This window comes from Heptranchias perlo, chromosome 7 (genome assembly GCF_035084215.1).
Source record: "Heptranchias perlo isolate sHepPer1 chromosome 7, sHepPer1.hap1, whole genome shotgun sequence".
Taxonomy (NCBI): Eukaryota; Metazoa; Chordata; class Chondrichthyes; order Hexanchiformes; family Hexanchidae; genus Heptranchias; species Heptranchias perlo.
Window position 1 is genome coordinate 53,851,598 of NC_090331.1, and position 288,358 is coordinate 54,139,955.

General features: G+C 42.9%; 1 protein-coding gene across 1 annotated transcript; it reads right to left on the reverse strand.

Moving 5' to 3' along the window:
- Window positions 1-11,652: 11,652 nt before the first annotated feature.
- Window positions 11,653-202,627, reverse strand: chn1 (chimerin 1). The gene is made up of 13 exons (XM_067987580.1): window positions 202,511-202,627; window positions 162,931-162,969; window positions 160,455-160,510; window positions 150,666-150,697; window positions 148,885-148,998; window positions 99,625-99,913; window positions 46,754-46,831; window positions 44,775-44,859; window positions 36,167-36,340; window positions 26,957-27,034; window positions 25,549-25,686; window positions 17,963-18,068; window positions 11,653-12,848 (listed from the first exon to the last, which is right to left on the reverse strand). Exons 1-13 carry the CDS (start codon window positions 202,527-202,529, stop codon window positions 12,677-12,679), a joined length of 1,380 nt encoding a protein of 459 aa, XP_067843681.1. The 5' UTR covers window positions 202,530-202,627; the 3' UTR covers window positions 11,653-12,676.
- Window positions 202,628-288,358: the final 85,731 nt, after the last annotated feature.

Here is a 288,358-nt window from a genome sequence, read left to right on the forward strand (position 1 = left end):
GCCTGATTTAAAAAAAACATTTTTTAGTTAAAGAGAAAGAGGCTCCCCTGATGGCTCAACTGGTCAAGACAGTACATCGCAGAACCATACAGATCAAGAAAGCCCCAGGTTTGATCCCATGTCTGTGTGCAGTTAGCCTGGGCACTAGTAGGGGTGCTGTAGTTCCATAATTAATTTTAAATTAGTGTGGGGAAAGTCAGTCAGGGCTCCCATTCCTGATCACTATTCCAGATCCTTGTTAGAAGTGCACATGAATGTCGGCTGAGCACAGGATCGGGCTCTGCTCTAATGTTCCCCATAACAGCCTGCTGACACTTTGTCAAGATTCTCAGGTAAAAAAAGGTCACATGGAAGAGGTACCAGAAGGCACCTAGTGCAGATGGAACTGTTTTCCAGCAAAGCAGTAACACTGACAGGACAGGAAGGGAGAAATTTGCAGAAAAACAAACAAAAAATTAAACAAAAGAATTAAGATAGAAAAAAAAATGACCTCATAGCAATGTCACATCTAAACCTATGACAACATTAGTTTGCAACGGTGTCAGGTTGAAACAGAAATGTGGCAGATTATGAGACATTGTAAATGTCAAACAGGTGAAAAGCTTTGATTTTGTATTTCATTTACCAAAATGAGTTATTCAACACATGTTCTGTATTTATATACTAGGTTTTTCTTCACTACCTTATGTTACCTCACTGATGTGTTATCTCACCAATTTTCTGACAGCAGAAATAGAAGACTATTCCCGAGTTTTCCACAGCCTGTTATTTTCACGTGAGTTATCTTTGATTGTTGTTGTAGCCATTTCCTTTGCCGCTGAGAGCTACTGTTAAAGAAAACAACAAAATGGCATATGGTAGTTACAATTAGAGACAGCAGAGAGGGTTGAAGGTGTAGTCCACTGTTTGCTCCACAGGCCTATCATCGATAGTGGTCATTTCACCCATCAAACAGGCCTCTTGGAAGTAATATAATTGACATCCAATAGCATGTCCGTGGACTTAAACTATTTTACCATCCTGCCTAAGAATAGTATAGATGTGATGTGAAACAAAGAAGAGAAAATGCTGGAAATACGTAGTATATCCATCAGCATATTTAAAGAGAAAGGACAGGCTGATGTTTTGATGCACATCGTTCTGCAGAGTTGTTTCAGATTATTGAGAGACATGAGGTGACTATTTTAGAGAAATATGGATGGAAATGCAGAAAAAGCTTAATTTGGACATTTTTGTTGTGGCCATGACCCCTCTAGGAAATGTGTCTAGAATTGAGGACAAATTAGCACAAAGATGGTTGGGGTGAGAAAAACAAAATCATATTGATACAATTAAGGTTTGCTCCTTTGAGATTAGGGATATGGTACATTGTTTGGGTTCTGCAGAGAGAGCTTTTCTGAGCACCTGATCCATGATAAATCTTACACTGGGTGCCAAAAGTACAAATTGTTCCATTGCTCTGAGCAATTATTGTTCACCTTGATGAGCACAAAGTAATTAACAAACTTTAAAAAAAGTATTAACCAGGATAAAAACTAATGTTGGAAATACACAACAGGTCCGGTAGCATCTGAAAGAGAAATATGTTTTAATATTTTGGGCAAGGCCCTTTAATATAACTGGTATGGTCTTTGTTTATTAAACAGAGGGGAGGAGAGAACAACAGATGGGAGGTCATGAGATTAGATATGCTAACCATTTTCAGAAAGAGGCAACTAATGCATTTATTAACTATTATCTAAAGTGTTCATCACAAATCCTTTGTAATTACGTCTATCTAGAGTGAAGAAGAGTGTAAGAAAGTTTTAAGCATGGAAAATCAACAAGCTTCTGGTAGACCTACTTGTAACCAGCATGTGGATGTGCTTCTGTCCAAAAGTCTCTTCAGTTGACGTTTGGAAATCAAGCAAATATGAGGAATAATTTCTACAATGAAGGTTTCACATGTCTGTATAGAAGCCTCATTAACAAGGCACTTCTGAAAGCCATATTCTGTGGGTCAACCTGTTATTGATAAGCTCTAGCCATATACTAATATTATGTTTTATCACATCTATCTAGAGAATAACTTTGCAACTGATTTTTGTCTCTTATAAAATGCAAATTATTAGACAGCTTCAATCCTAGCAAAATTACAATGTATGGAAAAAAACTAATTGGAACATGATGGTTCCGCACCTCCTTTTAAAATGAGAGGACTAAGCACAATATCTGAAGCTGCAACACAATGATGCTGAGTTGAGATTTGAAATGTGCCCACTTTGTCACGACTAATGTATACTCAACTATTTTTTTTAAACTGACACCTCAGAAGAAGGGGTGAATTCAGTGGTGTATCTTTTAGGGTGTCAGTCTTCAGTATAAAATCCCAAGACTGCTGACAGAGTAGCTAACAATAAGATTTATAGTCCATAGTACGAAGGACCAGTTGAATAGGAGATATTGATTCAAGGGTAGACAGACCAGGAAATCAAGTAGACAGAGGCTGCATTGTGCCCCATTAATCAAGGGTAAAGTCAGTCCAGGATGAGGGCACATAGCTGGACCCTGTAACTTAGACAAACGTAGAGTCCCACTGATCAATTGACTACTAGGGTACTGAATAATTCCTCCAAAAGTAATAGCCACTGCAAGAGCTACAGAAAGTAAGACCGACAGAATCGCTAGAATGAGCAGCATTCAACTAATTCATGAACTTCAAAACCGCCTGAAGTATGGCCTTTCCTTGTTCCATAATTACCCCCAAAATATCAGATATACCATCAGTGTTTGAGAGAGGATATGCAGAGACGATTTTGCAGAAAAGGCAAATATAAATCATGTGCTTTTGGAAATGTATAAGACAATTCCTTTTTCAGACTTTTTTGTGTATGAAGGCCATTCTGCTTGTGTTAATTCACCAATCCAGAAAGATCCGACACTTCCCTTTCCATTACAGCACCAATTTTTTTTTCTAAAATGATTCTAGGGTTTTCACCTCCACTATTGTATCTGTGAATCGTTTTATGTATCAATCACTCCGTGTCCAGATATCAGCCCTAAATCTGGCTTTTATTAGTTTGAACCGGTGTTCCCTTGATTTACTCTTGCAATTGAGTTTGAAACAATAGACTGGATTTACCCTTTCCATACTTTTTACTATGTAACCTCCAAAAGATTACCTTTCATTATTCTCCTTTAAAGATTTGAAAGTTTACTTTTCTTCAATCTTTCCTCATAGCTCAGACCTCTGACACTAGGGAACAGCTTTTGGTTGTTCTCTGAACTGTCTTCAATTCTTGAATGTTTCTTTTGTGTCTCAGTGACCATAACTAAACACAGTACTCATGGTATGGCCTGACTAGAGCAATACAGTTTGAATGTGACCTGTTCTGACCTTTACTCTTTTGGCTGTAATAGTTCAGCATTCTATTTGCACTGGTGATTACTGCTTTCCATTAGTTGGACATAGTATGCGTCAAGTTTTTTGATATATATTGATAGCCTGGACGTGGGTAGAGAGGTTAGAATTTCAAAGTTTGCAGATGTCATGAAACTTGGAAATGTAGTGAACAGTGAGGAGGATAGTAACAGACTTCAGGAGAACACAGACAGACTGGTGAAATGGGCAGACACACGGCAGATGAAATTTAATGCAGAGAAGTGTGAAGTGATACATTTTGGTAGGAAGAATGAGGAGAGGCAATATAAACTAAATGGTACAATTTTAACGGGGATGCAGGAACAGAGAGACCATAGGGGTGCATATACACAAATCTTTGAAAGTGGCAGGACAAGTTGAGAAGGCTGTTAAAAAAGCATATGAGATCCTGGGCTTTATTAATAGAGGCATAGAGTACAAAAGCAAGGAAGTTATGCTAAACCTTTATAAAACACTGGATAGGCCTCAACTGGAGTATTGTATTCAATTCTGGGCACGTGGAAGGATGTCAAGGCCTTAGAGAGGGTGCAGAAGAGATTTCCTTGAATGGTGCCAGGGATGAGGGACTTCAGTTATGTGGAGAGATTGGAGAAGCTGGGGTTGTTCTCCTTAGAAGAGAGAAGGTTAAGGGGAGGTTTGATAGAGGTGTTCAAAATCATGAATGGTTTTGATAGAGTAAATAAGGAGAAACTGTTTCCAGTGGCAGAAGGGTCAGTAACCAGAGGACACAGATCTAAGGTTATTGGCAAAAGAGCCAGAGGCGACATGAGGAAACATTTTTTTACGCAGCGAGTTGTAATGATCTGGAACGCTCTGCCTGAAAGGGTGGTGGAAGCAGATTCAATAGTAACTTTCAAAAGGGAATTAGATAAATACTTGAAGGGAAAAAAAAATACAGGGCTATGGGGAAAGAGTTGGGGAATGGGTCCAATTGCATAGCTCTTTCAAAGAGCCGGCACAGGTCACAATGGGCCAAAGGGCCTCCGCCTATGCTGTACCTACTATGATATGGGGCCCGATATTAGGAGGGAGACGGGTTGGCAGCGGGGGGTCTACTGGGCGTGTGGGTAAGGCACCCAGTGAAATCGGGGTGCTCCGCACACAATTGCAGTTTGATTGAAGGAACCTTTGCTTCCGGGTTTCGTGCTGGAAAGCTGCGCAGCGCTTGGACTGCGCAGGCGCATCATAGGCTGTCAGCTGGAGGAGCCCTATTTAAAGGGGCAGTCCTCCACTGACTGATGCTGCAGAAAATAGGCAAAATTACAGCATGGAGCAGCCCAGGGGGAAGGCTGCTCCCAGGTTTAATGATGCCTCACTCCAGGTCTTATTGGATGGGGTGAGGAGGAGGGGGAGGACAGAGATCTTCTCCCTGGCGGGCGGGAGGAATTGGCCTGCCTCTGCCACCAAGAAGACCTGGCTCGAGGTGGTAGAGGAGGTCACCTGCACCACCAACATATCGCCCACCTGCATACAGTGCAGGAGGCGCTTCAATGACCTAAGTGGGTCAGCCGCAGTGAGTACACTTACTCATTCCCCTACACTCTGTCTGCCACATCGCCGCCCCCACCCCACATCTCCTTCTGCACTGCCAACACTATCACATCACTCCTCACACCCACTCAAAGCTCATCCTCATATTACCTGCACTTAATCACCTCGCCAGTACTCATCCCGCCACTACCACTCAACCCAATCCTCATACAATCACATGGCTCTATCTCATACTCACCCTCTCATGCATCTCTTTCACAGTCAGCCTCACTCAACCTGCCACTACCTGTGCTGCAGCCACAGGGCAGGCATCACATATGTGCAGTAGGACGCGTCAGGCAAACGTGTCGTGAGCATGAAGGGGATGCACAAGGGTGTTTGAGGGTTTGTCATGGTTTTTACTTATATTTGATTTCTGCTCAACTCACATTACATATTATATTGTCACCACTACTGCCACGTCTTTGCGACACTTGTCTGGTTTGTGCAATAATGCCCTTTCCTGAGGATCACAATGAAGACCCACAACTGATGCCACCCATTGTGTCACTGCAGAGTGGGTGTAGGTGTATTTGGAGGGCTCTTTTGTGCAGACGACTGAGAGATGTCGGCGATGTCCCCGGTGGCACCCTGGAAGGATGTGGAGGAGAAGTTGTTGAGGGCAGTGGTGACTTTGACAGCGACAGGTAAGAAGATGGTGCTTGGGCCAGCCGGGAGCAGCTTGGCATGAAGGAGGCTGCAGATGTCCACGACTACATGTCGAGTGACTCTGAGCCTCCATATGCACTGCTGCTCAGAGAGGTCCAGGAAGCTGAGCCTGGGTCTGTGGACCCTGTGGCGAGGGTAGTGCCTTCTGCGACGCATCTCTCTCTGCCGTTGCCCTCCCTCCTGCTGTGCAGGTGGATGTGTCACAGCACTATGTTGTGGAGCTCCATGTGTCAGAGGTGGATGGCGAGGCTGGTGATGCTGTTCGTCCTCCGAGGAGGTCATCACTGCAGCTACAATGGCCCCCATCCGGAAGATGTACGTTTGAGGGGGTCCGCAAGGTAGGTAAATGTGTCTGCTCACCGGGGTAAGTGTGCAAGTTTGTGAATGTTATTGTCAGGAGGAGGGTGGTGGAGGCCAAACTTTGTCCAAAGTGCCAAGTGGCCTCCTGCAATGAGTGAGGGTCTCACCGCCCCCCCACACCTGTCAAATGGACCTTTGCAGCTGCCACAGGCTGATGGCTGCAACACATCCGTTTCAACTGGGAGTGTTTCCCCCAGTACGGGAAACAGTCTCAGTTGCTTTGAAAATCCCATCTCTCCTAAAATATCAGGTCAATCAGGTCTGCAAACGACCTGAAGTACCTACTCAATTAGTTTACGTGGCATCCCGCTGGCTTTAATTGCTAGCGGGGTCCCACATGCGGGGGCTGCGCGCGCATGTAAGCGCGTCACTGGGGAACCCGGAAGTGGGCAGGTTGGAGCCGGGCTCCGGACCCGCCCCGGGAATCCCCGATTTTCCGAGACCCCCGCTACGAACCCGCCGGCTCGGGGGTCTGAAAATCGAGCCCATGAAGTTCACTAACACCCCATATGTTCTCCCTTAATTTCATCCTTAGTTATTTCAATACATTGCTCATTTTTTGTTCGCACTTATTCATATTAAACCTCACCTGCCATTGTTCTGCCCACTTACATATTTTGTGTAACTCATTTTGTATCTCCCAAGCTGCTTCTTCAGAATCAAGAGTTGCCAACCCTTCAGGATTGTCCTGGAGTCTCCAGGAATTAAAGATTATCTCCTGGACCCTGCTGTGAGTAACCAGGGCGAAAAATCATAGGGACATTAAAAAAAGTTCTTTTTCATTGAATACTTTCAGTTATTAGTTATAAAAATACTGGCAATGGGAAAATGGCTGTTGACTAAGAGTTAAGAACCATCCAATTGAGCAACAAAGGGTCTGTTCACTTTCTAATTGGAGGGGGAAGGCAGTGCGACATGAGGATGGATGTGTTGGGTGATCAATGGCAGAAGATTGTGGGGGCAGGACACTTGGTGGTGGGAGGTCATGTGATGAAACCTCCAGGATACGTCCAACCAGATTTGGCAACCCTAGCTACACCCCCTAGTTTGGCAAAAAATGCAAATTTGATTAATTTGCATTCAGTTTCTAAATCCAAGTCACTGATGTAAATTAAGAAAAACTTTTTCCTGGGCATCTCGTTCAGCACTACCCCTTCCCCCCAACATAACTACTCTAACAAGAACCCATAACTTCCTATCAGTCTGCAAATTTGCAACATTTATCCTGAATCGTCACAACTTTGAACTTTACTAGTAGTCTTTCATTTAGAACTTGCTGAATAATTATGAAAATCATACATTTATAAGCTTCAAAACAATGAAAATGGATAATGCAATATTTAATTGATAAAGCTGTCCCTAAAAATTATGGCTTTACAGATTCTTCATTTAGGTTTACCAAATAAACCAGTCAGCCACTGATATTGTGTACAACTTTACTTCATACATTGCAAAACATACACAGTCCATTTGTATTTACATTAATAAAGTTCATACACAGTATTTTACAAGTTACATGAAAAACATCTGTTGGTTTTCAAACAAGTAAAAATTGCCCTGTCTCCTGGCAAGAGTTGTTGGATCATTAAAAGTCCAACACATCAATTTTATAAGCATATGTAACAGTACAAAGTGAAAATGTATTTCCTTGCAATGTAATACAATTAACTAACGTTCACGTCTGCATTTTTAAAGGAGTTGTTTTTTAAAGGATAAAATTATATCATGTTGGAGAATGTATATTTCCCACTCCTTTACATACAATGGTTAGACGTGTTACAAATATTTCCTTTACAGTTGCGACCCCAGTTTGTTGTTCCCCCCTTTTCAAAATCTATATTGCCATCCTCAATTTGGAGATTGAGATGCTTCTGCCTGAGATGTGTTCATGAATACCACTAAAGCTGCTACTTAATCCACTTACTATGAGATGAGCTTCAGTGATAAGGGAAGGGTTCCCTCCCTGGTCAGTTTTCTACCTTCTCAGACAAGCTTCGTGAATCCCTGGAACAAGTCATGTGAAATATTATTTCAGTCTTAGATTTTTGACTAAGTTCTTATATTCACTTCCAAGCTATAGCACTGTAGCTAATATGTTAACCAAAGTTGACTCCAATCTTAATAATCAACCACATACCAAGACTATCAGCATCAAGGTGATTTAAATCAAGTGGCAAATTGGTACTTCCAAAGTGAAATTGTGTTTCAACAACAACAACAACAACTTGCATTTATATAGCACCTTAACATAGTGAAACATCCCATGGCGCTTCACAGGAGCATTATCAAACAAAATTTGACACCGAATCATGAAAGGAGATAATAGGACAGGTGAAAGAGGTAGGTTTTAAGGAGTGTCTTAAAGGAGGGGAGAGGTGGAGAGGGAATTCCAAAGCTTAGGGCCTAGGCAGCTGAAGGCACGGCTGGAGTGATTAAAATTGAGGATTTGCAAGAGGCCAGAATTGGAATCCTCCTTAAAATCACTACAGATTATTTAAGTCTATCTGCAATTCAGACTTGGGTCCCAGTAACAAAACAGCCCTCTTCCAATTTTTTTCAGTGATTTCTGTATTTAAATATCTGAAGAAGTTTGATCAATATGATGATTAGTGAGAAAGGGAATTAATACTTAACATGAAAAGAGGACATAGCACAAGGGCCTTGAGCAACAAGCAGTAGATTGTTTAATTTCATGTTGGCTGATTTACAGAATTACATTAGTAAATCTATTTTACTAGCAACGTCATTTCTTGCTAATGTATTTGAAAAATATACATGTGACAACATGGCATTTAAAAGTAAGAGATGAGGAGCAGATCAATTAAAGTTCAAGACGTCCTCTCTCAGTAGTCGTCCAAATTTATTTTGGATGTCAAGCAGTTCACATTTATATTTCATAAATAAAACACATAAAAGTCACAGATAATAAAGTTCCAAGTAACTCTCAAAATTTTATATATATCTATCCATTAATATATTAAAGATGGCACATCAGCACATGCAGACTTCACACTCCAAATCTCACACTATGTTACAGATGCAAAAGAATCTTAAAATGCTAGGTGGTTCTCAGCTGCAATCTGAAACTGATGAGCATGTTCCAAACCGCAAAGTTCTCTGATCAACAATTGAAATTGTATTTACTTATAACAATTAGACTTTCTAACCTAAAAGGAATAGGGCAACTTAAATGTAGCTCCACCTTAGCAGCAGAATAATATTTTGGACATTACATGGCATAATAATCCCATTGTTATAAAACTTCACGTCATCCAGTTTACCATGAGCAGCATCATGAGAGAGCTACCAGGATTTTAAAATAAGTTTTGATTCCTTCACGTTTCAAACATCATGCTTTGTTACAGGTACAAATCAATCTTTAAAATGAAATAAAAAGAAATTAATGAGTTTCTGGTGGTTTTTTTGACCGTCAGTAGGAGCCGTGGATTTAAAAATCACATGGCAATCTACCCAGAAGATTATCTAATTGACCTTAGAATGTAGCAGAGGAATTACCATGAAATTGACCGCCTGATTTCCCTATTTACAGCAATTAGATCTTCTGGTCTTGGGACACAGCACCACTTTAGCAGCTGCATTCTGCGTTACGTTGTAGAATGGTCCTGTCCTAAAAAACAGGGCATCGTCTACCATGAGCAATGCCATGGGAAATCCACTGTATATATCTATATGTAGGATATATTTTCCATTGCATCTGAAAATATCACAGTTAGATCTGTCTGGCTTCAATATGATTCATAAAACAACAGCAATAAATTACAACGGAACAATCTTTAAAATGTCTAAGAGAAAGAAAGCCAGTTATTTCCTGGTGATGTCTGCTGACCTTCATCACATAGCCTCAATCCATGGAAAGGAACCGAAACTTACAAGCAACTGCCAATCTACAGACAAACTTTCCCCTCAAGAATGACCCACTAATTGATTTTCAGATATGCCACTTTAGAGCACTTCCCACCTTGTGACCATAAAGAGACAAGCTAGGATAAATACAGCTCCAAGTTGGCAAATGACTGCTTTTCTCAACTCAGTCCCTTCACGCCTATTAAGAGAGTGTAAGCAAAACATAAACACTTCCTTTGTTTTTAGAAAATATATTGTGCATTACATGATATAATGCTCCTGTCATAAATCAATGTAATTTCTGTCTTAATGTGAGCAACACCATAGGAGATCCAGTAGTCATTGGTGTATATATACTCAGAAATCATGTTTTTAAAATGCCACTGTTAAGTCACGATTGGGCACGTTTTAAAAATGAAATTTAAAAACCTTTTCTATATTCAGAAGAGAAGCATTTTGGTTGACATAAGGCTCATTCGAAATTCACCTGGTTTTTATCTATCCTTTTAGGATCAGTTGTATTACATATAACTGTCTAAGATCAGTAGTTGTAGAATATGCATAGCCAGAAGACTCAAGTTACGCTGCTGGCTCCCATGTTACTCTTGCCCAGCGACAATGAAGCTCTGTGCATGTATGCTTGCTCCGTTCACCAGTTTCTGAATATTAATTTAATTTTAATGCTTAGCAGAAGCAAAGAAAATATCTACTGTAAAAACCCAAAAATCTAACCGGTCTTTAGAGTTTTAACAACTTCTTTAACTATCTGCTTTCTGGTATAGCACTGGAACTATTTTTGGAGCTATGATGTAGCTGTTGTTCTATCTCCAGTTTTCTCTTGGTACTTATCGTCTCTTTTTGACTTGCTTTTATATAATTTTGTCATTGGCTCAATATTTTGCCCCCTTGGAACATCAAAAGCAATAAAGGCGCTTCTCCTACACTGACCCTCAATACAATACTGAACCCTTGAAACATGATCCTTGATTAGTCTTATGTGGTATTTCATAGAGTATCTGACTTGCCCATATGAATACACATAGACAGCTTTAGGCTGACTGTTGACTGGGAGGACATCAACTTCATATATACAATTCAAAATCCTTTGAAGGTACAACAGAACAAAAGACGTTAACAATGTCTCTCTTATAACCACATTAGGTGCTCAGACATTCATTGGAATCAAAATGGTGTTTGCTCACACAAATAGAGCTGCCAATCAAATATTTACTTCAAAAAAGATACATAGGATACTGGTCTTTGAACTGGACACTTGACCCCTCTCGAGACCATTTTGATTATCTTGAGGTAAATAAATTATATTTTACATAAAAGCTCATCAACTTATAATGGTCTACAAGTGTAGTTGATTACATTGGACTAACAACCCATTTTCAGCCTTCTAAAAACTAAAGCCCACTCTAATTTTGCATGCACCTAGATTCTATAGTATTACTTTAAAATGTTTTTATTAAATATTACATGGAGAATTTCTGTGATATTAATAGACCATTTCTGTAGCATTACCATAATGTTCCTGTTTCAAGTTTTTTCTCCATGGTATTAAATATTTAACAGTTGTGTTTTATCCGTCTACTTAAAGTACTCTGCTCGCTTGTCTGTACTCTGAGTGGATGACAATTTTTCCTGTTTGGGTGATAGATTAGGATTATCTATTAGTAAAACAGATAGTGCATAAATGAGTGCAGAGTAAAGTGACCAAAGGAATAAGAAAACGCTACTAATCAAGAGAAGACGTAGAAATTTAAAGAAAGGAAATACCCCATTTCCATTGGGTTTATATCACCTTTAACAAACCATGCAAAATACTTTTTTGCTGGATTTAACTTTTCAGACATAACAAACAGAATTTTTCAGGTCTTAAGCAATTCAGAATATAATGTTATATATACACATTATTCACCCACTCAGACTAGCATTGTACTCAGAAGCTGATGCAATCCTTTGCTCTTGTGGGGCCAGTTCTTCCTACGTTCAATCATTTCCAACTGCCATCAATATCTACTGTAGTCCATTAACTTATACTTACCTTGAAATCACAGCAATTAAATAACCATTCAGGAATATCACTGAATGTTATGCTGTTATCACTGAATATTTAACCAATATAAGTTTTGTTCTAAAAAAAATTGTTGATGTAAATTTTAATAAATTAATGTTTGCATGCCAAAGTAAAAAACAAAAGTTACACATGAAAAACAAACCAGAGGTTGTTTTGTGTTTCAAGTGAAACAAACACCTGAACATGGTACTGATTATGCAGGTTGTACAGAAATATTATACAAAACATTTTGTTTCAGATCGAAAGAGATCGACAAGTAAAATTTACACAAGTCTGACAAACTATACCATAGTTCAAAAGGCAGAAATGAACATGGGCAAGTGTCACTGAATGCAATATCAATATTGTATTATATTCTGATAGCCTGTGTTGTAGCTTCTGCCCTAGTCCAGAATTATAAACTGCTACAATATAAGTGTAGTTACATCATTTGACAAACACACACAATTTACAAACATGCGCCAAGTTCACTTAATACTATCCAAAAAAACACCAACACTTCCTGTGTTCCATTGAAGATCCCCGACAAAAACGAGGATTAAATCATGCAGTAGCTTTAGCTCACATTAAAGAAGTACAACCCAGCAGTTTTTGTATTCAAAATTACGTTACTGTGTGACTGAGCTGAGTACACTATAAAAAAGTACAAAGGATTGCTGTCATTTCAACCTGCTCACTGAAACAACTACCCGGATAAAATAATCTAACTCATTCTTCCTGTCATCATTTAAAACTGCCCTCCAACAGTTTCAAAATAAAATATCTTCATTTTGGATGAGCATCTCGACCAATAGTCTTTGATAACGTATGTCATTTAAGGCTGCCATGGGATCCTGTTCCGGGGCTCGCATTAGAGTTGGTCCAAAAACAATCCCAAGATTCTCCGCATTCATCAAGTTGTCCTTCTCATGTAGAGTAACCCTGGGAATAACAATGATCCATTTTAGTATACTACTTGATTATAATATTTACTTAGGCACAAGACTATAAAATTACAACTCAAATCAAGTAGTATTTGAAAATTGGTGTATCATGGTATATTGGTACTTTTGACACAAAGGGCCCGATTTTACCAGGGGTGCGGGTTGGCAGCGGGTGGTCGGGCGGGCTCGAGGAAAACGCGCCGGCCAAATTGAGTGCGTTGCGCACGCGATCGCGGGATGATTGATGTGATTAGCCGGCAGTTACGGGTTCCGCGCTTCTCAGCTGCGTGCCGGCGGCCTGCGCATGCGCATTGACGTCTGAGCGACGGTTGCGCTCTATTTAAAGGGGCAGTCCACCAAAGCCCCTCCAGCCACAAACTACACTCCATCAAGGATGGAGGAGCACAGGGGTAAGGCTGCTCCCCGTTTCACGGACCACGCCCTCCAGGTGCTGCTGGACGGGGTCCGCATGAGGAGGGAGACGCTGTTCCCCACGGATGGAAGGAGGTGCCCTGCCAGCGCCACCAAGAGGGCATGGGAGGAGGTGGCCGCGGAGGTCACAAGCAGGGGAAACACCACCCGCACTTGGATTCAGTGCCGCAAGAGATTCAATGACCTCACCAGGTCCGGAAAAGTGAGTACACTAACGCATTCTGCATCACTCCGTCTTCCACATCACCTCAAACACCTCACAACCCCATCTCCACTGACAGTACTGCGCTCCCGCACCAATCCTCACAGCCACCCAACTATCATCCTCACAGTGCCTGCACGTACCCACCGTCCCTGTCCCCACTCGACCACTACCACACACCCCAATGCCCATACAATGGGATGGCCATGTGGCACACGCATCCTCCCATCCATCTGGCACACGTTCAACCCACTCACACCAATGCTTGAAGCGTCTCACATTGTAATCATCACTCAATAACGTTTTTGTGTTTTGCCCTCACAGGAGAAGAGGGCCAGGAACGCACGCGATAGGGCATGCACCGGAGGGGGCCCGCCACACGAGATGGCCCTGACAGACGCCGAGGTCGAGGCACTGGAGATCAGCCGCACGCTGCATTGCCTGTCGATGGCGGATGGCGAGTCTGGTTCTGGCGAAACGGCCGGTAAGGGAAAGCTGGCACTCATCACTCATGATCGTGAATGATCGTAGCATCACATGGCATATGCCGCACCGCCACATTTGGTCACATGCCTGATATTTCCCTCTGTTCTCTTCCAGGACCGTCTGCGATCGACGTCTCGGTTGAGGGCAATTCCTCAGAGGACATGCCCGTCTCTGAGGGTGCATCGTCACACATGAGCCTTGCATCCACCAGCGCAGATACACACACCTCGGTGGGTCCCCCCCCTCAGCTAGTTGGGATTGCACATGGTGAGTCACCGCGCACACATGAGCATGAGCAGACCCTGGTGGCAGGGTCAGCCACGGAGGGTCCGCGTCGGTGGGAGCACTCTTCTCCAGGCTTTGCTCAGCCGGACCCAGATGCTGAACCCAGGGGGCCACCTGTCAAAAGGAGAGTCGTCGAGGGGCACCAGAACATTGCTGAGGTACTGGGAGAGGTGCCACGCGCACTCTCCACAATCGCACGGAGGATGGAGGAGTCCAACTCCTGCATGAGGGGAATGGTGGCACAGGTGCAGGAGGGTATCGCCGAGATAGTGTCGCAGGGACGTGAAGGCATCTCTGAGATAGTGTCGCGGGTAGGTGTGGGAACGTCTGCGGTGGAGGACAGGCTAGCCTCCCTCGAGCGTCACGCACAGCTCACCAATGAGTCCATCCAGGCCCTCACAACGGCTGTTCGGATTCAGGGTGAACAACATTCTGCCGCCATCAACAGGTTGACAGATACATTGGAGGTGGCCTTGCAAGGTCTCACCCACGTCATCCAAACTGCCGTCCAGCAGGGTGGAAGGGGTGATGTGGGCCTTGGCCATGAGAGGGAAGATGGTGAACGGGGAAATGGAAGTGTGGACGCTACTCAAGGCGCCCCCAAGTCTCACCCGTTGCCCCCCTCTCAACCAGTGCCCGCAATAGTCCATCCTCTCCAGGTGGCCGAGTCTGCCCCTGCACAGGTGCAGGAGGAGCAGTCTGTGGAGGTGCCCTCACGGGCACCGAAACCCAGGGGGCGTCGGCCCAAAGCATCTACCCGGTCAGGGCACGAACAGGAGCAACCTGCCACCACCTCTGCTGGAGCCACAGGGGTAGCACCACGTAGGGGGTCCCGAAAACGAACGCCTAAAGTTCCGTGAGCACACAGGGATTGCAACAGGGTGTTTGTCGTTTTTTTTTAATTTTCTACTCTTTGAATGTCACCACAAAATAAACTCACTTTTTCTCACCAATGCTGCCACCTCTTGTCCATAATTCTGCGGCTTGTGCAATATGTCCCTTCCCTGCGCCTCATCATGACGACGACCACCCCGTCCCACCCATTGAGCATAATCCAGTGGGTGCAGGTGTACAGGCACCACTCTTCTGTGGAGGGAGCCTGTATGGACCCTCGTCTGTGCACGTTATGACATGTGAACGCCTCACACAGTGTGATGTTAGGAGAACCGTTGGCATATGAGTGCCTCCCTGGCCTGACGAGCACGCAGGTGAGCCGGTGTTCGGCGCATGGGTCGTTCCTCCTCCTCTCCCTCTTCCTCCTCCTCCTCTTCCTCCTCCACCTCCTCCTCATTGTCGTCCTCAATGTGGGTGGCGGGTGTGCATGGGGCCTCCTCCAGCGGCACCCCTCTCTGTAGTGCCATGTTATGCAGGGCACAGCAGACAACTATAATTCGTCCCACTCTGAATGGCGTGTATTGGAGCGCTCCCCCGGAACGATCAAGGCACCTGAAGCGCATCTTGAGCAGCCCTATAGCCTGCTCAATTGTAGACCTGGTAGCAATGTGGCTGTCATTATACCGACGCTGTGGCTCGGTAATGGGGTTCCTCAGAGGTGTCATAAGCCACGTGTGCAGGGGATATCCCTTGTCGCCGAGGAGCCAGCCGTTGCCGGCGTTGGGTGCGTGGAAGAGGGGCGGGACGGTGGACTCCCTGAGGACGAAGGCATCGTGGCAGCTGCCAGGGTATCTGGCGCACACGTGTAGGAATCTCTGGCGGTGGTCACAAATGAGCTGGGCGTTCATGGAGTGATACCCTTTCCTGTTGATAAACAGCCCTGGCTCATGTGGAGGTGCCCGTATTGCTATGTGGGTGCAATCGATTACACCCTGCACCCGTGGGAAGCCAGCCACAGCATGGAATCCAACCGCCCTCTCCGTCTGGCTGCGCTCATCCATGGCGAAGTTGATGTAGGTCGAGGCCCTGCGGAACAACCCATCGGTGACCTGCCTTATGCACTTGTGTGCAGACGACTGACAGACCCCGGTGATGTCCCCCGTGGCACCCTGGAAGGATCCGGAGGCGAAGAAGTTGAGGGCAGTGGTGACTTTGACGGCGACGGGTAAGAAGATGCTGCTTGGTCCATCCGGGAGCAGCTCGTCATTGAGGAGGCTGCAGATGTCGGCGACTACCTGGCGAGTGACTCTGAGCCTCCGTATGCACTGCTGCTCAGAGAGGTCCATGAAGCTGAGCCTCGGTCTGTAGACCCTGTGCGGAGGGTAGTGCCTCCTGCGACGCATCTCTCTCTGCGGATGCCCTCCATCCTGCTGTGCAGGTGGATGTGCCGCAGCACCGTGTTGTGGGGATGCATGTCTCTGAGGCGGACGGCGTGGACTGCGAAGCTGCTGAGGCTGGTCATCCTGTTCGTCCTCCGAGGATGTCAACGCAGCACCCATCTGGCAGGTTTAGGTTTGCGGGGTTGTGCACGCTAGAAAAGTGTGTCCTCGCACAGGGGTTGGACTTCCACGCCGGTGAATCTTCTTGCTTGGAGGAGGGTGGTGGAGGGCAGGCGTTGCCCAATGTTACGGAGTGTCCTCCTGCGTTGGTGAAGGCTCTCCCCCCCCCCACCTGTGGAATGCACCTTGGCAGCTGCCACAGGCTGCTGGCTGCAACACGTCCGTTGAGAGTGTGAGTGGTTCCCCCAGTATGGGAAACAGTCTCATTTCACTGTAAAATCCGACACCTGTTAAATAAACAGCTCAATCAGGTCATTTAATGACCTGAAATACCAAGATAAATACACTCAAGTGGAACCCCGCTGGCTTTAATTGCCTGCGGGATTCCCACCAGCGGGGCCAATGCACGCACCCCCGCACGTCAGCGCGCAACCAGGAAGTGGGCGGGATCGAGGCGCGATCCGGTCCCGCTCCTCGAAACCGGGATTTTAGAGGCCCCCCCGCCGAGAACGCACCCGGAACCGGGTGCTAAAATCGGGCCCAAAGTCCTACACTTCAATTTTGACCGGCTTTCCAATCAGACGCTCAAAATGTGGAAAAATTGTTATAGTTGCTGCACCTTTGCCAACAAGAACCTGTACAGAAATCAAAAGGTATTCTATATAGAAATACTCCCATTTTAAAAAAAAGTTATCTAATGGCATTGAAAAAGGAGTTAATTAATTTACTGCTTTGAAGCAACTTCGATGGCTTAGTGGTGATAAGATAGTTGTTAGCATGATTTGGAAAACTAATTATAGTAAGCCTTTTGGTAGTAATACATAGTGTGGGGTTAATAAGTTTTTTTTAAATGATATGCCACAAATTATTCAATTGCTCTTCTGATGGATAACACTGTAAGACAATGTACGACAAAATGTATCCCTTGCCAAATACCTACACCACACTTCAAATTGTCTTGTGGAATAAAAATTCTTAATCTAAATTGGAAATTGCAGAATTGGAATACCGCACTATTAAATAATAGGCACCAATGATCATTAATGGGTTTCTTTAAAAACATTTTCCGTCTGCATTCTTCTAAGTCAGGAACAGCATAATGTTTTTTTTTGGTGGGGGAGGGGGGAGGAGAGAAAGAGGTGTGAGGGAACAGAAATATAGACACGTAAGATAAGAGTATTACAATTTATATTTGTTATTGTATAAATTGGAACGTCCCTAACAAAGAAAGAAAAAGAATATTCATTACGTAAAATATGTGTTAACTATTTGTAAGTAAGTGCTATAAAGTTAACATTAATGGCTATGATGTACCTTCTTAGATGAGCCATAAGGTACCTCAGGGTTTCACAGTGTGCAGGTGGCAACATTTTTAATGCTTCATGAACTGACTCTAATCGCTCTTCAGGATCTGGAATCTCTGAAAAAGAAACAACGAAATGTAAAAATATCAAAACTTAAAAAAATTATCCAAACACTTGCAAACTTTACTTAAATGCCGTATTTCCTGTTGACAGAAAGTAGGATGTTTGAAAGAAATCACATGGGGAAGGAGTACTTTTAACTTAAAATACTCCCCTCATAAATAATGTTGAAAATTAAAACTACAAAGAACGTCTGTCCCCGAACGAGGATTCTCCCCATTTACCTTGTGTGAAAGCAACTTCAAGGAGACGTATGGGGGCCAATTTTCACCTCTGTTACAATCAGAAAACAGGCGTAAACACGGCATAATGGAACACCAAGTTAGGTGGAAATCAGTTCCACCTTATTTCCTCCTATTTCAGCCTGCTCAAGTTTCCAGTCAGGTCTGCGGTGAGCATGGGAACTCTTATCTGAAGCAGGTAGGAGTTTCATTAACATATGTAAAAGGCAGTGTAGAAGTCCCCCCCGAGATTTCATTGTATGTTAGATGCCGAGACCAACCCACTCCCAGGAAACCTAGGGCGCTAAATTGGGCCATGTAGCGCCCGTTGTTTCGCAACGTTTCCAGCGCGACGTGCGCCAGACGCCATCTTGGTATAGCAGTTAGCGCAGGCGCAGATAACGAATGTTGGAATCATGTAAAGTAGGGAGAAAATGGCTTCAATCAGTTTGCAACTCTGATTTAAAGTGATAGACACCATTTTGGGACTTAACGCTCAACTCAACGCATAGTCTTAACCCCGACCATCTGAACGAGTCTTAGAGTGCCTGGAGGACCCCCCACCAGGAGAGAGGGGGAAACCAGGGAATTATAGACCAGTTAGCCTGTTGTGTGGAAAATGCTGGAGTCTATGATTAAGGATAGGGTGACTGAACACCTCGAGAATTTTCAGTTAATCAGAGAGAGCCAGCATGGATTTGTGAAAGGTAGGTCGTGCCTGACAAACCTGATTGAATTTTTTGAAGAGGTGACTAAGGTAGTGGACAGGGGAATGTCAATGGATGTTATTTATATGGATTTCCAGAAGGCATTTGATAGGGTCTCGCATAAGAGACTGTTAGCTAAGATAGAAGCCCATGGAATCGAGGGAAAAGTACGGACTTGGTTAGGAAGTTGGCTGAGCGAAAGGCGACAGAGAGTAGGGATAATGGGTAGGTACTCACATTGGCAGGATGTGACTAGTGGAGTCCCGCAGGGATCTGTCTTGGGGCCTCAATTATTCACAACATTTATTAACGACTTAGATGAAGGCATAGAAAGTCTCATATCTAAGTTTGCCGATGACACAAAGATTGGTGGCATTGTAAGCAGTGTAGATGAAAACATAAAATTACAAAGCGATATTGATAGATTAGGTGAATGGGCAAAACTGTGGCAAATGGAATTCAGTGTAGGCAAATGTGAGGTCATCCACTTTGGATCAAAAAAGGATAGAACAGGGTACTTTCTAAATGGTAAAAAGTTAAAAACAGTGGATGTCCAAATGGACTTAGGGGTTCAGGTACATAGATCATTGAAGTGTCATGAACAGGTGCAGAAAATAATCAATAAGGCTAATGGAATGCTGGCCTTTATATCTAGAGGACTAGAGTACAAGGGGGCAGAAGTTATGCTGCAGCTATACAAAACCCTGGTTAGACCGCACCAGGAGTACTGTGAGCAGTTCTGGGCACCGCACCTTCGGAAGGACATATTGGCCCCGGACTTCAAGGGTTAAGTTACGAGGAGAGATTACACAAATTGGGGTTGTATTCTCTGGAGTTTAGAAGGTTAAGGGGTGATCTGATCAAAGTTTATAAGATATTAAGGGGAACAGATAGGGTGGATAGAGAGAAACTATTTCCGCTGGTTGGGGATTCTAGGAGTAGGGGGCACAGTCTAAAAATTAGAGCCAGACCTTTCAGGAGTGAGATTAGAAAACATTTCTACATACAAAAGGTGGTAGAAGTTTGGAACGCTCTTCCGCAAATGGCAATTGATACTAGCTCAACTGCTAAATTTAAATCTGAAACAGCTTTTTGGCACTCAAAGGTATTAAGGGATATGGGCCAAAGGCAGGTATATGGAGTTAAATCACAGATCAGCCATGATCTTATCAAATGGCAAAGCAGGCACGAGGGGCTGAATGGCCTACTCCTGTTCCTATGTTCCAGTGCTACTTAAAGGGACCATGCAAGATTTACAGGTTAGTGGCTGGATTATTGCTTCTAGCTGCCGAGACATTTGTAACTGTTTTTGGAGGTCTCCTAGCCTTCAATACTAGGACGCGGGGACATAGCCTAACATTTAGAACCAGGACGTGCAGGAGTGAAGTTAGGAAATGCTTCTACACGCAAAGGGTGGGAGAAATTTGGAACACTCTTCTGCAGACGGCAGATGTTAAATATGAGATTGATAGATTTCTGTGAACCAAGGGTATTAAGGAATATGGGACCAAGGCAGGTATATGGAGTTAAGTCACATTGAATGGCGGAACAGGCTCGAGGGGCTAAATGCCACTTGCTGCTTCCTGATATGCGCCACCTTCTCCTGCAAGAAAGCGGGATGTGTGTCTGGGTGATGTGCCTGTCATGGTTGAATAGCTGCCAGTGTGTGTGGCTTGTGAGTTGAGAGTGGGTGGCTTGAAATAGTCGTAATGTGTAAGGGTGAGAGGAAGCACCTGGTTGGAAGAGTTGAGTACTGATGGAGAGAGTATGTTGGTATGTGGGTGATGGGGGGTGTAGTGCGTGGTGCAGTTGGTAGGAGACGCCACTTGACAGTTGACCTCACATGTCAAAGCATTGAACTTCTTCCTGCACTGCATCCATGTTCATGATGCTGTGCACCTGGCATGGACTTTGGCCCCCTGCTGTCTCCCATTACCTTTTGGATATATGTCCGGAGGGCCTCTTGCGCCCCACTCCCCCTGGGGATATAGGATGTCCCTCCTTCTGTCCACCTCTTGCACCAACGTCTCTAGTGCATCAGCAGAGAACCTTGGTGCATGCACTCTCGCAGGCCTGGTACCAACTCAGATCAGCAGATTGGTGAGGTCTGGCGTGCAGATTGGAGGATGTGGGATTTAGTAGTGCGCAACCTTTATTCAACATTTTAACAAATCTCAACAGTGTGTAAACATAGGGATGGGACCTGCATCTGTGTTTTACATGTGCGATGCCCGATCTCCGTTCAGACTCCGTGCAGACAGCAGACTGCTATTTTAAGCAAATAACAGGTACCAGCTACCTTTAAGAGATTGCGCTCCTCTGGTGATGGAAAGTGCAAATTGCATTGATTCCACGTGCAAGGCCTGGAATGGAATGCTGATTGCAGGTGAGTCCTCCAGTGGGCTGCAACTTGCGTCCTGCCTGCGCAGCGGCCATTGGGCGCAGGGTAATAGCACATCACGCTACCTACGCCAAAAAACGGCCCCTGTCCAATTTCTCCCCCCTAATGTCCAGGGTTACCAGGTGTGAATCTTTCAAACAGGAAGTCCTTTAGAAGGCAAAGAGTAAGTGTTTATGGGCTATTTTTGAGCTGTTTCAAGTTTTTCTTTCTCCTGTTGGCACTTAGGCTTTTATGTGCATTGCTGCCCTGTTGCCTTTAATTGTTTTTCCCCAGCACCATTACTGGCACCTATGGATTCACGCTGGCATATATGGAACAGGTGGAAGACCTATGGAGAGATGCCAGGCAGGTCAGGCTGTTCGAGAGGTGTACTGTGGCCTCCAGCCAGCAGCAACACACCTATATCTGTGGACAGAAGTGAAATCTGGCAGACGTAACAGTGGTGGAGAATCTGTAACCTTAGAAAATCTATTAGTATACCTATGATTGGATTCAGAAATTCAATGCAATTTGTTTAAATTTCCAGATAATCACATCCCAGGATGGGCAGTGGAATCAGAGGAAGCAGCACAAAATGAGCTGACAAAATAAGTAAGTGGGAAGAACAATGGCAGATGAAATTTAATGCAGACAAGAAGTATGAGTGGGCGACAGACGTAATACATGAATTATGTTAAACAGCTAACAATTAAGTTGAAAGTAGTCTTAATACTCGATTTTCAACATGTCCAATCAATGCAGAACAGCAATGAACAAAGCCAACAGAATGTTGAACTATACTGCCAAAGCAGTAGAATATAAGTCAGAGGAAGCCATTATTAAACTGTATAATTCTCTGGTCAGACCTTGAGTACTGTGCCAGATTCTGGTCATCGAAATAAAAAGGAGCCATTCAAGCACTGGGAGACGATGTGGAAGCCACAAGGCTGATCCCTAGTGTTAGGGATCCGACTTATGAGGAAAGACTGGACAAACATGGGCTTTTTAGCCTGGAAAGGAGGTGACTGAAAGGTGATTTTATAAGAGGTATGTGAGACAGTATACAGTATGGATACGGTAAATCCAGAAAACTAGGATGGGGTCAAAGTAGTAAAAGGCAAGCTTAGGGCTGATATCAGGAAGTTCTTCTGAGTGATCAGTACATGGAATAAGACTCCCAGATACAGTGGAGGCAAAAATCCTGGAATCATTTGATAAATGGATGCTGCAAGGTGGGGGGGGGGAAGTTTACAGCCTTTCTTTATAGATCAATTAACATTTAGCCGTTTAACTTTTCTCATGCGTAATTATCTTGGCAGTGGAAATGAGCAGGGTTAAAATTGCTGTGCAGCAGTTACCGCTCCATTCCCACTCCAACTGCCATATTTACTGGGGTCTTCCATTGGGCAGATCAGGCGCACATCTGAATCCGGCGGGAGCCTCATTACTGTATGTAAGTTGGGGTCCCGTGATGCACATAGGACCCCAATGCAATCTAGAGACACAACTGGGGGGAGCGTGCTCCATATCCCTTGGTACCCTTACCTAATAAAAATCTATCGATCTGTGTCTTGAAAATTTCAGCTGACCCAGCATACACAGTCTTTTGTGGAAGAGAGTTCCAAATTTCCACTAAGTTTTGTGTGAAAAAGTGCTTCCTGATTTCAGTCCTAAATAGCCTTGTTCTAATTGTAAGGCTCTGCCCCACAGTTCTGCATTCCTCCACAAAGGAAATAGTTGAGTCAACAGCAAGTGGAATCTTTAGATTGGGGAGGAGAGACTGATGTACTTGTTCAGTGGGGGGAGGGGGAGAGACTGCCTCAGAATGGGAGAAAGAGGTCATTAATAAATAAAAACAGAACATGCTGGAAATACTCAGCAAGTCAGGCAGTATCTATGGAGAAAGAAACAGAGTTAATGTTTCAGGTCAATGATCTTTCATCGAGGTAATTGAACTGAAACGTTAACGCTGTTTATCTTTCCACAGATGCTGCCTGACTTGCTGAGTATTTCCAGCATTTTCTGTTTTTATTTCAGATTTCCAGCATCTGCAGTATTTTGCTTTTGCCATTAATAAATGTTCTGCTCAAAAGAAGGAAAATGCAAAAAAGTGATGTGGAAGGTATATTGCCTTTTTAAACTGTTGGGATCACAGCAATGGGAGGATAACCGGGAGCCCTGCAATTGCATGAAAATAACCTTTGGGACAGCAAGAATCCCATAGGCTTGGAGAATTCATTTTTTAGGCTGCGGTTTGTCTGTTGAGGGAACTTAAAATAAAATTGAAAATTGAGCAAAAAAAGTGGCAGATGGATTTCAATGTCAGTAAATGTGAGGTGGTATATTTTGGTAAGAATCTGAAGTAATAATTATACTTTGAATGGAGGAAAGCTGGGTGATATGGAAGACCAGAAGGATTTGAGGGCTCAGGTTCATGACATTAAAAGCGGGAACTCACATGGATAAGGCCATTAAGAAAGCTTATGGAATGCTGGGTTTTATGGCAAAAGGTATAGGATATAAAAGTAGAGATATAATGGTGAATCTATATAAAACCTTAGTAAGACCACAGTTTGAGTATTGTGTACAGTTTTGAGCTCCACATTATAGGAAGGATGTTGAAGCAGTAGAGGGGCTACAGTGCAGATTCACAAAGATGATGCCTGGTGTGAGGAAATACAAATTTTGAAGAAAGATTTGAAAAATTGGGGCTGGGTTCATTACAACAGAGGAGATTAAGGGGTGATTTGATAGAGATCTTTAAAATTATGAAAGGATGGGACAGAGTAGATAGAAACAGACTGTTTCCAATGGGATCACCGCTGACCAAAAACTTAACTGGACCAGCCACATAAATACTGTGGCTACAAGAGGCTGGTATTCTGCGGCGTGTGACTCACCTCCTGACTCCCCAAAGCCTTTCCACCATCTACAAGGCACAAGATAGGAGTGTGATGGAATACTCTTCACTTGCCTGGATGAGTGCAGCTCCAATACACTCAAGAAGCTCGACACCATCCAGGACAAAGCAGCCTGCTTGATTGGCACCCCATTCACCACCCTAAACATTCACTCCCTTTACCACCAGTGCACAGTGGCTGCAGTGTGTACCATCTACAGGATGCACTGCAGCAACTCGCCAAGGCTTCTTCGACAGCACCTCCCAAACCCATGATCTCTACCACCTAGAAAGACAAGGGCAGCTGGTCACACACCTTCCCGACTTGGAAATATATCGTCGTTCCTTCATAGTCGCTGGGTCAAAATCCTGGAACTCCCTACCTAACAGCACTGTGGGAGAACCTTCACCACACGGACTGCAGTGGTTCAAGAAGGCGGCTCACCACTACCTTCTCAAGGGCAATTAGGGATGGGCAATAAATGCTGGCCTTGCCAGCGACGCCCACATCCCATGAACAAATTTTAAAAAAAGCAGTTGTGAGGTCTGGAATGAGGAGACATAGATATAAGATTATATATAAGAGATTTAGGACAGAGAGCAGGAGAAACTTTTTTTACACAGAGGGTTGTGGGGCTGTGGAATGCACTACTGCAGTTAGTGACTGCAGTAGGGACCATGTCATCATTTAAGAATAGGTTACTGAAGAAAAAGGGAATAATACAATGGGAAGAGGGGATTAGGACTACTCCACATGTGAAGGATAAATGCTGACATGGACTGGTTGGGCCAAATGGCCTGTTTCCACATTGTAATTTCTTTGTAATACGCAGGATGAAGAAAAAGTCATAGTTTGCATCACATTACCATTATCTCACCAGAGAAGAGTTACTGAAGCCGAAATGGTAATAAGCCATCAGACGACCAGTGAGTGGAACTGCAGGTAGACTGAAACCGAATTCTTAATAGGGAAAATTGTTGAGTCACAGGCTTTTGTGACTAAAAAGTGTGACCAAAATATGACTCTGTGAACTTGAAAACCCTATTAGAGCACCACCCACAGACACCACAGGCAATTACAACTGTATAAATGCAAGTTGTTGTTCTTGTTGTAATGGGCTGTGGACACAATTTGCATTGAAAAGTCCATAATCAATGTTGACAGATGACGGGGCATACCGATTTTAACAATAAACAAATAGATTTTTAAACACACATAAGTAAATCAATAACATGATTATTTGATATAAATAAAATCACTATACTCACGTGCAGCTTCAATAAATTTTGGGTAAGCATCATATGTGATAAGTGGAATGGGCAAATCTCTGAAGTACAGTTTAAGCGCACCAGTAATAATATTTATATCTTCATAAATATTAATTGAAATGTCTGCTTTCTCACCATCTAGGACCAAAAAAAGGTTTTAAAAAAAACACCAAACAGATATTCAGTTCAACATAATGATTATACTCTTGTATTATATTTGATATGTTTAATATTTAATCAATATAAAAGCAAACTTGTTTTGTTTTTCCATTTTTATAATTTTTCCATGCAACATCCTTCTGCAAGGAGAGCATGGCAGACCATGTTGCAGACAGACCTATGGTTGTCATTAATATCAGGCAGCATCTTAAAAGTTAAGGCAGTTGCTTCAATCACATGCTCCAAATGTCACCATGAACAGTAACAGAGTAATATACATTTTGGATAGAATGATCCTATGAGGCAATTTTTTGTGGAAACAGCTACACACACAAGGTCACCCACAAGATGTTATCTAATATCAACAAGGTAAGAAAAGCAATAGGCTCCTTCTGTGCTCTCCCAAACATAGTGAAAATCTGCAATGTTTTAAGCTGCATTTCTTTCTATGATACAGCACCAACTGGCTCACAACACTAGAGAAGATTTTGTTTGGGACAAAAGTATATAGTTTTGCAAAACGTTGCCCTCTTAATCGTGCGATTTTGCAGCTTTAATGGGGTTTCATGTTTTTGATTGGCAGTATTAATATATTCGAAGCTTGAGCAAAATAAAATGATCTGACTTTTCAGTCCCCTTTAACAGGATAGGACTGGGGTATTAGCTTCTTTTTTGGCTGACTTTTAAAGTTGCAGTAGATTTAAAACATTTTGCAAACATTGATACTACTTGAGGAAAAGAGTGGGGATTACGATTTTTTTGGACTCCTCTTTCATATACAATCTAATGAAAAAAAAACTGCAAAACTTAAATAATATTACTGTCATGCAAGGAGAAAAGCTTAAGTTCTTTGAAAGCTAAAATCTGTCCTTCTCTATCAACTAATAAAAATAGATTTACAAGTTTTCATCCAGCTGCTGTTGTAGCTCACTGTATGCCTGAATTCACATGGTAACCAGATTAACATAATAAGTCTTTGTAGTTCTTCATCTGCTCTACCTTAGGAAGCCCGAGGACTGATGTTAGGTATCTTTATTTTAACTTTCAACTGCTGCAGAACATAACAAATCTGAAATCTTTCATTTTCTCTGACTCGACTTTGGCATAGCTAGATTTATGCAGTTATTTTCAAAACTGAAAAATCTAGAAACCAGTCAAGGTAATAGTATTCATCTGTTTGTTGTGAATACCATAGAGGGTTTCCTCACAGTTAGCTGTGTAAAATTTCAGAAAATGAAACTGCACATACCTCTGTCAAATGCCAGCTTGACATCTTCAATTAGATCACTAAACCCTGATACTCTATACAAACCTTCAGACTTCAGACCTACAAAATATAACATTTTTAATAAAAAGGGTTCTCCAGAGCATTATGAAACAGGCAATATGATAACAATAAAAATTTTACTCGAAAGTAATTATATCATATATTAAAAATTGTAGGTGGATCAACACATTCCATTTCAAAGTGTATTGAAAACCCTATATCAACTGTTTTAATGGCATTTTTATATTAGATTTATCTGCAATACCTGTAGGTGGTGCTGTGATAGGAGTTTACAATGTTATTATTTTAACTAGTATTAGTAATGCCTACCTGTACTAACACCCTAGCTGCTAACATAAAAGCTATTATTTTATACTGAGTTTGAGTATACTTGCAGTTACAAGCTCAAACAACCGGGTGCTGCTTTAGCGCTGTCTAAAGGTCTGAGACTCCAGTGCTGTTAGCCACATTAATAAAGGAAAGTAAAGATAGGGAGAAAAAACTTTTTGTAAATTGAAATTACCTTTGTAAAAACCTGCCGCATTCCAGAAATCTTCTTTTTGGGTATTTTCGCTCCAAGTTTTCTGTCACTCCTCAGGTTGTGTTTCTGCCTAAGGCCTTTGGGCTTGTTCTGAGCTACCTGCCTTAAAAAATTTGAAGGCAGTTTGCCTGCCTATCCCCATGAGCTATGGAATCCCCACCAACCCCCATGTCTGCCCTCCCCCCAACCCATTGGCCACCTTTGGTGCTACATCGTGCCTGCATTCCTCCCACATTTCTCCCGGGCCCAGAATCCCAACATGTCACTCCCCTTTGAGTGTTAACCACACCGTGCCAAGCCCATGGGTGAGCTCCATAGCAAGCCTCCCCTGCGATCATATCACCCACCCATCACCACTCCTTGTTGCATCTTCATTAGTGGCTGCTGCACCAGTGTAATGGCCGCCTCTTCCTTAGTGAGCCCAAGTGTCCTTGCTTGCCTGCCTAAGGGATGTTGTACTCTCAACTCCTCCTTTCCCCACATTGAACATGCTTCAAGGCTTGAAAGCCCGATCCTTGGTAGCAACAATCTTGGTCCTACCAAGCTGTGAGTGTTCTGGGTTCTGGTGCCAATCTCTAGCCACTGATAAAAAAAATCCTGCCTTCAAACGATCATATTTTGGGCCCCGTGGCCTACTTAAGATTCAAAAGTCGCGGCCCATTGATATTATTGGCGCCGCGATCTAATTTTAAGGTCCATGCAGTGGGAGTCCAGTGCTGTCTGCTGCCAGGCAGCTGCAATACGGTGAGAGGAGCCGACTGGCCAGAAGAGACCCAGGTAAGTTTTAAAACTTTGCCTGTCTTTGAACTCTTTGTGGGGCAGGAGGAGAAAGAGTGCTCCCTTCAGGGTGTCTTTGGGCCTCCCCAGCTCCAGCACTCTTTGATCTTTGGGGAATCCCCAGCCCCCGATCTTCACTGAAATGAATCCCGGGCCCAGCCTGCCCCTCCTACCTCGATGCGTGGGAGTCCCCTTCACACACTGATTGCTGGGACCATTCCCATGGGTCCCCGGCTGCGGCCTCTTGCCGCCGGATTCCCATTCCTGCCCGCTGGCCAGATAGTCAATCTAGCCGGGTGTCGGCGGGACTCTGGAAATATTTATTTACACACTTACTACTGGGGAAATCTTCTACAAACATCTTTCCAAATTCTACTCCCTCCCACATTCACAGTGCTGCCAGGCCCTGAAACAACTCTCTCCTCTCCCCTTTCCCCTAAGTTGAAGCTCCTAAAATCAGGCCACAGGCCCAATTCCAGCTCCGTCCTCTCTACTACTACCAGATTCCCACACCCCCGACTGTGGCCGCCAACTCAACCTCAAAACCTGAGATTGGCAACAGCTATGTTCCTAGTTGTTGCCGGGAACCTGTTTCCAAGTTCTAAAGCATTTTAAAATCTGTTGAAAGGCTTTCATCAATAGTGGGAAAACCTGTATTATTTAAAATACTCAGCAGCCTGGAGAAACCCTTTTAAAAAAACACCTCATATACCCTCAAGGCTGACTCAGGGTCCATTCACAGCAGAGCATGGAGCCGGCTCTGACTGATGTGTGGTACTGTGGGAAAAGGGTATTTGTTTTCAAGCAGTAGCTTGAGGAAACCTCTATTAATTAAAATAAATGCTGACCTTCGCAATACAAGTTTCCCCATCTCACTGCTTAGAAAACCATTTAAGAAATATCCTTCCCCATCGCTGTCATGACTGCATATCATATCGCCCTGAGCACCCATACCTTTGTAACACTCAAGGTCACTGATTTACAGTTTCCATGAAAATATGCATATAATCACAGAATTCAAGCCTGAAATTATCGTTAATACTCCTACAGCACTCTTCAATTAAAATAACTTATTCAGCCATGGTTTAGTGGGTAGCACTCTCATCTCTGAGTCAGAAGGTTGTGGGTTTAAGACCCACTCCAGAGTCTTGAGCACAAAATCTCGGCTGACACCTCAGTGTAGTACCGAGGGAGTGCTGCACCATCTGAGGTGGCACCTTTCGGCTGAAAAGTTAAATCAAGGCCCCGTCTGCCCTCATAGGTTGACCTAAAAGATCCTACAGCACTATTTTGAAGAGGAGCAAGAGAGTTCTCCCTAGTGCCCTGGTCGGGCTGCTGTGTTTCCTACAACTTTGACTGTACTTCAAAAGTATTTCATTGGCTGTAAAGCGCTTTGGGACGCCCGGAGGTCATGAAAGGTGCTATATAAATGCAAGTTCTTTCTTTCAATCACTGCAAATCAATGGCCCTGACAATATAATGTATGTCATATAAAACAACATATCAACAATGCTACAGGAGAACAATTAATATTATATAAAAAATGAATGATTGCATTTATTGCTTGTCATCACACTCCGGGCATCACACAGTCTCATGCAAATTGCTTGGAGCTGATTGGCTCAAATTTGAAATTTGAGCCAAAGAAACATATCAGAACTAAGAATACTAGAGAAGATTTATCAACAAAAAATGAAACCAGCTCAATTTATGTTCAAAATCCATTTGACTGCAACAAATCTCAACTCTGCAACTGTGATGAAAATCTACCACTGAAAAAGCTGAAGCCAATCAAATCTTACAAAATATTTTTTCAGAAACCTTTCATTCACCATTTTTCTTTCGCACAAACTCAAAAATAAGGTATCTTAAAAAAACCAGTAAGAAATTGCATATTTCACAATAACATAATTAAACTTACCTATACAATTGTGATGTGGAGATGCCGGTGATGGACTGGGGTTGACAATTGTAAACAATTTTACAACACCAAGTTATAGTCCAGCAATTTTATTTTAAATTCACAAGCTTTCGGAGATTTTCTCCTTCCTCAGGTAAATGTTTCAAGATCTCCTTGAAGCCTACGCATTTATACATATTGAATAATACATGGTGTTTACAGACTGCCCCTGCAACTGCCCGTTGCCAAGGCAATCACCGTGTTCAGACAGAGAGGTGTCATCTGCAGAACCCCCGAATACACATTCAACAAAAAAACAAACAGGGAAAAAAAACAGAGAAAAAAAAACACAGAGAGAGGCAGAAACATCCGGAAGGCAGAGAGAGCCAGCAAATGACCCATTATATTAAAAACAGATAACATTTGTTCGCTGGTGGGGTAACGTGTAGCGTGACATGAACCCAAGATCCCGGTTGAGGCCGTCCTCATGGGTGCGGAACTTGGCTATCAATTTCTGCTCGACGATTTTGCGTTGTCGTGTGTCTCGAAGGCCGCCTTGGAGTACGCTTACCCGAAGGTCGGTGGATGAATGTCCATGACTGCTGAAGTGTTCCCCGACTGGGAGGGAACCCTCCTGTTTGGCGATTGTTGCGCGGTGTCCGTTCATCCGTTGTCGCAGCGTCTGCATGGTCTCGCCAATGTACCATGCTCTGGGGCATCCTTTCCTGCAACGTATGAGGTAGACAACGTTGGCCGAGTGACTCGGCCAACGTTGTCTACCTCATACGTTGCAGGAAAGGATGCCCCAGAGCATGGTACATTGGCGAGACCATGCAGACGCTGCGACAACGGATGAACGGACACCGCGCAACAATCGCCAAACAGGAGGGTTCCCTCCCAGTCGGGGAACACTTCAGCAGTCATGGACATTCATCCACCGACCTTCGGGTAAGCGTACTCCAAGGCGGCCTTCGAGACACACGACAACGCAAAATCGTCGAGCAGAAATTGATAGCCAAGTTCCGCACCCATGAGGACGGCCTCAACCGGGATCTTGGGTTCATGTCACGCTACACGTTACCCCACCAGCGAACAAATGTTATCTGTTTTTAATATAATGGGTCATTTGCTGGCTCTCTCTGCCTTCCGGATGTTTCTGCCTCTCTCTGTGTTTTTTTTTCTCTGTTTTTTTTCCCTGTTTGTTTTTTTGTTGAATGTGTATTCGGGGGTTCTGCAGATGACACCTCTCTGTCTGAACACGGTGATTGCCTTGGCAACGGGCAGTTGCAGGGGCAGTCTGTAAACACCATGTATTATTCAATATGTATAAATGCGTAGGCTTCAAGGAGATCTTGAAACATTTACCTGAGGAAGGAGAAAATCTCCGAAAGCTTGTGAATTTAAAATAAAATTGCTGGACTATAACTTGGTGTTGTAAAATTGTTTACAACTATACAATTGTGTTTTACTACATTTCAAAACTAATTAATTGGCTTTGAAGCGCTTTGGGACATCCTATGGTTGTGAAAAGCGCTATATAAATGCAAGTTCTTTTTTTTTCGTATAGTTTAGTACCCTCAATATCATTTTTACTCGGAGGCCTCAACCTCTCTCGAAAGCTTAGATTTGGAAGTGATATTCTGCTCTGACTAATGGCTGTCAGCTGAAGGGAGTTATCAATCGCACCTGCACCTGTATTTCACAGGATGCTGGAGTCCAAGCATATGCAACGTGATCACCAATACAACAACTAGAAGTGTGTTTTTCCTCAGGCTACAATAGTGAATATCAGTGCATTTGAAGGAGCAATGCATTGACAGGTGAGCTCATCTGCAGAAAAGCAATTTGGAGCATATATAGATTGTTCTCTGTTCCTACCCAATTACTCATATCCTGTCATATATAATTATTCGCAGAGAAATGCATCTCTACAAAAAAATTCTCAGATTAAATCACAATTGCTAACCTTGTGTACTACAATTAAAGATAATTTATGGACTTGTATGAAGGCTCAGAAAGGCAACAGCCTCTTTTTAAGCAGGGAGATGATGTAGGACTTCAGCTTTCTACTTCCCCTGTATGACACTTCAAAATGACAATAATTTGAACACAAGTTTGGCAATCTTCACATGATGTTAAAGATCTAAAATCATTTATACCTTTGTATGAATAAGATGGCCTAGAAATTTGTTCATGCTGGCTGTCATGCCGATCCCTAAACGATCCATGCGCCAGAGTGGGTAGGCCCAAGGCCCACCCGATATTGGGGTTCAGGCCTCATTTACATCAATCCAGCGAGCTGCAGATGCCCGACAGACAGCTTGCCAGCAAAGACGATTTGAATTTTGGGCCGCTATGATGCCAACAGAGGTCCTCAGATAGGTCTTGGAAGCGGGGGGTAAGCAATCAGGAGAAAGGGAGTGACCAGGACAGGGGAGTAAGCGATCGGGAGGGGGGGGTGGGGGAGCAAAGGAGGCAGCGACCAGAAGAGGGAGGAAGGCAGCGATCAGGAGGGGGTGCGAGTGGAGGACAGCAGTGGTCCATGGTAACGTGGAGCTTGGAGGAGCATTCCTGTACCTTCCGGACCTACATTTTGGTAAGTATTTGAAAACCTTTTGGTGGCGGCCTGCAGCGGTCCCTTTAAGCACCACTGCAGGCCGCATGGAGACCTGGTTTTCCTGAATGCAACCGGCTCCATGCCGGCTGCGTACGGGGCAAACCAATTTGGTAAAAGGGACATCAAACAGGTACTAGGCTCTTTATTTGCATATGCAAAGGGCCTAATGCCTGTTTCAGGCGTGGGCCCTGGACGCCTCTTTTGATGCCTATACCAATATGGCGGGTGGCGCATGTCCGGCTCAGAATGTGCACACGCACGCCGCCTGTCATTTTGGATGCTTTTGCGTCTGTAAAATGGACACAGCGCCATCGAAATTCTATGGCCATATCTTTTCAAGCATCATGTACTTCGGCTTGCAGAAAAAAATAGAAAATATTCATTCCACCACTAACGTTTACTCAATTTCAGTAAGTAAATATTGGCCCAGATTTTGCTGTGGCAGGGCATCTAATGGCGCATGCCGTTAGTTAGACTATACCATGCACATTTAGGTTTTTAAATTTTTTGCATGGCAAGTTGCTGACAGTGCAAACTGATAACGTTACAGCGAGGGAAACATAAAAACATAAGAAATAGGAGGAGTAGGCCATATGGCCCCTTGAGCCTGCTCCACCATTCAATAAGATCATGGCTGATCTTCCACCTCAACTCCACTTTCCCACCTGGTCTGCATACCCCTTGATTCCACATGAATCCAAAAATCTATCTATCTGAGCCTTGAATATACTCAACGACTCAGCATCCACAGCCCTCTGGAGCAGAGAATTCTAAAGATTCACAACCATCTGCGTGAAGAAATTCCTCCTCATCTCAGTCTTAAATGGCCGACCCCTTGTCCTGAAACTATGCCCCCTAATTCTAGACTCTCCAGCCATGGGGAAACAACCGCTCAGCATCTACCCTGTCAAGCCCCCTCAGAATCTTATATGTTTCAATGAGATCACCTCTCATTCTTCCAAAACTCCAGAGAATATAGGCCCATTCTACTCAATCTTTCCTCATAGGACAACCCTCTCATCCCAGGAATCAATCTAGTGAACCTTTGTTGGACTGCCTCTAAGGCAAGAACATCCTTCCTTAGATAAGGAGACCAAAACTGTACACAGTACTTCAGGTGTGGTCTCACTTAAGCCCTGTACAATTGTGGCAAGACTTCCTTACTCTTGTACTCCAACCCCCTTGCAATAAAGACCAACATGCCATTTGCGTTTCTAATTGCTTGCTATACCTGCATGCTAACTTTGTGCTTCTTGTATGAGGACACCCAAATCTCTCTGAACACCAACCTTAATAGTTTCTCGTCATTTAAAAAATATTCTGTTTTTCTGTTCTTCCTACCGAAGTGAATAACCTCACATTTCCCCACATTATACTCCATCTGCCACCTTCCTGCCCATTTACTTAGCCTGTCTATATCCCTTTACAGACTCTTTGGTCCCAATATTACCAGGGAGGCGGGATGGCAGCGGGGGGGGCGACTGGGTAACCCGCCCAGTAAAATCCGTCCATTCCCCACGTGATCACAGGTAAATTGGAGCCACTTAATGTGGCTTCTGGGTTTCCCGCCGGAAACCTGTGCAGTGGACGGACTGCGCACCCACATCACAGGCTGTCAGCTGGAGGAGCCCTATTTAAAGGGGCAGTCCTCCAATGCTGCTCCTGGAGCAAACAACCAACATTACAGCATGGAGCAGCCCAGGGGAAAGGCTGCTCCCAGATTTAGTGATGCCTCACTCCAGGTGCTACTGGATGGGGTAAGGAGGAGGAGGGGTATATCCGAGCCAAGATTCTTTCTCACTACTGTCCTTATGTCGTCCTTTACTATCTTGTTACGAATGCTTCGTGCGTTCAGATAAAGAACCTTTAATTTCTTTAGATTTCTAAATTTCCCCTCACCTGACCCCTCCCCACCCCCACTTTTTAGTTTAAAGCCCTATCTACCACCCTAGTTATTTGATTCGCCAGGATACTGGTCCCAGTTCCATTTAAGTGGAGCAAATCCCAACAGAACAGGTCCCACTTACCCCAGCACTGGTGCCAGTGCCGCATGAATCAAAACCCCTGTCTCCCACACTACTGTTTGAGCCACACATTTAACTCTCTGATCTGTTTGACCCTATGCCAATTTGCGCGTGGCTCAGGTAGTAATCAAGAGATTATTACCTTTGAGGTCCTGTTTATTAATTAGACCCCAGCTCTTCAAAATCCCTCAGCAGAAACTCATTTTTAGTTCTACTTTTGTCGTTGGCTCCCACGTGGACCACGACAACTGGATCCTCCCCCTCATGCTCCAAGTCCTTTTCCAGCCGCGAGGAGATGTCCTTAACCCTGGCATCGGGCAGGCAACACAGCCTTCGGGACACCTAGTCGCGGTTGCACAGAACAGTATCTATCCCCCTGACTGTACTATCGCCTACAACTACCACATTCCTTTTTACTCCCCCCACTTGAATGGCCCGCTGCACCACGGTGCTGTGGTCAGTTTGCCCATCCTCCCGGCAGTCCTTGTTCTCATCCACACAGGTAGCAAGTACCTTGTACCACAGGGCATCTGAGACCTGAGTGAACAGGGCAAGCAACTGTGTATCTCCTTAACCAATCAGATTGAAGGATTGAGAAATTAACAGCGCAAGGAATGAGAAGGAAGTGTAAGTTAGAGTGGGTGAATTCAATGTCAAATCAGGTACAGAAAGAGAAATAAAGGGAAGGAAAAGAATGATTGGATTAAGAAAGGGAGAAAAAAAAGACAGAAATGGAAAGTAAAAAAAATTTAAAATTTTTTAAATCTCCAACAACAATTAAAACCACAATAGTTAATTTTCAGTGCCAATGAGGTTGATTGGCAGTAATTAACACTTATTACTGCCAATCAACCTCATTGGCACTAAAAGGGCATTTAGACTGAAATGGACAAGATTTAACTTTCTGTGGCGAGTTTAGTTCAGATCTACTGCACAAATACAGCAACTTTACGCCATTCATTGCATTTCAATTGTGAGGCAGACAGCGAGATGCCGTTTTTGCGAAGATAATGGTGGAGTGGCACAACTCCGACAGCAACTTTTGGATATTTGAATTTAACTTCACATCTGCCCCTTGCCTGAAGTTGTGGTACCATTTGCGCATAACTAACGGTGAGTGCCAATAGCTTCAACGTTATTTTTGGCAGCAATATCTGGGCCAATAGCTTACAGATGTGAATGTACAGAATCGTACATAACATTATTTGTAGTAAGTTGCCCAAAAGTGAAAATTAGAATAATGTCTCTGTACAATTAAAAACTTTTCCAATTGGTTAGTATAGAAATAATCACAGTGACTGCCAATAATCCAAGACTGACTGCTGGCTCCTACCTCTGGTTTCAATTTCTCGAATGCACATGTCCACCACCATTGGTCTCTTGGTGTTATGTGCTTTAACCAGTGTTGTCAGGTCACAGCTGTAGACTTTTTTCACATGCTTCAGGTCTGGCTTGCAATCATGTGGAACCATCTTGGAACACTGCTTGTGAACATTCAACCCACAATCTAAGAATATAGAATAAGAGAAACCCTTTTAAATTATATCAGAAAATTACAATTATTGCCATAGGGAAAAACTGAATTCAAAAAAGGAGGGTGTATCTATAGCCACTTTAATTTCATGGGTCAAAATAAAAATTGCCTTTCTCATCTCTAATATTTCATGGCAATAGTAAAAATCAGTAATTTTTTTAATGTAAACATCTGAAATAAAATATTTGAATTTTGTGGTCGCGGCCCCCTTAGTAAGGGGGCTGAAGGTGACACAACAGATGCTTTCCCGTGGGGGGGTTCGGTGATGAGGAAGGGCCGGTTATTCCCCCACCCCTGGATGGCAGCCAGGTGACAAAGTTTCCAGCGAAACAAGGCTAGTAGATACGGAACATACAGCCATAGTAGTGTGGGAGCCTGCTGGGCACATGCAGAAGAGGTGCCCTCCCACTGATCCTGCATATCTTGACATGGTCAGCGCTGCAAAAAGTATAATTGTGCCCGAGGCCTGGAGGGTGGCAAATGCAACATCCTTCAAAAATGACAGGGATAAGACAGGAAATTACAGGCCACTTAGTCTCACCTTGGCTGTTGGTAAACTACTGGGGACTGATTTTCACTTGCTGCACCTGGTGCTAACGAGGCACAAAGAGAGTGAAAATGGCGGTGGTGTACTTACCTCCCTGATCTTGCGCACATTTTCTCCACTGCCATTTTGAGTGCCACAAGGACACGGGTGGTTCAGGTGTCTGCCTGTATCAGGTGGCAACAGTATTTAAATAGGGGTCCTATCATGCAGATAGGACCTTGCTGCAATTTTCATAGGAAAAGTCAGGACAACTGCTCGATGAAGAACCCACTTAGAAAGTGGGGGTAAGAGTAACTAAAACATGGATAAATATCCATGTTTTAGTTACTCTTACCCCCACTCACATGAGTAAGTACTGACTATTGCAGAGCTGTATATTTTGAAGGATTAAGGTTTTATTTGCATTTCTTAGTCTTTTCAGATTCAAACAAGTGAGTCCTCTTCAGCTTGGGAATCATACTGGCAACTCCTAACTGGGTGGTGCAGGAGGACAAGGAACATGAGCAACAGGAGAGAGAGGAGGAAGCTGCACAGAGGCACCAATATCCACGCAGCGGGGCGTACAGAAATTGAATAACATGCCTCAATTTCACCGAGGACTAATGTGTTAAGAGGCTCCGGTTCAGTCGCAAGGATGTCACTGCCCTGCGCCACCTGCTGCAGCCAGACCTGGAGCATAGACTGAGAGGTGATCATATGTTGCCTGTGGCCGTCAAGGTTATGACAGCACTAAATCTTTTTGCTTCTGGATTGCTCCAGGCTCCAGCAGGTGACATGACGCACATCAGCCAGTCAGCCCTTTCACTCTATTCATGGACAGAGAGTTGGTTGGACAGCGGAAAGCAAAGGATAGGAGTAAAGGTTAGTTTCTTGAACTGGAAAGATGTAAATACTGAGTTTTTCCAGCATTTTCTGTTTTTATTTCAGATTTCCAGCATCCACAGTATTTTGCTTTTGATTTAGTGTTTAATTCACGGCCGCTTCTTTTCCAGTAATGCCCATTTTTAGGAAGTTCTGATCTTTTCTCCGACGGGGTTTCTGTTTGTCTCTTTTACCTTGTTCACCTTCATTGCTTTCTATTACCCTTCTCGTGTTTGATCAGGTTTCTTCTAAAACTCGCTTTCACAACCACATCTCTTTCCTCAGCAACTGTCTCCAGCCCTGACTTATTCCATGTGGTTTCCAACTTAAATTCCACCTTTCATGTTTCAGATCCACCCGTGATTACAGATATCTCCATGATATTCAACGTTCCTTGAACCACTGCTTTCATCGCTTTCTGAGATCCACGCTCAACGTCATGCACCGCCACATGCACACTCTCGACCTCTCTCTTCAGCAGCACCGACTCAGTCTATTTCAGAGCTGTCCTGGTCCACAGGTCCATTTCATCCTTCGCCTCATCCGGCACTTGAACAAAAAACTTTTCTTCTTCCTTTCAGGTGTCAAGGACTGCAAGCTTCAACAACTCTTAGATACCAACGCCCCTCCTGATCCTTCTTCCCCATCACTTTCCTCTGACCCCATCCCTCCCTCCAATCTTACCCTTTGTCGTGTTTTCGCTATCCCCTCTAACCTTCCCGTCTCTGACCCTGAACAATCAGTCCTCAGCAAAGGCCTTAGCTTCATCCCCTTAAGCCCCCACTTCAATGAATTTCGAGCTCGACACGATGCTGAGCTCTTCTTCCGTCGCTTTTGCCTCCACACCCACTTCTTTGGCCAGGAGTCTTCCCCCGCACAGCGGACCCTTTCTCCCGTCTTCAGAATTCTCGTTCTACCTGGCCCCCTCCCTCTGGCCTCTTACCCTCTCTTGATCTTTTCACCACGAACTGCCGGCTTCACATCGGCCGTCTCAATTTCTCTACTCCCCTCACTCACTCTAAGCTTCTCTCACCCTGAACTGGAAAATTTCATCAACTTTGCTTCCAATTTCCACCCTTCCCTCGCCTTCACATGGTCCATCCCTTCCCTGACTTCTCTATTTCCATTTCTGGGGATAGACTGTCAACCGATATCTATTATAAACCCACCGACTCCCACAGCTACCTTGATTACACTTCCTCCCACCCTGCTTCCTGTAAGGACTCTATTCCCTTCTCCCAGTTTCTCCGTCTCCGTCGCATCTGTTCTGACGATACCACCTTCTGCACCAGTGCCTTCCTTTTTCCTCAACTGAGGATTCCTCTCCACTGTAGTTAACAGGGTCCTCAACTGTGTCCGTCCTATTTCCCTCATTTCTGCCCTCACCCCTCCCTTCCCTCCCAGAACCATGACAGGGCCCTCTTGTCCTCACCTTCCACCCCACCAGCCTCCACATTTAACGTATCATCTTCCGCCATTTCCGCCACCTCCAGCGCGATCCCACCACCAAACACATCTTCCCCTCCCCTTCCCTTTCAGCATTCCGAAGGGACCGCTCCCTCTGCGACACCCTAGTCCACTCTTCCATCCCTCCCAACTCCCGTCTCCTCCCCATGGCACTTTCCCGTCCGAGCGCAGGAGATGCAACACCTGCCCCTTCACCTCCTCCCTTCCCACCGTCCGGGGCCCCAAACACTCCTTCCAGGTGAAACAGCGGTTAACTTGTACTTCTTTCAATTTAGTATACTGTATTCACTGCTCACGATGGGGAGACCAAACGCAGACTGGGTGATCGCTTACTGAACACCTCCGCTGTCCTCAAGCGTGACCCTGATCTGCTGGTCGCTTGCCATTTTAATTCCCCTTCCCACTCCTACTCTGACCTCTCTGTCCTCGGCCTCTTACACTGTTCCAATGAAGCTCAACGTAAGCTCGAGGAACAGCACCTCATCTTTCGTTTCGACACTTTACAACCTTCCGAACTCAACAATGATTTCGATAACTTTAAATCGTAACCATTGCTCCCATTTTTTCGGTCAGCTAGTGCTGATAATGGTTTTGCTGCTGCTACTTACAGCTACTTCTGAGCAATCTTTTGTTTCTTAACCTGTCCCATTACCACCTTCCTTGCCTTGCACCAACATCCTTTTTGTCATTTAATCGCTCGTGCCCTCTATCCTAGCACAGACCTTCCCTTTTGTTCTTTCCTCCCCTCCCCTCCCCCCTTTCCATGGCTCTGTACATGCTGAAAAACTTTAACTCTTAACACCTTCCAATTCTGACGAAAGGTCTTCGATCTGAAACGATAACTCTGTTTCTTTCTCCACAGATGCTGTCTGACTTGCTCAGCTTCTCCAGCATTTTCTGTTTTTATTTCAGATTTCCAGCATTCGCAGTATTTTGCTTCTGATATGGTGAATGGTGTTGGGGCTGCTGCTATTTACCATAAACATAAACGGTCTTGACTTAGGAATTCCGGTAACAGTATTGGCATTTGCTGTTGACACCAAATTGGGAGGCTTTGGCAAATTGTGATAAAGATAGTGAAAGACATATATAGGCTAGCAGGAAAGGCAGTTTCCTCACACAAATTGGGGTTGTATTCTCTGGAGTTTAGAAGGCTAAGGGGTGATTTGATCGAAGTTTATAAGATATTAAGGGGAACGGATAGGGTGGATAGAGAGAAACTATTTCCACTGGTTGGGGATTCTAGGAGTAGGGGGCACAGTCTGAAAATTAGAGCCAGACCTTTCAGGAGTGAGATTAGAAAATATTTCTACACACAAAGGGTGGTAGAAGTTTGGAACTCTCTTCTGCAAACGGCAATTGATACTAGCTCAATTGCTAAATTTAAATCTGAGATGGATAGCTTTTTGGCAACCAAAGGTATTAAGGGATATGGGCCAAAGGCAGGTATATGGAGCTAGATCACAGATCAGCCATGATCTTATCAAATCGCGGAGCAGGCACGAGGGGCTGAATGGCCTACTCCTGTTCCTATGTTCCTAAGTTAGGTGACAAAAGTAATTCAATGTAGAAGAATGTGAAGTACTACATTTTGGAAGGAAGAATATGGTAAGAAAGTATGCCTTAAATGGTAAGATTTTAAATAGAGCAGCAGAAGGACCTTGTTGTGAAGATACACACAGGTTATTAAAAGGTGGTAGTGCAAGTAGATAAGGCTATAAAAAGGCAAACAGAATCTTTTTTTAGTTAGAGGCACACAAGAAGAAAACAAGAGGCTCAATTTTGAAATGGTGGACGGATGGCAGCGGTGGGGGGGTAGTGAAAGTGTGCGTGGCAAACCCGAATAAAAAAAAAACGTACTTTTTCTTACGCAATCGCGATGTAACTGATGGTGATTAAAGTTGTTTCTGGGTTTTTCACCCGGCAGCCAGCCTGATTAACAGGCTGATGCAACGCCGGGGGGTGGGGGGGGAGGGGAAAGAGAAAGAGGGAGACGTCATCCAGTGCTGAAGATCGGGTGGGGGAGAGGGGGAGATCAGGGGGGGAAGACAGGGAGATCGGCGGGGGGGCGGGGGGGGGGGGGGGAGAGATCAGAGAGGGAGACATCGGGGGCTGTGAGGGACATTGGAAAGGGAGACATTGGACATTGGACCAGCGGGGTGCAGGTGACATTGGTGGAAAGGTAGGTTTATTTTGTTTTTTTTAAACTTTGTGCAATGGTTTTTCATTTAATTTATTTACTTTTATTTTCACCAGGCCTGAATCGGAAGCCATGGGAAAGCCGCCCAGGTAACTTAAAATCGGTTTAACTACCTACGATTTCAGAAATAATGTTGGTACATTTGGTTCTTTAACTATCATCCCGCTGGCTTTAATTGTTGGCGGGACTTCCGCATTCGGGAAGTCCGCGCTCACACGGGCACGTCTGTGGGAAACCTGGAAGTCGGCGGGTTGGGGCTGGCTTCCACACCCGCTCAGGATTTTCCCGACTTTCTCAGCCCCTCCGCCCTCAATGCACCCGCAATTTCATTTGAAAATCGGGGCCCAGGAGGCAATTTTGAACTTGTACAAGATCTCAGTTAGACTGCAATTACAGTATTGTGTATACTTTTGGATATCCTGCTATAGGAAGGATAGATTCATTAGGATGTTATCAGGGATGAGGGATTACAGTTATGAAGCAAAATCTGATCAATTAGGACTTTTTCATTGGAGTTAAGAAGGTTGAGAACTGGCCTGATAGAGGTCTTCAAAATTGTGAAGAGTATGATAGGGTAAATAGCGATAGATTGTTTCCATTGGTCGGCAAGACAGTAACGGGAGAGCACAAATTAAAGATAATAGTCACAAAAAAGAATTAAAAGGGTTGCTGGAAAAACTTCTTTACACAGAGTGTGGTTAGAAAATGGAAACTCTGCCACAAACATATGTTGAAGCAGAATCCATAAGTACTTTAAAAATGGAATTAAGTAGTTGCTTATAAAAGACAAATGTTAAATGGTGTGGAGAGATGAACAGAAGTGTGGGATTAGATTAGGTGACTCATGGGGAAAAACAGATGCAGACTTGATGGGATAAATAGTCTGTTTCTATGATTTTGAATAAACCCAGCAGCATAAAAACCACAAAAGAACAGACTGTTTGAGCTTATTGTCTAGAATTCTGTAAATATCTTAATATTGTATTTGTAAGATTGTGTCAAATTCTTCAGTAAAATCTAATGGTTTTATTCTTCCTCACTATACAAATCAAACATTTAATGGGTGCATGAGACCATTAGAAATCAAAGTCACAATTCCTTGCAGCAGAGTTGATAACCTTTTTATCTGGTCCCACTAGCATCATATGGTTATTTATCTTTAAGAGTTAAGAATGTGGCAATGTATGCAACATTATACACAATCTGCATCCTGCAAATTATCTTAAAAATAAAGCTTCTTCTATACGTTCGAATCTTAGCAGATAAATCCATAGCAAACTCATGCAACTACTTTGGTAGGTTATTTTTACACTGCTAAGACATAGTAACAGAACCAATAGTCTCACAAACATATGAAAAGGATGGAAGAAATCATCTAGTCCATCTACCCTATCCAGATATGCTGCAACTACACACACCATCGACCTGCAACCCTGCTCTCCCACATCACGCAATCTCCTGGAGAGTGGATAAATAATTGAAAAAGAACATTTTTAAAGGGTACGGGGAAAGGGAATTGAACTAAGTGGATTGCTCTTTGAGAGCTGGCATAGGAGTGATGGGTCAAATGACCTGCTTCTGTTTCTGTAAAATTCTATGAATCTACATGAAAATTAGTGTCACATTTTTAGGTTTCTAATCAGATATTTGAAGTTTGAAGAACAAAGAAAATCAAAAATGTATCTTTAAAAATCAAATAAAGATTTCAATCATACATATACTTAGTTCCAGACACTATTCCTTGGAGTGTCAGCATATCCATCTGATAAATATCAGATCCAAATCTATTTGTCATCTGACTGCAAAATTCTTCTGTCTTAATGGACCATTCACATACCAAAACAAATTGTTAGGCCAAATGGTTCTCAATTAAAGTACATCTACTTTAATAAGGTTGGCAAACAATGTTTGTTTCCAAGAACAGGGCATTCCATGTCTTAACCCTCTGCATAAAAAAAACATTTCTCTTAACCTATCTTTTATTCTTTTGGCGATTATCTTAATTTATGTCCTCTAGATACGAACTGATTGGCCAGTGGGAAATAGTTTTCCCCTATATACCTTATCAAAATCCTACAGAATTTTGAACATCTCTAGCAGATTTTCTCTTAACTTTCTATGTTCTAATGAAATGAATTGTTTCAATATAGCAGTTAAACGGCCATGTCAAAACAGGTTATATGTTTTTATCTTAGAATCTTCCAAACAAATACACTTAAACAGAAAGTGCATGATTGATATACGTTACTTTGCTATGTAGATGCAAAAGCGCCAAAGTGGACAAATATGTACTGTAATCCTTAAAGCTGAACATTATTGAGTATACACCACATTACGTTATGCGCAGCAAAAGCAGCAATACTGTACGTCTTAATGGTGCTATGCTATGTTAAATTGAACACAGCATAAATCTGAAATCATTTTTTGCTGTTTCTGACTATGTGAAAGTAGTAAAGTAATTATTAATTGGACATCAAACTTTGACCTGTTCAATCCCTGATAGCTTCTTAGTAAGGGAAGAGTTGAATTGGCCTGTGTAATTGAGGTTTATGTACAATGACAAGAATCATATTAGGTAACACACATATAAAAACCATAGGAACAAAGCTAAATCACAATCCTTGGCACCTAAAAATGTATCTTCTGAATAAATTTCAACACATTCATTTTTCCAGATACTTTATGAAAAGAATAATTAATTCAAATGTGGGTATTTGCTTTCACAGAGGCACAATGGTGCTGACAGACCTGTAATGCTTTTAGATGAAAGTTTCTGTTGCTGATATTGCTGTAGCCCTGCAATAAATATCACTCATGTTGTGCAGTCACTCGAATTGTGTAAAATGTCATTCGACTTAAATGACTAACTTCTTCATGTCATATTTTAGATTACATTATTATGGAACACACACTGGAATCACATACCACATTATCGTGCCCAAAAGGCTAGTCACCTATGGGGTGCACTATGAGTGTAGCATTTCAACATCATGTTTCCACCATAAACAAAAATATTGCTGGCTGTTTTGAAATGTAATAACTATGAGTAAGAAAGTGTTATGCGCACTCCACATTCATTTTAATGTTACCATTCCAGGGAAATGCATGCCCTTTTCAGGAAATCGGTTAGAGCGTTGATTATTAACTCTACTATAATATCTTCAATAATGATCAAGTAGGTACATTGCAAATATGTCCAGGGTAAAAAGTGTAAGAAGATTTTAGATTCAAAAACAAAACTCTAAAAAGAAAAGCACACAAAATTATGTTATGTTTTAAAGAAAAGAAAAAGAAATGCCAAGAAAAGAGGTATATAGGGAACAGCAAAGTACCTGCACATTTCACGCCCTGAGCAATCAGACCCCACATAAAATTGGCACAGTACTCACACCAGTGAGGGCCTCGGAATGTGTGAACCTGCAATGTAGCAGCATAATATTAGGGGAAAAAGATCATGCAACAAAATTACAGCTTTAATGAACAGTTTAGCACCAAGGATTATTCAAGTGAATTGTTTGATTAAAATACAGAACTATTGAACAAAACTGAAGCGAAGAAAAATCTTAAAATAATGGTTATACAAGAGTTAAAGCAGTCAACGCTGAAAATGTCGAGTTTGGGAGCGGTTATGTAAGATCTCAACACAATTTTTTTTCTTACAATGTTTAGTAGTCTTTATGTTAGCAATTAAAAAAATGAAAGGTAAATGCAAAATGCATGGCCACTGAGTGCCTTTTTGTTAGTGATAACATATTAAATGGAGAGCAGATTCTGTAGGTGGCTACATGAGTGGAGGTGAGTTGCCATGGCAACTATCAGTGATGCTACTGCAGTGGTATTAGCATTTTAGATATCAAGAACAGAATGGAACATTAATGAAAGAGCACACAGTCATGAATAATATTAAAGTAGCTAGGTACCAACATTAATTTTATGTCACATTCCTATCGAATAAAGCAGCATTTACTTTGATCTCTGGAAAAAGCGCTATGACAACCAAATCTACTTGGACAGCATCATTAACTCTTTCATGTACAGATGAAGCCAAGTAAATTAATTGAATCAGCTGATGAAGTTAAAATTAAACATTAGAAAAACAAATTATGGCAGAGGCTCTAAGGTGGAAACAAATTGATAATGCTTAAGCATTTATGTTCATAAAATCGGAAAGCTTGAGTACACAACACAAGGTTACTGAATACTGGAAACAAAAGCAGTTCCTTTCCCCAAAAAAATCACAAGATAAAAAGCAGTTTTTAGAAAAGCACACCAAGGAATTAATGACTCCTGTAAATGTTTTCTACCTGACTGCATGGTCATAAATATTCAGAAACCGACTTAAACAATTGATGCTTAAGGCACAAAATGTTGTATTACCCCTTAATTATGAGTACAGTCTGACAGTAACCATAAGCCGATGTACACAGAGAAAAATAGAATTATAATACACTTATCTCAAGAATCTATTCACATCTACTGTATTAGCAAAAGAATAAAATGCTACGAAAACACGTGCGTCTATTGGGACCGTTATCTAATTATAAGCTGGTAGGAAGGTTGTAAAAAGAAAATATTGGAAATAGGATATTTATTAGTGTGAGTAATTTCATGTACTGCAGCTAGCTCTGTACCGTTCACCACTATCACCTCATTAACACAGGAGGGTTTCACTAGAAATAATGATGTGGGCCAGCTGTTAGTACCAGTCGAGACAACCCAAACTCTGAGACTCGAGACCGGTTATCTGCAACGAATATCAAGAAGATCTAGTCTTTGTCTAGGTGAGAGGAATTTAGCTGTTATTTTAAGTGAGGATCGATTACTATATAAAATGAATTTCCTAAAGCTAATGCATACTTCCAAAGAACTGATAGAATGCAAGTTTTACTGTTTTTTATATTTAAGTAGGGGAAAAGCTGCTTATTTTATGATCTTCATTGCTTAACTTCATGGATGTTATGATTTACCCTTTGAAGGAAATCTATGTTTGGGATTTGAACAAATTGCCCCGGACAGCATAATGCAACATGCAGTAACCTCTTCTGAATAATGATGCAAATTTAACAGTTACATGATTAAATAAACATAAAGTTTGAGTAAAACAGTTTAGTTAAAGAATTGTTCAATTGTAGCACTGAAAACAAATTCCACCTCAACTTCATGATAATGGCCAGAGTTTAGTTTCATAATAAACAATCCGATAATACAATGGCTATCTAACTATAATTATTAAAATATCTAAGTAAATTAACATCTAAAATATATATTTAAAAACCTACACATCTGTTCATTGCTAATTTCAATTCCTTACCTTAAAATTATGTACTTTCTCATACTTTGGAATCCGTTCGTTTTCCTTCAGTGTGGCTCTTCGAACAAGTGAAGTCAACTGTGAATAAGCAAACAGTTTTAGTGGTTGCCACAGAGTTGAAGATGCTTTTTGGGGTCCCGTTCTCATTCCTAGAGCTGCTATCAAAATATCCTGCTGATGGTTCTCTTGCTTAGGCTTGCGAATTAGGAATTTGTAAGGTTTTCTATCTGACCAAGATTCCTTGGATGGCATCTTGCTCGTACTTTCCAATTTTTATGACCAATCTGGAGAAATAATTTTCTATGTTAAAAATCTACAAACTGGTTCTCTTTATCTAACCAGGTCAGAGGTTAATAAATTTCAGACAATTCAAACTATAGCAATGAAGACACCTAGACCATGTTCTGCTGAATGGAAACTCTGTATGTGACCTGCTACATTTTTTTAAAAGGCAAGTTAAACTGGTCAAGCTTTCATTATCTTGGTTTACAACTGATCTTGTCATACATTTTCTTTTAAAATGCAAGATAAATTGAAAAATAAACTAGCATATGATTTGAAGTATTCTCCTTTCAACAGATTTAAAAAATCCATGTCAGTCTATCCATTTAACAATTAATTTGCAAACAGTACTTAATAGCTGAGTGGGTCAGCTTTAGCACCCATTGAAGGTAATTTTCCCTTGCACTTTCGTTCAGATGGTCTCCTGAATTAAAGATGCTCCAAGTCATGCCTTCAACCAGTTTCTGGATACCAAGCTCCTGACAACCTTAATCTCGCGGGGTGGGGGAGGGGTTGGGGGCTGGGCTTCAGCAGTCACAGTGGATTAGTCAGGTCATATTAAGAAATCAGTTAGCCAATAGCAAATCCCTGGCACTGATCCATTGTTCCTAAGGACTGAGTGCTTTCATCACGTTAGATGAAAAAAACAACCATCAGTAGGAAAATAATGAGCAATGAATGAGTCATGCATCATTAAAAACACAACGCCATGTAACTATATTGTAACCAATTTTGTATATACTTTCCTTTTATTCACTCTTAAAAAGTAATACAATTATTTTATAACATTGTTTACCTAAATGTTGAACACCTTTTTATTTACAAATAAAATTATATCAGCTTCAATATTCTAAATCATTGCTTCTCAGAAACAGAAACAAAATAGAACCGTAATTTACTCTCTTTGCTCATACCCATGAATATATTAAAATTAGAAGTGTATTACACATTTCAAACTGGAATATACTCAAGGGGCTTTTCTCCAGAAACAGGATTAGTTATTGGAGAAGTGTCTCATTTTGATAACCAAATCAAATAAGATTAAGATTTTCCATTTCTCTTTATCTTTAGAAAGCAGTTGGTTTGTGTGACACTTTGATATGTGCCCATCATCTATCATAAACTTAATTTCTTTTGTAAGATATATTTCTGGTGAGGTATTAAAACATTTATTAATACAATTGTTGATATGGTAAATCAATAGCATAAAATTACAGCAAATTATAAAATAAGCTATTTTGAATTGCGGATTGAATGTTAACTTGAAAGGCTTCTTTGTTGTTTCGGCAGTTTGCATTGCTACTTTTTTTAGGCATTTAAATTATTTTAACTCTATACTCACAAGGAAATGTTTTCTCCCATTCTGAAGACGGCCTAGAAATTATATTGTGCCCAAAAACAAGCGCGTAGGGGGCAGGACACTGGCTGCAAGCGCCTGTTCATGTGGGCACTGGGACCAGGTAAAATTCTTGCTGGGACCTCATTATCATGTGTCAGCTGTGTAGCCAGAACTACCCACACTGCTGACTGGCTGTGCACCTGTTTGGTGGGTGGGGAGGGTGGGGCATGAAATCAGGCATATCAGACACCACTTAAAAGCAGCCAGCACCTCTTAAGGGGGTGGTGCACTCAGGCTGCGGACAGCAGGAATCCTTGAAAGGTGCAGAATGGCTGCAAGAGGTCCAGAGAGAGTAACCAGGTTCTCCGGTGTAGCGTTGGAGGCTCTGGTCCAGGAAAAGGGCAAGAGGAGGGAGATCCTGTTCTCCTCGGTAGGCAGAAAGCCCTCCAGGCAACACTTTCACTGCCAGTGGGAAGAGGTCGCTGCAGAGGTCAATGCGAGGAGCTTAGCACCCGGGATGTGGCTGCAATGCCCAAAGAAGTTTAATGACCTCAGTACAGCAGTCAAGGTTACCTCAATAACTCCCTCCTCACACCTGCAGCTCCACTACTCACAACACTCCCCTCCACCTCTTCCTTTCACTCACCTACAATCACTGCGTCACAGATCACTCCATCTCCTTAGTCGCCAAGTCTTGCCACTACTGAACCCTCACTTTCCCACATCTTGTGCACAACATTCGCACTATTCGACCATGACAGGCATATTCTCAAAACAGCTCACAAGTTTGTCACTAACACACTCCTTTCTGTCTCGCAGGAAAAGGTCATGCACAACATGAGGCAGCAAATGGGAACTGGAGGAGGCCGAGCCTCCTGCACACCTTCTCCCCACTGGAGAAAGAAGTGTTAGACATTGGGATCAGGCGGTGAGTCATGGCCATGGCAAGTTTGGAGGAGATGGCATGCAGGGTTTCTTTCCACCTTACCTCTTTCTTTTCTCACTTCTATCTCACCATAAACACTTTCCATGACAAACTGCAGCTGCTTTTATCAACCACTCGTCTCCCTCTGCTTTTTCTTCCCACTAAAAGCTAAACATTGCCCCTCTCTTTCATTTCAGGTGCTGAAAATGTCGAGGCCCCTGTGCCACTTCAAGAAAAGGGCAGCCTTCCTGAAGATGCAGTATCACTCGATCTGACCAGCTCAGAGACTAGCTCCACGTGTAATTTAAAGGGTAGGTTAGAGGAAGGGTTGTCACATGGTGAATCACCAGGCACAAGTGTGCAGGAGCTTGGGCAGGGGGACGCCATAGGTGCCAGATCACCGGAGGGTAAGATCACATACTAGCTCTGCTACAGCGGATTCAGATGTTGACTTTGAGGATACAGACTACCGAAGAAAGCTGATGGACATACAGCAGGAAATGCTAGGTGCATTGGGCATCCTACCAGTGAGCTTGTGCACAAGAGCTGAGAGTATGGAGGAGTCCAGCTCCAACTTGTGTCGGGGCTTTGAGCAGAGACCATTCTGTCCAACATGCAGCGAGTAATTAGCTTGATGAACGTGACAGTGGGGCACACCATGATGGAGGCTGTGGTGACGGTTCTGACAGCTTCCACAGAAGCTCATACTGCTGCCATGGAAGCTCAGAGTGCTTCCATATTGGTTCTGGGGTACAACATTGATAGGGGCTTCAAGAGCGCCACATCACGCCTGCACTCTGTTCTCAAGCAGAGCTGAAGGAGTGCTGAAGTGCTGCCCCAGGAGAGTGACATGGGAGGCACCTGCTGTCCTCTCTCAGGATGACAGCATGCCTGCGACCCCACCACCTACACTGACAGCGCCCTTGTCAATGTCAAACAGCTAGCGGGGCCAGACTGCCCCGGCCCATGCAGAGATGTTGCAACCTGTAGCCAAGTCCTCAAGGCCCAGAGCTGCTTGAGGTGGCCCACCACGACCATCTGACGTGTCCTCAATGGAAGCTCAGCAGCCTTTCACCTCCCAAGCCGAAGCCAATGGGAATTCACTTTGTAGGACCATTAGGATAGGTGAACAAGCACACTAGACAGGCACTAAGGGGTTGCACAAGGGTGATTCTTAATTCAACAAGTGGACTGTTATAAAAATATGAATTGAGTTGTTGGAGTAAAGTATTTTATTCTGGATTTGATGTCGATGTTAATATTTATAGTTAACCGAGGGCAAGACCCATGAGACTGGACTGCAGGAAGGCAATCAGATGATGGTTGGGAGGACTGCAGCTATAAGGCTGGCAGGACTGTTGGTGTACTGGTGAGGGATGCTTCAGGTGAAGTGCTCCAGTATAAGTTGTTCTCTAAGAGCTCTGGCAGCTAAAGACACTGATGGTTGATGTTGCTCCTGCTCCCTTTCCTAATCCACTTCTTGGTGCCAAGGTGGTGGTAAGGGTTGGTCCCTCAGTACAGCGAAGTCATGGAGCATGACCACAAATCTGGAAACGCGGTCAGGGGTGTACTGCAGGGCTCCTCCCGAACGGTCCAGGCAGCGGAAGCATTGTTTGAGCATGCCGATAGTCAGCTCAATAATATTTCTGGTGGTGGCATGGAACTCATTGTAGGCCAGCTATGCAGCTGTGCCCAGGTGCCTGACAGGAGTTATGAGCCATATCTGGATGGGATATACCTTGTTGTCAAGTTGCCAGTCTGTGACCTGACGGCCTGGTTGGAATAAAGATGGCACAGAGGGTTAGTGCAGGATGAATGAATCATGACTGCTGCCAGGAAACCATTCAGAGACCTGCATGCTGTGCTGCCTGTGGTCGCAAACAAGCTGCAGATCCAGGGAGTGGTATCCCTTTCTATTGAGAAAGATGCCAGGCTGATGATGGGAAGCATGCAAGCAATGTGGGTGCAGTCTATGGCACTTTGGACCCTGGGGAAGCCTCCAATGCGGGCGATGCCTAATGCTCTCTCATCCTGCTTCATTCTGTCTGGAATGTGATGTATGTATTCCTCCTGGCATAGAGAGCCTCAGCCACCTCCCTATACAGCAGTGCACAGCTGGGAGACGTCACTGATATCACCTGCTGCAGCCTGGAATGACCCTATGACAGGCAGTGTTGTCCATGCCCTGGTTTGGGGCTCCAGTTGTGGCTCCAGCAGGTGACATAGTTGGATGACTTGGTGAATCGAAGGCGCCTGACACATTGCTCCTTGGTGAAGTTGAGGTATGAGAAGTGCTCCCCGAAGACCCGCTGTGGTTATGGCGTCCTGCGCAGTGCCCTCCTCTTCCCTCCTTTCCCAGTCTCCTGCTCTCTCTGGTCTTCTTTGCTGCATCCCCATCTCCCCAAAGGCAGACTACCAAACCGCACATGACTGGAATCAAATGTTTGCAAAGCAGACAAAAACAGTTGAGCACCAGCACAGAGTTGTTCCCAGAAGTCAAAATCACACATGGGACGGAGAAAATAGACAAAAAATGGTCTCCAGGTTAATTAGCAGCCTAAGAGGACAAACCAGCATCTAACCTGTACGGAGTGGATGAGCCCTTTAAATACCTTTCCTGCAGGGTCTTTGCTGACTGTAAAACTTGCCCAGAAAATTGTGGTCTTTCATGTGGCGAGTCAGGCGGTGGGCAGACCAATTTCCTAAAAGGGTCCTAAAACAAGCGTAGATCCCTTATTTTATTATAATGAGGCTTTTTAATACTTCCGGTGCGCACCCTGGACACATGCAAGCCGCCCACCATATTGGACTCTTATGCATCCGTTTTACGCTTTAAAACGGCACAGCATGATCAAATTTCTAGGCCTTTGACTCCTAGCTTGGATACAGTTCAGCGGGCACGAGCCCCTCACGTACCTTGCCCAAATAGCCATTTTTACGGTGCAAGTCTAGACAGCAAGTGTTAGCAGGCTATTTGACCACATCCAAGCCTCATACTGTATTCGTCTGATCTCCACACATATATATTTCCAGCACGGTCCGCTAGATAGTGTTCAGGAATGGGAATTCTTGTTACTTTCGCACCCGGTACAATCCAGGCACACTGATGCCAAATGGCAACAAAGGCCAGGGATCGAATGTGGGACCTTCCTGATCCCTATGGCTCAGCTCTTCACTGCCTTAGTAAGTTCAATCATGTGGGAAGCTCTAAATCGATTTACTTTAATAAAGTTCTAATTTTTTATTTGAGGGTAAACAGTTAACTTTAAAACCAAGCAACAACTTGCATTTATATAGCGCCTTTAACATCGTAAAACATTCCAAGGCGCTTCACAGGAGCGTTATCAAACAAAACGTGACACTGAGCCACATAAGGCGGTATTAGGACAGGTAAACAAAAGCTTGATCAAAGAGGTTTTATGGTGCATCTTAAAAGGAGAGGAGAGAGACGGAGAGTTTAGGGAGGGAATTCCAGAACTTAGGAGCCAGGCAGCTGAAAGCATGGCCGCCAAAGGTGGAGTGATGAAAACTGGGGATGTGCAAGAGGCCAGAATTGGAGGAGCGCAGAAATTTCGGAGGGTTGTAGGGCTGGAGAAGGTGACAGAGTTAGGGAGGGGCAAAGCCATGGGGGGATGTGAAAACAAGGATGAGAATTTTAAAATCGAGGCGTTGCTGGACCATGAGCCAATGTAGGTCAGCGAGCACAGGGGTGATGGATGAACGGGACTTGGTGCGAGTTAGGACATGGGCAGCAGAGTTTTGGATGAGCTCAAGTTTACGGAGGGTGCAAAGTGGGAGGCTGGCCAGGAGAGCATTGGAATAGTCGAGTCTAGAGGTAACAAAGGCATGGATGAGGATTTCAACAGATGAGCTGAGGCGGGGGTGGGTGGGTGGGGGAGATGGGCGACGTTACGGAGGTGGAAGTAGGCGGTCTTGGTGATGGAGGGGATATGGGGATGGAAGCTCAGCTCAGGGTTACATAGGATGCCAAGGTTGTGAACGGTCTGGTTCAGCCTCAGACAGTGGCCAGGGAGAGGGATGGAGTGGGTCTTCCTACTTTGCAACTAAAAGACACTCAGATATATAACTACATAATAATTTTACTCAGAATACTTTGAATACCATCATTAAGAACTATACATTTTTCTTACTGTGCTTTGTAATACTTTTCCTGGTCTTCAGAACAATTGTATAATTAAACTTTTCCCTGATACAACTGCAAATTCAGTCAACACATTGCAGCTTTTATTCTTAGAAGTCTTGAATTCTCGTATCATTCAGTTCTTGCTGTTAATAACTGAGTTGTACTATATGGAGGACGGTTAATTTTTGTGTAATTCACTATACATAACTCAATGTTCTGGAGAGATCCTGTATCAAATTTACATTATTGCCAAAGATAGAAGGTATAAAAAATCAATACAATATATTAAAGAAAAACTGGAAAGGTGGCAGAGGATTATGAGACAGAAATTCAATCTCAGGGTGCAGACAACTCAAATTGTGAGAGCAGTACAATATGGTGTTATTCCACTCCCATATTTAACTTGTCTGAACTGAAAACATAGAATAAAACATGTCAAATTAGCACACAACAATCATGCTAAACTAATCACAACACCGCTGATGGAAACAATTAACTTCCAGATACGAATTTAAGAAATCAACTTGGATTCTACCATAATCAATCCGCTTATGTGCTAACAAAAATATGCTAGCAAATTTGCTGACTGCACAATTTGCATTAAAATAGTTTACTTTTAGTAATGCCAATTCATTTTGTTAACCCCAATTTAAAAATACAATTTAGGAGCAAATTTAAGTGAAAGTGGATATATAAGGACATCCATTCTTATGTAATTAAAAGTAAAACAGTAACTCCGTGGGGTCCATTTTAAGTCCCAGGCGGGAAGGCTGCCTAGCAAGTGGGGAGGCTCAGTCGATTTTAATGGCTGGGCCTCATTTATATGCTGCTGGCTGACGTCCCAACCAAAACAGCCTGGCAATTGGCAGGAAGCAGCTACCCGGCCGTTAATATCGGGCAGCAGGAGGACACCACCTGGGACCAGAGGGAACGGTCCCTGGCACTAAGGTAAATCTTCAGGAGGGGGGTTTGACAGGTGATCGCTATTGGGGAAGGGGGAGGGAAGCCTGTAGCAGAGTGGGCCCAGGGTTTCCTTGTGGGGCCCAGAAGAACACTGCTGTTCCTCCTGACACACAAGGGAACAAATTTTTAAAAATCTTGCCTTACTTTGTTTCCTTTGGCCTGGATCCAATTCTCGACAGGTTTGGTCTGGCGGGGAAGCCACCACTGCTGCTCTGTTCAGGCCTCAAGTTAATATTGCAGTCAGGTCCTGATGATGTCATCAGAGCTCGATCTGCATATTTAAAGAAGAACTCTACCGGCTTTGGGTGTGTGTCCTTGACACCTGCATTTTAAAACTGGAGTTGGCGATATTGGGTGGGCAGCTAATGGATAAGTTCCCCACCCCATTTTAACAGTTCCGCCCGATTTCTGCTGGGCAGGGGGGATTAAAATTCCCCCCTGTATTTTTTGTGAACAGAAAATGCCATCAGAATATATGTTATAGAACAAGGTGGGAGTTAAATAAAATACTAAACTGTTTAAGGACAGTAGGCCCGTTTTAACTCCGAGCAAGTTTTTGGAGGGTGAGTAGCTGTGTGAGTTAGAAACTCACCAAAAATTAATAATCAAGCTGGTTCTTTCAGAAATGACAAATAGGAGTGCAACATATCCAAATGTATAAGGACCTTTTATTTCAATCACAAAGCACTTCATCTGTGGGAACTAAGTGGATGACTCAATCAAATAGAGAGATAAGGACATGTTGCATAAGCTTCTGCTTTTAATTTTAAACATAAGTCATTCAGTTCTTGTAATCATAACCTTTACAAATACAAAAATGCTTTTTAAAAAAATGGTTGCAAACAACATGAGGGGGAAAGGTAGGGCAACCAAAGCCTAAGCTCCCTGGATAACGAAAGAGATAGAAAGATGAAGCAGAAAAAGGGGGCGTGTCACAGATGTTAGGTTGAAAATACAAGTGAGAACCAGGCTGAATATAGAAAGTACAGAGGAGAAAGGAAAAAGGAAATAAGAGGGGCAAAGAGAGAGTATGAGAATAGACTGACGACTAACATAAAAGGGAATCCAAAAGTCTTCTGTAGGCATATAAATAGTAAATGGGTAGTAAGAGGAGGGTTGGGGCCAAGTAGGGACCAAAAAGGAGATCTACGCATGGAGGCAGAGGGCATGGCTCAGGTATTAAATGAGTACTTTGCATCTGTCTTTACCAAGGAAGAAGATGCCGACAAAGTCACAATAGAAGAGGAAGTAGTTGAGATACTGGATGGGCTAAAAATTGATAAAGAGGAGCTACTAGAAAGGCTGGCTGTACTTAAAGGAGATAAGTCACCCGGTCTGGATGGGATGCATCCTAGGTTGCTGAGGGAAGTAAGGGTGGAAATTGCAGAAGTGCTGGCCAGAATCTTCCAATCCTCCTTAGATATGGGGGTGCTGCCAGAGGACTGGAGAATTGCAAATGTTATACCCTTGTTCAAAAACTGTGTAAGGATAAACCCGGCAATTACAGGCCTGTCAGTTTAACCTTGGTGGTGGGGAAGCTTTTACAAATGGTGTTCCGGGACAAAATTAATAGTCACTTGGACAAGTGTGGATTAATAAAGGAAAGCCAGCACAGATTTGTTAAAGGCAAATCATGTTTAACTAGCTTGATTGAGTTTTTTAATGAGGTAACAGAGAGGGTTGATGAGGGCAATGCGGTTGATGTGTATATGGACTTTCAAAAGGCATTTGATAAAGTGCCACATAATAGACTTATCAGCAACGTTGAAGCCTGTGGAATAAAAGGGGCAGCGGCAGCATGAATACGAAATTGGCTAAGTGACAGGAAACAGAGCAGTGGTGATGGGTTGTTTTTCAGACTGGAGTAAGTTTTGCAGTGGTGTTCACCAGAGGTCGGTACTAGGACCACCGCTTTTTTTGATATATATTAATGACTCGGACTTCGGTGGTTTAAACAAGCTATTCACAATTACCCCTTGATCCCTCTTCTATTTTATAGTCTGTGAACTTATTCTCTTTATTTAATATTCCCGTGATTTATTCCTCTTCCCAAGTCTTATCACTTTACATTCATCCCCATTAAACAACACTTCCGACTTGTGCACAATATCAAAATTTGCAGATGACACAAAACTTGGAAGTGTAGTAAACAATGAGGAGAATAGTAATGGACTTCAAAGAGGACATAGACAAGCTGGTGGAATGGGCGGACACATGGTAGATGTAATTTAATGCAGAGAAGTCCGAAGTGATACATTTTGGCTGGAAGAACAAGGAGAGGCAATATAAACTAAATGGTACAATTCTAAATGGGGTGCAGAGAGACCTGGGGGTATATGTGCACAAAACTTTGAAGGTGGCAGGATAGGTTGAGAAAGTGGTTAAAAAAGCATATGGAATCCTGGGCTTTATAAATAGAGGCACAGAATACAAAAGCAAGGAAGTTTTGTTGAACCTTTATAAAACACCGGTTTGGCCACAACTGGAGTATTGTGTTCAATTCTGGGCACCGCACATTAGGAAGGACGTGAAGGCCTTAGGGAGGGTGCAGAAAGATTTACTGGAATGGTTCCGGGGATGAGGGACTTCAGTTACATGGATAGACTGGAGAAGCTGGGGCTGTTCTCCTTAGAACAGAGAAGGTTAAGAGGAGATTTGATAGAAGTGTTCAAAATCATGAAGGGTTTAGATAAAGGAAATAAAGAGAAACTGTTCCCATTGGTGGAAGGGTCGAGAACCAGAGGACACAGATTTAAGGTGATTGGCAAAAGAACCAAAGGCGACATGAGAAAAACCTTTTTTACGCAGTGGGTAGTTATGATCTGGGATGCACTGCCTGAAAGGGTGGTGGAAGTAGATTCAATCGTGGCTTTCAAAAAGGAACTGGATAAAAACGTGGAGAAAAAAATTGCAGGGCTACGGGGAAAGAGCGGGAGAATGGAACTGGACTGCGCTTACAAAGAGCTGGCATGGGCTCGATGGGCCGAATGGCCTCTACCTGTGCTGTAATCATTCTTCGATTCTAAATACATACAGAGGGTTTTGGATAGATTATAAAATTTGCCTGACAAGTCGGAAGTGTTGTTTAATGGGGATGAATGTAAAGTGATAAGACTTGGGAAGAGGAATAAATCACGGGAATATTAAATAAAGAGAATAAGTTTACAGAATATAAAACAGAAGAGGGATCAAGGGGTAATTGTGAATAGCTTGTTTAAACCATCAGCGCCGTATGTGCAGTGAATCCAAAAAAGATGTTAGATGTATAGTCAGAGGAATAGAACATTAGTCCAAGAAAGTGATAATGAAAGCGCTGATCGGCCCTTACCTGAAATACTGTGTACTGTTCTGGTCATTGTTTTGCAGTAGGGATGGTTATAGTGTGTGCGTTTTCCCTCAACACTTTTGTCTTGTATTAATGGCTAGATGGCAACTGCTATAAGCAGATGCCGTCTCCTATGAACAGAAACCTGTCCATACAGGTGTTGTGTATGGGTTATCATGCCCAAGTTCAGCAATATAAAAAAAACTTTTGTGCTCATTAAGGACGTTAGAGGTACGAAATGGAACATTCTCCATTTTAGGCACCCAGGGTCAGTAGCAACAGGATTACCATTATGACGATCAACATGGATTTGCCTAGTGTCTTTATTGTAGAAAAACAGCCCAAGGCACTTCACAGAGGCATAAGTTGCTGCACTGTTGGAAGTGCTGTCTTTTGGATGAGACGTTAGGTCCTGTTTGCCCTCTCAGGTGGAAGTTAAAGATCCCGCGGCACTTTTCAAAGAAGAGCAGGGGGAGTTCTCCCGGTGTCCTGGCCAACATTTATCCCTCAAACAACACCACCAAAACTGGGTCATTTATCTCATTGCTGTTTGAGGAACCTTTCTGCTTGCGAATTGGCATCCGCGTTTCTCTACATTACAACAGTGACTGCACTTCAAAAAGTACTTAATTGGATTTGGGGCGTGAAAGGCACTATATAAATGCAAGCTCGTTCTTTCTTCTTGCTCCAGCTCCCTTCTCAATCCCACTGCCATCACTCATGCTTCTTTCATCCCCTCATTGCATCGTGTGCCTGCTCCCTCCCTTTCTCTCCCACTGCTACCTCTACTCGCCCGCATCATACCCCTATCTCTTTTCCTTTCAACTGCTCAAGACCTGTATCCTCCCCTACCCCTTACTCCACTGTCACTCACTTCACCTTTAACCTTCCATTCATTCCCCCTAATGGTGGGTGCCGATAGGTCTTAAAAGGAAAAAAAAACAAAATAGTGCTCAAAAAGGGAAAAATTTAATTTAGAGTGGGCTAAAAATAAAATTGGACCTGCTCGTGCATGTTCCATAGGCCAGGACAGAATTGAAAAAAACACAAGCTAGCCAGTCCTGAAAATGGATACTAAGCACAGCACTGAGCATCAAATACTACCTAGTCTTCTAAGAAACAACCTTTCAAATTAAAATGAAGATGCTCAAAAATACAAAAGACAATTTGATAGATAAGTTTAATCATGTTACTGTGAGGTATTCAATTTTTAATCTGCTCATTACATTAGAAATGTTATTTTCAACTCTATAGTTGAAAGGATTTTGATAACTTATTTTCAGTGATTTAATTGGCTGTTTGTGTCCTTTGACTTATTGGTAGATTTCATTGACTGATGAAAAGGAGGGGAGGGGGGTGGGTAGCCCTGACAATAAAGGATGAGATAAAGACAGTAGTGAGAAAGGATCTTAGCTCAGAAAATCAGGATGTAGAATCAGTATGGGTGGAGCTAAGAAATAACAAGAGGCAGAAAACAGTAGTGGGAGTAGTTTATAGGCCTCCTATTAGTAGTTATAGTGTTGGACAGAGTATAAATCAGAAAATTAGAAGAGCATGTAACAAGGGTAATGCAATAATCGCGGGGGACCTTAATCTTCATATAGAATGGGCAAACCAAATTGGCAAAATAGTTTGGAGGAAGAGTTCATGGAATGCATTTGAGACAGTTTTCTAAAACAATATGTCGAGGAATCAACAGGCTATTTTAGATCTAGTGTTGTATAATGAGACAGGGTTAATTAGTAATCTTATAGTTAAGGATCCTCTGGGGAAGAGTGATCATAATAAAGTAGAATTTCATATTGAGTTTGACAGTGATGTAGTTAAGTCTGAAACTAGGGTCTTAAATTTAAACAAAGTCAATTACGTAGATATGAAGGGCGACTTGGCTAAGATTGATTGGAAAATTAGAATAAAAGATATGACGGTAAATAAGCAATGGCGAACATTTAAAGAAATAATTCATAATTCTCAATGAATATACATTCCCTTGTGGAATAAAAACGACATGGGAAAAGTGATCCAACCGTGGCAAACGAGAGAAGTTAAGGATAGTATTAGATTAAAAGTAGTGGCTTACAATGTTGCCAAAAAGAGTAGTAAGCCTGAGGACTGGGAGGGTTTCAGAAATCAGCAAAGGGTGACGAAGAAATTGATAAAGAGGGAGAAAATTGAATATGAGAATAAACTAGCACAAAATATAAAAACAGATTGGAAGAGCATGTGAAAAGGAAGAGGTTAGCAAAAGTAAATGTGGGTTCCTTAGAGGCAGAGACAGGCGAATTTATAATGGGAATAAGGAAATGGCAGAGACGTTAAACAAATATTTTGTATCTGTCTTCACAATAGAAGACACAAAAAACATATCGGAAATAGTGGGGAACCAAGGGTCTAATGAGAGTGAGGAACTTAAAGTTATTAAGATTAGTAAAGAAAAAGTACTGGAGAAATTAATGGGACTAAGAGCTGACAAATCCCCTGGACCTGATGGCCTACATCCTAGGGTTTTAAAAGAGATGACTGCGGAGATAGTGGATGCATTGGTTGTGATCTTCCAGAATTCTCAAGATTCTAGAACGGTCCCCGTGGATTCGAAGGTAGCAAATGAAACCCCACTGTTCAAGAAAGGAGGGAGACAGAAAACAGAGAATATAGGCCAGTTAGCCTGACATGAGTAGTAGAGAAAATACTAGAATCTCTTATTAAGGACATAGTAACAGGACACTTAGAAAATCATAATATGATTAGGTAGAATCAACAGTTTTATGAAAGGGAAATCGTGTTTGACAAATCACTTCGAGATTTTTGAGGGTGTAATTAGCAGGGTAGATAAGGGGGAAGCAGTGGATGTAGCATATTTGGATTTTCAAAGGACATTCAATAAGGTGCCGCACAAGAGGTTGTTACACAAGATTAGGGCTCACGAGATTGGGGGTAATATATTAGCATGGACTGATGATTGGTTAACGGACAGAAAACAGAGTAGGAATAAACAGGTCATTTTCGGGTTGGCAGGTTGTAACTAGTGGGATGCTGCAAGGATCAGTGCTTGGGCCTCAGCTGTTTACAATATATATCAATGACTTAGATGAGGGGACTGTGTGTATCCAAGTTTGTTGACTATACAAAGCTAGGTGGGAAAGTAAGCTGTGAGGAGGATGCAAGAAGCTGCAAAGGTTAAGTGAATAGGCGAGAAGGTGGCAGATGGAGTATAATGTGGAGAAATGTGAAATTATCCACTTTGGTAGGGTGACTAAAAAACAGAATATTTTTTAAAAGGTGAGAGACTAAGAAATGTTCGTATTCAGAGGGATTTGGGTGTCTTGTACATGAATCACAGAAAGTTATAGGGCTCTGGTGAGACCACATCTGGAGTACTGTGTACAGTTTTGGTCTCTTTACCTAAGGAAGGATCTACTTGCCTTAGAGGCGCTCCAATGAAGGTTCGTTACATTGATTCCTGGGATGAGAGGGTTGTCCTATAAGGAGAGATTGAGTAGAATGGGTCTATATTCTCTGGAGTTTAGAAGAAAGGTGATCTCATTGAAATGTATAAAATTCTTAGAGGGCTTGACATGGTAGATGCTGAGAGGCTGTTTCCCCTATCTGGAGAATTTAGAACTGGGGGTCATAGTCTCAAGATAAGGGGTCGGCCATTTTGGACCGGGATGAGGAAAAATTTCTTCATTCAGAGGGTTGTGAATCTTTGGAATTCTCTACCCCAGAGGGCTGTGGATGCTCAGTCATTGAGTATGTCAAGACTGAGATCGATAGATTTTTGGAGACTAAGGGAATTAAGGGATATGGGGATAGGGTGGGAAAATGGAGTTTAGGAGATCATCAGCCATGATCTTATTGATGGCGGAGCAGGCTCGAGGGGCCGTATGGCCTCCTCCTGCTCTTATTGCTTATGTTCTTACATTTGTTTTATTGCTTTGATAAATTCTCAGCAGTTTGTAATTGGTAGTTTTGGTACCTATGCAGTTTGCATTTGATTCATAGGTTTCCTATCTCTTCAGTTCTGATCTGTTGCTGGTTTATGAATGTAATTTCAGCCAATAAACTCAAAGAAATTTGAATATTTGTCAGTGTGACACTTGTATTTTGAGTCAAGTTACTAGTTGAAGACTTTTTCCCCTTTACATTTAGAATTCTTTCCTTGGTTGAATTGTAGATTTTTACCATCATTTCCTTACCAAAAATAATGTTGAATATTAAAGAATGTAATGTGAGCAAACAGGAAAGAATACAGTGAAACTCAGAAACTGGGAGATGAATGTTTAAATTGAACACTACAGTCAGCCATAATTAATAAGAAAAAAGCCATGGTGAGGTAAAATGCTTGAACTCATACTTCAAAAAAAATTATATGAAAACCATATTATATTAATCTCAAAAGTATACTTCACATTCCAAACAGTGACTAAACTAGTTATCTGGCAAGTTTCAGGACTCAGTTATTCTGTCCAAAGGGTCACAAAAACCTGAGACAAATAAATTACCTCATTCCAAGTAGTCTAGACAATGATTTATGCTGTTAATTCACAATTTTCAAGGTTAGAAGGATACCTCCACACAATACTCTGGTTTGAAACTCACATCTGTTGAATATGCTAGTCTTCCACTTCCAGCTGTGAAGCTAAATTGTGCTTTTTCTCCACTCTCCAAAATTAAGAAAAAAGAAACAAAAACAGAAAATGCTGAATCTCTACAGCAGGTCAGTTAGCATCTGTAAAAGGAAAAGACGGTTTATGATGTTTCCAGAAATGGTTCAGATGAATGGTAGGCACCCAAAATCTCATAATGTGTGCTGACTGATCAGCTGTGAATTTCCAAAATTTTGTTTTCATTCCAGATGTCCATCATTTGCAGTTTTACTTTTTTTTAAAAAAACCATCAATAATGTGTTTGATCTAAATTTTGTGTATAATCCGAGGTAATTTGGTTTTGAAAAATTACAGTTTTATTGTAAAATAGGTTTCATTTTAAGGAGAAAACACAAGAAAAATTAAATATATATAAAAATATTACTAGGACAGAATCAAGTACTTTACAAGTCATCTGAAGCCACATAATTAAGCTTCAGCCTTGAACTCCCTCTAAGGTTTCTTCAATTTTATGTGTCTTCTGCAACACTTCAGTCATTTTTTATCCTGAGTCCAGAGGCCAGTTAAGACATTAAGTATCTGTGTGTTTCTTTTACAAGGGTATTGACATCTTGTGATGTAATTGCCTCAGCTTTATCTAGAAACAACCAGCAACTGATCACTCAGGACATATAAATTTCCAGTATAAGAAAAATAAATTTTCCTTGGTGAAAAAGTTATAGCTCTGAGAATTCAGTTTTAAGAGAATTCATCGTCAATTAAAAGTTAACTTCTAATTTAAATTGCAAACACAACCAACACCTTACACCAATTACAAAGTAAAGGTAAAGATCCAAAGTCAAAACCTGAATAGGCAAGAGTAAAATGATCATTATCTTTCCCTGGATATTAAAGTTTTGCCATCAGTGTTAACATATCCAGAAAGTACTTTAATACTGTACATTAAACTATGATCTTCTTCTGATGACTCTGAAGAAATGTACTGTACAATAGTTTGTCTTAAGAATGTTAGAAACTACACAAAAATTTATATGGCATAATTTCTTAACTTGTATGTTAATTAGATTTCTTTGCTATCTATGAGTTATGATGCTTTTAGGCCATCAAAAATAGATGATGGCTCTCTATAAGCTACCTTAGTACAGATTATATTTCATGTATAAAACGTAGTTATACCATTTATCTATCAGCTTATAAAGCTTTTATCTCTTTATATCCACAGTTTAGGTTTTGATACAACAATTTCTTAAAGTTTTACTACGATTGTGATAAAACAACTTCAAAGCAGTCTTATTTAGTCTGTGGAGACACACACTGGTTTAAAACAGATTACTTCAGATTAGAACAGAAAAAAATGACAGATATCCAACTGTGCACATAAAAATGGCTTTCTCCTGTTAAAAAGAAACTTGAATTTTAAAGAACTATTCAGTCACTGAAGCGTAACAGCAGGTACAAAACTGAGGTAGAACGTACAATTAAATGACCCACTACCCACTTGAGTACGAGCAGTCTTCCATCTCTGTCACGTACTAGCCTGTCACATACAGATAAGGTTGTCACATCAAACATTAATAGGATGGAAACTACAAATTAATGCATAATGCAAACACATGGGGTTTTAAGGCAGCACCTATAATTAAGTTCTTAGCAAACTGTAGTTTTCCTTCAAGAATCAATTTTTAATGACTTTAGTTTTCATTGGAATTATAGTGATAAATGTTTGAGATGTCCTTATAAATAGCAAATGTAACCCCAACATATATCTTGTAACATTTTAGAATATCATTAGTTTAAAAAAAGGAAAATGAGTAAGCTAAAAACCAAATCCTTTTCATAAGACTAAGGAATCTGTAACATAAACTAGTCTCCTTGCTGCTTAATCTGTCCGTTTATACAGCAAAGATGATTAAGTCAAAATATGTATCTCCGTGAGATTCAACTGTGTGCAGTTGCTCCAAAGTTGCAACTTTGGTTAAAGCAACTGCATATATGCAAACTTTGGGGTCTGAAATTAATGGAACTGTCCATCCGGGTCATTCCGCAATGTCAGGGGAAAGTATGTGCAGATCAACTAAAGTGAAAGTACATTACTAGCCCGTATGGAGTCTGGCCGCAGCAGGACCCAAATGGCAGATCTGTTTTTATTTGAGGTTGCTACAACCAGCAGCTGGCGGTTTTAAGGAGTTTTGGTGCCTCTACTGCCACTATGTTAACTTTACAGGGAACATAGGAACAGGAGTAGGCCACTTAGCCCCTCGAGCCTGTTCCACCATTCAATGAGATCATTGCTGATCTGTGACCTAATTCCATATACCTGCCTTAGCCCCGTATCCCTTAATACCTTTGGTTAACAAATATCTATTAATCTCAGATTTAAAATTAACAATTAAGCTAGCATCAAACTCTCTTTGCGGAAGAGAGTTCCAAACTTCTACCACCCTTTCTGTGTAGAAGTGTTTCCTAACTCCTGGAAGTCCTGGCTCTAATTTTTAGGCTATGTCCCCTTGTCCTAGATTCCCCAACCAGCGGAAATAGTTTCTCTCTATCTACCTTATCAGTTCCCCTAAATAACTTGAAAACTTCGATCAAATCACCACTTACTCTACTAAATTCCAGGGAATACAACCCTAGTTTATGTAATCTCTCCTCGTAATTTAACCCTTGGAGTCCAGGTATCATTCTAATAAATCTACGCTGTACTTCCTCCAAGGCCGATATATTCTTCCAAAGGTGTGGTGCCCAGAACTGAACACGGTACTCCAGGTGTGGTCTAACCAGGGCTTTGTAAAGCTGTAGCATAACTTCCACCCTCTTGTATTCTAGTCCTCTGGATATACAGGCCAGCATTCCATTAGCCTTTTTGATTATTTTCTGTACCTGTTCATGACATTTTAATGATCTATGTACATGAATCCCTAAGTCTCTTTGGACTGCCACTGTTTTGAGCTTTTAACCATTTAGGGTTATGATCAGTGGCGCTCTTACAATCAGAAGCAACTCTGCAAAGTAAGTGAAGCAGAAGGATTAAAGCAGGAAGCTAACTTGAAACAGAGATCAGTAAAAAAAAATGTAAGCATGATGTGAGCATGACATGAAAAATTAATCTGGAACTTTGGGCTTATGCAATGCATCACTTATGGTATTGCTGACACAGAGTCAAAGAATATGTAAATGCTGAGGTTGTGAATTTTTAACTCAATGAGGAAAAATGAAAAGGGAAGGGCTTATCATGATTCAAACCAAAGATACCTTCTGATACATGCTGAGAAATTCTACAAATTGCATATATTGAGACATGGTTGGAAACTCTCCAACTGTGCAGGGTCTGACTAATCTAATTGATTTTTTTTTAAAGAGGTCACTGGCATGGTGGATAGGGGAGTGTCTATATGGACTTTAAGAAGGCTACGCAGAAGAGATTATCAAAAATGAAAGTGCACGGAATTGGAGGTAATCTTATGACGTGGATTGGTAATTGTGAGGTAGGAGAAAGAGAGTAGGGATAAAGTGCACATTAACTGATTGGCAGAATATGAGAAGTGGTGTTCCCCAGGACTGGGGCCTCAGCTTTTAAAAGTATATATTAATAACTTGGATGAAGGAAAAGAGAGTGTATAACCAAGTTTGCAGAGTGTATAACTAAGTTAGGAGGCACAGTAAGTTGTGTAGATGGGAGCAGGAAATTACAAAGGGCAATAGACAGATAAAACGTGTGGGCAAAACTACGGCAGAAGATGTTCAATGTGGGGAAGTATGAGGTTATCCACTTTGGATCTGAGAAAGACAAATTGGAATATTTTCCTAATGGTGAAAGACTAGAAGCTGTGGAGGAATAAAAGGATTTAGGAGTCCATGATACAAATCATTAAGAGCTAGTGCAGAAGTACAAAAAGGCTAATGGAACATTGGCCTTTGTTACCTAGATAACATAGAATCTACAGCGCACATACAGGCCATTCGGCCCAACTGGTCTATGCCGGCATTTATGCTCCATACGACCCTCCTCCCAACCCCTGTTCATCTAGCCCTATCAGGATAACCTTCTATTCCTTCTCCCTCAGGTGCTTATCTAGCTTCCCCTTAAATGCATCTGTGCTAATCACCTTAATTACTCCTTGTGGTAGCTGGTTCCACTCTTTAGGTAAAGAAGTTTCTCTTGAATTCCCTGTTTTATTTATTGGTGGCTATCTTACATTTATGGCCCCTTTTAAACTAGGTTCACTCCCAGAAAATGGCCCACCCTGCAAAAGCTCCAGAACAGATATTATACCTGTGACAGGCAAGGGAGGGAGTTAAGCACTTGCATTCAAATGGAAACATCCTATGGGTTTTGTTTGAATATACATGTTTGATTGGCAGCTGAATTTTCAGTTTAAAAGATACATATCTAAACTTCCTTTGTCCCGGTCGCTGCCTGTGTTCTTTCAAATTAGTAGTCTGTCCAAGCCAGAGAAATTTGGGTATGGTCAGCAATGAACTGATTGTATCAAGTTGGTTGGAATACAAAAGTGAGGAAGTGATGCTTCAGTTGTACAAAGCCTTGGTCAGACCTCATCTGGAGTACTGCATTTAGTTTTGGGCACTGCAACTCAGGAAAGATATACTGGCTTTGGAGGAGGTACAGCACAGATTCACCAGAATGATACCAGGGCTCAAAGGGTTAAATTATGAAGGCCTGTTGCATAAACTTGGCTTGTATTCCCTTGAGTTTAGAATGTTGAGGGAGTGATCTGATTGAAATGTTTAAAATGATGAAGAAATTTGATAGGGTAAATACAGCGAAACTGATTCCTCTGGTGGGGAATCCAGAACAACGGGGCATAATCTTACAATTAGAGCTAGGCCATTTAGGAATGAAATCAGGAAGCATTTTTTCACACATAGGGTAGTAGAAATCTGGAACACTCTCCCCCAGTTTGTGGGGGAGAGTGTTCCAGGAGCTAAAGAGTTCCTGCTCCATGTGGGAAATCAGGGACCCTTCCGGTGTCCCTGACGACCATGTGTGCGGGAAATGTATCCAGCTGCAGCTACTGACAAACCGCATTGCGGCACTGGAGCTGCGGATGGATTCATTAAGGAGCATTCGCGATGCTGAGAACGTCGTGGATAGCACGTTTAGTGAGATGGTCACACCGCAGGTAAAGGTTGTACAGGCAGGAAGTAATTGGGTGACCACCAGGCAGAGTAAGAAGAGCAGGCAGGCAGTGCAGGGGTCCCCTGTGGCCGTCCCCCTCTCAAACAAATATACCGCTTTGGATATTGTTGAGGGGGATGACTTATCAGGGGAAGGCAGCAGCAGCCAACTTCCTGGCACCAGGGGTAGCTCTGCTGCACAGGCTGGGAGGAAAAAGAGTGGAAGAGCTATAGTGGTAGGGGATTCTATCGTAAGGGGAACAGACAGGCGTTTCTGTGGCCGTAAACGTGACTCCAGGATGGTTTGTTGCCTCCCTGGTGCCAGGGTCATGGATGTCACTGAGCGGCTACAGGGCATTCTCAAGGGGGAGGGTGAGCAGGCAGAGGTCGTGGTCCACATTGGGACCAACGACATAGGTAGGAAGGGAGATGAGGTCCTGCATCAAGAATTTAGGGAGCTAGGTAGCAGATTAAAGAGCAGGACCTCAAAGGTTGTAATCTCTGGATTACTCCCAGTGCCACGGGCTAGTGAGTATAGAAATAGGAGGATAGAACAGATGAATGCGTGGCTAAAGAGTTGGTGCAGGAGGGAGGGTTTCAGTTTCCTGGATCACTGGGCCTGCTTCTGGGGAAGGTGGGACTTGTACAAGTCGGACGGGTTGCACCTGAACCAGAGCGGGACAAATATCCTTGCGGGGAGGTTTGCTAGCACTGTTGGGGGGGGTTTAAACTAACTTGGCAGGGGGATGGGATACAGAGTGGAGCTACAATAGGGGGTGATGTGCAGCCAAATGTAGAGAAAAAAACAAGTCAGCTTGGAAGACAGGGCAAATATGTGAGGGCAAGGCTGGATGGCATCTATTTTAATGCAAGGAGTCTTGCGAATAAGGTGGATGAACTGAAGGTGTTGATAAACACATGGGAGTATGATATTGTTGCTGTCACAGAGACATGGTTGAGGGAGGGGCAAGACTGGCAGCTCAATATTTCGGGGTACAGAATCTTCAGGCGAGACAGAGGGGGAGGTATAAGGAGGGGGGGTCGCAATATTAATTAAAGAATCAATTACTGCCATAAGGAGGGATGATATATTAGCAGGTTCCTCTAATGAGGCCATATGGGTGGAGCTTAAAAACAAAAAGGGGGCAAGCACTTTGATGGGAGTGTACTATAGGCCCCCAAACAGTCAGGGGGAGATAGAGGAACAGATATGTAGGCAAATCTCAGAAAATTGTGCAAATAATAGGGTAATAATAGTGGGGGATTTCAACTTCCCCAATATTAACTGGGATACTCAGAGTGTAAAAGGCTTAGAGGGTACAAAATTCTTAACGTGCATCCAGGAGAGCTTTTTGAGCCAGCATGTAGAAAGTCCTACAAGAGAGGGGGCGGTACTGGACCTAATTCTAGGGAATGTGGCTGGCCAAGTGGAAGAAGTGCTAGTTGGTGAGCACTTTGGTGAGAGTGACCATAATTCGGTGAGATTTAAGGTGGTCATGGAAAAGGACAGGGAGGGGCCGGAAATAAAGGTTCTAAATTGGGGGAAGGCCGATTTTAATAGGATAAGGCAGGATCTGGCCAAAATGGACTGGGATCAGCTGCTTGTAGGAAAATCCGCATCGGAGCAATGGGAGTCTTTCAGAAGGGAGATTGAGACCATACAATGGCAACATGTTCCCGTAAAGGTCAAGGGTAGTTCCAAGAACTCCAGGGAACCTTGGATGTCAGGGGATATACGAGAATGGATTAGGAAAAAAAGGAGGGCTTTTGGCAGATACAAAAGGCTAAAGACGGAGGAAGCCCTAGAGGAGTACAAAAAGTGCAGGGGGATACTTAAAAAAGAAATTAGGAGATCAAGGAGGGGCCATGAAATAACACTGGCGAGCAAAATAAAGGAAAATCCTAAGATGTTTTATAAGTATATTAAGGGTAAGAGGATGACTAGGGAAAAAATAGGGCCCATTAGGGACAAAAATGGCAATCTGTGTGTGGAGCCGGCAGATGTAGGAGGGGTTCTAAATGAATTTTTTGCATCTGTTTTCACTATGGAGAAGGACGATGTAGACATAGAAATACGGCAGGGGGACTGTGATATACTCGAACATATTAACATCGAGCGGGAGGAGGTATTGGGGGTTTTAGCAGGCCTAAAAATGGATAAATCCCCAGGCCCGGACGAAATGTATCCCAGGCTACTGTGTGAGGCAAAGGAGGAGATTGCGGGGGCTCTGACACATATATTCAGAACCTCTCTGGCCACAGGGGATGTGCCAGAGGACTGGAGAACCGCTAATGTAATACCATTATTCAAGAAGGGGAGTAGGGAAAAACCGGGGAACTACAGGCCAGTGAGCCTAACATCAGTGGTAGGAAAATTATTGGAAAAAATTCTGAAGGACAAAATTAGTCTCCACTTGGAGAAGCAAGGATTAATCAGGGATAGTCAACATGGCTTTGTCAAGGGAAGATCATGTCTGACTAATTTGATTTAATTTTTTGAGGGGGTGACTAGGCGTGTGGATGAGGGTAACGCAGTGGATGTGGTATACATGGATTTCAGTAAGGCCTTCGATAAAGTCCCCCACAGGAGACTGGTCAAGAAGGTACGTGCCCATGGAATCCAGGGTGCCTTGGCACTTTGGATACAAAACTGGCTTAGTGGCAGAAGGCAGAGGGTGATGGTCGAAGGTTGTTTTTGTGACTGGAAGCCTGTGGCCAGTGGGGTACCACAGGGATCGGTGCTGGGTCCCTTGCTGTTTGTGGTCTACATTAATGACTTGGATATGAATGTAAAAGGTATGATCAGTAAGTTCGCTGATGATACAAAAATTGGTAGGGTGGTAAATAGCGAGGAGGATAGCCTCAGTCTGCAGGACGATATAGATGGGTTGGTCAGATGGGCGGAACAGTGGCAAATGGAATTTAACCCGGAAAAGTGCGAGGTGATGCACTTTGGAGGGACTAACAAGGCAAGGGAATACACAATGAATGGGAGGACCCTAGGCAAGACAGAGGGTCAGAGGGATCTTGGTGTGCAAGTTCACAGATCCCTGAAGGCGGCGGAACAGGTAGATAAGGTGGTAAAGAAGGCATATGGGATACTTGCCTTTATTAGCTGAGGCATAGAATATAAGAGCAAGGAGGTTATGATGGAGCTGTATAAAACACTGGTTAGGCCACAGCTCGAGTACTGTGTGCAGTTCTGGTCACCACACTACAGGAAGGATGTGATCGCTTTGGAGAGGGTGCAGAGGAGATTCACCAGGATGTTACCAGGGCTGGAGCGCTTCAGCTATGAAGAGAGACTGGGAAGATTGGGTTTGTTTTCCTTGGAGCAGAGGAGGCTGAGGGGGGACATGATTGAGGTGTACAAAATTATGAGGGGCACAGATAGGATGGATACTAAGGAGCTTTTTCCCTTTGTTGAGGGTTCTATAACAAGGGGACATAGATTCAAGGTAAAAGGCGGGAGGTTTAGAGGGGATTTGAGAAAGAACTTTTTCACCCAGAGGGTGGTTGGAGTCTGGAACTCACTGCCTGAAAGGGTTGTGGAGGCAGGAACCCTCACAACATTCAAGAAGCATTTGGATGAGCACTTGAAATGCCATAGCATACAAGGCTACGGACCAAATGCTGGAATATGGGATTAGAGTAGACAGGGCTGATGGCCGGCGCGGACACGATGGGCCGAAGGGCCTCTATCCGTGCTGTATAACTCTATGACTGTTGGTCTCATTATTCGCCAAAGTCTCAGCTGCCCCTTTGACCTTGCCACGCTGTTACTAGCTCGCACTCCCAGCAACTTGCAGTGCAAAATATTTTTGAGCTGAAGGGCAAGGGAAAAAGTCTAATACCACGAGATGCCCCCTCCTGCAAAATCTGGGCCATTATGTTTCATTTTTAAAAAATAATATGCAATGTTTCAAGAAAGGTTACTGGATAAAAGGTGCCACAAACTGGTAGGACACAGGCTTGTTCCTCCTTCCCATGCAGCTAGTTCCTATACTTGTCTACACTAATCAAAAGATGCACTGGAACAAGAAAAACAGTGGAGAATGTGTCTTTTGCACCTTCGAGACAACGGAATGTATGTCACGGAGGTGTTGGGGGGGGGGGGGGGGGGGAGAGAAGAGAATTCTCTCAACACACCAATAATAAAAGCAATCCAGTAACACATACCATTAAAGCAATCTGAATAGATAAAGGATAATCAATCTATATTAAAAAATTTACATCTGTGCACACACCTCCTGTCTGAGCCACTTGAATTCTTGTTGTCCTATTTTGTCACACTTTTTGTGTCAAACTTGTCCATTATAAATTCCGATGTCCACATTTGTAATGAAAAACACCTATGTAAGCTCATCACTCTGATTGCATAATCTGACTACCCTGTAGTGCAATATGGCCACTGGCTTCCCACAATTTTCTTAAAAGGCTTTCTGAATAATTTTTAAGCCACCATTTCCTCAGTAACTGAAATGTTTCAAGTCCAAAATAAGGGTTCAAACAAAACTTTTTAAAAGTTCAATAAATACACTCACAAACATGATTAAATTTATCAATCGAATTGTCTTTTAAGGCATTCATTAAAGTTTTTACTTGCAGGCCTCAGCCTTTCCTAAAAGCTTGAGCTTGGACTGTGCAGCTTGAGCATGCACAGTGTACCTAATTTCCCAGGATATATCTGTACTCTTCAGTCATCTATACGGAGGAATATTTTTTCTTTAGCTACTAGAAATTTCTACTTAGAGTTTTACTAAATTATTTGAAGAAAAGGTGGAGGACGAATTTCAAAAGCTTTACCGAGGTAAAATTCATAGAGATTTTTTTTTAAAAAAGAAACTGCGCATGTGAGAGAAAGAAAAAATAACAGTGTTGTGATCACATGACTGTAGCTTTCATTTTCTGCTCTATAAAGTTTTGAAAGTGAAAGAACAAAATAGACAGATACAAATAGACGCACAGAGAAAAAATACAGACAGACGGAGGCACAGAGACAAAGACAGATAGAGAGGGGCACACAAAAATGGAAGAGCGTGAAAGAGAAAGAAAGACACAAAGACACAGGAAGATGGGGAGAGAGAGATTCAGACACAAATGCACACAAAGGAAGTCAGAGAGAGAAAAAGATACACACAAATACTGTAAGAGGAAGATAACGAGAGAGCAAAAGAGGCAGAGCAAGTGCTGATTGATCTGTTTGCAGCTGCCCTGATTCTAGCCTTCAAGCAGTGGCCTACCTATCAATCTGACCACCCTTTTTTTCCTAATATACCAGACCAGACCACACAGGTCAAGTGAGGAGCAGGTAGGTAGTCATCTGTCACCTAATGGCCTTAGTTTACAAATGTTAACAAAAAAAAACACAAAATTCATAACACAGGATGCAAGGACAATATGGATAGGAAGTGTGCACCATACACAAGACTTTAAATATATTTTATTAGATTTCACAAGCCTTGCATTTGCATACACTTCATGTAAGTGTCACAAGAGAATGATTTTTTCCCCTCAAATTGAAAATTCAGTTTTGAAGACTCTTCTGAACCACTTTTGATTGTTAAAGGATTTTTTTTATTTCAAAAAACTGGGGAACTACTTAAAATGTTCAAATGTACATTGTTTATGAGTTAATTTTTGTTTGTTTATTGAATTTTACATTTATTAAAAAATTTCTAAGTCAGTAAACTCAATAATATCACACTTGTTGCTTTAAGACAGAAAATAAAGACAGGAACTGCAGCAAAAGTGTGGGAAGGGGTGCCTGACGGCAAAAAAAAGCAAGTAGTTGACAGGACATGGGAGAAAGCGGTTAGGAGAGACCACAGACGAGAGATCTGAAACGGGCCACGGGTAAGTGAAATTCCATTCTCTTGGCACCTGCTTCCCCCACAAGCCTGCTGGACTCTGTCCAGCAATCTGCCACATTCTAACATCCAATTCTGCCACACACTGTCCTTCCATGGCCCTCCCCACTCCAGTCCAACTAGATCCCATGCACCCTTTTCCCAGTATTGCCCTCTCCATTTCCAGATCCAAGGAACTGCTCTGTGCTCACAAAACCCTACACCACATCCACAATTCCCCTCTCGTTGCAAGATTTCCCTCTCCAATGCTGCCAGATGTCATGATCTCAGATCTGGTCCCAGTTTTCCCATAACCCCCTCTATGGTAGTCCCAGAACCACAGGCCCTCTCCTAGTGCTTCCAGATCCTTGACACCCCCCCCTTCAAATTTCTGCTACATTCCGAGACCCTATTCCATTATTTCCAGATCCCCAGTACCGACAAATCCATGTCCGTGATAATACCTCCTGACATAACACCTGTTCCTGAAAATAACATGAGCAATGCTACAGGAGATTTGTGAGTAAGACAAATAAAGTTTACTTTCTACCACCTGAGTCACCAGATAACAGGTATTTTTGACAAACAATGTCAAACAGTTCAACTTTTGATAGATATGTACATGGGAGTAAAATTCATAGAATTCACTTGCGAGAGGCTGTCAAGTTCACTTGCCCTTCATGTGATCAAACATCATATGGATTAATTTGCATATTCCCCTCATTGACCTTTACTGTATATACACACATTGAGAAAAGCAAATTGTGAAATACATGTATTCTGTTGATCTTCTGCACAGGAGGGCTGGAGAAAGAGGAAGCAAGGGAGATGCAAAGAAATCATTTTATCACGTTAGAGAAGGCAGACATGCATAATGGACACAGAAACATTTAAAAAGTAGAGTGGGAAGGCAAGTGCTAGCAATTTCTATTTTTTTTTTAAAAGCAAATTACAAAAGCTAATAGATCACCCTTAGCATTGCTTACAGTGAGTTGGAGGACACACTCGTGCGAGGTGATGCACTTTGGAGGGACTAACAAGGCAAGGGAATACACAATGAATGGGAGGACCCTAGGCAAGACAGAGGGTCAGAGGGATCTTGGTGTGCAAGTTCACAGATCCCTGAAGGCGGCGGAACAGGTAGATAAGGTGGTAAAGAAGGCATATGGGATACTTGCCTTTATTAGCTGAGGCATAGAATATAAGAGCAAGGAGGTTATGATGGAGCTGTATAAAACACTGGTTAGGCCACAGCTCGAGTACTGTGTGCAGTTCTGGTCACCACACTACAGGAAGGATGTGATCGCTTTGGAGAGGGTGCAGAGGAGATTCACCAGGATGTTACCAGGGCTGGAGCGCTTCAGCTATGAAGAGAGACTGGGAAGATTGGGTTTGTTTTCCTTGGAGCAGAGGAGGCTGAGGGGGGACATGATTGAGGTGTACAAAATTATGAGGGGCACAGATAGGATGGATACTAAGGAGCTTTTTCCCTTTGTTGAGGGTTCTATAACAAGGGGACATAGATTCAAGGTAAAAGGCGGGAGGTTTAGAGGGGATTTGAGAAAGAACTTTTTCACCCAGAGGGTGGTTGGAGTCTGGAACTCACTGCCTGAAAGGGTTGTGGAGGCAGGAACCCTCACAACATTCAAGAAGCATTTGGATGAGCACTTGAAATGCCATAGCATACAAGGCTACGGACCAAATGCTGGAATATGGGATTAGAGTAGACAGGGCTGATGGCCGGCGCGGACACGATGGGCCGAAGGGCCTCTATCCGTGCTGTATAACTCTATGACTGTTGGTCTCATTATTCGCCAAAGTCTCAGCTGCCCCTTTGACCTTGCCACGCTGTTACTAGCTCGCACTCCCAGCAACTTGCAGTGCAAAATATTTTTGAGCTGAAGGGCAAGGGAAAAAGTCTAATACCACGAGATGCCCCCTCCTGCAAAATCTGGGCCATTATGTTTCATTTTTAAAAAATAATATGCAATGTTTCAAGAAAGGTTACTGGATAAAAGGTGCCACAAACTGGTAGGACACAGGCTTGTTCCTCCTTCCCATGCAGCTAGTTCCTATACTTGTCTACACTAATCAAAAGATGCACTGGAACAAGAAAAACAGTGGAGAATGTGTCTTTTGCACCTTCGAGACAACGGAATGTATGTCACGGAGGTGTTGGGGGGGGGGGGGGGAGAGAAGAGAATTCTCTCAACACACCAATAATAAAAGCAATCCAGTAACACATACCATTAAAGCAATCTGAATAGATAAAGGATAATCAATCTATATTAAAAAATTTACATCTGTGCACACACCTCCTGTCTGAGCCACTTGAATTCTTGTTGTCCTATTTTGTCACACTTTTTGTGTCAAACTTGTCCATTATAAATTCCGATGTCCACATTTGTAATGAAAAACACCTATGTAAGCTCATCACTCTGATTGCATAATCTGACTACCCTGTAGTGCAATATGGCCACTGGCTTCCCACAATTTTCTTAAAAGGCTTTCTGAATAATTTTTAAGCCACCATTTCCTCAGTAACTGAAATGTTTCAAGTCCAAAATAAGGGTTCAAACAAAACTTTTTAAAAGTTCAATAAATACACTCACAAACATGATTAAATTTATCAATCGAATTGTCTTTTAAGGCATTCATTAAAGTTTTTACTTGCAGGCCTCAGCCTTTCCTAAAAGCTTGAGCTTGGACTGTGCAGCTTGAGCATGCACAGTGTACCTAATTTCCCAGGATATATCTGTACTCTTCAGTCATCTATACGGAGGAATATTTTTTCTTTAGCTACTAGAAATTTCTACTTAGAGTTTTACTAAATTATTTGAAGAAAAGGTGGAGGACGAATTTCAAAAGCTTTACCGAGGTAAAATTCATAGAGATTTTTTTTAAAAAAAGAAACTGCGCATGTGAGAGAAAGAAAAAATAACAGTGTTGTGATCACATGACTGTAGCTTTCATTTTCTGCTCTATAAAGTTTTGAAAGTGAAAGAACAAAATAGACAGATACAAATAGACGCACAGAGAAAAAATACAGACAGACGGAGGCACAGAGACAAAGACAGATAGAGAGGGGCACACAAAAATGGAAGAGCGTGAAAGAGAAAGAAAGACACAAAGACACAGGAAGATGGGGAGAGAGAGATTCAGACACAAATGCACACAAAGGAAGTCAGAGAGAGAAAAAGATACACACAAATACTGTAAGAGGAAGATAACGAGAGAGCAAAAGAGGCAGAGCAAGTGCTGATTGATCTGTTTGCAGCTGCCCTGATTCTAGCCTTCAAGCAGTGGCCTACCTATCAATCTGACCACCCTTTTTTTCCTAATATACCAGACCAGACCACACAGGTCAAGTGAGGAGCAGGTAGGTAGTCATCTGTCACCTAATGGCCTTAGTTTACAAATGTTAACAAAAAAAAACACAAAATTCATAACACAGGATGCAAGGACAATATGGATAGGAAGTGTGCACCATACACAAGACTTTAAATATATTTTATTAGATTTCACAAGCCTTGCATTTGCATACACTTCATGTAAGTGTCACAAGAGAATGATTTTTTCCCCTCAAATTGAAAATTCAGTTTTGAAGACTCTTCTGAACCACTTTTGATTGTTAAAGGATTTTTTTTATTTCAAAAAACTGGGGAACTACTTAAAATGTTCAAATGTACATTGTTTATGAGTTAATTTTTGTTTGTTTATTGAATTTTACATTTATTAAAAAATTTCTAAGTCAGTAAACTCAATAATATCACACTTGTTGCTTTAAGACAGAAAATAAAGACAGGAACTGCAGCAAAAGTGTGGGAAGGGGTGCCTGACGGCAAAAAAAAGCAAGTAGTTGACAGGACATGGGAGAAAGCGGTTAGGAGAGACCACAGACGAGAGATCTGAAACGGGCCACGGGTAAGTGAAATTCCATTCTCTTGGCACCTGCTTCCCCCACAAGCCTGCTGGACTCTGTCCAGCAATCTGCCACATTCTAACATCCAATTCTGCCACACACTGTCCTTCCATGGCCCTCCCCACTCCAGTCCAACTAGATCCCATGCACCCTTTTCCCAGTATTGCCCTCTCCATTTCCAGATCCAAGGAACTGCTCTGTGCTCACAAAACCCTACACCACATCCACAATTCCCCTCTCGTTGCAAGATTTCCCTCTCCAATGCTGCCAGATGTCATGATCTCAGATCTGGTCCCAGTTTTCCCATAACCCCCTCTATGGTAGTCCCAGAACCACAGGCCCTCTCCTAGTGCTTCCAGATCCTTGACACCCCCCCCTTCAAATTTCTGCTACATTCCGAGACCCTATTCCATTATTTCCAGATCCCCAGTACCGACAAATCCATGTCCGTGATAATACCTCCTGACATAACACCTGTTCCTGAAAATAACATGAGCAATGCTACAGGAGATTTGTGAGTAAGACAAATAAAGTTTACTTTCTACCACCTGAGTCACCAGATAACAGGTATTTTTGACAAACAATGTCAAACAGTTCAACTTTTGATAGATATGTACATGGGAGTAAAATTCATAGAATTCACTTGCGAGAGGCTGTCAAGTTCACTTGCCCTTCATGTGATCAAACATCATATGGATTAATTTGCATATTCCCCTCATTGACCTTTACTGTATATACACACATTGAGAAAAGCAAATTGTGAAATACATGTATTCTGTTGATCTTCTGCACAGGAGGGCTGGAGAAAGAGGAAGCAAGGGAGATGCAAAGAAATCATTTTATCACGTTAGAGAAGGCAGACATGCATAATGGACACAGAAACATTTAAAAAGTAGAGTGGGAAGGCAAGTGCTAGCAATTTCTATTTTTTTTTTAAAAGCAAATTACAAAAGCTAATAGATCACCCTTAGCATTGCTTACAGTGAGTTGGAGGACACACTCGTGCGAGGTGATGCACTTTGGAGGGACTAACAAGGCAAGGGAATACACAATGAATGGGAGGACCCTAGGCAAGACAGAGGGTCAGAGGGATCTTGGTGTGCAAGTTCACAGATCCCTGAAGGCGGCGGAACAGGTAGATAAGGTGGTAAAGAAGGCATATGGGATACTTGCCTTTATTAGCTGAGGCATAGAATATAAGAGCAAGGAGGTTATGATGGAGCTGTATAAAACACTGGTTAGGCCACAGCTCGAGTACTGTGTGCAGTTCTGGTCACCACACTACAGGAAGGATGTGATCGCTTTGGAGAGGGTGCAGAGGAGATTCACCAGGATGTTACCAGGGCTGGAGCGCTTCAGCTATGAAGAGAGACTGGGAAGATTGGGTTTGTTTTCCTTGGAGCAGAGGAGGCTGAGGGGGAACATGATTGAGGTGTACAAAATTATGAGGGGCACAGATAGGATGGATACTAAGGAGCTTTTTCCCTTCGTTGAGGGTTCTATAACAAGGGGACATAGATTCAAGGTAAAAGGCGGGAGGTTTAGAGGGGATTTGAGAAAGAACATTTTCACCCAGAGGGTGGTTGGAGTCTGGAACTCACTGCCTGAAAGGGTTGTGGAGGCAGGAACCCTCACAACATTCAAGAAGCATTTGGATGAGCACTTGAAATGCCATAGCATACAAGGCTACGGACCAAATGCTGGAATATGGGATTAGAGTAGACAGGGCTGATGGCCGGCGCGGACACGATGGGCCGAAGGGCCTCTATCCGTGCTGTATAACTCTATGACTCTATGACTCTATGAAAAGGTTGTGGATGCTCAGTTATTTGAAATTTTCAAGACTGAAATCGATAGATTTTTGTTAGGTAAGTGTAGCAAGGAATATGTAGAAAAGGTGGGTAAATGGCATTGAGGTACAGATTAGCTATAATATAATAGAATGGTGGACGGCCTGAATGGGCCTATTTCTGTTCCTATGCTCTAAGGAAAACTATCCAGGAAAAGCCCAAGTTTCCTAGGCAGGTTGAGGCCTTGAAATAAATCTCTAACACAGGAATTAAAAGAAACAAAAACAATTGTGAAATATCTAATTTTTTGAATTTTTAATTTTGTTTTAAACCTTATTTCAGACCATAACTTTTTAGTTACTGAGAAAACATTTTCAAAATGTAGTCTGAATGATTCAATTGGCTCATTTTTTTTCCTCATGGTGGGTTCTCTTGACTGGTCATTCAGGGTCATTCATAAGTTCCTAACATCTTCTCATTTGCAATTTACTACATGCTTACCCTGTTTTTGATTGGTATGTTACTTATCTCTTCAATTCTGGTTTGCTGCTATTTTACTTTGAGCCAGAGGAAAAATGTGCACTGGTGAAATATTGACACCTTATAATGCTGACATATGAATTGTGACTGATAAATCATGACAAAGGAAGTAATGTTAATGTGTACAAGAACTGCGTGCTTTACAAAAGACTTTTAATATTCTTTATAGATTAATGCATCTCCCACGGCATTGCTTATGGTAAGTCAGAGGATATGCTGTTTTATAATGATAGTGGCATTATATCATGCACTACATTATCAGGGCCAATGATGTTTGGTGAAACTGTATTTTTTAGATGATATTAGAGAATTTTTACTGGTGTTTTGGGCACTGAGTTGCACGATTCAAGTGGGTTGTCCACAAAAATTATACGAGTGGCTTTGATGCTATATTTTCCTTTACCTAGGCATTTAATTTTCACTCTTTTTTTTTAAAGCTCAGAGTACAGGAGAAGATTGTAGGCAGCATGTAGCAGATTGGAGGCAGGTATGTGGGATTTAGCAGTGGTTGGCAAAGAGTGGGTTGAAGATTTAGTAGCAGTTATAGGGGTTGCTGTACTTTGGTAGCATTAGGGGGCAGTTCTGGGGTAAGACAGTATTGTGAAGAGGGAACCTGTGGTTTAGTAGAATTGGGAGTGAAATTGTTGCTTTACTACTTGGTTCTTAGGAGGCATCAGTGGGGTCGCAGCACAACTTAAATTCTTAATTGAAGGAATGGTTGTGGAGAAAGCCATTTTGGAAGATAATTAAATAAAGCAGCACTGCCAGAAGGAACAGAGCTGCAGTTGGAATGAACCCTTGAAATTGGAACGAGGCCAGAGACACAAAGTCTTAGAGGCACACATATGGAAATTAATAATATTAAAGGTTCATAAATGGGGTACGGCTGGTGGGTGAGCTAGAGTGAAGCAGAACATGCTGGGGCTAGTGGCCAAGGGGAGAAGGGAGCAAGTGAAAATCAAGCTGGGAGCAAAATTTTAGCAGGGTAAGAGGGCAGGCTAGTAGGCAGATGTGTGGCTGTACCCTGGGCCAGAGGGCCTAAAAATAAACAGAAAGGCATAACTGGACAAAAGGGGGTCAAAACAAGGTACTAAAACTTGGGAGCAAAATTATTCAAATTTATGATGAAGCACAAAAGATGGGGGTGAGTGAGCAAGTGGGCTAAAGGGATGGCCGAGCAGGTTAAAATGGCACGTGGGTTAAAAGGAAAACACAGCAGGCTGGGGTTGGAGGCCAAGGGAACTGAAAGCAAAATTTAATCATTTGCGAGTAATAGAAAATATTAAGTATTTAAATGATTGGAGCAGCATGCTCCAGTGACGTAATTAATTAATGGAGTAACAGGCACAGTGAATCAATAAATTAATGGAGCAGTAGACACACGAACAAATCAATAAACTAATGGAGCAGCAGACACACCAGCAACTCAATAAACTAACGGAGCAGCAGGGACTACTTAATAGCTCAATTGGCACCAATAAATTCATGACTTTATAAAGCAACATGCATACCAACAAATCAATAAGGTTCACACCAACAAATCATTAAATTAATGGAGCAGGAACAGTGAATTGACACCCCTTCCTATTTTTGAAATTGCTGTCTCTTATGCCGACGGCTACTAACTGATTTTTGTCAGTTTCACCAGTAGTATAATTTTTAAAGCATTATAACTACTTACAATATATTTGCCAACAATAAAGCTAAATTAAAAAATGAAAAGCCTCTAATACTCCAGCTAAAAAAACTATTTTAGTTTGCTAAGAGGCTTAAACAGTTAATACTGTATATTTGTATAGTCTAATTAGTTAAAAAAAAACTTGTAAAGGAATGTAATTGCAGCTGGGTCCTGTGTACGGCATAGGACTCCAATTTGTATGAATTCATGAGGCTCCTGCCTAATTCGGTGGGGCTTGAAGAGGGGTGTGGGAGGCCTGAAGTGGGAAGTTTGAGGCATGCACTATACCTTTAGGAAAAGCAAACAAAGCAGATGGATTGCTGGTAGGCTGAAGCTCCAAAATGCGTTGTCAGAAAACATGGTGCGTGGGAAACAGTTAGGCTGCAGTATGATTCCCAAAATCAGATGCTACAATGGGTTTACCAGTTAGAGAGGAGGCCAGAAAATGGGCAAGAGGTTCCTGGCTGCCCCGTTTAATGGTTGAAAATCCCTAAAATTGGATTTTAATCACCCAACGAAAATATGTGAAAATAAGGTTAAAAAAAAACACAAAATGGCAGTCAGATCTGGATCAGTTGTGCCATAGTGCTACTTCTAGTTGGAGGCTTCGACCTCAATAGCATTCATCCAGCAAGCTGCAGGTCCCAACGGGTGATCAGCTACAGCTTGCCAGCACAGTATCAGGTGGCCCAAAGGCCAACCAATTAGCAGAAAGGTAGGCCCAGGGGTGGTGGGAAGCCCAGAGCAGCAGCAGCCCACATTAATCTTGTGGAGCCCATAGGAGCACTCCTGTTCCTTCAGGCCTCCTCCTCTTGGCCATCAGGCTTTACTGAACAGAACATCCATGGTGCATGCTCTGCCTAATAGGCTGTTAAAATTGCAGTTGGGTCCTACGTATGGCACAGGACTCTGATTTGCATGAATTCATGAGGTTCCTGCCTAATTCAGGTGGGCGTCTCGGCACCTGTGAAAAATCTGGAGGCAATATGGCACAGGGTGGGAAGTGAGCATGAATAGAGTGGTAAGTCCACTGCTGCGACTTTAACTCTGCCACCATCCCCTTTCTGCGAGGCGGAGAGGGTTAAAATCACTCCTCCTGTGTGCAATATCACAGGTGATCAACTAGTGATATATTAAAAATCTTGCATATAGCATGCATTTCCTGTAAGTGTCTCATTTACTTTATGTAGCATTTTCCCCATCACATTTTTTGACAACAATTCTATTGTTATGAACCGGCATATCCTCTGACTCACTACGAGCAATGCCACAGGAGATCTGCTAATAATTAGAAAGAAATTGACTTTTAAAATTAAAAAGAAGATAAAAAGTTTAAAGTTACTTATCTGAGAAAAGAAAATCAAGATGTCGGAGCTGTCAGAGAAAGTTCCGATTTGGTTTACAAAGCCACCCAGTGGCCAGATTGTAGAATTACAAATTGCGACAAGTTTTCATGGGCAAAAACCATTGTAAATGTGGGAATATGGGGCTCAATTTTGAAACGGTGGCGGGTTAGCGGGGGGGGGGGGGGGGGGTGGGGGGGGGAATGAAGGTGCGCGTGGCAAACCCGAATAAAAAAAACTTACCTTTTCCGACACGATCGTGAGGTAATTGATGGTGATTAAAATTCTTTCCGGGTTTTGTGCCCGGCAGCCAGCCTGAAGATCGGGGGGAAGGAGAAGATTGAGGGGACATCAGGGGGGGAGGAGGGGAAGATCGGAGAGAGACATCGGGGGCTGAAAGGGACATCGGAGAGGGACATCGGGGGAAGAGGGGGAGATCGGAGAGGTAAACATCGGGGGCTGAGAGGGACATCGGAGAGGGAGACATCGGACATCAGAGCAGGGTGGAAAGGTAGGTTGATTTTGAGTTTTAACTTTGTGCAATGGTTTTTTATTGAATTTATTTAGTTTATTTTTGCCTGATCCAGTCCTTTGGAAGCCAAGGGAAAGCCGCCCAGGTAAATTAAAAATCGTTCTTACTACCTAATATGTCACAAGTAAAGTACCTTAAGTACGTCAATGAGGTACGTTTGGTTCTTTAACTATCATCCCGCCAGCTTTAATTGCCGGCGAGACTTCCGGATCAGTGAAGCGACAGGTGTGTCTGTGGGGAACTCAGAAGTCGGCGGGTTAGAGCCAGTTTCCAAACCCACTCTGCATTTTTGCAATTTTCGCAGCCTCCCAGCCCCAATGCAGCTACAATTTAAGTTTAAAATTGAGCCCATGGTGTTAATAATGGTAAAAAGTTTACACAAAAAGTGTGACAACAATGTGATAGCAGGAAGACTGCACAGATGTATGATTTTTAAGAAGAAATTCATAGTAGATAAATAGATTAGGTCTTTAATCAGATAGTACATAACGCAATCACTTTTCATGCTATAAGTTTTACACTCACAATAAATGCACAGCAACGGTCACTAGGGAGTAATTATGAGATAGCCATCTTACTTTATTACAGTCATCTGAACAGAAATGAGATTACAATACTGTAACCACCCCTTCCTCTATTTTTACAATATAATCAGTGGAGTTTATGGAGTGTCTTTTATTTGGTTTGCTTTTTGTCTTGCTGACAGAAGTGTCATGATAGATCAAGACCGGTGCCCTTTATGTTCCTGTTGCACAAGAACGTTTACACTGAAGCATATATGTCTGTGACATAATGACAATTATCGAATCAGAATTGACAGCTGTTCACAGTAAATATGTTTCCTTTTCCTAGTAAAGTTACTGAAACAAAATTTACTAGTTCCTACAACTCCATTCAAAATGATAACACAACTGTACTAAAAACAAGACATCTTAAACACAACAGTATATTTCCAGCTAATTAGGAGTAATATCACATAATCACATGTATTCTGTGAAGTTACAAACTGCTTTGGTAGCTTAAGGTGTTCAGCGTCTAAAATTGGAAGGCTCCAAACTTAGCGACCAGGGTTGTTTAACACTCATACTTGTGTATGTCATTTCAGTAAATTTTAATCGGCTCTTGGCTCTGCAACATTGCACAGCAGTAAATTATTCCATTCCCGGAAGACAAACTGACACTACCTGAGTCACCCTATTTGACAGATCATGGAATGACACTGACAGCTGTGGAAATATCTGTGACCCAGACTATTCCACCTCCTAGTCTGTAAGATGTGTAGTTTAAACTTTAAAACTAGCCTATGACAAATTGTTAAAATATATTGCTTTTAGGGTTTAGCATACCCCAAATTTCTGTGAACTTCAATCACTGCATAGAACATTTTCTATTAAATCATCCTTAAAATAATCTAATTGCATTTAATACATCACTTTACAATTTAAATAGTATAAATTGAATGCTTGACAGCTAGTCTTTGAATATTAAAACCTCCTCCACACAACTCACACCTGATACTTAAGTGTTATCCGCCCCCCTCATTTGTGGGATAAATTTAGTATTCAACTGTTTACTGCTGAGCATTCCTATAACACTGAATATTCCAGCATATTTTGCAACTCATCAAAAACTTTGGCACCCACATCCTAGTTGCACTCCTATCCTTGCTAACCTTCACTGACTTCCCTTCCCCAAAGCTTCAGTTTCAAAATCCATGTCCTTATCTACAAGTCCCTACATGCCTTGTCCCTTCCTACCATTACAATTTCCTTCAGCCTTATTTTCCAATATATGTGCTCCACTCTCAGACTTTGGCCTCCTATGCACCTCCTCATCCATCCGCTCCATTTTCAGTAGCAAAGCCTTCAGCCATGTGGGCCCCACACTTTGGAATGCTCTCCCTAAACCCTCCAACTTGTTACCTCTCTCCTCTTCTCAAAGCCTCTTCAAAGCTGATCTCTTTGATCTTGTCTTCAGTCAACACCCCTAACTCCTCTATCGCCATTATTTGGTGTTAGGTTATCTCCCCCCATGAAGCATTTTGGGATGTTTTATATTAACAATGTGATATAAGTGCAAGTTGTTGAACAGAGAACTGAAGACTGATTAAAATATACAGTGCAGTGGAATACTTAACATCTCACATTCCAACAAGAAGATTCAGCATTGACATCACTAACTTATCCAAAATAAGCAGGAATACGTCAAAAAATGGTTGTAAATGAAAAAGGCAACCTCCTCATAAAAATGAAACAAGGAACTAACTACTGGCGAAATCAGCAAGAACTGTAGAAGGTAAACAGGAACCATCCAGTATGTCTATTGGACAGATATATGCAGAATTATATATTTGTTAAAAAACATACAGAATATTTTGTGTAATATTTTCATGGAACGAACAGTATTCTTGTAACTTCAACATGCATCAAACTTTCGTTAAGGGAGGTGATGTCCCAAAGTTGATGGTGTAACAGTCACAAGTGCAAATGCTAGTTTTTAAATCGGAAATACTGCTGATACTTCAACCAACCCAATAATTCCCTTTGATTAATCTATTAATTTATATTTTACGTTCTTCTATGATTTTTCTAGTAATCTCTAAATCATCATATTCCAACAGGAAGTTAAAGTTAGGGGTAACAGGAGAATATTATGAAAAGGACATTTTTCATCTGTTGAGCAAATTGAACAGCACAGGTCAAAATGATACAATTATACTGCCATAAGATAAGCAATTTCCTGAGCTTGCATCTTTGATAAAGCATAACATTTCTATTTTCCTCTCTTGGATTTAGATTTGACTGTCAAAATTATTTGGGTTGAAACAAAATATGGAAACCAATCATCACCATTGTAATTTTTCAGACATAAAAATAGACTTGCATATAAATGCACATTTTTCCCTGTCTCCGCAAAACAACTTTTGCATATAATGCACACACAGATTTTGGCCCATTAGCCAACGTAACATTTCGTATATACAAAAAGGATATGTCATTGTAGGTCTCCATTTCTGTAACTAGAACATGTATCTGATGTACGGTATGCTTCAAGTAAAGTCTGATATTGGAATGCATATAATACATATCTGTTCGATCCCCAGACTGTGGTGTGTTGGCTGACCTTAGCTTGAATGGTGGTAAGGAAAACACAATTGGCCTCAGTAACCCTACATTAGTAAGGGGGGAAATCAACTAGAGTTCCCACTCTGATTATCAAGAGTCCCCTCCTAGAAATGCCTGTGTGGAAATTGAGGGCAGAATTAGGCTCATTTGTGACGTCCCCATCGTCAAATAGCTGGCAACACTTGGGCGAGATACCAGAGGGCCCCTGCACCTGTGGACCCATAACTCAGCAAGAGTCAGTGTCTTCAGAAGAGGAGGAGGAGACGGAAGTAAATTAGCAGAAAAAGGCTGAAGAAAATAATTGTACAGTATGTATTTTCTATAGTAGAGGTATACTTTTTACCTCTTTAGTATACAGTATTCATGGGGCATCTCTAAGACAGCTTGTTCTATTCTCAAGTATCAGCTTTTCTGTTACAGTAGGCAAATACAGTTTCGTACAACCATGAGCCGTTAAGTTCTAGATGTGAATCAATTGCTACTCTGCATACTGTGAATATAATTCTGATCAGAAAATTAAATGACAATGTAACTTTCCATTTGATCTCAATACACAAATGCTGATCCAAGTCTAACTTGTCTTAACTAGTTTTATACTGGACAGGCTTTAAGTGCAGAACGGTTAATATACTTCTTTTGTACTGCTACAGTTTTACTCTCTTTTTCATATATCACTCAAACATCTTGAACACATATTGAGAAATTTTCCACAATTCTTCGCATATACTGCACATCACAGTTAACAGAATAACACATACATTCCCCTCCACTCACTTACTGTATATAAAATGCACCAGGATTGTTTTGCCTATTTCCCAGTGCAAAATGGTAAGTTGCATGCAAAATTATAGTAATTTGTATATACATATACATATGAAAACGAAAAATATTTCTTTGCTGTCAATATTGTCAAAGGGCATATTCCTTATTCTCTTTGTTGCATTATTTAACAGACCCTTGAGATATATGCTTGGTTGAATAAAATCTAAAATGGATGATATTGCTGTCAGTTTCTGCATCATGTTGAGAATCTATTTCATCTTAATAGGTATATATTCCAATAATAGTGCTAATCTTTTTGGGCCTCAATCTCCAAGAAGCAATTTCTTAAATCTAATTTCTTGGAAAAACTTAAGTAATAACCAGTTGCTCTTTCCGGTATATAACCTCAAGAAATATAAGTTGTTTATAGTTTAGTTTATTTAAAATATCGAATACCCATCAAGTATAGTATCTATTCCTAATACCAATTCATTTTAATCATAAATTAGAAAGTTTTAAAACAATGTTTTCAATTATTGTAACAGACATTAATTGTTTTGGAGACTGTTGCCATTGTTTCTTTTATATTACGAAATGAAACTACTTGTTGTTGCTTGAAAGAACATCTACCCCCATCATTCCCAACAATAATTCAACATTAATTGGGGCTAAGTTGGCATTTGAAGCCATTTGGGGCAAACTGTTGGCAGAAGGCTGGGCTCATACAACAACTTGCACTTCAATTGTGCTCATGTGCAGAAAAACCTCTTAAAGTGCTTAACATTAGGATGGAGAAGGGGAGGGAGAGGTGAGTCACTGGCTGAGATACAGGTAGAGGTGAATGGGGTGGGGTAAGGAGGAGCGAAGCAGGTAGGGTGAACCACTTGGGAAGGGGAATAGGACAGTTGAAGTGACTGCTGAAGTAAAGGCAGTGGCAAGTGAAACAGTAGGTGTGGCCAGAAGAGGCCCAAAAAGCTAAGTTGGTTTATTTTATTGACTTTGCTTGTGGAGCCAGGAGGAGCAGGAGCACTCTTCTGGGACCCATGAATAAAGTTTAGGCCTCCCCTGCCCCAGACTTGCCCTCTACCCAGATTGTGAGACCCTTCTGAACCCCCTCCCCACGACTTACATTAGTGACGGGGACTGTTTCTTCCGCCCAACATTGAGAACATAGGAATTGCAAGATGGAAAAAGACCAAGGTGCATCTATATCACCTTCTACCATCTTGATTAGTCGCATGGTACAACGATAATGGAGCTATTGACTAATCATGACATTTCGCTCCCGTCCACCAGCCAGCTGCCAATTCCCAGCGGATCTGCACGGGAGACTGATAGACTATGCAGATGAGGCCCGGGAGTCACGCTGCCGAGGTCGGAATGGTTTGCCATCAAACTCCTGTCCAGAGTTAAAATCGGGGCTATGTACTCCAGTTCCAAGATCTGTATAAGGGTGAAGGAGAGAATCACTGAACTTAACTCTCTTGAAAGAAGAGTGAGGAAGGTTGTCCACTGTTACTTTTCTTATTCAATGTCTTCATCAATGGCATCCTAAGGGACAAACTTGGAGAGCCTGTTCCAGGCATTTCTGAAAATACTGCAGTGCTCCTTTTCATAGATGATAGCGTATTGTTGGTGGATTCACCTGGGAATCTAGTGCCCTCTACCCACCATCTTGAACAATGGGCTAACCAGTAGAATGTGGTGGTGGGTGCCCCCAAATGCAGTATTATGGTTTTGCACACCCCAAAAGGGGATCTTGAGAAATAGAAGATAGAAGCGGCATCTGTTCCAAATGTTGATTCATACTGGTACTAAGGGGTCCTGGTGGATGCCAGCCTGGTGACACTTCTTCAGGACCACAGATCTTTCCTCAATAGCAGAAAAGTCCAATGTAGGTTAAGTTTGTGTCATCATAGCATGGTCATAGCAGACTTGCATCCAAACAGTTCTCATTCATGGTTCAGAACTCTTAGGCATGCAATAGAAGGGCTTCCTCCAGCCAATGTGTGAAATTCAGGACCAAGCTGTGAATGGATTTGTGGCAAATCTGATATAGTTGCCTGGAGGGAGAAGTCAGCCTCACAGCAGACATGACTCTTTAATAAAGCCTCTCACACGAAGTAAGCATCAAGCAGTTGGTGATAAGGAAGTTCAATATGTGGCAATGGACTTTGATGTCTAGAATATTAAGGTGCCTGGCATGATGTCAGCTGCCCTGTGGAGTTCCTTCCAACGCCCTGAAGGCAGATGTTCATTCATCACGTAGCTGATGAAGAAACTCAGACATCCGATGACAGCTACTGGAATGTGTTATCTGGAGACCAGGTATGACAATACATGATCATATATCCAAGGGTCATTGTGCTTACCATGACTGGTTTGCAGAGAGCCAAGAGGTTATTGCTAAAATTTCACACAGCCAACTGCTGGGATCTGGAGGATGGTGGCAGTGGAATCACATTCTACGGTAAGAAAACTAGAAAGAGTTCAAATTCAGTGGCAGTTGTCTAACAACCAACTTGTAACTAACCTTCTTGGGAAGTAAGGAAGTTCTCTTAGGGGTACAGTTGGCTCCAAGATGAGACTTTCCTGTAAGTGCATTGAGATTCTTGTATTTTTTCAGTCTACAAAATTGCATTGTTATTCATAGTTGGAAGCACTACTACCACTCAGGTGCTCAACTTTCCTCTTCCTCCTTCGTCATTCCAGTGAAACAGCTGATAAAATTTTTCTTCTTTCTGGTAACTCATCAATAAATTCTGACTCCATTATAACCCTCAAGAAGTCAAAGGTCAATAGCAACCGACATAAAGTAGGATCTGATATTTGATCCATCACAAAAAGATTTTTTAAAAATTTACTTACGTTGTGGTTATATTGGGCTACTGGTCTGTGATTGGTAGCTGAAGAGAGTGATTTGTTGGTGGCAATATCATAGAATCACAGAATGGTACAGCACAGAAGGAGGCCGTCGTGCCTGTGCTGGCTCTTTGAAAGAGCTATCCAATTAGTCCCACTCCCCTACTCTTTCCCCATAGCTGTGCAAATTTCTCCCCTTGAAGTATTTATCCAATTCTCCTTTGAAAGTTATTATTGAATCTGCTTCTACCACCCTTTTAAGCAGGGCATTCCAGGTCTCTGTGTAAAAAAATGTTTCCTCATGTTGCCTCTGGTTCTTTTGTTAACTACCTTAAATCTGTGTCCTCTGGTTCCCGACCCATCTGCCACTGGAAACAGTTTCTCCTTATTTACTCTATCATGATTTTGAACACCTCTTATCAAATCTCCCCTTAACCTTCTTTGCTCTAAGGAGAACAACCCCAGGTTCTCTCGTCTCTCCACATAACTGAAGTCTTTCATCCCGGATACCATTCTAGTAAATCTCCTCTGCACCCTCTCCAAGGACTTGACATCCTTTCTAAAGTGTGGTGCCCAGAATTGGCCATAAAACTCCAGTTGGCCATAAAACTTCCATGCTTTTGTACTTTATGCCTATATTTGTAAAGCCAAGGATCCCGTATGCCTTTTAACAGCCTTCTCAGCTTGTCTTGCCACCTTCAAAGACTTGTGTAAGTACACCCCTAGGTCTCTCTGTTCCTGCACTCCCATTAAAATTGTACCATATAGTTTATATTGCCTCTCCTCATTCTTCCTACCAAAATGAGTCACTTCACACTTCACTGCTTTAAATTTTATCTGCCATGTGTCTGCCCATTTCACCAGTCTGTCTATGTCCTGGAATCTGTTACAATCCTCCAATCCTACAAATGTTTACTACATTTCCAAGTATCGTGTCATCTGCAAACTTTGAAATTATGCCCTGTTTACCCAAGTCCAGGTCATTAATATATATCAAAAAGAGCAATGGTCCCAACACTGACCCCGGGGGACACCACTGCATACTCCCTCCAGTCTGAAAAATAACCGTTCACCACTACTCTCTGCTTTCTGTACCCTAGTCAATTTTGTATCCACGCAGCCACTGTCCCTTTAATACCATGGGTTTCAATTTTGTTAACAAGTCTATTTTGTGGTACTTTATCAAACGCCTTTTGTAGTCCATATATGCAACATCAACCACACTACCCTCATCAACCTTCTCTGTTACTTCATCAAAGAACTCAATCAAGTTAGTCAAACACAATTTGCATTTAGCCAATCCATGCTGGCTGTCATTTATTAACCCATGTTTTTTCAAGTGCCAATTAATTTTGTCCTGGATTATTGTCCCTAAAAGTTTCTCCACCTCCAACGTTAGGCTGACTGGCCTGTAGTTGTCGGGTTTATCCCTCTCCCCTTTTTTGAACAGAGTGTAGCATTTGTAATCCTCCAGTCCTCTGGCACCACTCCCATATCTAAGGAAGATTGGAAGATTGTGGCCAGAGCCTCTGCAATTTCCATCCTTACTTCCCTCAGCAACTTAGGATGCACCTCACCTGGACCGTGTAATTTTTCTACTTTGAGTGCTGCCAACCTTTTAAGTCCCTCCTCTTTATCTATTTTTATCTTATCCAATTTCTCTATTACCTCCTCCTTTACTGCTACATTGGCAGCATTCTCTTCTTTACTGAAGATGTGGAGATGCCGGTGATGGACTGGGGTTGACAATTGTAAACAATTTTACAACACCAAGTTATAGTCCAGCAATTTTATTTTAAATTCACAAGCTTTCGGAGGCTTCCTCCTTCGTCAGGTGAACGATGTGAAATCGTTCACCTGACGAAGGAGGAAGCCTCCGAAAGCTTGTGAATTTAAAATAAAATTGCTGGACTATAACTTGGTGTTGTAAAATTGTTTACAATTCTTTAGTGAAGACAGATGCAAAGCACTCATTTAATACCTCAGCCATGCCATCTACCTCCACAAGAAGATCTCCTTTTTTGTCCCTAATCGGACCCATCCTTCATTTGACGCCCCTTTTACTATTTAAATGTTTATAAAAGACTTTTGGGTTTCCTTTTATGTTACCCGCTAATCTAACTATCCGAGTTATGCTGCATTTGCAAATCAAACACTGCCAAGAGAGTTCTGCCGGTAAATTTTGAATGTTTTGAGGGCGCGGGCTTGAGTGTCCACTCTCAAAACATTTTTCTGCTTGAACAAACCACCTGAACATTTTTTAAACCCAGCTTGACATCAGCACAAAAGTAAAGTTTTGAATAAACCTGGAGTGGGTCATCATTGGTGTTAGTGGGCAAAGCACACATTCGAACATAAGAATTAAGAGTAGGAGTAGGCTATTCAGCCCCTCGAGCCTGCTCTGCCATTTGATAAGATCATGGCTGATCTGATTGTGACCTCAACCCTACTTTCCCGTCTACCTACTATAACCTTTGACTCCCTTGTTAATCAGGAATCTATCCCACTCAGCCTTAAAAATATTCAATGACCCTGCCTCCACCGCTCTCTGGGGAAGGGAGTTCCACAGACTCACGACCCTCAGAGAAAAAAATTCTCTTCATCTCCGTCTTAAATGGGAGATCCCTTATTTTTAAACTGTGGCCCTAGTTCTAGTCTCTCCCACAAGGGGAAACATCCTCTCAGCATCTACCCCTTCTAGTCCCCTCAGGATCTTATACTTTTCAATAAGATCACCTCTCATTCTTCTAAAATCCAGTGTATACAGGCCCAACTTGTCCAACCTTTCCTCATAAGGTAACCCCCCCTCATCCCAGGAATCAGTCGAGTGAACCTTCTCTGAACCGCCTCTAAAGCAATTATGTCCTTTCTTAAATAAGGAGACCAAAACTGCACACAGTATTCTAGATGTGGTCTCACCAATGCCCTGTACAACTGTAGCAAAACATCTCTACTTTTATATTCCATTCCCCTGAAATTAATGACAACATTCCATTTGCCTTCCTAATCACTTGCTGTACTGCATACTAACTTTTTGTGATTCATGTACTAGGACATCCAGATCCCTCTTTATCTCAGAGTTCTGCAATCTCTCTCCATTTAAATAATATTCTGCTTTTCTATTCCTCCTGCCAAAGTGGACAAGTTCACATTTTACCACATTTATACTCCATCTGCCAAATTTTTGCCCACTCACTTAACTTATATATATCCCTTTGCAGACTCCTTATGTCCTCCTCACAACTTACTTTCCTACCTACCTTTGTGTCATCAGCAAATTTACCAACCATACATTCGGTCCCTTCATCCAAGTCATTGATATAGATTGTAAATAGTAGAGATCCAAGCACTGATCCCTGTGGTACTCCACTCGTTACATCTTGCCAACCTGAAAATGACCCATTTATGTCTACTCTCTGTTTCCTGTTAGCTAACCAATCCTTTATCCATACTAATATGTTACCCCTACACCATGAGCTCTTATTTTGTCTAGTAGCCTTGTGTGGCACCTTGTCAAAAGCCTTCTGGAAATCCAAGTACACAGAATCCCCTTTATCCACGTTGCTTGTTACTCTCTGTCTCGAAAAACTAGGTGCATGATCTTTTGCACCTTTTTGAATGATAACAAGATGTCTTTACCTGTGGTCTTGTTTACATCCTTCAGATCCTTACATATGTAATAATCTAAGCCACAAGCACCCATACAGGAAAACCAACAATTTCTCATCCAGGGTCCATAGTCAAAAGGACCCCTGCTTTTGGTAATCAACCCAATGAATTTGAGAAATTATACATCCATTTTGACAGTCTCATCTTCTGTGACCTTGAAATGACAAATTCCAATAGGAGTGGAAAAAATGCACATGTTTGCTATTGGAATTTGTAATGTGTCCCTTATAGTCCTTATAATAAACAGCATTGTAAAGAACTGCCAATTTAGCAATTCTGTAAGTACAATATTAAAATATTTCTTGTGGGGATAAATACTGCCTAAAGAAAACTTGAACTAGCAGAGTGTTTCCAAAATGAACTTTAATCAGCTACTTTTGAAAACTGACAAAATGTAACCTTAAGCTTCAATTAACAATCTGAAGTTCTTAATTACTTTCAGTCTTACAGAAAATTGCAGGATCCCTTTTAATTCTAATAGATATTCCTATCAATTTCACACAAGTGGAAGTACTATAATGCAGATTTTTCAGCTGATACGTCAGAAGACTAAAGATCAATATTTAAAAATTAAAGTCTGTGTCAGAGGGCAAGTTTTGAAGAAGTGTTAGATTATGTATCGTAGATATGGCCTTCCTCATCCTAGTAATTAAGTTAACTACTGCATATGTATATAAATTGCTGTTACACCTTTAAGAAATGTGCACTCTGTAATCAGGTGATCTGCTAATCTTAATGTCTGCCGTTGTACTTTAATTGAAGGACAAAGCAGATCCCAAGTAATAGCAAATGCAATGAAACAATATAGTAAATAACTGAGCAGCATGGTAAAGCTATTACTTGCATTGACTACTTACTCAAAATGCAAGGTACCAAAGCTACCCCAGGCTCCACTGATACTTGAATCATTAACAATGGAATGGTCCTGTATGTGCCAATGCTTAGACCATACAGCAGAGATTGACACTGCCTTAACAAAGCTAAACATATAGTAGGATAAATTTTCGATGTGTGAGGATATAGCACCATAGAGATCCTTTAGAAAGTCACTGAGAGAAGAATCCTTGACCACTATTGGTTCTTTCTCTTCTGAGAACTGTGCTGATATCAGTGGCTTGGTTCAGTGATTGAAATAGTTTACTGCTGAGTCTTGGTGTGAGTTGATCTAGATCAACATAACATAGAAACATAGAAAATAGGAGTAGGTCACTCGGCCCTTTGAGCCTGCTCCGCCATTCAATATGATCATTGCTGATCCTCTATCTCAATACCATATTCCCGCTCTCTCCCCATATCCCTTGATGCCTGTTGTGTCTAGAAATCTATCTAGCTCCTTCTTAAATATATTCAGTGACTTGGCCTCCACAGCCTTCTGTGGGAGAGAATTCCACAGGTTCACCACCCTCTGAGTGAAGAAATTTCTCCTCATCTCAGTCCTAAATGTCCTACCCCGTATCTTGAGACTGTGACCCCTTGTTCTGGACACCCCAGCCAGGGGAAACATCCTCCCTCCATCCAGTCTGTCTAGCCCTGTCAGAATTTTATATGTTTCAATGAGATCCCCTTGCATTCTTCTAAACTCAAGTGAATACAGGCCGAGTCGACCCAATCTCTCCTCATATGACAGTCCTGCCATCCCAAGGATCAGTCTGGTGATCCTTCGCTGCACTCCCTCTATGGCAAGTATATCCTTTCTTGGGTAAGGAGACCAAACTGCACACAATACTCCAGGTGCGGTCTCACCAAGGCCCTGTATAATTGCAGTAAGACATCCTTGCTCCTATACTCAAATCCTCTTGCAATGAAGGCCAACATACCATTTGCCTTCCTAACTGCTTGCTGCAACTGCATGTTTGCTTTCAGTGACTGGTGTACAAGAACACCCAGGTCCCTTTGTACATCAACATTCCCCAATAACGGCCAAAGTCTATGCCAGTGGTGGTAAAGGCATCATCTGAGTTCCAGCTGGAGCTTAGAGGCTCTGTTCACTTGACCAGAATTAATATTGGATGGTGCTAGCCTAAAAGCCAAACACAAAGGTTGGGGCGATTTGTGACCAATACTGAAGGAAATTGTGTTTGGCACACTAATACCAAAACATAGGAACAAAGGAATGTGCAGGACTGGAAAAGACCTGTTTGATCCCAATGTCTAGGAAATATCATACCCCATATTAAACTTTTTAGCAACCTTGAATTTATGGATACAACTAGCCCCTTCTACCTCCTGGCAGTCCATGTAAACACATTAAATACAAATTGTCTTCTCACCTTCCCTCTTTTAAGTTTGAAGCTATACCTTTTGTAGAATCTATGACTATGCTGAACATACGGACACTTGTCTTGTTTATACTATTTAGGATCTTGAATACTTCAATAAGATCACTGCTGAGCCTTCTCATCTCCAGTATAAACATTCCTAGCTTCTGCATAACTCAGAAATCAATTTAGCTGTCCTTTGCTGTACTCTCTCCACTGTCTGAACATCTTTCTCATAATACAATGACCTGAATTGTACACCTGACTTTGCTACTGGATGAATCAAGCTTTAAGGTCCTTGTAGCTAGGATCCCTTTCCAACAAATGAATCAGTCATATTGTAGAGTTTAGAACAGGCTTTACACTTCAAAACTTATGTGCTGATGGAAGACAATGTGTTAAGAATCATGCAAGCTGATCCCTGCGAAGGCTCCAAGGCATTCAGTACAGATTTTAAAACGGGGAGCTGGCACTAGATTGTAGGTGAGGCAGGTTCAACAAGAATTAGAAGAATCAAGGTAGGGCCCGATAATATCTAAAATGGCACCCGAACTTTAAGTTGAAAGTAGGAAAATAATTTAATACATTCAAAGAAAACTCTAACAGAACTCTATTTGTAGTAAAGATGCAGGGTAAGGGTCTGTATTGTTTAAGACAGAATGATGAACTGATAAACAGGAATTAGAAGTATTTTCTGAAGTGGGAAGCAAGAGCAAACAGGTCATCATAAAGGTATTTAGGATATCGATATATGCTGGACCTTCTATTGCAGTATTATGTGGGCCATCAGTAGAGTGACTGCGCCAAGTTTGAAAGCGCCAGGTCTCCAGTAGATTTCTGATAGGCAAGGATGTTAAGGGTTATGGAACTAAGGCAGGTAGGTGAAGCTGAGATACAGACCAGCCATGATCTAATTGAATGGCGGAACAGGCTCGAGGGGCTGAATGGCCTACTCCTGTTCCTATGTTACTAAATTTTAAGAAAATCTAATTTGACTGAGAAGTTGGAAGCAACATTTTTAAAATGTAATTATTTTAGTGAGTACTTTACATTAGAAGTATCCTTTCCCCACTTACCTTCTAAGTATTGATTCTCAGATATATTTAGTTTACATTAGTTTACAAGAAACAGAGGGCATGGATTTAAGGTGATTGGCAAAAGAACCAAAGGTGACATGAGGAAACATTTTTTTACGCAGCGAGTGGTTAGGATCTGGAATGCACTGCCCCAGGGAGTAGCGGAGGCAAATTCAATCATGGCCTTCAAAAGGGAACTGGATAAGTACTTGAAACGAAAAAATGTGCAGGGCTATGGGGATAGGGTGGGGCAGTGGGACCAGCTGGATTGCTCGTGCATTGAGCTGCTGCGGACTCGATGGGCCGAAGGCCTCCTTCCGTGCTGTAAGCTTTCCATGATTCTACATGATCCTGCATAATGGAACCCACTAAAATTACTCTTGTGTCAATCTTGGCTCCTCAGCAAAACAATAAAGACTGCCGTCAGTGCAAATTATCCAAGAACATCACTTTCTGAAAAAAGAAAGATTTATATAGCCCCTTATCAAGTCTCTCAGAAACTTCTCAATTTATTTCACATATAATGAATTATTTTGAAGTGCGATAACTGTGTACATAGGTAAAACCAGAAGTCATTTTGCACACAGCAAGATGCCAAAAACAGCAATAAATTAATGACCAGTTAATCCAGCAGAGGTAGTTGAGAAAAGAATGTTAGCTAGGACACTAGGAGCATCCCGTCATGTGACCTTTAACATCTATCTGAATAGTGAAACAGGCAGGCGGACCTTAATTTAACATCTCATCTAAAGAACACCTCTGGTAATGCAGGACTCCTTCTGCACTGGAGTGTCAACCTAGGTTATGTGATCAAGTCTCAAAGTGGGACTGGAATCTACAAGCTTTTGACTTAGAGGAGAGAGTGGCTAAGCTGACACACATATTGCTAATAAGGAATTTGGTTTGTCCAACAATCAGGCTTTTGTTTTACAAAAATATAAATCAAACATTTACTCTTTTACACAGTCATTTCTGACAGCTGAAGGAGAAAAGTAATAAACTTTGTAACTCAGTTATAAATACTTTGCTGGTAATATTACCAAGCAGCTAACAGTATTGCTGTCAGCCACATTATTAGAGCTCTATACCAACAGTCATACAGGAAATAGCTATAAACAACTCCCCAAGCTTTAATTTGTACATTTAATCGTCACTATATGTAAAAAAAGTTTCTGCTCCTTGGATGTTAAAAAGCAAAATGTCAGCCACAGCAGTTATTCTCTGAAGTCATAATGAGTATCATCTCGATTCTGTTATGGGTTTGCTGAGGATTACTGTATTCTCAGCTCACGTCTAGAATGAAAATCCTTACATTAAGCTAATAGCCATTGCTCAAATTCCATTTGATGAAGCAGATTGCTGTAACGTGTATCCAAGATAAAGGAGATGAAAGAACCTCATCAGTGACAGACCCGAGTGATATTTCATTCTCTTCTGACTGGGTGGTGTAGTATTTATTCAAGTGAATCAGGGGCTCATCCGACCTTTTTGATTTATTCTGGTTTCTAACAAATTTATACTTTTTTTTTATAAAGCTATTCTGAAGCCATTGTAATGAGCAGAAGGGATGCATGCAGCTTCAAAGCCCAGCTGTATGGCAATCATAACACAAATAATGTTGGCTTATGATAAAATCATTGCATGCCCCTGGAGGATAATGCTGCCTAAAAATCAGTAATCTCAGAGTACAAGAGACCAGTGCACATCCTACAGAGGAGCAACACAGTGATGGAACTAAATAAATTTCATAGAGCCGGTCACTTTAAAATGACATTACCTGCACAATCGCACGTCCCACATCAGTTCCCTGTTGCTGTCAGTATGAATATTGGTACAAGGCACTAAATAGCCGACAATATACACCAAAACTATTTTATACACAAGCTGAGCAAAAAAATATGGCTTCTAGTGACCATAGTAAGTCATTACTCACTGAGAATTATTAACCAAATTATTTAACAAAAACTACAAAAAAGAGAAGAAATATTATGATGGCAAAACCATTGCTTCAAGTTAGCTGATGCAATCATTATGCTGGCCTAATATCAGTCCTGGTAGGACACCCACTTGTCTTGTGATATGACATGGAAATGCACAGTAACATTTGGCAACCAAAATAAGACTTGCCAACAGTAAAAGGTACAAATTCCAATGCTAAATTTCAGAAAAAGTTCCAAAAAAAAATCAAAATTCTAAAGATTCTAGCAACAAAATTCTAATGTTACTAATGAATTTAAAATAAAATGTCTACTAGTATATTCAAGGCTATAACAAACTCTTAAGGTTTAGATTATATTTCCAAAACAATTTCATTTTGCCCTTGTGGTTTATATGATGACTTATAAACAATACTCCCAGCTATACTATATTATTTATACTTGAGATATCATGTCTTTTTTACTACTGGTAGTGACCACCTACATTGGCTTACTACCTGCATTGTTACGCACCTTACGTAATCCCCTATTGCAGGAATACTGGTTCAATGTAATAAACTAATATGTGATAAATTACAACAAAATGCCCCAAAACTAGAATACATAGGCTGTTGTACATTGCTATATTACTACACAAGGTATCCCAATTTGGCTGCCCTGCTTTTTAATGCATTATTAAATTATTCTGCCTACATTCCAAAATAGGGTAGCTCTAAACAAGTCATTTATGCTGGAGTATAAAATTTACAGTACAGAAAAATATGGAGGTGGGGGAGGAGGAAGAAATAAAGCATTTTTAATCCTTACCCTCTCCTCTGGAGTGCCATCCTCTCCAGCAGATTGGGGTTCTGCTTGTATGTCCCTAAGGGCTGGCGGACATTTTGTGTTGGTAGGCTCCCGGTTTAAAGTTGTATAGCCTATGTGCTCATAGATTGGATTAATTGTCATCTTGGCAATATATTCTGCAGCCTTGGTCTCAATGTACAATGTAATCAATCCGTCTGTTACCAGGTCATGGATCGACTCAAACCGTTTCTCTCCCACAAAGTGTTTCCCATCATAGTAAAGACGAAAATTTCTGGTCTGAGTTCCAAATCTGTCTCAATTGAAAACAGAAATTAGACCATAGTGAGCGAAGCAGAATTTCATTGTGCCCAAAATATCAAGCTATCAAAGCATTCACTGTGTATTGCAACGTAACAGCAATATAAAACTAGACTATACAGATGGGGGCATATTATTATGGAAAATGTACACTGATCACCAGTCCACTTCGAGTCTTTTCAAACACTAGATTACAGCTGTGGAGAAATTCAAAAAAATACTCAAAACTCTGAGAAGATTTGCCTTCATAATGGAGTCCTCAATTAACACATCAATACTGTGGTTTAGTGGTTTAATAGTAGTTGGACTTCTCTGCCCCATCATTTCAGAAGGAACAGGCTATTTGGAATGTTATCCAGTCCTTAAGCCAACAATTACACTCATGCAGAGTTGCTGCCAGAAGCTGAAAAGTAAGACTGAAAGGCACAAGAGTAAGTATTCTTTTATTGTGGTTGAAAGGCAAGAGCTCACTGTTGAGTCTGGTGTACAAAATGCCTATGTGTTGCACTAGCTTGAGCCACCGTCACAGGCAAAACATTGGTTACAGTATGGAAGGGAGGAAATTCTGCCCGTAGGATTTTGAAAATTCCGTGGACAGAATAAACATTTTATCATATTTCCATTATATCTACAGAAATTATCAATGTTGTCCACTCTACCAATGTGCCCACTCATCTGATAACAGATCAGACCTATTCTTGAACTCTTGCGGTCTATCCTTTATATTTGTAACTTTATGTGCATGTGTGTATTATTTTTAATATATACCAGGATGTCACTCATATATGCTGGCTTTGCCTCATTGAAAGAGCTGATTGTTGCTATCCTTGCTAGTTCACTACTTTTTTGCATTTCCATTGCTCAGTTATATTGTACTATATAGCTAAACATATTTTTAAGAATTAATAAATAATCAATTTAAGGAATTAATTTAGCACATCAACATATGCAGAAACTTTTAGTCAATTTTTAAAATGAAATTTTAGTCACAGGCAGCATAGCAGTATTGTACCTTGGTACTCCAGCATGCCATGCCACAGTGCAGAAGAACAGCATTTCCAGCTGCAATTCCATAAGTGGCATATCAAGATCTTAGCTATATCATCAAGGGAGGCTCAGAACTGAGGACAGGTGCTTCTCTACTGGGAGTAAAAACAGAGGGTGAATTACTGAGAGTCAGTCTCTCACACCTCTGAGTGCACTTGTCACAATTGATATCAATAGTTTCCTGGGAGCAGGTCACACGCTCTCCACTGTTTTGGGTCTAAAAAGGAAGGCAAATGTGATTTAAAAAAAAAAGTGTTGCAGAAAACTAATTCCCTTGCTTGTGTATGAGTCATGTTCTGATAACATGTGGGCCCCGATATTACCAGGAAGACAGGATGGCAGCGGGGGGGGGGGGGGGGGGGGGGTGACGACTGGGCAACCTGCCCAGTAAAATCCATCCGTTTCCCACGCAGTTGCGGGTAAATTGAAGCCACTTAATGTGGCTTCTGGGTTTCCCATCATCAACCTGCGCAGCTGGCAGACTGCGCACCCACATCACAGGCTGTCAGCTGGAGGAGCCCTATATAACGGGGCAGTCCTCCAATACCACTCCTGGAGCAAACACCCAAAATTATAGAATGGAGCAGCCCAGGGGAAAGGCTGCTCCCAGATTGACTGATGCCTCAACTATCTACCTAACTATGTAAAGCAACATCCCGCCGGCTTTAATCGCCGGTGGGAGTCCCGCATTTGGGAGTTGCGCGCATACCCAAACGCATCACTGGGGAACCCGGATGTCAGCGGGTTGAAGCAGGGCTTCACACTCGCTCCGGGATTCCGCCATTTTAGGTGCCCCTCCTGCCCCCACTCCGCCATCCGAAAACCGGCCCCACGGACATTACCATCATAACTAAATCAGCAGTTGCCTGCTACAGATTTTAACAAATATATGTTTGTTTCTTTTTATATGCACCATTAGGAATATCTTGCTGACAACATAAAAATATGTTGTGCTCCTTTTCCTGCTATTTAAAGCATGTTCTAAAAAAAGGCAAAACATGGAGCAGAAGAAGATACAAATCCAGTGGGAATAAAGGGAGAGATGTTCACACTACAAAAAGAAAAAAAAACTAAAGCTGGTATGAATTGCATACTGTAGCACAGTCTAAGTGAGCCGCTGTTGTAGTTACATCTAATCCCAAAGCATATTCAAGAATTCAGAATGTACCAGGCATCACAGGTCAGCTCGAATCATAAATTAAGATACAGTCTAAGTGAAAGAATTTCCTTTTGCTTGAGGTCCAAATTAAGCTTCAGATTTTAGCATTTACCCACATTGCTTAAATCTCTGGATAATGCAATTTATAAAATATTGTTTGTTTTTACTATGTCAAAATATTTACATTGTGCACTGAAGATTGTCTTTATTGTAAATTTCCATTCAATATTTTCAGTGGAGAGAAAACAAGTGGTAAAATGATACTTGTGGAATTTTAAGTCTATGTAAAGCAAATAATAGCTACAAATCACTCCCTGTTTATTAAACAGAACCAGATGGAAATAGAAGTTTAGCTCCAACAAATATATCAATTATATGATGTAAATAAAATATGCATCAAGATTGGGATAATACATGTTCAATAGCAAAATGAATCAGAGGTCATCAACTGCATATCCACTAAACTCTGAGTAACGACTTTCAAAATAAGTGCTTTTTCTATTAGATTCAAAAAGAATCGGTAAATTTCTAATGCAGAGTAAAAGGGAACAAGGAAAATGTATACAACCTAAATGTATCTCTAAATTCACAGCATTCTCTAAATTTAAAAATTAACTGAAATGTTTTAATTTATTTTTAGTGCATAAATAGTCCTCAGAAGTTGGAGCACTGGAATAATTCTGCTCAGGTAGTTTTAAACACACCAATTTCCATCACCTGCATACAAAAGCTTGACAAAAATCCTTATAGCCATAATTACAATTGAAATCTGAAACCACTGCAAAACACCAGAAAAAATACACTTTAATTGTTGGAAATGTGAAGTATGACTTTGCTTAATTAAGAAAACATCAAGAAGACAGAAGACTGCAGTCCTCTGTTCCACAATTCTTGTTTATTGTTTCATGACAAAATGGAATGAGCAGAAATAAGTGTTTATAAAAGTCTATGCTTTGATTTACTATTATTTAATTAAGTTTTATTTCTTGTATACTAATATGAAATTAACAAGCTTTCTTTTATGACTGTATATACTGCACTATAATCTGATATTTAATTTCCTTTTGTGCCGCTGAACACATTTGGCTTTTTTTGGTGACACACTTATCCATCCATAATAACTGGCCTAATCATATGTATATTATTGAAAATAATGCATTTTTGCTTTGGCCTGGGATTTAAGGTGGTTTAGACTTTAAAACCAAGCACAGTATAATCCTTGCATAATTTGCCCAAAATCCCCACTATTAATATTATCTATTCATAGCCACAATAAAAGCATTGCAGTGTGTGTAAAAATTGATCAAGACCACTTGTAAAACAGATATTGTTTTCCATTGTACTGACCTTGCATAAAGGCATTGCAAGTTTTTTTCTCTAACTAAAGACAATTAATATTGTTCAATACAAATTTTCCAAAAGGTGGTTTCTAATGTCTCTCATTGATTTCAAAAGGCAGAGCTAAATCCTCATTTATAACAAATGTAATTTTATGGCAAAAATTAAACTTAAAGCTGACTAGTTCTACCCCAAACAGACTACAGAATGACTCACCATTCTATTTATGTGCAATTACTTCAAACTCTAAATCCATCAATCTGTACAGTAACTGTGTGAATGTACAATCAAGTTCCAAAATGCACTGGTGCTGATTCAAATGTTGTCACTTTTCTAAATTTATACTGTAACTGGGCAAAATACATTATTAACTGTATACATTACATTCACACTGACTCCTCAGTTCCAATAAAGTTAATTTCCTGAGTTTTCGACTGAACTATAAGTGACCATTTCACTGAAAACAAAATCACATATTCACACTATACTAGAATACTATAGACGCCTTGTGGAGTTTTTCCAATTCTCATCCTTTTAAAAACAGAATACAGTCGGGCAAAAGTTATTCATGATTACTTCTGCTCCACACCTCCTTTACCACAGCTTGGATCTACATAGGCATAGTTTTAGCATTTTCTTCTGCTTAAGGTGGTGTAGGTAGACCAACACTTTTGAGGGTAAATTTTTACTTTGTGCAACTCATGTTCTCTTTTCTCTCCAGTACTCCTGATCTTTTAAGATATTTTAAATTTTCTGTTATTGCTCACATCCCTAGACATTTGTAAGTACTTAAAGTTAAGGAAAAATTGCTCGTTTCAAATCAAAGTATCATAGTCACGTGCTAAGGTTTGACATTCTGGACAGACAACGCATACAGAATAAGGAATACAGAAAATGCCGGAAATACTCAGCAAGTCAGGCAGGATCTGTGGAGAAAGAAACAGAGTTAATGGCCACAATATTAGTGGGGAGGCGGGATGGCAGCTGGTGGGGAGGCAGGGGTCGATTGGGTAACCCGCCCAATAAAATCTGTTTCCCACGTGATCGCGGGTCAACTGGAGCCACTTAACGTGGCTTCCAGGTTTGCTGTCCAAAAGCTGCTCAGTGGGCGGACTGCGCACCAGCGTCATAGGCTGTTAGCTGGAGGAGCTTCATTTAAAGGGGTAGTCCTCCAATGGCTGCTCCTGGAGCAAACACCCACACAGCACAATGGAGCAGCAGAAGGGAAAGGCTGCTCCTAGATTTAGCAATGGCTCACTCCAGGTGCTACTGGATGGGGTGAGGAGGAGGGGGGGATGTCTTCTACCCAGCAGACGGGAGGAAGTGGCCTGCCTCTAACACCAAGGAGGCCTGGCTCAGTTGGCAGAGGAGGTCACCAGCAGCAGCAACATCTCCCGCTCCTGGATCCAGTGCAGGAAGCGCTTCAATGACCTAACTAGGTCGGTCAAAGTGAGTACACTTACTGATTCTCCTACATTCCGTCTTCCACGTCACTGCCCCCACCCCCCAACTCATTCTGCACTGCCAACACTACTCTATCACATCACTCCTCACACCCACTTAAGGCTCACCTTCAACTTACCTGCACTTCCTCAGCACATCCTCACCTCCCCATTGCTCACCCCACCACTACCACTCAACCCAATCCTCATGCAATGTCACGGTTCTGTCTCATGCTCACCCTCTGATGCATCTCTTTCATGGTCAGCTGCACCCAAACCAATGCATTAATCGGATGGCCACGTCACCATCACTCACTCATGTGTCTGTACTCTCTCCCCTTGTAGAAGAGAGCCCAGAATGTACGGGAGAGGGCGAGGACCGGAGGAGGGATGCAACAGATCGTCGTCCTCACAGACGCTGAGCAGGAGGTGCTGGAGTTGAGCCGCACCCTCGAGTGCCTGTCCGTCGGGGACGCCGAGACTGGCACCCGACAAACGTCTGGTGACACAACTTTAACATTCAGCACACACAATAAGAATTGATGTTAACATGCCCAACCATCTTAAGCACCTCAGTATGCTCATCGCAACATGACACATCTGTGATCATGCTTAATATTGCCTTCTGTTCTCTTACAGGGCCTTCAGCGACTACTGTGACAGCAGAGGGCGATTCCTCAGAGGACCTGCCGGCCTCTAAGGGTGCACCGTTACATCTGAGCGAGCCATCCTCCAGCGCAGATACACACACCTCGTTGGTCCTAGTCCGCAGTTAGTTGGGGTCGCACATGGTGAGTTACCACACGTGAGCACGAGCAGACACTGGTGGCAGGGGCAGCTGTGGAGAGTCTGTGTTGGTGGGAGCACTCCTCTCCAGGCTCTGCTCAGCTTGTCACAGATGCTGAACCCTGAGGGCCATCCTTTAAAAGGAGAATGATCGAGGGGCAGCAGCACATTTGCGAGGTGCTGGAACAGGTGCCACGCGCACTCTCCGCAATAGTGCAGTGGATGGAGGAGTCCAACTCCTGCATGAGTGGAATGGTGGCACAGGTACGGGAAGGAATCTTTGAGATACTGTCACAGGAATGTGAGGGCATCTCTGAGATAGGGTCACAGGGACGTGAAGGCATCTCTGAGATACTGTCGCGGGTAAGTTTTTTTTTTATTCGTTCATGGGATGTGGGCGTCGCTGGCGAGGCCGGCACTTATTGCCCATCCCTAATTGCCCTTGAGAAGGTGGTGGTGAGCCGCCTTCTTGAACCGCTGCAGTCCGTGTGGTGAAGGTTCTCCTACAGTGCTGTTAGGAAGGGAGTTCCAGGATTTTGACCCAGCGACAATGAAGGAACAGCGATATATTTCCAAGTCGGGATGGTGTGTGAGTTGGAGGGGAACGTGCAGGTGGTGGTGTTCCCATGTACCTGCTGCTCTTGTCCTTCTAGGTGGTAGAGGTCGCGGGTTTGGGAGGTGCTGTCGAAGAAGCCTTGGCGAGTTGCTGCAGTGCATCCTGTGGATGGTACACACTGCAGCCACTGTGCGCCGGTGGTGAAGGGAGTGAATGTTTAGGGTGGTGGATGGGGTGCCGATCAAGCGGGCTGCTTTGTCCTGGATGGGGTTGAGCTTCTTGAGTGTATTGGAGCTGCACTCATCCAGCCAAGTGGAGAGTATTCCATCACACTCCTAACTTGTGCCTTGTAGATGGTGGAAAGGCTTTGGGGAGTCAGGAGGTGAGTCACTCACCGCAGAATACCCAGCCTCTGACCTGCTCTTGTAGCCACAGTATTTATGTGGTTGGTCCAGTTAAGTTTCTGGTCAATGGTGACCCCTAGGATGTTGATGGTGGGGGATTCGTCGATGGTAATGCCGTTGAATGTCAAGGGGAGGTGGTTAGACTCTCTCTTGTTGGAGATGGTCATTGCCTGGCACTTATCTGGCGCGAATGTTACTTGCCACTTATGAGCCCAAGGCTGGATGTTGTCCAGATCTTGCTGCATGCGGGCTCGGACTGCTTCATTATTTGAGGGGTTGCGAATGGAACTGAACACTGTGCAATCATCAGCGAACATCCCGATTTCTGACCTTATGATGGAGGGAAGGTCATTGTTGAAGCAGCTGAAGATGGTTGGGCCTAGGACAATGCCCTGAGGAATTCCTGCAGCAATGTCCTGGGGCTGAGATGATTGGCCTTCAACAACCACTACCATCTTCCTTTGTGCTAGGTATGACTCCAGCCACTGGAGAGTTTTCCCCCTGATTCCCATTGACTTCAGTTTTACTAGGACTCTTTAGTGCCACACTCAGTCAAATGCTGCCTTGATGTCAAGGGCAGTCACTCTTACCTCACCTCTGGAATTCAGCTCTTTTGTCCACGTTTGGACCAAGGCTGCAATGAGGTCTGGAGCCGAGTGGTCCTGGCGGAACCCAAACTGAGCATCGGTGAGCAGGTTATTGGTGAGTAAGTGCCGATTGATAGCACTGTCGACGACACCTTCCCTCACTTTGCTGATGATCGAGAGTAGACTGATGGGGCGGTAAGTGCGGGAACGTCTGCGATGGAGGGAAGGCTAGCCTCCACGGACCTTCAAGCACGGCTCACAAATGAATCCATTCAGGCCCCGACAACGGCCGTTCGGACTCAGGGTGAACAACATTCTGCTGCCTTAAACAGGCAGGCAGATATACTAGCACTAGCCTTACAAGGCTTCATACATGTCCTCCAAACTGTCGTCCAGCAGAGTGGTAGGAGTGGTGTGGGCCTGGCCCAGGGGAGGGATGATGGCGAAAGGGGACATGGAAGTGGGGACGCCACTCAAAGCGCTCCCACGTCTCACCCGTTGCCCCCCTCTCAACCAGTACCCGCAATGCTGCCTCCTCTCCAGGTGGCCGAGTCTGCCCCTGCACAGGTGCAGATGGAGCAGTCTTTGGAGGGATCCTCACGGACACCAAAACCCAGAGGGCGTAGGCCCAAAGTATCTAATTGGTCAGGGCATGAACAAGAACAACCTGCCACTACCTCTGCTGCTGCCACAGCGGAGGCACCACATAGAAGTAGTCGGAAGCGAAAGGCGAAGGTTTTGTGAGCACGAAGGGGATGCACAAGGGTGTTTCATGATTTTTATTTATATTTGCTTTTTGTTAAACTCACATGAAATATAATTGTCACCACTACTGCCATGTCTTGGCCATTCTTGACTGGCTTCCGTAATAGGGCCCTTTCATGAGGTTCACCATGAACGGTGACACTTGATGCCACACATTGGGTCACTCTACAGTGGGTGTATGTGTAGTTGCAGGACTGTTTTGTGCGGGGGAGGGGGGCTGGTGGGCTGGTGTGGGTGCTGTTCTATCCAGGTGGTGTGATGACTGGACTCTTCACACTGTCTGATATTAGGAGAGCCGTTCACATATCAGTGACTCCCTGGCCTGACGAGCAGCCAGATGAGCCACTGTTCTACCCATGGGTTGCTCCTCTCCTCCTCCTCAATGTGGGTGGATGATGTGGATGGGACCTCCTCGAGCGGCACCCCTCTCTGTTGTGCCATGTTATGCGTCCCACTCTGGTGTGTATTGAAGCGCTCCCCAGAACGATCAAGGCACCTGAAACACATCTTGAGCAGCCCTATAGCATGCTCAATTGTAGACCTGGTAGCGATGTGGCTATCATTATATCGACGCTGTTGCTCGGTGGTGGGGTTCCTCAGAGGTGTCATGAGCCACGTATGCAGAGGGTATCCCTTTCCCCGAGGAGCCAGCCCTTACGGGTGTTCGGTGCGTGGAAGAGGGCTGGCATGTTGGATTCCCGTAGAATGAAGGAATCGTGGCAGCTGCCAGAGTATCTAGCACACACGTGAAGGAATCTCTTGCGGTGGTCACAAACGAGCTGAGTGTCGATGGAGTAATAGCCCGTCCTGTTGATGAACAGTCCTGGCTCTTGTGGAGGTGCTCGTATTGCTATATGGGTGAACCCTGCAACCGTGGGAAGCCAGCCACAGCGTGGAATCCTACTGCCCTCTCCGTCTGGCTGAGGTCATCCATGGGGAAGTTGACGTTGTGCGAGGCCCTGTGAAACAAGCCGTCGGTGACCTGCCTTATGCACTTGTGTGCAGACGACTGACAGACCCCGGCGATGTCCCCGGCGGCACCCTGGAATGATATGGAGGCGAAGAAGTTGAGGGCAGTGGTGACTTTGACAGCGACAGGTAAGGAGATGCTGCTCGGCCCAGCCGGGAGCAGCTCGGCATGAAGGTGGCTGCAAATGTCTGCGACTACTTGGCGACTGACTCTGAGCCTCCATATGCACTGCTCCTCAGAGAGGTCCAGGAAGCTGAGCCTCGGTCTGTAGACCCTGTGGCGAGGGTAGTGCCTCCTGCGACGTTGCTCTCTCTATTGTTGCCCTCTGCACTCTTGTGCAGGTGCCTGTGGCGCAGCACTGTGTTGTGGAGCTCCACATGGCAGAGGTGGACGCCGTGCCTGCCGAGGCTGGTTATGTTGCTCATCTTTGGATGAAGTGGTGAATGCAGCCATGGCGCCCCCCCCATCCTGACATGAGAGTTTGAGGGGGTCTGCAAAGTAGGTAAATATGTTCAAACAGCAGAGTTTTGGGTGGAAAATGAGAATTTTGAATGAAAAAACAAAGGTCTTGCAGCCAAAATTTTGTCTGAAGTGACAGAGTGCCCTGCTGCAACAAATGAGGTTTTCTCCCCACCTGTCAAATAAGCATTTGCATCTCCCACAGGCTGCTGGCTGAAACACGTCTGTTGCAACAGGGAGTGTTTCCCACAGCACGGGAAACACGCTGAGGATGCTTCAAAATCGCACCCCTGCCAAAATATCGAGTCAATCAAGTAGTTCAAGTACTTCAACTATCGGAGAAACTGTACAAATTATCATCCCGCCGGCTTTAATTGCCGGTGGGACTTGCGCATTCAGGAGGCACGCGTGCATCCGGACACGTCACTGGGGAACCCGGAAGTCGGCAGGTTGGAGCCGGGCTCTGAACCCCGCTTGGGATTTCAGCGATTTTTAGAGCCCCCCTGCTCCCAACGCACCCGCTTCTTCACCCGAAAATCGAGCCCAATGTTTCAGGTCGATGGCCCTTCGTCAGAACTGGAAGAAGTTGAAGATTAAACAGTTTTTAAGCAAGTACAGAGCCAAGTACCATTACCACCCTCCTTGCTTGTAGCATCATCCCTATTGTCATTTAATCACTCCTGCCCTCCACCCTATCAGAGACCTTCCCTTTTGTTCTTTCCTCCCTTCCCCTTCCTCCCCTCTCCCCTTTTGCCTGGCTCTGTACTTGCTTAAAAACTGTTTAATCTTCAACTTCTTCCAGTTCTGACGAAGGGTCATCGATCTGAAACATTAACTCTCTTTCTTTCTCCACAGATGCTGCCTGACTTGCTGAGTATTTCCAGTGTTTTCTGTTTCTACTTCAGATTTCCAGCATCTGCAATATTTTGCTTCAGAATAAGGAATAGCTGAGGTGACTTTACTTAACAGGCTTTGGGCTAAACAGAAAAACATTTTGTTCTGTAAATTAGCTCATTTCCCATGGCATTGCTCACAAGATACGTTGCGGTAGAAATTGTTTTCAGCCCGTTTTCAGGCGCAAAATGGGTGCCGGGTCACAGCCCATGCACGACTGCGTAGACGCAACTAAAGCCCCAAATTAGTGGTCCTAATTAATTTATATAAAAAGCGGGCTGCTAGTGCTACTCATGATGTTCATTCGCAGCTAGCCCAATTGGGGCATCAATATCAGGGGTTGCTGATGCCATTTATAAAGGCAGCCTGCACCACTGAAGATTGACAATAACGGCAGGCACAGGAGAAGCTGCAAGGGCTCCCTGTTTTTCAGACATTTTGTTGGAGGTATGTGTAGAGGAAGTCGGTAGGATATCATCTATGCACCAGGTGGCAGGAAGAGATCAACATAAGCTGCCCAGCATGGATGGGCAGAGTGGGTCAGTACCAGAAGTATCCCCCCCAGGGCATGGATGCAGTGCAGGAAAAAGTTCAATGACTCACAAGGCTGGCTATGGTAAGCCTCCTAACTTATATTTCTCTGCTTAGTCTGGGACTACTTACAGCTCCAGCACTTCTAACACTGCTCTCTGATTACCAGCTCTCCTGCAATCACTGCAGCACACTTCACTTCACCGCCCTCTATTCCAACTGCAGCATTCCGGACCTGCTACTCGCCTCAGTTACTTCTGTCACCTCCTCACACCTCTATCTATTTGGTGGAGCATGCAGCGGTTAAAGATTGTATGGCACTATTTGAAGAACAGGGAACCCTCCTCATGTCCTGGTGAACACTCCTCCCTCAACCTACACCACCAAGAACAAGTCATTCATCTCATGGCTGCTTGCAAGATCGTGCTGTGTGTAAAATAGCTGCTGCTTTTAACCTACATTATAAGATAATTATAACAACCTGCAATTATATAACACAGAAAAAACACCCCAAGGTGTCTCATAGATGCATATCAAAATAAAGTGAATGAAGAGTCAAAGAAGGAGAGATGGTGGAGGTGACCAAAGCCTGGTCAAAGAAATGGGTTTTATGGAGAGTCTTAAAAGGAGAGGGAAATTGAGAGGCAGCGGGTTTTAGGGAGAGAATTCCAGCGCATGGGGCTAGATGGCTGAAGGCACGGCTGCCAATTGTGGATGAAGGAGAAGAATGCATAAGGCGGCAGAGTCACAGGAACATAAAGTTTGGAGGGGAATTGCAGGGCTTGAGGAGGTTACAGAGATAGAGATGGAGGAGGCCATAAATGGATTCAAACACAAGGATGAGAATTTTAAATTTGAGGCATTCAGGAGCAGCAGCCAATGTAGGATAGGGAGTTTACAAGCGGGAGTTGCGGTAGGAGAGGATTCAGGCAGCAGTGTTTTTAATAAACTGAACTTTACAGAGGGTGGAGAATAGGAGGCTGGCCAGGAAAGGATTGGAGTAATTCTGGAGGTGACAAAGGCATGAATGAAGCAGGCAGATGGGTTGAGGTAGGGGCAGAGGTGGGCAATGTTGCAGAGGTAAAAACAGGTGGTCTTTGTAGTGGAGAAAAAATGGGGTAGGAAGCTCAGCTCGGGGTTGACCAGGATACCGAGGTTGCGATTAATCAGGTTCAGCTTTAGGTAGTGGTTGGGAAGGGGGAATGGAATCAGTGGTGAGGGTACAGAGTTTTCTGCGAGGGGTGAAGATATGGCTTTGGTCTTCCCAATGTTTAGCTGAAGGAAATGGTGGCTCTTCCAAGACTGGATACAGAACAAGCAGTCTGACACCACAGAGGCAATGGAGGAATCAAGAGAGGTGGTAGAGCTGGTTGTCATCAGTGTTTGTGTGGAAGCTGATCCGATGTCTACAGATGATGTTGCCAAGTGGCAGCATTCAGATGAGGAAGGCCATTCAGACAATCTTAATTCATCCATTCAGAAAGTCCCTGAAGTCTCCCCTTTGCAGCATTCAATTGTAACATAAATTAGACTAATTATGGAAAAGGACAAGGGGCAATCTAGAGCAAAAATACTTAATTGGAGGGCGGCCAATTTCAGTGGGTTGAGAACGGATCTAGCCCGGGTAAATTGGAATCAAAGATTGGCAGGCAAAACTGTAATCGAACAATAGGCGGCCTTTAAAGAGGAGATGGTTCGGGTGCAGTCCAGGTACATGCCCACGAGGGGAAAAGATAGGGCAACAAAAGCAACGAAAGAGGTAGGGAGTAAGATGAAGCAGAAAAGGGGAGCGTATCACAGATGTTAGGTTAACAATACAAGTGAGACCAGGCTGAATATAGAAAGTACAGAGAAGTGAAAAAGGGAATAAGAGGGGCAAAGGGAGAGTATGAGAATAAACTGGCGGCTAACATAAAAGGGAATCCAAAACGCTTCTATAGGCATACAAATAGTAAACGTGAGATAAGAGGTGGGGTGAGGCCGAATCGGGACCAAAAAGGAGATCTACGGATGGAGGCAGAGGGCAAGGATGAGGTACTAAATGAGTGCTTTTGCATCTGTCTTTGCCAAGGAAGAAGGTGCTGACGAAGTCACAGTAAAAGAGGAGGTAGTTTAGATACTGGATGGGCTAAAAATTGATGCAGAGGAAGTACTAAAAAGGCTGGCTGTACTTAAAGTGGATAAGTCACCCGGTCCGGATGGGATGCATTCTAGGTTGCTGATGAAACTAAGGGTAGAAATTGCAGAGGTGCTGGCCATGATCTTCCAATCCTCCCTGGATATGGGGATGGTGCCAGAGGACTGGAGAATTGCAAATGTTCAAAAAACAGTGCAAGGATAAACCCGGCAACTATAGGCCAGTCAGTTTAACCTTGGTGATGGGGAAGCTTTTACAAATGGTGTTCCGGGACAAAATTAATAGTCACTTGGACAAGTGTGGATTAATAAAGGAAAGCCAGTATGGATTTGTTAAAGGCAAATCGTGTTTAACTAACTTGATTGAGTATTTTGATGAGGTAACGGAGAGGGTTGATGAGGGCATTGTGGTTGATGTGTATATGGACTTTCAAAAGGCATTTGATAAAGTGCCACATGATAGGCTTGTCAGCAAAACTAAAGCCCATGGAATAAAAGGGGCAGTGGCAGCATGGATACGAAATTGGCTAAGTGACAGGAAACAGAGAGTAGTGGTGAATGGTTATTTTTCGGACTGGAGGAAGGTACATATTGATCATCCCCAGGGGTCGGTACTAGGACCACTGCTTTTTTTGATATATATTAATGACTTGGACTTGGGTGTACAGGGCACAATTTCAAAATCTGCAGATGACGCAAAACTTGGAAGTGTAGTAAATAGTGAGGAGGACAGTAATAGACTTCAAGAGGATATAGACAGGCTGGTGGAATGGGCTGACACAGGCAGATGAAATTTAATGCAAAGAAGTGCGAAGTGATACATTTTGGCAGGAAGAACGAGGAAAGACAATATAAACTAAATGGTACAATTCTAAAGGGGGTGCAGGAACAGAGACACCTGGGGGTATATGTGCACAAATCTTTAAAGAGGGCAGGACAGGTTGAGAAAGTGGTTAAAAAAGCATACGGAATCCTGGGCTTTATATATAGAGGCACAGGGTACAAAAGCAAGGAAGTTATGTTGAACCTTTATAAAACATTGGTTCGGTCACAACTGGAGTATTGTGTCCAATTCTGGGCACCGCACTTTAGGAAGGATGTGACGGCCTTGTAGAGGGTGCAGAAAAGATTTACTGGAATGGTTCCTGGGATGAAGGACTTCAGTTACGTGGATCGACTGGAGAAGCTCGGGTTATTTTTTTTCGAGCAAAGAAGATTTGACAGAAGAGGAGGTTTGACAGAAGTGTTCAAAATCATGAAAGGTTTAAAGAAAGTAAATAAAGAGAAACTGTTCCCATTGATGGAAGGGTCGAGAACCAGGGGACGTAGATTTAAGGTGATTGGCAAAAGAACCAAAGGCAACGTGAAGAAAAACTTTTTTAAGCAGCGAGTAGTTATGATCTGGAATGCGCTGCCTGAAAGGGTGGTGAAAAGAATTGGATAAATACTTGAAGGGAGAAAATATGCAGGGCTACGGGGAAAGAGCGGGGAAATGGAACTAACTGGATTGCTCTTACAAAGAGCCAGCACGTGCTCGATGGGCCGAATGGCCTCCTCCTGTGCTGTAACCATTCTATGATTCTAAATGGCTTCAGGGTTGTTCCCTTCTAGAAATTCATTCCATTTGGTTAATCACTCTTTATGCGAAGAACTTCTTGAATCGGACCTAAATTTACCTTCAACTAGTTTGAACCCATGTCCACGTCTCCTACTCTTGCATTTTAATTTAAAATAACATTCCAAATTTACCTTTTCCATACCCTTAACTGTCATGTATAACTCTATAAGATCAGGCACCACCTATGCAGGTTGAAAATCCCAAGTTTCTCCAGCCTTTGCACTCAACTCAGACTTCTGATATGACATAACAAAAATCACATTTCAAATTTCACTGCACATGGAGTGCTCTGTAACGCTTCTGACAAATGAGAAAGCGTTATACAAATATAACTCCTTCCTTCTGTATGATCACCAGTGGATATTCCATGGTCCTGCTCATGGTACATGAAAGGATATGCTGTTGTTTTTGAATACTTGAAAAAAAAGTGTGATGGGCATCTCTCAAGATGTTTATATATACTGACTATACTGGGATGGAGTCTCTGGGTCTTGCAGCATTTTGAGGGGGTCCTGGAGAGGGGTCATGGGATCTGGGTGCATTGAGAAGGGAGGTGTCAGGATCTGGGAGCATTGAGGACAGTTCTGAATCAGGCAGTCATAGGAATGAGGCCTACAAATTTGTGAGCACTGAGAGGTGGCCCCACAATTTGGGCACGATGAGCAAGTCTGCACGTGAGGGCCCTAAGGCCGAGCCGGAGTCAGTCCCAAAATGACCATTTTTGAACCATCAGGTCCGAAACTCCCACTGCATTCCTCCCAGTCAGCATCCACCTCCAATCCTTCCACAACTTCTTTTGCACCCTCAAGTACTCCGCACTCCTTTCCCAACTCCTGCCTGGAAAAATTTAAGGTAAAATTATCTGTTTCTTAAAATTTAAGGATGGAAAATCACAGGCTATGGGTGTGCAATTTCCTAAAATGTACTCCCAATCTATTCGAGGAGCACAGAAGTGGAAAATGTTCCTTTTTGTGCACTATTAGTGAGATTGCTGACAACATCTACAACAAGTGCAATTACAGTAACAACTTGCATTTATACAGCAACTTTAACATAGAACAGTGTCCCAAGGTGCTTCACTGAGGCATAATCAAATTAAACTGGACACTGACACAGCAGGCTGCCAGCAGAGAAGGCCGAGCCTGCCTGCACACCCTCTCCCCCTCAAAGAAAGCGTCCTGGCCACCAGGGGCAGAAGCAGAGCCATGGCCATAGCAACTGGCAACGCTGGAGGAGACATTGCACAGGGTTTCTTCACACCTTATCTTCTTTTTCCCTTCTTACCTCTATTTCACCCTACACACTCTGCATGATAAACTGCAGATGCTTTCACCAGCCACTTCTCTCTCTGCTCTCCCTTCACACTGAAAACTAAACTTTATCCCTCTCTTTCATTTCAGGTGCTAAAGATGTGGAGATACCCCTCTCACTTCAAGATTTGTAGGCCAGTCTTCATGATAATGCACCGTCCCTCTATCTCACCCTCACCCTCACAAGCACCATCTCAGATACTAGCACCATGCATGCTTTAGAGGCTAAAGCCAACTGCTCAAAGTCACTCACCACAGCCATCTGAAGTGTCCCCAATAGAAGCTCAGTAGCCTTCCACCTCCCAAGCTGTAACCACAGGGGAAACACTTCATAGGAACATTAGGATAGTTAAACAAGCACAGAAGACGGGCACTGAGCTTGCACATGGGTGATTCATAGTTATTCCTGTTGACTGTTCGATACAGATGGAATTGAGTTGTTTGATAAATTTTTTTTTTCTGGATTTGGTATTTGCGGTTTAGTGAGGGCAAGGCCATAAGGCTGGAATGAAGGAAGGCAATTGGATGGTGATAACAAGAACAGTGGTGTAGGAGTATTGGGGATGGGAGGGACATTCAGGTGAAACACTCTTTGATGAGCTGCTCTCAGAGCTCTGGCAGCTAGGGGGACTGATGGTCGACGTCGCTCCTGCTCGTCCTCTTTTTCATGCTGTCCTTCCTCCTGCTGCACAGGTGGCGGCTCCAATGTGGAGGGCAACGCAGTTCCGATTCATAATGAGTGCGAGCTTCCTGCCTGCCATATTGGTCGCTTATTCATTTAGCGCGTGAAAAACGGGTGCAGTGTGATCCAATTTCTAGGCCACTAACTAATATTAACACGCCTGGTAAAGAAACATGGTCACAATCTAAACAGACTTTTCTATTAGACATTATATAAATGAAATTTGGACTAGCGCACAGTAAAACTGTATATGAAATCAGCAACATTCTAATGTAAAGTGAATGTTAGACATCAATTATTCAGGATAATGCTGTAGTTAGTGCAGTAAATTTATACTGCATTTTCTTACTCAAGCTCTTTTAAAAATTAAATGAAAACAGAAAATGCTGGAGAAGCTCAGCAAGTCAGGCAGCATCTTCGATCTGAAACGTTAACTCTCTTTCTTTCTCCACAGACGCTGCCTGACTTGCTGAGCTTCTCCAGCATTTTCTGTTTTTATTTCAGATTTCCAGCATCCGCAGTATTTTGCTTTTCGTTTAAAAGTTACATGGCAGGGAATACACACTCTTCCACTATAACATAACTGGAACCATATTAAAAACTTGGCATGTATAATATTTCATACCTCTATTAGTGTATTATAGAATCATAAATATTTAATATCTAATTCAGTTAGTGGTTTGTGTGGTTCAAAATATTCCGCAACTAAAAAATCAATTAATGGTAAGCCATGAGCTGTGCAAAGCTGACTATTATGGGCTATGTACGATTATGATCCAATTTTGTCTTCTGGAAAGCAATTAAAACTGAATATCATTTATGTTTTGTTTATTTAAACAGAAAATCAAACTTATCGGAATTAAAACATTACAATTTACAAAATTGCAAAGTAAAGCAATATAACTTAGAAATATATACTCAGAAACCCTGAGAGTATATCTATTGCTTTTGTGCAGTAACAGCTTGACACTAATTTTTCATTGCAATTTTGTTTTTGGTGGACTTATCAAATAAAGGACTTATCAAGGCTTCTTCGTCAGCACCTCCCAAATCCGCGACCTCTACCACCTAGAAGGATAAGAGCAGCAGGCACATGGGAAAAACACCACCTGCAAGTCACACACCATCCCGACTTGGAAATATATCGCCGTTCCTTCATCGTCGCTGGGTCAAAATCCTGGAACTCCCTACCTAACAGCACTGTGGGAGAACCGTCACCACACGGAGTGCAGCGGTTCAAGAAGGCAGCTCACCACCACCTTCTCAAGGGCAATTAGGGATGGGCAATAAATGCCGGCCTCGCCAGCGATGCCCACATCCCATGAACGAATAAAAAAAAAATAATTTCAATTTAAATGTGTTATAGCTGAACAATGTACAAGCTTGACAGCGTACATATTTTTGAATTTCTTACCAAACTACAGTGTTAAAAACTGTATGGACTTAATAATCCAAAATACATCCAAATTGAAACTTTCTCTTGCAATTTCCTTTAATTACTCTTTAATGTGATATTTCTTGTATTTGTTTATCCTTAGAACTGATAGTACGACTACAGGTTATTAGACTAGAGTCTGTGATCTTAAGCACACTTGCATGTGATGGGAGATGGCCAGATCAGATGGAAGACTTCATTTGAAAAAGTAGGATTGTAATAATAAGCCACTATTTCTCCCTCAGATGAAGTCTTGTACATATTCAAGACTCAAAAGCTGTAATATAAATTTTATTAAGGGCAAGACAGGGGTTGGTCATGCAAGTGAAAAAAAATGTTGACCAGGTAAAAGTAACTCCATAAACTGAAAAAAAAAGCAAGACAATGCTCCCTCAGGGTATGCAATGAAGAAAAAAAAATGAATTGACACACCTTATAATTCCAAGGTCATTGTAACTCTAGGAGTGACTGTACTGTACTCAATGAAATAGTCTGGTCCTAGTCCGAAGACATGATAGCCTTAAAAGAAATAAGTAGATCTGGGAAATAATTTTCTTCTTTAAGTTAAAGAGAATGCAGTATGGGTCCAACATCCTATCACTACAGTTATTAAGATATAACTCTCTTCATCTGAATTGTCACATTATTATAAAAAGGAGCTATCTGTATCATTGCTATAGCAGATGTCTTTCCTGCTCCTATTTCTTATGTTATGTTCTTATGTCAGTATCAGCAATAAAGGTTTCAGCCCTTCTTGCTTTTTTCAAAAATCTACTTATCAGAGGTAACCAAATAATGGGACATTTTTGCAGAATTTCCCCACAGTAAGTTTCTCTATTCACGTTATGAATGGAGAGAAACTCCACAGCTCGTATCTGCTGAGTAAATTCCATATCCCATTCAGGATAGCAATCGGAACAGCCTAAACTATTTTAAATGTTTTCTCTCTTGCTAATGGTTCCTCTACAACTTGATGTCACACTTGTCAAGGTGTCAGCCTTGGCTCAGTGGTAGCACTCTCCTCTCTGAGTTAGAAGGTCATGGGTTCAAGCACCACATCAAAGACTTGATCACATAATCCAGACTAACACCTCAGTGCAGTACTGAGCGAGTGCTGCACTGTTGGAGGGGCTGTCTTCTGGATGAGATGTTAAACTGAGGGCCCTTCTGCCCTCTTGGGTGGATGTGAAAGATCCCATGGCATTAGTCAAAGAAGAGCAGGGGGGTTCTCCAGGTGGCCTGGCCAGTATTTGTCCCTCAACCAACTTCACTTAAAACAGGTGATCTGGTCACGTATCTTATCGCTGTTTGTGGGACCTTGCTGTGCGCAGATTGGCTGCCACCTTTCCCTACATTACAACGATAACTATACTGCAAGAGTACTTAAATGCTGTGAAGCACTATACAAATACAAGTCCTTTCCTTTCTTATGGTGTTGGACAGCACAGCAACATGGGATGTTGTCTGCATATATGTGAAAGCTGATCCCATGCTTACAGATAATGACACTGAGGGGCAGCTTGTAGGTGAAGAATAAGAAAGGGCTAAGGATGGAACCTTGCAGCACAATACAAATGATGTGCTAGCCATGGTGGGACAGGTGGGGATGGAATTATGAAAGGGTAGTGCCAATGAGGCTAAAAGGGAGACATATAAAGTTAGAGCTAACAATACAAAAGATAATCATGAGGAATGTATAAAGCGCAGAAGGAAGGTGAACAGAAAGATTGGAAGGGCTAAAAGGGATTAAGAAACAAGACTAGCAGATAATATAAAGAGCAATAGTAAAAGATTTTCCAAGCATATAAAAAGCAAAAGAATAGTTAGAGAGAGGGTAGGACCATGGCAACTGATGCCTACTGACACAAATTCCAAGGAACTGGAGTGTGAATTCAGCAAAAGGGAACTATTTCCTTAAATATAAACTCTTCCTTCATGTAATAAAGTTTATGTAAAGCCTAGGAGACAAACCAAAGTTTCTGCTGGAACAGGATGCGGAGTCACATGAACAGTGATAAGGAAATGTATTAAGATAGAGGGTCTGCACCTAGACTGCGAGTTGCAGTGAATCCTCCACAGAAGAAAGATGTCGGCTGGCCATGCTCCCAGGATAAAGATAACTACGGTATCCTGTAAGGTAAGAATATAGCAGAAGGTAGTGTGATGTCCTCTTACTGTTATGGTCAATGTTTCATACTTTGCTGGTATACATGAAGTCTGTCATAAATAAAGGTTAAATTGATTTTGAAAAAAATATATATATGTAGTCACTTCTGACTCAACAGGCCTGAACCCAAGCTCAAAGTCACGGTGCATGATTATCTAATAAAAGAAGCCGGAGAGGAGATACTTGCAGCCACAATTTTTCAATCCTCATTAAATATGAAAAATGTGTCATGAAACTGGAGAACTGCCAGTGTACCATCTTTGTTATCTATTTAAAAAGGGAGATAGTACAAATCCAGGGAACTATAGACCTGTGAGCTGAACATCGGTGGTAGGAAAGATAATTGAATCTTTACTCAAAGATGTAATCGAAAGACATCTAGAGAATGAAAATATAGTCAACACAGATTTCAGAAGGGAAAGTCATGCCTGACCAACCTTATTGAATTCTTTGAAAAAGTAACAAAAAAAGTAGACAAGGGTAATGTAGTAGAGATAATATATTTGGATTTTCAAAAGGCCTTTGATAAGGCACTGCATTGTAGACTCATGGCTACAGTCAGAGCATGTGGAGTCATGGGACAGGTAACAGAACGGATAGCAAGTTGGCTACAGAACAGAAAAGAGAGATTAGGGGTTACGGGTAGCTACTCAGACTGGCAAAAGGCGGGAAGTGGTGTTCCATAGGGATAGGGATTGGGGCTGGGACCACTGTTGTTCACAATTTACATTAATGATTTGGATTCGGGAATTGGAAGTACAATTTCAAAATTTGCAGATGACACCAAATTGGGGGGGGTGAACTTAATACATAGGAAGAATGCGTCAAAATGCACAAGAGGACATTAATAAACTTGCGGAATGGGTGTGTAATTGACAAATGAATTTCAATATAGATAGTGCGATATGGTATTTTGGTAGGAAGAATAAGGAGGCCACATACTGCTTGGATAATAAGGGCTCGATTTTCAAAATAAAAAAACAGGTGGGTTGGGGCGGGGGGCATTGAAAATTGCCACCATTTCAGACCCGCCCCCAACCCACCTCCAACCCACCCATTTCCAGTTTTCACGGGGGCGGGTGGGTGGCCAACTCACTCCCAGGAGGTGAGTCAGGCCTTAAAACCTTTCAAGGAGGCTTCAGGCCTCCATTTTTAACTAATTCCCCATTTCAACCCCGGGGGGCCGGGATTCCCGGCCCCTCTGTTTTACGCCTCGTGAAAGGAGGCGAGAAAGCCCGAGACAGCAGGTGAGTGCCTAGAAAGGCACAGCTAGAGGGCCCGGAGAAGCAGGAATGCTTCCCCCAGGCCCAACAAGCCTACCTGCACCGACCACCACCCACCCCCCCACCCCGATCAGGACCTCCGATCCCGACACTCACCCTCCGAACCCTCCCCCGAAGCGATCGCGGACCCCCGCAATTAAACAGATCCCGCCCCCCCCCCCGTGACTGACCCCTGATCCCATCCCCCATGCCCACCCGTGCTACCTATCCACCCATGGCCCTATGTCCCTTGCCCACCCATACCCCCCCCAATCCATGCAAAAAAATTCTTAACTGCAGACGTCCTCTCCCTGGCTGGTCTCCTGTCCGACTGAGACCAGCCTGTCAATCAGCTGGTCAGTCAGTGAGAAACCCACAGAAAAAAATAAAAGACGTCCTTCCGTCAAAATCGTGAGGAGGTCTAGGAAACCCGTACTAATGGGTTTCCCAACCTCAAATTGACCCCCCGCCCCCTTCCCAGCTCAGTTTGAAAATTGATCCCTAAGTGTCTAAACAGGATAGGGGAACAAAAGGATCTAGGGGTACAGATACACAAATAACTAAAAGTAGCGATGCAGGTTAAGAGTCAACTACATTGGTGTAGGACTGGAGTTACATATAGGCCAGACCAAGCAAGGACAGCAGGGTTCGTTCCTCAAAGATCAGATTTGTTTCAGATTGCTGTAGCAAAACACCAGCACAGACAGTGGTTGGGATTCTCCTCTTCAGGTGGAACGTCAGAGAGGCAGGACTTCCGTCCGCTCTTCTGACTCTGACTCAACCTGACCCATTTCTCTGGATGTCCTTCCACCCAAGACAGAAGAGGAAAAGGAGGGAATGAGGTGGATCTGCTTTCCCCCCACGCTCCACCGACCCTCCAGTGAGCTGCCGACAGCCCCCCACGATCAGCTGAACCCCTCTCCCCACCCCCCCACGATCTGCTGACTCCCACCTCTGTACCCTGATCGTTCCCTCCCTGTCATTGTCTGAGCCCCACCATGCCCTGATCTTTTCCGATTGCCAGGGACCGTCCATGGGTCCCCGGCTGCGGCCTTGCACAGCAGGCTTTCCTGCCCGGCAGCTGGTCAGCCTCTCAATTTGGTCTGCTGCCAGGCGGAAAATGGAGTAAAAAAATGATAATGAGGTCCTGCCGTTAAATTCGGGAGGACCTCTGCGTTGCCGGCATTTCTACAAACACGCGGCCCCGCTCCCTCTCCGCAAATATCGGGGCCAACGTTTCATGTTAATGACCTTTCATCAGAACAAATCATCAACATGAAACGTTGACTGTTTCTCTCTCCACACATACTGCCTGACCTGCCGAGTATTTCCAGCATTTTCTGTTTTCATTTCAGATTTCCAGCATCCACAGTATTTTGCTTTTATTTTATTGTAAATTTGTTAGTTTACTTGTCCACGAAGTATGACAAAAAGGGCATGCAGGGAACTGGTTAAGCTTAGTGATCTATCATATTAGAAAGGCTTAAACACCATCTCAGGTATTATGGATTTAGTTCATGTAAAAAAAATCAAATTTCTAGGTCCAGTGTAACATTTTCAAAGCCCATGCTATTTATTTCAACTGCTAGTATTAAACACCCATTACAAATTTCAGCATTCTTCCTCTAAGAGTATGTTCTATAATCCACAAGATACACAGAAAACCTTCTCACAGTGGGAAGCATGCTTAAACAAAAGTGGATTTGCGTCATGCCCTAGTTCAGTATTCAATGAGCTGGAACATGAATATTCTACAAGTCCCTTAAAATCAAAACTGAACGAATAGAATAGAATGTGGTTCTTTGACAGGTTGAACATATCCTGGTTGCTGGAATTAAATTACAATATTCAGAAAATGAGAAGTTGAAAATCTGTACAATTTATAAAATTATAAAAATCCCTTGTTTTTAAAAACTACCTAAAAATACATAGAGCATACTGTATCTTTAATAACCTCTTCTGAAACAAATGTGCACTTTATTTTGAAGTTCAGAGAACTAAGAGGGTACAGGAGAAATGTCATCCTATTTTAATCAATGGAATTTGATACTATTTAGGAAGCATTAATATCATTCTACTATCAATAATACAACTAAATGAGTATTAGCACAAAACAGTTCTTTGAAACACTACACTGAAGCCCCGAATTTAACCTCCTGGCACCTGATGAGAAAGGAGCGTACAAGAGGTTAAAATGCTTGCAGCCATCTAGTCATCTGATCCATGCTGGCCTCACGCCAAATGTCATTTTAACAGGGGCGTTCTAGACAGCCAGCAAGGCCCTTGCACCAGGCAGGTGAGGGCCAGATTGAAATGCAAAAGTGAGGCCTGATGATGTCATTCAAATGGCGACCATATTTTAATTTTCAGCAGCTGCGTTTAGTGCCCTGTGCCAGCCTCGCCAGGAGCACCGGGCGCGAAGGAGCAGCAGGCCCTGAAGTGGGGCAGAAAGGCAAGTTCATTTTTTTTGAAAGCTTTCCTTGGCCAGGAAGAGCAGGGGTGCTCCTACAGGCCCCAAAAAGAAACCTAGAGCCCCAGGCTTCTTTCCCCTTGCTACTTACCTGACTGCCAGGGACTGTTCCCGTGGGTCCTAGGCCGATTCCCACCCACCGGTCTGGTGGCTTCAGTGGGACGTCGGGCCTGGTACTTAAATGAGGCCTGGGAGATAAAATGGACCAGGCCTCATGTCGGTGAGCCAGGACGGGCCTGACGCTCACTCTACTGGCCCTATACTTGCCCCTGCCCCCTAGTTAAAATCAGGGCTTAAGTATTTGTTGCCTCATTACATACGTTACACTCATTTAAAGATCGGAAAGTTTAATCATCAAATATTATATAGTTTGATCAGATAGATAACAACTTGCATTTATATAACACCTTTAACGTGAAAAATGTCCCAAGACGTTTCACAGAGGTGTAGTCACATAAAAATGGATGCTGAACCAAAGGGGAAAATATTAGGAGGGGTGACCAAAAGCTTGATCAAAGAGATGGGTTTTAAGGAGGGTCTTAAAGGAGAAGATGTGGAGGAGCATGGGGTCTAAACAGCTGAAGGCACGGCTGCCAATGGTGGTGCAAAGGGAGGGGGATGCACAAGAGGCCAAAGTCGTAGGAACACAGAATTCTGAGATGGGGTGGGGGCAGAGGTTGTAAGGCAGATGATAGTTTATTTTTCCAGTGTATTCTGTTTATTTTTATAGAGACTTTAAAAAAAACAATTTGGCTTCTGCATTATTCTAAAAGTGCATTTTTTTTTCCTCTTTAGGTGGCTTTGTCATGTAACATTAGATCATATACTGTTATGCTCATTGCACTACCTACAGGTGCAATATGTTTGGAATGTTAAAACCATTTGTCGTTTTCCCATGTATAGAAGAGCTACTTGCATTTATATAGTGCCCTTCACGTCCTCAGGACTTCCCAACGGCATATAGTAGATATATGAGCTCATTAAATGGTATTCTGGGATTTTTACTGGTGCTGTGGGAATTGAGTTCCACAACTACGTCCATGAATGTTTTTATCTCTTACCATTTTTAAAACAGAGAATAGAGAGCAAAGTGGCACTTAAGATGCACCAGGTGACAATATATATTTAGTATTTAGGAGTACTAGAGAGGGGGAGTGGCATTTAGCTGCACGTGGGTGCAATCAAGGTTTTGGGAGTGCTGGGAGATGGTCCTAGGGTTTGACACTATTGCAGCGGGGTGTTGGAGTTTGGCAGCATGGAGCAGTCCTTTGAGCCGTGGCCACTTTGAAGAGAAAATCTGAGGTTTGGAATGACTGGGAGTGGAATGTACAGTTTGAATTATTGGTTGTTTCTGATGTTTGTCAGCAATGAGGGGAGAGGGAGGGCATAACTTGACAGCACTGGATGAATAGGATCTTATGTCTGGATGTCTAAGGGATCTCTGTAAACACTGAATTTGGTAATTTGTAATTGGGTTCCTGGATGTCTCTGTCTCTTGTAAGAAAATGTCAACATTGTAATTAACTTCAACAAAATGGCAATGAACAGAGATTTCCTGTTTGTTTTCAAGATTTAACACATTTGTTTTTTTTAAATTTAGAAAAATAACTCAAATTAGTATGGTGAGAGATACGGTCTATCGCTATCGCCCCAACTTCCCATATCTCATAGGTATCAGTAATTATAGTAACATAACATAGGTGATATTAAGAAGTTTTTGGTTTGTTTCAAAATTAATGTTTTTTTTAAAACTAACAAATTAAGATAAGGAAAGATACTCTTCTCTTTCAGCTAAATACACTGAGCAGAACTGCTGAAAACTTAAGAAAAATTTTCCAGCAGTTCAGACTAAATGGTACTGATGCATCCTGGGAAATTGGGCATACTGCATATACCAAACTGCACAATCTGCATTCAACTAACAAGAGTCATAGTTCTATGCAAAAATATCAAATCTAAGCCCAGGCTTTTGGGAGAGGCTGAGGCTTTCAGGTGAAAACTTTAATGATGGCGTTAAAAGGCACAATCTATCTTAGAATTGTATTTTTAACCATGTTACTGTTAAATGATTTTTTAAAAATTGTTTCAAATCTTAATTTGAACATTTAAAATGTCAGTTACAAAGAAATGGCAGACAGAGGTTTTAAGAAAGCATTTTGGGAAAAGACACTGCCATCTAGTCACCAAAGTTTATAATTACATCATGACAGGTGCTCGCTGATGAAGGAAATGTGGATATAGGAATTTACAATGGGAACAGCTGAAACAAAAATGTGATCATAATTATTTACAACAGGAACTAAGGTTTGTGGACAGGGAGTGCACGCTGTACATAATTTCTTTCTTCGTATACAGATAAATGTTGCTGCTTTTGGACTTAGAAGGGTCGCACATAAGTTCCTTAATTGTCCAAAGTAATAACCAGTAATGCATGCTTTAAGGTTTAGCTTAGAGGTTGACATTTTATCTTCCACTGTGTCTAGCCTTCTCCATTTCCTGCCTTAGGAAACTTGATTCAGTTATTTTCAAACCTGGTATAGGAAGCTGAAGGATTTGCAAACTGGTATTGAAACTGATCATCAGGACCTCCATGGTTGTCAATGCTCAAACGCTTAAAGGACAGATTAGCTGTCTTTCTAAACAATTTATTGGAATTGTTTTGTAAATTGCTTACACTGAAAGCACTATAAATCCAAGCTTTTGATTACCTATGTAAAACACTTTATTGTATATGGCAGAATTACGATATCATAGTAGGTACAGCACAGGAGGAGACCATTCGGCCCAGCCTGTGCTGGCTCTTTGAACAAGCTATGCAATTAGTTCCATTTCCCTGCTCTTTCCCCATCGCCCTGTAATTTTCTTTCCCTTCAAGTATTTCTTCAATACCCTTTTGAAAGTGACCACTGATTCTGCTTCCATCACCCTTTCAGGCAGTGCATTCCTGATCATGGGATAAAACGACTAAGTTAGTGTTGCTGTGCCTGAAGCTACCTCCATCCTTCATTATAATTCTCCTTGCTGTATCAGGTTAAACCAGCTGGAATGTTAACTTCCTCTTGTGAAGATAAGCCAAAAATCGACGTGATAGTTACCTCAAAGAAAATGTTTATCCATATTCATTAACCAACTGCAAATGCGTCAAGCCAAGGAAGAGTGTAACAGTTGGTTTTATAGAAACATTTAAAATGCAGGAATGGGGTGGTAACATGTCTCTGGCTTTTAAATCTTAAAGGGACAGGTAGTGCTAGTGATTTTTGTCCCTGTTGAAATGCGCTAATTTTAGTAGAAAATGCCTTGCATACACTCACAATACAACTAAATATATTTCACCTGTATATTTAATTAACGTTTACCATCATTCAGTAACCAAGGAAGTAAAGCACTCACAACAATCAAAATACCAACAAATGCTTAAAGTACATATTCAAATGCCATACAAATATGAGGATTGAGATCACATATCCAACAGTGTCCATTATTCATTTTTTATTTACTAATCAGAAATGCAATTATCCATTTCTGGATTTCCAGTTAGTCACATGTGGCTAATGGCTAAGGTATTGGACAACACTACTTTGAAATGTTGAAGTTGTGTAGTGTGAAAGCACTGAGCATGCTAACACTCAATGCCATGCAGTGAAGATGGATGCAGACATGGCATAAATTGGAATTTTCATTTTTGATGTCACGTAAGGATCAAAATATTCTCTCTTGACTAGATTCAAAATGGAAGACAAAAATACTCAGTCCACAGGACACAACTGATAAAAGGATTCCCTTTGATAGCAACAGATGTTTAACAATGTTAAAGTATACAGCTTGCGAGTTGGAGATGTAATGTTTATGGTGCCCCAGCGACGTTAAGTTAACCGCTGGATGCAGACGCTCGGTGTTCCAGGATTACTAAGCAAATGTAGCTCTCTTGTGACATGTGGTTTAAGACTGGTATCAATATCATGGGATAGGGCATCATGGTTGCTTTCATGCCAGATGCAAACAAAGATGTGATCAATATCATCTTCAAGGAAGTGCTTGAACTACAAAGGAAAAACATCGTTATAATCTAGGAACTTTCTCATGGTCTTAAACTTTCTATTTACCTCACCTCCATACGTGAAGTGGTATTTTTTTGATCTGCAAGACAATATTGTGGGCATTCTAAGTATTCTCTAGTTAACTACATTTCAGAGTTAGATGTTAGGCCTGAGCCACACTATTCCAAACACAGCAGAGAATAAAGATGCAGGTTTCAGTTCATGGGAAACTCACTTTGCTTATGGAAATGGCCATCTAGCCATTTAGACAAGTAAAGGTTTTGGAGGCAGCCCGAACCACAACAGCAACTTTAGGTCCTGGTCTGAACCTGGGGAGGGAGAGAGAAAAGAGAGTTGTGCCTGGGCAGTCCCTGGCTACAGGGTGGATTAGCAGCTGAACGGAAACAGGCCATGTACTGCCCTCACAGTTGTAGGCATCAAGCAAGATTAAATAAACAGAACTGGAAAAATAACAGTTTGAAAAAGCAACAACTACATTAATGCAATTAACTTTTAATAAGTTGTATTTCTATCTGGGTGCTATCTAAAATATGATTACTAAATTTACATTATTTTTCATTGTAGAAACAAATGTACCACAATAAAGTAATTTTCCTTTTTTCTTTAAGAACTTTTATTTTAATAACATTTAAATATTTAGGAATGTAGAAAATTGAAAAGGCCATTCACCCCATCAGGCTTGCTTTGTATTGCATAGAACATTAAAAAAATAATTAAAAAATTTACATATCAAGAATTCTGTTAAAACATTTAATAGATTCTTGAAATAGTTTGGGCAGGGGGGAGAAGGGAAAAAATAACACTACAGACTATTAAAATGTTGAAAACTTTAGATTTCTAATGCTAATAAAATAGTTATCCACCCAAAGTAGTTTTACCGTCACAATGCTTCAAAAATATGCAGTCATGCTGCACCACAGATTTTTTCTTTACAAATGATGGTGCTTGACATTTAAGTTTGACAACTTAGCAAGGGCAAACAGGCATCCACCTCCTCATATCCATTTTTAGAATCAAGAACAACTATCACCTTAATTGCAGTTTAAATAAATTATAGAAACAGTGGCTTTATAGACAGGAACGGGCAGACAACGTGACATAAGCTGCTGACTAAAGGCACCTTTTGCCTGGTCAACAGTTTACATGTTTAAAATTTTATTCGGAATGCCTTTTTGTAAATGTTAGGTCTATGAAAAATGTTAGCTCTATGACAAATGCTATCTATTCAATGAAATTATTTAAGGATAAAGCCTTAGCTAACTTGCACATTGATTCATAGAATCGTTACAGTACAGAGGAAGGCCATTCAGCCCATCCAGCCTGTGCCGGCTCTTTGTAAGAGCAATCCAGTTAGTCCCATTCCCCAGATATCTCCCTGGAGCCCTGCAAATTTTTTCCCTTCAAATATTTATCCAATTCCTTTTTGAAAGCCACAATTGAATCTGCATTCTCCACCCTTTCAGGCAGTGCATTCCAGATCATAACTGCTCACTACGTAAAAAAGTTTTTCCTTACGTCGCCTTTGGTTCTTTTGCCAATCACCTTAAATCTGTATCCTCTGGTTCTCGACCCCTCCACCCATGAGAACAGTTTCTCTTTATCTAAACCCATCATGATTTTGAACATGTCTATCAAATCTCCTCTCAACCTTCTCTGCTCTAAGAACAACCCCAGCTTCTCCAGTCTATCCACGTATCTGAAGTTCAAGAGACAGCAATTCAAGAGACAACAATATTCTGCAGATGTTCAGTAAAAACAGTAGAATGTTTGTGGAATTTGCATGGACTGCATATTGCAGTCATTGGTAAAAATTAAACATTTTCTATTAAATACAAAATAACATTAAAGGTTTATTAAACAGCATAATCGATGACAATTTTTTCTAAAAATAAATTTTATGCTCATCAAGGTGAGGGATATTAGCAGTGGAGAATGGAATTTTTCCCATATTAGACATGCAGCATCAGCATCATGCACTTCCAGGTCAGGTACAGCACAATCAGATGCAGTGCAAAGCTCCTTCTACACCGACCCAACCTTGAGAGAGCACCACCTACTGCATCAGTGTGACTTTTAGTGCCAGCCAAATTAAGCCTATCCTACTAGGAAATTAATTCAGACTGCCCTACGTATTTCACAAAGGACATGCAAAAAATGTTAAATCTCAAAAATCAGATAGAGGAGGCATTGGTCCCATTAGGCTTGGCTGAATTTGAACCCAGGTCCCAGTTATGAAAGGCCAATGTCAAAAACCACTGTCACCCAATTCTGCCAGTTTTATAGACACAAAAGGTTGGTTAAAAAGGAACAGTAGAAGCCTCTTAATGGGAACATAGTTTTGGTAAGCAAAATTCACCCCTCCAGAGGAATGTTACTACCCTGTTCAAAAAAGCGGAGAAGGATAAACCCAGCAATTACAGGCCAGTCAGCCTAATGTCGGTGGTGGGGAAACTTTTAGAGACAATAATCCAGGACAAAATGAATTGGCACTTGGAAAAGTATGGGCTAATAAATGGAAGTCAACATGGATTTGTTGAAGGAAAATCATGTTTGACTAACTTGATTGGGTTCTTTGATGAAGTAACGGAGAGGGTTGGTGAGAGTAGTGCAGTTGATGTGTGTATGGACTTTCAAAAGGCATTTGATAAAGTACGCAAAATTAAAGCCCCATGCGATTAAAGGGACAGTGGCAGCGTGGATACAAAAATTGGCTAAGGGACAATGAGCAGAGAGTAGTGGTGAATGGTTGTTTTTCAGGCTGGCGGGAAGAATACAGTGGTTCGCCCCAGGGGCCGGTATTAGGACCATTGCTCTTTTTGATTTATATTAATGACCTGGACTTGGGTATAATTTCAAAGTTTGCAGATGACACGAAACTCGGGAATGTAGTAAACAATGTGGGGGATAGTAACAGACTTCAGGAGGACATAGACAGACTGGTGAAATGGGCAGACACATGGCAGAGAAGTGTGAAGTGATACATTTTGGTAGGAAGAATGAAGAGGGGCAATATGAACTAAATGGTACAATTTTAAAGGGGGTACAGGAACAGAGAGGCCTGGGGTTGTGTGTACACAAATCTTTGAAGGTGGCAGGACAAGTTGAGAAGGCTGTTAGAAAACCATATGGGAACCTGGGCTTTATTAACAGAGACACAGAGTACAAAAGCAAGGAAGTTATGCTAAACCTTTAGAAAATACTGGTCAGGCCTTAGCTGGAGTATTGTGTTCAATTCTGGGCACCACACATTAGGAAGGATATCAAAGCCTTAGAGAGGGTGCAGAAGAGATTTTCTAGAATGGTTCCAGGGATGAGAGACTTCAGTTATGCAGAGAGACTGGAGAAGCTGGGGTTGTTCTCCTTAGAACAGAGAAGGTTAAGAGGAGATTTGATAGAGGTGTTCAAGATCATGAATGGTTTTGATAGAGTAAATAAGGAGAAACTGTTTCCAGTGGCAGAAGGGTCAATAACCAGAAGGCCCAGATTTAAGGTGACTGGCAAAAGAGCCAGAGGCGACATAAGGAAACATTTTTTTTTTTACACAGAGTTACAATGATCTAGAATGCACTGCCTGAAAGGGTGGTGGAAGCAGATTCAATAATGACTTTCAAAAGGCAACTGGATAAATAGTTGAAGGGAAAACAGTTACAGGGCTATGGGGAAAGAGTAAGGGAGTGGGACCTAATTAGATAGCTCTTTCAAAGATGGGCCAAATGACCTTCTGTGCTGTAACATACTGTGATACTACGATATCCTCCCTATTAGACAGACACCACCAAATGGATCCTTTTTCATTCATCCCTGCTAAATTCAAGAACTGTTGCTTCAGCAACCATTTCCTTTGAAACAGATGTTCTGAACAGGGTGTTCAATCCCAAGCATCATTTGCGATTTATAAAAGCATTGTTTCTTGATATTCTTACAGATCACAAGATCAAAACTGCTAAAAAAAAATGACTCTAGATTGGAACCTGTTGATGACCTATTTTTGCTCTTTTTGATTAAATAACTATACTCATGCATTGAAACATTAATGTATTATGTTAGCAACAGTGGCTACAAAATAACAAAAATGATAATGGCACTTTCTATCTGCATCATAATGATGAGGGATAAGGAGTATCCAGTTTATAATTTTTATGCTCAATATTTTGGAGAGATCAAAATGTTATATCCCTCAAATTCAGACAGAAACTAAATAGAGATCAAAAGAAGAGAAAGTAAAGTTTGGAAAGGTGAGACAACTAAAGGGAAAATACAACTCAAATCAATACACTGAAACTAGCACCAACAAGATATTAGTAGAAACGTCTAACAATACAGAGTTTGAAGCAGAATTGACTTCAAATTAGAACATGAAAAATAAAGTAAAGACAGCCAAACTTTAAGGAATGATGGCCTCTCCACAAAACTCACAGCTGGATAACTGCCCAACTACCCATATAATTGACCCTTTATTAAATCTACCATTAGAAGATGCTAAAAGGACTTTGAAATACCCCATAGTTCGACCAACACCATTAGTGTGGGGCATCATTTCTGGAAGCTATACTACCATTCCTCAAAACCACCACATCCTTCAGTATGGGAGGGGAGCAAATCACATAAAAAAATGTTAAATCCCAAAAATCAGTAACTGCTCCTGAATTTCATATGATTTGAAACATCTACATCAACTTAAGGTTCTTATTCAAATACAGTAATCAACAAGCTCAGAAAATTCATTAAATTTATTAATTTTGATTATGTAATGTGTTGCAGGTTGATAATCAAAGCAATATTTAACTATGAGACCAGATTTATCATACTTATTGGCCCAGCTGTTGCTCAGACTTTATTACTGTACAAAATATGATTAGTTTTGTCCATCCACAGCTCTTAATCATGAAGTTAAGCCTGGTTCAGTGGTCGCGAACCGCCATGGAGTCAGTAGGTTACAGGTTCAACCATCATTTCAGAAAGCCATGGCGAGCAGAGACTGGGGTTCCATTCTCTGAATACTGGGTTGATATAAAGCAGTGCCACCCCTCCCCCTCCTCCATTGTATCTAGTCGGTCCTCCTGGTAGAGGGTTGAGTCAGGTTAATGACCTATCCACATAAACAGGGTTTTGGTTATGGAAAGCAACCCAGAGCACTATCTGCTGAATGTAAAAGCAGTGGAAGTGTGTTGACTCATATGCCGCTAGGCATGGAAGTGAAAGAAGAAGGTAATTATTAATTGTAAAACCTGAAGTGATGAAAAATATGCCATATTACTGAGGTGTATCAGTAAATAGTCTGGTTTACAGGTTTCCATAGCTTTAGTACAATGACCACTAAAGTGGATTGCTGCACACCTAACTGACTATGCACTGAGGCTGACGAAGTAAAGCTTCTGAGTACTAAAGTCTTCGGCAGCTTTCAAAATATGCAGATTTTGATCATATTATTTCAACATTATTCACATTAGTGAAAATATTTTCCAGAGATATCTACCACAGAGTACTATAAAGTACAATTTGGCTCATACTTTGACATAACATTTCTTGAATTTACAATATTCTCAACAAAAATTGAATTTTTGCTACATTTATTTTGGGATGAGAATGCTAATAAAGCTCTCAAAGGATCATTTCTGGAATGAATCCAAACATTAGTCTCTGCTATAATATGCTAATAAGCATTACACATCTGGTTATGTCCTGTCTCACCGGCAGGACAGACCCACCAGAGGTGGCGGTACACTGATATAGTCAGGAGGGAGTGGCCCTGGAAGTCCTCAACATTGACTCTGAACCCCATGAAATCTCATGGCATCAGGTCAAACATGGGCAAGGAAACCTCCTGCTGATTACCACCTACCGCCCTCCCTCGGCTGATGAATTAGACCTCCTCCATGTTGAACACCACTTGGAGGAAGCACTGAGGGTAGCAAGGGCACAGAATGTACTCTGGGTGGGGGACTTCAATGTCCATCACCAAGAGTGGCTCGGTAGCACCACTACTGACCGAGCTGGCTGAGTTTTAAAGGACATAGCTGCTAGACTGGGCCTGCGCCAGGTGGTGAGTGAACCAACACGAGGGAAAAACTTACTTGACCTCGTCCTCACCAATCTACCTGTCGCAAATGCATATGTCCACGACAGTATTGGTAGGAGTGACCACCGCACAGTCCTCGTGGAGATGAATTCCCGTCTTCGCACTGAGGACACCATCCAACGTGTTGTGTGGCACTACCACCGTGCTAAATGGGATAGATTCAGAACAGATCTAGCAGCTCAAAACTGGGCATCCATGAGGCGCTGTGGGCCATCAGCAGCGGCAGAATGGTATTCCAGCACGATCTGTAACCTCATGGCCTGGCATATTCCTCACTCTACCATTACCAACAAGCCAGGGGATCAACTCTGGTTCAATGAGGAGTGTAGAAGAGCATGCCAGGAGCAGCACCAGGCGTACCTAAAAATGAGGTGCCAACCTGGTGAAGCTACAACTCAGGATTACATGCATGCTAAACAGCGGAAGCAACATGCTATAGACAGAGCTAAGCGATTCCACAACCAACGGATCAGATCAAAGCTCTGCAGTCCTGCCACGTCCAGTCATGAATGGTGGTGGACAATTAAACAACTAACGGGAGGAGGAGGCTCTGCAAACATCCCCTTCCTCAATGATGGCGCAGTCCAGCACATGAGTGCAAAAGGCAAGGCTCAAGCGTTTGCAACCATCTTCAACCAGAAGTGCTGAGTGGACAATCCATCTCGGTCTCCTCCCGATATCCCCACCATCACAGAAGCCAGTCTTCAGCCAATTTGATTCACTCCACGTGATATCAAGAAACGGCTGAGTGCACTGGATACAGCAAAGGCTATGGGCCTCAACAACATCCCAGCTGTAGTGCTGAAGATTTGTGCTCCAGAACTAGCTGCGCCTCTAGCCAAGCTGTTCCAGTACAGCTACAACACTGGCATCTACCAGACAATGTGGAAAATTGCCCAGGTATGTCCTGTCCACAAAAAGCAGGACAAATCCAATCCGGCCAATTACCACCCCATCAGTCTACTCTCAATCATCAGCAAAGTGATGGAAGGTGTCGTCGACAGTGCGATCAAACGGCACTTACTCACCAATAACCTGCTCACCGATGCTCAGTTTAGGTTCCGCCTTGGTCCAAACATGGACAAAAGAGCTGAATTCCAGAGGTGAGGTGAGAGTGACTGCCCTTGACATCAAGGCAGCATTTGACCGAGTGTGGCACCAAGGAGCCCTAGTAAAATTGAAGTCAATGGGAATCAGGGGGAAAACTCTCCAGTGGCTGGAGTCATACCTAGCACAAAGGAAGATGGTAGTGGTTGTTGGAGGCCAATCATCTCAGCCCCAGGACATTGCTGCAGGTGTTCCTCAGGCAGTGTCCTCGGCCCTACCATCTTCAGCTGCTTCATCAATGACCTTCCCTCCATCATAAGGTCAGAAATGGGGACATTCGCAGATGATTGCACAGTGTTCAGTTTCATTCACAACCACTCAGATAATGAAGCAGTCCGAGCCCGCATGCAGCAAGACCTGGACAACATCCAGGCTTGGGCTCATAAGTGGCAAGTAACATTCGTGCCAGACAACTGCCAGGCAATGACCATCTCCAACAAGAGAGTGTCTAACCACCTCCCCTTGACATTCAACGGCATTACCATCGCCGAATCCCCCACCATCAACATCCTTGGGTTCACCATTGACCAGAAACTTAACTGGACCAGTCATATAAATATTGTGGCTGCAAAAGCAGGGTATTCTGCGGCGAGTGACTCACCTCCTGACTCCCCAAAGCCTTTCCACCATCTACAAGGCACAAGTCAGGAGTGTGATGGAATACTCTCCACTTGCTTGGATGAGTGCAGCTCCAACAACACTCAAGAAGCTCGACACCATCCAGGACAAAGCAACCCGCTTGAGTGGCACCCCATCCACCACCCTAAACATTCACTCCCTTCACTACCGGCGCACAGTGGCTGCAGTGTGTACCATCCATAGGATGCACTGCAGCAACTCGCCAAGGCTTCTTCGACAGCATCTCCCAAACCCACGACCTCTACCACCTAGAAGGACAAGAGCAGCAGTTACATGGGAACAACACCACCTGCACGTCCCCCTCCAAGTCACACACCATCCCGACTTGGAAATATATCGCCGTTCCTTCATCGTCGCTGGGTCAAAATCCTGGAACTCCCTTCCTAACAGCACTGTGGGAGAACCTTCACCGCACGGACTGCAGCGGGTTCAAGAAGGCGGCTCACCACCACCTTCTCAAGGGCAATTAGGGATGGGTTATAAATGCCGGCCTCGCCAGCGACGCCCACATCCCATGAACGAATAAAAAAAATTAGTGGTTATAGTAAGCACTCTGTTCTGGTAGTACTTTAAAGGCATATTTACTAAAATGCAAAGCAAGTCAAGCATATATTGCACACTTAAGATCAATTTCTTAAAATATCACTTTTCCAATCAGCAGTTTCATAGCACTACCTGTGAGCAGACCTCATCTACCCACCACAAATATTGAAGCTATATGTTTTGATGTGATTTGCCACTGCAGAGGTTATATGACCCAAGTCTAACAATTAACCCACTTGGACTAAACTGTGTATTGAAATGTACATACGCTTCTCTTACTTTTTCAGTCTTGAGCACTTCACTTTGAACTTTTACTGGCTAAAATTAACTGCAGTATTTATTGCAACTACAGCATTTATCACAACGTCCCACTCACCTCATCCACCATGCCCCCTGGGCTCTGCCAATAGTTGAACAATCATCGCTCCATTCCATAATTCCCTCCAAAATACCCATTCACTCTTAAACTTGCCATTCACAACCTTATTACAGATCACTGCATTGACATTATGGCTTCAACGAAAACTTAGCTCATGGGCGGCGACACCTTGCCCCCTACAGATTCATGCCCACCTTTCCGCAACTCCATGTTTGAATCTCTCCAACAGGTTTCCACCCCTGCCACAGCACTGAAAAGATCCTAATTAAAGTCATAAATGACATCTTCTGTGGCTGTGCCACACTATCCCTCCTCATCCTTCTCAACCTCTCTGCAGTCTTTGACACGGTCGACCACACCATCCTCCTCCAATGCGTCTCCTCTGTTGTCCTGATCAGTAGAACTGCCCTCACTTGATTCCATTCTTACCTATTCAATTGTAGCTAGAGCATCTCTAGCAATGTCTTCATTTCTCGCCTCTGCAGTTACCTCCAGAGTCCACGGGTCCATCCTTTGCACCCTCCTCTTTCTCATCTACATTCTGCCCCTTGGTGACATTATCTGAAGACATGGGGGTCACTACCACTCTTGACCACTCCACTGCCTCTGCGTTGTCAGACTGCTTGCCCGACATCCAGTTTTGGATGAGCCATAATTTCTTCAGATTAAACATAGAGAAGACCAAAGCCATCATCTCTCTCACCTGCCAGAAACTTGGTACCTTCGCCACCAATTCCACCCCCCTCCCGTGACCATCCCCAGGTTGAACCAGAAGGTTTACAACCTCAACGTCCTATTTGCAGTGGGCCGGAGTTTTTTTTTTTAACGGGAGCACTCCTGCTTCTCCTGGCCCCAGAAAAATAAAAATTATAAATTTCTGCAGTCGTTTTTTTAAGCAGCTTACTGCAGTCTCTTTAAGGAATGCTGGTTAGATCACTCAACACCTGGTACAGATGCGCAGTGCACACTCCATCTATTTGTACCTGAAAAATACAATTGAGATCCCACAACTGGCACATGGATCCGAACTGCATATTTAAGCAGCCTCCCTCCGGAAGCAGGCTGCTAGTCTATTTACAGGCCCGCCTGAAAATTGCATCAGACAGGCCTTGGGTGTTAAATGGGTCTGTCAAGGTGCCCCGCGAATTTTGAACTGCCACCTGCCCGTTTTACGGCAAGAAACGGGAGGCCAGCATTTGAAAATTGCCCCATGTCTCTGCTACTTGATCTCTAGAATGGTAAATATGGATGGTGCTTTAATAAATAAATGTAAATAAAACATTTCTAGTATATGCATTGTTGTAATGATCTCAGATTTCAAAAATTCATGCTTTATGCTGTTTCCAATTTCAAATGCTTTGTTTCGTCAGCAATTTTTGAATCATTTGGAAAGTAGCTGAGAGTAGGGCTTGTAAACAGCAACTCCTCTTAGAATGGCCAGTCTTGCTGTCAGAAACATATTAAAATTTTACCTCAGAATAGACCATTTACCCAAGATAAGAGTACCTCTGTTAATGTTACATCGTTCTCAGGTTTTTTTTATCCAAATAAATTAGTTATCCAGCACATTTGCTGGTTTTTCAATTAACCATAAACTGGAAACACAAAAATTAACTTTACTGCATTCAAAAGTAAATGCTTTCAATTGTTTCCATGTTTTTATACACTTTTTAAAATATTTTTACCTTGATGTCAAAAATGGTTGCTGTCTTAGATCTGTCAACAATTTCAATGACTTGGAGAGATGGGCAAAAGGTAAGCTTACAAATAGCAAGTTCTGGGATTTTCTGAATGGTCTGTCGTACTGTCAATCGTAAAGATTCAAAGATGCTTCCTCAAATAAACATCATGTACCTAAGATAAAGGTCTTAAGGTTCATGGTTTATGCTATCAGCTTTTTTATGTGAAAATATTTAATTATCTCATGCTTTCCAACTATAATGCAAAGGGGACAGGGCTTACAAACATCAAAAGCTGGCTAATAGGCTCTCAAACAAAAATTTAGGACTTGATAATGGTTTGAGAGAGGCTGAAAATATAGACAGTTTAAAACATGCTGCTGATTAAATTGGAGTTTATCTATGACTCTCTTTCTCCCTGTGCAAGTCTCTCCTAGATTCGGTCTCCTCCCTTGTATATATTCAAATGGAGACAGAAACTCTTCATGTTTGCAGATAATACAAAACTGCGCAGAACTGCAAACAACCAGGAATATGCTGATCAAATACAAAAGGACTGGACAGGTTGGAGAGCTTGGATGAATAGTTGCAGATGTCATTTAACATGTAAAAATACAAGTCATGCGATTGGTGAAGGTTAACAAACAATTGCAATATAAGACACAACACAGGAGAGGAAGATGGTGGTCCGGATGGATAGATCGCTGAAACCACCGTACTGTGCATGGCAGCAGTAAAGAGCTCAGGCTACATAGGCAGAGGAATACACAAATGTCAGGAAGTGATTCTAAGTTTGTATGGAGCACTGGTCTGGCGCCACCTAGAGTATTGAGCACAGTTCTGGTCACTAAATTATGAGAAGGACATCCCGGCACTGAACAAGGTGCAAAGAGGGCAAACTAAGTGGATAACAGGAATAGATTACAGAAGCTTGGAATGTTTACACTGAATAGGAGGCTCAGAAGTGATCTTATTAAAGTATTTATGATACTATAGGGCAGTTGGAGAATATGTTTAACACAGTCAAAGATTCTTCAACAAGAGGGGGTAATTCAAACTGAGAAGAGGGAGGGTGAAGAGACGGTTTAGATTTAACTATGCAAGACATGGTGAATATATAGAATGGACTGCCAGGGGAGGCAGTGGGGAATAATTGTAATATTCAAGAGAGAGTTGGAGAAATAGCTACTGAAAATTTTAACAGAGTGATCCAAGAAGTATGACAGCTTATGATATTTCCTAGACATTGAATCTGGCCAAATGGACTTTTCCAGTCCTGTGTATTCTTGCCTGTCTCACACAATTTCTCTCCACATACATTTGTTTTTCTGTTTCTCTTTCATTCATTCATTATATCTGGTATTGTGTCCTTCACTTTTTCTGTGTCTCCCTCTCACCCACTCTCTCCCTCAGACATAAATGCATCCCTTCTGTCCCTTACATACACATACAACTTATCTCCCACACCCACACTCTTTCTCCTTCCATATATATGTGCTCTCTCTCTCTCTCTCTCTCATGCACAGCCATCCTTCTCTCCCCCACGTGCAACTACCCTCCTTCTCTCCCCGAACATGCAGCCACTCTCCTTCTCTATCCCCTTACAAAGTCACCTTCCTTCTCTCCCCCTCAGTTAATCATTCTCTCCCTCCCCTTTGAACAGGCCCTCCCTTACACAACTTACTCTCTACCTTCTTCGTACATCCCTTCTCCATCCTTCACAAACACCCTCATCCTCTCTCTGCCACACTTCTCCCCTCTATCCCTCTTCCCGCCCTCGCCTCCACACACATCTTTCAATCTCTCCCATACAAACCATCCCTCCCTCCCTCCCACACGTTCCTTCTCATTCTCACATGCGCCCATCCTCCCCGCTCTCTTTCTCACTGCATCCCCAAAACACTATGATTGGAAGCTTGTGAAAACCATAACATCAGAAAGACCAATTCATTGTTTTTGGCCTGTTATAATTTCCCATCGCTTGGTTCCGATTCCGTTCCTCTCCTCGGACACAGTTTCAGGCTAACCCAAACCATTCACAACTTTTATGTCCTATTCGACCCTGAGCTTGGTTTCAGACTTCATATCTCCGTTATCACAAAATACAGGTATGTGACTCAACTATTCCAATGGTCTACTTACTGATCATCTTCCTGAACCTTCTATAAACTTGAACGAATACAAACTCTACCACACATATCATGTCTTGCACCAAGTCCCACTCCCCATCCTAACTGACCTATATTGGCTCCCTGTCCTTCAATGCATTAAATTGAAATCCTCATCTTTGCCTTTAAACCCCTCCATGGTTGCACCCTACCTTATCTCTGCAATCTGTGCCAGCCCTGTATTTACACCTGACTCCCTGCCCGAAGCACTGTGTTCTTCTGACTCTGGTCTTTTGTGCAACCCCTCCACCTCCCTTTTGTCCCATCATTTATAGTGCAGCCTTCACTTGCTTGGGTCCTGATCTTTGGAATTTCCTCCTTGGAACTCTCTGCCTCCCTTTCCTCCTTCAAAAACCGTCTCAAAACCCATCTGAAAGCCCATCTCTTCGACCAACCCTTTGGACACATCGCCTAACCTCTTCATTCCTGACTGTGTCCTTTTTCCTTAAATCTACTTGTAAAACACCTTGGGACATTCTTTACATTAAAGGCACTGTACAGTTGCAAATTGATGATTCCAACTTTACAACTGTGCTTTGTAAAATTTACTGGTTACTAATATTTAGTTTGGGTAACTGTGCTCTCCTTTTGGGTGGGAAGGTGATTGTTGAAAGTAAACACTTACTTAATAAAGCATCAGCATCATCAACATAAGAAAAGGGCAGGGAAACACCATCAGGCCCATCAAGCCTGTTCCATTCAGACATCGTGCAACCACATGCAACAATGATCCATCCCCTAATGGCACAATCTCCTGGGAGAGGCAAATAAAGAGAGAAGAAAACCTGCAACCAATTCAGGAAAACTTTGGAAAATCCTCTTCTATGTTCCTAATACAATCAAGCAAAGCTCCATGAAATTGCAGTAGCCTATGACTCCCCATAAACTGGAAATTTCCCCTTTATAATTGGAAGTATCCTCTTCACCCAGGAATTTGTCAAGTTCCCCTTTAAAGAACTGTAGAAAACCATACCACTGCATGTTTTGCTAGAATGTTCCAGGGAGCAATGATTCTGCTAAAGGTGTCAGCCATGGCTCAGTGATAGCACTCTTGCTTCTGAGTCAGAAGGTTGTGGGTTCAAGCCCCACTCCAGGTCTTGAGCACACAATCTAGGATGACACTTCAGTGCAGTACTGAAGGAGTGCTGCATTGTTGGAGGTGCTGTCTTTTGGATGAGATGTTAAACAGAGGCCCTGTCTGCCCTCTCAGGTGCACATGAAAGATCCCATGGCACAATTTGAAGAGGAGATAGGGAGTTCTCCAGGTGTCCTGGCCAATATTTATCCCTCCACTGACAACACTAAAAAAAAAATTCTCATCGCTGTTTGTGAGACCTTGCTGTGCGCAAATTGGCTGCAGCATTTCCCTACAATACAAGTGAATATTCTTCAAAAATAGTATTTCATTGGCTGTAAAGAGCTTTGGGACGTCCTGAAATTGTGGAATGCACTATATAAATGCATGGTCTTTGTTTCTTTTAAAAGAAATCATTCCTGGCATCTATCTTAACTCTTTGCCTATGTATTTCATCTGTGTGCCTTTTGGTCTTACCAAATCTCTCAAAAAACCGAACCAACCAGACTGAGTCCAATCTCTTCATTTAAAAAAAAATTCAAGTAATTTCTCCTCTAAGCCTCTATTTCTTTAAAGAACATAGCCCGAACCCTTGGAGCTTATTCTCATTACTAGGAGTTCTTAGATTAACTATTTCCTTGTTAGTTTCCTAGTTGCCATTCTCTGTACCTTCTCCAGAGCCTCAATATGCTTTACCACATACGTGCAACAAAATTAGATGTGTGGATGTATCAAAGCCTTGTATATAGTAAACTTCCTTTTATACTTGATGGTCCTAGCAACACAACCTAAAATCCTACTTGCTTTTCCTATAGTCACATCACATTGCTTGTGCATCTTTACTGCGTGATGGACTAATACCCCTCAGTCGCTTTATTGATTCATTACATTTAACAGGTATCCCTGCATAGTACAAACATGTCTGAAGTTTCTCAACACCAAATACTGTATTTGTCCACATTGAAGGACATCTGCCACACACATTTGCCCCCATTTGTCTAAATCAGTCCGCAGCCTACTGCTTTTGTCTAAATTATTCACCCGTGTATATTTCCATGTCATTCTCGAATTTCATTTATGCCCTTATCTAAATCATTAAGGAAAAGGATAAACAGCAACAGTCCCAACACAGAATCTTACGGAAATCCACTCATTATCAAGCCCCATTCAGATTCATTCCCATTTACTACAACCCTCTGCCTATAAGATTTCAACCATTTACCTAACCAGCATAATCCATCAGCTCAATACTCCCATATTACTTTTTATTTTATCTAATGGCCTAATATGTGGCAGTTTATCAAATGCTTTTTGGAAATCAAGGTACACATCAACAGAAGTACCATTATCCGCCATACTGATCATCACTTTCCTCCAAAACAACCACTGAGTAGGCAATTGCCATCTTTTATCCCCCAATAGATGATTATATTATCCAATCCAGAATTCCAGCAAGCAATTGGACTGGAAGCTGCGAGAAACAATATAGTACTTGAAGAATTTAAGCCTGAAGCTTCTGTCTTGTTCCAAATTTTATTGCCCGAAAGATGGTTAATCTAGTCTATTACTACCAAGAGCTTAAGAACATAAGAAATAGGAGCAGGAGTAGACCAATCGGCCCCTCGAGCCTGCTCTGCCATTCAATAAGATCATGGCTGATCTGATCCTAACCTCAAATCTAAATTCATGTCCAATTTCCTGCCCGCTCCCCGTAACCTCTAATTCCCTTTACTTCTAGGAAACTGTCTATTTCTGTTTTAAATTTATTCAATGATGTGGCATCCACAGCTTCCTGGGGCAGCAAATTCCACAGACCTACTACCCTCTGAGTGAAGAAGTTTCTCCTCATCTCAGTTTTGAAAGAGCAGCCCCTTATTCTAAGATTATGCCCCCTAGTTCTAGTTTCACCCATCCTTGGGAACATCCTTACCGCATCCACCCGATCAAGCCCCTTCACAATCCTATATGTTTCAATAAGATTGCCTCTCATTCTTCTGAACTCCAATGAGTAGAGTCCCAATCTACTCAACCTCTCCTCATATGTCCGCCCCCTCATCCCCGGGATTAACCGAGTGAACCTTCTTTGTACTGCCTCGAGAGCAAGTATGTCTTTTCTTAAGTATGGACACCAAAACTGGTGCGGTCTCACCAATACCTTATATAACTGCAGCAATACCTCCCTGTTTTTATATTCTATCCCCCTAGCAATAAAAGCCAACATTCCGTTGGCCTTCTTGATCACCTGCTGCACCTGCATACTAACTTTTTGATTTTCTTGCACGAGGACCCCCAAGATCCCTTTGTACTGCAGTACTTTCCAGTTTCTTGCCATTAAGACAATAACTTGCTCTCTGATTTTTCCTGCCAAAGTACATAACTTCACATTTTGCAATATTGTATTGCATCTGCCAAATCTCTGCCCACTCACCCAGCCTGTCTATATCCCCTTGCAGGTTTTTTATGTCCTCCTCACTCTCTACTTTCCCTCCCATCTTTGTATCATCTGCAAACTTTGATATGTTACACTCGGTCCCCTCCTCCAAATCGTTAATATAGATTGTAAAGAGTTGGGGACCCAGCACCGACCCCTGCGGAACATCACTGGCTACTGGTTGCCAGTCCGAGAATGAACCATTTATCCCAACTCTCTGCTTCCTGTTGGATAACCAATCCTCCACCCATGCCAGCATATTACCCCCAATCCAGTGATTCTTTATCTTGAGCAATAATCTTTTATGTGGCACCTTGTCGAATGCCTTCTGGAAGTCTAAATACACTACGTCCACTGGTTCCCCTTTATCCACCCTGTACGTTATGTCCTCAAAGAACTCAAGCAAATTTGTCAGATATGACTTCCCCTTCGTAAAGCCATGCTGACTTTGTCCAATTAAATTGTGTTTATCCAAATGTTCCGCTACTGTCTCCTTAATAATACTCCAAAATTTTACCCACCACAGATGTTAGGCTAACTGGTCTATAATTTCCAGCCTTCTGCCGACTACCATTTTTAAATAAGGGTGTTACATTAGCAGTTTTCCAATCTGCTGGGACCTTTGCCGAGTCCAGAGAATTTTGGAAAATTATTACCAAAGCATCCACAATCCCTACTGCCACTTCCCTCAAGATCCTAGGATGTAAGCCATCAGGTCCAGGGGATTAATCCGCCTTGAGACCCATTAATTTACTGAGTACCAATTCCTTAGTGATTTTAATCGTATTTAGCTCCTCCCCCTCTAGAGCCCCCTGTTTGTCCAGTGTTGGGATAGTCTTAGTGTCCTCTACCATAAAGACTGAAACAAAATATTTGTTCAGCATTTTTGCCATCTCCATGTTTCCCCATTAATTTCCCGGTCTCATCCTCCAAGGGACCTACGTTTGCCTGAGCCACCCTTTTTCTTTTTATATAACTGTAGAAACTCTTGCTATCTGTTTTTATATTTTTTGCTAATTTATTTTCATAATCTATCTTCCCTTTCTTAATCAATCCTTTAGTTACTTTTTGCTGTCTTTTGAAGACTTCCCAATCTTCTATCCTCCCACTAAGTTTGGCTACCTTATATGTCCTTGTTTTCAGTCGGATACTATCCTTAATTTCTTTACTTAGCCACGGATGGCTGTCATTTCTTTTACACCCTTTTTTCCTCAGTGGAATATATATTTTTTGAAAGTTGTAAAATAACTCCTTAAATGAACACTACGGCTCATGTATCGTCTTACCCTTTAATCTAATTTCCCAGTCCACTTTAATCAATTCCGCTCTCATACCATCATAGTCTCCTTTATTCAAGCTCAGTACGCTTGTTTGAGAACCAACCTTCTCACCCTCTAATTGGATATGGAATGTAACCATGTTATGGTCACCCATTCCAAGGGGATCCTTAACTAGGACATTATTAATTAATCCTGGCTCATTACACAGGACCAGGTCCAAGGTTGCTTGCCCCCTTGTAGGATCAGTTACATACTGCTCAAGAAATCCATCCCTAATGCACTCAATGAACTCTTCCTCAAGGCTGCCCTGCCCAATTTGATTTGTCCAGTTAATATGATAGTTAAAATCCCCCATAATTATAGTTGTTCCGTTATTACATGCCCCGACTATTTCCTGATTAATACTTCTTCCAGCAGAGTTGCAACTATTAGGAGGCCTATATACTACGCCCATTCGTGTTTTTTCCCCTTATTATTCCATATCTCTACCCAAACTGTTTCATTATCCTGATCCTTTGTCCCAATATCATTTCTCTGTATTACAGTGATTCCTTCCTTTATTAACATAGCCACCCCACCTCCCCTTCCTTCCTGCCTGTCCTTCCTGATTGTTAAATACCCTGGCATATTTAATTCCCAGTCGTTGTCACCCTGCAGCCATGATTCTGTAATGGCCACAAGATCATACCCATACGTAGTTATTTGTGCCGTTAACTCGTCCATTTTGTTACGAATGCTACGTGCATTTAGATAAAGAACTTTCAAATATGTTTTGTGACACTTAGTTCCTTTACCTTTTACTCCATACCTTCTGTCCCTTCCTGACACGCTTTCCTCTGTCTCCCTGCCAGGTTCCCAACCCCCTGCCACAGCTTTGATGCTGGGTTAATCGCCTTACGCCTTCTAGTTTTAATTTTATCTGTCGTGCCTAAAGTACACTTTCTTTCTGCTGCTCTACGCTTCTCCCTTTCACTTGTTCTTGAACAATTGTTTGTACTATTTGTATTGTAGATTTCCCCTGGGTCTTCCCCTCTCTTGCTGCTCTCAACTTTATTCCCTTCTGACTCCCCGCTCAGGTTCCCATCCCCCTGCCACTCTAGTTTAAACTTTCCCCAACAGCACTAGCAAACACCCCCGCGAGGACATTGGTCCCGGTCCTGCTCGGGTGTAACCGTCACGCTTGTACAGGTCCCACCTTCCCCAGAACCGGTCCCAATGTCCCGGGAATCTAAATCCCTCCCTCCTACACCATCCCTGCAGCCACGCATTCATCCTGTCTATTCTCCTGTTCCTATACTCACTAGCACGTGGCACCGGTAGTAATCCTGAGATCACTACCTTTGAAGTCCTGCTTTTTAATTTATCTCCTAACTCCTTAAATTCACCTTGCAGGACCTCATCCCTTTTTTTTAACCTATGTCGTTGGTACCAATATGGACCGCGACTTCTGGCTGTTCACCCTCCCCCTCCAGAATGCCCTGCAGCCGCTCCGTGACATCCTTGACCCTAGCACCAGGGAGGCAACATACCATCCTGGAGTCACGTTTGCGGTCGCAGAAACGCCTATCTGTTCCCCTTACAATCGAATCCCCTATCACTATAGCCATGCCATTTTTCTTCCTCCCCTCCTGTGCAGCAGAGCCACCCGTGGTGCCCCGAACCTGGCTCTTGCTGCTTTCCCCTGATAAGCCATCTCCCCCAACAGTATCTAAAGCAGAATATCTGTTTGAGAGGGAGATGGCCCCAGGGGACTCCTGCTCTACCTGCCTAGTCCTTTTACTCTGCCTGGCGGTCACCCATTTCCTTTCTGCCTGCATAATCTTTACCTGCGGTGTGACCACCTCACTGAACGTGCTATCCACGATATTCTCAGCATCGCGGATGCTCCACAGCGAATGCTCCACAGCGAATCGACCCGCAGCTCCAGCTCCGAAAGACGGTTAAGCCAGTAGCTGCAGCTGGACACACTTCCTGCACACATCGTCACCAGGGACACTGGTAGTGTCCATGGCTTCCCACATAGTGCAGGAGGAGCATATCATGGGTGCGAGCTGTGCTGCCATGACTTGCCTTAGACTCTCAGACTCTCCTCCCGCTCTAGGTCTCTCCTTTTATACTGTGCTCACCTCTCGGACTCTCCTGCCTCACCTGTGACGTCGCACAGTAGTTGTCTCTTGTTGCAGGTCTGCTGCTGCTTTTATTCCCCAATCTCAGTCTTCTACTCTCAGGTCCATTGCCGCTTTGGGGAAAAAGTTCGGAAAAGCAAGACAAAGCAGCACCTCCTTCCCCCAGTTCACTGAACTCCCACACTTACCAAACTCTCCGTTCACAATGTGTTGTCCGCACACTGTGTTGTCCGCTTCTGAATAAATTTACCAGTAAAATAAAAAAAATCATCTGCAGAAAGCTATATGTTTCAGACACCTTAATCTTGTAATTCTATACAAAATTCAGAGCCTTCAGGCAATGTTCACTTACATTAATTTTATAAGGTGACTTACTGGGATTTAAAAAAATCATCAAAAAACAAAGCAACTCAGCTGAATGAAAGCAGTATCAGTTTGTTGATACTTCCATTTTTAAGCATCATGATGAACCATGTGCTTCTCCAACATCAAACACACTCATTATGATTCTAGTAAGCCAACTAATAATTAATGCCTTCAGTAATGGTACAGAAGGTGGTACCAGCATAGATCTGTCTCCAGGAACCAACTGGACTCCCCACTATTGTATGTCCAGTAAGTCTGTGTATAACTCTCCTTGTTGCCTCAAGGGTTACTGGCAAATGGCAACCTCTGATGATTACAATATGAATCTGGAAGACAATGATTCCAATGTTTAAATTTCCTTATCCTCTGAAAATGGATTGCTGAACAATTGGCGCTGTCCCAAGAAACTGGAAGAACATGGACAATAGTCTCTGGTGCACTTCCTTATTGTGTTGGGATTTATCCATACACTTTCCTGATCATGAATGCAGGCACTGCTCGAGTCATTTTGGATTATATTCACACTTCAAGGTGAGATTTTCAATACCAGTTTAGAGGCTCCTTGAAACTTATTTTCATCAGGCGTAACAGTTACCAGTTTTAACTATTTCCAGAAACTCCTTCTAATATCTGATTTCAAAACCAAGACTTAGCATACATCTAAAACTTTCAGTAATGCATAGTCAAAAATACTCAAAACTGCTAAAAATAATAATTCAAGGTCACATGCTGAAAATGTATACATTACTGTCAAGAAATTCATGGATGTAATGTGAATGCAAGATATCAGCTTGCAAAAAATACTGAAGATGCTGCCAGTTTGCGGATTGTTATTGTACAAGATACAGGGAGAGGTCAGAATGAAAATCTCAAACAAAAAGACACAAAAAAATCCCTATTTCTACCTTTACACTGCTTTGTTTATTTATTGTACAGAATAATCAATTTACCTGGTAGTTTATATACTATATGACAACATTTTACTTAGCATTTAATTATTAAAATCACCACTAACCGCAGTGCCAGGGTGTAAGTACCAGGCTGGCGTTGACTTTCCCGAATAATATAACTTCCCTCTGCTACACTCAGCAGTTGATCTGCTGCTTCTCGTGAAATCATTCCATGAAACCTGTTTACATAAAATAGATGAAATTCTGTCATAAAATGTTAAAGCTACAATCCCTACAATTCATATGGTTGTCTTCTATGTAATTTATCCTTCATACAAATCAGGATTAAAAATTAACTACAATCTTAGGTCTTTTCACCTGAGGCATCTGCAGGAAAAATGATGATACAAATAGAGGAGCAGCTTTTCAAGAAAGCTCCAAACACTCTAAGTCAAAGAAATAGCAGGGAAAAGGAAACTATACAGATGGAGGATAAATGGCACTGAAAAAGTTAGAAAGACCATGCCAAATCTAACTAAAGACTAAAATTACAAAAGGAACAGATGTAAACATAATCCTGGAAACTGTTGTTCCAGTGCTGTGCCGCTGAAGGTGTGGCAAGGCCAGACTTCTGCCAGCCCATCTGCCCTTGCCTTGGCCATGTCCCAAATCCCAGGGACAGGGTCAGCTGAATATTAGGGGTGGGCGCCTAGCCCACTATCAGCACTAGTGGGGTGCCCGTCCTGTGGGATTTCAGAGCGGAATCTTGCCCTTGTTCCACCTTCCATTTCCATAAAATTTTTAGGCTATAAGAAGACAGGCAAGCTCGTCCGTATTGCTGCCTTAGTGATGGCAATCCGAAGTAACTCTTGATACTGGCCCATGAGAGGGTCACAGTTGAACAGAATGACCTTTTATTATTTTGCTACACAAAGAAATATATTTTACTACCCATCCAGCAATGCATTGATTGAATATGAGATTACTGAACGTCTTATTTGCGCATGAAACAAATGCCCAGAATGACATAGATCTTAAGTCTTACCTATTACTATTGAAGAGCTCCAAATACATTGATGCAGTGAAATACTAGCATTATGAACTCTCTGGATAAATTAAACTCCAAAGCTATTTTCTGCACAAACTTTGTATGAGGTCTAAGAATGGTTCTAATTGCATGTTCTCCATGATATGATGGATCTTAAACTCATTCACTCTGCACATAGAATGCAACGGTAGAAAATGTAATTTCAAATAATGGCATAAACTCAAAAGTAACATACATAAAGGCTTTATGGTAAACAAGGTTAAGATCCTGGTCTGGTACAGTGGCTGAACTGAATCGCTCACCCGATCATGTCAACACAAGGCATGCACCTTTTTCAGCTTTAAGCCTCATTTAAATCTGATGGGTAAATAGCATGAACTGCGCTAATAATTGGACATCTCACCCACGGGGGAGGGGAGTGATTTTGGGTGGGCCCAATATCAGTTCCTGATGGCCTAAACCTTTAAATGGGATGTGCAGTGCTCACTATGGAGCTCATGCTACATAGCTGACACTGCACTTCAAAGTAACTCATCATACATGAAGCACTTCAGATTATTTCAGAGATATGTGATAAGGCACAATATCAACACAAGTCCTTCCCTCTTCTCCCATAGTAATATACTTCCTTAACTGCAACTTACTCAACATTATTAGAGACATAGAACAGCAAGAACAGTATGGTATAGAGCCCTTTTAATGCTCACAAACTTGTAACCATAGCAGAAATATAGAATACAATTTTCATAAAAATCCATTCAAATTGTATTGACTGGTTTGTTTCCACTACTCCATCTCAAACATAGTTAAACAAGCTGCTTCAGAAAATGCAAAATTAAAAACTAAACCTGCACTCACTCTCTTCCATAGTACTTGGGTCTGTTCTCCACCTGCAATTAAAAAGAAGTCTACTTGTTTAAAAAAAAACTTATGTATATTGTAATGCACAATAGACATTATATACTGTATTGTAACATGCATGGTTAAACTTAACCAAGTGATACGAACTGCAATTGAGGCATGATGGTCATGCACAATCTAATTTTGCAAAGGGAGTCTCAAAAAGGCATTACGCCTCCTATTTACATATGCAAAGGCCCTAATGCCAGTTTCAGGTGCACGCCCTGGATGCCTATGGAGGAGCCTTCATCGATATTGCAGTCAGCGCATATCCTGCGTGGAATGAGTGCACACACCCTAACCACCACATTGGACACTTGGGAGCCCATTTTATGCCTTTTTTTCTGCGGCGGAATATTTGTAGTATGAGGGACAATTACTTAAGACCCTTTTAAAGATGCAATGAACATAAATGCACGGACATAGATACATTTAAAAAGAGAGCGAATAGAAAACACATGTTTGTGTCAGCTGGATTAAGAAGTGCAAAGAAAATACATTTTAAAATACTACATAATCATTTATATTGTCAACAAACAAAAACCGTCTAGGCTAAAATAGTCAGATACATAGTCTGTGAAATAATGCTAAGAGAGCACTTTCTACTCTTCTCAAAATAAATGCCCATAAATACACAAGAGATAAGCCTCTCTTTGCAAGATTTTAGTAACTGCACGAATAGGATACCTTTCTTATCTGCACGATCCTACAAGTTCTAGTTAAAATGCAATACACTTAAAAACAGCCCTGATACTTGATCCTGGTTTAATTAAATATGAAAGCAAACAGCAGGGACTAACTGTGCCAATGAAAGTACACCTGTCAATTTAATAAAGGATTTACATTTCAGTAGCTCCATTAAAATTAGAACTGTATTGGCCATTAAGTCTCCAGTTTTTACTCCAGAAGGTAAAGCATTCAGAGAAACTGCAATTGAGTTTGAGGAAAAGTAACAGTTAAAACCACATTTAGTACACTAATCCTTTCAAAGCTTCAGGGCATTAGTCATTAAAGCATATGATAGTTGAACCTGATTTTGTGTCTGCAGATATCTTTGAACCAGATTAAACAGAATTATTTGTATACCTGTATCTACAGTTATGCAAACAAGGTTTGAGATTGCAATTAAATAATCGGTTACAGGCTGACAGTTGGCACTTTTACATTATTATGTAGTATCGTTTTTCAGGTATAGTATATGATTTCTACAATATATCCCTGTATCAAATGTGGAACATTTCAAGAGTTATATTATTTACTTATTAACTTTATTCCATTCTAACGATGAGAGTGGGGGGGGAAGGTGTGCAGGCTTGCTTGGTGGGCCGGGGGAAAACACTCCTGCAGTGCTGCAAAGACACTTACCTGCTGGATCCAGCTGTCCTCGTCTCCCTTTAGCTGCCCGGTTTCACGAGGCCTGGGAAACCTGGTCCGGAGAAGTTAAATCTAAAGGTTGTCTAAAATTTGAGGCACGGCAACCTCATTAAAATATTAAAATTACAGATCCGCCTCTGGACAGCAGGTTAGTCGCTCGCCCCACAAACCTGCCTCCGTTAAAACCAGAAAAGGCAGTGTTGGGTCAGGTTTCCGATTTTTGAAATTTTAACTCCTCCCCCCCACACCCATCCTGGGAGGTTAAAATTCCCCCCATAGTGTCAGCAGCCTCCCATTACAATAGCAGGCCATTCTTCATGTAAAAGACAAAACAACAAGAATGCATAGGAGCCTCGCATTCAAGACCAATCCTCTCCTCATCCAATGTCCATACTTTGCAGCAGCTGGAGTCATACCTAGCACAAAGGAAGATGGTAGTGGTTGTTGGAGGCCAATCATCTCAGCCCCAGGGCATTGCTGCAGGACTTCCTCGGGGCAGTGTCCTAGGCCCAACCATCTTCAGCTGCTTCATCAATGACCTTCCCTCCATCAAAAGGTCAGAAATGGGGATGTTCACTGATGATTACTCAGTGTTCAGTTCCATTCGCAACCCCTCAGATAATGAAGCAGTCCATGCCCGCATGCAGCAAGACCTGGACAACATCCAGGCTTGGGCCGATAAGTGGCAAGTAACATTCGCGCCAGACAAATGCCAAGCAATCATCATCTCCAACAAGAAAGAATCTAACCACCTCCCCATGACATTCAACGGCATTACCATCACCGAATCCCCCACCATCAACATCCTGGGGGTCACCATTGACCAGAAACTTAACTGGACCAGCCATATAAATACTATGGCTACAAGAGCAGGTCAGAGGCTGGGTACTCTGTGGCGAGTGACTCACCTCCTAACTCCCCAAAGCCTTTCCACCATCTACAAGGCACAAGTCAGGAGTATGATGGATTACTCTCCACGTGCCTGGATGAGTGCAGCTCTAACAACACTCAAGAAGCTTGACACCATCCAGGACAAAGCAGCCCGCTTGATTGGCACCCCATCCACCACCCTAAACATTCACTCCCTTCACCACCGGCGCACTGTGGCTGCAGTGTGTACCATCCACAGGATGCACTGCAGCAACTCGCCAAGGCTTCGTCAACAGCACCTCCCAAACCCGCGACCTCTACCACGTAGAAGGACAAGGGCAGCAGGCACATGGGAACAACACCACCTGCATGTTCCCCTCCAAGTCACGCATCAACCCGACTTGGAAATATATTGCCGTTGCTGGGTCAAAATCCTGGAAGTCCCTACCTAACAGCACTGTGGGAGAACCTTCACCACACGGACTGCAGTGGTTCAAGAAGGCGGCTCATCACCACCTTCTCAAGGGCAATTAGCGATGGGCAACAAATGCAGGCCTTGCCAGCGACGCCCACATCCCATGAACGAATAAAAAAAAAGGTCACTCAATAGTAATCAGGAGCAGAAAGTCTGGCTGATTTTGCTCTCTCATACGAACATATGAAATAGGAGCAGGAGTCGGCCATACAGGCCCCCGAGCATTCCATTCAATAAGATCATGGCTGATCTTCGACCTCAACTCCACTTTCCCGCCCGATCTCCCTTGATTCCCTTGATATTCCAAAAATCTATCTATCTCAGCCTTGAATATACTCAACGACTGAGCATCCACAGCCCTCTGCGGAAGACAATTCCAAACATTCACAACCCTCTCTGAGTGAAAAAAAATTCTCCTCACCTCAGTCTTAAATGGCCGACTCCTTATCCTGAGACCATGCCTCCTAGTTCTAGACTCTCCAGCCAGGGGAAACAGCCTGTCAGCATCAACCCTGTCAAGCCCTCCCAGAATCTTTTATGTTTCAATGAGATCACCTCTCATTCTTCTAAACTCGAGAGTATTGACCCATTCTACTCAATCTCTCCTCTTAGGACAGCCCTCCCATCCCAGGAATCAATCTCGTGAACCTTTGTTGCACACACTCTAAGGCAAGTATAGCCTTCCTTAAATAAGGAGACCAAAATTGTACACAGTACTCCAAGTGTGGTCTCACCAAAGCTCTGTACAATTGCAGCAAGACTTCCTTGCTCTTGTACTCCAACCCCCTTGCAATAAAGGCCAACATACCATTTGCCTTTCTAATTGCTTGCTGTACCTGTATATTAACTTTTTGTGTTTCGTATACAAGGACACCCAAATCCCTATTCTTCCTGCCAAAGTGAATAACCTCTCATTTCCCCACATTATACTCCATCTGTCACCTTCTTGCTCACTCACTTAACCTGTTTATATCCCTTTGCAGACACTGTGTCCTTCTCAGAGCTTACATTCCCACCTAGCTTTGTATCATCAGCAAACTTGGATACATTATACTCGGTCCCTTCATCTAAGACATTAATATAGATTATAAATAGCTAAGGCCCAAGCTCTGATCCTTGCGGCACTCCACTAGTTACAGTCTGCCATCCCGAAAATTACTCGTTTATCCCTACTCTCAGTTAACCAATCCTCAATCCATGCTAATATATTACCCACAACCCCATGACCCCTTATCTTGTGTAACAACCTTTTGTTTGGCACCTTATCGAATGCCTTTTGAAAATCCACTAGTTCCCTTTTATCTATCCTGCTAGTTACATCCTCAAAAAACTCTATTGGATTTGTCAAACACAATTTCTCTTTCATAAAACCATGTTGACTCTGCCTAAACATATTTTGATTTTCTAAGTGCCCCGTTACCATGCCCTTAATAATAGATTCCAGCATTTTCCCAACTACTGTTGCCAGGCTAACTGGCCTGTAGTTCCCTCTTTCTTCTCTCCCTCCTTTCTTCAATGGCGGTGTTACATTTGCTACCTTCCAATCCGCTGGGACAGTGCTAGAATCTAGGTAATTTTGGAAGATTACAACCAATGCATCCACTATCTCTGCAGCTACCTCTTTTAAAATCCTTGGATGTAGGCCATCAGGTCCTCGGGATTTGTCGACTTTTAGTCCCATTAATTTCTCCAGTACTTTTTCTTTATTAATGTTAATTACTTTAAGTTCCTCACTCTCATTGGATACTTGGTTCCCCACTATTTTTGGTATGTTTTTTGTGTCTTTTACTGTGAAGACAGATACAAAATATTTGCCATTTCCTTATTCCCCATTATAATTTCTCCTGTCTCAGCCTCTAAGGGACCCACGTTTACTTTTGCTACTCTCTTTCTTTTTACATACATGTACATTCTGTTTTTATATTTCTTGCTAGTTTACTCTCATATTCTATTTTCTCCCTCTATAAAATTTTTGGTCATCCTTTGCTGGTTTCTAAAACTCTCCCAATCCTCAGGCTTACTACTTTTCCAGGTAACATTAAAAGCCTCTTCTTTTAATCTAATACTATCCTTAACTTCTCCAGTTAGCCACGGATGGATCACTTTTTCCATAGCCTTTTTATTCCTCAAAGGAATGTATATTCATTGAGAATTATGAAATGTTTCTTTAAATGTTTGCCATTGTTTATCTGCCATCATATCTTTTAATCTAATTTCCCAATCAACTGTAGTCAACTCGCACCTCATACCTATGTAATTGGTTTTGTTTAAGTTTAAGACTCTAGTTTCGGACTTAAGTACATCACTCTTGAACTCAATGTGAAATTCTAGCATATTATGATCACTCTTCCCCAGAGGATCTTTTACTATGAGATTACTAATTGTTTCAAGACAAGATCTAAAATAGCCTGTTCCCTGGTTGGTTCCATGATGTATTGTTCTAGGAAACATGCATTGCATGTACTCATCCTCCAAACTACTTCTGCCAATTTGATTTGCCCAGTCTATATGAAGATTGAAGTCCCCTCTTTAGCCCAAGGATGCTGAAACAAAGCCACCATCTTCGCTAAGATAATTTAGTCTTATACTCATCAATGATCAGACTTGGAATCTTTATTTTGTAGGGTTCAGTGCAATAGAAACACTAAACATTCAGGGGAGTTCGAGTTTAATCCTTATAATAATGAAAGACCTTTGTTCTCTACTACATCTTCAAAAAATTTCTGTAATTGCCTAATGTTAAATATTATACAGTGGAATCACAGGACTGAATGAAAGTAAAGAATATTTCAATGTGTTTTCAAAGAAATCTTCATCAAACACAAGTTAAACTTCTGATTTTGGTGCTTAAATGATGTTGTCCTTCAAGACTAATTTATCAAAATTTTTTATAGTGCAACCAAAGACTCCAGAAGGAATATTCTTGTTACAAATTGGATAGCCAGGTGGTGAAGGATAGAATACGAGAGTCAGATCTTCAGTTGCTTCCAAGGCTTTATTCACAGACCACACCCGAGATAAGCTCTCATATAAAAATGATACAAGATAGTCCCTAATTGACACACACCATCTGAATACAATTAACACTCATTGATATAAATCACATGATACAATAACAACTCTATGGGGGGGGGGGGGGGGGAGAAAAAAGCACACGTTTATTCTGTGAGGGGCTCCTTATTCAAAGCCCAAAAGGAATTAGTGTTTGTAACATAACAATGACTTTTAAATAAATCCTCCTGACCAATAAAATATATAACTTATCTTGGTTCCAATGTTCTACAGAGTGCTGGAACTATAATAAAAACTTTGTGCAATTACCTGGATGAATGACTCAACTCTTGACCCGTAACAAGACTCCCCACAATCTCCAAGGCTCAAATCAGAAGTGTGATGCAAAACCCACCACTCTCCTGGTTAGGTGCAGTTGCAACAACACTCAAGATGTTTAACAACATTCAGGACAGAGCAGTCTGCTTGTTCGGTGTCCTTGCCACTGGACTCAATATCCACTCCAACACAACTAGCACTCTGTGGCTGGAGTATGTACTATCTAAAGGATTCACTGCAGCACCTCCCAGGCCTGCAATCTCCACTGCCAAGAAGAGCAGTAGCAAGATCATGGAAACACATCACCTCCAAGATCCCCTCCTTCACACACCATCCTGACTTTGGCATATTCATTGTCGCTGGGACACAATCCAGGAATTCCCTACCCAACACCTTCGTGGGAGCAGCATTAGCACAAGAACAGTAGTGGCTTAAGGAAAAGGCACCTTCTCAGGGCAACTGGAGATAGTCAATAAAAACATCACTTTGCCAGTATTACCCAAATCCAGAGAGCAAATATAAAAAAAAGCTCCTACTGGGGGGGGGGGGGGGGGGGGGGGGGAAGAGGAGGAAAGGGACGTGGTGGGGGCAGAAGAGAAGGGGTAATTGGTTTAACTGGCAGCCCTATTGGCCAATCCACAGGCACTGAGAGCCGGGGAAGGATCAGAGATCAAGCCCATGGCTTTCTATATAAGTTAGAAAAAAGGACAGAAGCACACAATCTACGGACAGTTCAAGAAGGTATGCTCAGAGAGACACAAAGGGAGTAAGTCCTCCTTGAGATAGTGCCGGTCAGGATTAGAAGGTGACCTGACCTGAAAACTGAAACGTAGCTTGTGAACAGGGACAGACGGGTATATTTATTACTTCTCATGTCACACTGAATTAAGTCAAAGTACAGTGAGATTAACTATAAAAGTCACTCTGCTTGTTCACTTGACAACTGTAAAGTAAACCAATTGATTTACATTCAGCCTCATCTCACTGGTGTTAATCAGTCCATCTTTCAGACGATTGGTGAAGTGCTTCTGGAGGCATGGGTGACATTACAGTGTCCAGTTCATCTAACAAAGGGTTTCACTGTTACAACCCCTCAATCCTGCTATCATATGACTAGACATTGGGCAGTAAAGGTAAACTCCTGATCATAGGACAATTAAACAACTAACGGGAGGAGGAGGCTCTGCAAACATCCCCATCCTCAATGATGGCAGAGTCCAGCACGTGAGTGCAAAAGACAAGGCTGAAGCGTTTGCAACCATCTTCAGCCAGAAGTGCCGAGTGGATGATCCATCTCGGCCTCCTCCCGATATCCCCACCATCACAGAAGCCAGTCTTTAGCCAATTCGATTCACTCCACGTGATATCAAGAAATGGCTGAGTGCACTGGATACAGCAAAGGCTATGGGCCCCGACAACATCCCAGCTGTAGTGCTGAAGACTTGTGCTCCAGAACTAACTGCGCCTCTAGCCAAGCTGTTCCAGTACAGCTACAACACTGGCATCTACCAGACAATGTGGAAAATTGCCCAGGTATGTCCTGTCCACAAAAAGCAGGACAAATCCAATCCGGCCAATTACCGCCCCATCAGTCTACTCTCAATCATCAGCGAAGTGATGGAAGGTGTCGTCGACAGTGCTATCAAGCAGCACTTACTCACCAATAACCTGCTCACCGATGCTCAGTTTGGGTTCCGCCAGGACCACTCGGCTCCAGACCTCATTACAGCCTTGCTCCAAACATGGACAAAAGAGCTGAATTCCAGAGGTGAGGTGAGAGTGACTGCCCTTGACATCAAGGCAGCATTTGATCGAGTGTGGCACCAAGGAGCCCCAGTAAAATTGAAGTCAATGGGAATCAGGGGGAAAACTCTCCAGTGGCTGGAGTCATACCTAGCACAAAGGAAGATGGTAGTGGTTGTTGGAGGCCAATCATCTCAGCCCCAGGACACTGCTGCAGGAGTTCCTCAAGGCAGTGTCCTAGGCCCAACCATCTTCAGCTGCTTCATCAACGACCTTCCCTCCATCATAAGGTCAGAAATGGGGATGTTCGCTGATGATTGCACAGTGTTCAGTTCCATTCGCAACCCCTCAAATAATGAAGCAGTCCGAGCCCGCATGCAGCAAGACCTGGACAACATCCAGGCTTGGGCTCATAAGTGGCAAGTAACATTCGCGTCAAATAAGTGCCAGGCAATGACCATCTCCAACAAGAGAGAGTCTAACCACCTCCCCTTGATATTCAACGGCATTACCATCGCCGAATCCCACACCATCAACATCCTGGGGGTCACCATTGACCAGAAACTTAACTGGACCAGCCATATAAATACTGTGGCTACAAGAGCAGGTCAGAGGCTGGGTATTCTGTGGCGAGTGACTCACCTCCTGACTCCCCAAAGCCTTTCCACCATCGACAAGGCACAAGTCAGGAGTGTGATGGAATACTCTCCACTTGCTTGGATGAGTGCAGCTCCAACAACACTCAAGAAGCTCAACACCATCCAAGATAAAGCAGCCCGCTTGATTGACACCTAATCCACCACCCTAAACATTCACTCCCTTCACCACCGGTGCACTGTGGCTGCAGTGTGTACCATTCACAGGATGCACTGCAGCAACTCGCCAAGGCTTCTTCGACAGCACCTCCCAAACCCGCGACCTCTACCACGTAGAAGGACAAGAGCAGCAGGCACATGGGAACAACACCACCTGCACGTTCCCCTCCAACTCACACACCATCCCGACTTGGAAATATATCGCCATTCCTTCATCGTCGCTGGGTCAAAATCCTGGAACTCCCTTCCTAACAGCACAGTGGGAGAACCGTCACCACACGGACTGCAGCGATTCAAGAAGGCGGCTCACCACCACCTTCTCGAGGGCAATTAGGGATGTGCAATAAATGCCAGCCTCGCCAGCGACGCCCACATCCCATGAACGAATAAAAAAAAAATAAGTGACGAGGGATTTGTGATGCTGAAGCTGAGGAAATATGTAGAGCAGACCCAAAATTTCTAACACCTTTATATGGCTCTGATAGTCGTCCTAAAATGGGGTTCCCAGAACTACACACAATATTCCAACTGTGGCCTAACCAATATCTTGTACAAGTTAAACATCACTTGTTTGCTTTTATGTTCAATGCTCTCATATATAAAACCCAGAACCCCATTTGCCCTTTTATGGTCTTTACTATCTGTAATGCCACCTTTAAAGATCCATGTGTCTGAACTCCTAGACATCTGTTCGTCCACTATTGAGCATATTATCACGAAGGGTATACTTTCTTTTACCATTCTTTATCTTAAAATGTACTACTTCACATTTCTCTGCATTGAACTGCATCCGTCACCTACTTCCCCACTCCGTTAACCATGTAGCGCCTCTGAGATTGCCACACTAATGATATTTTCTGTTGAATTCTGTGCTCTTTTGTGCTATGGACTGCAGCCACAAGGATCTGGTTTGAGAGCAAGGCCAAATTTATTTAATATAGGAGTATTTCATACAATCAAAGTGCCTTGATTCAAACCTGAAAGAACAATCTAATAATATACTACGTACAAAGATTTCTGTTGGCTTTCAAGTACTTGGAGAATAGTTTGAAATAATTTTAGACAAATGAATAAGATAAAAACTATTGACTGTATATCCACTAAAAATTTACAAAGATACATGGCCAATATGAAACCAACCTCACACGTGCACGTAATCCTCCTTGGATTAGGAGCTTCCTGTTGTAACTGATACACTGGAAAGTGGGAAGTGAAAAATCAAAGTTAAATTTTAATTTAAAAAAACACAACTGATGTACAGAATTAGTAATGGTTAATAGTTGCTTAGAAAGTGAGGACGAAATAAAACATTACCTAAACAGCATAACTTTACAGATCAACAGATTTCAAAAGCAAATAATTTTTTAAAAATAGTTTGCAGTGTAAGTTGATAGGGTTTGATACCTCATTACCTTGCTTCTGCTTGTCAAAATCTAGCACCTCATTTCAGCAGTGACATTTGCATTTTAAGATCTCTGTAGGGCATAAGGTGAAGTGCACTGAAGTCCCAGCCTGTCGTGCTTTGAAATGGTAGGATGTGGAATTGTTTCTGCCATTTTGTATACGCGGTGCTCACAATTTCAGACATGCCTCAATTTTCCCTTTTGGGATGTTTTTGTTCTTGCTTTAATGCATTCAAAGTGCTAATTTAGACCATTTCAACCAATGAGAAATTCAGAATCTAGCACACTCGCTCACTTCTGGCATCCAAAAGACCGTGTTAAATGGAATACACGAACACTTTCTGTTATAGTTACGCAGAAACTGACAGTCACCGGAATTCTAAGACTATAGAGATTTACACTATCATCTTAAACTTAAAAATCATTCACAAAGCAATTCCAACCATTGAGCACTAAATATGCTTTAGAGCCTTCAAACATTTCTGGCCAATACTTCCAAAATAGCTAGTGGAACTGAACACAGAACACTTTTCAGTTCTCAGTATCCTCTGAACTTGTAGTATTTTGATAGCTCGTGGTTCAGCCAATAGTAGAGTGCAATCACATTTGCATCCCTAGAGAAAGCATTCTGTTCCTCATTTCAGAGAGCTATCTATGTAACAACAGATATAGACTGTCATCTACAGCAAAATGTAGAATATCTTCTTTCGAGAAGGAGACTATGGCATGAAAGTGGTGCTATGGCCAGTACAGTGCATTTTATAGAACCAAATATAGGCCGAGTATGTGGGATCTCAAGGCCAGATTCTCGTTAGCATTATGCAGTCTCTGCAAAAGGGAATACCCATAATAAATAAAAAAAACTTAAAATTAATACTTTTATACAATGATGATGAAAATACCTATTTTTCAACTTTTATATTAATAGGAAATCATGTATACACAGGTGGACACACTGCTGGAATTATTACATACATTCTGTAACTTACCCCTAAGTCAACTTGTATTTATAATTTAGGTACAACGTTGCTACTGTAATACTCAATCAATTCCTTATTTGTGATTCTAGCAGATGAGAATCTTCAAATCTGAAGTCTCATGTTATAAATACATTTGTTGGAATCATCTTTCCCCTTTCCCTGTCTCACCAGAACAAGACTCTGTTCTGGAGATATGTAACTGAAAGGACTGCTTCCACCTTAGTTGTTTCAGAGCTAATGATAGAATGACTCCTCTTTCAATTACATCTCCTTTTCCCATCCACTCCCAGATTGGGTGGTAACAACCCCCCCACCCACCCTTGGCTTCCTCCCACAGTAGCACAGTTGAGATCAGGAACTTAGTAGAGTAGTAGAGAGCAAACCTGCACTGCATCATAACATATGCGATGTGTCAGTACACCACCATGGAATTAGTACTTAACAATGTGGAGCATTTAATTCTTGCCTCCCAACACATACATTTTCCCTTTTCCTACCACATAGGCTCAAACTCATTATCATGTATTGCTCTTTAAGCAAAGGTAGGAGAGATGGACTTTAGACTGGTTCAGTATCATGGTCAGTAATATTCCATGATCAGAAGAGTATGAAAAGGGTACAATTCAAGTTGGGGCAGTAACATTCTGGCACATTTTTCCTCCAAATATTTTTACATTTTGTTACTTTGTGGCACTTCACTTAAGACCCAGCTGAGAAATCATAGAACTCACCCAACTGAGGCAAGTGAGTTCCAGTGAGAGGCAGCTCTGTGACTTGAACTCGTGACCTTCTGGTTGGAAGTCGAGTGTTGTACCACTACAGCTATTGGGCTACCAAGACTTTATGATTTCAGAAGTCTTCAGATAATCTATACACAATTATTGAAAGTACTGTAAGACACTTCATTCACCAGGAAATTGATAGATTCTTCTACAATACAGTACTTGTCAGAAACTTTGATTTATCATATTTCTCTTCACTTTAGCACAATAGCATAAGACAGTAATCAGAACTATATTCTTCCTAAAACATAGTTGCATAGATGTCAAAAGAATAACTGGTTTATGGGCTACCTCACAACCTCAAAATTCAGCTATTTAACTCTATCTAGGGATGTGGGAAAGAATGTCAAAAAACTGAAGAGATTGTTTAGAGGAACTTGCTTTTGTAAACAACGTATGCCCACATTAAATCTTCCGATTAGAATTTTAATTAGAATAAATTGGTACTTACAGTAAGATTTCCAAACTGGAGGCTTATACTCATCATTTTCTGTGTACAAGAAAAAAAAGTTTAAGAAGAATAACCAGTAAAGAAACTACATTTTCTTAAACAAGCAGTATTATTGGCAATTTTCTACATGGGATGACAACTGCAAATTTTATACAGAAGCTGAATTTTAATGAGGGAGAACACAGATTCTGTATAGTGGTCTTCATTTTTTGAACGATAGGCACACTTCACATACCGCAGGAACTTGGTCATGATTGATCGGTTCTGGGGCAGCCATGAGCTAAGCACTCAACAATTTGCATTGCGAGATTATGCTGCGTGGCAACACCCCAAACCTCCTGCTCCCATCTTATAAAAGCACTAGAACGTGTGCAACAGTACCAGTTTATTTTTGGCCTGAAGCTAAACTCAACCAACATCTCCCTAAAATCTCTAACCAAATCAAGTAGCCCAAGAAGGCGGCTGGTAGTGGGGAGCTCGATACTTAAAGGATGCCTATCTAAAAAAGGATGGTCCTGCAGATAGGTAATCTATCTTTCTCATTCATGCATCCTTTTTACACTATAGAAGCTATGCAAGGTAATAGAAATTTAGGAGGAAAGCCGAGCTGAGCAGCTTCAATCCCTGCTCCAAAAATGCTATCTTGTACACTGATCAAACCTAGACAGTATTATTTGGTAAATGTGTGAGATAGATGATTTATGAACAATGTCAATTGAAGCCTGGTTAACAGATGCATAGGAAGGAGCCAAGGAACAGGTGAAATGGTTTAAAACCGGACCTCTGGGAATATTACCAGCTCGATGCTACTAGAGAAGTAAGTGCTCTACCAACCATTTCTTTATCCTTGGCTTAGTTACCAAATTGTCTCCTTGCCTTAAGACACCAAGAATTGCTTTAAGTGCCTGAGCTCCTGGTTTATTAGACACAGAAACAGAGTATTACACAGCAGAGAAGCTACAGTCCATGTCTTAATGGCTCCCAGTCACCCCCAAAGCCTCAAATTTAATATTTTCATCCTCTTAATTAAATCTCTTCATGGCCTCGACCCACTTCCAGCCCTACAACCCCTCCCCCAAATGCTCCATTCCTCTGACACTGGCCTCTTATACATCCCCCCTTCCTTTCCCCCTATCATTGACAGCTGTGCTTCAGCCACCTGCCTATTATACATCCTCCCGATCATAGACAGCTGTGTCTTCAGCCACCTAGATCCCAAGCTCCGAATTCCCTCCCTAAACCCCTCTATCTCTCCACCCCAAATATCCTCTAAAAACCCACCTCTTTGACCAAACATCTGGTCACTCGTCCAAATATCACCTTCATTGGCTTGGTGTCCATTTTTTTTCAATGATGCCTTTGCGAAGCACCTTGGGAGGTTTTTCTTATGTTAAAGGCAATGTACATGTTTCTTTTCTGGGTGGTGTGGTCATTGTTGAGGTTTACTCAGAGAGTGGTTAGAATGTGGAACTCACTCCTTGTGGTAGTGAGTTCCACATTCTAACCACTCTCTGAGTAAAGAGTTTCTTCCTGAATTCCTTATTGGATTTATTAGTGGCTATCTTATATTTATGGCCCCTAGTTCTGGTCTCCCCCGCAAATGGAAACATCTACTCTACTTCTAAACTTGAGCTCATCCAAAATTCTGCTGCCCGTATCCTAACTTGCACTGTTCCGTTCATCCATCACCCCTGTGCTCGCTGAGCCATATTGGCTCCCAGTCCTCGAATGCCTTGATTTTAAAATTCTCAACCTCGTGCTCAAATCCCTCCATGGCCTTGCCCCTCCCTATCTCTAACTTCCTCCAACCCTCCGAGAACTCTACGTTCCTCCAATTCTATCCTATTGTACATCCCCAACTTCCTTCGCTCCACCATTGGTAGCCTTGCCTTCAGCTGTCTAGGCCCTAAGCTCTGGAATTCCCTTCCTAAATCTCTCCTCCTTTAAAACATTCCTTAAAACCTAACTCTGATAAAGCTTTTGTCATCTGTCCTCATGTCTTCTTCTTTGGCTCAGTGTCAATTTTTTTGACTGATTACGTTCCTATGAAGTGCTTTAGGACGGTTTATTGCGTTAAAGACGCTATATAAATACAAGTTTTTGTTGTTGTATAGGTGCAATGCTACAAAAAGATTAAATACCACAGAATGTATAAGTAAAATGTAAAAATAAAATCAGAAATCCTTTCCTGCCCAAGATAATTGTGAAAACTCGAGCCTTCATTTACTTTAGCATCTCTTCCTTTTCTTGAATTAAAAGGAAAGTCTATGTGGCAGATTGGAGATCTGTCTTGTTTTAAATCATAAATGATTATAAGGTCCTATTTTGAGTTTTGTACACTCATGTTCCTTCAAGCTGGAATTGAACTAGTGACCTGAGAATGACTTCACTTTGTGTTCCATTACAATCCTTCACTCAAAAGACTATAGATTTTCCTCTTAAGGAAACTGGGGGTTCCCCACAGGACACAATTGGGCCTGTGCTTGTGGTAGGTGCAGGCCCAACATAGTTATTGCAATGAGGCAGATGGAGAGCATTTCCAGCCTCCTGCCTCAATTCCCTCTTGTAAGTACCACTGGCTATTCCAGAGGGGCAACCATCAAAAGCTGGTGCAATGGTCTGCCCCAGGACCCCCACAGGCCAGAAGGTCTACAGGGTTCCAAGGGGCAACTTGAAGACTCTACAGGCAGGTTAAAAAAAAATTGTATTCACCCATCGCACCCTAGATAATCTAAAGGATCCAATCTCAGCAGTCAGGAGCTCAGCCACAGGCTACCCAGGTCTGCAGCTGTGGTGGTACCTCCTCCAGATTTTACAGCACATGGCCCAATGTCTGGAATCTGACCAGGCCATGCAAACATCTGTGTCGTGGAAAAATAGAGGCAGCTGCATCCTTTCAGATACACTGCACTTGTAAGGCCCCCAATGGCTACCCACAAGGGAAAATCAACTCATTTTCTTATATTTCTTTATGGGAAGTCATAGCTCGGAAAAATTGCGACAAATTTAGAATGTCTTGTGCACTTTCTGAAATGACTGTTTATCTTTAAAGGAGGGAATTACACTTATCAATTAATGGGTTGTCACTTCAAAGAAAGTTGTCTGACCCTGACGCAGTGGATTGCTCAAGAATTACCACATACTACCTCCATTATCAGTGCTAGTCAACCCAACAAGAGAAAGGCCATTACTCTCTGTAGCAGGGTTGCTTTGTTTCACTAGTGTAAACATTATATCAGGAAAACCTGTCAGGTATGCCATTCAGCCCCTTGAGCCTGTTCCGCCATTCAATTAAATCATGCCTTTAACACCTTTTTGATTGGCACTGTTATAATTGTGTCTTTTTGTTATCTTCCTTTGTCCCAGTTTGGACTTCAAACTGAAGAGGTGCTAGAATTGGGGCCCCAGATTAAGTTTTCTTCTGTGACCTCAGGCAGCTGACAAGCTGGAGCTAGTGGGATACTCTGGCAATTATCTGAATTCAGGTATAAACTTTGTATCACAGGCACTCGTCCAAAATAAAAGTGCAATTGTACAGAGAAGAACCAGAACTTGAGATGTTTTTATTATTTTGAAACACGGACTGAAAGTTAAGTGAAGTTCTTTGTTCTTACTTATGTTTATGCTTGAGATATATTCCCCCCCACCCAATCAGAACATAGCTGTCCACTACATTTAGAATATTAACAGTGGTTCTGAGAGCACATCACCAGAAAGGAACTTTGCAATGTCGGATAAGGGGGATTTGGGGGGATTCTATGCAAAATATCTGTTTCTGGATAATCTGTGATCAGTCATTCAATACAATAACAATGAGTGACTGAAAAATACATCTAGGTATCTCGCTATAATTTTAAGGATTTAAGGGATTATGGGTCAATTCTAAAGTACATACTTCCCCTTTACACAGGGTTCAGACACCTTTAACCGCTATATTTTTGATCTTGTCCCTCATATTCTCATGGTGGAAGCAGACTCAATAGGGAATTGGATCTCTACTTAAAAAGGAATATTTGCAAGGCTATGGGGAAAGAGCAGGGGAGTGGGACAAACTGGTAGCTCTTTCAGCGAGCTGGCACAGGCACGATGGGCCGAATAACCTCCTTCTGTGCTCTATGGTTCTATGATATTGTACAGCATCTATTTTCCTTAGTTAAATACATGTCATCATATTGCTTTTTTTTTTACTCGCTGTTAGTACAGTTCAGGGCTACAAAATTCCACTTGCTAACTAGAAATGGAGGAATTTTGTTCTAGTTTTGACATGATATATGAAAGAAATTCACTAGCTTTCAAATACCATGCATCTCCAGTTCTTTCCAATTTACCTACAGTACTTTCTTCCAAATCTTAATTTTTAAAATTACTTTTGTACCTCACTGGCTATTCGATATTAAAAAATGTTGTTATATTCCTCATTAGGATTTTATTTCTCTGGCTATCTTTCATATATTAGTGCGACAAATTAATTTAGCTGTCTGGTAGGCCAGTGTTTTTTTTTAAAAACACATATTTCTCATGTACAAATTACATGCTGCAGTTCACTGTGCACTGAATTACTTGATAGACTTCCAGACTTTCCTGTACAAATGAACAAAGCACTGTGGCAATCGCCAACACAAAACAACTAGAAAATCCCAAAGTGGCTCAAACGTTTTTTGGTCATTAAAGATTCTCTCCATCTCTAAAGTGCAGCAAATCGCGTATTATAATCTAGTCACGTTTGCTTCATTACAGCCTATTAGCATGGTTTAGCGGTTGGTCAGAATGGAGCGGATTCAGAGTATTTGGTAAATTCTTTACTTTGGAGAGGCAGATAACAGAACAATTGCACATTATTTTAATTACATTATGTACAAGAGGTGCAATTATTTATTTTGATGCTATTTATGTACCTGTGAAACAAACACAGGCTTCCCTAATACTTTTTAATGAAAATCAATTAATTTTATGGCAGTTATGGCCAAATGAGAATCAGTAAAGATCATGGCCTATACTTTCCATCTCCTTTTGACTGGGATGCATCTCCAGTGGAGCGGGACTTCCGCCTGCCACAGAGCTATACCCCTACACAGGACAACCTCCCAGCCTTGGGGTTATTTAAGTATAGAAGACTGGCTCTCTGGCCTCTGTCAAGAAATTCTGCCAAAATGGGGATGGAGTTTTGCTGTGCCAGGCCTTGTTGGAGTGCAGGCAGCCTCTAATCTGCTAATAACATGGCAAAATGTTTTGTAACTTAGTTATTTCCACCTGAAGTCTGCAAGATAATGCTCAGAATGACTGCACAGGCCCTGCAGTGGAAACATTTTCAGTGCCCACCCACCCCCCAACTCCTTTGAATGCCTGGGCCTAACAGACGCCCCTATGTCCAATGGAGCATGTATTTCACTTATTTGCAGCTTCTTCCCATAGTCTCATCCACATGTGGGCGAGTTAATTTTTCACCTCTGGGTCCGAGCATTGGGAAATGGGAGGAAGAGGAGTGATGTGGTAGAGAATGTCCCTGAGCACTTTTCCACTACCACCCATCCCTGCCAAAAGGCAGCTGGAGGGGGAGGTGGGCAGAAAAAGGTATTATTGTATACTGTTGAAGTGTTGTGGTAAAGTCATTCCAACATTCACCATTTTCTGTTGAATTTCTTTGCTGGGGGATGATTTGAATTATCCAGTAGTTTCAATTATAAGGTTTAGATTAGTTATGGAAAAGGACAAGGAGCAATCTTGAGTAAAAATATTTAATTGAAGGAGGGGCAATTTCAGTGGGTTGAGAACAGATCTGGCACGAGTAAATTAGAATCAAAGATTGGCAGGCAAAACTGTAATCAAACAATGGGTGTCATTTAAAGAGGAGATAGTTCGGGTACAGTCTAGGTACATTTCCATGAGGGGGAAAGGTAGGGTAATCAAAATCAGAACTCCCTGCATGACGAAAGAGATAGAGAGTAAGATGAAGCAGAAAAAGGGGGGTGTATGACAGATGTCAGGTTGATAATCCAAGTGAGAGCCAGGCTGAATATAGAAAGTAGAGAAGTGAAAAAAGAAATAAGAGGGGCAAAGATAGAGTATGAGAAGAGACTGGCAGCCAACATAAAAGGGAATGCAAAAGTCTTCAATAGGCAGTAAACGGGTAGTAAGAGGTGGGTTTGGGCTGATTAGGGATCAAAAAGGAGGTCCACGCATGGAGGCAGAGGGTCATTCATGGGATGTGGGCGTCGCTGGCAAGGCCAGCATTTATTGCTCATCCCTAATTGCCCTTGAGAAGGTGGTGGTGAGCTGCCTTCCTGAACCGCTGCAGTACGTGTGGTGAAGATTCTCCCACAGTGCTGTTAGGTAGGGAGTTCCAGGATTTCGACCCAGCGACGACGAAGGAAAGGCGATATATTTCCAAGTCAGGATGGTGTGTTACTTGGAGGGGAATGTGCAGGTGGTGATGTTCCCATATGCCTACTGCCCTTGTCCTTCTAGGTAGTATAGGTCGCGGGTTTGGGAGGTGCTGTCGAAGAAGCCATGGTGAGTTGCTGCAGTGCATCCTGTAGATGGTACACTCTGCAGCAACGGTGCGCCAGTGGTGAAGGGAATGAATGTTTAGGATGGTGGATGGGGTGCCAATCAAGCGGGCTGATTTATCCTGGATGGTTTCGAGCTTCTTGAGTATTGTTGGAGCTGCACTCATCCAGGCAAGTGGAGTGTATTCCATCACACTCCTGACCTGTGCCTTGTAGATGGTAGAAAAGATTTGGGGAGTCAGGAGGTGAGTTATTTGCCATAGAACAGCCCACCTCTGACCTGCTCTTGTAGCCACAGTATTTATGAGAGTATTAAAAAGTGGTAAGTCACCCAGTCCGGATGGGATGGAAGTTGCAGAGGTGCTGGCCAGAATCTTCCAATCCTCCTTAGATATGGGGATGGTGCCAGAGGACTGGAGAAGTGCAAATGTTACACCCTTGTTCAAAAAAGAATGTAAGGATAAACCCGGCAACTACAGGCCAGTCAGTTTAACCTGGGTGGTGGGGAAGATTTTAGAAATGATAATCCAGACAAAATTAACTGTCACTTCGACAAGTGTGGATTAATTAAGGAAAGCCAGCACGGATTTTTTTTTTTATTCGTTCACGGGATGTGGGCGTCGCTGGCGAGGCCAGCATTTATTGCCCATCCCTAATTGCCCTCGAGAAGGTGGTGGTGAGCCGCCTTCTTGAACCGCTGCAGTCCGTGTGGTGACGGTTCTCCCACAGTGCTGTTAGGAAGGAAGTTCCAGGATTTTGACCCAGCGACAATGAAGGAACGGCGATATATTTCCAAGTCGGGATGGTGTGTGACTTGGAGGGGAACGTGCAGGTGGTGTTGTTCCCATGCGCCTGCTGCTCTTGTCCTTCTACGTGGTAGAGGTCGCGGGTTTGGGAGGTGCTGTCGAAGAAGCCTTGGCGAGTTGCTGCAGTGCATCCTGTGGATGGTGCACACTGCAGCCACAGTGCGCCGGTGGTGAAGGGAGTGAATGTTTAGGGTGGTGGATGGGGTGCCAATCAAGCGGGCTGCTTTATCTTGGATGGTGTCGAGCTTCTTGAGTGTTGTTGGAGCTGCACTCATCCAGGCAAGTGGAGAGTATTCCATCACACTCCTGACTTGTGCCTTGTAGATGGTGGAAAGGCTTTGGAGAGTCAGGAGGTGAGTCACTCGCCGCAGAATACCCAGCCTCTGACCTGCTCTCGTAGCCACAGTATTTATATGGCTGGTCCAGTTAAGTTTCTGGTCAATGGTGACCCCCAGGATGTTGATGGTGGGGGATTCGGCGATGGTAATGCCGTTGAATGTCAAGGGGAGGTGGTTAGACTCTCTCTTGTTGGAGATGGTCATTGCCTGGCACTTATCTGGCGCGAATGTTACTTGCCACTTATGAGCCCAAGCCTGGATGTTGTCCAGGTCTTGCTGCATGCAGGCTCGGACTGCTTCATTATCTGAGGGGTTGCGAATGGAACTGAACACTGTGCAGTCATCAGCGAACATCCCCATTTCTGACCTTATGATGGAGGGAAGGTCATTGATGAAGCAGCTGAAGATGGTTGGGCCTAGGACACTGCCCTGAGGAAGTCCTGCAGCAATGCCCTGGGGCTGAGATGCTTGGCCTCCAACAACCACTACCATCTTCCTTTGTGCTAGGTATGACTCCAGCCACTGGAGAGTTTTCCCCCTGATTCCCATTGACTTCAATTTTACTAGGGCTCCTTGGTGCCACACTCGGTCAAATGCTGCCTTGATGTCAAGGGCAGTCACTCTCACCTCACCTCTGGAATTCAGCTCTTTTGTCCATGTTTGGACCAAGGCTGTAATGAGGTCTGGAGCCGAGTGGTCCTGGCGGAACGCAAACTGAGCATCGGTGAGCAGGTTATTGGTGAGTAAGTGCCGCTTGATAGCACTGTCGACGACACCTTCCATCACTTTGCTGATGATTGAGAGTAGACTGATGGGGCAGTAATTGGCCGGATTGGATTTGTCCTGCTTTTTGTTGTCAGGACATACCTGGGCAATTTTCCACATTGTCGGGTAGATGCCAGTGTTGTAGCTGTACTGGAACAGCTTGGCTCGAGGCGCAGCTAGTTCTGGAGCACAAGTCTTCAGCACTACAGCTGGGATGTAGTTAAAGGCAAATCATGTTTAACTAACTTGATTGAGTTTTTTGATGAGGTAACAGAGAGGGTTGATGAGGGCAATGCAGTTGATGTCGTGTATATGGACTTTCAAAAGGCATTTGATAAAGTGCCACATAATAGGCGTGTCAGCAAAATTGAAGCCTATGGAATAAAAGGGGCAGTGGCAGCACGGATACGAAATTGGCTAAGTGACAGGAAACAGAGAGTAGTGGTAAACGGTTGTTTTTTGGACTGGAGGACATTATACAATGGTGCTCCCCAGGCGTCGGTACGAAGACCACTGCTTTTTTTGATATATATTAATGATTTGGACTTGGGTGTACAGGGCACAATTTCAAAATCTGCAGATGACACAAAACTTGGAAGTATAGCAAACAGTGAGGTGGACAGTAACAGACTTCAAGAGGCCATAGACAGGCAGGTGGAATGGGCGGATACATGGCAGATGAAATTTAACGCAGAGAAGTGCGAAGTGATACATTTTGGCAGGAAGAATGAGGAAAGGCAATATAAACTAAAAGTTACAATTCTATAGGGGGTGCAGGAACAGAGAGATTGGGGGTATATTGGAGGGTGAGTCATTGAATACATTCAAGGCTGAGTTAGACAAATCTTTGATCAGCAAGGGAGTCAAAGGTTATGGGGAAAGGGTGGGAAAGTGGAGTTGAGGTAAAAATCAGATCAGCCATGATCTCATTAAATGGCGGAGCAGGCTCGAGGGGCCGAATGGCCTACTGCTGCTCCTATCTCTTATGGTCTTATAAGTGCACAAATCTTTAAAGGTGACAGAACAGGTTGAGAAAGCAATTAAAAAAGCATATGGGATCCTCGGCTTTATAAATAGAGGCACAGAGTATAAAGGCAAGGAAGTTCTGTTGAATCTTTACAAAACACTGGTTCGGCCACAACTGGAGTATTGTGTCCAATTCTGGGCACCGCACTGTAGGAAGGATGTGAAGGTCTTAGAGATGGTGCAGAGAAGATTTACCAGAATGGTTCCAGGGATGAGGGACTTCAGTTACATGGATAGATTGGTGAAGCTGGGGTTGTTCTCCTTAGAGCAGAGAAGGTTAAGAGGAGATTTGATAGAAATGTTCAAAATCACAAAGGGTTTAGATAAAGTAAATAAAGAGGAACTGTTCCCATTGGTGGAAGGGTCGAGAACCAAAGGACACAGATTTAAGGTGATTGGTAAAAGAACCAAAGGCGACATGAGGAAAAACTTTTTTACGCAGTGAGTAGTTATGATCGGGAATGCTCTGCCTGAAAGGGCAGTGGAAGCAGATTCAATCGTGGCTTTCGAAGGGAAATTGGATAAATGCTTGAGGGGAAAAAATTTGCAGGGTAACGGGGAGGGAGCGGGATAGTAGGACTGTCTGGATTTTTCTTACAGGGAGCCGGCATGGGCTCAATGGCCGCCTTTTGTGCTGTAACCATTATATGATTCTATAATTAAGGAATTTAAACAAAATAGCATGAGACAAAAAAATGAATAAAAAGTAAACTGTATTTACGCACATTTTTTTTAAACAGATTTCCTGCAAGCATATTTGATCTATGTCTTTAAACCATTTATTTCACTTTTAAAGCAAATGTACCTACTAAAACACAAATCAGACCACTAAACTGTATTTCAATGAACTAGTTATTTTTGAAAATGAAGCCAACCGTTCCAAAGTACATTTCCAGCTGCAAATATTTAAATAAAATATAAACTAATCTAGGGAGCAGTATATACAAGGTTGAACAAGTTTTGATTTAATTTCATCACCAATACTAACCTTCCTCCCAAGTCACCACTCAACATGGCAGATTTTAGCATCTAATTCATCTCCGAGTTTACTTTCAACCTATACAAAACATTACATTGATGTAAGAATTTATGAATTGACAACTTGGCTTTTTAAAATATCAAATTCTCAACTGTAAGGAAGGAAAGCTATTCAACAAACACCTAACATGAAGTTGATAAGACTGTTAACTTGGGTAAGCTAAATCTTTCCTGCAACTAATTAAAAGATCACAGTTGCATTGCAAAAAAATTATCCCTCATACAAAGAATTCTTTCGGTATGCTAGGCATTCTAGCTGACTACTTGCCCGTTTTAACACCCAGATTATGCTTTGCGAATATCAAAGAAGAATGAAAGCAATTATGAACTAAATTTTCCATACTACAATAATACATGGATCAATCTTACATTCTTCAATAAGCTCAGTACCACATATTTTAATGAATTTAGAGGCAAATATTTATCGTCCATCAAGCAGACAGACTTGGGAATGCTCTGCAGAATAATAAAATGCAACTGGTTTCTTCATAGATGCCAGGGAATATAAATTATGGATGGGGAACCAGAGGATACAGTAAATTTGCACAATGTATTTTCACCTCTATGACTAGGTTGGAATCATTCTCATCTTCTCCCATGCCTCTGAATAAATAATTCTGAGTTGTATTGGCTGACGTTTGTAGTAGGTTGCCCAACTTCAATTTCCTTAGGCATCTCGAGACTTCAAATGTATTTGAAACTGTATACTAATCAGGAAATAATCATATGGTCTCCCACCAATGCTATGCTCATTGACATCAATTTCTTAAACTCCTTTCTGCTGCGATTGATGTTTCATCTTCTAACTTTTCTTCTATTAATTTAAGAGTTCATCAGGGCTCTGTTCCCTCTGCACCTTCTTTTTAATAACCTCTTCCACACACCATCTAACCTTGTCCTTCCATTCATCAACTCCTTGCAGATCATGGCCTATAGAGTGCACAACTTCTATTCCTCGCAGTTCAATGGCTGAATCATTATCTTAATTTCCTCTATAGTCTTCAATGAGGCAATAAAAATTGTTCCTTTTAATTCTTCAAAAACATAGATCCTTTATGTTTCTCACAAGTCTAACAATACCTCTTACCTTTAGTAATGCCACCCTTAGTCCTTTCATTAAGATTCCTAACCTCACCATTTTCCCAGCCTCAAGTATAACGCCGACATCTCCTCATTCATTTGGGACATTTGAGAAACATAAGATGTGAAGTAAATGCAACTGAGATTGGCTAACTTATTTTACACTGAAGGTTGAGCCTGGCATCTTAGAACCATAGAAAAGATACAGCACAGAAGGGGGCCATTCGGCTCATCGTGTCCGCGCTGGCTCGAAGAACAACCAGGTGCCCATTCTAATCCCACCTTCCAGCACCCGGTCGGTAGCCCTGCAGCTTACAGCGCTATAGGTGCAGGTCCAGGTACTTTTTAAAAAAGAGTTGAGGGTCCCTGCCTCCACCACCAATTTGGGCAGCGAATTCAAAACGCCCACCACACTCTGGGTAAAAATGTTTTTCTTCACGTCCCCTCTAATCCTTCCGCCAATCAGCTTAAAATCTATGTCCTCTAGTTCTGGAACTCTCCGCTGGGGAAACAAGTACTTCCCGTCTACTCTATCTGGGCCCCTCATAATTTTGTACACCTCAATCAAGTCACCCCTCAGCCTCCTCTGCTCCAAGGAAAACAACCCCAGCCTATTCAATCTCTCCTCGTAGCTGCAATTTTCGAGCCCTGGCAATATTCTTGTAAATCTTCTCTGCACTCTCTCCAAAGCAATTAAGTCCTTCCTGTAATGTGGTGACCAGAACAGCGCATAATACTCCAGCTGTGGCCTTACCAGCGTTTTATACAGTTCCATCATTACATCCTTGCTTTTGTATTCTATACTTCGACTAATAACGGAGAGCACTCCGTATGCCTTCTTCATAACCTTATCTACCTGTACTGCCACCTTCAGGGACCTGTGCACATGCATTCCAAGGTCTCTCACTTCCTCTACCCCTCTCAATATATTTCCGTTTACTGCGTATTTCCTTTTACTGTTTGCCCTCCCTAGGTGAATTACCTCACACTTCTCCATGAACTCCATTTGCTACTTTTCTGCCCACTCCACCAACCCATTGATATCTTCTTGGAGTCCACAGCTATCCTCTTCACTATCAACTACACGGCTAATTTTTGTGTCGTCTGCAAATTTGCCAATCATGCCCCCTACATTCAAGTCCAAATCATTAACATATACCACAAACAGCAAGGGACCCAACACTGAGCCCAGGGGCACACCACTGGAAACGGATTTCCATTTGCAATGACATCCATCAACTTTTACCCTTTGTTTCTTGTTACTGAGCCAATTTTGGATCCAATTCGCCACATTTCCCTGTATGCCACGGGCTTTTACCAGTCTGCCATGTGGGACCTTGTCAAATGCCTTACTAAAATCCATGTAGACAACATCCACCGCACTACCCTCATCAATCCTCCTCGTCACTTCCTCAAAGAATTTAATCCCATTTGTAAGGGGCATGACCTTCCCTGAACAAATCCATGCTGACGATCCCTGATTAAACCATGCCTTTCCAAGTGACAGTTTATCCTATCTCTCAGCATTGATTCTAATAGTTTGCCCACCACCGAGATAAGACTGACCTGTCTATAACTGTTCGGCCTTTCCCTTGAACCCTTTTTAAACAATGGTACTACGTTTGCAGTCTTCCAGTCCTCAGGTACCTCCCCTGTATCTAGTGAGGATTGGAAAATGATCCTCAAAGCATCTGCTATTTCCTCCCTGGCTTCCTTCAATAGCCTAGGAAACAATCCATCCGGCCCTGGTGACTTATCAACTTTCAAGGATTCCAGTCCCTCTATTACTTCCTCTCTCGTCATGTTTACCTTATCCAATATTTCACACCTCTCCTCTTCAACTACTACGTCCGGATCATCCCTTTTCTTTGTGAATACGGAGACAAAATATTCATTTAAAACCCTACACACAAGTTACCCTTATCATCCCTGATAGGTCCCACCTTTTCCTTAGCTATCCTCTTGTTCTTAATGTACTGATAAAACATCTTTGGGTTTTCTTTAATCTTACTAGCTAATATTTTTTCATGCCCTCTCTTTGCTTTCCTTATTTCCTTTTATACGTCATCCCTGTACTTTTGAAACTCCTCTAGGCTTTCTGCAGTATTTAGTTTTCTATGACAGTCATAAGCTTTCTTTTTCTGATTTATCTTGCCCCGTATACTTCTAGACAACCAGAGGGCTCTAGATTTGGCAGTGCCACCCTTTTTCTTTGAGGGGACGTGTCTGCATTGTACCCGTAGAATTTCACTTTTTAAGTGCCTCCCACTGGCTTGCCACTGATTTCTCCTCAAGTAGTTGTGTCCAGTCCACTTCTGCCAAATCACCTCTTAGTTCTGTAAAATTTGCCTTCCCCCAATTCAAAACGTTTACTCCTGATTTAAGACTGTCCTTTTCCATAATAATGCTAAAACTAACTGAATTGTGGTCACTAACCCCAATATGGTCACCCATTGTCACTTCACCCACTTGCCCATCTTCATTTCCCAGGACTAAATCTAGAATTGCATCCACTCTTGTTGGACTTGTCATGTACTGGCTAAAAAAGTTCTCCTGGACACCGATCAAGAATTTTGCGCCCTTGGTGTCCCTCACACTGTTTGAATCCCAGTTGATGTTAGGGTAGTTGAAGTCCCCTACTATTGCTGCCCTCTTATTTTTGCACTCAGAAATTTGCCTACATATTTGTTCATCTATCTCCCTTAAACTATTCGGGGGTCTGTAGTACACTCCTAGTAGTGTGACTGTCCCTTTTTTATTTCTTAGCTCAACCCATATGGCCTCAATTGATGATCCATTTAGCATATCATCCCTTCTCACAACTGTATTGATTCTTTAACCAATAATGCTACCCCCCCCCCCTCCATTTTTATCACCCATTCTATCCTGCCTGAAAACTCTATATCCAGGGATATTGAGCTGCCAATTATCTCCCTCTTTAAGCCAGGTTTCCGTTATAGCAATGATATCATGCTGCCATGTGTCTATCTGTGCCCTTAGCTCATCTGCTTTGTTTGTAATACTCCTTGCACTGAAGTATATACCCTTTAACCCCATCAAATTCCTATGCTGAACACTATTTAACCTTTGCTTCTTTTGCCTTTGAGTCGCTAACTACGTCACTAACTGCTTTTCTATTTCCCGTTTCCTGGTCTGAATTTGTCCTAGTTTATGTGGCTCATCAACTCACTGACAAAACTTCCTGAACTATCAGAGAAGCTCTACCACTGTGTTTCTATAAAGGTTTCAGATCAAGCTACAAATATGTACTATTATTCACATGTAATACTTCCAGGGGAAAGAAACAGGCCCCATCCTGTGGACAGCAACAACATTGCACTTTTTAAAATCAATCTATTTCAATTGGTTTCCCTAACAAAAAGCAAAATTAATAAATCTGGAGGAAACTTAAAGGCAGCAACATTTTACAGTTGAATTAATAGAGACAAGAATCACAACAAATGCTGGATACCTGAAATAAAAATAGAAAATGCTGGCAATGCACAGAGGAGAATGGAAGGTTATCTATTTCAAATATGGTAAAGGATCACACCTGAAAATTAACATACCTTTCTCCTTCACATGTTATTGATCTGCTGTACGAGAACAGCATTTTATGTTTGTACAGTTCAATTTACTGATTTCCCATTTTGGCTTCTAAAGCAAAAGTGTCTGACTTTAATATTACGTACTAACCACTTGAACAGCTTTAATATATTTTTAAAATGTCAGCAAATATGGAGAAGCAGAATTTGAGAATAATTCCAGATCACTAACAAGAAAATTACAGTAATGTCAGCCCCACACACCAGGAAAACAAGCATAATTTCTTACTATCTAAAATCAACATATTGTTAAATTGGAATGCTTGGCATATAGATATATGGGCTCGATAAAGACATAATAAAAATATTACATATGGAACCCTTTTCGGGTGACAGCACAGGTAAGAAACACAGATGCCATGTTTGTACAATAAAATACAAATACACATCTTAATTTAACCAAAAAGAAAAAAAAATATTGCAGCTGATTTCCAATAGACAACTGCTGGCAGCTCCAGTTGCTGTTGCACATTTCTTCTCTTGTAGCTGATCCAGTAACCCTGATGGTAAACTATAAAGGGATATATGCAAAAGATTCACAGCCATGTTTATGCCCATTTCTAAGCCAGCTTTCAGCCATAGACTAATTTTTCCATGTTGCGCCCATCTTCAAAATAGATGGTGGGATTGAGGAAGCTCTGAAAGAAAGCTGAGTGAAGTGCTTGACTTCGTTCTTTTAAAAAAAGATTAGAATCCATAAAAAAAGTTAAAATAAAAAAAAATTGGAGGCAGAATAGCAAAGATGAAGAGGAGACAAGGCAGCAGAATGATATAAAATTTGCATGCTTTTAAAAATCAGTTTTCTTAGTGTAGGGTTAGTATTACAACAATAAAACTACTTGCACACTATCAGCTTTCTTATTGTACTAACAGTGGGGTTTAATTTGATATTGCCAGAAAACAGGGCCGAAGCGGTCGACACATGCCAATCATGCACCTGTTCACAGGACTGTCTTTTGGATGAAGTTAAAACGAGGCCCTGTCTGGCCTCTCATGAAGATGTAAAAGATCCCAGGGCACTATTTTGAAGACGAAGAGAGGAGCCCCGGTGTCCTGGCCAATATTTATCCCTTAACCAATATCACTAAACATAAGAACATAAGAAATAGGAGCAGGAGTAGGTCAAACAGCCCCTTGAGCCTGCTCTGCCATTCAATCAGATCATGGCTGATCTTTGACCTCAACTCCACTTTCCTGCCTGATCCCCATATCCCTTGATTTCCCCTCAAGTCCAAAAATCTACCTAAAACAGATTATTTGGTCATTATCACATTGCTGTATGTAGGACCTTACTGAGCACAAATTGGCTTCCACATTTCCTACATTACAACAGTGTCTACAACAAAAAAAGTACATAATTGGCTGCAACGTGTTTTGGGACATCCTGAGGTCGTGAAAGGCGAGTCTTTCTTTCTTTTCTTTCTTTTGGGGAATGTGTTAAATTGGTCCCTGTGCTAGTTTAGCATGAAATGGCCAAGCTGCCAGCGCAACCGGCGTTCTTCATTGCGGGGAAAGAAATTAGACGTCACTGGCATCATAGGAACATAGGCCATTCAGCCCCTCAAGCCTGTTCCGCCATTCAGTGCAATCATGGCTGATCTGTATCCTAACTCCATCCACCCACCTTTGCTCCATATCCCTCAATACCCTTGGCTAGCAAACTAGCTATCGATCTCAGATTTAAAATTATTAATTGATGCTAATCTACTGCTTTTAGTGGGAGAGAGTTCCACACTTTTATCAACCTTTCCATGAAGAAGTGTTTCCTAACTTCTCTCCTGAATAGCCAGGCTCTGATTTTAAGGTTATGTCCCCTTGTCCTAGACTCCCGCACCAGCAAAAAGGTTTCTCTCTATCTATCCTATCAATTCCTTTGAAAATCCTAAAAACCTCAATCAAATCACCCCTTAACCTTCTATATTCCTCTAGTTATAAAGGCTAACATTCCATTAGTCTTTTTGATTATTTTTTGTGATGCGTGCACATGGACCCCTGAATCTCTTTGAACCTTCAAAGTTCCTAGGTTTTCACCATTTAAAAAATACTCTGATCTATCCTTTTTTGGTCCAAAATGGATGACCTCACACTTACCTGCGTTGAAATCCATCTGCCGCAGTTCTGCCCATTCACTTAATCTATCCCTGTCTCTTTGTAATTTTATGCTCCGTCTACACTACTTACTACGCCACCAATCTTTGCATCATCGGCAAACTTCGATATATGGCTCTCTATTTTGTTATCTAAGTCATTAATAAATATAGTGAATAGTTGAGGCCCCAGCACGGATACTTGTGGGACACCACTAGTCACTTCCTTCGAATTCGAGGACATACCCATTATCCCTACTCTCTGTCTTCCATCACCTAACCAATCTCCTAACCAGCTCAATAATATTCTACTCTGACTTGCACAGTCTCAACAAACATACATTCCCTTGGGGAATAAAAACTCTACGGGAAAAGTGATCCAACCGTGGCTAAATAGAGAAGTTAAGGATAGTAGTAGATTAAAAGAGGCTTACAGTGTTGCCAAAAACAGTAATAAGCCTGAGGATTGGTAGGGTTTTAGAAATCAACAAAGGATGACCAAGAAATTGATAGAGGGGAAAAAATAGAATATGAGAGTAAACTAGCAAGAAATATAAAAACAGATTATAAGATCTTCTACGAGTACGTAAAAAGGAAGAGATTAGCAAAAGTAAAGGTGGGTCCCTTAGAGGGAGCGACAGGAGAAATTATAATGGGGAATAAGGAAATGGCAGAGACTTTAAACAAATATTTTGTATCTGTTTTCACAGTAGGAGACACCAAAAACATAATGGAAATAATGGGAACCAAGGGTCTAATGAAAATGGGGAATTTAAAGTAATTAAGATTAGTAAAGAAAAAGTACTGGAAAAGTTAATGGGGCTAAAAGCCAACAAATCCCCTGAACCTGATGGCCGACATCCTAGAGTTTTAAAAGAGGTGGCTGCAGAGATAGTGGATGCCAAAGTTTTGATCTTCCAGAATTCCCTAGATTCTAGAACAGTCCCCGTAGATTGGAAGGTAGCAAATGTAACACCGCTATTCAAGAAAGAAGGAAGAGAGTAAACAGGGAACGATAGGCCAGTTAGCCTGACATCAGTAGTAGGGAAAATGATAGAATTTATTATTAAGGACGTAGTAACAAGGCACTTAGAAAATCATATGATTAGGCAGAGCCAACATGGTTATATGAAAGGGAAATCGTGTTTGACAAACCTATTAAGAGTTTTTTGACGGTGTAACTAGCAGGGTAGATGAGGGGGAACCAGTGGATGTAGTATATTTGGGATTTTCAAAAGGCATTCGATAAGGTGCCACATAAGAGGTTGTTACACAAGATTAGGTCTCATGGGATTGGGGGTACTATATTAGCATGGATTGAGGATTGGTTAATGGACAGAAAACAGAGAGTAGGAATAAACAAGCCATTTTCGGGTTGGCAGCTTGTAACTAGTGGGGTGCCGCATGGATCAGTGCTTGGGTCTCAGCTGTTTACAATATATATATCAATGACTTAGATGAGGGGACCAAGTGTAATGTATTCAAGTTTGCTGATGATACAAAGTTAGGTGGAAAAGCTGTGAGAAGGTTGCAAAGAGGCTGCAAAGGGATATGGACAGGTTAACTGAGTGGGCGACAAGGGGCAGATGGAGTATGATATGGGGAAATTAGAAATTATCCACTTTGGTAGGAAGAATAAAAAAGCAGAATTTTTTTTTAAAAAGGTGAGACTAAGAAACATTGGTATTCAAAGTGATTTGGGTGTCCTTGTACATGAATCACAGAAATTTAACATACATGTACAGCAAGCGATTAGGAAGGCAAGAGGTATGTTAGCCTTTATTACATGGGGGTTGGGGTATAAGAGTAAGAAGGTCTTGCTGCAGTTATATACGACTCTGGTAAGACTACACCTGGAGTACTGTGTACAGTTTTGGTCTCCTTATCTAAGGCAGGACATAGTTGTCTTAGAGGGGGTGCAACGAAGTTCACTAGATTGATTCCTGGGATGAGAGAGTTGTCCTCTGAGGAGAGATTGAGTAGAATGTGCCTATATTCTCTGGAGTTTAGAAGAATGACAGGCGATCTCATTGAAACGGATAAAATTCTTAGAGGGCTTGACAGGGTAGATGCTGAGAGGCTGTTTCCTCTGGTTGGAGAGTCCAGAACTAGGGGTCATAATCTCAAGATAAGGGTTCGGCCATTTAGGACCGAAATGAGGAAAAATGTCTTCACTCAGTGGATTGTGAATCTTTGGAATTCTCTACCCCAGAGGGCTGTGGATACTCAGTCATTTAGTATATTCAAGATCGATAGGTTTTTGGACACTAAGGGAATAAAGGGATATGGAGATGGGGGCGGGAAAGTGGAGTTGAGATCGAAGATCAGCCATGATCTTATTGAATGGTGGAGCAGGCACAAGGGGACGTATGGGCTACTCCTGCTCTTATTCCTTATGCTCAAAGGATTTCACCACCTCAACACTAACGCACTCCCTTCTTTTTTGCAGGAGCATGCAGCTATAGCAGGACGCCCACCATCCATATACATCCTGCTCCCTCGGGAAGAGACTGTCATGGACATTGTGGACAGGGAGCACATCAGGAGCGTGGCCTCTGGAGAGGCTGAAGGAAACGTCCCGCATGTTTTTTGGCCATCTCACCCTCTTTCCCGTCTCACTAAAATTTCACCGTCTCACACTATGCATGATAAAGGACTGCTGCTTTCAACAGCTACTGTCTCTGCTTACCCTTGCCACAACTCATAACCCTTGTCCTTCGCTTCATTCTCAGATCCTGAAACTCTAGAGGGCACACCAGGAACAGAGGAAGAGGGGGACAGCCCTCCAGAAGGTGCAACATCATTCAACCTTACCCAAGCAAGCGCCAGCTCAGAGACTGGCACCCCGCGTAGTTTAGAGGCGAGAGCAGAGATTCACCGAGCACAAGTACGTAGAAGTAAGGGCGGCTGGATAGGACTGCCTAAGAAACATGATGCTGAAGGGTGACCTCACATCCTAGCCCTGCCTGCTGCAGAGGACAGAGATGAAGACCTCGAGGACACAGCCTATAGAAGAAAATGAATAGCTAAGCAGCACAAAATGCCTGCCAGCGATCTTGCACACAATGGCAGAAAGCATGAAAGAGACCAGACCAGGCTTTGCTGGCCATCTTGTAAGCCAGTAAAACCACAGTGCGTTTTGAAATTTTTGTTTTCAGAGAGTGCTCCTTAGTAGCTGGCGATCTTGCGATGTTAGGTGACATGAATATCAACTTTAGTATTTGGGCAGATGTTGACTGCAGGGTGGAAGGACTGGGACATATTTTGGACATGACTGTTAATAGGAACATAGGAAGAGGAGTAGGCCATTCAGCCCCTCGCGCCTGCTCCACCATTTGATAAGATCATGGCTGATCTGTGATCTAACTCCATATACCTGCTTTTGGCCCATATCCCTTAATACCTTTGGTTGCCAAAAAGCTATCTATCTCAGATTTAAATTTAGCAATTGAGCTAGTATTAATTGCCATTTGCGGAAGAGAGTTCCAAACTTCTACCACCCTTTGTGTGTAGAAATGTTTTCTAATCTCGCTCCTGAAAGGTCTGGCTCTAATTTTTAGACTGTGCCTCCTACTCCCAAAACCCCCAACCAGTAGAAATAGTTTCTCTCTATCCACCCTATCCGTTCCCCTTAATATCTTATAAATTTCGATCAGATCACCCCTTAACCTTCGAAACTCCAGAGAATACAACCCCAATTTGTGTAATCTCTCCTCGTTACTTAACCCTCGTAGTCCGGCTATCATTCTAGTAAACCAACGCTGCACTCCATCCAAAGCCAATATGTCCTTCCAAAGGTGCGGTGCCCAGAACTGCTCACAGTACTCCAGGTGCGGTCTAACCAGGGTTTTGTATAGCTGCAGCATAACTTCTGCCCCCTTGTACTCTAGTCCTCTAGATATAAAGCCAATATTCCATTTGCCTTCTTGATTATTTTCTGCACCTGTTCATGACACTTCAATGATCTATGTACCTGAACCCCTAAGTCCCTTTGGACATCCACTGTTTTTAACTTTTTACCATTTAGAAAGTACACTGTTCTATCCTTTTTTGATCCAAAGTGGATGACCTCACATTTATCTACATTGAATTCCATTTGCCACAGTTTTGCCCATTCACCTAATCTATCAATATCGCTTTGTAATTTTATGTTTACATCTACACTGCTTACAATGCCACCAATCTTTGTGTCACGGCAAACTTAGATATGAGACTTTCTATGCCTTCATCTAAGTCGTTAATAAATATTGTGAATAATTGAGGCCCTAAGACAGTTCCCTGTGGGACCCCACTAGTCACATCCTGCCAATGTGAATACTTACCCATTATCCCTACTCTCTGTCGCCTTTCGCTCAGCCAACTTCCTAACCAAGTCCGTACTTTTCCCTTGATTCCATGGGCTTCTATCTTAGCTAACAGTATCTTATGTGTATCTTATGTGGGACCTTATCAAATGCCTTCTGGAAGTCCATATAAATAACATCCATTGACATTCCCCTGTCCATTACTTTAGTCACCTCTTCAAAAAATTCAATCAAGTTTGTCAGGCACGACCAACCTTTCACAAATCCATGCTGGCTCTCTCTGATTAACTGAAAATTCTCGAGGTGTTCAGTCACCCTATCCTTAATTATAGACTCCAGCATTTTCCCCACAACAGATGTTAGGCTAACTGGTCGAAAATTCCCCAGTTTCCCTCTCTCTCCTTTCTTAAAAAGCGGAGTGACATGTGCAATTTTCCAATCTAGAGGGACAGTTCCTGAATCTAGAGAACTTTGAAAGATTATAGTTAGGGCATCTGCAATGTGCTCACCGACTTCCTTTAAAACCCTGGGATGGAAACCATCTGGTCCTGGGGATTTGTCACTCTTTAGTGCTATTATTTTCTTCATTACTGTTGCTTAACTTATGTTAATTTTATCGAGTCCCTGTCCCCGATTTAATATAAGTTTTCTTGGGATTTCCGGCATGCTATGCTCTTTCTCGACTGTAAATACTGACGCAAAGTAATTGTTCAACATGTCCGCCATTTCCCCATTGTCAATGACAATATCCCCACTTTCAGTTTTAAGGGCCAACACTGCTCCTGACCACCCTCTTTTTCCGAATATAACTATAAAAGTTCTTCGTATTGGTTTTGTTATCCCTTGCGAGTTTCTTTTCATACTCTCTTTTTGTAGCTCTTACTATCTGTTTTGTGACCCTTTGTTCGTCTTTGTATCTATCCCAGTCGCCAGGATCTGTGCCATTTTTTGCCTTTTTGTATGCCCTTTCCTTATGTCTTATACTGTCCCTTACCTCTTTAGTTGTCCATGGCTGTTTTTTTTGGCAAGTAGAGTTCTTGCCCCTCAGGGGTATAAACCGATTCTGTATCACGTTAAATGTTTCTTTAAACATTTCCCACTGATCATCAGTCGTTTCACCCATTAACAGATTTGCCCAGTTTACTGTGGACAGTCTCTGTCCTCATCCCATTGAAGTCAGCCTTGCCCAAGTCTAGAATCTTAGCAGCTGATTCACTTTTTTCCCTTTCAAACACTACATTGAACTCAATCATGTTATGACCACTATTGGATAGATGTTCACGCAAAGTTAAGCAGTTAACTAAATCTGGTTCATTACTCATTACTAAATCTAGTATGGCTTGCCCCCTTGTTGCCTCCAGGACATACTACTGTAGAAAACTATCCTGGACACACTCAAGAAATTGGCTACCTTTCTGACAGTTGCTAGTCTGCTTTTCCCAATCTATGTGAAGTTTAAAGTCCCCCACTAAGACCACTATGCCTTTCTTACACGCTTGTCTAATCTATGCATTGACACGATCTAGCACTTCAGAGCTGCTGCCAGGGCTCCTATATACAACTCCCACTATAGCCTTAGATCCTTTCCTATTTCTCAATTCAACCCATAAGAGGCTCTATTTTAGCACCTGCTATCGGGTGCGTTCCTTGCGGCGGGGGGGGTGGGGGGGCTCCAAAAATCGGGGAATCCTGGAGCGGGTCGGGAGCCCGGCTCCAACCTGCCCACTTCCGGGTTCCCCACAGACGCGCCGACGTGTGTGCACAGCCCCCTCGTGGGACTCCCGCAGGCAATTAAAGCCGGCGGGGTGCCACTTAAGAGCATTTGCCTTGCTATTTCAGGTCATTAACAGACCTGATTAAGGGAATATGTCAGGAGGGGTGGGATTTTAGAAACAACTGGGACTGTTTCCCATACTGGGGGAAACACTCCCAGTCGAAATGGACGTGTTGCAGCTATCAGCCTGTGGCAGCTGCAAAGGTCCATTTGACAGGTGGGGGGGCAGATCCTCACTCATTGCAGGAGGCCACTCTGTCACTTGGGACAAAGTTTGGCCTCCACCACCCTCCGCCTGACAATCAAATTCATCAACTTGCACACTTACCCCGGGGTCCAGAGACATGTACCTACCTTGCAGACCCCCTCAGATGTACATCTTCCGGATGGGGGCCGCCGTAGCTGCAGTCATGCCCTCCTCGGAGGGCGAACAGTATCACCAGCCTCGCCGGCCAAGCCGTCCACCTCTGACACGTGGAGCTCCACAACACAGTGCTGTGACACATCCACCTGCACAGCAGGAGGGAGGGCTACCGCAGAGAGAGATGAGTCTCAGGGGGCACGACCCTCGCCACAGGGTCTACAGACCGAGGCTCAGCTTCCTGGACCTCTCTGAGCAGCTGTGCATACGGAGGCTCAGAGTCACTCGACATGTAGTTGTGGACATCTGCAGCCTCCTTCATGCCGAGCTGCTCCCGGCTGGCCTGAGCACCATCTTCTTAACTGTCGCTGTCAAAGTCACCACTGCCCTCAACAACTTCTCCTCCGCATCCTTCCAGGGTGCCACCGGGAACATCGCCGACGTCTCTCAGTCGTCTGCACAAAAGAGCCCTGCAAATACACCTACACCCACTCTGCAGTGACACAATGGGTGGCATCAGTTGTGGGTCTCCATTGTGATCCTCAGGAAAGGGCATCATTGCATAAACCAGACAAGATTCGCAAAGATGTGGCAGTAGTGGTGCCAATATAATATGTGATGTGAGTTGATCAGAAATTAAATATAAGTAAAAACCATGACAAACCCTCAAACACCCTTGTTCATCCCCTTCATGCTCACAACACATTTGCCTTCCGCTTCCTACTGCACATATGTGGCTGGTTGAGTGAGGCTGACTGTGAAAGAGATGCATGAGAGGGTGAGTATGAGATAGAGCCATGAGATGTATGAGGATTGGGTTGAGTGGTAGTGGCGGGATGAGTACTGGCGAGGTGAGTAAGTGCAGGTAAGATGAGGATGAGGTTTGAGTGGGTGTGAGGAGTGATGTGACAGAGTAGTGTTGGCAGTGCAGAAGGAGATGTGGGGTGGGGGCGGTGATGTGGCAGATGGAGTGTAGGGGAATGAGTAAGTGTACTCACTTTGGCTGACCTACTTAGGTCATTGCAGCGCCTCCTGCACTGTATGCAGGTGGGAGATATGTTGGTGGTGCAGGTGACCTCCTCTGCCACCTCGAGCCAGGCCTTCGTGGTGGCAGAGGCAGGCGGCTTCCTCCCGCCCGCCAGGGGGAAGATCTCTGTCCTCCCCCTCCTCCTCACCCCATCCAATGATACCTGGAGTGAGGCATCATTAAACCTGGGAGCAGCCTTCCCCCTGGGCTGCTCCACGCTGTATTTTTTCCGATTTGTTGCAGCATCTGTCAGTGGAGGACTGCCCCTTTAAATAGAGCTCCTCCAGCTGACAGAGCTTACTGCGCATGCGCAGTCCGCCCGACGCGCAGATCAGCAGTGGGGAACCCGGAAGACCAGGTAAGTGGATCCAATTAGGCTGCGATCGCACGTGGGGCAGACTGATTTCACCGGGCGCATTACCCACGCGCCCAATAGCCCCCCCCACCGCGAACCCGCAGCACTGGCAATATCGAGCCCAAGGTCTCTGTTGGCTGCTTACCTCTCGTTATATCCCCCTTTATCATTGAAGTGATTTCATCTCTAATCATTAAGGCTACTCCTCCCCCTCTTCCATTTTCCCTGTCTCTCCTGTAGACCTTATAACCTGGTATATTTAGTTCCCAATCCTGACCATCCTGCAGCCATGTCTCCGTAATAGCTATCATGTCATACCCTCGCATTCAGCTGAAGTTCTCTTCATTGAGCTGCTGCCAAACCATTCTGGCTGCAGGAAACTGCTATATCTTTCCCACTTCTGCACCATCCTCGACATCAGTGTCCTCTCCCTCACTATGCTAAACATCTTTCTCCATTGGTGTTGTCCCTATTGCAAAGTAAAGTTATGCAAATTACAGCAAACCACAATCATATGTGACACTCTTTCTGGGCTCTATTACAGGAAGAAACCAGACTTGTCTATATATCTAAATCATTGTTTGATGGCTGTAGTTGATCCATAGATCTGATTAAAGGAAGATGATAGTGGTTGTTGGAAGCCAATCATCTCAGCCCCAGTACATTGCTGCAGGACTTCCTCAGGGCAGTGTCCTTTGCCCATCCATCTTCAGCTGCTTCATCAATGACCTTCCCTCCATCATAAGGTCAGAAACGAGGATGTTCGCTGATGATTGCACACTGTTCAGTTCCATTCGCAACCCCTCAGATAATGAAGCAGTCCATGCCCGCATGTAGCAAGATCTGGACAACATCCAGGCTTGGGCTGATAAGTGGCAAGTAACATTCGCGCCAGACAAGTGCCAGGCAATCATCATCTCCAACAAGAGAGCGTCTAACCACCTTGACATTCAATGGCATTACCATTGTCGAATCCCTCACCATCAACATCCTGGGGGGTCACCATTGACCAGCAACTTAACAGGACCAGCCACATAAATACTGTGGCTACAAGAGCAGGTCAGAGGCTGGGTATTCTGTAGCAAGTGACTCACCTCCTGACTCCCCAAAGCCTTTCCACCATCTACAAGGCAAAGTCGGGAGTGTGATGGAATACTCTCCACTTGCCTGGATGAGTGCAGCTCCAACAACACTCAAGAAGCCTGACACCATCCAGGACGAAGCAGCCCGCTTGACTGGCACCCCATTCACCACCCTAAACATTCACTCCCTTCACCACCGGCGCACAGTGGCTGCAGTGTGTACTATCCACAGGATGCACTGCAGCAACTCGCCAAGGCTTCTTCGACAGCATCTCCCAAACCCGTGACCTCTACCACCTGGAAGGACAAGGGCAGCAGGCGCATGGGTACAACACCACCTGCACGTTCCCCTCCAAGTCACACACCATCTCAACTTGGAAATATATCGCCGTTTCTTCATCGTCGCTGGGTCAAAATCCTGGAACTCCCTACCTAACAGCACTGTGGGAGAACCTTCACCACACGGACTGCAGCGGTTCAAAAAGGCGGCTCACCACCACCTTCTCAAGGGGAATTTGGGATGGGCAATAAATGCCGGCCTTGCCAGCGACGCCCACATCCCATGAACGAATAAAAAAAAAGCAGAGTTCTGCAATTGGGCGTGGGCTCCAAAGAAAAGTCATAAGCCAAGCATGCAGGATATAGCCTTTGTCTCCATGCAGCCAGCCTTTAATTTGCTGTGCAGGGGCAAACAGGGGGAGGATGACACAATATAAATATGCATCATGGCAGTTACTAGGAAAGCAGGCACAGACCTGCCTGACAATTTGTGGTAGTCATCTCAAACCAGATGTGCATTAACAGTAAACTTCCTTGCAGTTCATGAAGGCGATCATATTGTGTGAAGCAGCCAATATGATGACATTGTTTTATATGGTATAATGTTCATATCCTTATTAAACAATGCATGTGCCAACTTATTGTGAAAAGCACCACAGAAGATTTGCTAGTGTAAGAAATACATCCTCTCCTCCCAGTAAACAAGTATGCTGATCTGCATAGGTGGTATATACTACATATAATCGCTTATGAGAAGGGCAAACTCAAAGATGAATCCCTGTTGCCTTGTTTTCTCCACATTTACCAGTTCCACCTGTCAAGAGAGTTAGTAGTGACAATTATAAGCAGACACAATTTCCATTTGGTATTAGGGGACACAAAATCATCTGCTTCACATTTCAGACAGGAAGATAACTATCACAAACACTTCATTTCTTAAATGGTTATATGATGTAGAATTGGGATACCCAATAACTAATGGCCAAAGACCATAACCCCAAATAGTGACTCTCTCAAGAACTGCCATCATAAACCAAACAGAGGGCATCCTGGAACTGATAGGTGGAGTGGGATCAGAACTAAGGCTGTTACCCTCGCCATTCTTGACCAACCCCAAATTTAGCAAGTTTCCTTATTTGCACTTTTAATGAAATTCGTAATTTTCCTCTGTCCAACAACCCCAACACCAAAGAAATAATGTCTATTCTTATTTTAATACAGCCTGGCAGCGCTCAGAAATTTTATCCAACAAGTAGCTGAGCCATTCAGAACAGGAATATCCCAGGTCTGATCCTTGGTTTGCGTCAAGTTAGCTGATCTGCAAAATTGTCAGTCGGGTCGCTATAACATCCCCACGGTTACATATTCAGCATTATTTGGAAAGAATAGGGAAGAAGGGAGGTGAAGTAGTTGTACTAATTAGAGACAACATAATGGCAATAGAAAAGAGGGACATAAATAATTTTAAGATAGAAACAGAATCCATATGGATTGTGACAAAGGATAAGAAGGGATCGATCACGTTAATAGTCATATTCTACAGACCACCTAATAGCGGAAGGGAAGTAAAGGAAGAAATACGTAGGCAAATCTATGAAATGAGTAAAAAAACACCGAATAATAATCATCATGGGAGGCTTCAACTAGCACCAAATAAACTGGCAAGACGTAGGGGAAGGGAAAAGGGGAATGGAGTTTCTACAATGTGTACATGACTCCTTTCTTAGTGTATGTGAGAAGCCCAAAAAGGGAATCACTGCTGGATCCAGTAATCGGAAATAAACCGAAGCATGTAAGAGAAGTAAGCGTAGGGGAACATCTAGGCAATAGTGATAACATAACATGGTTTAAAATGATGATTGAGAAAGACATAAGTAAGACAAAGACCAAAGTAATAAATTGGAAAAAAGCTAATTTTGAGGGGATGAGAATGGAACTCGGGAAGGTAAATGGGAAAAAAATATTGACAAAAGAGATAGACCAGCAGTGGGAAATATTTAAAATGGTGATCAACAGAGTTCAGGAGAAATATATTCCTCTAAAAAACAGGAACAAACAAGCCAACAATGTAACACTATGGATGAATAAAGAGATAAAGGTAAAATTGAAACTAAAAAAAGGGATACTCTAATTACATAGACAATAAAGGAGAGGATGACAAAAGGGACTATGAAGAGGTTAAGAAGGATGTCAAAAAAACAATTCGGAAAGCAAAGAGGAACTACGAAATTAAATTATCAAGGAATATAAAAAGAAATTGTGAAGTATTCTACAGACACATAAATAACAAAAGAAAAATCAGGATAGGGACACCAAGGGATGCACAAGACAAACTCATAGGTAATGACAGCGAAATGGCAGAAATATTGAATGGTTACTTTGCCTCAGTATTTACCAGCGAGACTAACATAGTCGGCATGACATTAGAAGGAGAGATCAAAAAAGATTTGAAGACATTTAAGATAGAAAGGGGGGAGATATTTGATAAACTATTCAAACTTGGAAAGGATAAAACCCCTAGTTTGGATGGATTGCATCTGCACATATTAAAAGAAATTAGGGAAGAGATAGCAGAGGCACTATTACATATATATAAAAATTCATTGGAAAAGGGAATAGTATCAGTGGACTGAAGGTCAGCTAACGTGATTTAATCGCTATATTTTAAAAAAGGGAGATAGAACAAGTCCAGGGAACGACATCAAAAGCAAAATAAAGCGGATGCTGGAAATCTGAAATAAAAACAGAAAATGCTGGAAAAGCCTTGTTCTGACGAAAGGTCTTTGACCTGAAATGTTAACTCTGTTTCTTTTGCCACAGATGCTGCCTCACTCACTGAGCTTTTCCAGCATTTTCTGTTCTTATTTCAGGGAACAATAGACCAGTTAGCTTAATGTCAGTAGTAGGAAAGATAACGTAATCTTTACTCAAAGGTGTAATAGAAAAACATCTAGAAAACAAAAACATAATCGAGTAGTCAGCACGCATTTCAGAAGGGAAAGTCAAGCTTGACTAACCTTATTGCATTCTTTGAAGAAATAACAGAAAGAGTAGATAAGGGTAATGCTGTAGGTGTAATATATTTCGATATAATAGGCCTTCGATAAGGTGGACTCATTGCAGACTCATGACTAAGGCCAGAACATGTAGAGTCAGGGGATAGGTAGCAGAATGGATAGCAAGCTGGCTACAAAACAGAAAACAGAGAACAGAGAGTAGGGGTTAACGGTAGCTACTCAGACTGGCAAAAGGTGGGAAGTGGTGTTCCATGGGGAATGGTACTGGGACCACTGTTGCTCACAATTTACATTAACGATTTGGAAATCAGAAGTACAATTTAAAAATTTATGGACAAAACAAAATTTGTGGGGGGGGGGGGAATGCCGTTAATACAAAGGAAACATGCGTTAAAATGCAAGACGACTTAATAAACTTGTAGAATGGGTGTATAATTGGCAAATTAGTTTCAATATAGATATGGTAAATATAGATGGTAGGAAGAATAAAGAGGCCACATACTGCTTGAATAATAAGAGTCTAAATGTGGTGGAGGAGCAAAGAGATCTTGGGTGCAGATACACAAATCACTAAAAGTAGTGGCACAGTTAATAAGGCCATAATAAAGGCAAACCAAACACTGGGATTCATTTTTAGAGGGACAGAATTGAAAAGCAGAGAAGTTATGTTAAACTTGTATACGACTTTGGTTAGACCATGCTTGGAGTACGGCCAACAGTTCTGGTCTCCAAATTATAAAAAGGATATAGAGGCACTGGAGAAGGTGCAAAAAAGATTCACAAGGATGATACCAGAACTGAGAGGATATACTTATCAGGAAAGACTAAACATGCTGGGCTCTTTTCTCAATAGAAGAGAAGGCTGAGGGGTGACCTGATAGAAATCTTTAAGATAATGAAAGAGTTTGATAGGGTAGACGTAGAGAAAATGTTTCCACTGTATTTCCATTGTAAGCAGTGTAGATGAAAACATAAAATTACAAAGCGATATTGATAGATTAGGTGAATTTGCCACAGTTTTGCCCATGGAATTCAATGTAGACAAATGTGAGGTCATCCACTTTGGATCAAAAAAGGATAGAACAGGGTATTTTCTAAATGGTAAAAAGTTAAAAACAGTGGATGTCCAAAGGGACTTAGGGGTTCAGGTACATAGATCATTGAAGTGTCATGAACAGGTGCAGAAAATAATCAATAAGGCTAATGGAATGCTGGTCTTTATATCTAGAGGACTAGAGTACAAGGGGGCAGAAGTTATGCTGCAGCTATACAAAACCCTGGTTAGACCGCACCTGGAGTACTGTGAGCAGTTCTGGGCACCGCACCTTCGGAAGGACATTTTGGCCTTGGAGGAAGTGCAGCGTAGGTTTACTAGAATGATAACCGGACTTCAAGGGTTAAGTTACGAGGAGAGATTACACAAATTGGGGTTGTATTCTCTAGAGTTTAGAAGGTAATGGGGTAATGTGATCGAAGTTTATAAGATATTAAGGGGAACAGATAGGGTGGACAGAGAGAAACTATTTCCACTGGTTGGGGATTCTAGGAGTAGGGGGCACAGTCTAAAAATTAGAGCCAGACCTTTCAGGAGCGAGATTAGAAATCATTTCTACACACAAAGGGTAGTAGAAGTTTGGAACTCTCTTCCGCAAATGGCAATTGATACTAGCTCAATTGCTAAATTTAAACCTGAGATAGATAGCTTTTTGGCAACCAAAGGTATTAAGGGATATGGGCCAAAGGCAGGTATATGGAGTTAGATCACAGATCAGCCATGATCTTATCAAATGGCCGAGCAGGCGCGAGGGGCTGAATGGCCTACTCCTGTTCCTATGTTCCTACATGTGGGGAAGTTTAAAACTAGGGATCATCAGTGTAAGATAGTCACTAATAAATCCAATAGGGAATTCAGGAGAAACTTCTTTACCCAAAGAGTGGCAAGAATGTGGTACGTGCTATCACAAGGACCAGTTCAGGCAAATAGCATAGATGCATTTAAGGGAAAGCTCTATAAGCACACGAAGGAGCAAAGAATGGAAGGGTATAATGACAGGAGTACATGAAGTAGGGAAGGAGGAGATTTGTGTGGGGTGGGGGCGGAGAAGGGGAGACCGGGGTGGGGGGGGAGGGAGAAGGGGAGACCGGGGTGGGGGGGGGGGGGGGGGGAGAGGGAGAAGGGGAGACCGGGGTGGGGGGGGGGGGGAGAGGGAGAAGGGGAGACCGGGGTGGGGGGGGGGGGGGGGAGAGGGAGAAGGGGGGACCGGGGTGGGGGGGGGGGGGGGGGGGGAGAGGGAGAAGGGGAGACCGGGGTGGGGGGGGGGGGGGGGGGGGGGGGAGAGGGAGAAGGGGAGACCGGGGGGGGGGGGGGGGAGAGGGAGAAGGGGAGACCGGGGTGGGGGGTGGGGGGGGGGAGAGGGAGAAGGGGAGACCGGGGTGGGGGGGGGGGGGGGGGGGGGGAGAGGGAGAAGGGGAGACCGGGGTGGGGGGGGGGGGGGGAGAGGGAGAAGGGGAGACCGGGGTGGGGGGGGGGGGGGGAGAGGGAGAAGGGGAGACCGGGGAGAGGGAGAAGGGGAGACCGGGGAGAGGGAGAAGGGGAGACCGGGGTGGGGGGGAGAGGGAGAAGGGGAGACCGGGGTGGGGGGGAGAGGGAGAAGGGGAGACCAGGGTTGGGGGGGAGGGAGAAGGGGAGACCGGGGTGTGGGGGGGGGGGGGGGGAGAAGGGGAGACCGGGGTTGGGGGGGGGGGGGAGGGAGAAGGGGAGACTGGGGTGGGGGGGGGGGGGGGAGGGAGAAGGGGAGACTGGGGTGGGGGGGGGGGGGAGGGAGAAGGGGAGACCGGGGTGGGGGGGGGGGGGGAGGGAGAAGGGGAGACCGGGGTTGGGGGGGGGGGGAGGGAGAAGGGGAGACTGGGGTGGGGGGGGGGGGGGGGGGGGAGGGAGAAGGGGAGACCGGGGAGGGGAGGGAGAAGGGGAGACCGGGGAGGGGAGGGAAAAGGGGAGACCGGGGAGGGGAGGGAGAAGGGGAGACCGGGGAGGGGAGGGAGAAGGGGAGACCGGGGAGGGGAGGGAGAAGGGGAGACCGGGGAGGGGGGGGGGAGAAGGGGAGACCGGGGAGGGGAGGTTATTTTTCATATAAAAGAGCCCCACCAAGAGAATATCATCAATTGAGAGAGGTGGGATGAAAGCAAACTTAGCCCACATTAATTGGTTGGAAAAAACGGCAGTTCAAACAGCAGGTCAGCAGTGGAAGATAATTAAATACGAGTTGGAGAAAGCACAGGTTAAATCGTTAATGGGATTACAAGTAGCAATTACCAGACCTAGATGGTTTGCATCACAGTAAAGGAGGAAATAGCAGAGGCACTAAACATAAATTTCCAAAAATCTCTAGAAATGAGATGTGATGGACTGGGGTTGACAATTGTAAACAATTTTACAACACCAAGTTATAGTCCAACAATTTTTATTTGAAATCTACAAGCTTTCGGAGGCTTCCTCCTTCGTCAGGTAAATGTTGTTAATAACCTTCTGGGCCTAGATTTTTACTCTGAGCCATGGAGAGCTGGGGGGACGGGGGTGAACATTTCTGGGCGAGAAACCCGAAAGTATGGGTTTCCCGGTCATCCTGACGATTTTGATGTGAGGACGTCTTTTAAATTTTTTGAGCCAGTTTCCCGCCCGACAGGCAGCCAGATTGACAGGCGGGCTGTCTGCAGGGTGGGAAAGCAGCCGGGGAGCGGATGCCAGGTATGTCTGACATCGGGGGGGGGGTGTGGGGATGGAGATATCGATGGGGAGTGGAAACATTGGTTGGGTGTGAGGGGGTTCAGCGAAATTGGGGGGGGGGGGGGCGGGGGAGGTCGGAGGCATTGCTAGGGGGGAGGGGTCGGAGACATCGGTAGGGTACACCATCGTGGTGGGGGGGAAGGGGTGGCGGCTGATCACGTGTTGGATTGCAGCAGGTAAGCTTGTTAGGCCTGAAGGAAACAATCCCGCTCCTCCTGACCGTGGCGAGAATCAGGTAACTTTCATCAGGATAACATTCTTAACCAATACATTTTCGGCCCAACGAGGAAGGAGGCATTGGTTCTAGGGAGTGAGGCGGGCCAAGTGGAGCAAATGTCAGTGGGGGGGCATTTAGGGAGCAGCGATCATAGTATCATAAGGTTTAGAATAGCTATGGAAAAGGACATGGACCACTCTAAAGTAAAAATACTCAAATGGAGGAGGGCCAATTTCAATAGGAAGAGAACAATCTGGCCCAGGTAAATTGGAATCATAGATTGGCAGGCAAAACTGAAATTGAATGGTGGACAGCCTTTAAAGAGGAGATGGTTCAGGTACAGACTAGGCACATTCCCACGAGGCAGAAAGGTAGGGCAACTAAAGCCAGAGCTCCCTGGATGACAAAAGAGATAGTGAGCAAGATGAAACTGAAAAAAGGGACGCATGACAGATGTCAGGTTGATATCACAAGTGAGAACCAGGCAGAATATAGAAAGTTCAGAGGGGAAGTGAAAAAGGAAATAAGAGGGGCAAAGAAAGAGTATGAGAATAGACTGGCGGCCAACATAAAAGGGAATCCAAAAGTCTTCTATAGGCATGTAAACAGTAAACAGGTAGTAAGAGGAGGGGTTAGGCCGATTAGGGGCCATAAAGGAGATCTACTCATGGAGACAGAGGGTATGGCCAAGGTACTAAATGAATACTTTGCATCTGTCTTTACCAAGGAAGAAGATGCTGCCAGAGTCTCAGTGAAGGAAGATGTAGTTGAGATACTGGATGGGTTAAAAATTGATATAGAAGAGGTACTAGAAAGGCTAGTTGTACTTAAAGTAGATAAGTCACCCGGTCCGGATGGGATGCAAGATGGAAATTGCTGAGGTACTGGCCATAATCTTCCAAACATCTGTAGATACAGGGGTGGTGCCAGAGGTCTGGAGAATTGCAAATGTTACACCCTTGTTCAAAAAAGGGTGTAAGGATAAACCCAGCAACTATAGGCCACTCAGTGGCGGGGAAACTTTTAGAAACGATAATCCGAGGCAGAATTAACAGTCACTTGGACAAGTGTGGATTGATTAGGGAAAGCCAGCATGGATTTGTTAAAGGCAAATCGTGTTTAAATAACCTGATAAGAGTTTTTTGATGAGATAACAGAGAGGGTAGATGAGGGCAATACAGTTGATGTGGTGTATATGAACTTTCAAAAGGCGTTAGATAAAGTGCCGCATGGTAGACTTATCATCAAGATTGCGTCCCATGGAATAAAGGGGGCAGTAGCAATATGGATACAGAATTGGCTAAGGGACAGGAAACAGAGGGTAGTGGTGAACAGCTGTTTTTCAGACTGGAGGGAGGTGTACGGTGGTGTTCCCCAGGGGTCGGTGCTGGTACCACTGCTTTTCTTGATATATATTAAAGACTTGGATTTGCAGATGGCACAAAACTTGGAAGAGTAGTAAACAGTGAGGAGGATAGTGATCGACTGCAAGAGGATATAGACAGGTTGGTGGCATGGGCAGACACGTGGCAAATGAAATTTAACGCAGAAAAATGCGAAGTGATACATTTTGCTAGGAAGAATGAGGAGGGGCAATATAAACCAGAGGGCACAACTCTAAAAGGGGTACAGGAGAGATCTGGGGGTATATGTGCACAAATACATTTTGCTAGGAAGAATGAGGAGGGGCAATATAAACCAGAGGGCACAACTCTAAAAGGGGTACAGGAGAGATCTGGGGGTATATGTGCACAAATTGTTGAAGGTGGCGGGGCAGGTTGAGAAAGCTTAAAAAAGCATATGGGATCCTGGGCTTTATAAATAGAGGCATAAAGTACGGAAGTCATGATGAAACTTTATAGAACACTGGTTCGGCCACAGCTGGAGTATTGCCAGTTCTGGGCACCGCACTTTAGGAAAGATGTGAAGGCCTTAGAGAGGGTGCAGAAGAGATTTACTAGAATGATTCCAGGGGTGAGGGACTTAAATTACAGGGATAGACTGGAGAAGTTGGGGCTGTTCTCCTTACAACAGAGACGGTTGCAAGGAGATTTGATAGAGGTATTCAAAATCATGAAGGGTCTAGACAGAGTAGATAGAAAGAAACTGTTCCCATTGGTGGAAGAGTCAAGAACCAGAGGGCATAGATTTAAGGTGATTGACAAAAGAACTAAAGGTGACATGAGGAAGGCTTTTTTTTAAAACAGAGTGAGTGGTTAGGATCTGGAATGCACTGCCCGAGGGGGTGGTGAAGGCAGATTCAATCATGGCCTTCAAAAGGGAACTGGATAAGCACTTGAAAGGAAAAAGATTGCAGTGCTACAGGGATAGGGCGGGGGAGTGGGATTAGCTGGAATGCTCTTGCATAGAGCCAACACAGACTCGATGAGCCGAATGGCCTCCTTCTGTGCTGTAACCGTACTACGATTCTATGATTCTAAGGCCAAGGAATCCCGGCCCCCAGGAGTTAAAAATAAAACAGCTATTAAAATGAAGGCACGCAGCCTCCTTAAAGATTTTACTGACCGACCCGCCTCGAGAGCGGATTGGTCACCCATCACCCGACCCCCGTCCCGACCCGCCTCCATTAAAACCGGAAGTGGGCGGGTTGGAGGCAAGTTGGGGTTGGGTTTTAAATTTTTCACCTTCCCATCCGCTACCAATCCACCCATCCATCCTTGGGTGGTAAAATTACCCCCCTGGAGTCCACAAAGCAGGATGAAATTAGTGAACAGTTAGAAAGCCACGGGTTAATCAGGTATTGTCAGCATGGATTTATAAGAGAAAGGTCATAATTTTAATTTTTTGAGGAAATCACAGAGTACATAGATACATAGAATGCAGTGGATGTATTTTCTGAATGCGTTCAATAAGGAGTCACATAGAGACTTAGGAAAATTCAGTTGCATGATATTGAAGTGAGTGTAGCCACATAGCTAAAGGGATAGCTAGGGGTCAGAAAGCAAAGAATTGGGGTAAGTAACTGTTTCTTGGATTGGTGGAATGTGTGTCATACCTCAGGGATCTGTGCTGGACCTTTTTTGTTTTCCATTTATATAAATGATTTGGACACAGGCAAATTATATCGAAGCTTAATGATAATATCAAATTAGGGGCATGGCAAGCCATGAGGAAGAATGCAGGAAGATAGACAGGTTACCAGATAGGTGTCAGATACAGTGCTAAGTAGAAAAATGTGAAGCATTTTGGGAAAAACAATGAAAGGAAGTATACCTGAAATAGTATGGTTTCCAACAGGGTGGAGGAAGAGTGCATTCTGAGGTGCAAATATATACATCTTTAAAGGTAAAAGTGCAGGTTAAAAGGCCATAAAAATGCAAATGAATTCTAGTTTTTATATTTAAGAACAATGAATATAAAACAATGAAGTAGTGAATTTGCACAAGATATTAGTTAGGCCATAGTTGGAATGTTGCATGCAATTGTGGTAACACTGTTATAGTATTGATATCAGAGCTATGGGAGGGGTGGAGCAAAGATTCACTATAACAATACGTGAAATGAGAAGTTATAGTTATGAGGAAAAGCTCAAATTATTGGGGCTTTCTTCACTAGAGCACAGAAATTTGGGGAGTGTAATAAAGGTTTTCAAAATAATGAGGGGTTTTGAGAGGGTATTTGGTAAAATATTGTTTCCAAAGGATGGTGAATTTGTAACAAGGGGGCAAGGACTGAGGATTATCACTCGGAGAACTAAGGGGAAATTAGAAGTTTTTTCCACTGAGTTATTTGAATATAAAATAGTTTACCACAAGTGGATACCAGCAGAAACCAGACCATTTAAAATAAAATTGGATAAGTATTTGAAAAGAATGTAAAAAGATATACAGGAAAGGGCAAGCAAATAAGAACATAAGAAATAGGAGCAGGAGTAGGCCATATGGCCCCTCAAGCCTGTTCCGCCATTCAATCAGATCATGGCTTATCTTCGACCTCAACTTTCCCACCCGATTCCCATATCTCTTGATTCCCCTAGGGTCATCTATCTCAGCCTTGAATATATTCAATGACTCAGCATCCACAGCTCTCTGGGGTAGAGAATTCCAAAGATTCACAACCCTCTGAGAGAAGAAATTCTTCCTCATCTCAGTCTCGAATTGCTAACCCCTTATCCAGTGACTATGCCCCTAGTTCTAGACTCTCCAGTCTGGGGAAACAACCTCTCGGCATCTACCCTGTCAAGCCCCCTCAGAATCTTATATGTTTCAATGAAATCACCTCTTGTTCTTCTAAATTCCAGAGAGTATTGGCCCATTCTACTCAACCTCTCTTCATAGGACAACCCTCTCATCCCAGGAATTAATCTAATGAACCTTTGTTGTACCGCCTCCAAGGCAAGTATATCCTTCCTTAGATTAGGAGACCAAAACTGAACGTAGTACTCCAGGTGAGGTCTCACCAATGCCCTTACAACTGTCGTAAGACTTCCTTACTCTTGTACTCCAACCCCCTTCAATAAAGGCCAACATGCCATTTGCTTTCCTCATTGTCTGCTGTACCTGCATTCTAACTTTTTGTGTTTCTTGTACAAGGACACCTAAGTCTCTCTGAACACCAACATTTAATAGTTTCTCACCATTTAAAAAATATTCTGTTTTTCTATTCTTCCTACCGAAGTGAATAACCTCACATTTCCCACATTATACTCCTTCTTGCCCACTCACTTAACCTGTCTATATCCCTTTGCAAACTCTGTGTCCTCCTCACAGCTTACTTTCCCACCTAGCTTTGCATCGTCAGCAAACTTGTATACATTATACTCGGTCTCTTCATCGAAGTCATTAATATAGATTGTAAATAGCCGAGACCCAAGCAACGATCCTTGCGGCACCCCACTAGTTACAGCGTGCCAACCTCAGAATGATCCGTTTATCCCTACTCTCTGTTTTCTGTCCTTTAACCAATCCTCTATCCATGCTAATATATATTACCCCCAACCCCATGAGCCCTTACCTTGTGTAACAACTTTTTACGTGGCACCTTGTTGAATGCCTTTTGAAAATTCAAATATACTACATCCACTGGTTCCCCTTTATCTACCCTGATAGTTACATCCTCAAAAATCTCTAATAAATTTGTCAAACACGATTTCCCTTTCATAAAATGAATTAGGGTAGAATGCTCCAGTTGAAGAGCTATAGTTAGTGCAGCTAGAATGGGCCAAATCATCTCCTTCTGCTATAATTTTAATGATTCTATGAACTAAAAAAAAAATTTCATCCTTGCTTTGTTTCTGAATTGGTATTGTTGTGTGCTGCCTGGTCTGAGCTGGAATAATTCAGGAGTTGACCACTGAACTGATTTCAAATGCAAGTGCTAGCAGTCTGCATATACACAGAGGGTCACACCAGCACATTTTTTTCATGCCAATCTGACAAGTGGAATCAGTAGTAGTGGCAGCATGACTCAACAACTTGTGGATGGATTCTTAATTATTTTGATTTTATGAATTAATTTTTGTCATTGAGCAGATAATAAATTAATAAAAATAATTCCTCTCCTCCCTCCCCCACAAAACAATTTGCCACTTTGTTTTACAGATTGTATATGTACTCTGATCAACCTTTGAAACAAAATAGCTTTCTGTAATTTATATCAGTAATATTGATATAAAACAATTATTCAGTTTTATTATGACCTACAAAATATGACCTGCACTGTTATGGTTAGCTCATTTTGTGCAGATTAAAACTGGAAGGAGATTTCAATTCTGCAGATTAATCCAGTTCAGGATTAATGTACATAACGCACTAAAGACACTACTTATTAAAAACTGCTAAATTAAATATTAACTGTTTTCTGAATGCAATAATCACACTGTAAATCAAACAAATTTCCATTACAAAATAAACTTCTGTAACTTAACTGTCCATAATAAAATTTGCTACCATACTATGTTTGGGAGCATACGCCCTTAAATTTAAGCCTTTACGTAGAGCAACAAACACAATGACCAGACTCCAGCCCACATACATCTTTCACAATTCCCGTTTAATCATATTAAAAACAAAACGCTGTTCCGCAGTGCAAGTGTAACGGATTCCGCTTCGAGAAGAATAAATAGAAACATCAGATGTCTTTGTATTCAAGTTTGTCAGTGCAACTTACCAAACACAGTTAAAGCCATTATTGCTGGGAATCCGGTTCTTTCCTTTCGGAGCTGCTCAATGTCCAGTCACTGATTCACACACCCAATGCCAGTCACCAACCTCACAAGCGCTTCAGGACACCTCAACCCTTCCTCTCTAAACATGAAAATATGAGCCATAAATTACATATTTGAGACTACATCTCCTAACTTGCTAAGAAACTAACAAAAACATTTTATTCTGATTAAAGACCAGTCCACACGAAAAAAAATAGGAAATGTATGTGGACTTCTATGCAAAAGTATTTTTTAAAAACTGTTTCAAAAAGCAAATATTATAAGGAAACTGTGTACCATGAACACTGTAAAATGACTAGTATTCTGCATCACACTGCATCCTCCGTCCTCCAAGCCGCCATTTTGCTTCAACACATGACCATCTTCCCCCACTGGTGCAGCCTGTCAATGCGGTAACCATGACGACCCATCTCCGCGCGCTACCCTCCAGGGAGCGGAGCTCGGGACACGCGAGCTCAGTCACACGAGTCTCATCATCCGCCCTCAGCACGAAACGCATCCGTTGGGTCTGCAATGTCTGTGCGTCTGCATCAATAACGCTCCCCTGGACAGGGCTCTAAATGTTTAAAAAATGCTATTCGTGGGACATAGCGAGGAATCTACGCGCCACCTCTCCTGCAAAGCCTTTATTTGAGGACTGGAGATGCATTTTTTCTAATATTTAAGAAGGCATGGACAGACGATAACATCCACAAAACGGGTCTCTTAAATATGGAGATCGTACACTGTCTGCCCCTCTATTTTGAAGGTGACACCCTAATTTCTGAACATTTTTAATGTCCTGCGCTGGGTTACTGCTATATTTTGTACCGATCGGAATTAAAAAATGGTATCAACCCAAAGCTTTCAATAGAATCCCAACACCAATTCGATTACAAGTTACTCTTCCCCCACTTTGCTAAATCTTCACCCTCATAAAATATTCCTCAGGCTGAAGGCTCTGAGTGCGCCACTAAGAAGAAATGAACAGCTTCTTCGAATCGGTATTCAAATGCAGCTGAGTCCCTCCAGACTTGAATACAAGTGCCTTGTACCAGCAGCGCTGGTTGGAGGGATCCTGCCATGTCAGTGATGGCAGGGAGGAACAACAGAGTTGGAAGAGCAGAAGATGGGAGTGGAAACATAGGTCTGAAGGAGACTGCTGAGGTATGGAGAAATGAGACCATATAGGGCTTTGCAGACAAGTGTGAAGATTTTGCACTGAGAACTGATGGATGGGGAGTCAGCTGAGATCAGCAGGGTAGAGGTGATAAGTGAGTATAAGTGTGCCGGATAGGATGCCAACGGAGTTCTGAATCATTGGAATTTATGTAGTGTGGAGCTTGGGAGGCTGGCATGGAAAGCTTTGGGAAAGTCAATTCTGGATGTGACAAAGGCATGAAGAAGGGTTTCAGTGGCAGTGGGGATGAAATAGAGACAGCGACAGGTAATACTTTCCAGGTGGAAGTAAGTGGTCTTGGTTATAAACTAGATGTGAGATTTGAAGCAAATTTCAGCATCTAGCAAGACGCTGAGGTTGTGCAGTGTCGGGTTGAGATTGAATGGACATCAGAGAAGGGAGATGGAATCATGTAGTAAAGTGCAGAATTTCTGTTGGGGAGCTAACAGGATGGCTTGGGTCTTGCCGGTGAGCTGCAGAAAGTTCTTCTTTGTCCATGACTTGATTTCAAATAGGCAAATCGGACAGCGGAGCAACAGTGGTGAAATCAAGAGTGGTGGTGAGAAGGTAAAGCCAAGTGCCATTGGCACACATAGGAAAGATGAACCTATAGTTTTCCTGAAATTGAATTATAAACAAGCAAGTGATGACACTACGGCTTAAATATTTTGATAAACATATAATGTGAAATTTCCATTTTTTAAAATTCATTCATGGGATGTGGGCGTCGCTGGCGAGGCCGGCATTTATTGCCCATCTCTAATTGCCCTTGAGAAGGTGGTGGTGAGCCGCCTTCTTGAACCGCTGCAGTCCGTGTGGTGACGGTTCTCCCACTCTGCTGTTAGGAAGGGAGTTCCAGGATTTTGACCCAGCGACGATGAAGGAACGGCGATATATTTCCAAGTCAGGATGGTGTGTGACTTGGAGGGGAACGTGCAGGTGGTGTTTTTCCCATGTGCCTGCTGCTCTTGTCCTTCTAGGTGGTAGAGGTCGTGGGTTTGGGAGGTGCTGTCAAAGAAGCCTTGGCGAGTTGCTGCAGTGCATCCTGTGGATGGTACACACTACAGCCACTGTGCGCCGATGGTGAAGGGAGTGAATGTTTAGGGTGGTGGATGGGGTGCCAATCAAGCAGGCTGCTTTATCTTGGATGGTGTCGAGCTTCTTGAGTGTTGTTGGAGCAGCACTCATCCAAGCAAGTGGAGAGTTGCAACTCAGTTGCAACTCATCAGCATACTTAAAATATTGCCTCACATTTTAAGCATAAACAAAATTAAAGTGGTGTTCATTTGCTGATAACCCTCTGCTCTATAGAGTGAAAGTGAACCTATCTGCATGTGCCCTACAGAAGAAAGGATTTGAACAACCCATGTTGTGGATTGAAAGGCAGTGGTTAAAGTGGATTTGAATGCTCCAGTTCTTCAGTCTAGCTCTTAAAACAACCCTGATTTATGCTGTCTCCCACCAAAGTTCCAATTAGTTTCCTGGTCAAGTCCCGCTGATATCCACAGATGAAGCTTCCTCCCTGTATATATTGTGTATACTCCTATTTTATGAGATAATACATTAATAAATAGAATCATATCACTTAATTAGTCAAAAGGTTCAACCAGTAAATACATTTTAACACATTGTTCAAAAGTGCTAAAAGGACTGTTTTTGTTCAAGTGAGTAATGGTTGTAAATTTCAGAGTGATTGGGAATTTTCAGAAAAATAAATTACTATTGCTAAACAAAAAGCAAAAAAATTGCAAATGCTAGATATCTGAAACAAAATCATCAGACAACATCTGTGGAGAGAGCCAATCAGTTGATTTTTCAGATGTGGATGGGGTTGCCAACCCTCCAGAAATATCCTGGAATCTCCAGGAATTGAAGATTAATCTCCAGGATACTGCTGCAATTATTCTAGGAGAAAAATCATAGAGGCATTAAAAAAATGTTTCCTTTTTTCAATTTCTTTGAACACTTTCGGGAATAATTTATAAAATATTGGTGGTGGGAAAATAGGCTGTTTGACTGACAGTCAAGAATTATCTAATCAGGTAATGAAGAGTCTAATCAGGTAATGGAGAGTCTATTCACTTTCCAATTGGCGTGGGCAGACAATGCGCCATGAGGATGGATGTGTTGAGTGACCAATGGCGGGAGGTGGGGGCGGGGCAGGTGAAGGCAGGAGGTCATGTGATGAAACCCCCATGAATACATTCAACCAGAGTTGGTAACCCTAGGTGCGGACCCTTCATCACAGCTGGAGGATATTACAGATGAACAGCATTTTAAAAGGAACAGATCAAAAGGAAGAGGAGGGGAAAACACACACATACAAAGAAATAGAATGACCTGTAAAGAGCTTAAGCAGAAAAAAGATGATTAAATGGCAGAAGTCATATTAGACAATAGGAGGCATTTTAAGAGAAATCGAGAACGTTTACAAGTCACTGAGAACATGTAAATAGCTGAGGAGGTGTGGAACAAGGCAGGTAAAAATGCAAACAGGAGAAACTGGGAACACAGAACAGGATCTAGGGGCCCACCACCAAACACGTATTTTCCTCTTCTGATTCAGCTCCTTTTTTGTCTGTTATCTCTTAAACCCAACTCCCACCCATTTGACATGCATCTCAAACCTCACCCCTTCAATAGTGTTTACATTTGTTAAGAAGGGGGACTCAGCATTCAGAACCTTTTGTAACCTTATACACCATCCTTTGTGGTCAGTTTTCTCTCTGTGCAAGTTAAAGTAACTTGGTAGTTTGGAGCTTAAGTGCTTCCAGACCATGATCAGACTTTACTGCGTGCTACAAAATTATCCTGTATTATTTTGTGTGTACACAAGTTATCACATCAGGAAATTGAGTTTGATCTGTACAGCATTTGGAATTCATTGATTTAATGTTGCATACTTTTGCCTCAACTGAGGCCTTTCTGAGCTACAGAATTTCTATAACCACCCCAAACGTGGACATGGAGCCTGATCTGCACAACTCGCCTTCTTGTTGTCATGTTTTTGTCACATTTTTTGTGTCAACTTTCTCCGATTATAAATTTCTTTGTCAAGATTTATAATGAGTTTTGCCTATGTAAATTTGTAATGCTGTGGTTACAGTCTCCCATCACTGGTGTCCCTACAGCACATCTTCTGTCCCATTGCCCAGGCTTATTAGCAGTAATGATGCTGTAGCCCAGGCTTATTAGCAGTAATGATGCTGTCTTCTATGTGCTAGCTTCTAAATCCCAAGCTTACCTGCTGGCCTTGTTCTCTTGTCCCATCATCTCCCACTCAACCAAAAAGCAACCATTTTGAACAACCACTATTCTTTTTAACAGTAGCCCCACTTCTCTCCAGCCAGGGTACGAGACTGGGAAAATTCTTTAATTTTTAAAAATTGGCCTGCTTCTTGCTGCATGCTCTCAATGGCTTTAATATTCTCGGGGCACCCAAAGATGCACACAGTACCTTAACTATTTGCCTAACCAGTGTTTTGTATGAATCTATTGTTACTTCTTTACTCCTGTATTCTATGCCCCTATTTATAAAACCCCAAAATCTATTGCCTATTTTTATGCCTTTATCTACTTGCACTCTTTCAGGGAATTACATATTTGAACCCATAAGTCTTTTTGTTCATCTCCATCCTTCAATGTCTTTTCATTGAGGGTATGCTTTATCCCAGTCTATCTTGAGATGGTTAAAATCACTCAATATTATTGCCTTGCTGTACTGGCATATATCTCTGAATTGTCTAAGATTTCCACTCTACCTCATCTCTACTGTTTGGTGGCCTACAATACCCACTAGAATTGTGCCATTTCCCTCCCTATTTCTTAACTCGATACCTATGGATTCTGTCTTAATGCTTATATGTTCTAGCATTGCAATAGTATATATTACTGGCCCTGCCACCTCACCACCTACTCTCTTGGACTTGTAACAATCAGCCAGTCTATGGATTCTGCTGTCAATAAGACTCAAATGGAACTTGCCACCTTTATCCTTCTTGTTCCTCTTCAAATGTTTGTGGGCAAACTTAGCAGTCTTTTACATCATCAGATGTGAGTTTGAGCCATATGGGCATACTGTGTCTGTCAGATATATCTGACTAAGATAAGTTCTCGCTAGGAGTGTGCACGTGACCCATGGCAGCACCAGAAAGGAATAGGTTCATAGTTTATTTTTAAGAGGTTGGCCCCACTTCTACCCAGCAGAGAAAGAGAGCCCATTGGAGATCTTTGGGAAAAGTGTTTTTTTAAATCAGCCCTGGGGTCAGTTTGGTGCTATATGCATATGCACTGCATAGACATTCATCTATGAATACATTTTTCTGTAGGATTTATATATTTCACATATTTATTTTACTTTTCCTCTTTTCAAGCCTCTGCGCTTATATGAAAGCCTTCTAATATGTTATTTTATCCCAATTTGCAATTGCTTATATTCATTTTAAAAAATAATTTCTGTATTCCTTTACAATGACACATTCTCCATTTTACCTTGTAATCCCCCTGTTTTTATCAAACAAGCTGTCATCTAACTTCCAATGTGCAACACCATGGGAGATTAACGATATAATAAAAGTCTTGGGTCTGCGTGCATTTCCTGTCAACTTCTTCCATTATAAATTTCTACATCCACATTTATAATGGAAATTATCTATGGAAACTTGTCATGCTGAAATTACATTCTGCCCCAGTGGAGGAGGTGTAGCGCTCCCACTGGCAGGAGGCTGTGATCAACATGACAAGTTTACAAAGACAGTTTCCATTATAAACGTGGACTTCAGAATTTATAATGAAAATATATAAAGGTCAAAATGCATGACTTTAAAATAGGGACTGAATTATATCTGTGCACTCTGGTCCAATTATCCCCAGGCATTTAACTCCACTTCACCTAACATTGAAACTGCCCATGTAAACATTTACAATTAGATTTTACTATGTAAACAGTTGCTTATAAAAATGCAGTACATGCATTCTGCCACTAGATAACGTTATAGGATCTCTTGTCCAGATAGTAACCCCAAGCCCATATAAACATGCTGGTGTTGATCTGCTCCAGCAGGTGTGACAGACCTTCTGATTTCTATTTTGCAAATTACGGCTTGTATTTTCCCCTTCCCACCACAGGAAGGTTGTGGTGGGACTACCGCCCACTGCCCCGACTCCGCCAAAATTCCAGCCAAATTCCTGTAGTGGGGTCATTGAGCATTTAATGATCAGCCATTCAATAAGATCATAGCTGATCTTCGACCTCAACTCCACTTTCCTGCCCGATCCCCATATCCCTTGATTCCCTTAGTGTCCAAAAATCTATTGATCTCAGTTTTGAATATACTCAACGACGGACCATCTACAGCCCTCTGGGGTAGACAAGTCCAAAGGTTCACAACCCTCTGAGTGAAGAAATCTTTCCTCATCTCAGGCCTAAATGGCCAACCCCTTATCCTGAGACTATGACCCCTAGTTCTAAGCTCTCCCGCCAGGGGAAACAGTCTCTCAGCATCTACCCTGTCAAGCCTTTTAAGAATTTTATATGTTTCAATGAGATCACCTGTCATTCTTCTAAACTCCAGAGAATATTGGCCCATTCTACTCAATCTCTCCTCATAGGACAACCCTCTCATCCCAGGAATTAATCTAGTGAACCTTTGTTGCATCCCCTCTAAGGCAAGTATATCCTTCCTAAGACAAGAAGACCAAAACTGTACACAGTACTCTAGGTATGGTCTCACCAAAGCCCTATATAAATGCAGCAAGATTTCCTTACTCTTATACTCCCTTTGCAATAAAGACTAACATACCATTTGCTTTCCTAATTGCTTCCTATAGCTGCATATTAACTTTCTGTGATTCGTGTACAAGGACATCCAAATCACGCTGAATACCAACATTTACTAGTCTCTCACCTTTTAAAAAATATACTGCTTTTCTATTCTTCCTACGAAAGTGGATAATTTCACATTTCCCCACTTAGTACTCCATCTGCCACCTTCTTGCCCACTCACTTAACCTGTTTATATCCCTTTGTAGTCACTTTGTGTCCTCCTCACAACTTACTTTCCCACCTAGTTTTGTATTCTCAGCAAACTTGTATACATTACCCTCGGTCCCCTCATCTAAGTCATTGATATATATTGTAAATAGCTGAGGCCCAAGCGCTGATCCTTGTGCCACCCCACTAGTTACAACCTGCCAATCCGAAAATGAGCCGTTTATTCCTAATCTCTGTTTTCTGTCCGTTAACCAATCCTCAATCCATGCTAATATATTACCCCCAATCCTATGAGCCCAGTCTTGTGTAACAACCTCTTGTGTGGCACTTTATCAAATGCTTTTGAAATTCCAAATATAGTACATCTACCGGTTCCCTCTTATCTACCCTGCTAGTTACATCCTCAAAAAACTCTTAACAGATATGTCAATAATGATTTCCCTTTCATAAAACCATGTTGACTCTGCCTAATCATATTATGATTTTCTAAGTGCCCTGTTACCATATCCTTAATAATCGATTCTAGCATTTTCCCTACTACTGATGTCAGACTAACTGACCTATAGTTCCCTGTTTTCTCTCTTCCTCCTTTCTTGAATAGCAGGGTTACATTTGCTACCTTCCAATCCACAGGGATTGTTCTAGAATCCAGAGAATTCTCAAAGATCAAAACCAATGCATCCACTATCTCTGCCCCACCTCTTTAAAACCCTAGGACATAGGCCATCAGGTCCAGGGGATTTGTCGGCTTTTAGTCCCATTATTTTCTCCAGTACTCTTTCTTTATTAATATTAATTACTTTAAGTTCCTCACTCTCATTAGACCCTTGTTTCCCCACTATTTCCGATATGTTTTTTGCTTCTTCTACTGTGAAGACAGATACAAAATAGTTAGACCATAAGACCATAAGAGATAGGAGCAGGAGTAGGCCATTCGACCCCTCGAGCCTGCTCCGCCATTTAATGAGATCATGGCTGATCTGATTTTTACCTCAACTCCACTTTCCTGCCCTTTTCCCATATCCTTTGACTCCCTTGCTGATCAAAAATTTGTCTAACTCAGCCTTGAATGTTGTTTAACATCTCTGCCATTTCCTTATTCCCCATTATAATTTCTCCTGTCTCTGCCTCTAAGGGACCCACGTTTATTTTCGCTACTCTCTTCTTTTTTACATACTTGTAGAAGCTCTTACAATCTGTTTTTATATTTCTTCCTAGTTTACTCTCATTCTATTTTCTCCCACTTTATCAATTTTTTGATCATCTTTTGCTGATTTCTAAAACCCTCCGAATCCTTAGGCTTATTACTCTTTTTGACAACATTGTAAGCCTCTTCTTTTAATCTACTACTATCCTGAACTTCTCTAGCTTTCCACGGTTGGACCACTATTCCCGTGGAGTTTTTATTCCTCAAGGGAATGTATATTTGTTCAGAATTATGAATTATTTCTTTAAATGTTCTCCATTGCTTAACTACCATCATATCTTTTAATCTAATTTCCCAATCTACCTTAGCCAACTCACCCCTCATACCTACATAATTGGCTTTATTTAAATTTAAAACCCTAGTTTCGGACTACATCACTCTCAAACTCAATATGAAATTCTATCATACTATGATCGTTTTTCCCCACATGATTCTTAACTATAAGATTACTAATTAACCCTGTCTCAGTATACAATACTAGATCTAAAATAGCCTGTTCTCCAGTTGGTTCCTCGACATACTGTTCTAGAAAACTGCATTCTATGAATTCGTCCTCCAAACTACTTTTGCCAATTTGGTTTGTCCAGTCTATATGAATATTAAAGTCCCCCACGTTTATTGCATTACTGTTGTTTCATACTCCTCTAATTTCCTGATTCATACTCTGTCCAACACTATAACTACTGTTAGGGGGGTCTATAAACTACTCCCACCTGTGTTTTCTGCCCCTTGATATTTCTTAGCTCCACCCATACTGAGTCTACATCCTGATTTTCTGAGCTAAGATCCTTTCTCATTACTAGGACTACCCCCCACCCTCTCCCCCCGCCCCACTCTTCCATTTTGCCTATCTTTTCTAAAAGTATGTATGGCGAGCTCCTAAATAGAAAAATTAAAAGTTAAAATTTAAAAACAAATTCTTGTATATTGAACAAATTCCTGAATATTGAGGCTAATAATTGTAACTGATGCAAACTGAAATACAAAGCTAAAATATCTTTTAAATTTACCATAATTTCCTACAATAACAGAACTTTTACAACAATCTCAAAAGTGTGACATCAAAATGACACAAAATTAATGTAAGCAACTAGCACATATTGATGAGTATACAAAATAATCACTTAGCTTGTTTTGCATTTTTCCTTTTTTTATATATAGTTAGTTTTATCCTTGAGATTGACTCCTGTATATATTGAACTTATTGAGGTTACATAATAGTGGTTTTCAATACCCCACAGATTCACTGGAGGGAGCTATAATCTTATCAACTATGAGCATTGGTAGCATATATGACTGCAGTATTCGGAGGTGTACTACGAACAAAATAAACAGCTACCAAAACGAAAACCTGCAAAAGCCAACTTACAATCCTATCATTCTTGCTGAAGAAAACTTTTTAGCAATATACAGAATTTTTTATCAGTAAACTGCAGGGGGCGGGAGCCAATGCTGAAATTCCTCTTTTAATAAAAACCAGAAGAATGTCTGTGCTTTCTGTAATTAGCACCTACTGAAGAAATTACATTCTCAAAAATTGCATGTTTCAACCCTTGCGTTCCAGAAGTTTGAAAGTAGTGACTACTGAAAAGGAAAGTGCAGATGTGTGGGGCTTGTGCCAGTAGTGCTGAGAGCAAGAGGAAGCAAGATTTAAGCAGGATGAGGAGGTGTTCAATGGGAAGCAAGTCTGTGAAGTGAGGAAGGAGTCCTGAGAGAAGTTGGTGATTTTGCAAAAGCAACCAAGTGAGAGGAGAATGATGCTAGTGGCTGGTATGAAGGGAGCAAGGAAGAGGTGAGTGTGTGTTTGTAATGCGAATGAGAGGTGGCGAAGAGTCACCTTGTGCTGGATGGTGAAGGAAGTGATGGAGGGAAGGGAATTGTTGAGAGTGCTGGGGGAGGGGATATAGGGCTGCTGCTATGTATTCTAGAGAGAGAGGGATACATGAAGAGCAAGTCTCACCTTTGCTATTCTAGTGTAGTCATTGAAGCTCTACCTTCAATGTATTCAGGTCCTGGGGGTGACATGCCTAGAGCTGACTACCTCTGAAATCCCTCTCCATTGCCTCATGGACAGTCTAATTGACAATCCTCCTAGCACTGCTGGGGTATAGGAGTTCCTTCCTCGCCATCACCTCTTCCACAGTCACCTCCAAGGAGGTTACTGAGATCCTGGTGGCTTGCCTGCAATACATTTCAGAAAAACATCTTCTTTCAGCACCTTGGAAACGAAAGAAGCCACAAGAGAATCTGAAGAAGATTTAATTCCACACATAATAAACTGAAGTGTTTGTGATCTCCTCCATTTATGTGTATTACTTTGACATTACTTTAGTCTCCTGTCATTTGTGATACCCTATTTGTCAAAAAAGAAGATTTTTTTTGACTCTGCCTTGGATCAGCTTAAACAATCCTTTACAATTAAGTTTTATTGCAGGTTGACTATTGCTATAAGTAAGGTTAAACTGGGCACTCGAAAGCAAATTCAGCCCCGGAAAGCCTTTATTGCAGCCCTTCAGTAGCTCCTATATGTTATAACTGGATTGCCTGGTGGTGAAGGGCTGCAATAAAGGCTTTCTAGGGCTGAATTTGCTTTGCTGACCAGAATACTGGAGCCTGGTCTTCAGTTGTTTCCAATCCTTTATTCATAGAGATCCCATTACACACCCCACGATAAATGGACCCAAGAGAGTCCCCAATTGATATCCACCACCTGAATACAATTAACACTAATTGATATAAATCACATGGATACAATTAACACAATACTAACCCGCTTCAGCCTGAGTTATGCTGATGATATGTTGAGTTTCAAGTCTTGCTCCCACCTGTGAAATGCTCCTGTCTCATAGGAACATAGGAAACATAGGAACACAGGAACAGGAGTAGGCCATTCAGCCCCTTGTGCCTGCTCCGCCATTTGATAAGATCATGGCTGATCTGTGATCTAACTCCACTTACCCGCCTTTGGCCCATATCCCTTAATACCTTTGATTGCCAAAAAGCTATCTATCTCAGATTTAAATTTAGCAATTGAGCTAGTATCAATTGCCGTTTGCGGAAGAGAGTTCCAAACTTCTACCACCCTTTGTGTGTAGAAATGTTTTCTAATCTCGCTCCTGAAAGGTCTGGATCTAATTTTTAGACTGTGCCCCCTACTCCTAGAATCCCCAACCAGCGGAAATAGTTTCTTTCTATCCACCTTATCCGTTCCCCTTAATATCTTATAAACTTCGATCAGATCAAACTCGAGAGAATACAACCCCAATTTGTGTAATCTCTCCTCGTAACTTAACCCTTGAAGTCCGGCTATCATTCTAGTAAACCTATGCTGCACTCCCTCCAAAGCTAATATGTCCTTCCGAAGGTGCAGTGCCCAGAACTGCTCACAGTACTCCAGGTGCGGTCTAACCAGGGTTTTGTATAGCTGCAGCATAACTTCTGCCCCCTTGTACTCTAGTCCTCTAGATATAAAGACCAGCATTCAATTAGCCTTATTGATTAGTTTCTGCACCTGTTCATGACACTTCAATGATCTATGTACCTGAACCCCTAAGTCCCTTTGGACATCCACTGTTTTTAACTTTTTACCGTTTAGAAAGTACCCTGTTCTATCCTTTTTTGATCCAAAGTGGATGACCTCACATTTGTCTACATTGAATTCCATTTGCCACAGTTTTGCCCATTCACCTAATCCATCAATATCGCTTTGTAATTTTATGTTTTCATTTACACTGCTTACAATACCACCAATCTTTGTGTCATCGGCAAACTTGGATATGAGACTTTCTATGCCTTCATCTAAGTCGTTAATAAATATTGTGAATAATTTGAGGCCCCCAGACAGATCCCTGCGGGACTCCACTAGTCACATCCTGCCAATGTGAGTACCTACCCATTATCCCTACTCTCTGTCGCCTTTCGCTCAGCCAACTTCCTAACCAAGTCCGTACTTTTCCCTCGATTCCATGGGCTTCTCTCTTAGCTAACAGTATCTTATGTGGGATCTTATCAAATGCCTTCTGGAAGTCCATATAAATAACATCCATTAACATTCCCCTGTCCACTACTTTAGTCACTTCTTCAAAAAATTCAATCAGGTTTGTCAGGCACGACCTACCTTTCACAAATCCATACTGGCTCTCTCTGATTAACTGAAAATTCTCGAGGTGTTCAGTCACCCTATCCTTAATTATAGACTCCAGCATTTTCCACACAACAGATGTTAGGCTAACTGGTCTATAATTCCCTGGTTTCCCTCTCTCTCTTTTCTTAAAAAGCGGAGTGACATGTGCAATTTTCCAATCCAGAGGGACAGTTCCTGAATCTAGACAACTTTGAAAGATTATAGTTAGGGCATCTGCAATGTGCTCACCTACTTCCTTTAAAACCCTGGGATGGAAACCATCTGGTCCTGGGGATTTGTCACTCTTTAGTGCTATTATTTTCTTCATTACTGTTGCTTTACTTATATTAATTTTATCGAGTCCCCGTCCCCGATTCAATATTAGTTTTCTACTGTAAATACTAACGCAAAGTAATCGTTCAACATGTCCGCCATTTCCCCATTGTCAATGACAATATACCCACTTTCAGTTTTTAAGGGGCCAACACTGCTCCTGACCACCCTCTTTTTCCTAATGTAACTATAAAAGTTCTTCGTATTGGTTTTGTTATCCCTTGCAAGTTTCTTTTCATACTCTCTTTTTGTAGTTCTTGCTATCTGTTTTGTGACCCTTTGTTGATCTTTGTATCTTTCCCATTCGCCAGGATCTGTGCCATTTTTTGCCTTTTTGTATGCACTTTCCTTATGTCTTATACTGTCCCTTACCTCTTTAGTTGTCCATGGCTGTTTTTTTTGGCAAGTAGAGTTCTTGCCCCTCAGGGGTATAAACCGATTCTGTATCACGTTAAATGTTTCTTTAAACATTTCCCACTGATTATCAGTCGTTTTACCCATTAACAGCTTTGCCCAGTTTACTGTGGACAGTCTCTGTCTCATCCCATTGAAGTCGGCCTTACTCAAGTCTAGAATCTTAGCAGCTGACTCACTTTTTTCCCTTTCAACCACTACATTGAACTCAATCATGTTATGATTGCTATTGGATAGATGTTCGCCTACAGTTAAGCCGTTAACTAAATCTGGTTCATTACTTATTACTAAATCTAGTATGGCTTGCCCCCTTGTTGCCTCCAGGACATACTGCTGTAGAAAACTATCCCGAACACACTCAAGAAATTCACTACCTTTCTGACAGCTGCTAGTCTGCTTTTCCCAATCTATGTGAAGGTTAAAGTCCCCCATTAAGACCACTATGCCTTTCTTACATGCTTGTCTAATCTCCGCATTTATACAATCTAGCACTTCAGAGCTGCTGCCAGGGGTCCTATACACAATTCCCACTATAGTCTTAGATCCTTTCCTATTTCTCTATTCAACCCATAAGGTCTCTGTTGGCTGCTTACCTCTCGTTATATCCTCCTTTATCATTGAAGTGATTTCATCTCTGATCATTAAGGCTACTCCTCCCCCTCTTCCATTTTCCCTATCTCTCCTGTAGACCTTATATCCCGGTATATTTAGTTCCCAATCCTGGCCATCCTGCAGCCATGTCTCAGTGATAGCTATCATGTCATACCCTCCAATTTGAATTTGAACCTGTAGTTCATTTAATTTATTCCTTATACTCCGTGCTTCCCAATTCATACCTCTTGTATCCCTGAATGAGGGCCAGCGGTCAGGCCTCTGTTATCTTCCATTGCTCTACTCTTGCTGAAACTTCCAAATCTTCCAGCTTCCCGAATAGTTTCTCAATGTTCATTTTTGCAGCTATCACATAGATCTAATCTCCACCAACACCTACTGTTGAGAGGTGCTCTTCATTAGCCTTTCAATTCTCAGGGGCCAGAAACAAGTCTCTTGCTCTCTAAGTGGTGAATGGACATAGCTCTGCTTTTGTTGCCTGGATGATTTTTATATCCCTAGTACAGGTAGGGAAGAAAGATTAAACTATGCCAAATTTAGGTAACATTCACTTTACCAAATTGGAGGAAGGAGGATCCATTTAGTCTAGTGCTAGCTCTCCCTATCGGATCTTAATTCTCTGAGCTGCCAATCCTTCAGCAGTTCCCTTGATCAAAAGTCTAGTTACTCGCCCCCTTCCCCAACTTCCAGCTGCTTTTACGCTTAGATTTCAGGATTACTATTCCTTTCCATGCAAAGATTTCTGTGGAACTTTCCTTCAATGTTACTGACTAAAAAGTGGGCATTCTCCAATTGCTGCCAACTGCTTTTTGTACAAGCCTTCCTGATTTCTGTCAACTTAACCTAGACACATGTGGATATACGTAGGTTCACAAAATTTAAGAAATTCCTCCTTCAGGAAGTTTCTGCACTTCAGCCATTCTCCTCTGCTGTTTGTGTTGTAGTCTACTGCAATCAGTTCTTCCACCCAATTAGACTAGATATGCATAATTTGCACACCACAAGATTGGCAGGTGCTCCAACCCTGAGACATGGTGTAAAATGTACTTTTGCTTGGCAGCACACAGACTGCAACAACACAGTTGGGGTAATTTTATCTAACCGGCCCAGCGGGAAACTGATGGGATCAGATCAGCTACCTGTTTTACACCCCATCCGATTTTATTTTCCATTGACTTAAAATTAAAATTACCCTCAGTGACTTCACAATTATAAAATTTATGCATCTATTTTTCTTAAATGATATTCTAAGGGGAGGGAAAATTGTCAGGATTCAAAAATCCAAAATAATCAAAACTTTTATTTTATTTTCTTCTATATTTCTTCGTACAAATTTGAGTCCCCTCCCTTTCAAAACAGCTGTCCTCAAACAAAACCACCCTTGACTCCTCTGTCCTTGCAAACTACTGCCCCATCTCCAACTGCCTTTTCCTCTCCAAATTCCTTGAACTTCGTCATCTCCCAAATCAATGCCTATCTTTCCCACAATTCCATTTAAATCTCTCCAATCAGGCTTCTGCATCTGCCATAGTATCAAAACTACCCTAACCAAAGACACAAAAGACATCCTTTGTGACTGCAACCGTGGGGCATTATCTCTCTTCATCCTCCTCAACCTCTCTGCAGCCTTTGACATAGTCGACCACACAATCCGTCTCCAACGTCTCTCCTCCATTGTGCAGCTCAGTGAGATTGCCTTCATTTGGTTCCACTCTTACCTAACTAATCGCAGCCAGAGTGTCTCCAGAAATGTCTTCTCTTCCCACCCCTGCACCGTTACCTCCGAAGTTCCCCATGGATTTATCCTTGGTCCCTACTCTTTCTCATCTACATGCTGCCCTTAGCGATATTGTTCAAAGACATGGGATCAGATTCCACACGTATACTGACAACATCCAGCTCAACTCTCCTCCACGATTTGACCCCTCCACTGTGTTGTCAGACTGCTTGCCTGATATCTAGTGCTGGATGAGCAGCAACTTCCTCCAATGTAACATTGGGAAGAATGATGCCATCGCTTTCAGCCCCCATCACAAACTCAATACCCTCACCACCATTTCCATCCCCCTCCCCAGCTATTGTCTCAGGTTGAAGCCGACTTTTCACAACCACAGCGTCCTACTTGACCCCGAGCTGAGCTTCTGACCTCATATCCTCTACATCACAAAGACCACCTATCCAGCTCTGTGACATTGCCCATCCCCACCCCTGCCTCAGCTCATCTACTACCAAAACCCTCATCCATGCCTTTGTCACCTCCAGACTTGACTATTCCAATGCTATCCTAGCTGGCCTCCCAGCTCCATAAAGTTCAACTCATCCAAAACTTTGCTGCCCCTCCCTATCCCGTAGCAAGTCCTGCTCACCCATTGCCCCTGCTCTCGCTGACCTATATTGGCTCCTGGTCCCCAAATGACTCAAATTTAAAATCCTCATCCTTCATGGCCTCACCCCTAACTATCGCTGTAACCTCCTACAGCCAAACCCCCGCTGAACTCTCCATTCCTCTGATATTCACCTCCTGTGGATCTCCACCTCGCTTTGCGCCACCATTGGCAACCAAGCCTTCAGCCGCCTGGGCCTGATGCTCTGAATTCTCTATCTAAATCCCTTTGCCTCTACACTTCCCTCTCCTCCTTGAAGACCTTCCTTAAAACTCACGTTTTTGACCAAGCTTTTAGTCACCCTTCCTAATATCTCCTCCTTTGGCTCAGCATTCATTTTTTTCCTTATGCCTCTATGGAGCACGTTGGGAATATTTTCTACATTAAAGGCACTATATAAATGCAAGTTGTTTTTGTTGATGTTGTCTGCATTGTAGTATTAAGAAAGAAGAAGTCCTCTGTTTACCAGTGTTGTTGTTAGAAAAAGAATGGGTAGTACAGTAGTTCAGTCCAGTCTTCTTTCACTTCTGAAACCTTAAGTCAAATTCAGTCCAGCTGATTAGATGACAGTCTCTAAGCGTTATCAAACAAAATTTGACACCGAGCCACATGAGGAGATATTAGGACAGATGAGGAGATATTAGGACAGGCAAGGCCCATTCCTAATTGCCCTTGAGAAGGTGGTGGTGAGCCACCTTCTTGAATCGCTGCAATCCGTATGGTGAAGGTTGTCCCACAGTGCTGTTAGGTAGGGAGTTCCAGGATTTTGACCCAGCTTGACCAAAAGCTTGGTCAAAGAGGTAGGTTTTAAGGAGCATCTTAAAGGAGAAGAGAGAGGTAGAGAGGAGGAGAGGTTTAGGGAGGTAATTCCGGAGCTTAGGGCCTAGGCAGCTGAAGGTACAGATGCAAATGGCGGAGCGATTGAAATCGAGGATGCGCAAGAGGCCAGAATTGGATGAGCGCAGAGATCTCGGAGGGTTGTAGGGGTGGACGAGGTTACAGAGATAGGGACGCCGAGGCCATGGAGGGATTTGACAACAAGGATGAGAATTTTAAAATCGAGGCGTTGCCAGACCGGGAGCCCATGTAGGTCAGCGAGCACAGGGATAATGGGTGAATGGGACTTGGTGCGTGTTAGGACACGGGCAGCAGAGTTTTGGATGAGCTCAAGTTTATGGAGGGTGGAAGATGGGAGGCCGGCCAGGAAAGCATTGGAATAGTCAAGTCTAGAGGTAACAAAGGCATGGATGAGGGTTTCAGCAGCAGATGAGCTGAGGCAGAGGCAGAGATGGGCATGTTATGGAGGTGGAAGTAGGCAGTCTTGGTGATGAAGCAAATATGTGGTCGGAAGCTCATTCAGGGCCAAATAGGATGCTAAGGTTGCGAATGGTCTGGTTCAGCCTCAGACAATGGCCAGGGAGAGAGATGGAGTTGGTGGTTAGGGAACGGAGTTTGTGACGGGGACCGAAGTCAATGGCTTCGGCCTACCCAATATTTAGTTGGAGGAAATTTTTGCTCATCCAGTACTGGATGTCAGATAAGCAGGGTAACAATTCAGAGATGATGGTGGTGAGGTAGAACTGGGTGTTGTCAGCGTACATGTGGAACCTGATGTTGTGTTTTAGGATAATGTCGCTGAGGGGCAGCATGTTGATGAGAAATTGGAGGGGTCCAAGGATAGATCCTTGGGGGACTCAAGAGACAATCATGTGGGAGCAGGAAGAGAAGCTATTGGAGGTGATTCTCTATCTACGCCTGGATAGATAAGAATGGAACCAAGCGAGCGCAGTTCCACCCAACTGGATGACAGAGGAGAGGCGTTGGAGGAGGATGGTGTGGTCAACCGTGTCAAAGGCTGCAGACAGGGCGAGAAGGATGAGGAGGGATAGTTAACCATTGTCACAGTCACATGGGATGTCATTTGTGACTTTGATAAAGGCCGTTTCAGTACTGTGGCAGGGGCAGAAACCCGATTGGAGGGTTTCAAACATGGAGTTACGGGAAAGATGGGCATGGACTTGGGAGGCGACAACACGTTCAAGGACTTTGGAGAGGAAGGGGAGGTTGGAGATGGGGTGATAGTTTGCAAGGACAGAGGGGTCAAGGGTGGGTTTTTTGAGGAGGGGGCTAATGACGGCAGATTTGAAGCGGAGGGAGACAGTACCTGAGGAGAGGGAACCGTTAACAATGTTAGCTAACATGGGGGCCAGGAAGGGAAGTTGGGTGGCCAGCAGTTTGGTGGGAATAGGGTCGAGGGAGCAGGAGGTGGGTCTCATGGTCAAGCTGAACTCAGAGAGGGTATGAGGGGAGATAGGAGTGAAATGAGAGAAAGATGCGAGTTCAGGGCTAGGGCAAGGAACTTTAGGAGAAGTTTGGTTTGGTGGGCTAGGGGTAGGGAGGGAAACGGCAGAGGCAGCTGAATGGATGGTCGAAAATTAACTATTACATCTGTGGAGTCTCATTCCATCAGCTTTTAATTGTTGTTGGGGATATAAAAAGAATAATAATTTAAATTAATTTTTTTTTTACTTTTTCTTTCTGTTCTTTTATCTCTCTCTCTCTTAATCCAATCTTTCTTTCCCTTTCTTAATTTCGCTTTCTGTACCTGGTTTGACACTGAATTTACTATTCTAACTTAAACTGACCCTGTGCTGTTCATGTCACAATCCTTGAATCTGATTGGTTAAGGAGATACAGCGTTGCTTGCCATGCTCACACAGGTCCCAGATGCCCTGTAGAGGGCACTACGCCATTTCCATCCTGCACTTACAGCGACTTGCAGTGCAAAATCTCATGGAAATTAAACAGGCAAGGGCAAGTCTAACGAATGGCCGATGCTGTTCGTTCGCCGGCTACAGTAATTTCTGGCCCATCAATTACTTTACATTTCTCCCTTTAATTATATCAAAAGGCAAAATAAGCACACAATAATTTGAGGATTTTCTAAAGCAAAAAGACATTAATAATCACTGTATGTGATATGTCCACATAATGACTAATGACTTATTGCTTATGAATTTTAAAAAATTCAATAAAATGTTTTAGCACTCGTTTCAGAAATAGCCCAATCTGCATCAATATTACTAACTGAAGAAATTTATTCATGGGTATCATCCGATGATGTGGTAATGTCAACTAAGGACAAAACTTTCCACCTCTTGTGCACAGAAACATGAGCAAATATTGCATGCAAATGCACATACATCTACTAAATGTAGGGTGCTTTTAAACATTTTGAGTGCAAAATACACAAGGGTAAGGTAAGCATCTCCATGCTCACCAATCAACTTTCAGGGACTTGACCCATTAAAATTACATGCTAATGACACAAATTAATATTAAAGATCCAAACTGTCACCTAGAAACCCGCTGTGATTAATGGAGCATCTCTTAACCACTGAGATGCAAAGATGCACACACACTATTTTTAAAGCTGTGTTTTCTAATAATTTATAACATTTTAGACCCATTTAGACTATTTAGGGCATCTTCAAAATGTTCTAGTATTGCATTTAAAAATTCATCTAAAGAATTCTTCTGTTTTATATAGAACATATATAAAGTGTAGCTGGATGAAATCAGATTTTGTTGCACTCTTTTTTGAAGCATTACAATGCAAAGAATGATTTTTTAGCAAGATGCTAGGTATTCTACAGGCCAAAAATGTTTTTAAAATACAGAAGAGTAACTTTTAAAGCTTTGCCATCTTGTGCCTCAGTTGCTGCGAGATGCTCCACTGATTTTAGTGAGCAGCAGGGTGCTGGGTCCCACAGCTTGGTGCTGATACATTATTTCTCAGTTGCTAAGCCTCAAAATAAGGATAGATATAACAGTTCCAATTAGGAAAGGAACCATTTGTAAGCAAATTTCTGTAGATCAATCCCTGAGTGATAAACACATTTTGGTAAAGATGTATTTTTAAAAGGAATTCTGACAACTGAGGGCCATTTAGATACTGATGAATCCTGTTGATGAGTTTTGAACAGACTTTAAGCTAATAAATAGTTTACAGCTGTGCAGAAGTCTATTTTGAAAATAACTGAAAATTTGACGTTCATTAAGATTAAAGAAACATGCACCAAAACATGTGTAATTGAAAATGTACACGTGCACAGTGCATCACCAGACTCAACTGCTCCAATGCTCTCCTGCTTGGCCTCCCATCCTCCACACTATAAGCTTCAGCTCACCCAAAACTCTGCTGTCTGTATCCCATCCCGCACCAAGTCCTGCTCACCCATCACTCCCGCCCTTGCTAACCTATATTGGCTGCCAGTCCCCAACGCCTCCAATTTAAAATTCTCATCCTCATGTTTAGATCTCTTCAAGGTGTTGCCCTTCCCTATCTCTGTAACCACCTTAAACCCGACAACTCACCAGAACTTTCCGTTCAACCAACGCTGCTCTTTTGTGCATCTCCATTGCTGGCCATTCTTTCAGCCGTCTAGGCTCCATGCTCTGGAATTCCCTCCCTAAATCCCCTCGCCCCCCCACCACCTGCCTTTCCACCTCTTTCTCATCCTTAAAATCCACCGCTTTATCCATGTTTGTCTGATTACACCTCTGGGAGGGGGAGGAATTTTTGGATAGTTTTCTCCGGAGTACAGTCACACTCCAGAGGAAAGCACAGGTACAGGAAGGGGAGAGTGTGGCTGTTAGTCAGCAGGGTGAGGGGAACCAAGGGGAGGTAGAGAAGGAGAGCGGAGCGCAGGATCAGCGATAAAAGGAGGAGAGAATGGAGAGAGAGCGGAGTGCAGGATTGGTGTTGGAAGGAGGAGAGCGAGAGCAGAGCGCGGGATCGGCGATTAAAGGAGGAGAGAGAGACTGGAGTGCGGGATCGGTGATAAAAGGAGGAGAGAATGGAGAGAGAGCGGAGTGCGGGATCGGTGTTAGAAGGAGGAGAGCGAGAGCAGAGCGCGGGATCGGCGATTAAAGGAGGAGCGAGAGAGGAGAGAGAGAGTGGAGCGCGGGATCGGTGATAAAAGGAGGAACGAGAGAGAGCAGAGTGTGGGATCAGCGATAGAAGGAGGAGAGAGAGGACAGAGAGAGATGGGGAGAGAGGCGACAAAACACCTAAAGCGATGTCGGCACAAGGCAAGGAGCTGATTGGTGAGTAGCTGGTGAGTGTTATTTTTCTGGTGAGTGTGCTTTAAGTCTTTAAGTTTATTTTTGTTAAGCTCAGTTAATAATATAAGAAATAGAGGCATGGCAGGGCACCTCAGTCCCGTCAAAAGCACATCCTGTGCCATGTGGGAACTCCAGGACGCTTCCCGTGTCCTGGACAACCACTGGTGCAGGAAGTGTCATCAGCTGGAGGAGCTCAAGCTCCGGGTTTCGGAGCTTGAGCAACAGCTGGCGTCACTGAAGTGCATCCGCGAGGCTGAGAGCTACATGGATAGCACTTCTTTTAACACCGATCCCGTGCTCCGCTCTCTCTCTCCATTCTCTCTCCTCATTTAATCGCCGATCCCGCGCTCTGCTCTCGCTCGCCTCCTTCCAACACCAATCCCGCGCTCCGCTCTCTCTCTCCATTCTCTCACCTCCTTCCAACACCAATCCCGTGCTCCGCTCTCTCTCTCCATTCTCTCACCTCCTTCCAACACCAATCCCGTGCTCCGCTCTCTCTCCATTCTCTCACCTCCTTTTATCGCTGATCCTGCGCTCCGCTCTCCTTCTGTACCTCCCTTGGTTCCCCTCACCCTGCTGACTAACAGCCACACTCTCCCTCTCCTGTACCCTGTGCTTTCCTCTGGAGTGTGACTGTACTCCGGAGAAAACTATCCAAAAATTCCTCCCCCTCCCAGAGGCGTAATCAGACAAACATGGATAAAGCGGTGGATTTTAAGGATGAGAAAGAGGTGGAAAGGCAGGGGGTGGGGGGGGCGAGGGGATTTAGGGAGGGAATTCCAGAGCATGGAGCCTAGATGGCTGAAAGAATGGCCGGCAATGGAGATGCACAAAAGAGCAGCGTTAGTTGAACTACGTGCATAGGAGGTGGTCACCCCAACCTGGTGAAGCTACAACTCAGGACTACATGCATGCTAAACAGTGGAAGCAACATGCTATAGACAGAGCTAAGCGATTCCACAACCAACGGATCAGATCAAAGCTCTGCAGTCCTGCCACATCCAGTCGTGAATGGTGGTGGACAATTAAACAACTAACGGGAGGAGGAGGCTCTGCAAACATCCCCATCCTCAATGATGGCGGAGTCCAGCACGTGAGTGCAAAAGACAAGGCTGAAGCGTTTGCAACCATCTTCAGCCAGAAGTACCGAGTGGATGATCCATCTCAGCCTCCTCCCGATATCCCCACCATCACAGAAGCCAGTCTTCAGCCAATTCGATTCACTCCACGTGATATCAAGAAACGGCTGAGTGCACTGGATACAGCAAAGGCTATGGGCCCCGACAACATCCCAGCTGTAGTGCTGAAGACTTGTGCTCCAGAACTAGCTGCGCCTCTAGCCAAGCTGTTCCAGTACAGCTACAACACTGGCATCTACCCGACAATGTGGAAAATTGCCCAGGTATGTCCTGTCCACAAAAAGCAGGACAAATCCAATCCGGCCAACTACCGCCCCATCAGTCTACTCTCAATCATCAGCAAAGTGATGGAAGGTGTCGTCGACAGTGCTATCAAGTGACACTTACTCACCAATAACCTGCTCACCGATGCTCAGTTTGGGTTCCGCCAGGACCACTCGGCTCCAGACCTCATTACAGCGTTGGTCCAAACATGGACAAAAGAGCTGAATTCCAGAGGTGAGGTGAGAGTGACTGCCCTTGACATCAAGGCAGCATTTGACCGAGTGTGGCACCAAGGAGCCCTAGTAAAATTGAAGTCAATGGGAATCAGGGGAAAAACTCTCCAGTGGCTGGAGTCATACCTAGCACAAAGGAAGATGGTAGTGGTTGTTGGAGGCCAATCATCTCAGCCCCAGGACATTGCTGCAGGAGTTCCTCAGGGCAGTGTCCTAGGCCCAACCATCTTCAGCTGCATCATCAATGACCTTCCCTCCATCATAAGGTCAGAAATGGGGATGTTCGCTGATGACTGCACAATGTTCAGTTCCATTCGCAACCCCTCAAATAATGAAGCAGTCCGAGCCCGCATGCAGCAAGACCTGGACAACATCCAGGCTTGGGCTCACAAGTGGCAAGTAACATTCGCGCCAGATAAGTGCCAGGCAATGACCATCTCCAACAAGAGAGAGTCTAACCACCTCCCCTTGACATTCAACGGCATTACCATCGCCGAATCCCCCACCATCAACATCCTGGGGGTCACCATTGACCAGAAACTTAACTGGACCAGCCATATAAATACTGTGGCTACTAGAGCAGGTCAGAGGCTGGGTATTCTGTGGCGAGTGACTCACCTCCTGACTCCCCAAAGCCTTTCCACCATCTACAAGGCACAAGTCAGGAGTGTGATGGAATACTCCCCACTTGCCTGGATGAGTGCAGCTCCAACAACACTCAAGAAGCTCGACACCATCCAAGATAAAGCAGCCCGCTTGATTGGCACCCCATCCACCACCCTGAACATTCACTCCCTTCACCACCGGCGCACCGTGGCTGCAGTGTGCACTATCCACAGGATGCACTGCAGCAACTCGCCAAGGCTTCTCCGACAGCACCTCCCAAACCCGCGACCTCTACCACGTAGAAGGACAAGAGCAGCAGGCACATGGGAACAACACCACCTGCACGTTCCCCTCCAAGTCACACACCATCCCGACTTGGAAATATATCGCCGTTCCTTCATTGTCGCTGGGTCAAAATCCTGGAACTCCCTTCCTAACAGCACTGTGGGAGAACCTTCACCACATGGACTGCAGCGGTTCAAGAAGGCGGCTCACCACCACCTTCTCAAGGGCAATTAGGGATGGGCAATAAATGCTGGCCTCGCCAGCGACGCCCACATCCCGTGAACGAATGAAAAAAAAAGCTTAAGAAAGTGCAGACAGAGAGGGACTGGGTAACTGCCAGACAGACAAGGAGGAGCAGGCAGGTAGTGCAGGAGTCCCCTGAGGGCATCTCACTCTCTAACCAGTAGTTAATTCTGAATTCTGGTGGGGAAGAGGGTTCCTCTAGGGAGTGCAGCCAGTCCCAAGACCATGGGTGGCTCAGCTGTACGGTGGGGGGGGGGGGGGGGGGGTGGAGAGGAGAAAGGTCAGGAGAGAAATAGTGATAGGGGATTCTATAGTTAGGGGAACAAACACGTGTTTCTGCAGCCGTAGACGTGATTCCAGGATGGTATGTTGCCTCCTTGGTGCCAGGGTCAAGGATGTCACTGAGCGGCTGCAAACCATCCTGGAGGGGGAAGGTGAACAGCCAGAGTTCGTGGTCCATATCGGTACCAACAACATAGGTAGAAAGAGGAATGAGGTCCTGCAGGCGTATTTTAAAGAGTTAGGAAAGAGATTAAGAAGCAGGACCTCAAAGGTAGTTATTTCCAGATTATTCCCAGTGCCACGCGCTAGTGAGTATAGAAATAGGAGGATAGAGCAGATGAATGCTTGGCTGGAGAGATGGTGCAGGAGGGATGGCTTTAGATTCCTGAGGCCTTGGAACCAGTTCTGGGGGAGGTGGGATCTGTACAGGCCGGACGTGTTGCACCTCAACAGAGCTGGGATCAATGTCCTCGCGGGGAGGTTTGTTATTGCTGAAGTGGGGGGGGGGTTAAACTAATTTGGCAGGGTGATGGGCACCAGGATATAACATTGGAAAGGAGAAACAAGGTGCACAAAGGATTGGGAGAGAAAGATAGCACCAGAGCAGGAAATAGTACGATAGTAGATGGGACCAGATTAAGAGAGAGTACAAGAAAGTCTACGATAGATTTACAGTGCATGTGTGTAAACGCACGAAGCATGTTAAACAAGGTTGGCAATCTGCAGGCTCAATTAGGCACATGGGAATATGATGTTGTGGTGATAACGGAGACCTGGATTAAAAAAGGGCATGATTGGGTACTAAATATTCCTGGATACAAGGTGTTCAGGAAAGATAGGGGCGGGAAGAAAGGAGGGGGTGTGCGGCACTTTTGATTAAGGAGAATATTGCAGTGCTGGAGAGAGAGGATATCCTGGAGGGGTCAAGGATGGAATCTATTTGGTTAGAGTTAAAAAACAATAGAGGTGCCATTACGCTACTGGGTGTATTCTATAGGCAACCAACTAGTGGCAAAGAGATAGAAGAACAAATTTGCAGGGAAATTACAGAGAGGTGCAAAAGCCATAGAGTTGTGATAACGAGGGATTTCAACTATCCTAATATAGACTGGGATAGTAACAAATAAGGGGCAAACAGGGGGAGGAATTTTTGAAGTGTGTTCAGGAGAACTTTCTTGACCAGTACGTTTCCAGCCCAATGAGGAAGGAGGCATTGCTGGATTTGGTTTTGGGAAATGAACTGGGCCAAGTGGAGCAAGTGTCATTGGGGGAACATTTAGGGAACAGCGATCATAGTATCATAAGGTTTAGAATAACACATATATTCAGAACCTCTCTGGCCACAGGGGATGTGCCAGAGGACTGGAGAACCGCTAATGTAGTACCATTATTCAAGAAGGGGAGTAGGGAAAAACCGGGGAACTACAGGCCAGTGAGCCCAACATCAGTGGTAGGAAAATTATTGGAAAAAATTCTGAAGGACAAAATTAGTCTCCACTTGGAGAAGCAAGGATTAATCAGGGATAGTCAACATGTCTTTGTCAAGGGAAGATCATGTCTGACTAATTTGATTGAATTTTTTGAGGGGGTGACTAGGCGTGTGGATGAAGGTAACGCAGTGGATGTGGTATACATGGATTTCAGTAAGGCCTTCGATAAAGTCCCCCACAGGAGACTGGTCAAGAAGGTACGAGCCCATGGAATCCAGGGTGCCTTGGCACTTTGGATACAAAACTGGCTTAGTGGCAGAAGGCAGAGGGTGATGGTCGAAGGTTGTTTTTGTGACTGGAAGCCTGTGGCCAGTGGGGTACCACAGGGATCTGTGCTGGGGCCCTTGCTGTTTGTGGTCTACATTAACGACTTGGATATGAATGTAAAAGGTATGATCAGTAAGTTCGCTGATGATACAAAAATTGGTAGGGTGGTAAATAGCGAGGAGGATAGCCTCAGTCTGCAGGACGATATAGATGGGTTGGTCAGATGGGCGGAACAGTGGCAAATGGAATTTAACCCGGAAAAGTGCGAGGTGATGCACTTTGGAGGGACTAACAAGGCAAAGGACTACACAATGAATGGGAGGACCCTAGGCAAGACAGAGGGTCAGAGGGATCTTGGTGTGCAAGTTCACAGATCCCTGAAGGCGGCGGAACAGGTAGATAAGGTGGTAAAGAAGGCATATGGGATACTTGCCTTTATTAGCCGAGGCATAGAATATAAGAGCAAGGAGGTTATGATGGAGCTGTATAAAACACTGGTTAGGCCACAGCTGGAGTACTGTGTGCAGTTCTGGTCGCCGCACTACAGGAAGGATGTGATCGCTTTGGAGAGGGTGCAGAGGAGATTCACCAGGATGTTACCAGGGCTGGAGCGCTTCAGCTATGAAGAGAGACTGGGAAGATTGGGTTTGTTTTCCTTGGAGCAGAGGAGGCTGAGGGGGGACATGATTGAGGTGTACAAAATTATGAGGGGCATAGATAGGATGGATACTCAGGAGCTTTTTCCCTTCGTTGAGGGTTCTATAACAAGGGGGCATAGATTCAAGGTAAAAGGCGGGAGGTTTAGAGGGGATTTGAGAAAGAACTTTTTCACCCAGAGGGTGGTTGGAGTCTGGAACTCACTGCCTGAGAGGGTTGTGGAGGCAGGAACCCTCACAACATTCAAGAAGCATTTGGATGAGCACTTGAAATGCCATAGCATACAAGGCTACGGACCAAATGCTGGAATATGGGATTAGATGAGACTGGGCTTGATGGCCGGCGCGGACACGATGGGCCGAAGGGCCTCTATCCGTGCTGTATAACTCTATGACTCTATGACTCTATGAGCTATGGAAAAGGACGTGGACCACTCTAAAGCAAAAATACTCAATTGGGGGAGGGCCAAATTCAGTGGGATGAGAACAGATCTGGCCCTGGTAAATTGGAATCAAAGATTGGCAGGCAAAACTGTAATTGAACAATGGGCAGCCTTTAAGGAGGAGATGGTTCGGGTACAGTCTAGATACATTCCCACGAGAGAGAAAGGTAGGGCAACTAAAGCCAGAGCTCCCTGGATGACAAAAGAGATAGAGAGTAAGATGAAGCAGAAAAAAGGGGTGTCTGATAGGTGTCAGGTTAATAACATAAGTGAAAACCAGGCTGAATATAGAAAGTTCAGAGGGGAAGTGAAAAAGGAAATGAGGGGCAAAGAGAGAATATGAGAATAGACTGGCGACCAACATGAAAGGGAAGGCAAAAGTCTTCTATAGGCATGTAAACAGTAAATGGGTAGCAAGAGGAGGAGTGGGGCCGATCAGGGACCAAAAAGGAGATCTATGCAAGTAGGCAGAGGACCTGGCTGAGGCACTAAATGAGTACTTTGCATTTGTCTTTACCAAGGAAGAAGATGCTGCCAGATTCTCAGTGAAGGAAGATGTAGCTGAGATACTGGATGGGCTAAAAACTGATAAAGAGGAGATTCCAGAAAGGCTAGCTGCACTTAAAGTAGATAAATCACCCGATGCATCCTAGGTTGCTGAGGGAAGTAGGGATGGAAATTGCGGAGGTACTGGCCATAATCTTCCAAACATCCTTAGATACGGGGGTGGTGCCAGAGGACTGGAGAATTGCAAATGTTACAAATTGTTCAAAAAAGGGCGTAAGGATAAACCCAGCAACTATAGGCCAGTCAGTTTAACCTCGGTGGTGGGGAAACTTTTAGAAACAATAATCCGGGATAGAATTAGCGGTCACTTGGACAAGTGTGGATTGATTAGGGAAAGCCAGCACAGATTTGTTAAAGGCAAATTGTGTTTAACTCACTTGATAGAGTTTTTTGATGAGGTAACAGAGAGGGTATATGAGGGCAATACAGTTGATGTGGTGTATATGGACTTTCAAAAGGCCGCATAATAGACTTGTCATCAAAATTGAAGCCTATGGAATAAAGGGGGCAGTAGCAGCATGGATACAAAATTGGCCAAGTAACAGGAAGCAGAGAATGGTGTGAACGGTTTTTTTTCGGACTGGAGGGAGGTGTACAGTGGTGTTCCCCAGGGATCGGTACTAAGACCACTGCTTCACTTGATATATATTAATGTCTTGGACTGGGGTGTACAGGGTACAATTTCAAAATTTGCAGATGATACAAAATTTGAAGTGTAGTGAACAGTGAGGAGGTTAGAGATAGACTTCAAGAGGATATAGACAGGCTGGTGAAATGGGGGGACACGTAACAGATGAAATTTAATGCATAAAAAGGCGAAGTGGTACATTTCGGTTGGAAAAACGAGGAGAGGCAATATAAACTAGACGGCACAATTCTAAAAGTGGTACAGGAATAGAGTGATCTGGGGATATATGTGCACAAATTATTGAAAGTGGCAGGGCAGGTTGAGAAAGCAGTTAAAAAAAAACATACAGGATCCTGGGCTTTATAAATAGAAGCATAGAGTACAAAGCAAGGAAGTCATGATGAACCTTTATAGAACACTGGTTCGGCCACAACTGGAGTATTGTGTCCAGTTCTGGGCACTGCACTTTAGGAAAGATGTGAAGGCCTTAGAGAGGGTGCAGAAAAGATTTACTAGAGTGATTCCAGGGATGAGGGACTTTAGTTACGTGGATAGACTGGAGAAGCTGGGGTTGTCCCTGGAACAGAGAAGGTTGAGAGGAGATTTGCTAGCGGTATTTAAATTCATGAAGGGTCTAGACAAAATAGATAGAGAGAAACTGTTCCCGTTGGTGGAAGGGTCAAGAACCAGAGGACATAGATTTAAGGTGATTGGCAAAAGAACCAAAGGTTACATGAGGAAAAACTTTTTTACACAGCGAGTGGTTATAATCTGGAATGCACTGCCTGAGGGGCTGGTGGAGGCAGATTCAATTGTGGCTTTCGAAGGGAACTGGATAAGTACTGAAAGGATAAAACTTGCAGGGCTACGGGGATAGTGGGACTAGCTGGATTGCTCTTGCGTAGAGCCAGCACAGACTCGATGGGCCGAATGGCCTCCTTCAATGCTGTAACCTTTCTATGAATCTAGGAGGTCCTGCAGACATTGGTCCTATCCAACAGGTACAATGTACTTGCTATCTGTGAGGATGAGGATTTAGGCTGCGTGGCGGACAGCCAGAATGCTAACCATGTCACCGGGAGCTGGAGGCAGTCCAGTGTTTGGTGGGGGGGGGGGGGGTGCGGGGTGGTAGAAGCAGAATAGAAAGGTTGTAGTCATAGGGGATTTGATAATTAGGGGGCTAGATAGCGTCCTCTGCAGTCGCAACCAAGAATCCAGGAGGGCCTGTTGCCTACCTGGTGCAAGGGTAAAGAATATCTCAGAGCAACTGGAGAGGAACTTGGAAAGGGAGGGGGCAGATCCAGTTGTCATGGTCCATGTTGGAACCAATGACATATGAAAGAAAAGGGAGGAGGGCCTGCTAGGAGAATATCAGAAGTTAGGAACTAAATTTAAAAATAGGACCTCATGGGTGGTAATCTCAGGATTACTACCTGAACCACGTTCTAATTGGCATAGGGGTAGACAGATCAGGAAGGTAAATGAGTGGCTGAAAGACTGGTGTGCGAAGGAGGAGTTACATTTCATGTTCCACTAGCACCTGACTGGGACAGGAAGGAGCTGCACTGTTGGGACGGGCTCCACCTGAACCAGAATGGGGCCAGAGTCTGAGCAGAAAGGATAAATAGGGCTGTGGATAGGACTTTAAACTAGTAAGACAGGGGTTGTGGGGCTGGGGGGTGGGGGAGGTGGGATCTGATGAAAATAACATAAGTCTGAAGATAAAAGAAATAGGACGTGAAAGTAAAGGTCAAACCAAGGTAAGGAATAAGGGTAACATAAACAGTCAAGGAATAATTACAGTTATAGAACATAAGTACAAAATGACTGTTAAAAATAAAATGAGGAGAACAATTATTAAAAACAAATTAAATTGCCTGTTCAGCAATGTGCTCAGCATCTGAAACAAAATGGAGGAACTGGAGGCAATAGTTCGTAGTGAAGATCCAGATGTGGTAGGGATAACTGAAACATGACTGCATTAAGAACAGAAGTGGCAGTTAAATATTGTAGGATATAATGTATTTAGAAAGGATAGGGAAGGAAGAAGGGGGGCGGTGGAGTAGGTGTACTAATTAGAGACAACATAATGGCAATAGAAAAAAGGGACATAAGTAACATTAAGATAGAAGCAGAATCCATATGGATTGAGACAAAGGATAAGAAGGGATCGATCACATTAATAGGTATATTCTACAATGGAAGGGAAGTGGAGGAAGAAATATGTAGGCAGATCTATGAAATGAGTAAAAAACATTGAATAATAATCATGGGAGATTTCAACTAGCCCCAAATAAACTGGCAAGACGAGGTAGGGAAAGAAGAGAGGGGAATGGAGTTTTTACGGTGTGTACATGACTCCTTTCTTACCCAGTATATGAGAAGCCCAACAAGAGAGGAATCACTGCTCAATCTAGTAATGGGAAATGATCCAAAGCAGATCGGAGAAGAAAGCTTAGGGGAACATCTAGGCAATAGTGATCATAACATAATAAGGTTTAAAATAATGATTGAGAAAGACATAAGTAAATCAAAGGCCAAAGTAATAGATTGGAAAAAAGCAAATTTTGAGGGGATGAGAGTGGAACCAGGGAAGGTAAACTGGAAAAAAAATTTGACAAAGAGATAGGACAGCGGCTGGAAATATTTAAAACGGTAATCAATAGAGTTCAGGAGAAATACATTCCTCTTAAAAAAATAAGAACAAACTAGCCAATAATGAAACACCATGAATGAATAAAGAGATATGGGTAAAATTGAAACTAAAGAAAAAGGCATACACTAAGTATATAGACAATAAAGGAGAGGATGACAAAAGGGAATATGAAGAGGTTAGGAAAGAAGTCAAAACAACAATTAGGAAAGCAAAGAGGAACTACTAAATTAAATTATCAAGGAATATGAAAAGAAATTGTAAAGTATTCTACAGACACATAAATAACAAAAGAAAAACCAGGAAAGGGATAGGGCCACTAAGGGATACACAAGATAAAATCACAGGTAATGACGGCAAAATGGCAGAAATGTTGAATAGTTATTTTGCCTCAGTATTTACCAGGGAGACTAACAAGTTGGGCGTGACATTAGAAGAAGAGATCAAAATGGATATAATGACATTTAAGATAGAAATGGAGGAGATATTTGATAAATGAATCAAACTTAGAGAGGGAAAACCCCTGGTCCAGATGGATTGCATCCGCATATATTAAAAGAAGTTAGGGAAGAGACAGCAGAGGCACGATCACATATATATTTATATAAATTCAAGAGAAAAGGGAATAGTGCCAAAGGACTGGCGGACAGCTAATGTTATTCCTATATTTAAAAAGGGAGATAGAGGTCGTGGGTTTGGGAGGTGCTGTCGAAGAAGCCTTGGCGGGTTGCTGCAGTGCATCCTGTAGATGGTACACACTGCAGCCACAGTGCGCCGGTGGTGAAGGGAGTGAATGTTTAGGGTGGTGGATGGGGTGCCAATCAAGTAGGCTGCTTTGTCTTGGATGGTGTCGAGCTTCTTGAGTGTTGTTGGAGTTGCACTCATCCAGGCAAGTGGAGAGTATTCCATCACACTCCTGACTTGTGCCTTGTAGATGGTGGAAAGGCTTTGGGGAGTCAGGAGGTGAGTCACTCGCCGCAGAATACCCAGCCTCTAACCAGCCTCAAAGGGTATGGTAGCATAGTGGTTTTGTCACTGGACCAGTAATCTAGAGGCCTGAACTAATAATCTAGAGTCATGACTTCAAATCCCAGCCATGGCAGCTGAGGAATTTAAATTCAATTAATTAAATAAAATATGGAATAAAAAAACTAGTATCAGTAATGGTGACCATAAAACTACTGGATTGTTGTAAAAACTCATCTGGTTCACTAATGTCCCTTCAGGGAAGGAAACCTGTTGTCCTGACCCAGTCTGGCCTATATATGATTCCAGACCCACAGCAATGTGGTTGATTCTTGATTGCCCTCTGAAATGGCCTAGCAAGCCACTCAGTTGTACAATCTTGCTATTGAATTCTTTGAAGAAGTAACAGAAAGAGTGGACAAGGGTAATGTAGTAGATGTAATATATTTGAATTTTCAAAAAGCCTTCGATAAGGTACCACATAGTGGACTCATGACTAAGGTCAGAGGATGTGAAGTACATAGGAACAGGAGTAGGCCATTCAGCCCCTTGTGCCTGCTCCGCCATTTTATAAGATCATGGCTGATCTGTGCTCGAACTCCATATACCTGCCTTTGGCCCATATCCTTTAATACCTTTGGTTGCCAAAAAGCTATCTATCTCAGATTTAAATTTAGCAATTGAGCTAGTATCAATTGCCGTTTGCGGAAGAGAGTTCCAAACTTCTACCACCCTTTGTGTGTAGAAATGTTTTCTAATCTCGCTCCTGAAAGGTCTGGCTCTAATTTTTAGACTGTGCCCCCTACTCCTAAAATCCCCAACCAGCGGAAATAGTTTCTCTCTATCCACCCTATCTGTTCCCCTTAATATCTTATAAACTTCGATCAGATCACCCCTTAACCTTCGAAACTCTAGAGAATACAACCCCAATTTGTGTAATCTCTCCTCGTTACTTAAACCTTGAAGTCCGAGTATCATTCCAGTAAACCTACGCTGCACTCCCTCCAAGGCCAATATGTCCTTCCAAAGGTGCGGTGCCCAGAACTGCTCACAGTACTCCAGGTGCAGTCTAACCAGGGTTTTGTATAGCTGCAGCATAACTTCTGCCCCCTTGTACTCTAGTCCTCTAGATATAAAGGCCAACATTCCATTAGCCTTATTGATGATTTTCTGCAGCTGTTCATGACACTTCAATGATCTATGTACCTGAACCCCTAAGTCCCTTTGGACATCCACTGTTTTTAACTTTTTACCATTTAGAAAGTACCCTGTTCTATCCTTTTTTGATCCAAAGTGGATGACCTCACATTTGTCTACATTGAAATCCATTTGCCACAATTTTGCCCATTCACCTAATCTATCAATATCGCTTTGTAATTTTATGTTTTCATCTACACTGCTTACAATGCCACCAATCTTTGTGTCATCGGCAAACTTAGATATGAGACTTTCTATGCCTTCATCTAAGTCGTTAATAAATATTGTGAATAATTAAGGCCCCAAGACAGATCCCTGCGGGACTCCACTAGTCACATCCTGCCAATGTGAGTACCTACCCATTATCCCTACTCTCTGTCGCCTTTCGCTCAGCCAACTTCCTAACCAAGTCCGTACTTTTCCCTCGATTCCATGGGTTTCTATCTAAGCGAACAGTCTCTTATGTGGGATCTTATCAAATGCCTTCTGGAAGCCCATATAAATAACATCCATTGACATTCCCCTGTCCACTACTTTAGTCACTTCTTCAAAAAATTCAATCAAGTTTGTCAGGCACGACCAACCTTTCACAAATCCATGCTGGCTCTCTCTGATTAACTGAAAATTCTCGAGGTGTTCAGTCACCCTATCCTTAATTATAGACTCCAGCATTTTCCACACAACAGATGTCAGGCTAACTGGTCTATAATTCCCCAGTTTCCCTCTCTCTCCTTTCTTAAAAAGCGGAGTGACATGTGCAATTTTCCAATCCAGAGGGACTGTTCCTGAATCTAGAGAACTTTAAAAGATTATAGTGAGGGCATCTGCAATGTGCTCACCGACTTCCTTTAAAACCCTGGGATGGAAACCATCTGATCCTGGGGATTTGTCACTCTTTAGTGCTATTATTTTCTTCATTACTGTTGCTTAACTTATATTAATTTTATTGAGTCCCTGTCCCCGATTTAATATAAGTTTTCTTGGGATTTCCGGCATGCTATCCTCTTTGTCGACTGTAAATACTGACGCAAAGTAATTGTTCAACATGTCCGTCATTTCCTCATTGTCAATGACAATATCCCCACTTTCAGTTTTTAAGGGGCCAACACTGCTCCTGACCACCCTCTTTTTCCTAGTATAACTATGAAAGTTCTTCCTATTGGTTTTGATATCCCTTGCGAGTTTCTTTTCATACTCTCTTTTTGTAGCTCTTACTATCTGTTTTGTGACCCTTTGTTGATCTTTGTATCTTTCCCATTCGCCAGGATCTGTGCCATTTTTTGCCTTTTTGTATGCCCTTTCCTTATGTCTTAAACTGTCCCTTATCTCTTTAGTTGTCCATGGCTGTTTTTTTTGGCAAGTAGAGTTCTTGCCACTCAGGGGTATAAACCGATTCTGTATCTCGTTAAATGTTTCTTTAAACATTTCCCACTGATCATCAGTCGTTTTACCCATTAACAGATTTGCCCAGTTTACTGTGGACAGTCTCTGTCTCATCCCATTGAAGTCGGCCTTGCCCAAGTCTAGAATCTTAGCAGCTGATTCACTTTTTTCCCTTTCAAACACTACATTGAACTCAATCATGTTATGATCACCATTGGATAGATGTTCACGCACAGTTAAGCAGTTAACTAAATCTGGTTCATTACTCATTACTAAATCTAGTATGGCTTGCCCCCTTGTTGCCTCCAGGACATACCGCTGTCGAAAACTATCCCGGACACACTCAAGAAATTCGCTACCTTTCTGACAGTTGCTAGTCTGCTTTTCCCAATCAATGTGAAGGTTAAAGTCCTCCATTAAGACCACTATGCCTTTCTTACACGTTTGTCTAATCTCTGCATTTATACAATCTAGCACTTCAGCGCTGCTGCCAGGGCTGCTATATACAACTTCCACTATAGTCTTAGATCCTTTCCTATTTCTCAGTTCAACCCATAAGGTCTCTGTTGGCTGCTTACCTCTCGTTATATCCCCCTTTATCATTGAAGTGATTTCATCTCTCATCATTAAGGCTACTCCTCCCCCTCTTCCATTTTCTCTATCTCTCCTGTAGACCTTATAACCTGGTATGTTTTTATTCCCAATCCTGACCATCCTGCAGCCATGTCTCAGTAATAGCTGTCATGTCATACCCTCCAATTTGAATTTGAACCTGTAGTTCATTTAATTTATTCCTTATACTCCATGAATTTGTATATAGAACTCTTAGTTGGGCCACACACCCTAGCCTGACCTTCAGCTTTGATGCTGGGTTAATCGCCTTATGCCTTCTAGTTTTACTTTATCTGTCGTGCCTAAAGTATACTTTCTTTCCGCTGCTCTACGCTTTTCCCTTTCACTTGTTCTTGAACAACTGTTTGTACTATTTGTATTGTAAATTTCCCCTGGGTCTTCCCCTCTCTTGCTGCTCTCAACTTTACTCCCTTCTGACTCCCCGCTCAGGTTCCCATCCCCCTGCCACTCTAGTTTAAACCTTCCCCAACAGAACTAGCAAACACCCCCGCGAGGACATTGGTCCCGGTCCTGCTCGGGTGTAACCCGTCCCGCCTTCCCCAGAACAGGTCCCAATGTCCCAGGAATCTAAATCCCTCCCTCCTACACCATCCCTGCAGCCACGCATTCGTCCGGTCTATTCTCCTGTTCCTATACTCACTAGCACGTGGCACCGGTAGTTATCCTGAGTAGCAGAATGGATAGCAAGCTGGCTACAAAACAGAAAACAGAGTGTAAGGGTTAATGGTAGCTGCTCAGACTGGCAAAAGGTGGGACGTGGTGTTCCACTGGGACCAGTGTTGGAACCACTGTGGTCTACAATTTACACTAACGATTTGGACTCAGGAATTGGAAGTACAATTTCAAAATGAATTTCAGTGCAGATAAGTGTATGGTGGTACATTTTGGTAGGAAGAATAAGGAGGCCACATACTACTTGGATAATAAGAGTCTAAATGGGGTGGAGGAGCAAAGGGATCTTGGAATACAGGTATACAAATCATTAAAAGTAGTGACGCAGGTTAATAAGACTATAAAAAAGTCAAACCGAGCTGGGTTCATTTCTAGAGGGATACAATTGAAAAGCAGAGATGTTATGTTAAACTTGTATAGAACCTTGGTTAGACCATATTTGGAGTGCTGTGCACAGTTCTGGTCATAGAATCATAGAATCATTGAAAGGTTACGGCATGGAAGGAGGCCATTCGGCCCATCAGTCCGCGCCAGCTCTATGCAAGAGCAATCCAGCTAGTCCCACTCCCCCGCTCCATCCCCGTATACCTGCAATTTTTTTCCTTTCAAGTACTTATCCAGTTCCCTTTTGAAGGCCATGATTGAATCTGCCTCCACCACCCCCTTCTTAATCTGACTCCTTCTCCTTATCCCCAACATCACAGCGGCCAGTCTTCAGCCAATTCGATTCACTCCACGTGATAGCAAGAAACAGCTGAGTGCACTGGATACAGCAAATGCTATCCACCCCAACAACATCCCGGCTGTAGTGCTGAAGACTTGTGCTCCAGAACTAACCGCGCCTCTAACCAAACTGTTCCGGTACAGCTATAACACTGGCATCTACCCGACAATGTGGAAAATTGTCTTGGTATATCCTGTCCACAAAAAGCGGGACAAACCCAATCCGGCCAATTACCACCCCGTCAGTCTACTCTCAATCATCAGCAAAGTGATGGAAGGTGTCGTCGACAGTGCTATCAAGAGGCACTTACTCACCAATAACCTGCTCACCGATGCTCAGTTTGGGTTCTGCCAATACCACTCGGCTCCAGACCTAATTACAGACTTGGTCCAAACATGAACAAAAGAGCTGAATTCCAGAGGTGAGGTGAGAGTGACTGCCCTTGACGTCATGCAGCATTTGACCAAGTGTGGCACCAAGGAGCCCCAGTAAAATTGAAATCAATGGGAATCAGGCGGAAAACTCGCCAGTGACTGGAGTCATACCTAGCACAAAGGAAGATGGGAGTGGTTGTTGGAGGCCAATCACCTCAGCCCCAGGACATTGCTGCAGGAGTTCCTCAGGGCAGTGTCCTAGGCCCAACCATCGTCAGCTGCTTCATCAATGACCTTCCCTCCATCATAAGGTCAGAAATGGGGATGTTCGTTGATGATTGCACAGTGTTCAGTTCCATTCACAACCCTTCAGATAATGAAGCAGTCCGTGCCCGCATGCAGCAAGACCTGAACAACATCCAGGCTTGGGCTGATAAGTGGCAAGTAACATTCGCGGCAGACAAATGCTAGGCAATGACCATCTCCAACAAAAGAGAGTCTAACCATCTCCCCTTGACATTCAACGGCATTACCATCGCCGAATCCCCCACCATCAACATCTTTGGGGTCACCATTGACCAGGACCAGAAACTTAACTGGAGCAGCCACATAAATACTGTGGCTACAAGAGCAGGTCAGAGGCTGGGTATTTTGTGGCGAGTGACTCACCTCCTGACTCCCCAAAGCCTTTCCACCATCTACATATTATAAAAATGATACAGTGGCATTGGAGAAAATACAAATAAGATTCACAAGGATGATACCAGAACTGAGAGGATGTACTTATCAGGAAAGGCTGAACAGGCTGGGGGTGTTTTCTCGAGAACAGGCTGAGGGGTGACCTGATAGAGGTCTTTCAGATAAAGAAATGGTTTGATACGGTAGATGTAGAGAAAATGTTTCCACTTGCGGGGGAGTCCAAAACTAGAGGACATAAATATAAGATAGTCACTAATAACAGTGAGGTGGTCACACCGCAGGTAAAGATTACGCAGGCAGAAAGGAAATGGGTGACCGTCAGGCAGAGTAAAAGGACTAGGCAGGTAGAGCAGGAGTCCCCTGGGGCCATCCCCCTCTCAAACAGATATTCTGCTTTAGATACTGTTGGGGGAGATGGCTTATCAGGGGAAAGCAGCAAGAGCCAGGTTCGGGGCACCACGGGTGGCTCTGCTGCACAGGAGGGGAGGAAGAAGAGTGGCAGGGCTATAGTGATAGAGGATTCAATTGTAAGGGAACAGATAGGCGTTTCTGCGGCCGCAAACGTGACTCCAGGATGGTATGTTGCCTCCCTGGTGCTAGGGTCAAGGATGTCACGGAGCGGCTGCAGGGCATTCTGGAGGGGGAGGGTGAACAGCCAATAGTCGCGGTCCATATTGGTACCAACGACATGGGTAAAAAAAGGGATGAGGTCCTGCAAGGTGAATTTAAGGAGTTAGGATATAAATTAAAAAGCAGGACTTCAAAGGTAGTGATCTCAGGATTACTACCGGTGCCACGTGCTAGTGAGTATAGGAACAGGAGAATAGACAGGATGAATGCTTGGCTGCAGGGATGGTGTAGGAGGGAGGGATTTAGATTCCTGGGACATTGGGACCGGTTCTGGGGAAGGTGGGACCTGTACAAGCATGACGGGTTACACCCGAGCAGGACCGGGACCAATGTCCTCGTGGGGGTGTTTGCTAGTGCTGTTGGGGAAGGTTTAAACGAGAGTGGCAGGGGGATGGGAACCTGAGCGGGGAGTCAGAAGGGAATAAAGTTGAGAGCAGCAAGAGAGGGGAAGACCCAGGGGAAATCTACAATACAAATAGTACAAACAGTTGTTCAAGAACAAGTGAAAGGGAAAAGCGTAGAGCAGCAGAAAGAAAGTATACTTTAGGCACGACAGATAAAATAAAAACTAGATGGCGTAAGGCGATTAACCCAGCATCAAAGCTGTGGCAGGGGGTTAGGAACCTGAGCAGGGAGACAGAGGAAAGCGTGTCAGGAAGGGACAGAAGGTATGGAGTAAAAGGTAAAGTGTTAAAAAAGGAAAAAGCAAGAACTAAGTGTCACAAAACATATTTGAAAGTTCTTTATCTGAATGCACGTAGCATTTGTAACAAAATGGACGAGTTAACGGCACAAATAACTACGTATGGGTATGATCTTGTGGCCATTACAGAAACATGGCTGCAGGGTGACAACGACTGGGAATTAAATATGCCAGGGTATTTAACAATCAGGAAGGACAGGCAGGAAGGAAGGGGAGGTGGGGTGGCTATGTTAATAAAGGGAGGAATCACTGTAATACAGAGAAATTATATTGGGACAAAGGATCAGGATAATGAAACAGTTTGCAGAGATAAGGAATAATAAGGGGGAAATAACACTAGTGGGCATAGTATATAGGCCTCCTAATAGTTGCAACTCTGCTGGAAGAAGTATTAATCAGGAAATAGTCGGGGCATGTAACAAGGGAACAGCTATAATTATGGGGGATTTTAACTATCATATTAACTGGACAAATCAAATTGGGCAGGGCAGCCTTGAGGAAGAGTTCATTGAGTGCATTAGGGATGGATTTCTTGAGCAGTATGTAACTGATCCTACAAGGGGGCAAGCAACCTTGGATCTGGTCCTGTGTAATGAGCCAGGATTAATTAATAATGTCCTAGTTAAGGATCCCCTTGGAATGAGTGACCATAACATGGTTACATTCCATATCCAATTAGAGGGTGAGAAGGTTGGTTCTCAAACAAGCGTACTGAGCTTGAATAAAGGAGACTATGATGGTATGAGAGCGGAATTGATTAAAGTCGACTGGGAAAATAGATTAAAGGGTAAGACGGTATATGAGCAGTGGTGTTCATTTAAGGAGTTATTTTACAACTTTCAAAAAATATATATTCCACTGAGGAAAAAAGGGTGTAAAAGAAATGACAGCCATCCGTGGCTAAGTAAAGAAATTAAGGATAGTATCCGACTGAAAACAAGGACATATAAGGTAGCCAAACTTAGTGGGAGGATAGAAGATTGGGAAGTCTTCAAAAGACAGCAAAAAGTAACTAAAGGATTGATTAAGAAAGGGAAGATAGATTATGAAAATAAATTAGCAAAAAATATAAAAACAGATAGCAAGAGTTTCTACAGTTATATAAAAAGAAAAAGGGTGGCTAAGGCAAATGTCGGTCCCTTAGAGGATGAGACCGGGAAATTAATGGTGGGAAACATGGAGATGGCAAAAATGCTGAACAAATATTTTGTTTCAGTCTTTACGGTGGAGGACACTAAGACTGTCCCAACACTGGACAAACAGGGGGCTCTAGTGGGGGAGGAGCTAAATACGATTAAAATCACTAAAGAATTGGTACTCAGTAAATTAGTGGGACTCAAGGCGGATAAATCCCCTGGACCTGATGGCTTACATCCTAGGGTCTTGAGGGAAGTGGCAGTAGGGATTGTGGATGCTTTGGTGATAATTTTCCAAAATTCTCTGGACTCGACAAAGGTCCCGGCAGATTGGAAAACTGCTAATGTAACACCCTTATTAAAAAAGGGTAGTAGGCAGAAGGCTGGAAATTATAGACCAGTTAGCCTAACATCTGTGGTGGGTAAAATTTTGGAGTCTATTATTAAGGAGACAGTAGCGGAACATTTGGATAAGCATAATTTAATAGGACAAGATGTGGAGATGCCGGTGATGGACTGGGGTTGACAATTGTAAACAATTTTACAACACCAAGTTATAGTCCAGCAATTTTATTTTAAATTCACAAGCTTTCAGAGGCTACCTCCTTCCTCAGGTGAACATCGTTCACCTGAGGAAGGAGGTAGCCTCCGAAAGCTTGTGAATTTAAATTAATAGGACAAAGTCAGCATGGCTTTACGAAGGGGAAGTCATGTGTGACAAATTTGCTTGAGTTCTTTGAGGACATAACGTACAGGGTGGATAAAGGGGAACCAGTGGACGTAGTGTATTTCGACTTCCAGAAGGCATTCGACAAGGTGCCACATAAAAGATTATTGCTCAAGATAAAGAATCACTGGATTGGGGGTAATATTCTGGCATGGGTGGAGGATTGGTTATCTAACAGGAAGCAGAGAGTTGGGATAAATGGTTCATTCTCGGACTGGCAACCAGTAGCCAGTGGTGTTCCGCAGGGGTCGGTGCTGGGTCCCCAACTCTTTACAATCTATATTAACGATTTGGAGGAGGGGACCGAGTGTAACATATCAAAGTTTGCAAATGATACAAAGATGGGAGGGAAAGTAGAGAGTGAGGAGGACATAAAAAACCTACAAGGGGATATGGACAGGCTGGGTGAGTGGGCGGAGATTTGGCAGATGCAATACAATATTGGAAAATGTGAAGTTATGCACTTTGGCAGGAAAAATCAGAGAGCAAGTTATTATCTTAATGGCGAGAAACTGGAAAGTACTGCAGTACAAAGGGATCTGGGGGTCCTAGTGCAAGAAAATCAAAAAGTTAGTATGCAGGTGCAGCAGGTGATCAAGAAGGCCAACGGAATGTTGGCTTTTATTGCTAGGGGAATAGAATATAAAAACAGGGAGGTATTGCTGCAGTTATATAAGGTATTGGTGAGACCGCACCTGGAATACTGCATACAGTTTTGGTGTCCATACTTAAGAAAAGACATACTTGCTCTCGAGGCAGTACAAAGAAGGTTCACTCGGTTACTCCCAGGGATGAGGGGGTGGACATATGAGGAGAGGTTGAGTAGATTGGGACTCTACTCATTGGAGTTCAGAAGAATGAGAGGCGATCTTATTGAAACATACAAGATTGTGAAGGGGCTTGATCGGGTGGATACGGTAAGGATGTTCCCAAGGATAGGTGAAACTAGAACTAGGGGGCATAATCTTAGAATAAGGGGCTGCTCTTTCAAAACTGAGATGAGGAGAAACTTCTTCACTCAGAGGGTAGTAGGTCTGTGAAATTTGCTGCCCCAGGAAGCTGTGGAAGCTACATCATTAAATAAATTTAAAACAGAAATCGACAGTTTCCTAGAAGTAAAGGGAATTAGGGGTTACGGGGAGCGGGCAGGAAATTGGACATGAATTTAGATTTGAGGTTAGGATCAGATCAGCCATGATCTTATTGAATGGCGGAGCAGGTTCGAGGGGCCGATTGGCCTATTCCTGCTCCTATTTCTTATGTTCTTACGTTCTTATGTAATTCCAATCGGTAATTCTGGAGAAACTTCTTTACCCAAAGAGTGGTAAGAATGTGGAACGCGGTACCACAAGGAGTACTTGAGGCAAATAACATAGATGCATTTCAGGAGAGCTAGTTAAACTCACGAGGGATAAAAGAATAAAAGGGCATGCTGATAAGGTTATATGAAGCAGGGGGAAGGAGGCTTGTGTGGAGCATAAACGCTGGCTTAGACCAGTTGGGCCGAAAGGCCTTTTTCTGTGCTGTAGACTCGTTGTAACTCGATATAAAGGTACTATATAAATGTAAGTTGTTGTTATTATTGTGAAGGGTTAGTTGTGGAAGTGATATTTTAAGAAGGTGAAATGTGTCCTGGTACCCAGGATTCTCAAGGAAGGAATGGAAGAGTGTCCAGTGTGTTACCCTGGTGAGGACATTGAACTTTTTCAGCACTTCTCTGCATTTCTGGGGGTGAGGGAGATGGCATTCAGTGCCAGTGCCACCTCTCTCCAGGTGGCATGAATTATATTCCTAGATGGCTTGCTTGCATGCACACACAGGAGTCTGTGCCCGCTGACTTCAATCTCCTCAATGATTGCTGAGACATGCAGTGACGTTCTCTGAGAGTCAAGTGAGTGAGCCAAGCACTGTTCCTTTCTTTCCTAGTTGTCCCCCAGTCTGATACTGAAGTGTGTTTTTATAGGCTTTTATAACTACTCTTTTGTAACTACATATCCAGACCACCAGCAAGCGTAACTCTTTTTTCATTGGCCTAACAGCAGCACATTTTACCACGACTATAATCACCTCCACTGTATTTTCTTTGTGAATCTTTTGACTATTATAATGTAATCCATAGAATTCTAATAAAGTTCATGGGAGCACTACAATATTCGAGGAAATTACTAAGTTGTTGGATGTCGGTAGCCCATTGTGTATCTTGATTTTAAAAAAGCCTTTGACAAGTTGTCACACTACAGGCTACTAAATAAGGTTGAGTCCTGAGGATTCATTGGCAGATTTTGGGTTGGATAAGAAACTGGTTGCATGCTCGTCGATAGAAGGTAATTATTACTGGCAGTTGTTTTGTGTGAGGACCGACCACTCGTAGAATCACAGTGTTGGGGCCAATGCTCTTCGATATCTTTATCAATTATCTGGTCAAGGGAACTATCCACAAGTGTGCAGATGATACAAAGATATATGCAGGCGTAAGGACCTTAGATGATAAAAATAGATTGCAGGCAGATCTAGATGTGATGAAAGAATGAGCCCATATCTGGCAGATGTCTTTTAATATAGATACATGTAGCATTATGCACTTGTGTAGGGGAAACACCAAGCATGTATACAACCCGCAGCGTTATGTGCTGAAGGTTGCTGAACAGAAGAGCCTGGATATTCTCATGCATGAAACATTAAAAGGTCTATGACCAGTGGCACAAAGCTATTACAAAAGTGATGAGTGTTAGAGTGTACTGATAGGACGGTTAAATACAAAACAAGAAATACTAGTCTATTTCTACACAAAACCTTGGCCATTCCTCATCTAGAATACATAGAATTACATAGAACGTATAGCACAGAAACAGGACATTTGGTCCAACTGGTCCATACCATGTTCCTTTCTGCTCCACACTAGCCTCCTCCCACTGCTCTTCATCTAACCCTATCAGTATAATATATAATGATTTTCATTTGTGGCGCAGATCAGGTGGGCAGTGCTTGGGACGTCTGATCTGCCTGCCCAATAAAGTTGGTAGGAGGCCCAATCGATTTGCATGGTTGGGTCTCATTTAAATAGAGGAGATGAGCTGCCAGCACTAATCACACTGCTTATAGGAAGCTCGCCATTTGGGAGGGTGGGAAATCCAACGGGCCTACAATTTCTTAAAGCCAGCCTGTGGCTCTTAAGGGAGATGTGGACTTTTCAGTGGTTGTGAGTGAACAGTGTGTTACTGACACAATGGTGCGAAGGGTGATGAATTACCCCTAAGTCTATGCTTCTCTAAAGCATAAAGACCCAGCTTGTTGAGCCTATCTGGGTAACTAAGGTGTTTTAAACTGGGAATTAATCTTGTGGCCCTCCCCTGCACCCTTTCCAAAGCCTCAATATCTCCACTGTATAAAGAGACCAAAACTGGGCACAGTATTCTAACTGAGGCCGAACCAAAATTTTGTACAAGGACAAAATGTTATGCTTTATTTTATAGTGAATAGCTTTTCTAAGTTAAACATCATTTGCCTAACAAATAAATATTGGCCTTGCCAGTGATGCTCACAAGAATGAATATAAAAAAAGGCAACTTTGGAAATCTCACAAGGCAATGAAGAGTTAGTATTCTGTGTAGCACGTCAGACAAGAACTGAACCATCCCGGCCCACTTTAACCCCTGATAGTATGCCAGGTTCTCACAGACAAGACCTTTGCCTAAGTACCTCAGCCACTCAATTCACCAACAGTCACTGCACTGGGCCCCCTGTATACATGCGCTATTAAGTGTTCTAATACACTTTGAGCAACATTGTCCTCTGCACTACCTCAATTGCCATGAATATCTATCCTTTAATCTGCTGCTACCTTATTCCATGAACTCACTAGACAAAGGTGAAATAAAGTGCAACCAAATTCAATACCTTAAAAGTAAGGAATGCCTACTGTATTTTATCAGAGTTCTTCCCCTAGATGCAATGTATAATGTGTGCCTTCTTGAACCTATCTTCATATTCCTACTACATGCTTCCCAAGTAGGAGAAGTAAGTGAACTGGCTGGCTGCTGGGTTCAGTGGAAAGGTCTTGGGGTCAAGGTTGCCTTGTATCTTCTTGTGTTGGTCAAGAGATGGCCTACAACTGGTTGTACCAAGTTCGAGATTGCAGTGCTTATCTGGTCCTGCCCATTTCCTACCACATCTTCTGTCTGCAGTGGAGGGTTGAATGGGCCAGATGTGGTGTTGCTCTGAGAGGCAGCAGTCTCATCAATGTCTAGTCCAGCCATATTCCTACTGCTAGGCATTGCCTCACCATGTCCACTGATATACATGGGAGCAGATCTCTGGGCAGCAATGAGGCTCATGAATCCTTGTATAATGGCTCTCAAATTCTAAAGAGAAGGGGAGGAGGGAGAGAGATAGAGTTAGCGAGGTAGGGAAGAGAGACAAAGATGGAAATTGAAAAGAGTGAAAATTAATGAACAAAGGAACAAACAAACAACTAACAGGAAAAGGATGGTATTAACCCTGAGTTTGGGAGAAGGGCCTCTAGGGTCACCCCTTATGGTCTTAATCGCTGGGATTTAGAGAGTGGCCCTGTCCCTGTGCAGGTTTGCTCTCATCTGTTGTTCCTGCTTAAGTATGTAAAGAATCTTACAACACCAGGTTATAGTCCAACAATTTTATTTGAAAATCACAAGCTTTCGGAGGCTTCCTCCTTCGTCAGGTGAATGTGGAAATCCTTGAACGTTTCGCATTTATATTCAGAGAACAATACCTGGTGATTACAGATAATCTTTCCAACTGCCCGTTGTCAAGGCAATCAAAGTGTTCAGACAGAGAGGTGTTACCTACAGGACCACCGAATATACAAACGGCCAGAACACAAAACAGAGAGAGAGAGGGAGAAACATCCGAAAGGAAGAGAAAGACAGAAAATGACCCGTTGTATTAAAAACAGATAACTTTTATTCGCTGGTGGGGTTACGTGTAGCGTGACATGAACCCAAGATCCCGGTTGAGGCCGTCCTCATGGGTGCGGACCGACCAAAGAACACACCCACCAGCTCAACAAACTGATCAAGACCTTCAATCCAGGCCTTCAAAGCATCCTACGCGCTCTCATCCCACGTACTCCCCGCGTGGGAGACTTCTACTGCCTCCCAAAGATACACAAAGCCAACACACCCGGACGTCCTATCGTATCAGGCAACGGAACTCTGTGTGAGAACCTCTCTGGATACGTCGAGGGCATCCTGAAACCCATCATACAGGGAACCCCCAGCTTCTGTCGCAACACTACAGACTTCCTACAAAAACTCAGTACCCACGGACCAGTTGAACCAGGAACACTTCTCACCACGATGGATGTCTCGGTACTCTACACCAGTATCCCTCACGATGACGGCATCGCTGCAACAGCCTCAGTACTCAACACCAACAACAGCCAATCTCCAGACGCCATCCTACAACTCATCCGCTTCATCCTGGATCACAATGTCTTCACCTTCGATAACCAGTTCTTTACCCAAACACACGGAACAGCCATGGGGACCAAATTCGCACCCCAATACGCCAACATTTTCATGCACATGTTCGAGCAGGACTTCTTCACTTCACAGGACCTCCAACCAACGCTATACACCAGATACATCGATGACATTTTCTTTCTATGGACCCACGGCGAAGAATCACTAAAGAGACTACACGATAACATCAACAAGTTCCATCCCACCATCAAGCTCACCATGGACTACTCGTCAGAATCGGTTTCTTTCTTGGACACACGAATCTCCATCAAAGACGGGCACCTCAGCACCTCACTCTACCGCAAACCCACGGACAACCTCACGATGCTCCACTTTTCCAGCTTCCACCCCAACCACGTCAAAGAGGCCATCCCCTATGGACAGGCCCTGCGAATACACAGGATCTGCTCAGACGAGGAGGAACGCGATGGACACCTATAGACGCTGAAGAACGCCCTCGTAAAAACGGGATATGACGCTCGAATCGTCGATCGACAGTTCCGACGGGCCACAGCGAAAAATCGCATAGACCTCCTCAGAAGACTAACACAGGACGCAACCAACAGAGTATCCTTCATCGTCCAGTACTTCCCCAGAGCGGAGAAACTACGCCATGTTCTCCGCAGCCTTCAACATGTCATCGATGACGACGAACACCTCGCTAAGGCCATCCCCACACCTCCACTACTCGCCTTTAAACAGCCACCCAACCTCAAACAAATTACCCAGCTTTCAGGAGAACAGCGTCCACGACACCACACAACCCTGCCACTGCAACCTCTGCAAGACATGCCAGATCATTGACACGGATACCACCATCACACAAGAGGACACCACCCACCAGGTACATGGTTCATACTCCTGTGACTCGGCCAACGTTGTCTACCTCATACGTTGCAGGAAAGGATGCCCCGGAGCATGGTACATTGGCGAGACCATGCAGACACTGCGACAACGGATGAATGGACACCGCGCAACAATCGCCAGACAGGAGGGTTCCCTCCCAGTCGGGGAACACTTCAGCAGTCAAGGACATTCAGCCACCGATCTTCGGCTAAGCGTACTCCAAGGCGGCCTTCGAGACACACGACAACGCAAAATCGTCGAGCAGAAATTGATAGCCAAGTTCCGCACCCATGAGGACGGCCTCAACCGGGATCTTGGGTTCATGTCATGCTACACGTAACCCCACCAGCGAATAAAAGTTATCTGTTTTTAATACAACGGGTCATTTTCTGTCTTTCTCTTCCTTTCGGATGTTTCTCCCTCTCTCTCTCTGTTTTGTGTTCTGGCCGTTTGTATATTCGGTGGTCCTGTAGGTAACACCTCTCTGTCTGAACACTTCGATTGCCTTGACAACGGGCAGTTGGAAAGATTATCTGTACTCACCAGGTGCTGTTCTCTGAATATAAATGTGAAACGTTCAAGGATTTCCACATTCACCTGACGAAGGAGGAAGCCTCCAAAAGCTTGTGATTTTCAAATAAAATTGTTGGACTATAACCTGGTGTTGTAAGATTCTTTACATTTGTCAATGCCAGTCCATCACCGGCATCTCCACATCCTGCTTAAGTATAGCTGGAAACAGCAAATCTATCCTATTGTTTATACTATTTGTTTTTAACTTTATATGGTGAAACTACAGAGCATGTGAAAAGATTATACTTTTACAATCTGTATTTCCTTATTAGAACTGTCAAGAGGTTATCACAGGCAGTGTCAATGTTAATTCAAAAAGAATTGTAAGGAAAGGGCATACACTTTCCAATGTTTAAAATTGGCCTTTTTTCTACAAGGCAGGAGATGAAGTAAAGTTGTCCTGCTTTAATGGGTAGTAATGCATCAAACTGATTCTCTGAAACATTACCTTACAGCAGGGGCTGGCACAGTTGTGGGTTCTGTTTGACAAGACCTCTTAACATCATCATCTATCATATCATTTTCATGTGCCCCAACATAGCAGGAAAGCAAAAAGTGCACCGAGCAAGGATCATTCAGGTCCTGCTATCGACAGTTCATGAGGAAATCACCTCAAGGCTGGGGCTTGGGAATGGAGAAATATAGTTTTATGGTTCTCACTAAATAGTAGATTCTATACATGGTACAGAGAACTTCATCTGATTTAACCCTGAAAACATATTCTTCCCTGCAGCATTCAATTATATATATATTCTTTTCTCATTGAAAAAAAATTGTGCTCACCAAGGTGAGGGACTTTAGTGCTGGGCAATGGAACTCTTCCCATTTCAGGCATCTGGTATCAGCATCAAGCACTGCCAGGTGAGGTGTGGCACAGCCATATGCAGAGTAAAGCTCACTCTACTCTAACCCAACAACACGCGCTAGCCCCAACCTCAGAGAAGCACCCCTTACTGCAACCACTGCATGTCTCACATCAGCCTGTGGAATCTGATTGAGAATGCCAAATTTAGTGCTAGTTGGAGGCAGTTTTGTGCTGTAGGCCCGTAGCCATCAGAAACTGAATTGAGACCACCCAAAGTCATTTCACTTAGGACCCTTACGGCCAACAGACTGGGAAGATTGCCTAACATTCCGTAACTAGAAAGAAAGAATCTGCTTTTATATAGCAACTTTCATAATTTCAGGACATCCCAAAGCACTTCACAGCCTGAATTATTTGTTATAATGTTATAATATAGGGAAACACAGCAGCCAATTTGCACACAGCAAGGTCCCACAAACAGCAATGAGATAAATAAGCAGATAATCTGTTTTAGTGATATTGTTTGAGGGATATATTGGCCAGGACACCAGGAGAACTCCCTCGCTCCTCTTTGAATAGTGCTATGGGATCTTTTACATTCCACTTGATCGGGCAGACGGAGCTCTGATTTAATGTCTCATCTTAAGGACAGGACCTCTGACAGTGCAGCACTCCCTCAATACAGCATTGTTATTTCCTCCATTCATGTGTACGATGTTAACTTTACTTTTACTCTCTTGTGCCTGATACCTAAGAAGATTTTTTGCCTCTGCCTTGGGTTATGTTAAGCAATCGTTTACAACACCTTCGACAGCACCTCCCAAACCCGCGACCTCTCCCACCTAGAAGGACAAGGGCAGCAGGCGCATGGGAACACCACCACCTGCACGTTCCCTTCCAAGTCACACACCATCTTGACTTGGAAATACATTGCCGTTCCTTCATCGTCGCTGGGTCAAAATTGTGGAATTCACTACCTAACAGCACTGTGGGAGAACCTTCACCACACGGATTGTTGCGGTTCACCACCACCTTCTCAACAGCAATTAGGGATGGGCAATAAATGCTGGCCTCGCCAGCGATGCCCACATCCCATGAATGAATTTTTTAAAAATGAAGATTTATTGCAGGTTGACCAGACCCATTTTAAGAATTATTGCTGTAAGTAAGGTTAGGACTGGGCACTGAAAAGCAACTTCAGCTCTGGAAAGCCTTTATTGCAGCCCTTCAGTAGCACCTTTATTAATATGCTTTCACCTGAGTTCCTGCATTCACTTCAGATGCTCTTCTCCCAATCGCTGATGATATGTGGAATTTCAAGTCTTGACCTCACCTTTGAATTTTTTCTGTGGGACATGAGAGGAGGCAATGGTCAGAAATGGTTTAAAGCCCAAGTTTCCTCAGCACCTGAGGCATACTGAGAGGGTAGATTGGGCCCTGGAAACCCGAGAGGGGTGGAAAAGCATGCGGGACCCAGAAGTGCCAGGGCTCCACCCAGAAGAGGAGGTACCTCATCCCTCCCGATCTCTGTAACCTCCTCCAGCCTAACAACCCTCTGAGATCTCTGCACTCCTCCAATGCTGGCCTTTTGCACATCCCTGATTTTAATCGCTCCACCAACTCTCCACTGGCTGGAGTCATACTTAGCACAAAAGTAGATGGAAATGGTTGTTGGAGGCCAATCATCTCAGCCCCAGGACATTGCTGCAGGACTTCCTCAGGGCAGTGTCCTAGGCCCAACCATCTTCAGCTGCTTCATCAATGACCTTCCCTCCGTCATAAGGTCAGAAATGGGGATGTTCGCTGATGATTGCACAGTGTTCAGTTGCATTACCCTCAAATAATGAAGCAGTCCGTGCCCGCATGCAGCAAGACCTGAACAACATCCAGGTTTGGGCCGATAAGTGGCAAGTAACATTTGCGCCAGATAAATGCCAGGCAATGACCATTTCCATCAAGAGAGAGTCTAACCACCTCCCCTTGACATTCAATGGCATTATCATCACCGAATCCCCCACCATCAACATCCTGGGGGTCACCATTGACCAGAAACTTAACTGGACCAGCCACATAAATACTGTGGCTACAAGAGCAGGTCAGAGGCTGGGTATTCTGCAGCGAGTGACTCACCTCCTGACTCCCCAAACCTTTCCACCATCTACAGGCACAAGGAGTGTGATGGAATACTCTCCACTTGCCTGGATGAGTGCAGCTCCAACAACACTCAAGAAGCTCGACACCATCCAGGACAAAGCAGCCCACATGATTGGCACCCCATCCACCACCCTAAGCATTCACTCCCTTCACCACCGGCGCACTGTGGCTGCAGTGTATACCATCTACAGGATGCACTGCAGCAACTCGCCAAGGCTTCTTCGACAGCAGCTCCCAAATCCGCGACTCTACCACCTAGAAGGACAAGGGCAGCAGGCACATGGGAACAACACCACCTGCACGTTCATCTCCAAGTCACACACTTGGAGATATATCGCCGTTCCTTAGTCGTCGCTGGGTCAAAATCCTGGAACTCCCTACCTAACGGCACTGTGGGAGAACCTTCACGTCACGGACTGCAGCGGTTCAACACACCGGCTCACCACCACCTTCTCAAGGGCAATTAGGGATGGGCAATAAATGCTGGCTTCGTCAGCGACGCCCACATCCCATGAACGAATAAATTACCATTGGCGGCCATGCCTTCAGCTGGCTAGGCCCTAAGCTGTGGAATTCTCTGTCCTAATATCTCCTTATGTGGTTCGGTGTCAAATTTTGTTTGATAACGGCTTGCTCGCAACCCCACCCGCTGACTGGAATTTTCATGGCTCCTGCGTCCTTTCTATCCAGCAATCTGGGCACCTGGTTATTTCAGGGGAAGAAGTGGGACCCACCAGGTCACAGCTTAGGAGAATGTTTTGAGCCAAATTTTTTGATTAGCCGTCTTACAAAGCAAGATGGAACTGCACCTTTTGGGGATGCCCACCAATGGTGGGGTCAAAAGCAGAGATCAGCAGCATCCATTCCATCACATTTATACCAGCACAGTGGGTCCAAGAATTTTCAGAGGCATTTGAGGATTAACTTGTGTTGCGCAAATACTTTTTGCCCAGACTATAAGTCCAGCTCAAATTCCACCTTCATGGAACATAGGCCTTGGGGGTAATTTTAACCCCAAAGAACGAGTGGGTTAGGGGGCAGGTGGGAGGTTAAAATAACAGCTTTTTGAAGCACAACCGCAACCTGGCTTCAACGTGCCCACTTCTGGATTTAACGTGGTTGCATTTGAATGTGCGCGTGCAGCCAAAACCCAGAAATCACGTCCCCACTTAATGCTGGCAGGCGAATCGTTAAAATGGGCAATTTACCTACTTGAAATACTTGAGGTATGTCATTTTTTTTATTGACTCTGAACCTGAAATGAATTTTACTTCACCTGCAAAGGAATCCCATGACTTCTGAATCTCACCATTGAAACGAAGGCGAGATGCAGTTGAAGTTGATTTCGCCCTTTAAACCCGTGATTGACACATCTCAACAAAAGCAGCTGGTCTCTCAGTTTTCTCAGGCAAACATTTGGCTGAGAGTTCTTCTAATGTTGAGTCCGAGAGTTCTTTGTTGCGACAGCTTTAGGAAAACTTTGGAGCCTCTCAAACTGACAAGATCAGGATGGGGAGCGCATTGGATGTATTCCAGAGAACATCTGAGGAGGAGGAAAATGACCATCCACGTCAACCACGTTGTGCTGTGTTGGGATCTGCTGGTGCACAAGACAGAGGTGCACAACAAGGACCTGGAGAACAGCAGAAAGGGGAGCAACAGAGGGACTGACGTCATAGGAGGCACTACTCACATGAAAGGCAGAGGCTGAGCTTCCTGGTCCTCTCTGAGGAGTAATGCCTATGCTTTGAGTAGAGTTCCCACTTCCATTTCCCCTTTCGCCATCATCCCGCTCCTGGGCCAGTGCCATATCACTCCCACCATTGGAGTGCTGGACAGCAGCTTGGTGAACATATGTGCCCTGTTGTAAGGCTGCAGATAAGGTATCTGTCAGCCTGTTTAAGGCAGCAGACATGCTGGTTTCCAAAATATGCACGACTGTGGTTATGGCCTGCATAGACTCAATTGAGAGCCTTGCTTGAAGCTCCATGGAGGCGGACACTCTCTCCATGGAAGACATTCTTGCAATTACCTGCGACAACAACCCACTAATGTTGGAGTTGGACTCCTTCATCCTCTCTGCTATTATAGAGAGTGTGCATGGCACATTTTCCTGTACCCCGCAAAGGTGCAGCTGTACCTCGATCATTCTCATTTTCAACGATGGCCCCCGAGGTTCAGCATCTAGCTTCTGTGTCCAGCTGAACAGAGTTTGGAGAGGAGTGCGCCCCCCCGACGCGGACTCTCCACAGTTGCCCTTACCACCAGTGTCTGCTCATGCTCACTTGTGAGTTGTGAATCACCAGATGACAACCCAACTATCTGTCTAACAGGACCCACCAAAGTGCCAGTATCTGCCTGGTGCATGGCTGTATGTCCTGTAATTGTGCACCCTCAGAAGGAATTAGATCCTCTGAGGAATTGATGTCATCCATCTCGCCACATTCTTCTTCTATGCGTGAAGGCCCTGGAAGACAACAGAAAGTGATATGAATTAGTCATGGCAAAGTAACAATCTTGCCAATCACCATACTGAGGTCTGTCAGAGTTTAGTTGTTGATGAAATAAATTCATCATGTGTGTGAAAGATGTTTAAGTTCTGTCACCAGGCATCTGTGGGTTCCCAGTCTCTCCATCTCCGATGGATAGGGATGACGTGTCCCACTTATCTCCATGACTTCCTCCTCTGCATCTGTCAGCTGGACAATTTGTGATCGTCCACCTCCAGTCCTCATCCTCTCCCTTGCATTTAGCACCATCTTCTCCTACAAGGGGTGAAAAAACAGACCTGTGAGTAACTGAAGGCTCCGTATTCACCCCATGGATGCAGTGCATTGGGTGAGGCTGAAAATCATAGTTGCATCAGAGGGTAACTATCAGACAGATGCATCACATTGCATCAGGATTAGGGTGAGTGGCAGTGGTGGGTGCATAAATGGGGAGGTGAGCAAGTACATAGAAACTGAAGGATAGTTGCTGCTGAAACTTAAGTGGGTGTGGGGAGTGATGTGATGGAGTAGGCTTGCCAAGGCAGAGTGTGAGGCAGGGTGTTGTACACCATAGGATGTGGGTGAATCAGCAAATGTACTCATTTTTCCTCACCTGGTTAGATCATTAAACTGCTTTCTGCACTGCACTGTAGCCAAGACACCTGGGTACCATGCCCCCGGTGTTGACCTCTTCTGCCACCTCTAGCTACGCCTTCTTGGTGGCAGAACCAGGTTTCTTTCTCCCATCACTTGGATAGATGATCTCCCTCCTGGTTCCTACAGAACCCAGCAGTACTTCAAGTGAAGTATCCAAGAACCTGGGTGTTGCTTTTGCTCTATGTGAATTCAAAACTTCACTTCTGGAACTGGTTGAGTACTTGAAAGGAAAACATTTGCAGGACTATGAGGATAGGACGGGGGAGTGGGACTTGCTGGATTGCTCTTGCATAGTGCGGGTGCGGACTTGATGGGCCGAATGGCCTCCTTCCGTGCTGTAACCTTTCTATGATTCTCTATGATTCTTCTTCCTTTCGACTCCAAAATCCATTTTTGCATTGGCCCTTTAAATAGTGGATTTCAGATTGTGTCATCTGGGTGCACATTGCGCCCGCTGAGCAGCTTGGAGACACAAAAGCCGGAAGTAAAATTAAGTGCCTTCAATTCATTTGCGATCGCAACTTTACTAACGGGTTTCCCACGTGATTATCTACCCACCCCCTGAGTTCCTGGCTTGAAGTAAAAATCATGGCCCTGGTTACTGAAGCAAATCATTCTGTGCAAGTTAATGTTACACTAACTATCAGTGCTGGGCTGCGTCTTTGAAAATATGCACAATTCTTATCTTTTGCGGAATATGACATCTTTTATTGATCCATTAAAAACAGAATAAAATCACTGTAACAAATATTGTTTAAACTGATTAGTTTGACTTATCACTATGTTATAAAAATTCAGCAAATTCAGTACTGTTGAATCTCATGTAAAATGTAAAATGAAGAGGTTATTGTAAACTACAAAGTGTAAAGGAAATTCAATAATCAGACAGTTAAAAAGTCATACATCACCACGAGGTATTAAAAATATAGTTTTCAAAGGTGTAGATACTGCCGAGGAAAACCGTAGATAATGTTAGCAATTAAAATGTCTCCTGAATTATGTTGCCCCAGTAGGTGGTCAGTATTTTAGCAGGTGCCTTAGCAATTGATACTTGTTTCTGTATACCATACATAATGGCAATAACATTCTGCACTACATGTTCAATAAATGAACAATACTTTGAAAAACTATATTTTTCTCTCAGATATTTGACTCTTTTCTTGATCTTTTATACTCCTGCAATAGACTATCACTCTCACATCATAAGACTTTAATGCAGTGTGGGTACACATAATACAGCCCGAGCCAATAAAACTGAGAAGTTATTGTGTTTAGCCAAACCATTTTCCCCATTTCTGTCCCATACAGAGCATTTCATTTTGATTTTATATTTTTCCTTCAATTTCAAGATTGCAGGAACCTTACTTTGAGGTGTGATGTGGATCACATCACACCTCAATTAGGGATTAGTAAATTGGACTAGATATTAAAAATGTTTTCCAAAAATTCCCAGCACAAGCACGACTTGTACTTGTGTTGCAAATTTATTGCATGAAAGCAGTACTGGTTTTCAACACCTCACAGCAAAATTGGAATTTGTCACATTTGTGTGGAAATAAGTTATTTATGTGACATGTTGATAGTGTAAATGCTGCAGGTTCATGACATTCACAAACAAGCTGCCTGTCACAAGCTGTTGACCTGAGGTTTGTTTTAAAAGTTTAAGAATGAGACTTACACAAGGCTCAGGTCCATCAAGGGAACTCACTTCTGATTCTCAAAATAAAAAACAAACCAAACAATATTACTCCCAACGGTGATATATCTCTTTATACCAAATTTAAACTAAAGAGAGTACCACTACAGTGGTTTAAAAATAACACTTCATCAGCTATGGAAATATTGCAGCTTACAAACTCTAGAACTGAGAAATGATTAGAACCTCCACAAGGGTCAGTTGTAAAAAAAAATAGAAGGCACAAGTGTGCTTATGCAGTTCCAACCTTTAAAAAAAATGGAAAATAAATCACCTGGTGTTATCAAGCATATACCTCAAGCACTTACAAGTGAGTTACATAGGCTATATTTTTCTGTAAGGTACTGCGTTTTAGCCTCTTTGTGCCACAAGAAAAGCAGAAATTAGGGGTATTCCTTTGATTTAAAGTCTTGCTGTGCACAAAATAATGCCACTTAGAATGTTAGAATGTGGAACTCGCTTCAACAAAGAGTAGTTGAGGCGACTAGTATAGATGCATTTAAGGGGTAGCTAGATAAACACATGAGGGAGAAAGGAATAGGGGGTTATGCTGATAGGGTTAGATGAGGGGTAGAAGGAGGCTTGTGTGGAGCATAAACATGGACCAGTTGGGCCAAATGGCCTGTTTCTGTGCTGTACATTCTATGTAATTCTATGCAAAAAATTTATTGTGCACAGGAACCAGTTTCCCTCATTGCCAGACTAGATAAATCTTCTCTCAATGGATGTCAATACTCTCTTGGAGCGATGCACTGCACATTGTCCAGAAGAGTGGTGTTTTTATCCAGTATAAATTAACTGAATAATAACTAGCTGTGACAAGTCTGAATGTGATTTTCTTGACCTTAATATCCAAATAGCATCTGTGATTTAAATAGCAGATGGCCTCACTAATTTAATTAACAGAGCCTTCCTGTGACCAAAAGAACCAGTATTCCATTGTGAAAAACTTGATCCAATTAACAATATGTCTGGAGACATATGAATTGTGTTTATATCTCCAAACAGGATTGTGTAAATCTCTTTCGTGTTTGAATTTTGTCTAGTTCCAAACATTTGTATTGTTTAATTGGATTTATGTATGAGATATTGTTTTAGCAATATATCCTGTTAATGAGTGAATTACATTAGATATTGTTTGATGCAACCTGGGAAAGAGGAGCATCTGAGGACACACAGAAATGTTGCTTTTGAAATCTAGAGTGAAACTGCAGCAGCCTCGAGACAGAGAGGTTCCTGTGAAGCTGGTTTTTGATCTCATATTCCTGCTCAATGGATAAGCGACATCCAGGACATGAGATAACAAAAAGAAGCTGAATTCAGCATCTACCACATTCTGTTTGAGCTTGTTCTCACCTTGAACAACTTCTCTTTTAACTCACTACTTCCTCTAGATAAAAGGTATTGCTAAGGGAACCTGCATGGGTCAAGGCTATGCCTTGCCTTTTTGTAAGATTTGTTGAACTCTCTTTGTTCAAGACTACCCATGCCCTTTCCCTCTGTTATATTGACAACTGTGTTGGTGCTGCTTCCTGCTCTTATTCTGAGAATTTTATTAACTATGCTTCCACTTTCCACTTATCCCTCATCATCATGGGGTCCATTTTTGACTCTTCCCTTCCTGGACCTCTCTCTCTGTCTATGGGCTTTTCACGGATGTCTAGTACAAGCCCACCAACTCCCACAGCTACTTGGAGTATGCTTCCCCTAATTCTGTAGAGACTTCATTCCTTTCTCCCAGTTTCTCTGCCTCCGTCACATCTGCTCTGGTGATTTTATCTTCTGCGCTATAATTTCTGAAATACCTTACTTTTTACTCAACCAATGAATCCCCTCCACAGTGGTTAACAGGACCCTTGAGAGAGTATGCCTCATTTTTGTGCTTCTGCTCTCACCCCCTCCTCTCAAAACCACGCCAGGATCACCCAACCTCATCAGTCTCTGCATTCTCCAGATTGTCTACCACTTACAACATTATCCCACTACCAAACATATCTTTCCGTTTCCTCTTTCCAGAGGAACTATTCCCTCAACCCTGGATCACTCTTCCACCACTACAATTTCCAGCTGCCCTTCCCTGGCACCTTCCAGTGCAATGACAAGAGATGCAACACCTCCGTTCTGTTTGTAAGTGTGAAGTTGACTCCTTGTGGCTTGACATTTTAAGTCCCCATCCCACGCTGACCTTTCGGCCTTTGGTCTCCTAATCTATTCCAATGAAACTCAATGCAAGCTTCAAGAACAGTACTTTCTCCTGGGCACTCTGCAGCGCTCTTGTCTGAACGTTGACTTCAGATGATACCTATATCTCCTATGTTCTTTACAGCAAGGGTTGTGAATGTGGACAGAAGATGGAGGGGCATTGGGAAGGGAAGAAAAGAAGAAGAGAGCCTTCTCAGCATTACTCTGTTGCTGTATTGGGTCCTGGGCAGAAATTAGCTTTCTGCTAGGGTTTAATTCTATTTTTCTGACTTCTAGGGTTTACTGCGACCTCCACCTTCGCTACTGCTTTCTATTGAGACTATGTAGTCTACAGGAGTGCCTCTATTCCTGCTCCTAAAGGCCCCGTTTCTGCTCTTCACTGGGACTTTTCATTCTACACTGGTCCGTTCCTGTTATGTTCCCATTCTGCTCTGTATTCTGTTCACATACTGCTGAATAATCCCTGCTTTGTTGCTTTCTGTTTGCTTCCCCTGGTCACGGACTCTGACGTACTCCACTCAGTTTCAGAACTCCTCCATCACCCTTCGCTGAACAGGGTCCTGCTGCTGTTCCCCATCTTAAATGCTCCTTGCCTCTCTACAGCTCTTCCTTGGACTAGTTCCCTCATCTGCACCGAGTCCATGGATTTACCCTCTCCTCTACCCTACCCCACTGGCTCTTGGCTCTTGGTCCTCAGGTTTCACTTTCATTGTTCCTCACTCCTCTGCTGGTGCACCAGATCGGGGCTGGTGTGCACTGCTAGCACATGAAGTCTCTACACACCTCTGCTGGCTCATGGTCGACTTTGCACTCCTCACCGTCTCTCTGATTTCACTGGACAACCTCCAGTGTGCTCACTGATACATTGCCCTTCAAAATGCTCCTGGATCCACTCCCACTCCACAACCATCTCTGAACCTGGATGCTGGTTCCTGGACACTCCAAGCTGACTCCAGGCTATCTCAACACAGTGCCTTAACTTTCATATCGTCTAGTCCCTGTCCTCTGTTTATTCTTTTCCGTACTTACTTAAATTGAATTCTCTCTATGCTCATTCACTTGCACTTTTGGGCTGGGGTTCCAAAACCAGGCCCATTACTTCTTTCTCCCTTTTGTTTTCTCTTGTACCCTCTCAGGCTCTTCTCTCCTGCCTCTTCCCCTTCCCATCACCCAGGCAAGCCACACTTCATTTCTCCCCTCTCAGGTACTTTGTCCCCCCAATCCCTACTCCAACCCATCACCACTTCTCTGCCTTCCTGCTCTCCTGCCACCGTCCCAGGTTTGAATCTCCCTTGAATGTGGCTACTCTCTGTGTCTGTCTTTGATGCATCAGAGAAATCAGTCGTTGTCTCCTTAGGAGCAGCAACATTAACTGTGCCATATTCCTCTCTTGTTGAGCTTCCCACCCACCACACCTGCTGGGTACTAACCTCACCAATCACTTTCCATCCTGCTCAACCCAACCAACACTACCCTTGATCAACAATCATCACCTCTTTCCGCATTTCCCTCCAGAACATCCATTCACTTATGATCAAAATCCTTGCCATCTACAACCTTATTGTGGATGACTGTATTGACACCCTAGCTTTGGCTGTAACTTCATTCATGTATGGTGACACCTTGCCACTTACCAAAGCCTCCCCACCTGGCTATGCTTTCCACTACTTACCCCTCCAAACCACCATAATGGCCTGTGTACCAAGTCATAACTTGGTCTCTCACCTTACTCCTCTGGTACCTTCTCCTCCTTCAAGTTCCTCACCTTGTTCCACCCCTATTGCCTCTCCTTTAAAATCTTCATTAACTATTGCCCCCTAAGCTTCCCCTGAGATTTCTTCCCTTTTTTTCTCCCTCATCCTTTGCACTGAGCAACTCCGCGTCCTCAGTAATGTCAATTTCCATCTCAGCTCCCCTTGGCCTCTCTCCTCTGAAATAACTACCCACCTGTCCTACTTAAACCTCTCCATCCATATAAACACTTCTCAACCTTCCCATGGTCCCCATCACTGACGAGGCCATCTCCAACCACTTCATCATATCCTTCACCACCCACAACCCCCTACCCCCTTCCAACAGCACTTTTTCTGCATCTTCCTTTGGAAAAAATTCTCCCTCAAGTCACTTGCAACTGCACTTTAAAACTCCCAAATGCCTAGCCTTTAAACCTCCATTCGTCATGATATTTCTGCACCTATCAATATGCTCAACCACTTTCTCACCTCCATTTGTCATACCCCTGTCCCCAGCAAAACCTTCACTATCTCCCATCCTAATTGTTTCCCCAGTATGGCCACCATTTCCACTCTCTCAAGTCCAGGGGATACAAACTTGAGTGTATCTGACGCACAGCTAGTTAGCCTTCCATCACTAGATATGGCTCAGTGTTATCAGGTCTCACTCTCCTCTGCCAAAACCACCCACTACTCCAGGATCATCCTGGAGAGCAAAAAACCCCTCAGCATCTTTTCTCCACTACCAACCATCTCCCTAAACCTTTTCCCCTGCCTCTCCACCCTCACCCCCAACAAGAGTGAGGAGCTCATGAACTTCTTTGTTACTAAGATTGAGACAATTCTTTCAGCTGTGTCTGCTGCTTCCCCGCCCCCTCCCCCTTGCCCACCACAATAAACCTCTTTTCAGGCTACTTCCTGCCCTAACTCTGAACTCGTGTCTCTACCTAGCTTTTCTCCCCTGTGCCCCCCATGCCCTCGCTAAGCTGATCATGCCCATGAGACCCTGCTCCTGCTCCCTTGACCCCATTCCCACTAAACTGCTGACCACCCAACTTCCTTTCCTGACCCCTATGCTGGCTGACATTCTAAATGGTTCCCTTTCCTCAGGTACTGTTATGCTCCCTTTCAATACTGCCACTATATGAATAATTTGAGACATGACATTTGGTAAGTGTAGCATTCTTGGGAGAAACAGGTGACTTTGGACCTATGGTTCCCAAAGCTTTCCACAACTGGGGGTTTTCCTCACCTCATGTCTGGGTCTGTTGTAGGATAATTGTTACAAATTGATTGCCATGATTAGTCAAACAACTCCATGATCATTGTATCATGTGACGACATGGATAGTAGAAGCCGAACTGGATGGACCTTCGTCTTTTCGCATCTAGCAATTCCTATACTCTGCCATCACCCCTTCCTCTCTTCCTTAAAATTCAACTTTGTACTTGTAAACAAGTCCCATTGCGAACCTCACTTTCCTCTCCAGAGGCCTTGAACTTGTTGTCACTGCCCAAATCCGTGCCCACATCTCCCACAACTTTCTGTTGGAATCTCTCCACTCAGCTTTCCGTTCCCGCCAAAGCATCAAAACGATCCTAACCAAAGTTATGAAAGATATTCTCTGACTGTAGCTGTGGTGCGTTATAAGAAATAGGAGCAGGAGTAGGCCAATCGGCCCCTCGAGCCTGCTCCGCAATCTCTCCTCAACCTCTCTACAATCTTTGACAAGGTGACCCATGCCATTCTCCTCCAATGCATCTGCTCTGTTGTGCAGCTCAATGGGACTGCCCTCACTTGTTTCCACTTTTGCCTATTCGATTGTAGCCAGAACATTTGAAGCAATGGCTTCTCTTCCCATCCCCGAACCATCATTTCCAGAGTTCCCCGAGGATGCACCCTTGGCCCCTCCTCTTCCTCATGTACTGTACATGATGCCTCGTAGCAACATCATCTGCAAACATGGGGTCAGGTTCACATGATACCATGATCTATATCCCCACCACCTCTCTCTTCCATTACACTACCTCTGTGTTGTCAGACTGCTTGTCTGATATCCAGTAATGAATGAGCTGAAATTTCCTCCTTTGCGAAGTCCAAAGCCATCGCCTTTGGCCCCCACCACACTGCTTTGGGACATGCTATATAAATGCAAGTTGCTGTTGTTGTTGTTCTTAGGTCACAGTGCATGTGATGGGTGGGGGGCTGTGCCATTTGTGTTGGCCTGTTTTTCTCTTTTCAGAGCTGGCAATCTTACTACACTTAGTCAGAATTTTCTGTTTTAATTACAACCTTGATCTGCTGGTTTGCTGTGTTTTCCATCCCTCTAATTTTCTTGTTTTTTCCCTTGGGCAGGTCTCCAGTTGCCCTAGCTATTCACACATTTTTGTTTCCTCAATGTCTTTATTTACATTAACACTTCTTTCCATTGCTTGAGTATAATGACCTGTTACACCATCTAACAATCATGATGTGGAGATGCCGATGATGGACTGGGGTTGACAAATGTAAGGAATCTTACAACACCAGGTTATAGTCCAACTGTTTTATTTGAAAATCACAAGCTTTCAGAGGCTTTTCGAAAGCCTCCAAAAGCTTGTGATTTTCAAATAAAACAGTTGGACTATAACCTGGTGTTGTAAGATTCCTTACATTCATCTAACAATCAGTTCACTGATCGCAAAATAAAAACAGAATGTGCTGGAAACACTCAGCAGGTCAGATAGTGTCTGTGGAGAGAGGAAGGTAGAGTTAATGTTTCAGGTCTTATGACCCTGATTCAACATTAAGGTAAGTTTTTTTTTTATAAAACTTACCTTCTTGGTGGTGGCCAAGGTTCTATAGACCACTAGTTATTCTTATTCTGAACCCAGCCGGCCCGGTGCCGGCTGCATTCAGGCCAGCCAATTTCGGGAAGGAGTCCTGGAACAGACATTAAGCCCCAATTTGCATATGAAAAAAGCCTAACTCCTGTTTCAGGCCCTATGTTGGAGCCTTTATGAATGTGGCTTCCAGTGTGGAATTTGCGCGTGTACGCTGCTGCTATATTGAACGCTTAGGCGTTTGTTTTACGCCTTTAAGACGGTGCCACCGAGTTTCTAGGCCAATGTTTCAGATATAGAACCTTTATCAAAACTGACAAATGGTCTTCACCAGTAAAGTTAACTCATTTGTTCTTTTCATTGATGTTGACTAACATGCTGAGTGTTTGCAGTATTTTCTACTTTTTTTCTTTACAGGTGTTTGGCATGTAACTTACAACACAAGTAGTCCAAAAGAATATGGACACAGACCCTGATACTGTCACCTCTAAAGCAATTACTGAATTTCTCAGGAACATCCTACATTTAGTTTGAATTAAGTAAAACAATTCTAACCTCACATTAAAGTGCTACATAAATCACATGATCTAAAATATTAAAAACTTGTGATTGACAATCCATTCTGTTTGCCTCCTGTTTCAATATACACAATTGATTTGGAATTGCAGTTTCATCTCTTGCTGTTTGTAAAACCTTGCTTTGCACAGTGTTTGCCTATGTAACAACCGTGATGAAACTTCAAAGGTAAATTATTGGCTGTGAAATGCTTTTGGACATCCTGAGGTCATGAACAATGCTACACAAATGCAAATTCTTTCTTTTAATACAAATTAGTTATTCACAAATGATTCCAAGCTATGGGGACTGTGGACTCAGAAGAGGAACCCAAGACGGTATTTGTATCTGAAATAAAAACAGAAAATCAGATCTGATGAAAGGTCATCGACCTGAAACGTTAACCCTGTTTCTCTCTCCACAGATGCTGCCTAACCTGCTGAGTATTTCCAGCATTTTCTGTTTTTATTTCAGATTTCCAGCATCCATTGTATTTTGTTTTTGTTTCAATATTTGTACCTGCACTGATCAATGGCAAATGAAGGTCAGTATGGACAATTGCAAGGTATTGGATTTTGCAAGTAAAAATAGGAGACACATTATATTCTTTCTTTAACACCTGTTTATTGTCTGTCAGGGATGATTTGTTACATAATTTAACAAATTCCTGCTTTTGTTTCAAACAGGTTGCAGATTATTCACCCACTAACTTTCCCTTTTGTGACTGCTATCGGTTGTTTGCTTGTGTTTTCTTTTCCCCCTCCCCTTTTTCTTTCTATTTTTCTGATTCTATTAACATGCTTGTTCATCTTTCACTTTTTATTTCTGATGAAGTACTTGTCTGAAATGTTCATCTGTCTCTCTCTCTGAAAATGCTGACTGACCTGTTGTGTGTTGCCAGCATTTTCTGTTTGTCTTCAGCTTTCTGAAATTTGCTTTTTTTTTTGGTTATTGATACTGCCAAATCAGTTTCAAATTCAAATCTCCAGGGATTAATGAAGAATTTTTACAGCACCCTGGTCAGGCCACACTTGGAGCCTTGCACACTCCTTTCTTAACCAGTATGTAAAAAGCCCAACAAGAGAGGAAGCACGACTGGATCTAGTAATGAGAAATGAACCGGAACAGATAAGAGAAGTAAGCGTAAGGGTACATCCAGGCAATAGCGATCACAACATAATAAGGTTTAAGATAAAGTTTGAGAAGGACATAAGTAAGTCGAAGACCAAAGGAATAAATTGGAAAAAAATTAAGGGGATAAGAATGAAACTAGGGAAAATAAACTGGAAAAATTTACTGACAAGCAAAGAAATAGAACAGCAGTGGGAAACATTTAAAATGGTGATGAGTAGAGTCCAGGAGAAATATATCCCATTAAAGGCAAGAAAAAAAATAGCCAATAATGACACACCATGGATGAATAAAGAAATAAGGGCAAAATTGAAACTAAAGAAAAAGACATACACTAAGTATAGACAACAAAGGAGAGGATGACAAAAGGGAATATGAAAAGGTTAGGAAAAACATCAAAAAAAAATTAGGAAAGCAAAGGGAACTACGAAATTAAATCATCAAGGAATATAAAAAGAAATAGTGAAGTATTCTACAGACACATAAGTAACAAAAGAAAAATCAGGATAGGCCACTAAGGGATACACACGATAAACTCAGAGGTAATTACAGTAAAATGGCAGGAATATTGAATAGTTACTTTGCCTCAGTATTTACCAGTGAGACTAACAAGGTGGGCATGACATTAGAAGAAGAGATCAAAAAAGATATAAAGACATTTAAAATAGCAAGGTGGGGGAGATAATTGCTAAACTAATTAAGCTTAGAGAGGATAAAACCCCTGGTCCGGATGGATTGTATCCATACATATTAAAAGAAGTTATATAAATTCACTAGAAAAGGGAGTAATGCCAGAGGACTAGTGGACAGTTAATGTGATTCCTATATTTAAAAAGGGAGATAGAACAAGTCCAGGGAACTACAGATAAATTAGCTTAACATTGGTGGTAGGAAAGATAATGGAATTCTTACCCAAAGATGTAATAGAAAAACATCTAGAAACTGAAAATATAATAAAGAATAGTCATCATGGATTTCAAAAGGGAAGGTCATGCTTGACCAACCTTATTGAATTCTTTGAAGAAGTATCAGAAAGGCTAGACAAGGGTAATGTAGTAGATGTAATATATTTGGATTTTTAAAAGGCCTTTGATAAGGTACTGCATATTAGACTCATGACTAAGGTCAGAGCATGTGGAGTCGGGGACAAGTAGCAGAATGGATAGCAAGCTGGCTACAAAACAGAAAACAGAGAGTAGGGGTTAAAGGTAATTATTCAGACTGGCAAAAGGTGGGAAGTGGTGTTCCACAAGCATTGATGCTGGGACCAATGTTGTTCACCATTTACAAAACGATTTGGACTCGGGAATGGGAAGTATAATTTCAAAATTTGCAGACGACACCAAATTGGAGGGTATAGTTAATACTGAGGAGGACTGCGACAAAATGCAGGAAGACATTAATAAACTTGCAGAATGGACGTGCAATTGGCAAATGAATTTCAATATAGTTAAGTGTGAGGTGGTACATTTTGGTAGGAAGACTAAAGAGGCCACATACTCCTTGAAAAATAAGAGTCTAAATGGAATAGAGGAGCAGAGGGATCTAGAATACAGATACACAAGTCACTAAAGGTAGCGACGCAGGTTAATAAGGCCATAAAAAAAGCAAACAAAGCACTGGGGTTCATTTATGGAGGGATAGAATTGAAAAGCAGGGAAGTTATGTTAAATTTGTATCGAACCTTGGTTAGACCACACTTGGAGTACTGTGCACAGTTCTGGTTTCCATATTATAAAAAGGATATTGAGGCACTGGAGATGGTGCAAAAAAGATTTACTAGGATGATACCAGAACTGAGAGGTTATATCTATCAGGAAAGATTGAACAGGCTGGGGCTGTTAGAAAAGAGAAGACTGAGGGGTGACCTGAAAAAGGTCTTTAAGATTATGAAAGGGTCTGATGGGGTAGATGTAGAGAAGATGTTTCCACTTGCAGGGGAGACCAGAATTAGGGGCCACACATATAAGATAATCACTAATAAATCCAATAGGGAATTCAGAAGAAACATCTTTACCCAGAGAGTGGTTAGAATGTGGAACCCGCTACCATAAGGAGTAGTTGAGGCGATGAGCATAGATGCATTTATGGGGAAGCTAGATAAACACATGAGGGAAAAAGGAATAGAAGGCTATGTTGATAGGGTTAGATGAAGAAGGGTGGGAGGAGGCTCGTGTGGAACATAAACACCAGCATGGACCAGTTGGGCCGAATGGCCTGTTTCTGTGTTGTACATTCTATGTAGTTGCCACAAGAGAAGAGGGCCATCCAGGCCCTGAAGGCAATGCAGAAGCTGATCTCCAGTCTCAGAGGGAAGAACTAAGAGCAATAACTTGATAAGCAAGAGCTTTTCAGCCTTGGAAAGAGACATCTTAGCGGGGACCTTATAGAGATTTACAAGAAAAGTAATGGTTAGAGAAAATAACCTCATAACAATACTTTCAGATACATCAAGGCAGCAGGACAGAGGATACAGGTTCATGACTTAGGGGTTTATACCCCTGAGGGGCAAGAACTCTACTTGCCAAAAAAAACAGCCATGGACAACTAAAGAGGTAAGGGGGTGGCATTGTAAGCAATGTAGATGAAAACATAAAATTACAAAGCGATTGATAGATTAGGTGAATGGGCAAAACTGTGGCAAATGGAATTCAATGTAGATAAATGTGAGGTCATCCACTTTGGATCAAAAAAGGATAGAACAGGGTACTTTCTAAATGGTAAAAAGTTAAAAACAGTGGATGTCCAAAGGGACTTAGGGGTTCAGGTACATAGATCGTGGAAGTGTCATGAACAGGTGCAGAAAATAATCAATAAGGCAAATGGAATGTTGGCCTTTATATCTAGAGGACTAGAGTACAAGGGGGCAGAAGTTATGCTGCAGCTTTACAAAACCCTGGTTAGACCGCACCTGGAGTACTGTGAGCAGTTCTGGGCACCGCACCTTTGGAAGGACATATTGGCCTTGGAGGGAGTGCAGCGTAGGTTTACTAGAATGATACGCGGACTTCAAGGGTTAAGTTACGAGGAGAGATTACACAAATTGGGGTTGTATTCTCTAGAGTTTCGAAGGTTAAGGGGTGATCTGATCGAAGTTTATAAGATATTAAGGGGAACAGATAGGGTGGATAGAGAGAAACTATTTCTGCTGGTTGGAGATTTTAGGAGTAGGGGGCACAGTCTAAAAATTAGAGCCAGACCTTTCAGGAGCGAGACTAGAAAACATTTCTACACACAAAGGGTTGTAAAAGTTTGGAACTCTCTTCCGCAAACGGCAATTGATACTAGCTCAATTGCTAAATTTAAATCTGAGATGGACAGCTTTTTGGCAACCAAAGGTATTAAGGGATATGGGCCAAAGGCAGGTAGATTGGAGTTAGATCACAGATCAGCCATGATCTTATCAAATGGTGGAGCAGGCACGAGGGGCTGAATGGCCTACTCCTGTTCCCATGGCTCTGAAAAGCAAACTTAGGACAGAAAGCTGTAAGTATCTCTTTCCACAGATGATGATCAACAGCTTGACCATTTTTTCAGGAAGAGTGGTTGAAGCCAGGACACTGGACTCATTTAAGAAACAACCAGATGCTGAAATTGAAAGTCCGAGTATCGTAGAAGGATAAGATGAAATAGGTTGAAAGAACCTTTTCATCAAAACTAATCTTAAGGTCATGTGAAAATAATACTGCAACTTCAATATTTCTGTACTTTTGTTTCACTTTTGACAGCACGCGCAAAAGGTATGTCAGAAGATGTTTACAAAGGAATATATTGGTACAAGACCATTTGGAGCCAGGAGCCCTGCAGTACTCAGGTGATGAGGGTAAATAGGCTCATGTGATTTAAGAAGCATCCCATGTGCTTTCTCATGCTTCTTATACTTCTTTTTAATATGATGTGGAGATGCCGGTGATGGACTGGGGTTGACAATTGTAAACAATTTTACAACACCAAGTTATAGTCCAACAATTTTATTTTAAAATTCACAAGCTTTCGGAGGCTTCCTCCTTCCTCAGGTGAATGTCAAGAAATCCTCGAACCTCTCGCATTTATAAATCACAGAACAATACCTGGTGATTACAGACAGTCTTTTCAACTGCCCGTTGCCAAGGCAACCAAAGTGTTCAGACAGATAGGTGTTACCCACAGGGCCACCGAATATACAAACGGCCAGAACAAAAAAAAACAGAGAGAGAGAGGCAGAAACATCCGGAAGGAAAAGACAGCAATTGACCCGTTATATTAAAAATAGATAACTTTTGTTCGCTGGTGGGGTTACGTGTAGCGTGACATGAACCCAAGATCCCGGTTGAAGCCGTCCTCATGGGTGCAGAACTTGGCTATCAATTTCTGCTCAACGATTTTGCGTTGTCGTGTGTCTCAAAGGCCACCTTGGAGTACGCTTACCCAAAGGTCGGTGGCTGAATTTCCTTGACTGCTGAAGTGTTCCCCGACTGGGAGGGAACCCTCCTGTCTGGCGATTGTTGCGCGGTGTCCGTTCATCCGTTGTCGCAGCGTCTGTATGGTCTCGCCAATGTACCATGCTCCGGGGCATCCTTTCCTGCAATGTATGAGGTAGACAACGTTGGCCGAGTCACAGGAGTATGAACCATGTACCTGGTGGGTGGTGTCCTCTCGTGTGATGGTGGAATCTGTGTCGATGATCTGGCATGTCTTGCAGAGGTTACCGTGGCAGGGTTGTGTGGTGTCGTGGACGTTGTTCTCCTGAAAGCTGGGTAATTTGCTGCGAACGATGGTCTGTTTGAGGTTGGGTGGCTGTTTAAAGGCGAGTAATGGAGGTGTGGGGATGGCCATAGCGAGGTGTTCGTAGTCATTGATGACATGTTGAAGGCTGCAGAGAACATGGCGTAGTTTCTCTGCTCCGGGGAAGTACTGGACGACGAAGGGTACTCTGTTCGTTGCGTCCCGTGTTAGTCTTCTGAGGAGGTCTATGCGATTTTTCGCTGTGGCCCGTTGGAACTGTCGATCGATGAGTCGAGCGTCATATCCTGTTCTTACTAGGGCGTCTTTCAGCGTCTGTAGGTGTCCATCGCGTTCCTCCTCGTCTCAGCAGACCCTGTGTATTCGCAGGGCCTGTCCATAGGGGATGGCCTCTTTGACGTGGTTAGGGTGGAAGCTGGAAAAGTGGAGCATCGTGAGGTTGTCCATGGGCTTGCGGTAGAGTGAGGTGCTGAGGTGCCAGTCTTTGATGGAGATTCGTGTATCCAAGAAAGAAACTGATTCCGAGGAGTAGTCCATGGTGAGCTTGATGGTGGGATGGAACTTGTTAATGTTATCATGTAGTCTCTTTAGTGATTCTTCGCCGTGGGTCCATAGAAAGAAAATGTCGTCGATGTATCTGGTGTATAGCGTTGGTTGGAGGTCCTGTGCAGTGAAGAAGTCCTGCTCGAACTTGTGCATGAAAATGTTGGCGTATTGGGGTGCGAATTTGGTCCCCATGGCTGTTCCGTGTGTTTGGATAAAGAACTGGTTATCGAAGGTGAAGACATTGTGATCCAGGATGAAGCGGATGAGTTGTAGGATGGCGTCTGGAGATTGGCTGTTGTTGGTGTTGAGTATTGATGCTGTCGCAGTGATGCCGTCATCGTGGGGGATACTGGTGTAGAGTGCCGAGACGTCCATCGTGGTGAGAAGTGTTCCTGGTTCAACTGGTCCATGGGTTCCCAGCTTCTGTCGCGACACTACAGACTTCCTACAAAAACTCAGCACCTCACTCTACCGCAAGCCCACGGACAACCTCACGATGCTCCACTTTTCCAGCTTCCACCCTAACCACGTCAAAGAGGCCATCCCCTATGGACAGGCCCTGCGAATACACAGGGTCTGCTCAGACGAGGAGGAACACGATGGACACCTACCGACGCTGAAAGATGCCCTAGTAAGAACGGGATATGATGCTCGACTCATCGATCGACAGTTCCGATGGGCCACAGCGAAAAATCGCATAGACCTCCTCAGAAGACTAACACGGGACGCAACGAACAGAGTACCCTTCGTCGTCCAGTACTTCCCCGGAGTGGAGAAACTACGCCATATACTCCGCAGCCTTCAACATGTCATCAATGACGACGAACACCTCGCTATGGCCATCCCCACACCTCCATTACTCGCCTTTAAACAGCCACCCAACCTCAAACAGACCATCGTTCGCAGCAAATTACCCAGCTTTCAGGAGAACAGCGTCCACGACACCACACAACCCTGCCATGGTAACCTCTGCAAGACATGCCAGATCATCGACACAGATACCACCATCACACGAGAGGACACCACCCACCAGGTGCATGGTTCATACTCCTGTGACTCGGCCAACGTTGTCTACCTCATACGTTGCAGGAAAGGATGCCCCAAAGCATGGTACATTGGCGAGACCATGCAGACGCTGCGACAACGGATGAACAGACACCGCACAACAATCGCCAGACAGGAGGGTTCCCTCCCAGTCGGGGAACACTTCAGCAGTCAAGGACCTTCAGCCACCGACCTTTGGGTAAGCGTACTCCAAGGCGGCCTTTGAAACACACAACAACGCAAAATCGTCGAGCAGAAATTGATAGCCAAGTTCTGCACCCATGAGGACGGCCTCAACCGGGATCTTGGGTTCATGTCACGCTACACGTAACCCCACCAGCGAACAAAAGTTATCTATTTTTAATATAACGGGTCAATTGCTGTCTTTTCCTTCCGGATGTTTCTGCCTCTCTCTCTCTGTTTTTTTTTGTTCTGGCCGTTTGTATATTCGGTGGCCCTGTGGGTAACACCTATCTGTCTGAACACTTTGGTTGCCTTGGCAACGGGCAGTTGAAAAGACTGTCTGTAATCACCAGGTATTGTTCTGTGATTTATAAATGCGAGAGGTTCGAGGATTTCTTGACATTCACCTGAGGAAGGAGGAAGCCTCCGAAAGCTTGTGAATTTTAAAATAAAATTGTTGGACTATAACTTGGTGTTGTAAAATTGTTTACAATTCTTTTTAATAGTCATAGCTTACCTTAAAGTATTGGTTGTTGAAACATATACAAAATATACAATGTAAAAATATTAGAACTGATGGTGGTGAATATAATAAGATTAAATAATGAAATTAAAGTTGTTGGGGCCATTGTTTCTAGAGTTTTTTCCCATAATTATTGCAGATTGGTACAAACAATTAAGAGTTTAGAACTGAAAACTAGGGCATGATCTCCTTTTTCTACAAGCTCACACTACATCTATAACAGAACAAATTATGTCTGGACAAATTTTGTGGGGGCCTATAAAAGTCATTAACTACCTCAATATTAATCCATCTCTCCTGAGGGAGAAGAGCTGAATTATGACCCCTAGCTACTCCCATCAAAACCATCTGTGCCTATAGGTGAGAATGAGGTCTGTCCATCCAATGTGGTCACTGTTATTTTGTTTCTCAAACATTCTGGGGGTTTTGGATTTGTATCAATTGGGGCTTTTGCAGAAGTACAGTAACAAGAATCTGAAGATACCTATCAAAAAGATTTATGGTAAACAGGTCATGTAATGATGCTTATACGAAGTCTCATACTTTTAATTTTATATAGTTAAATTTGCACTGACTCTTACAACATACACTATGAAAGTTGAATTTAATTGAATTATCTAATTTAGTGAAAAATTATAGAGGCTCACTGCTACAGTGATTCCTTTTCTTTATCAATTTATCCAATTTTGCATGAAATTTGTTATAATTGGGTCGATTTTAGCACCCGCGATCGGGTGCGTTCCTGGCGGGGGGGGCCACGAAAATCGTCGATTCCCGGGGCGGGGCGGGAGCCCGGCTCCAACCCGCCCACTTCCGGGATTCCCACAGATGCGCTGACATGTGTGGGACTCCTGCCGGCAATTAAAGCCGGCGGGGTGCCACTTAAAGTATTTATTTTGGTATTTCAGGTCGTTTACAGACCTGATTAACGAGATATTTTAGGAGGGTTGGGATTTTACAAACAATTGGGACTGTTTCCCGTACTGGGGGAAACACTCCCAGTTCAAATGGACATGTTGCAGCCATCAGCCTGTGGCAGCTGCAAAGGTCCATTCGACAGGTTGGGGGGTAGACCCTCACTCATTGCAGGAGGCCACTCTGTCACTTTGGACAAAGTTTGGCCTCCACCACCCTCCTCCTAACAATAAAATTCACCAACTTGCACACTTACCCGGGTGTCCAGACTCATGTACCTACCTTGCGGACCCCCTCAGATGTACATCTTCCGGATGGAGGCCGCCGTAGCTGCAGTCATGACCTCCTTGGAGGGTGAACAGCATCACCAGCCTCGCCGGCCACGCCATCCACCTCTGACACGTGGAGCTCCACAACACAGTGCTGTGACACATCCACCTGCACAGCAGGAGGGAGGGCAATGGCAGAGAGAGATGCGTCGCAGAGGGCCACAGGGTCCACAGTCTGAGGCTCAGCTTCCTGGACCTCTCTGAGCAGCAGTGCACACGGAGGCTCAGAGTCACTCGACATGTAGTCGTGGACATCTGCAGCCTCCTTCATGCTGAGCTGCTCCCGGCTGGCCCGAGCACCATCTTCTTACCTGTCGCTGTCAAAGTCACCACTGCCCTCAACAACTTCTCCTCCACATCCTTCCAGGGTGCCACCGGGGACATCGCCGACGTCTCTCAGTCGTCTGCACAAAAGAGCCCTGCAAATACACCTACACCCACTTTGCAGTGACACAATGGGTGGCATCAGTTGTGGGTCTTCATTGTGATCCTCAGGAAAGGGCATTATTGCACAAACCAGACAAGATTCGCAAAGACGTGGCAGTAGTGGTGCCAATATAATATGTGATGTGAGTTGGTCAGAAATCAATATAAGTAAAAACCATGACAAACCCTCAAACACCCTTGTGCATCCCCTTCATGCTCACAACACGTTTGCCTTACGTTTCCTACTGCACATATGTGATGCATGCCCTGTGGCTGCAGCACAGGTAGTGGCAGGTTGAATGAGGCTGACTGTGAAAGAGATGCATGAGAGGGTGAGTATGAGATAGAGCCATGAGATGTATGAGGATTGGGTTGAGTGGTAGTGGCGGGATGAGTACTGGCGAGGTGAGTAAGTGCAGGTAAGATGAGGATGAGGTTTGAGTGGATGTGAGAGGTGATGTGACAGAGTAGTGTTGGCAGTGCAGAAGATGTGGGATGGGGGCGGTGATGTGGCAGACGGAGTGTAGGGGAATGAGTAAGTGTACTCACTTTGGCTGACCTACTTAGGTCATTGCAGCGCCTCCTGCACTGTATGCAGGTGGGCGATATGTTGGTTGTGCTGGTGACCTCCTCTGCCACCTTGAGCCAGGCCTTCTTGGTGGCAGAGGCAGGCCGCTTCGTCCCACCCGCCGGGGGGAAGATCTCTGTCCTCCCCCTCCTCCTCACCCCATCTAATGATACCTGGAGTGAGGCATCATTAAACTGGGAGCAGCCTTCCCCTTGGGCTGCTCCATGCTGTAATTTTTTCTATTTCCTGCAGCATCAGTCAGTGGAGGACTGCCCTTTAAATGGAGCTCCTCCAGCTGACAGACCTTACTGTGCATGCGCAGTCCGCCCGCCGCGCAGCTCAGCAGCGGGGAATCCGGAACAAGAGGTAAGTGGATCCAATCAGCCTGCGATTGCGTTCGGGGCAGACTGATTTCACCGAGCACGTTACCCACACGCCCAATCGCCCCCCGCCGCCCTGGTAATATTGGGCCCAATGTCTCACCTTGTGTGATATAAATGAAGCAACTTTAAGTTCAAATATCAGAATGTTCTAACCATTTCAAATTATTATTAGTTACCAGATTATTTCAATGTAACATACTCCACACACAGTAGAGAGAGTATATACATGCCTCACTCTAGACCAACTAACTTCTTTACATTTCTTTTCTCTTCCCCGGCCCCCCCCAACTCATCAATTAAGTCCATTTATCTTCATTCATCCTACTTTTGCCAGGACTCCTGAGAACACGAGGAAGTCGCAGAATACTTCAGTACTTTTCTAAATGATATAGCTCAGTGCTTATCCTGCAACAGGCATGTAGGAAGAATCTGGCATTAGATACAAAAGACTAACTAGTCTGTGTGTGTGGGTGTGCGTGTGTACGTGCATCTGGGACAGAGATTGGTTACAACTGCAATATAACATCTCTTCATACAGCAATTAAGATCCTGGAATTATTCTTCAGTTTTACCCCAGGGCATCTGTAAAACCTTTTAACAACCCAGTACTCAGAGTGAGGAAAATAAAGAGGTGGTATGGTCTGCAGTTGGTGTGGCTATTATTATTTTGACTGGTTGCAGCTCCAGGATTGTAAAAAACAATTACAGTACCTTTTGGGTATTAAAATAAAAATGCGGGCACAACATACCACCCCACTATGAACTCTTAAGAATGTGAAATTGTCTACTGAGAAGGATGGGAACAATTCAAGAAATTTTACTGAGATAAAAGTCCTGTCTGAATATTTTAGTAAAATACTAACCTTACACAAAATTGCCCTTCTGAACTGATATCCTGGATTTTTATTGTCTCTTTACAGCAATAAAACTAAATGTTTTCACAGCAGCAAAAATACTGAATTTCTGTTGAACAAATACAATCTTGAGCTTTAATTTTAAAGAATTCTGACTTCTGAAGCAGTGAAAATAAACCTTTACATTTTGTATAATTGGCAAATTCTTCACTTGTATCTTGCCTATTAAATCACATACTGGAAAGCTTTATAACATTTTAGCTCAGCAACACGGAAAGGCCTGTAGTCACATCAACTTAACAAACTTCTCTACGATTTGGAGCCAATCCAGTTTGATTTCCTTCCAAAAATAATTGTGTTTTATTGCTTTTTGGATGAAGCTTAACTGAAGCAAATCATTGTTCTAGATTAGTGTTTCTATTTTGTATTTTATCTGCTTGATCCTATGTAATCCCTAAAAAGCAATCATCTTTCCCTTTATACTGTGTGTAAAGTTTAATACCAGTGAAAGGCTTCATCCTGTTAATGAAATGTTTGAGATTATTTTTAACTGATAGCATCATGCCGGCAGACCTGTATACAAAACCATTGTTGCAATAAACATGGCCATATTTTATTCAGATGGCGGTATGCAATATGTAGATTTCAGTTTTTTTTGTTCTTGATTTTCTTCTAATTTTTAATTGAATCTTTTATGTCAAACAGAGGCTGCAGTTATCAAACAATTATAGTCACAGGGTAGTAGGTTTGAGTTATAATGCTGCCACCTCGCTGTGGGTCACACCGAGGTCAATGACAAATAAGTATTGTGCATGGATGCTCTACTCCCAAAGCGGCTAATTTTAATGTGAGGAGAGAACAGACTGATTTTTCATAATATTAAAAAAATTGAAAAATAAGTTTATTAAAAGTCTCCAGGAGGTCCAATGCAATTTTGCACTGGGCTGGAGTTGCACTGCACCTCTAAGAAGTGTGAGACCACCACCTGAAGGTAATCTCACAACTAGGACACTCAGGAGTCAGAACTCTAACTGATTCCTGACTTATACTGCCACTTTCATGATGATGTACACTCAAAATTGCTTTGCATTGATGCAAGAGTGACAGTATAACTGCACCTGGAAACTCTCCAAATGTTGGAGTACACGTGGGTGTCTTCAATTTACTCATATTCAAAACTTCTAAATCAACACAAAGTAAAACTAATTTCAAAATCTTCTCATAACCAATTTTTAAAAAACTTTTCAGTTATTAGAAATTTTTATTTCTATGATGCCCTTCATGTAGAAAAAGACATATTAGAGTGCTTTGGAGTACAAAAGAAAACAGTGGATGCAGAACATAAGGGAAAAAATGATAATGAAATGGTTGGGCAGAACAAAGGCACAGCCGAAGAGAATAGGGAGGTGGGCGAGACAGAGGACATGGGCATAGTAGCTGAAAGAATGGCCACTAATTGTACAGCAGTGGGACCAAGGAATAAGGGAATATCCCAGTGTTGGAGGAGTGAAGAATCCATGAGAGAACATATGACTGGAGGGGATTGCTGAGATAATGTTGAGCTCGGCCTGGTCATTGCATGCTGAATCAGTTGTAATTTGTGGTACATAAACACTGGAAGGCTAGCTATAGGAGCATTAAAGAAATCGAGACGCAAGGTGATAAAAGCATAGATTAGGAAATGATAGAACTTTGAGAAATTTTAAAAATGAACAAACTAATGTGTACGGTCATAGTGGAGTTTAATGATAAATCAATTGGATACCTCATTGGAATGTATTGTCTGTAATTAGAAGGAATATCTGTAAAAAAGTATTGAGAATTCAGGTATTATATTTAAAATTCTAAAAATCACTTACATGGTTAAATATCATTTTACAAATTAAAGTTGCACTATCCTCTCTGAACCTATTAGTTGTCTGTTAATTATTCCTATTCAAACTCAAGAAACCAGAAATCACCCAACACCCCCACTCAATTTCCCCGGTTAATATATTTAAGCTAGGTCACTGCCAGATTTTTAAAAAAGCTTTGTTGTATTTTTAATACTATGGTGAGACTGTATATTTTCTGTCAGCCTCTTTATGCGGATGGCAGGGAACTACTGGTGAAAGGTTGTGTAATTTAGTAAGGAATAAATCAGTAAAATTACCAACACATTACTCTGGCAGAGATAAGACCAGATGGAAATTTGTCCTACTTCCAACCTGTTGGTTTTTATCTTCAGCTGAATGTTTTTCTATTGGACACAGCTCGTGTCAGGACTCTTGGTAAATATTCAAATAACCAAGAATGATCACTGAACTGTCAGATATTTTCTGGGTGAACATTTAAATATTCATACGTACATTTATTACGTGATAGGAAAATAAAGGCAGGTGGAAACTGATTTTTACATCTGTAAAGTGCTAAGGAATGACAAATTAGCAGAAGTGAAAATATTTGACTTTATGTCCAGTCAGTAATGTACAAACTAACTTGAAACATAAGATTTCTTGGTAAAGCAAGAAATTTAACAGCATTATGTAGGGAGATAGCTACTTTCCCAGTGGTTCGTGGACCTGGACAATAGCAGTCATAGAAAGTCACCCTTTATACGGTAGTCTCATTAATCAAAAGTGATTATTTAATGGGGTTGTTTTCCTTGGAGCAGAGGAGGCTGAGGGGTGACTTGATTGAGGTGTACAAAATTACGAGGGGCCCAGATAGAATAGACAGAAAGTACCTGTTTCCTCTAGCGGAGAGTTCAAGAACTAGAGGACGTAGATTTAAACTGATTGGTGGAAGGATTAGAGGGGACATGAGGAAAAACTTTTTTACCCAGAGGGTGGTGGGTGTTTGGAATTCGCTGCCAGAATTGGTGGTGGAAGTAGGGACCCTCAACTCTTTTAAAAAGTACCTGGACCTGCACCTAAAGCGCTGTAAGCTGCAAGGCTATGGACCGGGTGCTGGAAGGTGGGATTAGAATGGGCACCTGGTTGTTCTTCGAGCCGGCACGGACACGATGAGCCAAATGGCCCCCTTCTGTGCTGTATCTTTTCTATGGCCTTATGGTTTCTAATGATTTAACAATTCCTACAAACATGCATGAAGCAAAGCAAGCAATACATACAATCCTACTCTACCAGTTATACACTTATGCAGTATTTAATGGTTTAAAAGTTCACACAAGCATGAAGCAAAACAAGCAATACACACAACCTTAAGAACCAAGGATTTATCATCAGGGCAGTTTAGAAGTGATCAGCTTCTCGTGTCTTGTTGTTGGAGTTTCTTCCTCTTCTTGAAGTTGCTTCTTCCAGGTGAAGCTTCGTCAAGCTCTTCCAACTGCAGCTCCTCTGACTGTTGACTCTCCAACTGTTGAAGCTGCTACAATGTCCTATCTTTATATGATTTTTGGCAGTTAGGGTGTGAACAAAGATAAGAGAAGTCCCATTTTGGCCACTTGTCCACCGTTGCATTAATGATGGATGGTTGAATCACTCAAAAACCGTGTGAACCCACTATATCTTCTTATCCGTGTGAATCCAGGTCCATTTCTCCCAACGATTTCCTCAACACTTTTTCTAGTTCAATTGTTTTGAGAACCAGAGTTGTTTTCTAGCATCGATGTTGTGGTAACTGAATTGTTTTGAGAATCAAAGTTGTTGGACTTCTAGAAGGTTCTTTAAGGCTTCAGTCTTTCGTTTTTAGCAGTTGTTATTGAAAACTGAAGTTTGTTGAAATCCATTGCTGCTTTTGCAGTTTTAAACTAATGCCCAAATGTCCAGTTTTAAACTGACTCCTCTTTGCTGTCTTTGCAGTTTTGAATTTATACTGTCCAAAAGTAATGTCAAGGGGTGAGTTAACCCTTCCCTTCAAATATTCAAAAGGGGCACAATTAGCCCTTTAGAATCAAAGTCCAGCAGGTTTTAAAATCACAATGTTCAAGGGATTTAACCCCTGCTGTACAATTAAAATAAAATATCCTCAGAGTTCAGAATGCTGAAGAAAGAGTTAGGTTTTGGCTGATAGACAGCAATAAGCTTGCAATCCAAATCATCCACCATCTGCAAAGTGATCCCACCATCAAACACATCTTCAACTCCTCTCTCAACTTTCCAGATGGAGTATTTCCTATGCTACGCCTTTGTTCATTGTTTCAGTAACCCCAAAGCCAGCTGCTCCTCCCTAGTCACTTTCCCTTTCACTCATAGCAGATGTAACACTTATCCAATATTCTCACACTATTGTCCAGGGACCCAATCACCTATCTGTGTGAGACATTAATATACAGGCACTTCTGCCAATCTATTGGGGGGGGGGGGGTATCTGAGCATGATTCTTGGGCTACCTTAGGAATTGCACTCAGCACGCCACTTATTGGCCCACTGGTTCCCACACCTGCTGACAGCTGAGCTAGGCCCTCCCACAGACCAAAAGGTGGTGCAGAGCTAAGGTGATTGGTCCCAGAGGGATTAAGCACCCCACTGCAGGCCTTTGTTTCTCTTTGAGGAAAACAGCCTCTTCAGCTCGTTAAGGGTCTCTGCCTCCCCCAATTGGATTGGCAGGATGCCACTGATTTTCATGCAGTTCCTCAGGGCAGGCACTACTGTCACGCATAGACAGGTGAGAACCGCCTTGTTAAAGTGATCTCGTCCCTGGGAACCCCCGTCTGCTGCACTTCTGCTGGCACAGTGGGGACCCTGGATTTTTGTCCCCTAACCTCTAAACCTCAATGTTTACTGCCACCTTAAAAGGCATCAAGACTTGTAACGTAGGGGCCTATTATGCAATTTATTTTATTACCCAAAAATAAATTGATTACCTGCCATCTTAGGAGTTAATCAGTATGACATTGTGCAGGTATTGTCCCAATAAAACTACAGAGTATTGACTGTCCGAGTAGCAGCCATACAACTGACAATGTAGCAGGACTCATAGCAAGACAAATCATGGAAAGACAAAAATAAGATCCTTTGTCTTAGTTTACTCTTATGGTTTGCACCCCCCTCCCCCCCCCCCCCGGCGGCCCAGTATAAAGGAGCAGTGGAGTGGTGAGTCTGAAACAGACAGAAGAAGAAAAATGACATCACAACGCAAGGAGGAGTGGTGGGGGTAAGTTACAGATGAGTATTTAGTTTATTGGTTTGTGTTTTTGGTGATTAGTGTTAAGTTAGTGGTAAGTATTTAGTTTATTGGTCAGAGTTTTTAGTGGTTAGTGTTTTTTGTGTTTAGTGTTAGCTAAATTAAATTTAGTATACACTATAATATTAATTGTAGTTGGTTATCATTGATTAAGAAATAACTATCTTAAAAAAGAATAAATAAATGGAGATAATAAATAAGAGTTAAAGGGGTACGAAGGTAAAACATATAAATAACATAAGAGGCATATAGACTCTAAATAGAATGGGGGGACAACTGAAACCCATCGCCTGCAATTCCTGTACCATGTCAGAACTCCAGGACACTTCAGGTGCCATGGGTGACTAGATGTGCAGGAAGTACCTCCAGTTGATCAAACTCAAGCTCTAGTTCTGAGTTTCTGAGCTTGAGGAGAGGCTGGAATCACTGCAGGGCATATGGGAGGCTGAGAATTTCCTGGATCGTACGTTCCAGGAGATAGTCACTCCACAGCCACAGAAAGCTCAGGACAGTAAGCGGGTGGCCACCTGACAAGATAGGAAGAGGCAGACAGTGCAGGAAACTTCCAGGAGTGTGTCACTCACTAACCGGTTTTCAGTATTGAATACCGATGAGGGTGACAACACATCGAAGGAGTGCAGTCCAGAGCATGGCACTGTGGGGCAAAGGACTGCACAGGGGGGCACAGTGAAGTGTAGGAATGCAGTTGTTATAGGGGTTCAACAGTCAGGGGGACAGACAGGCATTTCTGCAACCGCCGAAGTGAGTCCTACATGGTGTGTTGCCTCCCTGGTGCCAGAGTGAAGGACCTTACTGAGACAGTGCAGAACATTTTGAGGGAGGAAGGGGAACAGCCAGAAGTCATGGTCCATGTGGGAACCAATGACATAGGAAGGAAAAGGATCAAGGTGCTGGGAGGAAGTTAAAAAGCAGGACATCAAAAGGTAGTAATCTCTAGATTACTCCTAGTGCCATGCACTAGTGAGTATAGGAATAGTAGAATAAGACAGGTTAATGCGTGGCTGGAGAAATGGTGCAGGAGGGAAGGCTTCAGATTCCTGGGGCATTGGGACCAGTTCTGGGGCAGGAAGGATCTGTTCAAGATGGAGGGGTTGCATCTCAACAGAGCTGGGACAAATGTCCCATTGTGGGGGAGGCTTTAAACTAATTTGGCTGGGGGATGGGCACCAGGATGAAACATTAGAGAGGAGAAACAAAGTGCACAGAGGACTTGGAGAGGCAAATAGCACTAGAGTAAAGAATAGTTCAGGAGGGATCAGAGGGCAAATGCAAGGGAGTCTAGGATGAGCTTGGAGTGCATGTGGGTAAATGCATGTAGTGTGTAAATAAGATTGGTGAGCTGCAGGCATAAGTCGCCACATGGGACTATGATGTAGTGGCAATAATAGAGATCTGGCTCAAAGAAGGGAGGATTGGGAACTTATTGGGGCAGAAATTGCTCCTGAAATAATGGAGGAGCTCAACAGCGCTCTCTATTTTTTATGGTGAATTGAAGGAGCGAGTTTCGGCATTTGCACATGGCACTAAAACGCAGAAATTGTGAACTTGCTCCTATTGGTTCGCCAGCAATTTGATAGCTGTGAATTAAAGGGCCACTGCACACTACAATCAGAGAAATCATCGAAAAATCACAAACTTGCTCATCTGCCCAACTGGAACTTAACTAATTACGCCACCAAAAGGTACACTTAAAAATACCAGGTCTAAACTAAGTTTTAAAAGCACGATAACTCTTTATGACTGCCAAACAACTAAAAATTAAATTTTAAAAATGTGGAGTCTCATATTACTCCTTATTTTAATAGTTTTTGGTCATTAAATTTAAAAATTATTTTTTTTTACCATTACCTTCTGTCTCTTTAATTTAATCATTTCTTTGGCTTTTTATAAAAAAAATTAAAATTTTTGTTTACAATGACTTCCAGAATACTAACTTTAAATGAATGAAGTCTGCTTGCCTGCTTGCTGACGTGACTTCTCTTCCTGACAGATTTTGTGGGCGTGTCTTTCATTCCCTCAGACTGTTCCATGCGAATCATCTTACGTTGCTGAGAGGTTGAATTGATAGCGCACAATTTCACAAAACTTCAAAATCAAGCAAATCGACTCGGCAGAGCCCACTGAAAGCACATTTGTTGTTTTAATTCGCAGGAGCTGCAGAGGGCATTGCCATGCCACTCAGCACAATTTCTGGCCCAATAGTCCTAGCTATAAGGTATTCAGGAAAGATAGGGAAGGAAAGAAAAATGGGGGGTGGTAACAGTATTGATCAAAGAAACTATTACGGCACTGGAAAGGGTGATGTAGTTGAGGGGTCAAAGACAGAATTTATTTGGTTTGAATTAAGGAACAATGGAGGAGTTATTACGATACTGGATGTATATTATAGGCCACAAAATAGTGGGAAGGAGATAGAGGAGCAAATTTGCAGGCAAATTACAGAACAATGCAAGAACTATAGAGTAGTGATAATGGGGGACTTCAATTATCCCAATATAGACTGGGTTAGTAACAGTGTAAAGGGCAAAGAGGGGGAGGAATTCCTGAAATGTGTACAAGAGAACTTTCTTTATCAGTGTGCTTCCAGCCCAATGAGGAAGGAAGCAGTGTTGGATCTAGTTCTGGGGAATGAAGTGGGGCAGGTGGAGCATGTTTCAGTGGGGGAACATTTGGGGAGCAATGATCATAATATCATCAGGTTTAGAATAGTTATGGAAAAAGACAAGGAATAATCAAGCATAAAAATACTTAACTGGAAGAGGGCTAATTTCATTGAGTTAAAAAAGGATCTTGCCCAGGTGGATTGGAATCAGACGTTGTTCGGCAAAACCGTAATTGAATAATGGGAGGCCTTGAAGGAGGAGAAGGTTCGGGTACAGAGTAGACACATTCCTATGAGGGGGAAAGAAAGGGCTTCCAAAGCTAGAGCTCCCCAGATGACTAAAGATATAGAGATTGAAATGAAACGAAAAAAGGAGGCTCATGACAAATGTAAAGTTCATAGTACAGTAGAGAACCAAGCTAAATACAGAAAGTACAGAGAAGATCTAAAAAAGGAAGTAAGAGGGGCAAAGAGAGAGTATGAGAATAGATTAGTGGCTAACATAAAAGGGAACCCAAAAGTCTTTTAGAAACATATAAATAAAGGGTAGTCAAAGGAAGGGTGGGGCCAATTAGGGACAAAAATGGAGATCTCCTTGTGGAAGCAGAGGGTATGGCTGAGGTAATAAATTAATACTTTGCATAAATTAATATTTCACTAGAAAAGGGGATGCTGCCAAAGTAGCAGTATAAGAGAGGGTAGCAGCAGTATTGGATAGGACAAAATAGATGATGAGAAGGTAATTATAAGATTGGCAGTACTCAAGGTGAAAAAGTCACCCGGTCCAGATGGGATGCATCTTAGGTTACTGAGGGAAGTAAGGGTGGAAATCTTCCAATCCTCCTTAGATATAGGAGTGGTGCCAGAGGACTGGAGGATTGCAAATGTTACACCCCTGTTCAAAAAAGGGGAGAGAACTGAACTCGACAATTACAGGCCAGTCAGCGTAATGTCGGTGGTGGGGAAATTTTTAGAGACAATAATCTGGGACAAAATTAATTGGCACTTGGAAAAGTATGGGCTAATAAATACAAGTCAGCACGGATTTGTTAAAGGAAAATCGTGTTTGACTAACTTGATTGAGTTCTTCGATGAAGTAACGGAGAGGGTTGATGAGGGTAGTACGGTTGATATTGTACATACGGACTTTCAAAGGACATTTGATAAAGTACCACATAATAGACTTGTTAGCAAAATTAAAGCCCATGGAATAAAAGAGGCAGTGGCAACATGGATACGAAATTGGCTAAGTGACAGGAAACAGAGAGTAGTGGTGAACGTTTGTTTTTCGGACTGAAGGAAGGTATACAGTGGTGTTCCCCAGGGGTTGGTACTATGACCGCTGCTTTTTTTGATATATATTAATGACTTAGACTTGGGTGTACAGGGCACAATTTCAAAATTTGCAGAAGACACAAAATTTGGAAGAGTAGTAAACAGTGAAGAGAATGGTAATAGAATTCAAGAGGACATAGACAGGCTAGTGGAATGGGCAGACATGTGGCAGATGAAATTTAACGCAGAGAAGTGCAAAGTGATACATCTTGGCAGGAAGAATGAGGAGAGGCAATATAAACTAAATGGTACAATTCTAAAGTGGGCGCAGAAAGACCTGGGGGTATATGTGCACAAATCTTTGAAGGTGGCTGGACAGATTGAGAAAATGGTTAAAAAACCGTACAGGATCCTGGGCTTTATATATAGAGGCATACAGTATAAAAGCAAGGAAGCTATGTTGAACCTTTATAAATCACTGGTTCGGCCACAACTGGAGTATTGTGTCCAATTCTGGGCACCGCACTTTAGGAAGGATGTGAAGGCCTTAGAGAGGGTGCAGAAAAGATTTACTAGAATGATTCCAGGGATGAGGGACATCAGTTAAGTGGATAGTCTGGAGAAGCTGGGGTTGTTCTCCTTAGAGCGGAGAAAGTTAAGATGAGATTTGATAGAAGTGTTCAAAATCAGGAAGGGTTTAGATAAAGTGAATAAAGAGAAATTGTTCCCATTGGCAGAAGGGTCGAGAACCAGAGGACACAGATTTAAGGTGATTGGCAAAAGAAGCAAAGGAGACATGAAGAAAACCTTTTTTACACAACGGGTAGTTATGATCTGGAATGCGCCACTTGAAAGGGTGGTGGAAGCAGATTCAATCGGGTCTTTCAAAAAGGAATTCGAGAAATACTTGAAGGGAAAAAATTTGCAGGGCTACGGGGAAAGAGCGGGGGAATGGGACTAACTGGATTCCTCTTATAAAGAGCCGGCATGGGCTCGATGGGCTGAATGGCCTCCTTCTATGCTGTAGCTATTCTATGATTCTATTCTACGATTAATAGACGCATACAGTACAAAAGCAAGGAAGTTATGCTAAACCTTTATAAAATATTGGTTCGGCTTCAGCTAGAATGTTGCGTTCAATTCTGGGCACCAGACTTTAGCAAGGATGTCAAGACCTTAGAGAGGGTGCAGAAGAGATTTACTAGAATGGTACCAGGGATGAGGGACTTCAATTGTGTGGAGAGACTGGAGAAGCTGGGGTTGTTCTCCTTTAGAGCAGAAAAGGTTAAGGGGAGATTTGATAGAGGTGTTCAAAATCATGAACGCTTTTGATAGAGTAAATAAGGAAAAACTGTTTATAGTGGCAGAAGGTAACCAGAGGACACAGATTTAAGGTGAATGACAAAAGAAACAGAAGTAACATGAGGAAACATTTTTTTAGGCAGTGAGTTGTTCTGATCTAGAATGCACTGCCTGAAAGGGTGGTGGAAACAGATACAACAGTAACTTTCAAAAGGGAATTGGATAAATACTTGAAGGAAAAATATTTAGAGGGCTATGGGGACAGAGCACAGGAATGGGACTAATTGGATAGCTGTTTCAAAGAGCCGGCACAGGCACTGTGGGCCGAACGGCCTCCTTCTGTGCTGTACCATACTATGATACTATTTCTGTACTGCATTGAGTTCCAATGGACTTATCAGGTGATCCACAGTGTGAAGTAAGGAGGAAGCAGAATCCACAGGTTGCGTCAGATATAGACTTGAAATCCAATTATAGTATGAATCGGCTGCTGACGTAGTTGCTTAATCAGGAACAGAGTTGTAATTTAAATAGGGCAAGTCATTTGATGAAGTGTAAAACCCACAACTTTCACCATACTGTGCGGTTTCCCATTGGTTTCTCTTCTCACCAATACTTCAATTTTAATCACCAGTGTATTATGAAGTGTAAGAATATATAAAATTTCCAGCTAGTTACTATAACAGTTGACAGAAGTCAGCTTCAATCTGGCCATCAGCACTGTTTAAAGTTAGATCTTTAATTTAAAATGTCAGTTTTTCAATAAATGAAAATGCGTAAACTCTGACCAGTTCTCTAGTCCAGATATCTAAGTATTTTGCTTTCAATGGGCCACTTAGGTTCATACTATGGAACCTC

Bases quoted from the DNA above. Each gene is read 5' to 3' on its own strand.
- chn1 (XM_067987580.1), bottom strand. The intron at 160,511-162,930 runs GTAAGTACCAAT...CCCACTTTCCAG, and splicing joins TCCAGTTTGGAAATCTTACT to TGTATCAGTTACAACAGGAA. The intron at 12,849-17,962 runs GTACATCATAGC...TGTTATTCCCAG, and splicing joins CTTATGGCTCATCTAAGAAG to GGTTACTCTACATGAGAAGG.